This window comes from Panthera leo, chromosome B2 (assembly GCF_018350215.1).
Source record: "Panthera leo isolate Ple1 chromosome B2, P.leo_Ple1_pat1.1, whole genome shotgun sequence".
In the NCBI taxonomy this organism is placed as follows: Eukaryota; Metazoa; Chordata; class Mammalia; order Carnivora; family Felidae; genus Panthera; species Panthera leo.
This window is the reverse complement of record NC_056683.1, coordinates 71,175,556-71,444,733: the sequence shown is the minus strand read 5'-3', so window position 1 is coordinate 71,444,733 and position 269,178 is coordinate 71,175,556. Positions and strand designations below refer to the sequence as shown.

The 269,178-nt window shown below is 39.8% G+C and overlaps 1 protein-coding gene, 1 long non-coding RNA gene and 2 pseudogenes across 2 annotated transcripts; 1 reads left to right on the top strand and 3 right to left on the bottom strand.

Moving 5' to 3' along the window:
• Positions 1 to 15,817: 15,817 nt before the first annotated feature.
• LOC122220712 lies at positions 15,818 to 30,365 on the bottom strand (annotated as a pseudogene).
• A 104,271-nt stretch (positions 30,366 to 134,636) lies between these two features.
• LOC122220711 lies at positions 134,637 to 168,184 on the bottom strand (annotated as a pseudogene).
• On the bottom strand, positions 167,943 to 224,352 carry SH3BGRL2 (SH3 domain binding glutamate rich protein like 2). Its single transcript, XM_042940396.1, has 4 exons — positions 223,813 to 224,352; positions 188,517 to 188,702; positions 171,181 to 171,261; positions 167,943 to 168,212 (listed from the first exon to the last, which is right to left on the bottom strand). The coding sequence occupies exons 1-4, from the start codon at positions 224,350 to 224,352 to the stop codon at positions 168,201 to 168,203; spliced, it is 819 nt and encodes a 272-aa protein (XP_042796330.1). The 3' UTR covers positions 167,943 to 168,200.
• Positions 224,353 to 224,492: 140 nt separating this feature from the next.
• LOC122220120 lies at positions 224,493 to 240,477 on the top strand. The gene is made up of 3 exons (XR_006202684.1): positions 224,493 to 224,550; positions 236,854 to 237,098; positions 240,212 to 240,477. It is a non-coding gene; the product is annotated as an uncharacterized LOC122220120 (long non-coding RNA).
• The last annotated feature ends 28,701 nt before the right edge of the window (positions 240,478 to 269,178 follow it).

Sequence of the window (269,178 nt, the reverse complement as noted above, 5' to 3'; positions counted from 1 at the left end):
ATGTTATGGAGGGAATGTTGGCTCTCTGCTTCATTATAGCCACCTCTGTGTGTGATTCCTAAACAGTCTCCTCTACTCTACCTTGTGTTTCAATAATTTAAACACCTGCCTTCCATCTTCCAGAAAATTACTAAGATCTCTCACCTGCTGTGGCCCCTTCAACTTCTCCCCATTGTGGGTTTAGACATTTTACTACTCTTTTATTATCTTTAAAATGTTTTTAATCTTCATTTATTTTTGAGAGACAGAGTACAAGCAGGGGGGGAACAGAGAGAGAGGAAGACACAGAATCTGAAGCAGGCTCCAGGCTCTGAACTGTCAGCACAGAGCCTGATGCGGGGCTTGAACTCACAAACAGTGAGATCATGACCTGAGCCGAAGTCAGAGGCCCAACCAACTGAGCCAGCCAGGCGCCCCTCTTTTATGATCTTTTAAATAGATCTTTGAGAGGGATGGGAAATAGGTAATAATAATAAAATAGATACACAGGTAAAAAATGTCAGTAAATTAAAGATGCAAGCTTTTTCTACCGTCTTGAGTCAGAGGACTCTTTACTGTTTCTGAAGGAGAAAACATTCTTTTTTATTTAATTTTTTAAATGTTTTTATTTATTTTTGAAAGAGAGAGAGAGAGCAAGCAGGGGAGGGGCAGAGAGAGAGGGAGACACAGAAACGGAAGTAGGGTGCAGGCTCCCAGCTGTCAGCACAGAGCCTGAGGCAGGGCTCCAACCCATGAACTGTGAGATCATGACCTGAGTTGAAGTCGGATGCTTAACCGACTGAGTCACCCAGGTGCCTCTGAAGGAGAAAACATTCTTAAAGACATTCTTTGTAAAAAAAAAATTTAACACTTATTTACTTTTGAGAGACAGAGTGAGAGTGGGGAGGGGGCAGAGGAGAGGGAGACACAGAATCCAAGGCAGTCTCCAGGCTCTGAGCTGTCAGCACAGAGCCTGATGAGGGGCTTGAACCCATGAACCATGAGATTATGGCCTGAGCCGAAGTCAGACACTTAACTTACTGAGCCAACCAGGTACTCCACCCCACCCTGCCCCTTAAAGATGCTCTTAAAGCAAATGAGAATTTCAGATCTGAGCTTGGTCACTGATATAACCTGAACAAGTTATTTAATCTTCCTGGAAGATAATAATATCTAATTCAAATAGGTAATATATAAAAATTAAATGGAAAGATGTATATAAAGTATTTAGTACAGTGTGCTGTTCATAGAACTTGCTTAATGTGAGTTCCTTGCATATTTCTTGGCATCTCCTTGAAAGTTCATTCATCCTCCAATTTGGTAGAATTGTTTTATTTTTATGTTTTGATTTATTCTGTGGCAATAATTCTTTCCACAGTCATAAAAAGAGAAAGAACTACTGCCCTAGGCTTTTTTCTAATTGGAAGTGATCCACATCTATTTTTATATTCACCTCTAAAAGAGGTTATTTTTCCCTTCAAAGAGTCAAACTAGGCACTTTTTAAGACAACTTATTAGTTTCTTCTTGTTTTCTATTTACAGCTTAAAACCTACTTCTAAAATGGCTTTGCTATAGTTGGAAAATTATAGAGCCTTTCTTATGGGTTGATTGTATTAAACCTTTTTAAGATAACATAATACACTGTATGTATTAACTGCTTAGTAAAGGATTCAGTGCACTGTTATTTGCATAGCATAGCTAGTGTATTATGATTTATCACAAACTAGCTACAGTGATGCTCTGAATTTAGGGCCCCCTAGGAAAATATTTGTAATGAGATGCAAATAATAAAATCTCTAGTGCAGAGGGAGATCTTCCAATTAAAGAGTGATTGGGGTATTAATTGTACCTCTGCTGTCTTGATATTATTGATAGTGGATTAATACACTATAATTTGAATTCAGGCAAAGAAAATCGCTAAAGGAAATAACATGATTTATTAATCAAGTCCTGAAGCATTTCGAAGTTTATTTAGCAGTGCAATAAATTTAAAGGAATTTCTATATTAGCTCTTATTGTTTTATATTAGGAATTAATTTTCACTTGTTATAAGACAGTGCTGGAATAGATATGGTTAGAATAGCAGGAGAGATAATCAGATTAAGGGCTCATGGCCGGGCACTGTGACAATAATAGAAATTAATGACTTTAAATCCAGAGGGACCTGCCATGGATCCCTGGATTAAGAAACATTGCTAATACCGTGCCCATCCCTGTGTACATCTATAAATCTCAGTTTGAATTATAAGTGTAATTATGAATAAAGCTCCTCTAAAATCCACGTGTAGGCTTTTGTGTGGATGTAAGTTTCCGAGTCCTTGGTAAATACCCAGGAGCAAACTGCTGAATCATGTGGCAGGAGTATTTTTGCTTTTGTAAGAAACTAACAAACTGTCTTGCAAAGAGGCTGGACTATATTGCGCTCTCACGGCGGTGAATGAGAGTTCCTGTTGTTGCTCCACATCCTTGCCAGCATTTCGTGCCGCCAGGCCATTCGAATAAGTGTATAGTGGTAATTCATTGTTGTTTTAATTTGCAATTCCCTAATGACATATGATGTGGAGCATCTTTTCATACCCTTATTTGCTATCTATACATCTTCTTGGGTGAGGGGGCTGTGCAGGTCTTTTGCCATTTAAAAAATCACGTAGTTTATTTTCTTATTATAGAGTTTTGAGAGTGCTTTGTATATTTTGGATAGCAGTTCTTTATCTGATGTGTCTTTTGCAAATATTTTCTCTCCGTCTGTGGCTTGTCTTCTTGCTGTCTTGATAGGTCATATTTTTTTTGGATTAAGTAGTTTATCATTCCTAAGGGGATATAAACTGGAGCAAATATATCCCAAAATTGTGATTCTTGCTTATTAGAGATAAATTGTGATTTTAGAAATATATCGTCAAAGCAACCTTAGACTATTGCTACTTGCATCTCTGAATAATCAGTCACAGACACTTAATCACTTATGTTCCCCATTTATTCATTTTGTTTTATGGAGACATTACTGATTGAATCATCATGTTATGCCATCAATATGCTAGAAACTGGGTAGGGAAAGGGGATGGAGGAATTCTTTTTTCCAATGAGAAATTGAGGTAGCTTAGTTCACCTCAAATTTCATTTTTTTTAAAGTATGCTTTACATCCAGTGCAGAGCCCACTGTGGGGCTTGAACTCACAACCCTGAGATCAAGACCTGAACTGATATCAAGAGTTGGACCCTTAACCGACTGAGCCACCTGGGTGCCCCTCATATTTCGTTTTTGTATTTAAAATTCATATCAGTTTTCCCACTTCTCTATCATAACTGAGTGGCTATAGTTTTGATGAGAATTCAATGAGATATTGTTTGAAAAGCATTTAGCCTAGGGCTTGACACATATTAAATGCTCAAGAGTCAATATTATCATAGGGTTTCCATAATATTATTGCTATAATAGTAATCCTTATTGTCACTGTCATTTAATTGTAAAAGTACATAATAATTATTTTGAATTATAACTTGTCTTATTTTGATTTATATTTATCAACATAATTATAGTTGAAACAAACATAAATAAATTCAACATAAATAAACTTGGGGAGCAGTGCTCATCTGCTATAGAGCTCACAGCACTATGTGGCCAGCAAGTTTCAGGAAAGGGACTGCCTTCAACATACACTGGACTGGGAGGCTATTGTAGGCAATACGATAGCCTCAGGGTTACTTAATAAGCATATCATATGCAACTGGAAAAAAGTTCTGATTTTCCTACTCATGGAATTATATAAAGTCAGCCACCAGGACATAATGGGACTTCTAACTATTGTGGATGTACAGTGTTAACTATTTTCTAGTAAGGGAAAGGGATAATAGTAACATTGGAGAAGAGTAAAAAAATAAAGCAGATATGCATGTTATTTAATACTTTTCTCATAGATTTGATAAATAGCATAAATTAATATATAGTTTTAATCTTTGAAAGTTGTATTTACATATAAAAATTTTATTCTGAAAGGTTCATTTTATATATAAATTATATATATATATACATATATATATACATATATATATGTGTATATATATATACATATATATATATATATATATACATATATATATGCTTCCTAAGATACCTAGACATGGCTATGGAGTTAACTAACTTTCAAATTAACTATCTTTCAAAGACTTAATTTTAAACATCTTCAGGGATGATTAAAATTACAACTTGTAAAGGTTGTTTAAAGGTTAAAATTGCAACAATTTATGCAAAATTTACCCTTTCATATTCAGATTTAAGTCAGAGATTTCCTAATTATAACCATAATTTATGTAAACATTTGGGGAGGGGCAGCTACGTAATTCTGGAAACAAGACATTTCCTTGTTCAAGAAGTAGTAGGCTTATGTCAGAAGCTGTAATATGAAGAGAGCTTTGCCTACCATTTGTATGGTAATTTTACTTTATGCTCTCAGATTATTGTTGAATATATTCATTTGACAAATACTTAACAAATTCTTTCTATGTTCCAATTATTGTGCTAGCCTGAGGGAGATAATAATACACATCCCAAGCTTATGAAGAAGCCAATGACTTATGGAAAAGATGGGCAAAGAACCAATTAATTATATTACAAAAGGTGCTAAAATAGAGGCCTAGACAAAGTTGAGAGTTCTAACCACTTCAGAAAAGCTTGTTTCTAACTTATAAAGAGCTTTTTGGAGTAATATTTTCATGCCTAGACATGAATAGATTTGCATGTAACATTTATGGTTGCCAAGGCAGACTTACATGTGACACTATAATGGAAACTGGACACCATGTTAATGAAACATGCTACTTTTCTATAAGTTAATTGAAGAATTCATTGACTGAAACGTGTTAATGGAAACATGAATCTGGGAAGATACTTAATTTAAATACCCCCTTATTTTGGCTATGTATAAAAAAATTAATCAGAGTACAAACCAGAAAAATTTGACCAAGTTCTTCAGCCAGCCAGAATCTAAGGATCCTCTTTCCTAGTCTGTGTTGGCCCCCTTAACAATTAGAAGCCATTAGTATATGTGAAAGAGTTAAATAAAATACACTCCAAGAAGTAGGTAATTGGTCAGCGTGTTTCATATCTACTGGAAATGAGATTATGGTTTAATATAAGAACATGGTACAATTTAAAAGAACTGTTAAAATCAGTACAGTGGATTTTTTCAATTAGTTACAAATTTCTAGAGTTAATGTTGCAGAAATAAGGGTTGTTGATATGGTGCTGGAGAGCACGCTATATTTTAATTCATTCCTTTAATATGTAGCTGTGGAAACGGCCAAATGCCAACATATGCCTAGAAGAGAGTACATAGAAAATGCTCATGAACATAAAGGAAAATGTTAAACTTGTTGAAAATAAGAGCTAGTTGAGACCAAGTTGATCCAGGTCATTTTGTAATTATTAATTTAAGCAATAATAACTAACTACATGTTTATTACCCATAAAGAATGATGATGGAGTTTGTCTTGCTAAGCAAGTTGGGATTCATTACCACTAGTTTAAATTGGTGCTATGGGGATGTTTTCCAGGCATGGTGATATTACACAATGCGCTAAACATCTGTATCAGTAGTCTCCCAGTCAATATTGAATTGTGTTTCAAAAATTTGTTGGTTATTCATTTGTTTAGTCCTCCAGCTAAAAGTGTCCCACGTAGGTATAAACTTCAGGCCTAAACACGGACTACAGCATTTAAAGGTCATGCGGAATGAAAAGATGTACTTGAAACTTACCATCAAGTAAATCAGCAGTATTTATCTGTGGAAAAGCTTTCAGAGCTCTGAGGTGCCTTTCCATAGCTGACATCCCTATCACACTTGAAGCAGGAATACATTGAGCTATATGGCGTTGCTGGCAGCTCTAATGGCTCAGAGCAGGACCACTGAAGGTCAAGGTCTGGGTGGGGGGCGGGGACAGTGGGACAGAGAGGAAACAGGCCAATGGGGAGCTTCCTATCAACTGGTGAGTTGTTTGAGGGCCAAGGCAATATCTTATTTGCCTTTGAATAGATGTTTCAAGCCTTAGGGTTTGGCAAAATAGCTTTTTAAAAATGGCTACTGTGATTTGTCTAGTACTGGCTAACGTCAGTATTAATACATAATATATCTCAGGAGTAAAGTGATAACTTGGACAACATCCATGAACTGAATGAAGATAAGTATCACATTTTTAGAAAGCTTTAGATCTTAGAAATAAAATCGACATTTCCTAAAACATAATACATAGTAAATATCGCTATTATTACTTCTATTGATTAAATGCCTGCTATGACCCGCTCGACACTGCCTCTTTACTCTGTCTATCCCAGCAATTTCAAATCACCCCCCAAACCTGTTATCATTTTATTTTATAAATATGCTCAATTAAATACAAATTTATCTCAGGTCAATAGATATCTGTTGTGCATCTCCTTGGTATAAGATGCTGTCCTAGAGAAGAGGTGTGTGTTCGGCCAATGAAGACTCAAAACTACTGATTTAGTGGGGTGCTCAGGTGGCTCAGTCAGTTAAGCTTCAGACTTCAGCTCAGGTCATGATCTTGCAGTTCATGAGTTCAAGCCCCACATTGGGCTCTGTGCTGACAGCTCAGAGCCCAGAGCCTGCTTCGGATTCTGTGTCTCCCTCTCTCTCTGCCCCTCCCTGGCTCACACTCTGTCTCTGTCTCTCTCTTTCTCTCAAAAATGAATAAACATTAAAAACATTTAAAAAAAACAACAACTACTGATTTAGTTAGGAATATATTTGACTTCAAATAATTTTTATCTTTTTTCTTTACTGATCCCAACTTTAAGATGTTGATATTTTGTCATGTATTTTTTGCATTGATTCTGATTTTTTAAAAATATTGCATTACAACCTTAATGTGGATTATTGACTTTTTATATCCTCTTATATTTTGTGACTAAAGCAAAGGTCTGTCTTGATTTACCCTAATCTTGTCCCTGCCTGTTCCAATTACTATAACAATCCTTGTTCAACATATTTACATTGATTAGTTTGTGAAACTGTCTCTTGAATTACTTTTGAATTTTCCGAAGCCTAAGATGAGGGAAGATATTTCAGGAACAAAAAACGAATGAATTGGCGTTTGTGTTTTCAACTATTGGAAATGAGACTAGAAGGATCCAACCTTGACGTTGTTATGTACAGACACGTCATGAGATGTAGCTACAGGGAATAGGGGACTGAGTACTAAGAGTATGACTCTTGTCCTGGCTTCACTCTTCAGAGTCCACGAGCTATTGAGCCTGTCACAAATCCTCTGTTGGCCTCAGTTTCCTCACCCCTAAATGAAGGTAATAAAGTCTGCTTTGCCTATTCCCCAGAGTTGCTATAAAGATCTAATGAGATCAAGTGTGTGAAAGGCTGTTTAAACTGTAAAGATATGAAGAAGCTTTTTAAACTGTAAAGCACTTTTTGAGGAGGTCAGCTGGGGACAGTGTAAAAGGGAATAACTAAAGAACCGGGATCACAGAATTTAGGCCATAATCCAGGCCAGCCCTCTCATCCTGATGGCAAGGGAAGTGAGGACAGGGGAGTTTGTGCCTCTCACACACTTCAGACAGAAATACTGGCAGTGATGGAACAGGACACAGGCCTCCTGGGTGTGAGCCAGGTCCTGGACTCTTTCTCTTATTTAATTATGATCTCAATGACATCAGATTCAGAATAGAATCAGGATAGGTCCTTCTAGAAAAAGAGAGGCAGATTCATGTACTTGGAGGGAAATAATAGGTGCATAGGGAGAGAAGGAAGAGATGGGAAATTGAGAGGATCAGTTTCTGAGGTGTGGATAATTTTTGACTGGGACAAGCAAAGCTGGTGTTTCCAGGCTCCTATCCTGAGGTGTGGCCACACAGACAAACCACAATGAGTTACAGCAACCAGGTTTTTTAGTTCTGGTTGGTTCTGCCTGTGGTACACAGACACCAGCTTAACAAAGAGGCAAAGATGAAAACAGGAAAACCATGATGTAAGAATTAGTCATTTGTGTTTGCAAATAAACTATCTTTGAAAAAACATGTACGTTAAAATGATATGGCTCTTATATACTAGTCATCTACCTTATAAACCAAAGAAGAGCACCTGGAAAAGGATCTTTTTTGGTAATAAACAAAATTTCTTCCCATGAAATTAAAAATTTTGTTAAGCTCCACCCAATTCTTCATTGCTGTACCTGACTCATCAACTTAATCATTAGCTTTTACATAGTACAGTATGTGGTCTAATGGCATACCAAGCGAGAGGCTTTTTATTGTCATTAGTCTCAAATGGAAAAAAAAAATTATGAAGGGTAAGAGTAAGAGAATCTAAATTTGGTTTAATTATCATGACTCACAGCACACAAGTAACTGGCTCAAAACGAAAGATAAATGGCATCATAACTCTATTGAGAGCAATGATTTTTGAGGGAACAAAATTATCCGCATCTTCTCAAAGTCATTCCCAAAATCTCATTGTCTCTTGGAAGTCGGACATTTATAACATGATGAAAAGCACTGAAACTGTTTTTTGGTTAGTGTAAACACTTAGCTTGCTTCTGCTGGACTCCACCCAAAAGACAAATTCTAGTGACCTGTTTGAAATAATTATGCTAAGCCTCCAGCAAAATTACTACATCACATTAGCAATGTCAAATTTCCTAAAGCTTAGCTACTCCTTGTGAAAATATTAGGAATCCTACGTGGATTGTTTTGTTACAGATTAGTAGCCACTACTCTTCATTCCTGGAAAGGGTGGGTCCACCCCATTTGAAAGGAAGTGTTAGGATCTATACTCCTGTGCCGAATGGCTCGTATTTTCTCCAAAATTTAAAAGAAGAGATGTGTGTCTCTTTTGCAGTCTTAACATGGGTATTTTTTAAAAGATGATAATATTGCAGGAAACACACATAAGACTATTTTAATAGTATCTGCTTTCTTCTTCCATTCTTCTTTTAACTACCTTGGCACCAATGATACAAATTTATTGAATATATATGCGTAGATTTATTACTGGATTCTTTATTTTATTCTAAGAATCTAAACGTTTTTACACCAACACCACATTGCCTTGATTACTTTATTTTTTTTTAATGTTTATTTATTTATTTTTGAGAGAGAGAAAGAGAGAGAGAGTACGGGGGAGCAGAGAGAGAGAGGGAGACAGAGAATCCCAAGCAGGCTTTGCACCATCAGCGCAGAGCACAATGCGGAGCTTGAATCTACAAACTGTGAAATCATGACCTGAGCCAAAATCAAGAATCAGAGGCTTAACCGACTGAGCCACTCAGGTGCCCCAATTACTGTATCTTTATAGCAAGTCTTGAAATCAGGTAGTATAAACCTCCAACTCTGTTCTTTTTCAAAATTCTCTTGGCTATTCTAGGTCCTTTGATTTGCCCATATAAACTTTAGAATCAGTTACTATGAACAATCCTGCTATGGTTTTCATTGGGATTGTGTTGACGCTATAGATCAAATTTATGAAAATGTCAATTGACACCTTAACAATATTGAATCATCTGATCCACAAACATTCTACATCTTTCCATACAAATCATTAAATGTTTCTTAGTTCAAGTTCCAAACTTTTCTGATTTCAGATTGTTTTTACAAGATCAAGATTTTTTTCAACAATCTTCAAGATTGTTCACCTTAATTTCATAGATACAATTTTGTCTCAAATTAGAAATGTTCTAACTTGTCTTTTTTCTTGAGTAAATCCACCTAGAAGAAAGGCATTTCAACTTCATCCAAAGGCATTTTCTCCTTTAGTAAGTCTAGTAGTTTTTCTCTATTTTCTCATTCAGAGATAAGCCCCACTATGATGGCTTCCTGCTGGTTACAGCCATGTGCTCTGGGAGAGGAAGGGGAAGTTCCTCCTTGCTATTGGGTTTTTGCTTGTTGTGTTCATCTACTCCAGAAGGAGGCCTACCACACCAAATTGCTGTTTTTTTCACTTCCTGCCCTTATGCCTTTCAATCTCAAAGTCTTTATGATTGAAATATAGTGTTCGGTGCTCACTTTGCAATAATCTAGTATGTGTGTCTGAGAGTGGGTGGAGGTGTAGACAACAAAGTTGATAAAGTTGATAGGGCTTCAAACTTGGCGCTGGGCATCTGGGAGTTCATTATACTTCTTTCTGTACTTTTGCATGTTTAAAATTTTCCATAGTTGAAAGTTCAAAAAAGAATTAACCTGTGTGAGAAACAACAACAAAAAAAGTTAAATCTCTGTTTTCCACCTATCAGTGAGCTTATGATATGTTCACATTCTAAAAATGTGTGTATGTAGAGAGACTTCTACCCAGGCTGCATCACCACATCCCAGATGTCAGGGTTTGGGGTTATTGTATTGTTGCTCTTCCCACTCATGACTGAAAGAGTGAATTAGTATCCTATTTGACCTCCCAGACCATTAGATGTCACTGACTGCCCACTTTTCTGTCATATTAGAAAACACTCGTTTCTCTGTCAGCCTCTCGGACTCCCTCTGTTTTCTCTGGTGGGTAGTTCTTGTTTTCGTCCTTGGTCTCCTCTCTCTTAACACACCTTTAGCTGTTGATCTTCCTAATTCCATTGTTTCAACTATTGTTTTCTTTATCCCTTTGCTATTTTACCCTATTCTAGCCATTTGGTACAGAATCTACTTATTTAGATTTGTAGCATATTAATTTGTTCACTTATTTTCCAAACATTTCAAAGCTTCCACCCTGGACCAGACACTAGGTTGAACACAGAAGATAAAGAGCTGAATAAGACATGATCATTTTCTTAAAACATTCATGTGCTAAAATAAAATAATAATTTTAATGTGTTTAAGAATGTGCTAGGGACACCCAGGTGGCTCAGTTGGTTCAGCGTCCAACTTCCGCTCAGGTCATGATCTCGCGGTTCATGGGTTCAAGCCTTGAGTTGAGCTCTGTGCTGACAGCTCAGAGCCTGAAGCCTGTTCAGATTCTGTGTGTGTGTGTCTCTCTCTCTGCCCCTCCCCTGCTCGTGTTCTATCTCTCTCTCTCTCAAAAATAAACAAACATTAAAATTTTTTTAATAAAAAAATAATGTGCTAAAGATTCCCCAGTTTTTCAAGCTCTGATCACTTTTCTAAGATCAGAGAGATGAAACTTGGTGGTTTGTTGGCCTCAAAATTAGCACTCTATAAAAAAGTCTAACTTTGCCTCTCTACCACTCTGGGTTTTTTTTTTTGTTTTTTTTTTTTTTTCATCATTTCTGCCGGTGGTCTCAGCATGCCAGCACTGAATTATCTTCCTTCTTTTGTCCATCTTCTCCTGATCAATTCCTACTCCTTTCTGACACTTACCTGATGCTTTAGTTAATAGCTATGTCCTGAACACACGCCAACCTCCTCCCAGCCATCTACTGTCAAAAGGCTTCACTCCTAAGAAATGCTTCCTGGCGTTTATTCTGGTAAAAGATAGCATGCACACTGTAACAATATTAACTTTTATTTGGCAACTTCTATTCCTCCCTTGCATGCATTTTCATAATGAATCTTCTATCTATGGCTATCTGAGGAGGATGTGTTATCATTTCATTTGATATATGGAGAAATCAAGATTATGCTACCAATAAGGGTCGAGGTCAGAAAAAGAATTTCCCTGTTTCCCAAGTATACATCTTTTTCATCGCTTGATGACTGTGAGTTAAATTCATTTCAGCTTCTTTTAGCAACATTTCCCAAAGTATGTTTCTTGAGATGCTAATTGATGCTATTAAAAAAAAAGAATTCTATACAGATATGAATTTGGAAAATGATAGAAACCTTAAATGTTTTTTTCTGCTAGTACTTGAATCTTTAATGCACTAATGTGCCTTCCCAATATATAAGGCACAATATATGTTATATAGCATTTTCCAAAGGTGTTTGACCAGAGAACCACTGCTTGACAGCCTCTCCCAGGATTTGTTTTCTCTGGAATAAATCTGAGGAAATGTCATGCTGGATGGAGGGAACTCTAGACCACAGCTCTAGTTCTTGTTCTATTAATTTCACTTGCCAGGAGAAATCTGAACTTGAACATTCCCCTGGTTCACTATTCAACCACAGGCCATTTATGAAATGAGTCACACATCATTTTCATCCCTTATTGAAATCTTTTCTTAAGCTTAGTCCAGCTTATGGTTCCAGGAGGCCCTCACCTTCTGGCAGAAAACCAGTCGAGTCTGTGTATACATGCCTGGGAAAATCATATTATGAAGTGATAAGAGCTTCCTCTTACTGTGTGCTTGCGTAATTTAAGGCACTGGAACAAGTACTTTTATAAGTAGTGTCTCATCTAATCCTCACACCTACCCTGGGGAGAAGGCACTGATGTGATCTCTGTTTTGCAAATGGGAATATGAAGGCTCAGTAGTACATGCATGTCCGTGAACACACAGGTAGCAATGACAAGGTTAAGTCTCATATTCAAGTCTCTCTGACTAGCGCCCATGATTTTAGCCTCATACTCTTATAGTTTGACTCATTATCAAAATATTTAGAGATAGGGGCGCCTGGGTGGCCCAGTCTGTTAAGTATATGACTCTTGATTTCGGCTCAGGTGATGATCTCACAGTTTGTGAGTTCGAGCCCCGTGTCAGGCTCTGTGCTGACAGTGCAGAACCTGCTTGAGATTCTCTCTCTCTCTCTCTCTCTGCCCTTCTCCTGCTCTCTCTCCCTCTGTCTCAAAGTAAATGAACTTAAAAAAAATAAATATTAAAAAATATTTAAAGATAGATGAACCTGGTTAAGTGAATAGAAGAATATAACAGAAGAGACAAGTGTCTGTGTCCACTTGATGATACCTATGGCTGCATTCCCAGCTCTGAGCTCAGTGTCTAGCATGTGAAAGAGGCTTAAGACATCTTTGTTGAGCAGAGATCGAATTGAATGAGAGTGAAGAGCCTTATAAGCAACTATAGAAACAATGGAACAAGTGTGAAGAAAAGCATCAATTAAACAACATAGTCTCTTCACTGCAAGCATGAGAAGAAAAATCCCATCACCCCCTGGAATTTCTGGAATGATTTTGGGAGCTGTTTGTTTCACCAGGCCATAATTTCCCTGTTGGCTTATGGAGCTAGAGAACCAGTTGCCATGGCTGGGCTGTCATCATCGCCGCTCTTTGTTGTTGCTCTATTATTACACACTGCAGTTGCAGAGGTATGAATCAGGTGTACTTACACAACCTTGAGTTTCCTGAAAGAGAATTGCCTGTTAATCATATATCAACTACTTGCCTGCCCACCTAGTAGATTTAATCTTAGATATTTGAGCAGGTGACATGTCAGCAATGTAGACAGAGGTTTTACAAGGAAACAAGTAGAAATAAGGTATAGAAATCATTTTCTAAGTAACTTATTCAATTAAAAGAGAGACAAATTATTACTGTTATGATATTATCTTCAAAGGGAAGTCCATAGGTATGTTTAGGTGTGTTTCTTACACCAAGATAAGATAATGATAATGAAATGTATGTACTGTGGGTGATGACTTAAAGAAGGAAATAGTAATTATCTAAGAGTATGAACAGTGCAAATAGCCAAGGAGGGAACCATTGAGTAGCCCAAGAATTAAGTTATTTGGAAAAACAAAAAGTGGTAAGAGGAAAGAGGGGGACATTTAGTTAAAGGACTTAAAACTGTTCTTTTCTGGTTCTAATCGTAAGCCTAACCAGGTGACTAAGCTCTTTCTCTCTCCTGGTCCAGGAGAAAGACCCTCACCAAGGACCCAACCATGATGGCACCCTGACCTCAGACTTCCAGCTTCCAGAACTATGAGAAATAAATGTCCACTGTTTAAGCCACCAGTCCATGATGTTTTGTTGTAGCAGTCTGTGCTAACACACCATGAAGATCGCATAAGGTAACAAGAGATGGTACCTGCCACACATTAGATGCATATTATTATTTCCTTCTTTATGAGTAATTTAAAAATGGGTGAGTACCTGATGTCTCAATTTCCTGTGCAAATACCTACCACCCTAGTGTGTGAGATGACAGATCAGGGCTAAGACAGGTGTACAAGGGGATGGAGGGCCAGCATATCTGTGTAGTAAGTGTTAAGAGACAATCTGGTTAACATCGAGGAAGGTTGTTAGCACAGCGTTTATTTTTGTTGTTGGTGGTGGTGCAGTTATTGTTTATACAATGGACAATACAGTTGTGTGCTCTTCACATCATGCAAATAAAGTATAGAATATTTGATCACACACAAAAAAAAGAGACAATCTGGTTAAAAGGGGCAACTTCTTGGCAATTTGCCTTGAAAATGCAAAGCAAGATGTTTGCTTTTGCTTAGATTCTCGCCCTCTGTGCTTGAGGGAGACTGAGGGAGACTAAAGTCCACCCTTGCCCCTAATCATCCTTAGTACTGCCACTGATGGGAGGGGGGGCATAGCTCCTAACACCAAAGTTGGTCATTAAAGTCTCTACTTGCCTTGCCTTAATCCCAATAATGTCAGTGAGTATGTTTCATGATAGGTAAATTTTGGTGTGGAGACAGCTGTGATAGTTTCATTCATTCATTCATTCATTCATTCAACAAGCAACCATGGAACACCTCTACTGAAGGAACTGTCTGTCCTTCAAGGAACTCAAAATGTGAATCTGGGAGTCACCTCTGGATTCTAGAACCCATGCTCAGGCTCCATTCCACTATCATAGACGTTTCACTTACATTGTGAGTCGTGTACTGTAAAACAATCTCACACTTCTTTCTAAACCCCTCACTTCAGCCAATGGTAAGTGAGGTAAGTCCACTATGGTAAGAGCAGGAGCAGAAGTGGAATTCCGAGACCCAATTCCACAGTCATTGCTGAGAGTTAAGTACTTCAGCTACCACCCCCTCTCCTCATGAAGTAGTCATTATCTGAGGATAAGAATGGGTTTCTTCTTTACTTTTAATTCAAAGCCACTAGTGTGCTACAATGTGAAACATATTTCAATGAAACATATTTACTGGGTGTTAGGCACATTACAGAAGACCGGTTAAGTGTCTCCACCTTCTTGGAGCTTGCTGTCTCAATAAATACTCCTGATAAAGCATTTGGGGTTAGTGGGGAGAAGGCCTTAGACTTCCCTTCAGGACGCAGTGACAGCTATCAGTCGGTCATTAGTGATGGAGTGCAGCGCTGGGTTAGACATTAACCAACAGCTTAGGTTGTTCTAGAGAGATTTTTCTATTGTACTTTGAATGGAAACAAAAGAAACTCCATTTTTGCTAATGGGAACAAGGCTACTTTCCTGTAGCCCGGGTGGTGGGGGGTGGTGTGTAATGGATCTAAGTTTAGCCCGCTTTGAACTTGGGCGCTTTCCCCACTGCTTGGAGAACGCCCCTGAGGGTGTGGTGTCTGAGCTTCTCCCAGGCCCCAGCGCAGGGTAGCCGCTGCTCAGAGGGCACCTCCTCGGCGGGTGAGAGGTCCCTGACGGCCGCTAGAGGGAGCCAGCGCCCGACACAGCGGCGGCGGTGACCTGGGCCTCCTTCCCCTTCTGGCTTAGTAGTAGCTCAGGGGGGATTTAGAATGCCCTGGAAAACAAAGCAGTGAAATCAAAGATGGGTCGCCACATGAAATGCTGGACTCCAGTTAAATTTGAATTTCAGATAAACAATAAATGTAAATGATAAATTATTGTCTTAAATGGAGATTTAACTGAGTGTCCTGTACTTTTTCTTCGCTAAATCTGGCAACCATAATTAAAGAACAAAGGGACCCTGGGAAGACTGAAAGTCCTTCTAAGGGATGGGGGCGGGGGGAGGGAGACAATTTTTCCTACTTACGTGTTACTTGAATCTAGAACAAAATTTTACATCCTTTGGACTGGAAAATGTTGCTTTCTTCACAGTTGCAGAAAAGCAGTGATGTGGCCCATGGCCTCTGCTGGGAGAGGCATGAGGAGCTGCCCTCTACTCCAAACACCTCCTGCATTGTCTTCTCCAAGGGTGGATGCGCCATTGAAGTCCTTTCTAAGTTCAGGACTTTCTCCTAAAGATGTGTTCCTTTGAGAGAATGTCTTAGCTCAGGCCGCCATAACAAAATAGTACCGCGGGGGGGGGGGGGGGGGGGGGGGGGTTCAAACCATAGTCAATTATTTCTTACAGTTCAGGAGGCTGGAAATCCAAGATCAGAGTGACAGAATGGTTGGGTTCTTGGTGAGGACCTTCTCCCTGATTTGCAGAAGGCTACCCTACTGTATCCTAAAATGGTGGAGGGAAAGCTTTCTGTTCTCCATGTGCCCTTGTAAAGGCGTCAGTCACATCATGTGATCTCCCTTCTCATGATCTTATCTAAACCTGATTAAACTTCCAAAGGCCTCACCTCCAAATACCATAGCAGTGGGGTTAGGGCTTCATCCTATGGATTTGGGGAGGCCATAAACATTCCGTTCATTGCAGAGAAGAGTATAAGCTCTGTCAATGAAAACTTCCTGAAGGATTGCTTGGCCACTTTTGGAAATTAGTACCAGACCAGAAAAGGAAATAGATCGAAAGTTCAGGTTGAAAGGTAATAGGCAAGGAAGGGCCCAAGACATCAAGACAAATATGAGGATCCCAGAAGAGGGGAGGGTTGGGCTGCAGTTGCTACGTTTATAGTTCACTATTTTGTCCAGGGCTGGAGCCCTTTCAAAGGACACATTTAGAATCTGAAGAGGTCGTTCATACCAAATTAAAAAAATGACTTCCAGTCGCCTTGAATGTATGATCATGATTGCTATTCACGGCAATGATAGTATTCTCAGACTGAATAAACTCAATCAATCACAAGGAGCATTTTTATTTCTCCTGATAGTTGGAACGGAGTTCTAACGTCCTTTGTGTCCTAATAAAAGTGAAAGTAATCACAAGGGGCTGTGCTCACCATCAGCCCACACGTCTCCCTAAGCTTTTTGTCTTGCCTGCTTCTCCCATTCAGAGGCGACAAAGGTATGAGGAATACTGAGAAGGTTCTTATATGGCTCACAAAAGGAAGTATTCCTCTTTTGATTCCTTTTCCTCCAAGGTCGATATCAAGAAAAGAGCTCTTAATTGCTGACAGAGGCTGCCTTAGAATCCGAGAGGACACTAAAATTACTGACCTTGAAGACACAAGCATTCTCCTGCAGTCCTGGAGGTTTCAAAAAAAATTTTTTTAAGATGATGATATTGATATTAAATTAAATCAGCAGGGGGCACAATTTCTTCACCATGTGTTAGGCTTCGTTTTTTGATTAGAAAGAAAACCTGAAATGTTTCTTTGTACTGTTTTGAATCGGTGTTATCTGATATATCTGATAATTCAAATAGCAAAATGTCATGTAGATATTCATTTTCCACAGAAGAAGGCAAACTGAGCCATCCAAAGGGGGCTGACAAATGATCTGACAGTGCCCAGCTAATTCTATCATTTTGGCATTAGCAATTCTTATTTTTAAAAATAGACAATCAGAGGGTGGGCATGTTCAGCACTGTAAACACAAGCATTACAGCTGAACCTGTTGCCTGTAGTTAAAGTTTCTCCTTAGAAACTCCCAGCCTCGTGGTAACCCCTGTTTTCTGGGCAACTAGAAAATTAGTAGGAAGATTTCATCAAGAATTGTAGCAGTTACTTTCAGGGGCTGTGTTTTGCAGATGTCTTGCTCATCTTGAAACGGTTTGCACATTCCTAATACCTCAAAATCAGATGTATTATATTCTCTGACTTGGTAGAAAGGAATAGAAATCAATGCACTGGTCTCATACTGTTCCCATATGTGTGACGTGGAACGAGATGGCAGTACCCAGGTGTCAGCTCCTGCATTGGTACTTGGCTCTGACTCAGTGCCCTCTTGGATTAATCACTATTTCTCCTGGCATTCATTTTATTATCTTTGAAAAGAGAAACAGAGTATACCTATCACACGGGAATATTTTTTTTTATTATATGAAATTAATTGTCAAATTGGTTTCCATACAACACCCAGTGCTCATCCCAAAAGGTGCCCTCCTCAATACCCATCACCCCCCCCCCATCCCCCATCAGCCGTCAGTTTGTTCTCAGTTTTTAAGAGTCTCTTATGCTTTGGCTCTCTCCCACTCTAACCTCTTTTGTTTTCTTTTTTTTCCTTCCGCTCCCCCATGGGTTCCTGTTAAGTTTCTCAGGATCCACATAAGAGGGAACACATATGGTATCTGTCTTTCTCTGTATGGCTTATTTCACTTAGCATAACACTCTCCAGTTCCATCCACGTTGCTACAAAGGGCCATATTTCATTCTTTCTCATTGCCACGTAGTACTCCATTGTCACACGGGAATATTAGGAAGATTCCGGAAATCTTATCACAAAAGCATTACCCAGAGTTCTTCAACATTATTATTATTAAATACAGTATTAATAACAGCCAAAACTTACACAAAACTTACTCTGTTTTAGGCTTTGTTTCTTTGCATTTATCAACTCCTCAAAATCTTCTTCAGAGAGGTTAAGAAGCTTACCCAAATTCACTGATGTAGTAAGAGGTGAGGCAGAGATAAAAAGACATAGAATCTGGCTCCAAAACCTGTGTGCAAAATGTAAGATTTTAAAATTATGACTTAATTTTTGGAATAAGTAATAATTCACAGGTTTTAAAAATGAGAATGGCATGCGATGAGAAGTTCTGCTTCCACTCTACCCGCCCTGTTCTCTGATCTCCTCCCTCCCCTCGAAGTATACACCTTCAGTACTTTATGCAATTATAAACAAAAATAAAACAGGGTGCCTAAGTGGCTCACTCAGTTGAGTGTCTGACTCTTGATTTCAGCTCTGGTCATGATCTCACAGCTTGTAGGATCGAGCCCCATGTTGGGCTCTGTGCTGATAGTGCAGAACTGAACCTGCTTGGGATTCTCTCTCTCTCTCTCTCTCTCTCTCTCTCATTTTCTGTGCCCCTCCCCCATTCATGTGCACACACACTCTCTCTTTTTGTCTCAAAAGTAAACATTTAAAAAAATAAACAAAAATAAATTTACCCTCCCTTTTATGACACCACAGGCATCCCAGTGTGTTCACTATTGTGAATTTTGCCTTTCCACTCAACCATCTGTCCTGGATGCCTTCCTCCAGCACAACAGAGAAGGGAACCTCACTCTTTCCCAGCTGTATGGATTCTGTTGTGAGACGTTCCATGGTTGACGTCACCAATCCTCCATTTATGGAAACGGGCTGCTTCTCTTCTTATGCTCTTACAGTCAATACCACAATGTAGCACTTGTGCATATGCCACCTTGTAGCTGTGCAGGCACTTCTGTAGGATCAGTTTCCAGAAGTATGAGATCTGGGTTAGAGTGAGGAAACATTTCTAATGTTGCATAGTTACCACCACATGGCCCTTCTAGGGACCGTGCCATTTGCATTCTACCAGAAATGCCTATTTCCCTACAGCTTTACTAACAGAGAGGGTGTTGTTGAACTTCTGAATGTTTGCCAGTATGATGGATGAGGATGGCATCCCAGTATAGTTTTCATTAGCATTTAAAAAGTTATGGATAAGATTGAACATCTTTACGTTGGTTTAAGTTTTCCTTTATTATTTTTTTTAAATTTATTTATTTTGAGAGAGCGAGAGAGGGTGCACGTGCAGGTACTCATGTTGGGAACAGGGGAGGGGCAGAGAGAGAGGGAGAGAGAGAATCCCATGCAGGGATTCTCCTTGTGGGCTCCATCTCACGACGTGAACAGTGACATCATGACCTGAGCCCAAATCAAGAGTTGGATGCTCGACCAACTGGGCCCCCCAAGCTCCCCTAAGGTTTCCTTTATACTTCTTTTTACATGATCTGTCTGTCCATGTCCTTGCCTGGTTATGTTTTGTCTTGTTGATCTTTTTCATCTCAATTTTTTTAGGAGTTTTTAATGTTAGAAAAATAAACCATTTTTACATGATAGGAGTTGCAAATATTTTTCTTGGTTTGCATTTGCTTTTTACTTTGCTAACCTCTTTTTGGAGACCATGAATGCATTTTTAATTTTTTGAGAGTTTCAATGAAGATATGGGGCTTCAATTTGTAGGTTGTTAATTATTCAAGTTTGTAATTTTATTCAGTAAAAATATGTTGAGAACTTACTACTGTGCTTCCCAATTTGTCCGAAGTGTTTGGAACAAAACTACTCCCCTGGATAAGTTCCTAACCTGGTTGGTTAGTCAGGGCTAAGTAAATAATTCCAGCGTGTCAGTCAGTGGTAACAGTTAAATCAGAAATATGAAGAAGGGCTGTAAGACTACAGATGGTTTGACTAGCTTTGAGAATTCTATGAAAGATTTTGTAAAGAAAGTTATTGGTAAGCAGGGTCTTGAGGGATCTGTAGGGGTTTGACAGGTGAAAGAGAATGCAAAGCTTATATACCTGTACCCTAGCTCTTGAGGGAGTAGGTCCAATGTTAGCATTTGGAAAACTCTTTCCCCTCCAGACCAGATGGGTTGCCTTTCCTTGTACCAATTTGCCAAAATACAAGTAATAATCCCAACTATTTCTTAAGAGAGGATATAGTACTCTTACTTGAAGGAAACTTATTATGTTTGATTTTCTGCAAAGTTAAGTTTGTGGTGGCTTCAGACTCTAGATGTCCACCTAATGTCATTCTCTTCTAAGCATTTGATGTTAAGTCTGGTATTTCACCTCTAGAATAAAGAAAAGAGAAGGATTTCAGAAACTGGTGTATCTTAAGTTCTTGATTGTGACAACTCTAATAGTTTTTTCTTTTAGGTTAGTCTTACGGTTTCTGCAGAACTGGAAGTTGTTTTCGTAATACCCCCAATCGTCTCTTCATTTGCCAGTTCAAGTATGAGATACAATTGACATGCAAGCAAGGGAAGAATGGGGTCAGCTACTGACTGGTCTTTGGGAGCTGGGAAGCTAGGACTCGCTACATTAGTTCAAGTGGCAGGCACAACTGTTGTCCACCCAAACTATCCTCCCTTTGTGTCTCCCCTATGGAACTCCTGTCCAGTGCAGAGAGGCAGGGAAGCAGCTCAGGAGTGTATTGTGACTAATCTGGTCTAGTCTGGACCAATCATACCAATCTAGTTCTTTTCTTTCAAAACTGGATATCTCGTCTCCCTTAAGCCCAGGGTGGTGTGACCCTGTTAGGGTCAATAATACACAGAAGAAAGGGGGGGGCAGGTTTTGAGAAAGCTTTGCTTTCCTGAAAAAATAAAACCAGGCAGATAGTTGATCTGCTTTCACTGCTTCAACCTGCCTTGAAATAAGATGTGATGCCTAGAACCACAGCAGCCATCCTTTGGCCAAGAAGCCTGAAGAATTTTTGCACAGACATGTTGCTGACTTAACATGGCAGTTGCCTATGTCCAGTGGAGGAAAATAAACTTTTCTTTTTCTTTTCTTCTCTTTGCTTTGCTTTGCTTTTCTTTGCTTTTCTCTTCTTTTCTTTTCTGTCTTTTGAAAGAGAGAGAAAGACAGAGAAAATAGGAGGGGCAGAGAGAGAGGGAGAGAAAGAGAATCCCAAGCAGGCTCTGCACTCAGTGAAGACCCAAACTCAGGGCTTGAACTCAACAAACTGTGAGATCATGACCAGAGACGAAATCAAGAGTCAGATGCTCAAGTGACTGAGCCACCCAGGCGCTCTGAACATTCTCCTTTTCTTAATCTATTGTTGGTCAGGCTTTCCTTGAAGCAAACAGTCACTAAGGGGCAGCGCGGCCACTTACAACACTACCAGGTTGGCTTGCCACACTTCTACAGATTCAGCCGAGAAGGAGACCACAGACCCAGTCTATTGAACAAAGAGCATAGACAAGAGCAGAGTGGCGTCAGCCACCTGCACCCCCTGTCCCACTGGCCCATGCCAAACCAGAAAGGCCAAGCGATGCGCAGCACAGGCAGTGGGTGCTGTTGCAGTCCACAATCACCCCACTAGAAAGAGTTCCTGTGGCTTCCTGGGAATATTTATTTCCTCTCACAAATTGGATTCTGGGGATGACATAATTCTTACCCACTTCAAATATGTGATACATGTCTCTCTCTGCTTCTTTTTAAGGTGTTAATGGTTTTTCACTGTGTGGCTGTTTCTATGCTCATATTTATACTCCATATTTGCTTTTTTTAATAGTTGTTATTAAACATCACATCTGTGGGACCCTAGGAAAATAGTATAGGCATAGTCTAAAACAGATCAAGCAAAGTTTGCCTTTACTTTGGCCTCTACGTTTCAATTTTCAGGGTTCTCATGATGCTTACCAGTATCTAAATTTTATGTGTATCACTGGTAATAAAATTGCAGAACTAAAGTGCCCAACCTCTCCTCGGTCCTACAGTGCTTTCTGCAATTAGGAGAATCTTAAAACACACTGTAAGGGCAAGTGTGGTGGAAGGCCTTTTCTGGAAATGGAAGCTAGCATCCCCAGGTAAACTTATCTCTTCGCTGTTAAATGCCATAAATTTTCATTAGGTGATCAACAGAAATGGCATGATTGCTCAGGAGCTCAACCCTGGTATTTAAATTTCTTCTCCTCAACTTTAATGAGGGCATATATCAGAGCAGTAGAGTGGGGTGACATTTACAACACTGCCACTCCATTCTGTGATTAGACACACATCATTCAGAGGTTGGGCTTCAGACTAGTGGTAGTTCCAACGTGTTCTAAACAGCAGTCGTGGTAATTACAAAACTTACAATGAGAAATAACAAATAATATCTTGTTTTTCAACCTGCACTTCGATTAGCAGTAGCATCACATAGCTGGAAGCGTGGCAGGGGGTTCTGCTATATGTCGCTCCCTGAACACAGGAGTGGGAGGGAGAGGAGGGCCTTCTAGCAGATGAAGAAATAGAGAAGAAATTCAGGAGTTGGGAGGACACCACAGGAAAAGATAAAAACCACAGAACATAAGTATATTAATCAGGGTTCTCCTCAAAGCATTAAATAAGGTCTTGTTAAAAGATCAATCTGTGACCTTCATTTGTAAGTTTTGGTAAATTCATAAAGCTTGAGCCTCACTCAGCCTTTAGGTCAAGATATATCCATGTGTCTTGATCCAAATTCCAGAAACAGGAGAAAATTCAGAATCTCAAGTGTGCTGTATGTTTTACCACGTAGCTATCAATGTTTCTTAGAACTCTAAGAAAACTGATCTATCCAAAGAAATTTTGTGATAACTGAGTTTTCTTTTTTAAGTTTTTTCAAATCTTTATTTATTTTTGAGAGGGAGAGAGACAGAGTGCAAACGGGGGAGGAACAGAGACAGAGGGAGACACAAAATCCAAAGCAGGTTCCAGGCTCTGAGCTGTTAGCACAGAGCCAGACGTGGAGCTTGAACTCACGAACCACGAGTTTATGACCTGAGCTGAAGTCAGACGCTTAACCGGCTGAGCCACCCAGGTGCCACTGTGATAACTGAGTTCTAACACTGTTTCATTCTATTGCTGGACATTTAGATCTAGACAAATTTCATCATAGTTGAGACAAAATTCTTTAAATTTGACAAATATTTCAACTGGTGATCCGTCAGGCAAAAGCCATGGCCAATCTTTGGACTGCCAGACAGGACCCTGTATGACAAATGGTACAACCTGGTGCCCCCGACTCTTGAGGCATGTGCTTAAGGAGCCGGCTGCTTAAGGGTTCACTTAAGTGAACTGCTACTCTATAAGGAACTCAGCCCTTTGGCTGCATCTGCTCTTTTCTACTCGGAATCATAGTTTCATTTTCTCGTTGGCAGCCTTGTTTTCCTTTTCACCTGATGTGACAAATTCAGAGACTGTAGAAGGTCTTTTGCATTAAGCATGGTGTTTAAAGAGATAGTAGGTGCTTAATTTATGATCATGGGTGCTAAAGATTCTTTTGTCTCGTTTGGTGGAAGCCTGATTTGAGAAACCGGTCTCAGAACTGGCTGTGTTCAGGAGTCTGGGTCTTATGGGCAGATGAGTCATCCTCTGTTACAGATTTCAGTGGCCTTCCCTTCCCTGGTAGGTACCACAACATCATTTTGGAAGACTTCCATTTCTTCTTTTCCTTTGAACGTCTCCTGGTCATATCTGTTATAGGCAGCTGGGACAGGCTATTTGGTATACAACATGGGATCTACAGATACTATATTTGGGATAAGGTATATTTCATTCTTCTCTGGCCTTTACAGATTGAAGAATTGCAAAAGTATTCTTGGAAACAGTTTACTGTATTTCTGATCCTACCCCCAATTCTGCTGATGATATATCTTGGGCCATAGTTACCTCAACATCCCCCCAGAGCCTCTGTTTCAGGGCAGCCACATCATCATCTACATCAATCTCGATTGCAGATCTTTTCTTAGCCTTGACTTTGCAGCAATTTTTTTTCCCACTGACACAGCTTCAGACAAAGACTGATCTGTTCAGCTTGTACAATCCTTCCTTTTGGCCCCTCCAAACCAGCAGCCAATCTCTCTTTATCAAGGTCCACACATTCTTCATCTTCAGTTCACAGTTTCTTTGCTTCTCCTACAACATCCCCTCATTTTAACTTGAACACATCCCTGAGGACCTATTTCTAGGGGTGCCCTTCTGTCCATCCTTGCTGAAGTTAATGTTTCGCCGTGAGTTATCCAAGAACATCTCCTCAGTCAGGGCCTCTAACCACAGCAATGGTTTCAGTAGCCTCAGTAGGGCATCAACAGTAGGATGCGAAAAGCACACATTGTTCAGTATGAATAAGGTAGAATCCAGTGTGCGATGTTCTCTGGTTTGCCTTCCTTTCCGGTCTCCCAGACTACGTAACTGATCTTGATGTTCTGGGGTTACTAGAATGCCTGACAGTCACTTTGTCTTCCTTCACAACAATCTCCTTTTCTGGGTGCTGTGCTGTTGTACGATGGTGGGTACATGTGTCCCCCACCTCTCTGCCATCTCTGATAGCAGATGTGGCATCGGCCCCTCAAATCTCTGAGGATCCCACACTATAAGGCCTCATAAGGGCATATGAGATCATCTTAACCGGGCCTTTCCACCCTTAATGTCTTTTTTTGGTAATAGCTGGGTCCAGCGTGCACATCTACAATACACATCCCCATCAAGAGGGATTTTCTTATAGTTTCACACTTATGTTCAAAATTGGCCCCCTGTTTTTTTTTTTTTTCTTTACTGATAGTACTACTCAGTTGGTGAGGCTTTTAACCAGTCATTCTGCATTTTTCTCTTTCGTTTCCACTCCATATCTAACCCAACCAGAAATCCTGTCTCTGGAAGATTTCTGTAATAATCCCCTAACTGGTTTTCCTATTTCTAGTTTCAGCCTCCTCCTCCTCCTTGCACCCCACACCTCCATCTAGTCTCCAAACTGCAGCCAGATCATTCTTTTAAAAGGCACATTGGATCGTGTCACTGTCTTGCAATAACCTCCAGTCACATCACTGGCGTTTAGAACCAACCCAGAGTCTTCTCTGGGACCTCCAAGCCCTGCATGATTGTGTCCCTGGCTATCTCTCTGAACCTAGTTCACAGACCTGACCCCTGGCTCACTCTGCTTATCACACTGCTTCTTTGCTGGTTCTTATATGCCAACTGAGGACCTGCCTCAGGTCCTTTGTTCTTGCTGTTCCATTAGCCTGGAATGCTTCCTCTAGGCAGCTGCTTCCTCAGTTTATCTGCTTTCCCGCTCAGAGTCACCTCTCCCCTTGAGAACCCTATCTGAAATATCACTCCCATCCCCTCACCCTCCTTTATTCTTCATTGTAGCATTTATGGTTATTCAGTATCATATTATATATTTCTTATTGATTTGTTTATGGTTCCTGCCTAACAAACAAAGACCCCTGAGCACAGGCAGTCTGCTTTGTGGTCTGCAGGGTCCCCCTCACCTAAAAGGATACATATTTGTTGAATGAATGCTAGATGGGGAAACTGGAACTTAAGACAAACTATCCTTATTTTCCTGTTTTTTCCAGGACAATTTTGCCAAGGGTAAGGACAATCCAGTGTGCAAGTAATGTGGGCATACATGATCAGAAATGGACTGTAATTTGAACTCAAGTCCTGTTGTATCCCTTTGTGGCTCCCTGTTGATGGCTGCAATAAAATTTTATAATGGTCTGCCTAAAGAATCTTAAAATTAAATTCTAAATGATTTCCTCCTAGTGTTTCTGCCCTGACCACACAGAGGGTCTGCAGGAGACGATGTACTAGAATAGCGTGTGCCCAAGCTGGAATTGGTACAGCAGCATCAATATCGTGTTTGCTAACTCATGTTGCTAATGAGGACAGTTTTGGGAAGTTTCAATGACAGGCTCCTCATTTACTTCCTGAGCTGCATGTATAATGCTATCAGCCCCAGAAACAAGGTTGGTAACATCAGTGCATAAATCACTCTTCAAGTGAGCAAAGTAAATATGCTATGACTTCCGTTTACCCCATGTAACAGCAAATGAAGGAGAACATTTATTATTTACTTACTCTGATTACATCAGCTTTTGAAATTGTTCTAGTTGAACTATAAAACTCTACCAAATGTCTTAGACTGACCTACCTAGTGGAGTAGGGAAACTTATAGTGGCAGCCAGAAAACTTAGATTTGTCTCCATCACATGTGTAAGCTTGTGGGAGCAGTTTACATTCCTTCTGTTCCTTTTAATAGTAGAGGATAGTACAGTCGAAATTTTCCAGAGAGACCAGCATTTTCAGAAAACAACAACTATAATAGGATTCCCCTTTATTGAAAAAAGAAATAAGACGATTTAAAATATATAGAGAAAAAATGTTTGTGGGGGCACCTGGGTGGCTCAGTCGGTTGAGTGACCAGCTCTGGCTCAAGTCACAATCTCACAGTTTGTGAGTTCAAGCCCTACATCAGTCACTCGCTGCTGTCAGCACAGAGCCTGCTTCTGATCCTCTGTCCCTGCCCTCTCTCTGCCCCTCCTTCACTCATGCTCTCTCTCTTCAAAGACAAGTAAAAACATGAAAAAAACCCCACATATTTGTGGAACAAGATTTGACTGTCTACAAATAAATGTATAGAATAAGGAGTTTCTCTAAAGTTCTGTTTTTATGCTTTTTGCAAGTTTTCTGCATTTCTTCAGGCATAGGTCACACATATTTACTGAGCACCTACTATGATCTGCGTACCTTGTTAAACAGAGCTAGGGATGTGCGCTGTAGAGGACAGGCATGCATGTAAACATGTATTGTTTTTATAATTAAATTAAAAGAATATATTCTCTCTGATCAAAATAATCTCTGTTTTCATAAAAGTTTGAGGCAAAAAATGGAAGAAAGAATTGTCAAAATTTCAAGGAAAATCTTCTAAGCCAACAACTCAGATGACTAGATTGGTCGGGTTGCATCTACAGGGCTATTGTAGAATTGGATTGCACGAGTTCAGAAATGTTTGCAGCTTTGGAAACTGGTCTCTGATGCTCCTAGTAGTATTTATTTTAGCTGTTTGTTTGTTTGTTTGTTTGTTTGTTTGTTTAAAACCTCTTTCAAAGGGTTATATGAACTTAATAACCTCTGTGTTGCTAAGGAACAGATAGGGGTCTAGCACACCACGGGTGTGGTGAGGCCAGAGCCCTCATGCCTTCTGGAGGAAATTCTCGTTGTATATTTCTGGAAAGCAACTTGGAAAAATGCATTCTTCATCTCACATGTGGAAAAACTTTCTTAAGGTCTGGCCATACAAAAATTGAAGAAGACATTGATCTTGAAGCCTCCAGATTCTGTTTCTTAAAGATAATCTCCTCACACTTTCCTAGTGTTTAATATTCTCTGTCCACAGACAAATCTACTCCTAGGAAATCATTTTGAAACCGTGACTCACACCAAAGTTCAGGTGATTTAGGTATGTTTCTCCTTTCCCTAAGGCATTTGCCCTATCATGGCTCAACTCTTTAAACAAGGGGAATCACTTCTGAACTTCTTACTTTATCATGTTAATTGGAGATGTAGAGTACCTTTCAATTCTGACATTCTTTGCTTCTAAATGCACAGCTTAGTATTTGTGTGGATATTATGGGGCAGAAGGGAGGAAAAGCAGGGGGTGAAATTTTTTTTTGTGGAAGACCCTATTATCAGTTAGGGTGATTTTCCTTATAAGTAACAAAACACCTAACAGCATTTTATCCAATAAAGTCATTTAATTACCCAGGTAACAAGAAGTCCAGAGATGTGAGTTTCCGGAGTGGGTCAGCCGCTCAACATGGCTCAGCCACTGAGTCAGTGTCTCTGATGGACTTGTCTTCCCATCATACCTTCCCAAAGGTCTGCAGCAGCTCCAAGCATCTTATCTTCACCTAAGTGTTCAAAGACAGAAGGGTTGTCCTCATGGGCCTTTCCCCCTTTGTCTGATGGGAGACTGTCTCAAAGCTCCCCAGCAGACTCCTCTTATCGCACATTGGCCGGAACTGGGTCATTTCCACCACCTGTAGTAGCAAGGAGTTGACAGACCAATCACAAGTTTTCCCCAGGGCTAGGCATATCGAGAACTGGAACAAATTGAGATTTTGTTAGCAAGGAAGCAAAGGAAAGTGTTGCTGGAAGGCAGTCAATAGTGTCTGCCACAACCTTGGGACCACATCACCAAGGAGCTACTCTGAGCAGATCTGTGACCATGCTTGAAAATGGCTGAGTCAGAAACCCGGGCTTTCTCTAGTCCCTTCCACCTTCTAGTTCCTTCCTTGCAAATGTTCAGGTTAAGAGGGGAGGGGTGTGTGATGGAAACAGATGGTGATGTTCTAAATTAAAAGAGAAATGGGATGTTGTAGTGCTGTGTTCAACTTGTCTATTATCAAAATTTTTTGTCACACAATTTTATTCTTTAACTTGAATTTATTCTGCTGAACATCTTCTGCAAACTTGCTATAAAAACAATAGATTTTTTTTTTTTTTGGTCAGGCTGCTCTTTCACTGAAACAGTCCAGAGATGATTGTATTCACTTTTATTTTTTAAATCTCCACTTATCAAATACTAGTGTGCAAAAAACAACAACAACAACAACAAACAGATGGTATGATTTGAAGCTTCTTTTGTTGTATGCAGGCTAATGTTTTAAACATCATGCCAAAATTTGACTTGTAATTTTAAAATTGCTATTTTCCCAGGCTGAGCTTGGAATATCCTCAAATTTCTCCAACAGTGTCTCATGAAGGGAAAGCAAGATTTTTGCATGTGGGCAAATTCAAGAAAAGGACAAATGTTTAAAGGACACATTTTTTTTCAAATGAAAATTAAAATAGTTTTATTGAGGGGTACCTGGGTGGCTCAGTCAGTTAAGTGTCTGACTCTTGATTTCAGGTCAGGTCATGATCTCACAGTCCTGAGATCAAGCCCCCTGTTGGGCTTTGCTTTGGGCTCTGGCAGTGGGAGTGGAGCCTGCTTGGGATTCTCTCTCTCCCTCTCTCTCTCTGCCCCTTCCTCGCTGGCTCCCGCTCTCCCTCTCGAAATAAATAAATAAATAAATAAATAAACAAACATTAAAAAAATAGTTTTATTGATTCTAATGTAGCAAAAAGTTTCTATTTTTAGAACATATAGTACCTATGGCATCTAAAATGAATGTTAGTTTTCAAAATCTCACTTCTTTTTTAGTTATTAAAATACTGGTATCTTAACATCTTTGAAAAGAAGCAAACAGATTCATCTTTCTAATCATTCATCTTTTATAGTTGGGTAGAGTTTAGAGTTTATAAAATTTGTTCATACATGCTATTTCATGTTATCTTTCAATGAACCTGCAAAAAATATTATTTTTCCCATTTATATACGAGGAGATTGAGGATCAAAAAAATACCTTACCTAAGGTCAAAGAATGTTAGCTGTGGAGTTAGGGTTAAAATGAGGTTTTCTATCCATTGCAACTCTTACTAGTGCCTATCCTATGTCAAGAACCATTCTGACACTGGAAATAATAAAAGAATAATAATCATATCTAACCTTTATCGAGTGCCAGGCACTATCCCAAATACTTACACGTGTTGTTACCTCTAATCTTGTCAACAAATCTATGAGATGGAAACTATTAAAATTCCCTTTTTACAGATGTAGAAACAGAGGTCTCAAGACTTACATAAGGTCATCCAGATAGAAATACGGAATTGTCACTTCTTAATCATTTAACAAGCACACACCTCTCTGTGTCTAGGTTGTAGTTACCTCCTCCATGGCTGGTCAGAGACTGATCTCTGCAAGACAGAGCCACCTTTGGAAACATCGGCTGCCATGATATATGGCTGCTCTTTGCAGTACTGTTGCATTTTTTTCATGACCCTTAAGCTGCCATGATGCAAACCCAGCTCAAAGAAGTTAAGCAAAAGGGTTGTCTATTGACTCATAGAATCCAAGGGAGGGCTGAACAACCAAACCACCCACCCATGATAAGGGCAGGATGCTGCTGGTCGCGGGCGTTTCTGGAAACAGTAACTTCAGGGCTGGTTGAATGCTTGCCCTCTTTTTCTCTTATTTCTTTGTGCATGTTGGCATCATTCTTTCTTACTACCAATAGCTTTTTTTCAAATGGTAGAAATCCCAGTCACTGATACCTCATGAAATTCATCTTTTGACTTTCACCAACAGAGTCTGACTCTATTCGGTCTAGTTGGAAAAAATTCCACAGAAGGGCTCTGATTGGTCTGGCATATATAAGCCACATGTGGACCATTCATATCATGTATGAACCTGTAAGAGTTGACACGTGCAGCTGGGCAGTGTGTGTGCTTTACAAAGGTGCCTACCCAAGGGGCATGTAGGGATTGAAACAAAGCCCATTCTCTGCTCACCAAGACAGTAACCTGGGATAGGCATCATCCTAGAAGAAAAAATGCCCTTTGCTTCCTTCAGACAATGGGTTTTTCCAAGCTGGGTACCCACTGGGCTCAGCACTTTTATAAATGGAGGTATAATTGACATATAACATTATACTAGTTTCAGATGTTGTAATGATATGATATTTGTAATACTGTGAAATGATCACTCCAATAATTCTGTCACTATACATAGTTATGACAATAATTCTTCCTTGTGATAAGAACTTTTAAGATCTACTCTCTTAGCAACTTTCAAATATACAATACAGTATTATTAACTATAGTCACCATGCTGTATATTATATCCTCATCACTTATTTACTTATTTATTTATTTATTTATTTTTATCTTAGAGAGCACACAAGTGGGGGAGAGGGGCAGAGGGAGAGAGAAAGAGAAAGAGAGACAGAGAGAGAGAGAAAGAGAGAGATGGGGAGAGAATCTTAAGCAGGCTCCATACTCAGTGTAGAGCCCAACATGGGGCTTGACCCCACCACCCTGGAATCACGACCTGGGTCGACATCAAGAGTCAGATGCTCAACCGGATGAGCCACCCAGGTGCTCCACAACTTATTTATTTTATAATTAGAAATTTGTGCCTTTGACACCCTTCACTCATTTCACCTCCCAACCCTCCATTTCTGGCAATCGCCAATCTGTTCTTTGTATCTATGAATGAACATACACACACACAACTTTTTTTCCACATGGAGGCACTGATTAGGTTTGCGGTTACCCTGTGTAAAATATGACAGCTTCCGAGGAAGAAAAGGGAAGTGCTCATTTCAGAGAAAGAGGAGATGAACAACAGAACACTGAAAGGGAATTTGAGCCACTTGCAGTGCTCAAAGTTTTCTTGCTTAGTAACACACAGTGAGTGGATTTTCTGTAGAAAACTGTTTCTACTTCACGTAAATTAAAAAAAAAAAAACCCAACAGTTCCACAATCAAGGCATGAAAAAATAATAAATAGAGGCTGTGAGGTGAACAAAACCCACTGCCATTTCAAGGTTTAATAGCACGTTGGGAAGCAGCTTGCTCCTCCCGGGCATTACACATCCTCTCTTTGAGGATGCAGAAGCTCTCTCATGGTAGATTCAACTAAACGATTTCATGGTTTTTATTGAAAAGACAGTCTGACATTTAATCGAGACGCCTGATGGTCTGATCAGGAGCAAAGTACTACTGAAAGCAGCTTTGGTTACATGGAAGTGATATTTTTAGCACCAGGTTTGTGGAGCTGCAAAAATTTAAAACTTTAAGAAAGAAAAAAACCTAATTCTCACGGGTCAGAACAAGCAAGGTTTTCTCTGGAATGCAGTCATACCACCCTTACCGAGTAGGCTCAACTTCTCTGAAACCGCGGCTGCGTGGACGTGGGAGGACAGAGCGTGTTTAAAGATGGGCAGGAAAAGGCTGGACCTAGGAGTGTGACCAGCCAGGCCCTATTTCAGTGCAGGCCAGCCCTCAAGCCATGACACAAAGGGCCCAGTGTATTTCTTCTGAGATCACCAATGCCCAGCCGGCAATCGTCTTCCCGGGGTCACACACACTATCTCAAGAGTGCGAGCTTTGCAAACATGATCAGGAGGAATGCAGCAAGGGAAATATCTGGTATTTCAAGGGCCGCAATAACAAATTGTATCGTTTCATCGTGCGCAGCATCTCTCCCAGCTTAAGTAGACTCTACATGGGTGGCCACCATGTTTTTTTAGCTCCTTTTTTGCCCTGGCTTTCCCCCCCTCAGTTTATCCTTCTTTGGTAGCCCACACTCATCATGTGTCTTGGATTTTCCCACACCCTCCTGCTCTTCCTTGCTGCTTCCTTTTTCTTAGGGGTTTTTCTTCGTCAGATGAGGTAGTTAGGACCTCAAAAAGTGAACCACAGTGGAGAACTGGAGAAATAGAAGGTTGTAGCAAAGCCAGTCAGGGGAAGAACGGGGGATGCTCACTATCTTGATGTGCCATCTCGCCTTCATTTCTCTTATTTCTCCTCTTCTTATACGTCACTCATCATCTACTCCTCACTACGCTTTTGTCTCTCCTTTTTTCATCTTCTCTATGAACCTAGCCCTCCTTACACAATTTCTCTTGTCAGCAAAGATAACAGCCTACTCAGTACATTTAAAATCTGATTGTTGTTTGCTGAATTAAAACAACACACTCTTCAGCAAGGTGCTCCAGGGATTTCCTGAGAAAGGTGCAGAGTGTGTGGGAACCATCAGGCTCTAACTCTGCATTCTGACCCTGCTGCCTTTCCCTGGGTGTGGGACTTGCGTTGGGTAAGCAGAAGTAACATGTGTCACTTCCAGGGGACATATGTCACTTCAGGGTGGAAGCTTTAAGGCCAGTGCCCACTTTTCTGTGCTCTCTTTCCCTCTGCCACAATGACCGGCCATGTTTTAGAAGGTGGATACCCCCTCAGCCTGAGTCCTGGAAAGCACATGACTTTGAGCAGAGGCTACAAGCTGACCTGCATTCAGCACCTAGATAAATAAGGAACAAATCTTTCTTATTTTATGCCATTGAGATTCTTGGGCTGTTTGTTACTGCAGCATAAATACAGCACAGGAGCTGATAACAGGAAGACAGAATGACATGTTTCCTACCGAGTAACCCTCGTGGAAAATTTCCATTTGCACCATGAAATTGCCTCTTGCAATTCACTGAGATCGGGAAGGTAGGCCAGTGACAGAGACTATTTTTGATGCTTAGCACCTTAGTTTTATTTGTGCTTCAGACAGGAAAGGACCATATGAAATGAATTACTGCACTGTGTGTGTTCTCTTTGACTTACTCCCTACTCTCTGGTCCTCAGCTGGTCAGTGGTTCTTTGCCTGCAACTTCCGGGGATAAGAGCACTGTTTCCTCCTTTGTTGGTGTGTTGGAAACAAGGCACATTCTTCCCTAAATGCCCATAGCATAGCTGAAACCAAGCTGTTACTCAAAGCAAGGCTTTATTGATGGTTTAAGGAAAATGGAAGGGAAATGCAACACCAAGAAAGCCTACATTCTGACCAGGCACAAGCCTGTTGATAGGATCTCCTGGCTTTCCCCATCTCTCCTGACAAGATGGAAGCTTCTGTGCCTGTTACACTCACCACCCCTTACATGACTTCCAGCATCATAAATGCCCCTGGAATCTCCCTGCCTTAGACCAAAGACCCCAGTGGAAAGGAACATTTTCCCTCTCCCAACTTGCTTACAAAATCCTTCTTTCTTATCTCTGGCCCAATCACTGAGATCATCTGCTCTTTTCAAGGAAACTGTATCCCCACCTTTATGTACCATGATCTCACTCTATGGCCCCAACAAGACAATCACACGATTGTATTAGAAAGGATAAAACTGGCTCTACTGTAGCAACAAACAACCCAAGACCTCAGAAAGTGGCTCACAGTGCAGAAAGGTCTTATGTGGTCAGTGTACTGGTGTTCAGGAAAACTTTTGATCATGTTTCTATAGTGTTTATTTTTTAGAACTAATTGGAATGTATTAATTTCAGACTTATCCGCACCTTGACTTGCAAAATCCTATTACTTTAAGTGCCAGTTTTTCTGTGAAGCCTTCCCTGAGTCTAGGCAAAGTGAATTCCTCCATTCTGGGTAATTCTTCAGCACTGCCCTCCATGCCTTTATGACAAAATTATTTACCTTATTATATTCTGATTTATCTTTTTTTTTGCCTCTCTTCATTTCCTAGAGGATACCTTCTTGAGGACAGCAATTAGGTATTTTTTCTATGTCTATTACACTGCCTAGCACAGTACTTGAGAGCAATAATAACCAGGCAATATAAATCAACTCCGTGGAGAAGTGAAATTCAAGTTGTCATCATGTCCCTGTTCTTGGATCATGTGTATATGTTTATGTGTTGTGGGGTGTGGGATATAGTTATATCTGTGTAGTATCATGTCTAAAGGGATGTGTTCAAAATGGTGCACGTCAAACCTCTCAATACAGTTCATGGATTGATGTATATATGAGTTTGAAAACTACTTATGTAGACAACCACATCCTTCAAAGGAAGCTTGAAGTTCTTATTTACCAAATAAGGCTTCCCATATCCCATAGTAGTTACCCCATATTTACCCCTGAGCCACTCCCTTTTAGTTTAAATTAGAACTTTTTAAAACACATTTTTTTTTATCCCTTAAAGGCACATGACACAGTCTTGTATACTTAAGCTGGTAGCCTGAGACATTTTTAGTATGAAATAAAGGAAATAGATGGCCAATTTTTTTTGACAGGGATTTTTAAGTCCACATGATAAATCAGGATTTAAAACATATTTCTTCATCTAAGTTCTCCTTTTCTGGTTTAACCTCTTATTTATTTTATTTATTTATTTTTTTTGAGATGAGCATGGTAAACTTTGCTGAAAAAACAAAAAAGAGTGAGAGATTTTAGCTGTTATTGTAGAATTGCATTACTACATTTTCCTCTCTTTTATTAGCAAAGGTATTTTGTCATTTGTCAACCCCCTGCAAATATCCCTTTTACCCCCTATAAGTAAAAAATGACTTCTTTTAGGGCATACAGGATAAGTTGTAATAACACATTTGGTAGCTTTAAATAATTCTCTTCTACCAGTATACACAGTGAATGTTATTAATGGAAAAGTCTTTGCATGGGCCCTGAAAATAACCAATAACTCAACTTGTCAGCATTTTGATAACTACAGGCTTCAATTTAACATGAAGAAATATAGGATTCAGTTTAGCAGTTTCAAAAGCAATGAATACAGATGATGAAATCTCTTCTTTCAGGCAAAGAGACTGAAAATTATTATACATAGACACTTACTTCTAATAATGTCATTTCAATTTACTTCTCAGTTGCTTGATATTAGAAGTATTTGTTCAGGAATTGGATGAGAATTTAATCATTATTTTAGAGCTTCAGGCCCAATCTCAGGGACCAACTGAAAATCTTATCAGCACCTGAGTGGCAATGCTTCTCATCTCTTTCCTGCACTCTTACCTCCTCTCTCTTTTTACCTTCCAAGTCTACTTTTAACTATCCTAGAAATAGCCCTCTTTCAGATGGGAATTAACCATGATGCCAGGGTGGTTATCACCTGATATGGCTTTATGTCTAGTCCCTCCTTCCATCCTTATTCCCTTCAGTGGGGCACCTGGGTGGCTCAGGTGATTGGTTGTCCATCCCTTGATTTCAGCTCAGGTCATGATCCCAGGGTTGTGGGATCAAGGCCCATGTCAGGCTCTGCGCTGAGCGTGGAGCCTGCTTGAGATTCTCTCTCTCTCTTCCTCTCTCTCTCCTTCCCCTGCTTGCTTTCTCTCTCTCTCTCTAAAATTAAAAATAAAATAAAATATTAATATTTTAAATACATAAAAAAATAAGTAAAGTTAATTAAAATAAAATAATTTAAATAAAAATTAAATTAAATTAAAATTTAAAAAGATTCAGATCAGGCCTCCTTTTTCTAAAAATTCCCTCCCTCTTCTCTCAAATACCGTCAGTCTGGGTGAATGAAAAGAAACAACTGTTCTCATATAGCCAAGCTGCATGGAGCTGTAAGTAGGAATGTATGCAAGACTATCACCTGGAATGGGCAAACTTCCGTTACCAGGCTGCTCTTCTCATTAACAAGGCCATTGCTCAGCTGGAAAGCCTTCTAGTTCCACTGTTATGCCTTTGGTAGGTGCTACCTGCTCCCTTCCAACTTCACCCAGCCTCTCTTCCAAAGGACACCCCATGCTTCTCGGAGCCATGGTAAGACTGTGTGCACCGTAATGCTCTCTTCCTGTAAGATTCCCCAAGAACCTACTTTAGTCAGCACCAAGTGTTGCTTTGTTTATGGTGTTAGTCCCACACATGCGTTAACAGGTTTCCCTTTTCTGTAATTCCATGAACCTTGTGTTTCCCTCCCATACCGACCTCTGTCATAATCATCTGTATGCTCTTTTGGTGGCATATTAGGCCATGGGCTCCCCGAAGGAAGGTATCACATCTTCTTCATTATAGCCAGAAAGCCTAGTATAGTGACAGAAGGTTCTCAGTGAATACCATTCCATGAATGGCTGAATGGTCAAAAGTTACAGACAGCAAGATCAGAGGAAATGTTGGCTTGGGTACTTCTTTTCCACATTTATAGATTTCTTGCATCTACTTTCTTTTTTTTTAAATTTTTTTTAAACATTTATTCATTTTTGAGAGACAGTGAGTGGGGAGGGGCAGAGAGAGAGAGAGAGAGAGAGAGAGACAGAATCTGAAGCAGACTCCAAGCTCTGAGCTGTCAGCACAGAGCCCAATGCGGGGCTTGAACGCACCAACGGCGAGATCATGACCTGAGCCAAAGTCGGAGTCTTAACCGACCGAACCACCTGAGCGCCCCAATTTCTTGTGTTTACTTGCTAATGGGATTCTATTTTGCCTCTAAAATCAGTTCTGATATAAAGAGCAGGCCCAGTCTCGGAGACGGTATGCTATAATGAGGACCGGTGAATGTCCTGGTAAATGTTTTCCAGTGTAGCAGATTTCAAGTTACTCAGTGTTATCACTGAGTGCAGCATTAGGGAGAGTTGTCCAGCAGCACATCTTCTGGAGTATTTCTGTCCTATAGCTACAATGTAACAAAATTACTTCAAAAGCACAGATAATAGTAAGATGTTGTAAAATAATCAGGAAGCAGAGGGGTTTGAGTGTTTATCATCTTTGTCTTTAATATAACCTATTTAATTGTAAGTTTAATATAATTTTTAATAATTTCCATATGTAACAATAGGCTTGCAAAATTCCTGATAATTTAATAATTTTCTTTTTTTTTTTTTAGGTTTTATTTATTTATTTTGAGAGAGAGAGAGAGAGAATGGGGGAGGGCAGAGAGAGAAGGAGAGACAGAATCCCAAACAGGCTCCACCTGTCAGTGCAGAGCCTGATGTGGGGCTCAAACTCACGAACACACAAGACCATGACCTGAGCCAAAATAGAGTCGGATGCTTAACCAGCTGAGCCCCCCCAGGTACACCAATTTAATACTTCTCTTTCATGATACTGTAGGAGCTGGTTTCAGAAGCCACTGCGTAGGACTCTTCCCAACCTGTGTCCAGTACCCAGACCTTCCCTATCCAGCCCTGAACCCACTTAGGATCACTTCACCTACTTCCTTGCTAGCATTTTCAACCAAAACTATCTGTTGTTTGATTGAAACTATTAGTTGCATTGGTTAGTGGCAGAGAAGTACAAAGATTTGTAAAAAAGAAAAGATAGACTGGGAAGAAGATTGGGACATTCTTTAACTTTTCAAAACCTAGAGCCTTTTACTAAATACCTTAAGTTGTAAGTAAATAGCTTGCTTCAGCTTAATATTTTTGTGTTTGGCAACACATGGCATTTCTATGCCTCACCACCTCCCAAGTTCTACTTGATTTCAGCCACTTATTTTCTATCCAGCTGTATTTTCTGGACTGTATATCTCCTTTTCAACCTTCTAGATTGTACAAATAACCTTTAAAATCCCTGGGGCACCTGGGTGGCTCAGTCGGTTAAGCGGCCGACTTCGGCTCAGGTCATGATCTCGCAGTCCATGAGTTCGAGCCCCGCATCGAGCTCCGTGCTGACAGCTCAGAGCCTGGAGCCTGTTTCAGATTCTGTGTCTCCCTCTCTCTCTGCCCCTCCCCTGTTCATGCTCTGTCTCTCTCTGTCTCAAAAAGAAATAAACGTTAAAAACAATTAAAAAAAATAAAATAAAATCCCACTGGAGTTGTGTCTTGACTTTTGGAGGAAAGGGTGATGATTCCACCACCATTACTTACTCCTGTTGCTTTAGCAACCAAATCAAATGTACTTTCGTTTTTAATAACATCAAAAGAAAAACTTCTATGGGCCTTGATTTTGTGAATATCTTGTGAATATATTGAATATTTTCATTGCCCTTTTCTATGTCCATTTTACGCGGCCTGTTCTTGATAAATAGTGCTCAGGAATCATATGCATTTAGTTTTCTATGCATCTTACTTAGTAAAAAATCATAAACAGCTTAAGTGTCTTCATAGCTGCAGGAATGGGGGTATTCATGATGAACCGATTGATAGGTGTAGAATCATGCTTGTGCACGGCAATATATGAAACAATGAATCTTAGAGCACCGTTCCTCATTAAAGAGAAGTAATGATGATGATAACAATGCTTTCAAGCTTCTGGCGTTGTCCCCATGTCCTAGCACATTATGCATGCACCATAGCCTACACAGAGATTGTGCCAAGACACCTCAAAAATCCACAATCACTGGTTCTTTTTAAATATATTTTCTAGGTTATGAATACATGACACATAAACAAATTCTAGTTATTGTATGCATTATGAGTAATGAAACAATATTTCAGTTGCCTTAGCCTTGAAAACAGTAACAACCATTAGGGTTTATTTCTAAATGTTTAATTCATCACCATAATCATCATCATCTGGACCACAGATGGCAGACATACTTCCTAGAACTCTATTTCTAAGTAAACAGCATTTCCCTGAACAATTCTGTAGAGAGAACATACAGTATTTACATTCCTCTCAGTTCTTTGCATTTTGCCCAAGTTCGCAAGCATATTTGGGATGAGAATGATGTCACTAAAGAGCAAGTGTATTCTCTCAAATGGTTAAGGAGAAAAACTAAACCAGACTAGAGGCAAAACCCTTCTAGAGAGACTTTTGGTTGGGTTGCTTCTTCCTTTTTTTTTTTTTTTTTTTTTTAATTTACATATAGCTTACTCAGTCTTTTTGTAAGGGCACACTTATCATTTCCATTCGGATTTTCTTCGCTCATAAATACCTGACCAAACATAATTCACTTAATTAACAGCTCTCTAAATAGATTGAGTTTGCTGCCTTAGGGGTTAGCCACTGGAGGCCAGAAACTCCTGAATTGTCTGGCAAAGCTCCAGAGGGCCTAATCACATGCATGCTTGGACTGAAGAAATAAAACAGGCTGAAGTGCAAATGACAACAGCAATGACCGAGGCCACTGGGCACAGGAAAGAGGGGGTGGAAAGGAGGTGAGCCTCCCTCTGTCTCCCATGTCTAAAAGGCCAGCTTCAGGCATGATATTTATGAATTCCAGTGATGTGCACAGTTAGAGCCACAGGGCTCAAAAATCAGAACAGGCAGATGTTAGTAAAGCCAACTTACTGGAATTTCTGGAAATAACAATTTCAATCATTCGACACGAGCCTTTGATCACGGGGAGTATGAAACATATAAACAACAATTTAAAAGAAAAATAAAACAGGTAAAATGAAGTTGATGGAAACCAACAAGTGAAAGAGTTTACTGGGCTTACAGGAATTTATATTGTCTATTGCATGAGTACTATAGTTACATTTCTGAGGTTTCCCACTAACAATGCGGATTTGGGGGCTGCAAGATAACTGGGGCAAAAGTTGTTGAATTAGCTGACTATGCTTTTAGAGAGAAGTTACAAATTTCATACAGCTGAGATCAAAGTGGGACACGTGCATTGGGAGATTGACATGTTTGTGACAATTAATGTACAGATTTTGATCATCATTTTATGTCTATCTCTATATTTCCTTACTCGTAGGTTAATCTGATACTTGACCAACAAAGAATAACCAGAGAGAAAATTAATATACTTATAAAGCTAGATTACCCCACCTAAATTATCATCTGCAGTAAACAGTTAAATTTTGCTATATGGTTACCTTTTCTCATGTCAGCCCCCCAAAGCATCCTGATTATAGAGCTCAAGGTTTGCTTCTAACTCAGGAACTATTACAAACCTGACTTCATGGATTCAGATATTTACTAAGCAGCTCCTCTGGGACCAGCATAATGCTAGGCAATGTGCTATCAGCTAGAGAAGCAAATTACCAAAACTTTGAATGAACATGGGAAAGAGAGTATAGAAATACAACTTATATGCTGAGATTTTGAAAAAAACATTGTGGCTAAACAGTCCTGGCCATAAAGCAGGGCTACTGGCCATTTGTGGCAACATGGATGGAACTGGAGAGTATTATGCTAAATGAAAAAAGTCAGGCAGAGAAAGACAGACACCATATGTTTTCACTCATATGTGGATCCTGAGAAACGTAACAGAAGACCATGGGGGAAGGGAAGGGGGGGAAAGTTACAGAGAGGGAAGGAGGCAAACCATAAGAGACTCTAAAATACTGAGAACAAACTGAGGGTTGGGGGGGGGGGGTGGGGGGGTGGGGGTGGGGGTGGGGGAGAGGGGAATGTGGGTGATGGGCATTGAGGAGGGTACCTGTTGGGATGAGCACTAGGTGTTGTATGTAAGCCAATTTGACAATAAATTATTAATATTAAAAAACAGCAGGGCTAGAACCACAAATTCTTTTGCTGTTCTTTTAAAAAATAAACTCAGTATCTTAAAATTAGGAGATCATACACATACACACACACACACACACACACACATAATTCATATTTCTATTTCTCTTTAAAAAAAATCAGAAAATCTGGGTCAGTATTTTTGCAGGGCCACAAGCCCCTGGATCCGAATAGTGATCCTTATATGGCATTTGAGCTGTCCAATTCAAGCCTCCCCAGTCTCTAGGGAGTAAATAAATGCCTGGTGCCATTACACCCACAGCTTCCCCCATTCATTCTACTTGCCTGACCACAAAGAGACATGTGGATCTCTGTCTTGGAATTCTGCATAAAGGTTGTCTTAGATCCTCTAACACAATAGTACTTCATAGTGTTGGAGTGGAGATCAAACAACCCTGGAAAAGTACCTGCTACAGAATAAGTGCTATATGAGTATGAGCTACTGTTGTAATTTTATCATTAACTAAGTAAATCTTATATAATTAATTAATTGTTAATATATTATACATTATATATGATAGTATATAACCATTGAATTATATAATAGGTAGTTTATTAATTCTACCTGATTTTTCTTTGTTGTATATTATTAGCAATATGTTGAGTAATCAATATGCCATAATTTACTGTTATGTATCTTGCTGGTAGTGATCAGAAGCAGAGTCACTATAAAATTAATGAAATGTCAAAATCCCAAAATGGCTCCTGGACCATGTATAAGGCATAGGAGAGACATTAGAAACATGTCCACATAGTCCTATGTTTTTGTAAAATTTGCCAAAGTAAGATATTTTCACCAGTTAAGACAATTGTCTCTTTCTACTCCATGTTTTTCCTTGTTAGACTTGCCCTAGGGTATCAGGGTTTTAGAATGGCATGGGTTGGGATGACAGGGGGCTCAGTTGGCTAAACATCCAAATTTGGCTCAGGTCATGATTTTGTGGTTTGTGACTTTGAGCCCTGCCTTGGGCTCTCTGCTGTCAGCATGGAGTGCGCTTTGGATCCTCTGTCCTCCTCTCTCTCTGCCCCTTCCCTGCTTGTACACACTCTCTCTCTCAAAAATAAGTGAAAATTAAAAAAAAAAAAAGAATGGCATGGGTGTTGAGAGACAAATAAAGGGAGTTGAGCTAAGGAAATGTTTATTTTGGAGGCATATTTCTATAACTCAACAGAACTACATATTGTTATTTATTGCTAGGTGTCCAGGTATAGGAATGACTTCCAGGGAGACCGCTATCTTCCCCAGTGCTGACTCATCCACATGTAACAGAAGTGTAGGGTCACAGATTGTGCTACAATATGAACATGCCCCAGATACGAGGGCGGTGCAGGAGAAGCAAGGTCTGGAATGGTGCAGGAGAAGCAAGGTCTGGAATGTATAGGCCTGGAGCTAGTCTGCTGACATTTCTTCCAACCATCAGACATGCAAAATTGTTAGTGGAAAAGTTGGTTCTCTACAATACCTACATAAAATGGAATTTTTATTAGGAATAATCTAAATAATTCAAAATATACCATTTAAAATACTTTACAGGTTTTTGATGGGAATCATGCCAGAAAGAGTTTATAGGAATTCCTGTGTTTATAGAGCAAAACTGTAACAGTGCCATGTGCATCCAGAATATCTGTGTGTGAGGCTGCATGTTTTTGCATCCCAATGTATGCAATCATATATTAGACTGTCCAATGCATCTTGTCCTGACAGTAGTTCCAGATGAAAAAACATATAACATTGACACTGATATAGTGAGACCACATACAAAATTGCCCCAAATGTAGTAAAATGACCTGAAGAAAATAGTGTTCCAGTGATAAAAATTCCTGCACACGTCCATCAACAAGTCAATGTTCAGAGTAAGAGTAATTTGCTTACCAATTTATATAGCCCTATATAATGTAGGAGCAATTTTAAATATGCATTTTAATTGTACTTTTGCATATCTTAAATTCACATTAATTTTGGACATTTTTTCTGAATTATTGAATATATCAAAATTTAAATAAAGTGGAAAGAATTATCCTTCTAGGAGCCAAAAACCTATTCTGGGAAAAGAAGACTGCAGTAGCTTTAAAATGTCCAATTTCTCTTAATACATCACAGAGCAACTGAAATCTCTCATGAACAAAATCATGAAGATAAGGAAAAGGGCCAAAATAGCCCAAACAAGCAAACAAATGTAATAAAAAATGATAGAAAAGATGAATATGTTTATGAGAACTAGACTACTTTTAGAAGAAGAAGAAAAGGATGACAGAAAGTAAAAGAAGAGAAACTGTAAGCTCAACACAACACTCCAGATGGTCAACAGCAGATGCATTTTGATGAAGAAGTTGGTTTCACGAAGAATCATGTCTTCTTTCATCATGTTGTTACAAAAGGCAAGACAAATTTCACATTGCTAATGACTGCTTTTCAAAACTGTGTTCCTAATAGGTATTGAGTACTGAACAGAGTATAAAATAAACAAAAAGAGTCTCAAACAAAAATATTTTGAGAAGAAAGAAAGGAAATGGCTAACTTATTTTGAGATCCTGACTGGCCTAGACCAACACTGAAGGTTGCATTAATAGTTTGTAGACTGTTTTCAATCAGACTGACACAACTTATACAAAACAAGTGCTCAAGCTGAATGACCATATTGAGAATGCTCAAGTCGTGAAGACTGCCTAGAGTATAAGGAAGCCGTGTTTATTCATTTTACATGCAAATCAAACAAAACACACAGCACCAGTGTCTGTAAGAACAAAGACACGTCAATATTATTTCTAGAGTGCTAACAAGTGGTTATAGTTGTTAAATTTTAAGTGAAAAAGTTTTGTCACACAGAGGTCACAGTGAAAAATGAAGTTCTCAAATAACGGAAACTTGATGGAAAGCACCTAATTATTTTTTTTTTTTAATTTTAATGTTTATGTATTTTTGAGAGAGAGAACGAGAGAGAGACAGAGCACGAGTGGGGGAGGGGCAGAGAGAGAGGGAGACACAGACTCCGAAGCAGGCTCCAGGTTCTGAGCTGTCAGCACAGAGCCGGGTACGGGGCTCCAACTCACAAACTGCAAGATCATGACCTGAGCCGAAGTCAGACGCTTAACCAGCTAAGCCACTCGGGCGCCCTGGAAATTACCTAATTATTAAGATTAATTCATTGTTGCACAAGGACTTGAAAAAATGTCAAAATGAAAAAAATAAATAAGTGTGACTTTTTTATCCAAACATTTTACCAAAATAATAATAATAATAATAATAATTGAAATGATGAAAGAACATGTACAAAATGAATTGTTCAGTAAACCAGACACTACATACTACTCCACTAACATAGAACCTACACTGGATGCAACACATTCTGATCGCTTGGTAATAATGATGCAAAAGGGATACAAAAAGAAATTTTATGAGCAGTTTTAAGCTCCCCCCCCCCCCACCAATGGAAATCTTCTATTTGTGAGTTTCTTCTATCAAGAAAATATGTTCTGGACAATTGCAACCTGTCATTGAAAAACAGTTGCCATCAGCTGTATGACAACACAGCGGTCAGAGTTGAGGACCAAGAGCTGTGTGAACTCTTGAAAAAAATGAGCATGTAATATGTGTTGCTCCTTCTCTTCAACTCATTAGATAAAAAGTTTCCTCTCAGGACCAGAAGTTATTAATTACTTTGGTATTTTAGCAACAATTTTGTTTTCTTTTCAGGTTCATCTAGTTGATGGAATAAATTAAACACACACACTGTCTTAGATAATTTTTGAAGAGTAAGTGTAACAAGATGGCCCATCCCTAATAGCACTGGGCCTAGGGGTACAGATGGGGCAAGACTGGCCTGTTTATGTTTGCTAGGGTTGGGCAATGGATTCATTACACTGGTTTATCTACTTTTATGTATATTTAAAAATTCTCCATTAAAAGAGTTCTTTTTTTTTTTTTTGCTTGGTGGTAGAAGGGAAAAAACCCGATTTTCTGTTCATTCAAATTATGTACAAACACAGATTTACCTATTAACTTACTTCCTCTAGCGATGTCAAAATTTGGGGGGAAAACTCTAAGTAATTTCCCATTTTCTTATATTGACATTAGGCTCAAAAGTTGATGGCCATAAGAAAAGTAATGAAGAAGAACAGTGAAATAAATAGATATTTTTTAGGCACTAAGAGGCAAATTGTAACAAAAACTTTTCAGAGCACAGTAATTCACTAAGAGATGAACTTTGATAGAAGTAATATATAGGATATTCAATTATTTGCTCATCTAATTAATGAAGAAGGAGGAATTATATGAACAAAGAAGAAAGATACATATATATACATATGTATGTATATATATGTTGATTTCACATGAAATACTAAAATCAATGAAAATAAACTCAAATTTATAGCACATTTGAGTCACTACAGAAAGCTTCCCTGTCCCAGTTTTGAATCAACCCTCACACCCTTACCCCCATGACCAGATGCAACTGGTATTTTGATTTCTGCCCCATAGCTTAAATTTCCCTCTTCTGGAATTTTAAATAAATGGGATTATATACCATTTACTCTTTTCTGAATGTCTTCTTTCAAAGAATTGTTTTTGAGATTAATCCATGTCGTATGTATTGTGATGTTATATTGGTAAAGATAGCCTGTCAAAGAATCACCTTTTTCTGTTACATTGACTTTTTGCAAAGTAACGTTGCTACTCTTCCCATCAAGAGATAGGGTCTATTTCCAACCCCATGAAACTGGGCTGCTTTTGTGACTTGATTGGAAGTGATATCTCTTGACTTCTGACTTTTGACTTCAGACCTCTGACTCCAAGCCTTAAGAAAGATGGTAGCTTCCATTTTAAATTTTGGAACGCAGCATCCATATAAAGAAGTCCAGGCTGTCCTAATGAGACAGAGAGAGAGTCTACATAAAGAGAGAGAGAAAGCCTAGAGGATGAGAAGACCATCTAGATAAAGTGGCCTTATGGAATAGGTCTAAAGTGGCTTTAGCCCACAGCCAGCATCAAGGCCTCAGACAATGTGGGTAAGATTGTCTTGGATCTTTTCAGCCCAGTTTAGGCAATAGTTGAATATAGACGCAAGAGTGAGCCTCGGCAAACCTACAAAACTATGAGAAACAATAAATTTTTGTTGTTTTAAATCACTACATTGTTTTTCTTCAAATTTTTATTTAAAGTCTAGTCAGTTAGCCTGAAGTCCAATATTGATTTCAGGAGTAGAATTCAGTGGTTCATCACTTACGTACAACATAAGTCACTACTACATTTCAAAGTGAGTTGTTACATGGCACCAGATAACTGACACACAGTAGTTTGTTCATATTTATTGTTGAGTAGAATTTCATCGTATGGATATACCACAATATAATTTAGCCATTAACTTCCTTAATTGTTTTTTGTTTGTTTGTTTGTTTGTTTGTTTGTTTGTTTTGTTTTGGCTTTGGTTTTGACTATTCTGGAAGAGTTGCTTTGAGAATTCTTGAGCAGATTTTTTTATGAATATATTTTCATTTCCCTAGAGCAAATACCTAGGAGTTGAATTGCTAAGTTACACCCCATAAGTCTATGTTTAAACTACCAAATTTTCTCCAAAGAAGTTTTATCTTTATGTATTCCCAGCAGCAAAGTGGAAGAGTGACATTTGTCACAATGTTGTCCATCTTTTTAATTTTAGCTATTCCAGTTAGTGTAAATTGGTATCTCACTTTGGTTTTAATTTGCATTTCCCTGAGGACTAACAATGTTTAGCATCTTTTCATGTGTGTATTGGCCACTTGTATGATTACAATCATATAATTCGTTTCGTAAAGCATCTTTTTCAATTTTTGCAGGTAAAAAATGACTTGTTCTTCTGTTACTGAGTAGTAGTAGGAATTCTTCATATATTTTGGATATGAATCTTTAGTGAGATATTTGTATGCAAATATTTTCTCCCAATTGTGGCTTGCCTTTTCATCATATTAGTGATCTTTTGATACAGAAGCTTTGAATTTTGATGGAATATATTTTATGGTTATTACTTTTTGTCTGTCTATTAAATATTTGTCATCTCTAAGATCACAAGGATTGTCTATGTTTTTTTTTTCTGGAAACTTTAGAGTTTTACCCCTGAGGTGTATATATAAATTTATATTGAAAAATATATACATGTATGTATGTATGTGAATATTAGTATTCTGCTTCTCTGATTGAACCCTGACCAGGGTAGCTTACACAGCGACTTAGATCTGTAGCAGAACCTATTCCTTTCTCAACTCCACTAAAAATTTCTAATATTTTAGGTTAATTGGGTGATATTGGTACACCCAAATGATGTATATTTTGTTTCCAAAACCCAAAGAGACTCACTGAGCACTGTACCACTTTCTTAGGAGGCCCAGATGCAGCAACTTTCCTTCACTTTGGAAAAGACATGTCAACATGTCCTAGACTAGTGGACCTCTAGAAATCTCACAGAGGTGGCAAGCCCCTATATTTTCAGGGATTTATTTTACACTCTTGGGCATGCATGTGTATTAACAATTTTCCTAGGATAGTTGCTACTTCCTGCTCACCAACTGTCATGGTATCATGAATGTAATGAAACTATGTGATAAGATGTTCTATGAAGTGAGACTGGGGTCCCTGAAGACTAGATTATGACATATCACTAGAGACCTGACAGAGCTCCGAGCTAGGACTTTGAAGTTGTGCTATTGGCCCTGCCACCCAAAAGTAAAGAGTCCCTGTTGATATTTATTAATAGTTACAGATTTTTTTTTAAAAATGCAGTAACGGGGCGCCTGGGTGGCTCAGTCGGTTAAGCGTCCGACTTCAGCTCAGGTCACGATCTCGCGGTCCGTGAGTTCGAGCCCCGCGTCGGGCTCTGGGCTGATGGCTCAGAGCCTGGAGCCTGTTTCCGGTTCTGTGTCTCCCTCTCTCTCTGCCCCTCCCCCGTTCATGCTCTGTCTCTCTCTGTCTCAAAAATAAATAAACATTTAAAAAAATTAAAAAAAAAATAAATAAAAATGCAGTAACAAGTTCAATAGCTGCATACCATGTGCCAGGGGATGTGTTGATTTGCTCCAACAATGAAACATACTAAAAAACCAGGTGCAATTGGAGTCACCACCTGATTACAATAATCTACTATCACTTCCTGAATTTCATCTGCTTTCTGCAAAGGCAAAATATATGAATGCAATGGGAATACTCTGGAAATCACCATCCTTCAAGGGAAGCTTTCAAGTCTTGGTGATGACACTCTGAATTTTTACTCTTCCAGTAATGCAGAGTTACTTCGAGTTTACAGTTTGGTAGTGAGGGCAATTCTAGTGGCTTCCTCTTGGCTAACTTTACTCCTCAAAGAGCTAGAGAAAGAAGAACAAACCAAGCCCAAAGTTGGCAGAAGAAAGGAAACAACAAAGATTAGAGCAGAAATAAAGTTGAAAGTAGAGAAAAGTCAATACAACTAAGAGTTGTTTTTTTTAAAGATAAACAAAACTGACAAATGCTTAATTTCTTAAGAAAAAGAGAAAAAAAAGATTCAAATAAATAAAATGAGAAATGAAAGAAGAGTCATTATGACTAACGATACAGAAATAAATACTATCATAAGAGACTACTATGAACAATTATACACCAACAAATTGGATGACCAAGAAGAAATGAATAAATTCTTAGAAACATATAACCTACCAAAACTGAATCATGAAGAAATGGGAAGCCTAAACAGACTCACAATTAGTATGGAGATTGAGTAGGTAATCAAAACATCTTCCAGCAAAGAGAAGTTTAGGACCAGATGGCTTCACTGATGCATTCTACCAAATATTTAGAAGTATAAACACCTATCCTTCTCAAACTCTTCCAAAAAATTGAAGAAGAAGAAACACTTCCAAATTCATCTTACAAGGCCAGCATTACCCTGATACCAAAGTCAGACAAAAAAACCAAAAGAACAGAAAACTATAGGCCAATATCCTTGATGAATACTGACACAAAGATCCCTAATATATTAGCAAATGAACCACAGTTTATTTATCCAATTCACCTACTGAAGAACACATTGGTTGCTGTCAAGTTTTGGCAATTATGAATAAAAGTGTCTGTACACATCTGTGTGCAGGCTTTTGTGTGAATATAAGTTTTCAACTCATTTATAAAAAATGACCAAACTCTCTTCTAAAGAGGCTGTATCATTTTGCATTCCCACTACCAATGAATGAGGGTTCCTGTTGTTCCACATCTTGGCCAATATTTAGTGTTGTAAGTGTTAGAGATTTTGGCCATTCTAAAAGGTATGTAGTGATATCTCATTGGGGTTTTTTATTATTATTTAAATTTTAGTTAACATACAGTGCAATATTGCTTTTAGGAGTAGAATTCAGTGATTCATCACTTACATATAATACCCAGTGCTCATCACAAGTACCCTCCTTTGTACCTATCACCCATCTAGCCCATCTCCCATCCACCTTCCTCCATCAACCCATAGTTTGCCCTCTATCGTTAGGAGTCTCTTGTGGTTTGTTTCCTTCTCTTCTCTTCTGCCTCCCTTCCTATATTTTCATCTTTTTCTTTTCTTAAATTCCACGTATTAGTGAAATCATATGGTATTTGTCTTTCTCTGATTGACTTATTTCACTTAGCACAATATATTCTAGGTCTCCATCCACAACATGGCAAATGGCAAGATTTCATTCTCTTTTCTTATGTTTACTTATTTTTGAGAGAGAGAGAGAGAGTGTGAACAGGGGCAGAACAGACAGAGAGGGGGACAGAGGATCAGAAGTAGGCTCTGTGCTGAGAGCAGAGAGCCCAATACGGGGCTGGAACTCACGAACCATGAGATCATGACCTGAGCCAAGTTAGACAATTAACCAACAGAGCCACCCAGGCACCCCAACAGATTTCATTCTTTTTGATGGCTGAGTAGTATTCCATTGTATATACATACCATATCTTCTTTATTCATTCATCAGTAGATGGACATTTGGACTCTCACCATAGTTTAGCTATTGCTGATAATGCTGCTATAAACATTGGGGTGCATGTACCCCTTCAAATCTGTATTTTTGTATCCTTTGGATAAATACTTAATAGTGTAATTGCTGGATCACAGGATAGTTCTATTTTTAGTTTCTTGAGGAACCTCCAATAGTTCTCCAGAGTGGCTGTGCCAGTTTGCATTCCCACTAGCAGTGCAAGAGGGTTCCCCTTTCTCTGCATCCTTGCCAACACCTGTTGTTTCTTATGTTGTTAATTTTAGCCATTTCTGACAGGTGTGAGGTGGTATCTCCTCATGACTGATTTATATTTCCCTGATGATGAATGATATTGAGCATCTTTTCTTGTGTCTGTTAGCCATCTGGATGTCTTCTTTGGAAAAGTGTCTACTCATGTCTTCTGCCTCTTTCTTTCTTTCTTTCTTCCTTTCTTTTTTATTTCTCTGCCCATTTCTTAACTGGGTTATTTGTTTTCTTGAGGGTTGAGTTTGATAAGTTCTTTATAGATTTTGGATACTAACCTTTTATCAGATATGTCATTTGAAAATATCTTCTCTCATTCTGTAGGCTGTCTTTTAGTTTTGTTGTTTCCTGGTATCTCATTGTTTTAATGTGCAATTCTTTAATGACATATGAGTATCTTTTCATTATTTATTTGACATCTGTGTATCTTCCTTGGTGATATCTATCAGTTCTTTTGCTCATTTTAAAAATTGGGTTGTTCATTTTCTTATTAAGTTTTAAGAATTAATTTTATATTTTATTTATTTTTTTAAAATCTTTATTTTCGAGAGAGAGACAGCATGTGAGCAGGGGAGGAGCAGAGAGACAGGGAGACACAGAACGTGAAGCAGGCTCCAGGCTCCGAGCTGTCAGCACAGGCCTGATGTGGGGCTCGAACTCACAAATAGTGAGATCATGACCCGAGCCGAAGTCGGACACTCAACGAACTGAGCCACCCAGGCGCCCCTTAATTTTATATTTTAGATAGCTGTCCTTTATCAAATATGTCTTTTGAAAATATTTTCTCCTAGTCTGTAGCTTGTCTTCTCATTCTTTTGTAGAGAAGAAGAGTCTTTTACAGAGAAGTTTTAAATTTTAGTGAAGTCCAGCTTATCAATGATTTCTTTCATGGTAATGTACCTAAAAAGTTGTCAAGAAATCCAAGGTCATCTAGATTTTCTTCTATGTTATCTTCTAGGATTTTTATACGTTTGTGTTTTACATTTAGGTCTATTATCCATTATGAGTTAATACTTGTGAAGGCTAGAAGTCTGTACATAGATTTGATTTTTCAGATGTGCATATCCAGTGGTTCCAGAACCATTTGTTGAAATGACTATTTTTCTCTATTGTATTGCCTTTGCTCCTTTGTCAAAGATCAGTTGACAATATTTATATGGGTCTATTTCTGGTGCCTCTATTGTGTTTCATGGTATATTTGTCTATTCTTTTGCGAATACCACATTTGATTATGGTAGCTTTATGTTCAATTTTGGAGTTGGATGGTGTCAATCCTTTAGCTTTGTTCTTCTTCAATATTGCATTGGCTATCCTGGGTCTTATGTCTCTTCATATAAACCTTAAAATCAGTTTGTATATATCCACAAAATAACTTGCTGGGATTTCAATTGGGATTGTATTGAATCTATAGATCAAATTGGGAAGAAGTGATATTTTGACAAATTTGCATGTTCCTATCTATGAACATTAAATATCTCTCCATGTATTTAGTTCTTTTATTTCTTTCATCAGTTTCATAGTTTTCCTCATATGGATCTTGTGTATATTTTGTTAGATTTATATCTAAATATTTCATTTTGAGGGGGGTAGTGTAAATGGCATTGTGTTTTTAATTTCATATTCCATCTATTCATTGCTGGTACATAGGACAGTGATTTATTTTGTATATTGACCTTGCATCTTGCAGTCTTGCTGTAATCTCTTATTAGCTCAAGGACTTCTTGTTGAGTCTTTGGGATTTTTTAAATAAACAATCTTTTCTTTTAAAGGAAATTTAGTTTCTTTTCTCCAAACTATGGATCTTTTCTTTCCTTTTCTTGTCTTCTTGCATTATCAAGGACTTCCAATATAATGTTGAAAAGGAGTGGTGAGAGGTGACATCCTTAACTTGTTCTTTTTTTTTTTTAAGCTTTTATTTAAATTCTAGTTAGTTAACTTACAGTGTAATATTAGTTTCAAGTGTACAATATAGTGATTCAACACTTGCATACAACACCCGGTGCTTATCACAAGTGCACTTCTTATTTCCCATCATCTATTTTAATCCATCCGCCCACCTCCCTGCTGGTAACCATCAGTTTGTTCTCTATAGTTAAGGGTCTGTTTCTCTCTCTCTTTTTCCCCTTTGCTAATTTGTTTTGTTTCTAAAATTCCACATATAAGTAATAGACTGCATGAGGTGTATGATAATTATGTAAAAAGCATTCACATTCTATAATTGTACTCACTGGCTTAACTTATTTTGTATACTTTTTCTGATTATTAAATAAAAGACAAAACTTTGAAAATAGTGAAAAGAAGAAAAAATTTAAAATTATTCAGAACCTTTCCACCCAGAGATCATCAAGTTTAACACTTTGGTATAATTCTTCTGATTTTTAAAAAAAAATACATAATATTTGCAAATATATTACAAATATATTAAAATTCACATATAGGTAATTTTATTACACATGGCTTTACACTATGGATTTTTACAGTTAAAGGAGGCAAACTTTTTCTAAATAGCTTCTAAAACAAAATTTTTGTAAGGGTTTAATATTCTATCATATAGTTTTCTTTTTTATTTTATTTTATTTTTTCTATCATATAGTTTTAAAAAAATCATATTTGGGGCGCCTGGGTGGCTCAGTCGGTTGAGCGTCCGACTTCGGCTCAGGTCACGATCTCGCAGTCCGTGAGTTCGAGCCCCGCATCGGGCTCTGGGCTGATGGCCCAGAGCCTGGAGCCTGCTTCCGATTCTGTGTCTCCCTCTCTCTCTGCCCCTCCCCCGTTCATGCTTTGTCTCTCTCTGTCTCAAAAATAAATAAACGTTAAAAAAAAATTTTTTTAAAATCATATTTAAAATTGATATGAAAAATCTAAAAATTTCTCTATTATTGTATTTTATTTTGTGTGTGTGTAATATATAATGCAGTGATAAACATCTTGAGATGCACACACACACACACACACACACACAAACTTATTCAAACTTATGTTTGTTTATTTTTTTAGTACAGATCACTAGAAGTGGAATTACTGACCAAGAGTTACAAAAATAGTTAAGATTGTTTATAGATTTTGCCAAATTTAATGATTCTTGAAACAGTTTGGTTATTAGAAATTCCTTATACCACAAGAAGCAGTTCCTAGGGTAGAGGGATGAAATTAAAATTTTAGAAAGTAAAACTATGTAACACGATGGCAACACACTACAATGTTTGATTCAGCCAAGAAATATAAAGATTACGAAGAGTCTTTTTCACTAACCAGAGTGAGATTCCCCATGTGCCCTATGTTAGGTTGTTCTATTCTATCATCTATCTTCACATGATTATAAATGAAAACACTGGCTTCCTCTACAGTTTCTCTGAGTGCAGTTCTCTGAGAGTAGCTGTCTTATTAATCTGTTCAGGCATTTAACAAAATACCATAGATTGGCTGGCTTATGAACAAAAAACTTATTTCTCAGAGTTCTGGAGGCTGAAGTCTCAGATCAGGGTGACAGCACGGTTGAGTGAGAGCCTTTCTTTTGCTGGGATGCAGACTTCTTGTTTCCTCACATGGTAGAAGGAAGCAAGAAAACTCTCTGGAGCCCCTTTTATAAGGGCACCGACCCCATTCCTGAGAGCAGAGCTCTTATGACCTAATGATGACCTAATCACCCAAAGGTCCCACCTCCTAATATGACCACTTTAGGGGTTAGGATTTCTATGTATGAATTTAGGGGAAAGGGGACACAAACATTCAGTTCATGGGTGTGCCCTTTGTATATCAGTAGCTATTTGAATAACAATCAGGTGTTATTAGCTTAAGAAACTGAAGGTTTTAAAATAGAAATTTGTTATGTGTTTTCAGCAGCAAGCTTTGGAGAAATAAAGGAAACAAAAGACCATCTTTCTTTTCCGCACCCCAATCACAAATCAATCCTCCCTCACTGTTAACTGGGAACTTTTTTTCTAGTATATTAAGCCTTGGGGTTTAAAATAATGGCTTAGTTTGATTAATGAATCGGATTAGCCTGGGAAAAAAATCAAGGTGGAAGGCATTATTTATTGCCAGATGTATTTTGTTTTGTAAACGGAAATGCAAGTGAACTTCTTGTTCCATATACCTGGGGTGCTAGGAATCATTAATCACAGCCATCTTCCCTACAGCTCTGGGTTCCCAGCAAGTGCTGGCATCCGAGGTCTGCATAGTCCACGAGACCACCTCTCAGATAATAACACCATTCTCAGCTCATGTTGATTACAAAGCCCAACATATTTTCATTTAGCTAGTCTCCTGGGAAAATTTTTTGTCCCAATTGTTTAGTACAATTTTCTTTATTGCTAACCACCAGGCTGTTGTAGCTTAATGAAAGACAGAGTAAGGAGTTAGAAGATAAGTAATTTTTCACATAAAAAATGGTCTAGAAACATTTACAAATGGGAGCAATTTAGACCATATCCTTTCCTATGATTTCCAGCCAAGACCTGGAAGACCCGGGTTACTGCCTCTACAACTGCCCCCTGTTTCTTCTTGATTGTTTATTTCCCAGATGAAGGAATCAATAAAGTCAAATGGAATTCAAATGGAATAAATATTACTGCCTGAATCACTCAATTTTGGGTAAGCTCCTGAGGATTCTGCATTAAATGGTAGCCTTTGTCCCAGAAAAGAAAGTTAATCAAACTGGCCTGCAGCTTTCCCACAAAACGTCTATCTTTTTCCCAGAGCATGTTTTAGGAAGAAGTAAACATGGTTTGCCAGTTCCGAAGCTCCTGGCATTCAACAAAACCCTGCAGTAACCCCACATTTTAAAATATATTTCTTTCCTTGAGCAGTCTTTTACACCATTACTTCATTCCTTCAAAAGTAACCATGACTTTTTCCCTTTTCCCTTTTGGTAGGACCTGTGTGATCAATGGCTCTTCAAATATAAAAAGGTGTCATTTGTCACCTCAGCAGAGACTGCATGTCGTTGTAGTAAACGCAGTGGTTTTCTACCAGATTTGCTGTGAGGTTAAAATGCCCAAGACTTAATGAAGCAAGTGGCATTATTGTGCCAGTATTTGAAATCTGAACAGATTTTATTTTAAGGGTAATCCTAAAGACTCATAATTAAATGTGAAGAACATAGAAAGCACCAGAAAATTTAAAAATAAAATGAAAAGAAAGAAAAAAAAACTTTAGAGGTAGAGGTCAACCTTTAACTTAGAAGAAACTTAGGTCCATGTGGACATTTATGTAAGTTTGTAAAAGTTTCTCCAAGCAAAGCTGAACATTTAGCCCATACAGTACCTTACTGTACTGACCAGTTGTCTTCTGCCTCGCTGATATTATAAGTACTACTTCTCTCAGTTCCCCAAGGAAATCATTCACCTTATCTCCAGATTGTTTATTTTACTTAAGGATTTTCTTTTCTTTCTTTTTTTTTTAATTTTTTTTTTTAACGTTTATTTATTTTTGAGACAGAGAGAGACAGAGCATGAACGGGGGAGGGGCAGAGAAAGAGGGAGACACAGAACTGGAAGCAGGTTCCAGGCTCTGAGCCATCAGCCCAGAGCCCGACGCGGGGCTCGAACTCACGGTCCGTGAGATCGTGACCTGAGCTGAAGTCGGACGCTCAACCGACTGAGCCACCCAGGCGCCCCAAGGATTTTATTTTCAAGTAACCTCTGTACCCAATGAGGGGCTCAAACTCACAACCTTGAGATCAAGTCAGATATCCTACTGACTGAGCCAGCCAGGTGCCCCATTCCAGATTATTTAGCAGTCAAAGGTTGGATACAGGGAGGAACTGGGCTGGTTAAAGAATGCATGAGTCTCCTCTCCTCTGTCTAGCACCCTAGACATCAGGACACAGGCTGATGTTTGTCACCCAACCAATAGATCCCACACGGTCAGCCCTGGAACTGCCAACTGGGAGACTCATTTCTATGGCTATTCACTCATGGAAAGAGTTCTAGAAGACAATCACCTTTTCCAAAAAAGGTAGAAAGTGAATATAGGGGAAAGAATTGATCGAGTCCAGTAGTACCTAGTCTTTTGCCCTTGATCCTTGATCTTAGATAAAGCCTGCAACTGTGGAAGAAAGAAAAGAGCCATGTTAGAGGTAGTTTAGGTCTCTGGTCATAGCCTGAAGTTGTGTGACCAGTTCTGTGTTCTCTGCCCTGATGATCCCACTTCCAGTTGATGCTGGCTACTGCCAAGGGTCGCCTTAAAGTTTCACAATACACCTGTCTTCAGAGGCTATGAGGGTAGCCAATCATATACCTTCTGTAACCCCATAGAGTAGGAGAGGCTTGTTGAATCAGTTTTCTCTGGGATGTCCCTCAGGCTTAACTAGCCCTGAGGGGGAAAACCAGTACAACACCTGGAGACCACCAACTCGAACAAAAACAGAGAGCACATATAGGAACAAATGGTAGCAGAAAAATAAAAGTAAATAGCCAACAATTGATGGGTTTACAACTCGTAGATGAGTTGGGTTTTATATATATATATAAAGAGCAAGAGAAAATTAGCCCAGTTTTTAAAAATTTTTACTCTAAAAACTTCAAAATGAACCCAGAGCATCTTAAAGTATATAGTTTAAGAGATTAATACTAAATATCCATTACAAATTAATGGATTTAATGATTAATATAAAAACAAGAGCTTAGTATTCACAATGAATTCTTTTGAGTGCTCTACATGAGGCTCACCTCTGAGTTCCAAACAGATGACAAAATATACACCATTAAAAATAACATTGTTTAGCCTATTTACATCAGTCATACAACTGCTGAAGGCAGTTTTCTGCTGGGTGTGCTCTGGGTACTGAGATATTATGTAACTGGATGCATGTATTTTTCTTCACACCAATGGGTCTAGACCGTTTTCTCTAAAGATATTTGCTTATTCTTCATTCCTTTCAATGTATAGCATGATTTATGATATATGCTAAGAAGGTTATCTACTTTGCAAGTTATTCCCAGCATTCCCGTGTCACTTGGAAACCAGATAGCCTCTTCCCACTGCCAGAGGGAAGGTACACCAGGAAGACAGGCTCATTTGACATTCAGCATTGGAAAGATATATTTTCTGCATGAAAACTGCATTGTATTTCCAAGCCAAAAAAAGCTTCTGTATTATCTGCACAGGCTTGTTCACGTTGCCGTTCATTATTGGAAGAATGGAGACCTGACTATAACTTGTTGCATTTCACTCAGGCTTTGGGAAGCTTAAAGAAATGTTAGTTATTTGAGATGTTAAATGATAAAAATGTAGCTTAAAAAAATTTTTTTGAACATTTATTTATTGTTGAGAGAGAGAGGCAGACCACGAGTGGGGGAGGGACAGAGAGAGGGAGACACAGAATCTGAAGCAGGCTCCAGACTCTGGGCTGTCAGCACAGAGCCCAACATGGGGCTTGAACCCACGAACCACGAGATCATGACCTGAGCTGAAGTCGGACACTTAACTGACGAAACCACTCAGGCGCCCCAAGAGGGACTCTTGAAGGGGAACTCACTGTACGGTCTTCTGGATGGGTAATCTATGTTCAATATAGAAATTCCAGTTTGGCATGGAAGAGGGTCGATTTTGAAGAGTAGTTGAAAATGGCTCCTTCTTATCTACCCACCCAAGTATTGGGGCATCCTTTGGGAGCAAAAAACATGTGAATATAACAATAGAGTCCTAACTGTGGCACCCAAGATTAGGGCATCCTCCCACCACCCGGAGTAGAGCATTTAAGGAATGGAATTGTTCTCCCTAAATTACCTATTATAATATTTTTGGACTTTTTAAAGGAGCAGAATTCATTAAATTTTCCTACTTTCCTTCCTGAATCACTGGCCAAGATTTCCTGCTTCTGCCCAATCAGGAATTTTGAAGTGTCCCTGCAGCTTAATTCTGGGAATATGCATTGTAATTGCCGCAGATTTCTTTTGTCTTTTGGGGGGATGTGGGAGTTTGTTTTGCAGCAAAATCCATTGCCTTTTTCAGGCTTTCTCTCGATCTTGCTCTTTCCCCTTCTGCTCAAATTTTAATTGCTTGAGTGCTAGAACATTGTCTTGGGTCCCCTTCCTGGCAAACTCTTTCACCTCAATGCTTTTTATCTTTGACTCTCAAAATTAGGTCTCTAGGGCCTCCTTTCTGAGCTTCTGACTGCATATAAAACTGCTTACTTTACAACTCAGCTTGAGTATCTAAGAGGCATTATAAATCAGAACTATCCAAAACAAAACTTTATTCCTACATTCTCAAGTCACACTTGTTTCTCTTCTCTGACTTTCCTATCTTAGTGAAAGGCATCACCATTTATCCAATTGTTAAAAATAAATAAATAAATAAATAAATAACCAACCAACTAGGAGTTGTCCTTCATTTCTTTCTTTATTTCATCTATCATATGTAAACCAACAGCAAGTTCTGTCAGCCTCCATAAAATGCCCAGTGTGTCTATTTCTCTCTGCTTTCTTAATGGCCAGTGTTATACTATCTTAATCCCACCCAAATGATAGCTTGCTGGAATGATCCTAGTTGCCTCCCATTGGCCCTCTTGTTACTCTCTCTTGCCTCCTTTCACCAAACACACAAAAACAATTTTTTAAAAATTAGATCATATCAAACCTCTGTTTAAAATCTTCTAATGGCTCAAATGTATCACTCAAATATCACTTTCTCAGTAAGGTATGTCCTCACCACCTTTTGTAATGATGCCTGACCCCTTTGGTGGCCCTTTATCATACTACCACTTTATTCTCTTTATTATACTCAATTCTGCTAGTATTATTTTTAGTCTGTTGTGTATTTGTGTATTGTCTGTTCTCCACTAGAACATAAAGGTAGGGTAGTTTGACTTTCTTGTTTGGGGAATATCACAATACCTTAGCATAATGCTTGAAAGATAGTTGGGTTTTCAAGGGACAGTGGTTACATGGGTGAAAGAAAATCAAGAAGTCCCAATACATAAACAAAACAAAACAAAACAAAAAACAACAACAACAACAAACCTCAGAGCAAAGTTGCTCTGGTTGAATAGAGCTGAGGGTGGGAATGAGTGGTGGTGACGTAGATTGACCCCTACTTGACTTTCTCCTCTAGTTGTTCTTGAAACTCCTTAGAGAAGAGTGTGAAAACCAGGGAAGGTGTGGGGAGGGGAGGAGCCAGCAATCTGGAGCTGTCTTGGTCAACTATTTTAAAAAGAGTTTTAAAATATCACTAAAATGACTCAGTAAAAATAGTAGCACTTAACTCCAGTGTTTATTCATAGCTCCTTATATGACTTGCAAAATGTGTATCTCCCATTGATACAGTGGCCTCAATTAGTAAAGAGCAAAACACAAAAACTCCCTTTGCTGCAGCCAAAACATATTCGTTGGATAGTTCCGTGGTAAGCGTTTAAACATTGCTTAGGGCAGCCATCAGCCAGGCCACCAGCCTTCAAACTAATCAGCAAACAGTCCCCAAAATTGACACTCAGTAACATTGGGGAAACAAATTATACACACGGTATTGTCATTTGGGATCAAGTTGTTTACCACTGAAATTGTAAACAATTCACCTCCCAAGAAGTTCTCTGATTTAGAAAATTACATGTAATACACTTCTTATCTGAATATTAATAAAGAGATTATAATGATTAAGAATGGGATATGTGATTTTAATAAATGAGATGTATAATTATAAGAAAAGGAGTTAATTTCTCCTATCATCCAAAAATAAATTGCCAACATTTAAAAAAATATTGATCTGTAGGGCTACTTTTCCCAAGGCATTTATACGTCTTGACCTTACCTGAAATAAATGAATGATATTCTCATGGGAATATGTTTTTTCTGACAAAAACCCTACACTTCTTTAAGCCATCATGACACAGAAATCCTGCACAGATGGTGAGACTCCCTCACAAGCCCCAAAGCTCTATTCAGCTCCTGCTTTAATGAAAGAACTAATTACTTTAGATCGCAGACTTCCTGGTTGCTCTTGAGAAGCTAATATTTAGGATGAAAAATAAAAGATTTCCAAGGAATTTTGTACTTTAAATTTTTGGGAAACATTTAAAAATTACGCTTAACTAATTCCAAATTACACTTATTTAAGTTCTGTACCAGCAAGAGTAGAGTGACAAGTATTGGGAAACAGACCCATGTTTGTAAGGGTCTGTAAGCATAGGGACAATACAAATATTGATTTGTTGACTGCTAAAAGTAGGAAAAGAGAAGAAACTGAGAAAGAACAAACCCAGACTTTTCAGCACAAGATACCAAAAACCAACCTCAGACTGACTTAATCCTTACCGAGGCATTTATTGGCTCTCAGCACTGAAATCCCAGCTGTAGAGCATTTTAAACACAGCTGGAATTAGGGGCATAAGGGATGTCACGGGGTTCAGTTTCTCCTTATCTCTTAGTTTTTCCTGCACTGTGGTGACTTGATTCTCACCTCCACCTGGCAGAGAGCATGGGCAGCTAGCTTCCAGCTTCCCACTGGTTTTAATACTAGCCTGTGTGAGTGGAGAATGGCATTTGCTTCTCCCTCTCCTGTTCCACCAACAGTGTCAGTGGGTCTTATTGGCTCTCCCTGAACCAATCACTGCAGTCCAGGAAATAATAGCACAGGTCAAAGAGGACTGCTAAGAGCTAAGAGAAGCCAGCCTTGCGCGGGTCAAAGTTACAGGAGGGAAGTTACAGCCCCAAGGAAGAATAATGTGATGAAGCTCTTGGGAGCAAGGCTTTGTGAACTTGTGTAAATTTCTTGATCTGAGCCTCGTTTCTTCATGGATAAAAATGCCTATTTCATAGTATTAAAACCGTTAACTAAGATAACGTAAATAAAACATAAATAACAGAACAGTCGACTCAATAAATTTTAAAGGGGAATTAATTCTTACTCTATCTCCTTCCTGGCTTTTGAGTCTATAAGCATAAGCAGCAATGACCATTATCACCACTAGGTGGCAGTCGTGTGCTGGAAGGTAATGGGCTGGCTTTTTGGTTAGTGGAAAATTAAGAATTGGCTGAAATGAGGATTGGCAGTTGGAGGAAAGCGTGCGTCCAATTCCTGCTGCACGGAAAGCCGACTGTGTGACCTTGATCAAGGACTGAATTGATCTCTGGCCTGAATTTCCTCAAGTAAAACTCAGAGACCAATTCTCCATTTGGCTTTTACCTTTTTTTTTTTTTAATTCTATAAAAAGTAAATCTTGTGTTTCATAGTAAAAACTGTGACTATAATCTTGGAAGCCAAAAAAAAAAAAAAAATGCTCCAACAGTCTTGGTTGTTAATATACGCTTGTTTTAAAATATGACTGTATGAAGCATAATCCATTCATTTATTGCTAAATTGTTGCTACCCCAAGAGGGCTGGAAGAGTTCATGTAATTTTGTAAGGTGATTAATGGGCTCAGGGAGATGCTCTGGAGTTATACACAGCTCAGAAAATTGTCCTCTGAGGCATGCAATTCGGAAACCTCACTGTTAAAAAAAAAGTCTCACTGAGCAGGCTTCAAAAGTATTTTCAGTCATGTAATTATGTTTTAATGCTAGGTTCTTAAAGTGACTTGGAAAAGAAGAAGCAGTTCAGAAAATTTCAGGTCTGAAATGTGTTGGAAGTATCTGGGGCAGCCTGAGGATGAATCAGGAAATAGTGATTTAATTGGGCTTACAAATGAGAATGACTCTCTACTTTCAATCAAACCTTATAACAAAGTTGAAATAAGATGATGTGATAAAAGTTACCATTTGTCTGGTATAAAATATTGGGGTAGGGTATTGTATTCTTTAATATGGAATTCTTTACTACAGGAAGTTATATGCTGGCCCCACCTTGGTTAGTATAAAAATCCTTGCAAAGGAGACCCAATTGAAATTCTGAGGCTGTTCACACGTTTCTACATTCCATGGAGATGCGGAACAGCCTAGTCTGAACACTTGACCTTTATTTCTCAGCATGCCCTTTTTTTTTTCCCTCAGGATAAAGCCTCCTGAATTTTTAAACCTGGAAGGTGTGGTGAGGATTTGTTGGAGAGGTGTGGATCCAATAAGTTTTCAGGTTTCCTTCATTCTTTGTAAATCCAGACTGTGCTTTACACAGTGCCTTATAAAAGGGGTATTTTTGTTGTTGTTGTTATTTTATTGTTGTAGAAGCATGGAAAGAATAAGAGCTGTTTTGGGTTTACCTCTCTTTTTTTCCTCCCTATTTAAAGGAGGTAGCCAAGACCTGAAGATCTTTTCTTCTGGGTGATTGCTGGGGGTCTAAGCAGAAAGCCCAAGCTGCTTTAAGGCCCCAGTAATGCTTACTATACAGCATGCTGAGCCCTGCTCCCAGGGTTTCTAATGCAGCAAGTCTGGGGCAGAGTTCAGGGACTGGCATCTCAAATCCTAAGTCTATCTTTAATATTGATGCTGCAGGCCAGGACCACGCATTTGAGAACTACTGCGTTAAGGTAATCTTTCTTCCTGGCAGCCCGGATATGTCCCTTCTGTTTCAGAAGCCTGAGCTTATTGAGAAGGTCATGCCGGGGAGTGTGTCAAATTGTGGAGAAGGGATGGCAAATGTGTCTGTTGAGGGAACAAGGAAGCTCTTGAAATGGAGGGAAAGGACATTCCCAAAGCCCAGGAAAAACATGGAAGTCTGTAGATCTTGGACTTCTTGAGGATCAGGGCCAGTCTTTACCCATGCCCCGGGTCTGGGCTGAGCTCAGGTGACAATGGGGCTTGAAGGAAAGCTGCTTGGCCAAGAACCATGCAAGTTCACTCCTCAGATGGACCTTGGACAGTGACGATATGAACCACGTGGAACACAGAGAGACTCACTAATTTTCTGGGCATCAAATAGACCTTCCAGATTTTTATGTTAACCCTGAGAGGAGAGGACACAAATAACTGAATTTCTTGCCAATGCTTTGGCACAGATTGAATTTGATTTGAAGAGAATAGATATTTCTTGCCTTCCCAACTTTGAGAAAATGCCACACCCACCACATGGATTTCTGACTTGTAACAAGATAATCCACATGTAAGTATTTGAGGCTTCAAACCAAGTTCAGACCCTGCTATGGTTTGAACTCTATGGTCACTTGGGGGTGGGGGGAGGGACCTTCTTGGCACAGCTGTGTGATTCTTGCCCTGCCTAACACCTGGCGGCTGAAATCCAGCCAGGCTGTGAGCAAAGAATGACTTTGTCTAGTTTTCAAGTGGACATGCACCAGTCCTGTATAACGTTATTACACCCTGGGAGTGTACTACCCCTTGGGCATTTTCTTGTCCACTTTCATGTGGTTTCTGCTTTTCACTGTCCTAACAAATAGCCTTGCACATTTGTCCTGCCCATGGAGATACTTTTAAATTAGATATTTAGCAAGAGAAGTGCTCAGCTACCTGAAATTTTCATTTTCACTTTCCTCACAGAAATTCTGCCAATTAGAGATACAGGGAGTATTAGAAGACATTTGTTTTCTCTAAAAAAATTTTTTTTTAATTTTTATTTATTTTTGAAGGAGAGACAGAGCATGAGTGGGGGAGGGGCAGAGAGAGAGACACACACAGAATCTGAAGCAGGTTCCAGGCCCTGAGCTGTCAGCACAAAGCCCAGCACAGGGCTCAAACCCACAAGCTGCAAGATCATGACCTGAGCCAAAGTCAGATGCTTAACCCACTGAGCCACCCAGGTGCTGCTATTTTCTTTTTTTAACAAAGACTTGTTAGTGTTCAGGCCTTCATGCAGGGGTATAAATTAGTCCACACATATGGCTCTCCTCTAACTTCCAGTTGAGATATACTGTCCTCAGCAAATGGAAGAAAAAGCAGAGGAGGATTATGCTTAAAATAGGTACATTTGGAGTGGAGATTGGGGTGATATGCCTGGTGGCTTATGTTACATAAAGGCACTGATTTCTTGAGGGGGTGAGCACAGAGAAGGGATGTTAGAAGATAGAAAATTGTCAAGGATTAGCCTGTATCTCAAAATTATAGCTCAGCCCAATCCCATTTCCTGCTAAGAAAGAGGGAAAAACACCCACTTTCTTCTCCCTGCGACCCAGGGCGCAGGTGATATGTGTTAAGCCTCCTTCTGGGTTAAAGAGACTTTGCAGGGGATGACATGGGAATTTAAATATCATCGCAGCATTATTTCTATAGGAAATGGGTTTCTTTTTCCAAACGATTGATTTAAGTATATGCTTTCGGTCCCTGACCGCTTATCAGGAGGATGCCGTCTATGGTTACAAAGCTCAAACTTGAAGGACCCTGGCTATCTGACTTCAGTAAGCACAATTAAAATGGCTTAGCTGAGAGGAAACCCTGTTTGAAAATTTCTGAGAGATGCTGCAATATGTGTTTACTGCAATTCTTGTGTTGGGGTGGTTTGTTGTCATTTTCAAAGCGAGGCTGTTAACATTATTATGTGCCCTGTCTTTTTTCTCTGGGGCAGCTCTGCGGAAAACACAGCCGGCAATCTCTGGCCACCCTGGCTGTCGCAAGGCAAGGCGGTGGGAGGGGGTCGCACCGCCAGCTGCAGGAACTGTTAAATTCCTGACCTGGTTTTTGAGAATATTCAAGGACAAAGCAGGGACACGCAGTCTCGCCCTGTAGCCTAGCTAAATAAGACTGTGTTCCTTTTATCATTTCATTTTAGCAGCATTTGTTTGAGCAGCAGGTGAAGCGCCTTTCAAAAGACTGTCATCTCAGAGGGAAGTCATCTGTTTTACATTAATTGTCCATTAGTCTCCAAGCCTCCATCCATTAAAATCCTCAGCCGCTCATTATGTATATTGTGCCCGAGTCCTGCTGTCAGCTTGCAATGCAGGGCTGTTTTTCCACATCTGACTTAATTGCTCTAAGTGCCTGTTCCTTTGAGAGAGCGTTGAGGGTACCAATTAATGCTAACTTTCTTTCCTTGGTAGGTTGAACAGATAAGCCACGGTGAGGACAGTTCAGCTGCTATTTGCGCTAATTTATTAGAGGCCATTTTGCTTTACACTCACACAGTGGGTATTTTACATCTATCCTGCTCTGTTTGCCTGAAGACTGTTAGGTATGTTTTCTATGGTGAAAATGCTCCATAAATTTACAAGCCATCCACGTTATTGTGATGAGGGGTTTAAATTCCATTTTCTTCTGATTAATTTAAACATGTAATTTTTAAATGCATATGGCACTCCGAAGAGCAGCTTGGATGAACCTGACTTTGTTGATGGAAAAATTAAGCTTTCATCCTTTTAAATCACAGCTCTAGGGGTGGCGGCAGAATAATTTAATTTCTGCAGCTGCCTTATTATAACTAATTCACCTAACTTTAACCCCGTAGCTGCTGTTTTGAAAAAACACATTTAAGTGGAGAGAGGGAAAAATCACTAAGGTAACCAATCTTAGAGTAGTTGTTAGAAATTTTTGATAGGCATGGATGCAAATAAAAGTATGTGGGACTGAGAAAGAAACAGATTAACAGATTATCTTCAACTCTATAGATATGCTAGAAAAACATCATTCTATTTATTCTTTTATTTTATTCTTTTTTAAAATTTATTTATTTCGAGAGAGACAGAGACAGCCCGAGTGGTGGAGGGGCAGAGAGAGGGAGAGAAAGAATCCCAATCAGTCTCTGCACTGTCAGTACAGAGCCCGATGTGGGGCTCAAACTCACAAACTGTGAGATCATGACCTGAGCTGAAACCAAGAGTCCAACACTTAACTGACTGAACCACTTAGGCTCCCCATCTTTTGTTTTATTCTTAAGTTTTGATTTCTTCTTTTACAAAATTGTACCATATTCCCACTTACTATTGCATTTTTTACATTTTCTTAATTTTAAAAATAACTAATTACCGTAAATTTCTTTCAAGGTATCATGATATTGTGCCTATGAATTCAGATTCTAAACAATGACTATTGTCATTAATAGATTTTATTACAGGCTTTAAAATCTTTGCCAGAGTTTGGTTTCATCTTATAACTGAGCTTGTTAATAAATGGCTCTGTTAATATCTGGTAAGTACCTATGTACTGATTTGCTTGATTACATTTAAGCCATACCAGAAAAAGTGGAGGAGAAAGAGAATACAAATGCATCCGGACTGATTTAAAGTACAGGATATATTGGAAATCAGACAGAATTTTGTGTTTTCTATTTCTTGAACACTGTTGAGAAAATATCCACTTTGCCATCAGCGAATTATTTAGAACAAAAATGAACAACCACTCTGGGAAACATTTAAATTGGGTACGGTCTGCCTCAGAAGCTCTCTGCCTTCCTTCCAAGGAGGCTGGCCCAGCAGTACTCTCCCCAGCGCTCTCTCCTCTCCTTCCCCTTCCAGGGCCAGTCCTGCATAACATCTCAGATGGCCCTGGTTAGTAACAAGATATTAGCTAAGACAATGATAAGGTTTAGGATTTTGATGCTTTCAGAAGGTTCACCTCTTCATCTTCACCATCATCTTCAGTCAAGATTTTTGAGCAGACTGTACAGAGCATGGGGAGCCTTGAGAAGTTACATCATCACAAATGGTGACCTTCCCCTTCTTGATGGACTAGCTCCCCGAATTCTACAGGTTTTGTTTCTGCATCACAGGCATAAAGGGTAGCCTCATCCTTTTGTCTGTATCACCCCCCAAGTCACAGGTGAGTCTATTTCTAGAAAATTTCTTTAGGGTTTCCTCGGTGGCTCAGTCGGTTAAGCGTCCGACTTCGGCTCAGGTCATGATCTCACGGTCCATGAGTTCGAGCCCCACGTCGGGCTCTGTGCTGACAGCTCAGAGCCAGGAGCCTGCTTCGGATTCTGTGTCTCCCTCTCTCTCTGACCCTCCCCCGTTCATGCTCTGTCTCTCTCTGTCTCAAAACTAAATAAACATTAAAAAAAATAAAATTTCTTTAATAGTTCATCCCATCTGTAGGCTATTCCTTTAAAAACCGTGTCAGCTTTTTCTCTCAACAATTTCCAGGAAGAGAGTTTTGGAAAATAACGAAATTGTCTAACGAATTCAAAAATATATTAGGGATTGAAAAACACACATACACATCTCCTTGCCCTTCAAAGCCTCCTTGATTCTAGTTAGCTTTCACAGTGTGGTTTGTATTAGCAAATGATGATTAGACTGGAGTAGCAGAATTGTAGGATGCTGGTACAGCTTTATTTTGATTCTGAGTCATCATCTTTTATATCATCTTCTTTGTTACTGTTTCATTCACCCGGGGAAGTGATGCTTCTTTTTTTAATGTTTATTTATTTATTTTGAGAGAGAGAGAGCATGCAAGGGAGGGGCAGAGAGAGAATCCCAAGCAGGCTCCGTGTTGTTAGTGAGGAGCCCAATGTGGGGCTCAGTCTCACAATTGTGAGATCACCACTTGAGCCAAAATCAAGAGTTGGACACTTTACCAATTGAGTAACCCAGGTGCCCCTGGGTGTGCTGCTTCTATATTATTGTGATTCTGAATTTTCATCCCAGTGTTTTGCTCAAAGTCTGCTCTTATATGTGGGATCTTGATGGAAAAGATATTTTTCCCAAGGTCTTTGCTCAGGGGTCAAGCCTTGACTAACCCTTGAGTAACTCCCAGGTATCCGATTATTAAAACACTTCTGATCTGTTCCTCACCCATGGCGGACACACCATAGGATAACCACTCATGAGTGGTTAACTCCCTTATCATGAGTATAGGTGAAACCTGTGATCTGCTTCTACCCAATAGGATATGGCAAAAGTGTTGGATATCACTCTTGTGATTATACTATTTTATATGGCAAAGGTGAAGGGATTTTGCAGATATAATTAAGGTTGACTTAAGGTCATCAGTTGACTTTATTTTTTATTTATTTTTGTTTTTATTTTTTATTTTAATTCCAGTATAACTAACATGTAGTGTTATTAGTGGACTTTAAAAGTTAAAAGTGAAGTTCTCCTGGGTGGGCCTGGCTTAATCAGCAAATCCTTTGGGTCTTCCCTCAAGTTAGAGACTTGAAGTAGCATCTTTCCATTGTTTGCTTTGATGAGGCAAGAAGCTATGAATTCTACAGCCATCAGGAAGTGAATTCCGCCAACACCCTGCAGGAGCTTAGAAGCACATCCTTTCCTAACTGGGTCTCCAGATGAGAATACAGCTCAGCCGACACTGATTCCAGCCTTTGTGAGGCTCCCAGCAGAAAACCTAGTTAGGCCACTCCCCAATCCCTGACTCACAGAAGGTGTGAGATAATAAATGGGTGTTGTTTGAGGCTGCTAAGAGTGAGGTAATTTGTTATGCAGCAATAGAAAACTAATACACCCTTGTAATAAAAATATTTCGTTGTTTTTATTACCCAGTATTCCTCCTGTCACTATTTACATACGTTTATCTTTGTACATGGACTATATACAAAATCTTCTTGCACTTTGTTGCTAGAAAATGTATCCTAGTCACACCCCAGGCTCGAGAGATGACTTATATGTAACTCTTGTCTCCTACAGGTTTTGCCGCCAGAGAACCTGAGAGCATATTTGGTGATTAACCTTAGGAATAGTTCCTTTCAAGTACCCGGACACACGCGGTCCCTTTGCTACCTCTACTTCAGCAATTCTCGAACATTTCATTTTTAGGACCCCTTTCATCCCAAATTACTAAAGGCCTCAAAGCGATTTTTTTTATGTGAGTAATGTTTATCATCTACTATAATTGAAATTAAAATGGAGCAATTTTTAAACATGAGAATACACAAGCACACATTCCATGAAGCTGCCAGAGCAATGACATCATTGCTCAGTAGGAAGCCTCTGGAAAACCCCACTGGTCACTTGTGAGAGACTGAAAACAAAAAGCTAAATAACATCAGAGTATTATTATAACTTGACCTTGTGGAACTAAAAGGGTCTTGGGGATCCCCAGAGATCCCCAAGCTGCAATTTGAGAACCCCTGCTTTATATTTTCAGTTTTACCTTTGTTCTGGTTTACATTGCATTAAATTGTCCCCACTTCCATTGAGATATAACTGACATATCCTATTGCATTAAATTGTATTAAGCAAACTCAACTAAGTTCATGAAATATATGAGGTTAACATTTTTAAAAATGAAAACAATGAAAAACCTAGCTGTGTGATTGTGTTGGTTATTCCTCTCATGTCACGTAGATATATCATCGGCCCTTCTCTGCTCAGCTCTGTGCCTGGAGGCTGACTTCTACAGACTGCATAAAGGCTCCTGGCCCTCTGGCTTCCAGACGGGCTTGGCCAGTGGGAGGGTAGGAGGAGAGCAAGGTTGAGGGCATGCATTTATGTCTCATCCCTGCTACATGGCCGTTTTGACAGGCAACCCCTCTGCGGTGGCCCCAGCTCTTAGGGATTCCTTCCTAAAATTCCTTCCCTTCCCCTTCAGAGTTGGGGTGGCAATGGTTTCTTGCTGCTCTTAGTCCCTGGGTGTCTCACCACATCTGTTGGCTTCCCTAATTCTGCCCACATTCAATCCATTACTTTATGTTTTTTTATTTTAAACTCTTCTGATTATTCTGTTTCCTGAGGGGTCTGGCTAATAGGGTGACTTTAGACAAGTGCCCACAGCTGGCAGGTCCTCTGTTGATTTATCTGCAAAATAAAAAGCCTGCGCAGCATTTCCCACAGGGGTTTCCGCACATAAGTGTCATATATTCCAGTTTGTATTCTGTGATCAAGTATGTTTGGGAAACACTGAATATAATGTCCCTTTTGGATAGCCACTATACACACACACACACACACACACACACACACACGCACACACACACACATATAATTTTAATTAAACTTTAAGCTACATGTAACTTGAACTCATGACCCCAAGATAAAGAGTCGCATGCTCTACTGACTGAGCCAGCCAGGTTTCCCTCCATAATGCAATTAACTGTGAACCACTGCTTTTACAGAACATCTAATAGCATCTAGTAAAACGGGACCAGGTCATCTCCAGGTCTGCCAGGACTGCCATTGTCTCATTATATGGAAAGGTCTCTGTATGCACAATATTAATGGTAGGAATATTTTCTGGTTGTCCCTCTATTTTGAAACCTAAAACACTCTTACCCATTGGGCTTAGCTTGCTTCAACCACAGTAATGGTGAACACCTAGCTCCGGCCTCACTCTAGAATGTTCAAGAAATCTGTGAGAGGATGAAATCACTCCAGCAGGTCCACCTAGGGACTCCTTCCCTTCCATTCATCCCCATCCTCCCAGCTGGCACCTGGATAAGGAGGTATAAGTGGAAAATGCACCAAAGCCAACTTGTGGAGGTTACTGAAGATGGACTTCTACCTCTGTGACCTCTGTACCTTGTCGAGCTTCTCTTCTGATGGCGACTTTATCGTGGTAAATAGGTATTCCTCTCATTATAATCAGGATTGAAAGTGGAATTCCTGAAATAGCTGAATGCAAATGTATATGAAGTACAATGGAATCCAAGTACAGTTGAATGTGGTGGTGCAAAACAAGGTTTGAGTCCTACAGAAACTCCTCAGAGGTCTGTAGTTGTCATGAATAACATGGACTCCTGGCCAATCTTAGGGTTTCTCCTGGCTTCCTTTTGTAATAAGTAGTTACCCTCTTGACTCCTTTCTGGAAACGGCAACTTATTTCTTATTGCCAAAGCCCCAGTATCAGGGTGACACCAATGTGACACAAAGGTGGGGACCTATCCCCAGGCCGAGGGTTAAATCTGGGTTGAACTAAGCCAGTTTGTCTGGTCCAATTCTCTTTCCAATGATAGGTTTCAGAGTGGGCTTGTGACCCACCTGTGGCTAGAGGGACATGTAAGAGGAATGGTGTGTTGAATGGACTTTGGGGAAAGTGGTCCTTGTTCCTAAGAAAACATACACCAGAAGCCTGCTCCCTTTTTGCCACCCAATGATGCTTCATTTCTAGATGTCTCACATGGGAAGGCTTCAGCCATCTTACTTCCACGAGGAAGATATCCTGAAAATGGATGCTGAGAAGAGCAGAGCAGGCTGTGGGAGGAACTTGGGTGGGTCCATTACCACCTCTGTGCATACATTCCATTCCTGGTAGTTTTAGCCAGCTTCTTCTGTCTCTTCAAGCTCAGAAGTTTCTGACAGATGCCCTTTTAATGGAACTATTCATGGCCATTATTTTCACCCTCAAATTCTTCCCAAGAGCCCCTTGCGAATGTGCAGGAAGCAGCAGAAACTTAAACACCGCATTTCTGTGTTCACAGGCCTCCCTCTCCCGGTGCCCCAGGCACACAGTGACAGTATGCCGTGGCACTGCCCCTGGCAGAATGGTCTGTCACAGCAGCTCAGGAATGCGGTCAGGGAGGACAGCACTTGTCTGGGAAGGACATCCACTGAGCATTTCTGGCAGAAGATTTTGGAAAGAAAGACAAACTCACATAATTTCCATGCTTCCAACAGATTCCCTGACCAAATCTTCCCTTGGCACACACTTTTAGTTATTGTGCTCACACACACATTTTCATGTATGCATGAAATGCCGTAACTATATCCCTCTTTTATCTGGAACTATTGGAAGGTGAAGACTTCATCTGTGATATGTGTCCTCAGTATTTAAGACACTGAGATGTACGTGATGGGCATTCAAGAAATACTTGAATTCCCACATGTTTGTATTATAAGGACAGATCTTCCTGAGAAAATGAACCCTTGGCCTCTGTATCAGTCAGGGTTCAATCAGGAAAACAGAAACCACACTAAGTTTTTCACTGAGACATGAGAAAGGAGTTAAGGCTTACACACCATTAGAAGGGCTATGTAGGTAAGGGTAGGTAGGTAGGCAAGGGGCAGGAGGCTCTGGGGACATCTGGGAGTGCAGGGATCTCAAGGGAAACTTGGTCTGCTGAAGTGATTAAGCTGCCCCTGGCGAATGTTTCTCAGGAGCACCCCCCTCCACACACACACACACACATTCCCCAGACACCAAGGATCTGAGGCACTTCCTGCCTGTAGCTGGCACCAAAGGAAACTGGCTTCTCCATCTTTACTGCCTTGGTTGTCTCATGGGGGTGCCTCTCACTGGCCAAATCCAAACTGGAGGAACACAGGGAGAGAACTTCTGGGGAATGAGGTTCCTGGTTTTCCGCGGAGACACAGAGGAGAGTTGGGAAAGAGGGCATATGTATCACAATGAAGCTAAGTTGTCAACAGACCACCGAGCCATCCCCACCCATACATTAATAGGAAGTAAAATCAAAACAAAAGCAAAGAGCAATTGATGAACAACTGTCTTTAAATTATACCAAGGACATGAGAACTCTGGCAAAAAGCTTTTGATATTCAGTTAATTGGGGTATCAGGCGCCTGGGGTATGACGCTAGAGCCAGATATAGCAGCATCCATCTCACTGGCACTTTCTTTAGAAGCTTGAGATCTGGAGCAGCTTTCTGAAATCTGCAGCGCTAAAAGCTGATACAATTCAGTGAAAAGGCTACACATTTGCTTGCAGCAGCCTTAAGTACATAGTAAAATGACAGAAGCAATTTCAACTAAGAAATTAGCAAACTTTCTCCTCTTGATTTAAGAAGGAAGAAATAGCTTTGGGGGAAAGTGGCAATGCTTCTAAATTTACACAGGCGTTCACACCTACACACTTTCCTCCTCATGATCATCACATTTAGAGCTAACCTGCTTTTCTAAGATGAGCCTGGGATGTGGGAGAAAGAACAGCTAATTGACCAGAAACTATATGCAGGAAGACAAAAGCCTTTGTATTATGCACCAAAGACTGTGGTGTTTCTGGAGGAAGCCTGATGCTTTGGTTAAGAGAAAGGCTCAGTTAGGGACCCAGCCTCCAGGAAGCCTCCAGAGAGAAATCTGCAATCCCTTCAGTGCAGGAAGGAACGTCCTAGGTTCTTGCATTTCCTGCCAACACAAAAAAGCATCGGGAAGTGAGAGGCCCGGAAAAGCTGATACGGATATATCCACAAGGTTATGACTGTGTTGGAAGTCTGGTAAAATGATTGAGTGTGGAGATGACAGGGAGAGGGTTAAAAGAAAAGAAGTTGGGGGGTCAATTACTCATTATTTTCCCCATTCCTCTCACACATTAGCATAGGTCACTGAAAAAGGACCATCCGTGTATGTGTGTGTGGATTGTGGTAGGCTAGGCTCAAAGGCTGCTTATGATATTCTACTTAGTAAATGACACCAAAAACATGGTCCTGCAGGCAACAACTTTGACTGCCCCTCAGCCAGTTCTCAGACTGGAGCCCTGCTTCTCAGGGCGTGGCCTTTGTAACACACACCTCACTGTGCCTTTGAGCAAGAACTTCTGCTCAGGGGGCGCCTGGGTGGCTCAGTCAGTTAAGTGTCTGACTTCGGCTCAGGTCATGATCTCACAGCTCATAAGTTTGAGCCCCGCGTCGGGCTCTCTGCTGTCAACACAGAGCACGCTTCGGATTCTCTGTCCCACTCTCTCTCTGCCCTTCCCCGTTGGCTCTCTCTCTAACTCAAAATAAATAAACTTAAAAAAAAAATCTGCTTGAATCAGTACCTTCTACCCAGGTCTGGATTGCTGCAGGCAGCATGATTTCTCTGCTGCCTTGTCCCAGGACTGGGGGCAAACTACCTCCTGCCTTTCTACCTGTTCTCTTGAGAGGTGCCATGCTGCTAATGTTGCTCACACGGTGACTCGGCATCGCTTACACCGGTGTCCATGTACCCGGCCAAGTGGAGCTGAGCACACAGCCTGCACGGCCAATGCCACCCCCCTCAGCAAAGCCCATTCGTTTACAACAGCGTGTTGGTGCTCACGGTGACAGCAAGGTGATGCAGAGTGAGGTGGGTTCTACATGGTTTCAGGTTAAGTGCTTTAGGCTCATGAGATTATTTTCTATCTTTTACATGAAGAAGACAGGAGTACATGGAAACATATACTGCAGTGCTTAATGAGTGGAAAGCCTGAATTAGGTAAGCGGATTCCCTGTACAGAAAAATTAGTGTATTGAAAAGCACGACTACACAGTATATTTGAAATTTTGATATGTGATAGACTGTGTGTGTCATTCTTTGAACCACAAATGTTAGGGCTTCTTACCCTAAAAGAGAGCACGCTACCTAAATAATGCTCTAGGCTCTCGGGCACTGACTAACATGTTCCTTTGGGGGGAATTAAGAGATCAGCCAAAAGAAAAAAAAAAGATTTGCTTTTGAGCAAAAGAACAGCAAGACAATAACTGCCATATTGTAGAGTTTTCAAAGCAAATATTTTCACAGGGATTATCTATGCTTTGCATTGCCATTATTAGTTTAATTTTTAAAGATACTGTTATAAAAAAATAAAGATACTGCTATGAAAATGGTCATAAATATGTATCTTTGCATAATATTTTATTTTCTGTTTTCACATCTGGCAATTGGTTTATGTTGCCATGCCCTGCTGTGCTAAGTCCAGGGTTATTAAGAGGCCAAATGAGCAATGAATCTTACAGCATAAAGATTGTTTAGTGAGCATGGGACACCCTCACAACTCTATCCCAGCCATCAGATATGGGCCACCATCCAAAAGAAGAATAATGGACGGTGAATAGCACAGTGCAAAGACAATTGACTATTTGTAAAGCAACTCTGCATGCCTAGTCTGTGAGCATCACCTCTGTGGGCTCAGAACAATGCAAAAGGCATTGGCTGAGATAAAATGATCGTGAGAAAAGCCAGACTGTATGTCCGCTCTGCCCGTCAGCGACCACTTGGGAATCAGCCCCACCCTCTGGGACCATGGCTGCCACTTACAGAATGCTCACGATGCTGCAGGCCAGGTGCTATGCTGAGTGATTTTCACGAGGTGCCTAAAGGTCCCTCACAACAAGCTGGGTAGTGAGGCAGCCAGGCTTGAATCCTGGCCCCAGCAAATACTACTTGTGTGTGTTACTTTAAACAAGTTGTTCACTCTCTCTGTTCTTCAGTTCTCCCCACTTGTGAAAGGGGTACCTCATGGGTTAATACAAGTAAAACGCTTGGCACAATGCCTTACTCATGGTAAATATTCAGTACACTAAATACCATTATGACTTTATTTGCAAATGGTCCCTGCCTGCAAGCAGCTCACAATCTAACTGAAGAGGAAAAAAAATAAATAAAAACAAACCCATGAATCAGTCCGAAAACAAGTGAGGCTTGCTGTAGAACACAAAACCAGAAAAACTAAAGAAAAGGAGAGAAAAATGAGGACATGAGCTGGTTAGGGTTGTCTTTGTGGAAAGTGGCATATGATACGAGCTTTAGAGAATGGGAGGAAGGTGAAGAGATGGGAAAGAGAAGGAAAGGTGTTCCGACAGTGGCAGGAGGAAGCTGAGGCCTAGAGATAATAATGATTGTGTTGAGGACAGCAGGTGGTGAGAGAGCCAGCCAGTGCAGGGTGAGAATTAGAATACGTGATACCCAAGGGGATGGAGAAACCGACACCAGGGTGCTGTACCCAGCTAACCACCAGCCTCCTCCGAAAGGGTTCTGAAAGGATGCTGTATGGCTGTGGTTCTCCAAGGGTGGTCCCAGACCAGCAGCATCAGCATCTTCTGGAAATCTGTTAGACATGAAAATTCTCACCTCCCCACCACCCCCACCTAGAGACCCACTGAATCAGAACTGGGAGGTGGGACCTCCAGGTGATTCTGATACACAATAAAATCTGAGGACCACTGCCTTCTTGCCTCTGTTCCCACCCCCCCCCCCCTTCCTCTCAAGCAGGTGTCCCTCCCATGGACAGCCCCAGCACAGGCTTGTTGGGGTCCACACTTTAAACACATTTTCTTCAGCCTGAAAGAAAAAACACAAGGGATGGACAATGAAAATAGAGAACAGGTCCCTCACATCTCAGGTGACTTTCAAACATCTTGTCCCAGAACCTGACACTGACATCTGGGAGGGACTAGACTCTTCAGCATCTTGTAAAGTGGATCTTGGGCAGTGAACTGCCAGGTGAAGAATTTTGGCTGATGCCTGGTGCATTGCAGTGAATAAGTGCTTCATTTCCTTTCAAGGGTCTATATAGAAAACTTTATCATAGGAGATACTGTAATGATTCAGATTTTTCCAGAATAGGAGGAGCCTCTAATACAGCCTTCAACCTCATCTAATCCACTTAAGAAATTGACACTCTGGTGATGGTTTTTCTGAGACAATCCAAATCCATCAGCCTCATGAAGGCCTTTGCATTTTCACTGGCTACTATAGCTTTTTAGTCTTTATTAAACACTAGACTTGAGCAGGTGGCCATTTGGAGGATGGAGTGTGCTATTTGCTGTTAAGAGCAAACAAATGGCTGTTGGATATAAAAAGAAGCATTTGTGGGAGGTAGAGAAGATCATGTGACTTCCTTCAGGAAGGAGCTCTAACATCTACTCTAAGCACTTCTGCACACTTAATTTCAAAACGTAAGTGATAAAACACATCAATTACATTACTGATTCCTTAATTTACCTTACTGAATTATTGGGTTGATGCTAAAAACACAGAGACAAGTCTAAATTCATTCAAGGGACTTCTGCTTCTGAAATAATTCCAGATATTTTAAATTGCAATTTTTTTTTGGTCTGGCACATAAAATAGTTTTTACCTTAGACATAGTTGCCTTTCGGAGAAGTATACAGAGTATACAGACAGGGGTGAGGCGGGGGGAGCCAGAGGACAGAGGATGGGGCAGCAACACTCAGAACCTTAATTTCTCATTTCCATCTATTGTGTAGGTAAAGAAAAGCAGTTTATTATGTGCCACTGAAAACATTCATTTAAAGGCCTAGAGGGAATCACAGGCGTCCCTGTGTTCCTTTGCCCAATTGCCCTCCCTTTCTGTAGCATTGGAAATCTATACAATTTGACAAACAAGAAATTAAAGCAGTGATGTGAAACTGGCCTCTGAAACTCTTCTCTTTCAATTTAAAATTCATTGCTTAATGGATAGGATAGAATTGGAAGTTGTTTGTTGGTTAATAAAAATTCCAACGAAGTCATGTAAACTGAAGTTCATGAGCCAGGACATGCTATTCTTTTCAAAGCTGAGATAATGGGGAAGAGGAAGACAAAGCTTTCTGAATGGAGTGTTCTTCATTCCCACTCATCAGGTGATCCAACCAATCACCTGACCCCGTCATGTCTACCTTAGCACTGACATTCTCAGAAGCTACAGGTCTGACATACAAGGGACAAAACAGATTTCTGCTTAAAAGTCACCTCCTCTGAGAAACATTCTTCTCTGGGCTGTCTAAAATGTTAGTAGTCCCTCCCTGTCTCTTAAGCCCCTTACCTTGCTTTGTCTTAATCTTTCTCATCACTAGCTTATAGATTATTATACACCCATCTATTTATTGTCTGGTCCTTGCTCTAATGTAAGATCCACAAGGGTGAAAACTTTGTTGGATTCACAGACTCTCTAACAGCATCAGGTACATGGTAGGCCCTCAATAAATATTTGGTAATCAATAATTTTTTCCCCCTGGGAATCAATGAATCCTGTTGTTGCTTATTCCAGGTATTATGATTAGTGATTTAATAAGCTTAGCTTTCTGAGAGTTTAAGCTGAGAGTAAGACATAAGATAAGTCAAAGCACCCAGAAAGGTTCAGGAAACCTGGGTGACAAAGGAAGAGGTCATCCTGAAGGCCTGTCCATCCTCAGCTAGTCCCTGTTGTCCATGACCCTAAATCATGACACAGTTTGTGTTCATTTTTCATTTATCATTCACTCATGCATTTATTGAACTACTCCACTAACCTATCTTTTGTAACTATCATATGTCAGACAATGCTGGATGTACTCAGCACACAAATATTTAGTTCACCATTGCATCCTCTTTTAGGCCACACATTTATGATTTCACAAAGAGGTGACATTCAAACAGAGGCCTCAAAGATAAGCAGAAATTCTCCAATAAATGCCGCTGTTTTCCAACTCTATCTCTCCCTTACTCCCTTGAGTCTTGATGGTGCCGCCTAATGACCCCTCTCATAATTAACCTCATGACCCCTGCAACCCTACTTCTTGCGTCATGGTGGATGAAGCTATAACCTACTTGATGAAGGCTGCTAATGCCCCTCCTACTTCAATTTGCTCCAGACAGGACACTGTGGGACCTTGGGCATATTTCTTAACCTTACTATGTCTTAGCTTCCTCACTTGAAAAATAAGAACTTTAAACAGGATAATCTTTATTCTACTTTCTGGTTCTAGAATCCCTTGAATGATGACACTTAGAAAAAAAAATATTAGCAAAGATATTTAAAATTAAATCACCTCAATTATCTTGAAAGCTCTGTTATCCCAGAAATGTATTCACAGAGAAAACCTTGTTCTGCCCAGTAATGCTGGATAAGTGAGATGTTGCTGTGATGATGGTCCTCATTCTCATAAGTGTAGCTGGCAAAATGAATTTAACCTTTGGAATGTCCTCTTCCCATGGAGTGCACCAAGTGAATATTTGTAAAATCCCAGGCATACATTGAGCTCTGAATTGCAGGATTATGACTGAAGAATGCCCTCTTGCTTCTCAAAATGGAAAGTCTTGGACAATTTCTGGTTACCTGACGAAATCTAAGAAATTATACAAAACTTAAGCTATCATTGTTTTGTTTTGTTTTTTCTTAAGGCTCTGTTAACTAAATATAAGTGGCATAATTTTTTAGGATATATTATATTTCATTTCTAGAGGTTGTTAAAATTCACATGTCTACCTCCACTGCACACTGAAAGAGGAAAATAGTGGCCTAGTAATTGCATCAGCCTGCTCTGATCTGGCCATGGGCCATCTAAAGGGAAATGTAAATAGATATTTTAGTGCTGCTTACTGGGTAAGTGCAAATGGAATACAATTCCCATTAGGTGCCTTGTGTACGAAGAGCTTTATTGTGAACAATGGTGCTTCTAATGAACTGTCAATGCACGATAAAGACCACTGCCAATTAGAAGGAAATGTGGGCTGGGAGCTCCTGTGAGATCAAGGTCATGCTGTGGCACTCTGACTTTCTCCAAAACCTTGACACAAATCAAATGACCTGGGCCTTCCATTATTATCATATGATGAGGTCTTTTTCCTTTCTAAATTCATTTTTTTCCCCAGATAAAGTGACATAAGTACAATTAGTCATTGATTTGACAACTCTTCTAGTCAAAACAGACTGTTGATGTGCTATTTTTCTTGTCCAATTAGACATTAAAATTTGCTATTCCTTTCAATTAAATCTTTACCAACATGTTTCTGGATCCCAATTTAGTTATTAAACAGAGGAAAATATGCTATTACATACCTGAGGAAATTTCCGTCTTTTACAAAGTTTGATGTTTACTATTAAAGATTAAGAATGCTAATGGAGGGGCATGTGAGTGGCTCAATCAGTTGAGTGGCACACTTCGGCTCAGGTCAGTGTTTGAGCCCCACTTGGGGCTCAGTGCTGACAGCTCAGAGCCTGGAGCCTGCTTCAGATTCTGTGTCTCCATCTCTCTCTGCCCCTCCCCCGCTCTCTCTCTCTCTCTCAAAAATAAATAAACATTAAAACATTTTTTAAAGGAATGCTAATGGAATCATAATTTTGAGTTTTAGTGAGAATATGAGTTTTAATTCTTTTGTAGAAGTACTTTTTTTTTTAATGTTTATTTATATTTGAGAGAGACAAAGCATGAGCAGGAGAAGGGCGGAGAGAGAGGGAGACCACAGAATCCGAAGCAGGATCCAGGCTCCGAGACGTCAGCACAGAGTCCGATGTGAGGCCCAAACCCACGATGTGTGGTCATTAGATCATGACCCGAGCTGAAGCTGGATGCCCAGCAAACTGAGCCACCCAGGGGCCCTGTTTTTCTTTAAATACAGGTTAAGTTACAATAAGATACATAAATCTGGTGGCTAGATTTTCATTTGTAAATACTTGTCTGTATGAAAAAAATCCAAATGTCCTTGGATAAATGGATGATACCAGGGCTGGGGCCAGAGAAGGCAAAGGCTGAGCCCGAACATCTTGCTATGCAAGAAAACAAGGAGGTGATCAAAGAATGATATATGAAATACAATGCCCGCTTGGGGGGTGGGGTGGGTTCCCACTGATCAAGTCTGAAATAATTTTAATATCAAAATAAGTAGTGACACAGATGGATTATAACCCATTGAATAACTAGAAATCTGTGAGTTCATGATCATATAGATGCATGAATGAATGTATTGAAAGTTTGAAGAGAAATGGGATAAATACATGCTTTCAAAACAGCTTCCCACAAAACACTTATTAATTATAAGGACAAAGAGTCGCTTTAGAGGGCTGGTCAACATCTCCTTAATGAAGGAAAATTCGCAACACCAGGCATAGCACAAACTGACATGATGCAGCACCCGGTAGCATGAAAAGGTAACGCTGCAGCAAAACTTCCATGAGGCCATAAAGGTGCACACCTGAATCTAATCTTAAGGGAACATCAGACTAATCTCAACTGACAGACATTCTGCTAATAATTGACCCGTAACAGGGGTGCCTGCGTGGCTCAGTCGGTTAAGCCTCAGACATCGGCCCAGGTCATGATCTCATGGTTTGTGAGTTTGAGCCCCGAATTGGACTCTGTGCTGACAGCTCAGAGCCTGGAGCCTAGTTCAGCTTCGGTGTCTCTTTCTCTCTGCCCCTTCTCCACTCGTGCTTTGTCTCTCTTTGTGTCTCAAAAATAAATAAACATTAAAAAAAATTTTTTAGGGGCACCTGGGTGGCTCAGTCGGTTGAGCGTCCGACTTCGGCTCAGGTCATGATCTCACAGCTCGTGAGTTTGAGCCCCGCGTCGGGCTCTGTGCTGACAGCTCAGAGCCTGGAGCCTGCTTCTGCTTCTGTGTCTCCCTCTCTCTCTGCCCCTAACCCACTCACATTCTGTCTCTGTCTCTCTCAAAAATAAATAAACATTAAAAAAATTAAAAAAAAAATAACCAACCTGTAATATTCAAAAGCACTAAGGTCATGAGGGTCAAGGAAAGTTTGAGGAACTCTTCCAGAGGAAAGAAAACTGAGAAAACTAAATGCAACCTATGATTCTAGACTGAATCCTTTTGCTATGAAGGACATTTGGGAAAATTGGTGAAATTTGAATGGAACCTAGGATGAATAATGTATCAGTGCTAACTTCCTGATTTTGATGGTTATATTGCAGTCACATAAGAGAATGTCCTTGTTTGTAGAAAATACATAATAAAGTATTTGGGAGCAGAGGAGTGATGTCAGCAACTTCCCTATGGCTCAGGAAAAAATTCCTTGAACTGTTCTTGCAACTTTTCTGAGCTTGTTTCCAAATAAAAAGTGAAAGAATGTACATGTGAATTCCACTTTTATAAGGAAGTTACATATGTAGGTTTTTGTCTTACGGACATATACTTTCATATGTGCAAAATGTTGTCTATGTACAATAATAGTCATTGATGTATTGTAGCAAAGGATAGTATATAGTAAGGACTCGATAAAAGGAAGCTTGTTTTTGTTACTGCTGTGGTCCTTTGTTACACAGCCTGTAGCCAAGATTATCGAGCCCAGTGGGCTGAGGAGGTCATCCTCATTGGGTGGGGGCGACAGCTTGGCCTGAGCAGGCTGTCAGTGTTGGGGGGTGGGGGTTTGGGTGGCCCAGGGCCCGATGTCAAAACTGAGTATAATTCTCAAAATCAAATGGCTAAAAACTGAATTTACTCTCTCCCTCATCTATTAGCTAAGCTGTATACTTAGAATGTAGGTTTCAAAAGTTCATCTTGGAAATCATCGTGAAGAGAAGGGAGGAGATCTTGTATAAGTGGTCCCTAATTATAGCTACGTGTTACAAAGGGAGCTTTAAACAATATTCATTCTTGGGACCCACACCCAGAAATTACAATTTAATTGGTCTGAGGGATGTCTAGGCATCACCATTTTTTAGAAGTTCCCTGGGTAGTTCTAACGTGCAGCCAGGATGCAGAACCACTTTCTGTCACCTTGACAGTGAAAGGTATACATCCAGCTTCCAAGACCCGAAAGATGGGCTCTATGGTGGTGACTAAATCACTTCTTCTCAGACATCATTCATTCAAACTACAACCTCACAAATTTTCATGACATCTATGTGCCATCTACACTATTATTAAATATTTTTCTTCCAATTGACCCTGTTTTACTTAATTTTATTTTAAAAAGAATTGTTTAAAAGAATGCATTACTCCTTTGTGTGGAAAATAAAGATGGCTTGCCATAAAGAGGGTCCCTGGGTGGCTCAGTTGGTTAAGCGTCCAACTCTTGATATAGGCTCAGGTCATGATCTCATGGGTTCATGAGACGAAGCCCCACATCGGGCTGCATGCTGATAGTGCACAGCCTGCTTAGGATTCCCTCTCTTTCCCTCTCTCTCTGCTCCTCCTCCTCCGCTATTTCTCTCAAAATAAATAAATAAACTGGAAAAAAAAGATAGCTTGCCATAAAGAGAATGCAAAGATAAAAATAAATACTCAAGTTGCCCCCAAATGTTATTACATACTTTTTTTAACCTGAAAATTAAATAAAACAATAAAAAATTGGAATAATAAATCTAATCCATGTTTACAAAAATAATGTACATCTGAAATGCAGTTTCCCCATGGGATTAAAAGTATAAGCAGTCATTCATAAAAGGCACCATTTGGTTAGATTTCATTTAGGTTAGGATGAAAATGAGTTTCTAGGTCAGTGAAATGATTGGATTTTTTAGTTACTGCTAGCAAGTTCAGAAAGACCCTACCAATGCTTACAGAACTAGAAAGGACATAAGGGACTATTTAAGCATTAATTTCCAATCCAATTGTTGTAAGAGGCTTTGTTTAATGAAATATGGTTTCAGGAAGTATTTGTAAAAGAGTTCCAGGTGCCACTCACTAATGGATGAAGGGCCAGAACCATTCAACTTCCTCTGTGGTGCATTCCTACCTCAACCCCAAATCTCAACTACCTCTCCTTAAAGTCAGCAGACATGCCAACAGTCTGGGAAACTGTAGCCAGACAGTCATTTGTTAACCAGATTTTACATGAGGGGGCACATTTCAAACACACCTCTACCTCTTTCTTCTTTCTCAGTGGCTTGTAAGGAAATGCTATCTTCTGGAATTCAAAACATTCCCTGAACCCAGTTTTCAAGGACACAGTTGTCCCCAGGCAATATTTTAAAATAAGGTAGGCTTTCTCCTCCTGTCTCTATTGCTCATTTATTTCCTTTGATCCAGTTCCCAAACCTGACTCTCTACCTGGGGACGGGGGTCTCTCTCTCTAACCAAGGCTACCCTCACCTCACTGATGCACGTAGGGAAGGAACCTACTAGCTCAGGGAGAAGCTTCTAGTTATTGCATGATACATACTGAACTCAGAGTCACAAAACTGGCTTTAGATCTTACTATGGGAGCAGAGAGAAGTCCCTTAAGTGTTCAATTCAGTGTTCTCAGGCCAGAGTAGTGCTAACCAAAGATTATTTTCTCTGGTCCACCTTTATGACATTGGTAAGTAGAAAAATGAGACACGGTGTATGAAAGCCCCTTATAAACTGAAAAGTACCATAAAAATATTAAAGATTAACACTGTGAGGAGGTATAAAATACACATATGCTACTAAAGTTTGCATATTCATTTAGGACATGTTTGTAACTTAAAACCAGTTTCTCAACCTCAGCCATACTGACATTTTAGGCTGGGGAATTATTCATCATGAAAGTTGTCCTGCACATTGTAGCGTGTTTAGCAACATCTCTGGCCTCTTCTCACTAGATGTCAGTAGCACCTCCCCCCCAACCTATCCCAAGTTGTGACAACAAAAATGTTTCCATCCATTACCGAATATCCCTTGAGGGATGGGGAGGAAAGGATGGCAAATCTTCCCAGGTTGACAATCACTACTGCAAAAGTCAAGAGGCCTCCTTTGGAAAGGTAATTTATTTCCAGCAAATTATCCTGAAGTAACCAGAAATGTGCATAAACTGTTGGGGTTCTTCTTTTCCCTTCAGCATTATTTACAACATATAAAAACTGAAAATTGCCGTAATGTCCAACAGTAAAGAATTCGTTAAAAATACTTATGGCACAGCCATATGATGGAGTACTTTGGGAAATTACATGGCAAAGGCACATTCACTCTCAGAATGTTCAGCACTGATGGCCTACATTTCCAGCCTCCCTGACAGGTAGGTGGAGGCCAGGTGGCCAAGAAGGCCATGGATAACGGAGCAGGGGGAAGTGTGTGAGATCTAGGCCAAGGCAGTTAAAAGTCAGTCTTCCTCCTCCGTCTTTCTCTTCTCCTTTGACAGTAAACATGGAAGCCATGTGCTGAAGTGACAGGGCCACAGAAAAGAAGCATCCCGGGTCCCTGAGCCACTGGTTGGAGGACAACGGTCCTGGAGAGTCACCCACCCTACAGCTGAGCCACTAAGATGCCAGAGTTCGTTTGTCAGTCTTGAATAAACTCTCTCCAAAAGTACAAACAAATATTTGTTTATAAAAGACTGGAAAGATAGAAAGCAAAATGTAAACAGTGGCTACATTTCAGTGGTGGACTTACCAGTGATATAGTCATTCATTTCAACAAAGTTTACTAAAACCTGTGCAACAGCCCTGTGAGAGGTGCTGGGGTTCAGTGACAAACATGGAATTGTCTTTAGTTGAGCAAGCTCACAGTCCTGCCATGTGTTAGAAGGAAGTGCAGCTAAGACAGTCTTTGTACTAAGGGTGAAAAAATTAAATTAAATTAAATTAAATTAAATTAAATTAAATTAAATTAAATTAAATAAGGTTCTAAACAACTAAAGGAGAAAATTCTACATCCAAAACCTGAAGGGATAGAAATGACTGGACACAACTTTTGTGTACCTTGAACAGAGCATATTTTGTACAATTTTGTTGGTACAAACGGAGATTAAAAATACAGAGCTCCAGGATGTTCCGTCATGGTTGAACAAACCCAGTTGTGAACATGGTTTTGTTGAAGGAGATTTCATTAGATTGCATAAAAGTGCCACCCCTGTTTAGGACGAGATGTTTGTAATCTTTCTGCTCTATTTGCTACATGAACATTCATTATTTTAGATCAAAGAAAACAGAGGAAACCACTCACACTCCCCCAGTGTCTCTCTCATTAAATTTAATTATTTTCCCAGTTCAGTCCTCTTTGTTCACAATTGTGTCCAGTGAGAGAAACAGGTCTTAGGAAACCCAATTATGTCTGAGGCAGTTTCAGAATCAGATAAAAGGGTTGGGGGCTGGAGCTTAAGAAAGGCCTGGTAGGAAATAACTCACATTTCTAACGACTTGCCATATTAAGAATTCTCCTCCTTGGGATTAGTTCTGAAAGCACTTTCCCTTAAATATAGGCATTTTCCAGTTTTAATTTCTAAAACTGAAAGGAATGTATTTCATTCAAAAAGGAATGGAACAGTTTTCTGTATTGCTTTATAGCACATGAATTTAATTACAACATCAGGCAATAAAGGAATCAAAATGCATTCTGCAAACTATTTTGGTAATATTGTGCAGCTATGGGTGTCACTTGTTTTACTTAATGAACCTGTAACATACATATAAACGATTCCTTCAAACAGAGGGAGTTGATTCCCAGTTCACTGGGGAATGAATATACTGGTTATTGTCAATGCATAAACCATGCCCAATTAAATGTTTCAGTAGAAATAACCTCGTCAAAATGAAGACTTGACAGCACAGCTTAATGTAATTTCTTTTACTTCTCATTTGTTAATGGAAAATAAGAGCTTTGTGCTCCAAAGATACAAATGATGTGTTTTAAATTTCAAAGGAGTGTTAAAAAGTGAAAAATTACTGCTATCTCTCTTTCACAGACAAGAAAGTGTCAACATCACACAAAAATCTGAGGAGTCCGAGGAAGGATCTGGAGTATGGCAGTCCATGTCTCCAACTATGGCCTTCCATGGTTGTTAGCAACATGCGTCATGGTGCCATTCATCTATACCTGGAAAACAGTGACAACCTCCCTCCCCAAGGATGTGGGGTGGGGCAGCCACGGCTGTGAGGAAGGCTCTGGAAGAGGTTTGTGCAGAACCTTTCCCAGAGAAAGGAAGAATGATCTGGGTCTGATTCTTGGAGTTTCCTGCTATGTTCAGATGTCTGGGCAGGGCCTCAGGATAGTGGGGGCTGACAGTCAGGGAGGGGGGATTGTCTAGTGTGCTGAGAGCATGAGCAGGACTGAATCGCGAATGGTTGAGTCCCCCCGAAATTCATATGTTGAAACCTAATCCCCAATGCAATAGTGTTAGTAGAAGGGACTTTGGAAGGTGATTAGGTCGTGAGGGTGAAGCTCTCATGAATGGGATTAGGAAAAGAGACCCCAGAGAGCTCCCCTGCTCTGTTCTACCAAGTGAGGACACAGGGTGAAGCTATTGTCTCTGAACCAACGAGCAAGTTCTGGTCTGACACCAAATCTGCCAGCACGTTGATCTTGGACTTCACATGCTCCAGAACTTCAAGAAATACATGTGTGTTGTTTAAGTCACCCAGTCTATGGTATTTTTGTTATGGAAGCCCAAATGGACTAAGACAGAGTCTAAATGTACAGTAGGACAGTTAGCAAGCAAAGTTGGTTTCATTACTTATTATAAGTATTGGCTCATTTTTGCTATAAAATACTATATCTTCACTGGAGAAAATGTAAATCATTTGAATTAAGCAGACTAAAGAAAAAATTCTAAAGTGTATTCCTATCATTTCAAAGAAATAATAACTGTCAAATGTTAGAGTCTGTCTTTCCAGATTTTTTTCCTGTGTATATATTTAACATTTTATAAAAAGTCTGCATTTTAAAGGTTATTTCCAATTTGATTTTTAAACTCAGTAATAGTTCAACAACTTCTTTCCATGTTACTATGCATGCATCTACATAACTTTTAACTGCTGCATGCTATTCTGTCGTGTAGCTATAACATAACTTATTTAAACAGTTGTTCCCATTTTATTCTATTAAATGCTATTCCATAAAAAACATTCTTGCATTCATATCTTTGTGCACTCATTTGATTATTTCCTTAAGATAAATCTGAGAATTAGAACTGATGTGCCAACAAAATGCATATTTTTTTAATGCTTTTGACGCATACTGCTAAATTGTGTCCTGGGGTGAGCAGTCTCTAAAATGGACCCAGTAATCCTCACTTCTGTTTTTATGCCCTCAAATGTGTAAGCTTGATTGTGTGCTAGACTGATGTCCCCGATCAACAGTCAGAGAGGACTGGAGACCTGTTTCCAGCAGGGAGTGAATTTTCCCCTGATTGAGCCTTGAAATCTGTGCCCCAACTCAACCCCTTAATTGTAGTCTTTGGAGAGATCCTGAGCTAGAAGACCCAATTAAGCTGCACCCAGATTCCTAACTCACAGAACTGGTGAGATAACAGATGTTTATTGCTTTAACCCATTAAATTTTGGGCAGCTAAAATATATCCCCCTACCACTCTAAAGATTATTCTAATTGGGAGTACACTAGTTTCCAGTAGCATTCCCCCAATGTGACAACCAAAATGTCTCCAGGCATCACTAAATGTCCCCTGTTAGGAAATTTATCCCCAGTTAAGAACCGTGGCTGTGTACACAAAGCGACTGGCTGAAGACATGTATATACAAAGCATATTCTAGGCATTCTTTTTTTTTAAGTTTATTTATTTATTTTGAGAGAGAGAGAGAGAGAGAGAGAGAGAATTCAAAGCAGGCCCCATGCTGTCACCACAGAGCCCAACGTAGGGCTCCAACTCATGAACCATGAGATCATGACCTGAGCAGAAACCAAGAGTCAGACACTTAACTGACTGAGCCACCCAGGTGCCCCTCTAAGCATTCTTAAAAAAATAAATAAATAAAAATTTAAAAAGGAAGGAACAAAGGAAGGGAAGGGAGGGAGGAAGGAAAGAAGGAAGGAAGGGAAGAAGGAAGAAGGGAAGTAGGAAGAAAAGAAAGAAAGAAAGAAAGAAAGAAAGAAAGAGAAAGAAAGAAAGAAGGAAGGAAGGAAGGAAGGAAGGAAGAAAGGAAGGAAGGGAGGGACACCTGGGTAGCTAATTTGGTTAACCGTCTGACTTCAGCTTCAGCTCAGGTCATGATCTCACAGTTCATGAGTTCAAGTTGGGCTCTGTGCTGACAGCTCAGAATCCTGGAGCCTGCTTTGGATTCTGTGTCTCCCTCTCTCTCTGCCCCTCCGCTGCTCACACTCTGTCTCTCAAAAATAAACAAACATTAAAAAAAATTTTTTAATGAAAGAAAGAAAGAAAGAAAGAAAGAAAGAAAGAAAGAAAGAAGGAGAGAGAGAAAAGGAAGGGAGGAAGGGGGGAAAGCAGAAAGGAAGGAAGAAAGAAAGACCAACCTAGGCCAATCTCTCAAGGCATTCATATTTCAAACAAGACACTGCAAAGGCATAAAAATACACAAAATGTTTGATATTATGGAATTGCATTTCACATTAGAAAGAAAACTAAGATCAGCTTTCAACTCTTCTTTATTCAAAAGAAAGATAAATCTTAAATTAATATCTTTCACATGAACCCAAGTTGGGAGACCAAGATCATTTCTAGATTCTATTGACTTTGTAAATTGGTAAAAAAAATGCAGGACAAGAAGTGGGGGAGCAGGTGTCCAATGGTAGTAATTCCACTAACAGTGACTTTGAGAAAATAATGTAAACATTTTGACCTGCTATGTCATCTGAAATATCATTAGTCTTCCAGGACCACCGTTCATGGAAGCATTTTCAAGTGTATAAGGTACTATCCAAATGGTAGGACATGTGTAACTATAGTATACACTCAGGATTGTTTTTTTAAGGCAATGACAGTTTTATTTACTTATTTTTATCTTTTTATTAGCTCGGCATATATATTTGGAAGGCTCTAATTTTATTCAAGAGCATACAGAAAAGCAAGGCACTTTTAAAAATGGTTATAGGAGTCAGAGAGAAAGGCTTGTGAGACAGAACAGCTTGGTGGGATGGGCTGTTGTGATTCTAGTGCACAATTGAATTGCCCCACCAATTGCATTTAGTTTGACTCAGAACTGGTGGTCCACAGACACTGAGAGGCCTTTGGCAATACTTGGAGGAAAATAGAGTTGAAGGACTCTCTGATGAACAGGGCTGGCTTCATGGGTGTGCGACAGCCTGGCTCTGAAGGGCCCTTTGCTTGGTGTAATACTCGGTGACCACCGTCTTGAAACTCACACTTTTGTAACAGGAGTCCTTGCGTTTTCATTTTGCACTGGGCCCTGCAAATGGTGTAGCCAGTCTGATGATGAAGGATGTCTTCTCAAGAATAGTTACAAACGAAAAGAATATCCTTCACTTCACTTGAAATTGTCCCTCTCTCTGTTGCCCAGTGGTAAGCATTCCTATCTCTGAAGTTCTTACCTGAACACTGCTAGTAATAAATATAGGTACACCTTCTGGGCATTTGGCATGTATCAGGCACTAGGTACTTTCTCCCCATTATATATGTTCATATTTACAGCATCTCAATAAGAGTTCTATTATCATGTCCATTTTACAGATGTGGGAATAGTTAAGAAATGTGCCCAGGGTCACATGATCTATTACGTGGGGGAAGCCAGCATTCAATTGCCTGCCATCCGCTTCCATAGCCTCTGCTCCTGTCCATACTATGCTGTCTCCACTAACAGCTCTGCGGAGACCTAAATGTGTAAAATGCATATTTCAGACACCATGTTGTCTAGCATTTAAATATGGCAAGTGCAGGACAACTTCGTGGGCCAAAGATATTGGTCATTCTTGACTCCTTTTTTTCTCCTTCTCATACCTCACACTCAGTTTATCAACATCTATGAGTTCTAGGTTTTAAATTCCAGAGTTTGGTGTCTCACGGCCTTCCCCGGTATCCAGTACCTGGTCCAGGCCGTTGCTATTCCTTTCCCGGATAACGTGTGTTTCTGTGGAATATCAGAGCACATTTAAAATGCGAATGACATCACATTGCCCCTATGTCCAGTGGGCTCCCATCTGCCGCAGAACAAAATCCTTCCTGTGTGTGGTCCAAGTACTGTGGTTTCGTCTCCCACCACTGTCTTCCTTGCTTATTCTGCTCCAGCCTCACTGGACTCTAAGTTGTTCCTCAGAACCAAACAAAACGACCAAAACTTTCCTGCCCCAGGTCTCCACATGGCACACTCAATCGCTTACTTCTCGCATGTCTCTGCGCAGATGTCCCCTCACCACAAAGGTCTTCTCTGACAACTTGTCTAGAATATAATCCTTCCCCTGTGACACTGTGTGTCCTTACCTTGCCCTATTTTTCTCCTTAGCACATACATTTATAAGTGAGCGAAAGATGTTCTCTGTGTGTTAGCCTCTACGTTGTCTACACAGTATCTTCACTGTAGGCTGAGTCCCGTTAGCTCAAAAACCTGCATGAACCAAACTCAAATTTGTATACATCCAATTATTGAAAAAATAGCCCAGTCATGCAGATTTCCATTCATTTAGAGCATGCTTGCTTTGTATATCCCTTAAAACTGTACCTAAAATTTGTTGCTCATCGATAAGATGGGGACTGTAGTTAGAAGGTCCTTCAGAGCTCTCTGACCCAGAGACTTTTCGCCATGCTGCTGACCGATATCACCCAGCCACATAAACCCCCTTTCAAACTCCTGTTCCCTCGGCCCCGCCCACCTCCCAACCCCCACTCCATCCCTGGCGCTTCCTTTGCCCTCCTTTCCATCTGGGTACTACTCCCCTCACCACAAATCTCTGGATGGTCTCACACTGTGAGGAACCTCCTTCTCATGCAAACCCGTCTAAGTGCCACCCAATAGAGCTTGTTGTATGTTACTGCCTTGCTCACAGCCATCTTTTTCCTTGATCAGCCCCCAGATTCCTCTAATTCAACCCCTACAGCCTACTACCTTTATGTATTTTCTATCTTCTTTTAATAGAACATAAGTCTCAAAAAGCAGGACCTTTGTTTTGTTCAGTGATGTGTTCCCCCCACCCCATCTGCAACATGTCTCCACATTACTAGCAGTCATTTAATACATATTTGTTGAAGTAGCAAATGAATGCATGAGTCATCACTGTTCTGCATTTCCCTTCCACCCAGCCACATCCTTTTATACTCATGTATCATCAGCCTCCAAAGATCAACTTTTTTCACAAAATAGCAGAGGACGTGCCAGCATATTTAGTGGTGAAAGATAAGGGAATAGCAATAGGGAAACCATTCCCAGGTAAAGAAAACTAGACCCAGGCCTCCCTATACACAGTTCTGGATTGAGATTTCTCTACTCTACCTTGCCCCTCCCAGCAATACTTCCTTCCTTAGAGTCAGGAGTTGGCAAAAGAGAAATGGAAGTTGCTAGCTCACAAAGCTTCTGCTACACTTCTCTGTGACTTCAACACCCCCACACAGCCTCTCACCAAGATTGACATAAATATAGACAGGCATCATCCTTTTAGGAGAGAACAAAATAATCCACCTATTATAAGAGAAATGGATAGATTGGTGGTGAATTTAAGGTCCCTACCATTTGTGAGTATAATTTTATTTATTCTATAATATTTGTCGTCAGGCATTCACGCATTCCCAACTGCTTTAGGGAGCATGCTAAATTCTATTGTGCATTTGTTGGTAAAGCTTGAGAGAAATTTCCTGTACTATTCAATATAATCTGAAACTCCTTTCAGAAGAATGCAGTGGTAGTTGTGATTTGCTTCGGCATGCACCGTGTGTTAGCCCACATCAGGCCATTTTTAGAAATTCACTCCCAAGGGCACACTCTTTTTTTTTTTTAAGTTTATTTATTTATTTTGAAAGAGAGAGAGAGAGAGCAGGGGAGGGTCAGAGAGAGAGAGAGAGAGAAAGAATCCCAAGTAGACTCCGTGCTGTCAGCTCAGAGCCCAATGTGGGGCTCGAACTCACAAACAGTGAGATCATGACCTGCGTGGAAACCAAGAGTCCCAGATGTTTAACTGACTAAACCACCCAGGTGCCCCCAAGGGCACACTCTTGACTTTGTCGTCACTTTGAACTATTCCACTAATGGCATCTCAAATTCTAACCCAGGTACCTATTGCATATCCACTGAATCCTCTCCCCTTTCCCACTCTGACAACTTCTACTAAGCTTCCTTTCCCTCTTGTCAAGACCTCCTGGTTCCTTCTGCCCTCCTTGTGTACTTGGAACACAGGATCACTCCCTATCATCAGTTCCTTGACTCACACATCAATTTCCTTCAATTTCTTCCCACATTACCCCTCTTCACCCCTGCACTATACTACCCTGCCCAACCATCTCATCGTTTCTCTCTTTTCTTACTGAAGCATCCCATATTCTCTAGAAGTGACAGTAACATGCCAGGCAGTTAACTGGCTGCTCTCTCTGCTGGACTGCTTGCCACCCATGCTCCAGCACCGCCCCCAACACGCACCCCATCCCAAGCAGCAATATGGCAAACTCCATCACCTCCTTCAGGTCTGTGAAAACAATGAGGACTTCCTGAACATCTGATTTTGAATTTTAAGTCATAACTCCCTCACCACCTCCCCAACATCTGATGTCCCTTACCTTGAACTATTATTTTCATAACACACATCACCTTTCCTTTCCACTTATTAATGAATTATGTTCACTCTTTATTTTTAGTACCCCTCCCCAACTAAGAATATTTCCCAAGGACAGAGAGTATTTTCTACTTTGTTCACTGATATATCCCCACCTCTTGAAACAGTATCACAATAGATGTTCAATAAGTAGTTCTTATATATGTAAATGAGTGAACAAATTGGTTTCCAAGATCACATGGGCCCTTGTGCAAGACTCAGCCAACTGGCCTCTCCCTCTGCAGTTTTCCTTTTCTGCAAATGTGCCTCATTCTTACTATTCTCCTCCTCATTTTTGGACATGACATCTATGTCCATTTCATAATGAAAATATGGAGGGAAACTGGTCCCAGGTCTCCTCAATTCCCTTTCTTTTGCCCACCTAACTTCCTTATCTCTTTTCTCAGAAGGAGAGCTATGTGTCCTTCCTTCTTTCAAAGTTTGACCCTTCTATCCAGACTATCTTCTGCCCTCCAAATTTTTTAGGGAAGGGCTTGCTCAGTCAACGTTCTGACAAACTGGAGTTTGCACCCTGAAAAAACACCTTCCTTCTGTGAGAAGAACTAAAAAAAAAAGGGGGGGTTGGGGGAGGATTTCCTGTACTCTCGGGTTAGGAAGTAAAGCTCTAAATAAGAAGGGGGCAGCGCTATGGGGCTCAGAGTTTATGCGACTGAGATAGGCTCCCTGAACCCCGCTAGAATTGGGAAGTGCTCCTGGGGGCAAGTACAAGCCTGGAGGTTTCATAGTAGGATTGCTGAGAGCAGGCTGCTCAACCACAATGGCGCAAGTGTCAGAGAGAGACTCCCTGAATGCAGCGAGTCAGGAGAGCCTCCAGAGAAAGGAAGAAGCAGGACCCAGATCTTCAGACATCCTTTCTTCCTACGGTGGCAGCTGCACAAGAGTGGGGGCAGAGGTGGAACCTACCAGCAGCCTCCCAGGAGTGTGCTGCTCCTACCCACCCCCACCTCTGCCCCACCCCCCAAGGTCAGGGATAGCGTTGGCCGCCGGAGAATCAGTGCCACCTTGTGGCCACAACAGCAACAGCCACAGAGCCCAGGATGGCCCTGCAGACTGCTGGCTGCTCCTTTGTTCCCTTTGCTTCTTGCCACTGTACCCAGGCTTGGTAACCCCAAGTTTGAGTAACCCCTGGAGAGTTTAGTTTGATCACTGAAGGTGGAGGAGGAGAGGGGAGAACCTGGAAAGGAAGAAAGGCAGTAGCCAAATGGAGGCTTCAGCCATTTTGAATATTGAAGGAGCAGTGACATTTTGTACCAGTCGCTCTGGTAACAAATGGAATAATTTATGGTTCCATCTTTCTCTCAATCTGCAGTTTCTCCTTTCCACCAATTCCTCCCATCCCGCCTACCAGGAACATAAGCCAATTCCCTCCACTCTAAAAAAAGAGGGAAAAAAGCAGACTCAGATGGCTACCACTTAAAACTGTCTGGTCTTCTTTAAAAAAATATATATATATATGGTAAAATATACATAACATAAAATTTACTATCTAACCATGTTTAAGTAGAGTTCCATGGCATTAAGTACGTTCACACTGTTGTGCAACCATCACCACCATCCAGCTCCAAAACTTTTTATCCTCCCAAACTGAAACTCAGTACCCGTTAGACACTAACTCCCCAGTCCTTCCTCCTCCCAGGCCCTGGCAACCTCCATTCTACATTCTGTCTCTATGAACTTGACTACTCTAGGTACCTCGTGTGAATGGAATCATGCAGTTTTTTCTTTTATGACTGGATTATTTCACTTAGCATATTGTCTTCAAGATTGATTCATGTGTAGCATGTTTTTAAATTTCATCCCTTTTTAAGGCTGAACAAAACCTCCGTTTTATGTAGATACCACATTTGATTATCCATTGCTGGACATTTGGACTGTTTCTACCTTTTGATTATTATGAAAAATGCTGCTATGAACATGGGTGTACAAATATCTGTTCAAGGCACCAAGGTCAATTCTTTAAGGTATATACTCAAAAATGGAAATCATAGAGTTAGAAACATGATAAATCTATGTTTAATTTTTTAGGGACCTGTCATACTCTTTTCTGCAGTGGCTGCGCTATTTAGCATTCCCACCAGGAGCTCACAAGGGCTTCCATTTGTCCACATCCATGTCAACACTTGCTATTTTCTTTTCTTTTCTTTTTTTTTTTCAATAATAGCCACCCTACAGGTATGAAGTGGTACTGCCCTCTTTTATACTTTAAAGCTGAAACTTCAAAATGCAATCTACATGAATTATCTACACCCCCTCCTTGCCATTCACTTACTGTAGTCTGGACTCTGCCCTTACTACTGTGCCCCATCCTCCTGTCCCTAAAACCATCTCGCACTTGGATAACATCAGTCTCTGGTTTCTTTTCAGTTCTCTCTTACCTGACCTCTACTGATTTGGCAGTTTTGATCACTCTCTCCATTAAAATTCTTCCCTTGGCTCCTGCAATACCTAATACAGTACCATTTTTCAGTTTATTCTTCACTCCCACCCCTGTAAACTTCTTTCTCTAGATTCCCTTACTCATTAGCTTTGGCTTCACTATCCAACTACCCTTCCAAACTAGAAACTGCCATCCATATTCAATTGCTCATCAAGACGACTGGCTTCTATCCACAAAATGCTTTTGAAATCAGAACGTTTCTCCCTATTTGCAAAGTAAGTGGGCTCATCCAAATTGCCTTGAGTCCATCTTGATTGCGCTCAAACCTCTCGAATCATCTCCACGTGTCCAATCTTATTTCACTGTGTTTATCTACCTGCTGCAAGAGGTATCTATATAGAAGAATCCCACAATTTCATTACTTAAAAATCCTTCTTCAATTCCTTCCTGGCAGAAGGTGGCAAGGCACCCACAGCTATTGACAATCTGGCTCTACTTTCTCACCTCATTTCTAGTTACTCCACTCCCTGCAGCCCACATCTCAGCTGTACCAACCTACCATGTTCCCCCCAGCTTGCCATGGTTACTGTGACTCTGCCCCTTTGCTCCTGTTCATCACTATGTCTAGAATATTTATCTTCCCTTCTCCATCTCATGAGCTCTTATTCATCAATATTGCCTAATCTTCGAAGGTTTCCTGGGGTGTCTGAGAGTTATTAAAAGTTTCCCCTGTGGTAGTCAAAATTATCCTTGATACAGAAATGGATTAATTAATTTAACAAGCTTATGAGTGATACTATATGTTAAGCATGTTCTAGGTCCTGCCATTAGGAGACAGGTGAAGCATTTGTCCTCAACTGGCTTGCACTATAATAGGGGTGGAGGGACAGCTAGAAAATAAACAAATAAACACAGAGTGCAACAGATGCTGGGAAGTGCTATGGAGGAAAAAGAAAAAGCAGGGTGCCAGTGTGGGAATGTTGCTATTTTATAGAGGGAGAGAGGCTCCCTGGTAAGGCTGAAGGAGAAGCAGGAACAATGCACACAGATTCTGGGGCCAGAGTGTTCCAGGCAGAGGGAACAGCAAGAGCCAAGGTCTGTGTGGCACAAGGATGCTTGTCATGTTCATCAGGGCCAGGGTGGCTGGAGTAGAGCTTTTGAAGGTAGAAAGGTAAAGCTGAGGTCAAGGAAGGAAGTGATGCACAGAGAAGTGCCCAAGGTCACTTATAACAAAGAACTGAAAGTCAACCTCAAGTTGGCCTGATTCCAAAGCTTATACGCTGCATGACATGGTGGCCATTTGGCCTTTGATCATTCAAATATTGAAACAACTATTGGGTGCCAGCTGTATGGCAGGTTGTATTTTAAATGTTGAAGACACACTGATGAAAAAAATAGATAGTGCTTTCTTTCAAGAAGCCTAGCATAGGAAGGCAGATATACATACACATTCATGTGGCATAGTTTTAGTTACAAAGGCCACACTGTGTCCAGTGGACCCATAGAGGTAAATTCTACCTAGTATGTTCAGGAAATGTTTCCTGGAGGGGTCAGTACGTAAGCTGATCTTGAACAAGATTCAGGGAACTTCTTGAAATAGTTGTCACACTGTCAATGTGGTTATTCCTTGAGGCCTATGTATTCATTTCCAGGGCTGCCTTAACAGCATACCATAAACTGGGTGGCTTCCACCAATGGGTGATTTAAAATTTATCATCTTACAGTTCTGGAGGTTAGAAGTCTGAAATCAAGAAGAACCAAGCTCAGTCTTCAGGCTCTTGGGGAGGTTCCTTTCTTGACTTCTGGTGGTTGCTGGCAATCCTCAACATTCCTTGGCTTATAGGTGCATTATTTCAATATCTACCACGGTCTTCACTTGGCCTTCTGCCCTGTTTGTGTCTGTGTCTGTAGATCATTCTCTCTTTGTAAAGACACCAGCCTCTGGATTTAGGGCCCACCCTACTCCATTATGACTTCATATTAACTGATTATATCTGCAAAGATCCCCTATCTTCAAATAATATCACATTCACAGATTCCAGTAGTTAGGATTTTAATGTAGATTTTACAGGGACAACAGAATTCAACTGATAACAGCCTGTATGGTTTGGTGTTTTTTACAGTAACGAGTATGCATTACTTTTATAATCTTAAAACATATTTCCATTAAAAAGAACATGAGAGATCTTTTTTTAACCTATTGGATTAGTGAAGATTAAAAAGAATGTTGATACCAACTAATGATAAGCTAGGATAAAATAAGAACTCTCATACACTGAGAAGAGAATAAAGATTGCTTTGATCATTGTGAAGGACAGTGTGGAAACAAATTTAAAAATTTTTAATTTTAAATGAGCACATATCTGCCCTTCAACCAGAAATGTCACTTCTGAAAATTTAAATTAATTAAATAAACAAATGTTCAAAAGAATGTGTACAAGTCTATCCACTACAGTGGAGTTTTATGAAGCAAGTGAAAAATTGGAACCTACTTAAATGGTTATTTTTTTAATTTTATTTTTTATTTTTTTAAAATTTACATCCAAATTAGTTATCATATAGTGAAACAATGATTTCAGGAGTAGATTCCTGAATGCCCCTTACCCATTTAGCCCATCCCCTCTCCCACAACCCCTCCAGTAACCCTCAGTTTGTTCTCCATACTTATGAGTCCCTTATGTTTTGTCCCCCTCCCTGTTTTTATATTATTTTTGTTTCCTTCCATTATGTTCATCTGTTTTGTCTCTTAACGTCCTCATATGAGTGAAGTCATATGATTTTTGTCTTTCTCTGACTAATTTCACTTAGCATAATACCCTCCAGTTCCATCCATGTAGTTGAAATGGCAAGATTTCATTCTTTTTGATTGCTGAGTGATACTCCATTGTATATATATACCACATCTTCTTTATTCATTCATCCATCGATGGACATTCGGTCTCTTTCCATACTTTGGCTATTGTTGATAGTGCTGCTATAAACATGGGGGTGCACTTGTCCCTTGGAAACAGCACACCTGTATCCCTTGGATAAATGCCTAGTAGTGCAATTGCTGGGTCGTATGGTAGTTCTATTTTTAGTTTTTTGAGAAACCTCCATACTGTTTTCCAGAGTGGCTGCACCAGCTTGCATTCCCACCAACAATGCAAAAGAGATCCTCTTTCTCTGCATCCTCGCCAACATCTGTTGTTGCCTGGGTTTTTAATGTTAGCCATTCTGACAAGTGTCAGGTATATCTCATTGTGGTTTTGATTTGTATTTCCCTGATGATGAGTGATGTTGAGCATTTCTTCATGTGTCGGTTGGCCATCTGGATGTCTTCCTTGGAGAAGTGTCTATTCATGTCTTTTGCCCATTTCTTCACTGGATGATTTGTTTTTTGGGTTTTGAGTTTGATAAGTTCTTTATAGATTTTGGATACTAACCCTTGATCTGATATGTCATTTGCAAATATCTTCTCCCATTCTGTCGGTTGCCTTTTAGTTTTGCTGATTGTTTCCTTCGCTGTGCAGAAGCTTTTTATTTTGATGAGGTCCCAGTGGTTCATTTTTGCTTTTGTTTCCCTTGCCTCCAGAGACTGTTAAGAAGTTGCTGCAGTCAAGATCAAAGAGGTTTTTGCCTGCTTTCTCCTCGAGGATTTTGATGGCTTCCTGTCTTACATTGAGGTCTTTCATCCATTTTGAGTTTATTTTTGTGTATGGTGTAAGAAAGTGGTCCAGGTTCATTCTTCTGCATGTCGCTGTCCAGTTTTCCCAGCACCACTTGCTGAAGAAACTGTCTTTATTCCATTGGATATTCTTTCCTGCTTTGTCAAAGATTAGTTGGCCATTCGTTTGTGGGTCCATTTCTGGGTTCTCTATTCTTTTCCATTGATCTAAGTGTCTGTTCTTGTGCCAGTACCATACTGTCTTGATGATTACAGCTTTGTAGTATAGCTTGAAGTCTGGGATTGTGATGCCTCCAGCTTTGGTTTTCTTTTTCAAGATTGGTTTGGCTATTCGGGGTCTTTTCTGGTTCCATACAAATTTTAGGATTATTTGTTCTAGCTCTGTGAAGAATGCTGGTGTTACTTTGAAGGGACTGCATTGAATATGTAGATTGCTTTGGGTAGTATCGACATTTTAACAATATTTGCTCCTCCTACACAGGAACATGGAATCTTTTTCGATTTTTTTGTGTCTTCTTCAATTTCTTTCATAAGCTTTCTATAGTTTTCAGTGTATAGATTTTTCACCTCTTTGGTTAGATTTATTCCTAGGTATTTTATGGGTTTTGGTGCAACTGAAAATGGGATCGATTCCTTGATTTCTCTTTCTGTCGCTTCATTGTTGGTGTATAGGAATGCAACCGATTTCTGTATGTTGATTTTATATCCTGCAACTTTGCTGAATTCATGAACCAATTCTAGCAGTTTTTTGGTGGAATCTTTTGGGTTTTCCATATAGAGTAGTATCATGTCATCTGCGAAGAGTGAAAGTTTGACATCCTCCTGTCCGATTTGGATGCCTTGTATTTCTTTGTGTTGTCTGATTGCAGAGGCTAAGGCTTCCAATACCATGTTGAATAACAGTGGCAAGAATGGACATCCCTGTCTTGTTCCTGACCTTAGTGGGAAAGCTCTCAGTTTTTCCCCATTGAGGATGATATTAGCGTTGGGTCGTTCATATATGGCTTTTATGATCTCGAGGTATATTCCTTCTATCCCTACTTTCTTGAGGGTTTTTATCAAGAAAGGATGCTGTATTCTGTCAAATGCTTTCTCTGCATCTATTGAGAGGATCATATGGTTCTTGTCCTTTCTTTTATTGATGTGATGAATCACATTAATTGTGTTGTGGATATTGAACCAGCCCTTCATCCCAGGTATAAATCCGACTTGGTCGTGGCGAATAATTTTTTTAATGTATTGTTGGATCCAGTTGGCTAATATTTTGTTGAGGAATTTTGCATCCATGTTCATCAGGGAAATTGGTCTATAGTTCTCCTTTTTAGTGTGGTCTCTGTCTGGTTTTGGAATCAAGGTAATGCTGGCTTCATAGAAAGAGTTTGGAAGTTTGCCTTTCATTTTTATTTTTTGGAACAGTTTCAAGAGAATAGGTGTTAACTCTTCCTTAAATGTTTGGTAGAATTCCCCTGGAAAGCCATCTGGCCCTGGACTCTTGTTTTTTGGCAGAATTTTGATTACTAATTTGATTTTCTTACTGGTTATGGGTCTGTTCAAATTTTCTATTTCTTCCTGTTTCAGTTTTGGTAGTGTATATGTTTCTAGGAATTTGTCCATTTCCTCCAGATTACCCATTCTATCGGCAGATAATTGCTTATAATATTCTCTTATTATTGTTTTTATTTCTGTTGTGTTGGTTGTGATCTCTCCTCTTTCATTCTTGATTTTATTTATTTGGGTCCTTTCCTTTTTCTTCTTGATCAAACTGGCTAGTGGTTTATCAATTTTGTTAATTCTTTCAAAGAACCAGCTTCTGGTTTCATTGATCTGTTCTACTGTTTTTGTTTGTTTGTTTGTTTGTTTGTTGTTATTTTTGGTTTCTATAGCATTAATTTCTGCTCTAATCTTTATTATTTCCTGCCTTCTGCTGGTTTTGGGTTTTATTTGCTGTTCTTTTTCCAGTTCCTTAAGGCGTAAGGTTAGGTTGTGTACCTGAGATCTTTCTTCCTTCTTTAGGAAGGCCTGGATTCCTATATACTTTCCTCTTATGACCGCCTTTGTTGTGTCCCAGAGGTGTTGGGTTGTGGTGTTATCATTTTCATTTGACTTCCATATACTTTTTAATTTCCTCTGTAACTGCCTGGTTAGCCCATTCATTCTTTAGTAGGATGTTCTTCAGTCTTCAAGTATTTGTTACCTTTCCAAATTTTTTCTTGTGGTTGATTTCGAGTTTCATAGTGTTGTGGTCTGAAAATATGCACGGTATGATCTTGATCTTTTTGTACTTACTTAGGGCTGATTTGTGTCCCAGTACATGGTCTATTCTGGAGAATGTTCCATGTGCACTGGAGAAGAATGTGTATTGGTCTGCTTTAGGATGAAATGTTCTGAATATATCTGTTAAGTCCATCTGGTCCAGTGTGTCCTTCAAAGCCATTGATTGTTTTGTTTCCTTGTTGATTTTTTGATTAGATGATCTGTCCATTGTTGTGAGTGTGGTGTTGAAGTCTCCTACTATTATGGTATTTCTATCGATGAGTTTATGTTTGTGATTAATTGATTGATATATTTGGATTCTCCCACATTTGGTGCATAAATGTTTACAATTGTTAGGTCTTGGTGGATAGACCCCTTGATTATGATATAATGTCCTAGATTGTCTGATGTAAGTATGGCTACTCTGGCTTTCTTCTGTTGACCATTAGCATGATAGATGGTTCTCCATCCCCTTATTTTCAATCTGAAGGTGTCTTTAGGTCTAAAGTGGGTCTCTTCTAAACAGCATATAGATGGATCTTGTTTTCCTATCCGTTCTGTTACCCTATGTCTTTTGATTGGAGCATTGAGTCCATTGACGTTTGGAGTGAGTACTAAAAGATATGAATTTATTGCCATTATGATGCTTGTAGAGTTGGAGTTTCTGGTGGTGTTCTCTGGTCTTTTCTAATCTTTGTTGCTTTTGGTATTTATATATATATATATATATTTTTTTTTTTTTTTTTTTCATCTTTCTCCCCTCAGAAAGTCCCCCTTGAAATTTCTCAGCAGGGCTGGTTTAGTGGTCACAAACTCCTTTAATTTGTGTTTGTCTGGGAAACTTTTTTACTTCTCCTTCTATTTTGAATGACAGCCTTGCTGGATAGAGAATTCTTGGCTACATATTTTTCTTTTTTTTTTTTTTTAACATTTATTTATTTTTGAGACAGGGAGAGACAGAGCATGAACGGGGGAGGGTCAGAGAGAGGGAGACACAGAATCTGAAACAGGCTCCAGGCTCCGAGCTGTCAGCACAGAGCCCGATGCAGGGCTTAAACTCATGGACCATGAGATCATGACCTGAGCCAAAGTCGGACACCCAACTGACTGAGCCACTCAGGCACCCTGGCTGCATATTTTTCTGATTCAGCACACTGAATGTATCCTTTCTGGTCTGCCAAGTTTCTGCAGATAGTTTCTGCAAACCTGATCTGTCTTCCCTTATAGGTTAGGGACTTTTTTCCCTTGCTGCTTTCATGGTTCTCTCCTTGCCTGAGTATTTTGTGAATTTGACTATGATATGCCTTGTTGATGGTCGGTTTTTGTTGAATCTACTGGGGGTCCTCTGTGCTTCCTGGATTTTGATGTCTGTGTCTTTCCCCAGGTTAGGAAAGTTTTCCACTACGATTTGCTCACATAACCCTTCTACCCCTATTTCTGTCTCTTCCTCTTCTGGAACCCCTATGATTTTGATGTTGTTCCTTTTTAATGAGTCACTGATTTCTCTAATTCTTAAATCATACTCTTTTGCCTTAATCTTCCTCTTTTTTTATGCTTCATTATTCTCTATAAGTTTGTCCTCTATATTGCTGATTCTCTGTTCTGCCTCATCCATTCTTGCCGCTGCTGCAAGGATGGACGCCGCTGCATCCGTCCATGATTGCAGTTCAGTTATAGCATTTTTTATTTCATTCTGGCTATTTTTTTACTGCTTTTATCTCTGTAGAAAGGACTCCAATCTATTTTCGACTCCAGCTAGTATTCTTATTATCGTGATTCAAAATTGTGGTTCAGACATCTTGGTTGTATCTGTGTTGGTTAAATCCCTGGCTGTCCTTTCTTTGTGCTCTTCCTTTTGGGGTGAATTCCTTCATTTTGTCATTTTGAAGGGAAAAAAGGAATTAATTAGGTAGAAAAATTGAAATAAAAAATTAAAATTAAAAAAATATTAAAATAAAAAATTAAAAACACAAATTGAATAGATGATGCTAGATCCTAGGTGTGTTTTGGTCTGGGTGTTGAAAGTGGTTTGACAGATTAGAGAAAAAATAGGGGGGGAGGAAGAAAAAAAAAGAAAGAAAATCGTTTGAGAATTTGAAAAATATGAATACACTGAAGTAGACTAAAGTGAGATGATGGGGGTAAAATAGAATTTGAAAAAATATACACAAAAGTAAAGAATATAGTAGAAAAAATTAAAGAAAAATATTTTTAATAAAGATTAGAAATAAATATGAATTTTTCTTTTTCTGTATTTAAGAAAAAAGAAAAGAAACAAAAAAGATTAAAAAAGATAAAAAAGAAAAAAGAGAGAAAAAAGAAATCATTTGAAAATTTGAAAAAGTGAATACACTGTAGTAGACTAAAATAAAATGATGGAAGTAAAATAGATTTTGAAAAAGTTTCCAAAAAGCAAAAAATATAGTAATAAAAATTAAATAAAAATATTTTTAATAGAAATTGAAAGTAAAAATGAAGTTTTTCTCTTTCTGCATTCAAGAAAAAGAAAAGAAACAAAACAGAAAAAAGGAAAAAGAAAGAAAAAAAGGAAATTGAAAATTTGAAAAGGTAAATACACTGAAGTAGACTAAAATAAAATGATGGAAGTAAAATAGAATTTGAAAAAATTACACAAAAGTAAAAAATATAGTAATAAAAATTAAAGAAAATATTTTTAAGAAAAATTGAAAATAAAAATGAATTTTTTCCCTTTCTGTATTCAAGAAAAAGAATTGTAAAAGAGAAAAAGAAAAAAGAAAGAAAGAAAATTGAATAGATGAACCTGTTAACAGATTGAAGTAGGGCTGAAATTGCTTCGTTTTCCCCTAGAAGTCAGTCTATGTAGTTCTTTATAGTCCATAAACTAAGCAGCTGGTGAGACTTGTGTTCTTGAAAAGCAAGGTTGGCCCAGCTGGGTGGGGCTCAGTGTAATGGCTCCATTCTCCACTAGATGGCACCGCAAGCCTACTGGGGTGGATTGTTGCAGCGCTTGTAGGTGCGTATGCGCATGCGTGGGAGCGGTAAAAAAGGGCGCCACCTACCCAGTCTGTTCTCCCAGATCAGCAATCGCGCACCTATCCTCTGTCTTCACTCTCGTTTACTCCCCGCTTTGTCACTCTCCGTGACCAGGCCCCAGGCAGTACCTCTCTCCTGAGTTTTGTCTTAGATGCGGCTGTTTTCTCTGGCCCCTTACTTCTGAAGGACTGCGGCTTTGACCATTCTGCCCCCCTGCGGGAGGGTCTCGCTGAGCAATGGCCAAATGCTGGCTGCACCCAGGAATGCCTGCTAGACCCTGTTACTGCCGGTGCCCCAAGACTGTGGCCAGGTGCCAGCCCGCCCCAGAAAAAGTTCGTGAGATAGTGTAGCAGCAGCGTTTCAGGGACCATGGAAAATCACAACACACATCTGGCACCAGGCTTCACCCTCAAGGACCTTGCCCCAGCACCAGCGAATGTGGCTGCCTTCCGGGGTCTGCTGGGACCAGGTGGCTTCAACAGTCTCTACCAAAGCCCCTCCAGCAGTGAAACCGCTTTTTCCCGTGTGGCCAGAGAACGTCCCGGACCCCAATCTGTTCCTGGGGATTCACCTTTCCCACCAGAGCACCACCAGGTATGGAGCTGCGGAGTTGCAGCCTTTGCACTTAATGGAATTTAAACTCTCTCCTTTCTCCTTTCTCCCTTTTTAGTTTAGTCCCTGTGGCTGTTTCCAATTTTCCACTTTCTCTCCAGCTGCTTTTGGGGAGAGGTACTTTTCCTGTATTCTCCCCTCCTCCCCAGATTCCATCCTCTCTCTGCCCACAAAAGCGGTTCCCTACCTTTTGCGGCTTCTTGCTCCTCAAGTTCAGTTGTCCGCGCCACGTACCTGCTGAATTCTGTGGTTCAGGTTGTGCAGATTGTTGTGTTAATCCTCCAGTTTTCTAGGTGTGTAGGATGGTTTAGTGTTGGTCTGGCTGTATTTCATGGATGCAAGACACACAACAACCTTCCATGCTGTTCTGCCATCTTGGCTCCTCCCCTACACCTTAAAATGGTTATTTTTTGAAACAGGTTATCAAACAGCATTTTGTTAAGAGAGGGAATACGTGGCATGAGTGTGTTTACAGAGAAAATGGTATAGAAGGATATTGATTAGAATATAAATACTCACAGGTGTGCAGTAACTAAAGGTTAAAAGTGGGGTGAGAGGAGCGAGGGTCCAGATTACCTGATCCTTACCTGAAGTCATTCTGTGACTCACTTTCCCTGCCCCCTCCCATGCAGGTCCTGCTCCAGAAGGCTGGTCCCTGTCCCTCTCCCAGGGCAGTCTACTCACCTGCCATGGCTTTGCTGCAAAGCTAGGATGGGAGAATTTGCTCACCCGGTTCTAGATTTGTTTCTGGGTGGTGGGTTTAGGTGATCTTTATTTCTTTATTACACTTCTCTGTACATTTTGAATTTTTTTGCAACAACTTTTTTTGCTATTTTTGTAATAGGAAAAGCATGATGGTCTTTGGAAAAAAGAGATGGGTAGGTGTTTACCAGGCAGATGGCTGGGGATAGGTGGGGGAGGGCACTCCAGGCAAAGGGATTGGCAGAAGCACAGATGGACTGGAGGAACAGGGAGAGTAGGTTGACATTTTAAGTAAAGTGCAATTTGATCCAGGAGATTAGAGTCTAGGGGATTACAGTGGGGAAAGAGGGATGGGGTAACCAGGCAGAGGTAAGACCTGGGAGGCTTTGTTTCCCATGCAGAGTCTCTCTTTTACCTAGGCCATAGGGAAGAAGGATTTTAAACAGGAGAGAGAACTGATCAGATATTGCTTTAGGAATAAGTCTCAGGTGTATGGGTTGGCACAAGTGGATAGGGAGGGAGAGGAATGTGAGAATGGGGGGAAGTGGGGAGGCTACTGTAGTGGACCAGGCTGTGAGCGGGCTGGAGGCAGGGAGAAGTAAATGCATAAAAGAGGTAGTAAGAGGGGAAATCAACAGAATCAGGCAAATGCTAGTCTGGTGAGGACGGGGGAGAGGAGGAGGTGGGGTTTGAGTGACTGAGTGGATGGTGTCAATCACTGAAGTAGAGAGTAGAGGAGGGGAGGGAGTAGATTAGGAGAGAAAGTCTCCAAGTTCACTTGGGATGTGTTGGGTTCTGGGTTCCTGGGAGCCATCCAAGAGAAGCAGTTAGGTAATCATCCATGCAGGTGGGGAGTTCATGAAGGAGCTCCAGGCTGAAGACACACAGGAGGCGTACAGGACATACAGGAGTGGCTGAGGCCATGGGAATTGACGGGTTGTCTGCGTGCAATGAGGAAAGACCTCAGGGCAAAATCCCAAAGTATCAGTTAGAGTTCTTCAGCCGTAAGGAATAGAAAACCCAATCTAATAAATGTAAGCAATAGAAAACAAAAGAGCTCATTGGACGCATGCTGAGTAGGTCATGGAACAAATAACTGAATAAGTAGCCCTCGAGGAGGACAAGAAAGAAGGGCATTTTTGGGTCCCAGGGTAGAATCTGAGGCCTGCTGGCTTTGTTAGGTTGGGCTGCTATACAGGAATATCAGAGACTGGTGGCTGAAATAAGAAACCTTTATTTCTCACAGTTCTGAAGGCTGAGAAGTCCAGGATCAGGGTTCTAGTGAGAGCTCTCTCCCTGCTTGCTCACACAGAGGAGAGAAAAAGGAAATAAGCACTCTCCCTCTCTTGTATCAGGGAGATGTCTCTTCTTCTAAAAGTGCTCACCCACAGGGCAGCCTGGAACTCCCCTACACAGGCTGAAACTGCCGTCCATATGCAGGATTTCTTCTTGTTGCAGGGGAGCCTCAGCCCAGAGTTTAAGGCTTTTCAACGGACTGAATCAGGCCCATTCAGATGCTGTAGGATTATCTCTCTTCTTTAGAGTCAACTGATTGTAGCTTTAATCACATACAGAATACCTTCATTATAACACCTAGATGAGTGTTTGGTTGAATAACGGGCTGTAGCCTAACCAATTTACTGCATCAAAAAGATCATCACACGCATGCTCTAAATATTTAATATTTAATATTTAAAAATGTTTATTTTCGAGAGAAAGAGAGAGAGCATGAGCAGGGGAGGGGAAGGGAGAGAGGGAGAGACACAGAATCCAAAGCAGGCCGTGAGCTGTCAGCACAGAGCTCTGACACAGGCCTTGAACCCACGAACTGTGAGATCATGACCCAAGCTGAGGTCAGGTGCTCAGCCAACTGAGCCACCCAGGTGCCCCACGTGTTTTGAATATTTAACATACTCTAAACATTGTTCTAAATATTTTAGCTAGAAAGTTCTTTTGAAGTTCTATGGTGACCCCACTTTTGCAGATGAGAGAATTAAAACCGTGAAGGAATTAACAGCTTGCCTAAGATTTTGCACTAGTAAAAGGTGGAACTGAAGTTGGACCCAGGTAATCAGACTGTACAACCAACCAGGTGAACCCCTTGCCCTGTTGCCTCCTTGGAACAGAAGAGAACTTAAGGCCTTGAGAGCAGAGACCAGCTGTACTCTCACTGTTGTATGCTTAGCGCCTCACCTGGAAAATAATAGGGACCTAACTGTTGGATTAACTAGTTAAGGTATAAGACTTAAAATAGCCTGTGTATACTCAAGAGAATGTCAATAAAATCTATTTAATGCGTTCCTCAAACTGCAAACTCCTAAGACCAATTTTCTTAATTTCTATTTAAGTGTTCTTTGGTTATCTAAAGAAATTAAGCGGTTATTTAGCTCAGAGCTGAAGATTTTAAGTAAAATACTTCAAGCGAGATTTTTTTCTAAATTGCTCCTTTAATTTTCTACAATGTGCTTTTATCCCTTTATGCACGATATGAAGCCAAACTCTATATTTAATTAAAATTCAACACCTTTATGAGAATACAGGAGGTATTTTCTTCATGACTTCTTTCTTTGGAAACTGAATAGAACATGTTTAAATTTACTTAGTAACAAAAATTAAATTTCTGTGTTCAATATTTAACTATTTTACTGACATTAGATCCAAACATAATTAAATTGCAAAACAGAATCTGTGTAGCCCATAAGATTTTTTTTGATCAAGAAAAGTTAAAAAAAAACTACAATATTTCAAAATTTTGGGTAATCCAAGTAGAAACACACTTCACAAAAGAAGTTAAGAAATGGAGCATGTAAATTATATTGTATTCGTGAGGCTTCTCGTAAAAATTAACAATAGCTGATGTTCTGTGATAATGTGAATCTGAAAGAAATGAAGTGGATTTGAGAGAATCCAAAACTTTAGCACTTTCAAACCAGAAAGGGACCTTAAGTCTATTTGGTCCTTTCTAGGGCATTTGGCACATAAGACATAGAGACCCAGGAAGGTAAATTAAGTACATTCCCCAGAGGCATGGAGCGAGAGCTATTTGAGGAGTATCAATGTATACCTTCCAGTCCTGCCCTGCGAGCCCTCTGGTCCACCTAGGATGGCTCCTTTGGGAGACAATGTTGTAGGCAGGAATCCACAACTTCCCCACCAACCAGCCATTGGCTCTTAACTCATCTGTAGCTACTCTTTCCTCCCTCCTTCAGATTCCTGGGCCTACCCCAGCCTTACAGAGACTCCCACACCTCCTCACTGTAGGACTCAGCTTACCTGTTTATGTTTTAGCTCTGTTTTCTCCCTTGGCATTTAGGGTTCCTAGATGCTTTGGATGTGAATTCTCTGCTTCCTCCTCTGAACTTATGGACAGAATCAGACCTTATAGGGCATGGGGAATTAGAAGTTCAAACACAGTGCTGTAGCTCATATTTGAGATTAAACTTGGTGAGGAAATCTATTTGTGAGCTAATGCCCGAGGTAGTTTCCAAAGGGAATGGCTATATTTTCAGTGTCTTGTGCTTTATAGTTATCACAGAAACCCAGATTTAAATGGACCTTTCAGTTTGTCTACACCTTGTGACACATGATTTATAGCATACAGGTTGAGGGGTCAGTCAGTTGTTGTTTGAACAAACCCAGTGTCCAGGAACATCAACCGATTCACCTTCAGAAAATTCTGGCTCTTAGCAACTTAACCTTGAGCTAAAAACCTGTCCCTCTGAGGGACAGATGATGTTGAATTTTACCTGAGGCCTGTGCCCCTAGAAATCAGTTCCCTTCTCCCCTTTGCAACAATTCTTAGGAATAACCTCTGCTTTCTAAGTCTGGATTTGCTTTTACTTGAGAGAGTGACTCTAATCACCTCAGCCTATCCCTACCTCTCAGTGGGGGTCATATGGCCTCCAAGGAGAGGAAAAGTAGTTCTTAGGGAGAGACAGCAAAAGAAGTCTTGTTCTTTTTATGTATCAAGCACAAAAATACATAGAGTACATAAACACATGCATCGTGTATATGTGGTACAAAGATTTCATGGTGAGGGTGAAGCAGTTAGTATAAAAATCTTTAAAAAGACGGTTATGAATAAAGGGGAGGTGGTTATGAAAAAAAGTTTGAAAAACACTGATCTTCTCTGACTCTTCCACATGAGAACCCTTCAAATGTTTTGGGACAGCTATCCTATTCTCATAGAGGGAGGCTGGGAAAGTGTGTACCGGGTCAGTCTGCTTGGTCAGTTCCACTTTTATCCATACTGATTTCTCTCTATTGGCTTTGAGTGTTTCATTCTTTCAAGAACTTACATTTGTTGGAATCCTGCATTGCTTAATGATTAGTTCTATCAACAATAACTATATATGTCCTTTAAGTCTTGCATATTTGAAAACAGACTGTGACATAGAAAATATCTAAAAAAGAAAGCAAGAAAGAATGTTTTTCAATGAAACTACTAAACGAACGTGGAACTCCACTCTCTTAAGTAAGGACTATGCATTTCTTGTTGCTGTTCTAATTTATAGGCTATGAACTAACCTTATATGTTGTATATGTGAAGGCTAACTCTTTTTTTTTTTTTTTTGGTCGAAATGGCACCCAAAGATTTGGAGACAAAGTCAGTGCCATCTCGGTTCAGAATGTAAAATTTCTTTTCTTAAATATCTTGACTTCAAAGGTGATCAATTCCTATTCTATCCCAGCGCTGCTAGACTTGCTACCTACTGATCCAAATCATTTGAAGGTGGAAAAACAAGTCTCTTCTGTAGCCACTCCTCCATCTCCTCATCCTTGGCCACAGCATTTAATCTCCATCCGACACGATAATATGTGTTGGGATGCATTATTCTCTGAGAGAATAGACGCTGAGCTTTTCTCTATTCATAAACACCATCACACCACCACTGAATTATCTCTAGTTTCTTGACTTCCTCTACATTCCCCGGAAAGGGACTTATTATTTGTTAATGTTTGGCACAATTCAATACATATGGTGCTTTTGATGATAAGAAACAGGACAGAGTTATAATTTACCTCAAGATGGAATGTAATTAAAATTACTACATCATTTTTTTACATGTCTAATCTATGCCATGTGGGGTTTTGAAACAATCGATAATTCCAAGAAAATCTGAGATAGAAGTCTGAATTACTACAGCATTCATTTTCAGGGCTGCCAGAAATTACAATTTCAGGTCTTGGGTCCATGGGTGCAACACATTTATGAATAGAGAAACTTATTTAAGGTCCATCAGTCTACTTCCCAAAACATGATCCCGTATCTCTCTTTGGACTGGTCCTGTCTACATGTCACTGTAGAGAAAAGCAAACCTCTCTGCGTGCAAACCTCTGAGGAGAGAAATGCCTTCCAGGGATTCCTATGCTTTACCTCAAGGGGCGCTGAGGAGCCAGTCATCCAGGTAGCCGACCAAGAGGGAACCAGAAGACGTGGTTGAAGGCTGACGTACCTCACGTAAAATTTGCCAAGTAATTCTGCAAATAGCCAGAAATGTATGGCGCTCTTAAAGCAAAACCCTGACAACTTAATTTTTCCAGAATGAAGTGCTTTTCTCATGTTTTTTTTTTGTTTTGTTTTTTTGTTTTTTTGTTTTTTGCACAGAGCCCATGCACATGAAGGCTTAATACCTTTCTGGCATTTTAACAGACTTCCAAACATTTATCTATTTAAACGTCTATATCCTTTAAAGTAGCAAAAGAAAGAGTCACTAATTAGGTACGCTGAAGGAAAATTCAATTCATTACAAATTATCTAGTTGCTGTATGCGCCACTCCGGCTATGGAGAATCAATCCTTCTCAGGGAACTAATGAGCCCTGGCTTCTGCATTAAATTGGTGCCTGTCATTTAAAATTATACACGGATGTATACATACCTGCATGCAGGGTGAGTTATCTACATGCAAATAGCACATAGATCCAGTTTTTCTAAAAAGCAGTTCTTTGCTGCAGACTTTAAAATTTGTCTTCTTGTACTTTTAAAAATATTTTATCAGAGCCTGAATTTAAAGCTATTTTTTCGATAGCCTAGTGACAGTAGCATGCAAATCCTTGAAGTGACGTGTGATGCAAAAATAACACGACTTTCACATAATTGAATCATATCTGTGTTTTTGATCCCAAGCTTACATCTACCTCCAAATAGCAAGAGAACGCCACCCCACCCCTCCACCGAAGAGTATTAACGTGTTCTATTCTTTTTCCATTTTCCTTCATCAGCGCTGACACACAGCTTCCATCACGACTATTAGGGCCACTGAGCACAGCCACATGACAGAATTTGTAGACTCCCAATGACTCAGACGAAAACAAAAGCATAAATTTAAAAAGTAGACTGCAATTTCTTTGGTCGGGACGGGAAGGCTGGGTCCCTTCACGGGAAAATTGGAACAATTCGGCACGCTGACGTTAAGATCAGAGTCCCCCAAATCGAGATTGAAACCTCTCAGAAATGGATGTTTTTGTTTATTTGTTTGTCGGTTGGTTTCCATTCCCCTCTGCTTAAAAATGCATACAACTCCCACTCCTCACCATATTTTTAAAACAATTTTAAAATGCCTATAAATGGGGGTGGGGGGGAAATGCTGATCAGTGCTTCTTCCTCCAGGGAGGGAGCTAGCTAGCTATCATCTATCTATCTATAGAGAGAGAAATCTGTGCAGTTGCAATATCAATCATGTGCTTCCTTTATGGGCATTGCCACATGATTGGCCACATGATTGGATACAATGTGTATCCATCCAGATGTCCAGGCAAATATTTATTCCAATAATTTACAATATCTTTGAAATGTGAAAGCCTAAGAGTGAGAGTGAATAGAAATATTTAATGTAATACCTCTAATGAGAAAGCCTGGGTGGGGGTAGGGGGTAGAAATTAGAACAAAAATGTATAGGGCAATTTTAGGAACAACCTGAATTCTCAAAGATCTATATTCAGCTGACTCAGACTTCACAGTCTTCACTGTTATCATTTAAAAATATCCTTTGATAGTGGAGTGATGGTTGGTGTCAATATACTAAACACTTCTGGAATATTTGGGTCTGCATTACACAAAATTTTGTAGGAGTTAAGTTTACCTTTGGGGGCCCCAGCTTCTTCTTTTGGGGGCTTTTTCTCTGTAGGTCTATACTGTCTTCTGTTTTCAAGTTTATTTATTAATAAATCTTAGAAAAGGAGCTGATAAATTCCATCACAGTAAGGTGTAAACAACTGGAGATTTACCCCAACACTAAAAATAATAATAATAATAATAATTCTGATAGTGGAATTTTAACCAAAATCATAACAACCAGAATTTAAATTTAAAAATATTAAAGACTGACAGTTTTGCCCCAAAGTATAAGTAATGTACATGAATGAAATACCTTGGCTAAATTCTGTAATGATAAATGAATGTCATCTAAAATTCATATTAGCTAGGACTGGTCATTTAAAATTCATATCAAAATTCCATAGTGAGCCAAAGCCATTTTAGAAAATTATCTCTATCCTCAGTCAGATGCATGTGGTAACATATAAACATATGTTTAGATTCATTACAACAGTATTTGTAACAGCAAAAAAAAACAAAAAAAAAAAAAACCTGCTAACAACATAAATGTCCATCCATAGAAAAATGGTAAAATGATCAAAATATAAAGAAATACCATGCAGAGCACCTGGGTGGTTCAGTTGGTTAAATGTCCAACTTTGGCTCAGGTCATGATCTCACGGTTTGTGGGTTTGAGCCCTGTGTCAGGCTCTGTGCTGACAGCTCAAAACCTGGAGCCTGCTTCAGATTCTGTGTCTCCCTCTCTCTCTGTCTTCCCCTCCCCCACTTGTGCACGTGCTCTCTTTCTCTCTGTCTCTCAAAAATAAATAAATATTAAAAAAAGAAAGAAATGCCATGAAACCATTTTTTTGTGATTTAAAAAATTGAGGTAAAATATACATAACATAAATTTCCCATTTTAATCATTCTTTTTTTTTTTTTTTTTTTGAGAGAGACAGAGAGACAGAGACAGAGCACAAGTCAGGGAGGGGCAGAGAGAGAGGGAGACACAGAACCCAAAGCAGTCCCCAGTTCTATCAGCATAGAACCCACCACAGGGCTCCAATCCACAAATTGCAAGATCATGACCTGAGCGGAAGTCAGATGCTTAACCAACTGAGCCACCCAGGCACTCCCTACTTTAATCATTCTTAAGTATATGGTCCAATGATATGCATACACTTAAAACTCAGGTTGATTTATATATGCTAAAATGATTAAAACTCTCCAAGATATATGGTTAAATGGGGGGAAAAAAGTACAGTACAGAGCAGAATGTATAGAATGAATCTACTTTGCTTTAAAATCTTTTTTGAAATGTATTTAAGAATAAGTAATGGCACCTGGGTGGCTCAGTTAAATGTCTGACTCTTGATTTTGGCTCAGGTTATGATCTCACGGTTCATAGGATCAAGTCCCCATTAGACTCTGAGCAGACAGTGTGGAGCTTGCTTGGGCTTCTCTCTCATTCTCCCTCTCTCTCTACCCCACCTGTGTTTGTGTGCTTTCTCTCTCAAAATAAATAAACATTAAAAAAATAAGTAATGTACAAAGAATAAATTTCACCCATGAACATATCCCTGAAACTGGTAATTAGTAACATTGGTCATATTTCCTTCAATGTGTCTGTACGTAAAAAAATTCCAAATTCCCTTTGTCTTTCATCCTTTATCCCTTGAACCTTATTCATCTCTTGGGAATTACATGAATTTAGTGTGTATCTGATTAATTTATTTTTATACTTTTTCATACATACATAGGTAACATGAATTCAGTATTATTATTTTTTGTGACCTTTTAAATTTGCCTAAATGTTATGACCTCTTCAACTTGCTTTCTTATTCCTCTATCACTCTGAAGATTGTTCTCTTCACTCAACATCACTTTTGAGTATGAATTCCCCTCGTTTCTCTTGTTGAAAGGGTACATGCCTATGCTTGTTTTTGCAAGATAGCTTCCTAGAGATACACATGAGACAAAGAAAGGAACACTGGGAATCAATGGAGGGAAGTAGGATTTTTACTTTTCATTTTATACCCTTTCAAAAGTGTTTGAAATTTTACTAAAGTTGTTATTTTGTAATGAATAAATAGTTTAGAGATGTAAAATTTATCCTGTTCATGTGGCAAGGGATACGAACACACCATGGCAGCTTGTGTGGGTTAAATGATTTTTCCCGTTTGACACACTATATTGCCCAGGTGAAATGGGACTGTACTGATGTCATGCATTATGATGAACTTTTATAAAAGTTACAGGTTTTAGGGGATAGGAGGCTGAGAGGTTACACAGAAGAAGTCGTGTAGCTCAATGGGTTTAGGAAAAGTGAAGGAAATATGCCATCTGGAAATGCACTGAATAGGAACAGAGAAGATGACCTTAAGGACCACCAACACAATGGAATGAGAAGTCAGAGGAAACACATTGGAATCGAAATAAAGAAATCAGATTTCAAGTCCTGGTTCTTTCACTAATAACCACATGTTTTAACAATTCACTCAAGACTCACTGTAATAATTTCCCTCCATAAAATGAGAACACACAGATTTCTCATTCATTCATTCATTCAGTAAATACTGATAGAACTTCTAGTAGGTGCCAGGCACTGCTAGAAATTTCACTACTAGAAATACAAAGGTAAACAAGATGGAATTCTTAGCCTCACAAAAAAGGCTGCCTGATATTTTAAGAGTCTAGCCACTGAAGGCTAGAAATAGGCAGAGTGACAACCTACAGAGGCTGTCAGTTCTGGGTATTTCCCTGGACAGACTCACAGGTGCTAAGTCAGAGACCAGATGACCTATAAGAGAATAGTTACCCCAACAGCCTTAGCGGGAGCCCTAATGCCAAAACAGAAAAGGTCCCCATTTTTCTTGGGACTTGGGGAACTTGACTTCAGCTGAGGATCAGTACGATGAGTCAGAAGAATCACAATCTGGACTATACAGGGCATCTGGAAGAAGAATATAACCATGAGTGAGTAGAAGAGGATATTGGCTTCTTTTAACTGGGATCAAGTTGAAAGAAGATGTGAAACTTACTCTACCTCTTAATGGTTTATACCTTGAACTTTTTTAAGTTTATCAACTTTAAAATGGTTGACTACCTAAATGTCACAATGGATCATATGGGAGATTGTGGAACTTTTGGGGACAGAATCTCCCTTTTCATATGCCAATATGGTCACTGTAGCAATACCATCAGCCATTCTGAGGTTTCTGTGTGCTGGGGCTGAGGAGTATTCCAGGAGGTTGTCCTAAAGCTTCTCAGGGAGAGATCTATCCACCAGAAGTAAAGCCAAAGTTGTGGATGATCAGAAAAGCACTGACTGACCTAGAATAAGATTTTGAGGGATACCATATTAGGAAAGTAAATGAGTATCTCATAAAGTAAGGATAATAATACCTACTTCAAAGGATTACTGTGAAGAGGAATAAATGTTAAGACATGAAAATATGATGTAAACTATAAAGGACTTTACAAGCACGAGACAATGATCATTATTTTATTTGCAGATCTAGAAGATATAGATAATATATTTCCTAGAAATTGTGTCATTCCCTAAACTTATGAAAAGGTGCCAAAAGCTCAATTGGCCCAATCTATCTTAAGTCTTATCCTGTAGACAGTCACCTTGTCTCTTATTTGTGAGAGGAGTCTCATTCCTAAAGAGCGTATTTTGTGATCTAGTTTTACAGAGGTCTGGCCATTAGGGAAATATGATCCTTGACAGAATCCAGGAGGGGAACTCAGATGGGCATTTCAATTGAGAAATACATACACACCCAAGCCTTAAAAGCCCTTATGGGATATAGCTTATGCCAAATGAGGAATGACAAACTCTGCCTTCCTTGGATCCTCCTCTATCATTCCTAATTGGAGCAAATACATTGTCATAAGTATCTAAAAAATAATTTTCAAAGTCTTCCAAACTAATAATGGCTGTGATAAAATTTGCCTAACATCTCTTTTAGAATAGCCTTACAATCTTTGCCACAAAAGATACAGTGCTCAACAGCTACACATTTAGAGAGAAATAAGCCCAAAGATAAAACACTTTTGAAATAGCATAGTTCTTTTTTTTTTCCTGTAAACACATACAAGAAAAACAACTTCTTAGCCCAATACAATCAATAGCCTCAAAAGATTTTCCAGTGTTCCAATGATGGAATACTTTATGCATACATAACTCAAATTTAACAATTTCTAGCCATTATTCAAATGAGAAACTTGAGTATGTTAACAATTTAGGAGATGTTCACATGAAAAGAACTCATTTAGATTTTATAATTATCCAGTTCACAAGAAAATTATGGGGCACTCCTCTGGGAAATACAGAGCAGAACAAATAAGAAGAAAAAGAAACAGAATATAACAGAAATTTGGAAAACAAAAAGGGGAAATCATGTTATTTGAAGAAGGATGAATTGCCATGATTCATGCAATAGCTTTTGGCTACTTTTTGAGAGATTTTTGTGCCTGCTGGACCCATGCACATATCTTTGGAAACAGCTCCCGAACTAAATGGTTCTCCACTGGGATTCTTGAAACCTTAGGTGATGTGGGGATAAACTCAAAGCTTGAAAGTTAATGTCAAAGGGAGCAGAACAAATCTCTGAAAGAGAGTCATGGGCCATGTCCTAGAAACAAAAGACAGTTAGAACAGGAACCCAGTCAGGAAAACATTCTCTAGGTTCGCACCAAGCAGGTGCAAAGGGACAGAATTGTGTCAGCACAACAGAATATAATTGTTATTAAATGGCCCAGTGAGGAATCTTATCCAAGTACAAAAAATTTTTTCCCAAAAACTTCTACTAATTCAGCTCTATTGACATCTGGCTTGCATATACTTTTCCCAGTAGGTAATAGACTCCCTCAAAGACATCTTAGACTGATCCCATAACTTGTCAAGCATTCTTGGTTATTAAGACAGGGTCATTTTCTTTGTTAAAAGTTAATCCTTCCCCACTTAAAATTTCAATCTTCTGTTCAATTTAAAAGTCTCTTTCCACCCCTCCCCCTTCTCACCCCCATTACCTAGCATAGACCAACTTGAGGCTCCATAGGCTTAGATGGGAGGGCATGGGAAAGCTGTTCCATCCTTATGATGTTACACGAGCTAGTTGGTTTCCTTTTTTTGCTACAAGGGGCAGCCCTTTGTCCATGGTAGTGAGGTTGCTCTTCCTATTCTTTTGCTAATATAGTTGCATTATCTAGACTTATTCCAAACAACTTCCCTAGACACCATAACCCAACTCTGAGGCCTCAGTCACAGGCACACACCTGAAAGTATGGGGACAGTTCTGTCCTTTCTCCAGCAGGCATGCCACTATGGCAACTTTCTTTCTCCCATTTGGAAACATCAAAGCATGTTGGTCAAGCCAACATGCAAACAGGAAACAACAAACCAGTTCTGCCTTTTTAAGTAAGACTACAGGACTTTAAAATGATTCTCTTGGTTGGAGAATCATTAGAGACCAATGCTGTTCCAAGAATAAAATCGTGGGAGGGGTCACCTCCAGTGCAGGAAATAAAGAATACATTAACTGTAAAGAATTTGAAAGCAATAATAAAACCAACTGTAAGTCAGTATGCTTTTTATCATCACCTCACACTGGCAATTCTAAATAATATCAGTGATAAAATATTTCTCCTTGTAAATATCTCTTCTTTGTATAAATTCTAAACAATTACTGGTGTGTGTGTGTGTGCATGCACATGCATGCTTCAAATTGATACATTCTTATTGCTTATCCTTTAAGAAATATTTATTCTATATGGAAATTAATTGGGAGAACTCTCCACTGGTCAGCTAGCTGCCAACACACAGGGATTTTGTAACATGCATTCCTTTTGGGAATAAGGTTGTAATGGTTCAATTTAGAGACAACCACTATGGTACTCCACATTCCTACTTTTAACCAGTGACTCAAAGTTGAATAATGATAGCACAGAGACTGTAAAGGGAAGGAAATAGAATTGGAGAACTTCAACTCTGTTACTCCATGCTGCCACTTGGAGTTTTTGTTTGCTTAAAATGTAAAACAGTGAAACTGCAAAGCGTGAGATGTGATGTAGCTGTTGGTATGTGCACATCTTAGTGGGTACATGCAATAATTTACTGAGTTTGAATACTATCTTTACAGAATTGAAATAAATTACCCTTTTTAAATTGTTAAGTAAAGAATGAATCAAGAAAACAAAGCATTCAATCAGTTGTACCTTTCAGTAGAAGCAGATATGTAAAAACCACAATACTTAGGAATTAATTTTGCTAGCAGTCCCCATGTTTCACACACTGATCAAATGTGTAAAGTGGTCAGATACATCCATACTGAAGATGATAAAGTTTAAATAAAGGAATAATTCTTGGGCTTCTTTGCTATTTCTGGAACACTGTTGCTGAGCCCACAGAAGCGTTGCTGAAACAACTAAATGGTGACAGATGGGCATCATCATGGTCAATCTGTCATACTCGATGATACGACAAAGCTGAAACTATGACACATACTCACAGTGATGTCAGGCACCAATCAAAGAAATTACTCCCGATCCTTATGTATGTCTTGTGTAAAGCACTCCTTGAAACTCTTCAGAGTTCACTTCTTTTGGAATGAGTGCTTTATGTGTGAATCTTTTGGAGCTTTGAAAAAAAAAAAGTATTCATTCATTAAATTCTCACCTCACTGATGGAAAACAGAGCAGAATGTGTGTATAACAGTGAAAAGATATTCCAAATTAGATGGCATATTCATCATGGAGCTACACAATCAAAAGGAGTTTGAAAGTTCATTTCAATCCTCAAAGTACTATGTAATCCAAAAGAAAATGTGGACCCAAGAGGATTAGTTTAAAATATATTTGTGTTGCATGCCATTTTTCTTCCTTGAGTTATCTTTTTTCTGGTTGTGAAGTTTTAGATGAGGTTAATCGGACTCCAAAATATTTGTAAGCAGCCAAAATCAGCCTTGAACAATGTACAGGGAAATAGCAGGCTTTACAATTGTTGCTTGAAGGTCAGCACACAGAAATTCTGAAGAAGGCTGTGTTATGCCACATAACACTGAAAGGACCAAAGACCTACCCAAATGTTACTGAAGTGAAAACATCTGAGCTACAGAGATGCAGAAAGAAATCTTATCTGAATTTCCCTTATCTGACTAAAGCAGAGCTTTATGAGAATCATTTGTCACAGAGGCAACTCTCTTTTGGCACAGTTGCTTTTGGAATTGTCCTTTGGAATAGTCCAAAACATTGTGTAAACAGCCCTCATCAGAACCTTCCACTCTTTGAAGCTCTCAGTCCCCCTCCCCTTATTAAGCTGGTAGGTAAATCTTTATCCCTAGATGTCTCTGTAGAGCACAATACATTTTTGTCCTATTCATCTGTCTATTGTCAATTAATTTGCAAACCCCTGACCATTCAGACCTAAGCTGGTAGAGAAAAAGGTTTTTCTCCCAATAACAAACACAAAAATATATGGATATTTACCTAGAAAAAAGTCAAATTTTAAAGAATATCAGGAGAAATAACAAAAGATGTTGATCTTACATTGCCAGGAGATATAAAGAGGCTGGGATTGAACCACTTCATTATTCTTTCCAAGACCCGGACATTTGCTGTAGAGCAAGGGATAAAATAATGTCCCTGATTTTTGCAGATGGAAAACTTCGTAAGTTTTTATGGAATATGATATAAATTCTTGTTGAATTTACCAGTAAAGACAAGTGAAATTTTTTTGATTGGAGACATTTAAAAGCTGCTAGAATAGATCCCAAAGAAACAATGACATGTTTATTTAGTATTGCAATTGCTGGAATTTATTGTGAAATGGGATTTTTATGAATCTCTACTGAACTTATCCTTATGCTTAAGATCTTTCACTGCTATTTGTATATGTATTGTTTCATGTGAAAAAAGCTTTTGAAATTAAAATCAACAAAAAAGTAGTTCTTCATCCAACCATGAGGGAAGATAGGTCAACAATCATGAATATGTGATCATGTGATCAATCATGAATAATTTCGACAAAATTAAGGTTTGAAAACAGAAACTGTAATGTTATTCTTTACTGTGCCACATCAACATGAAGGAATAAATTTTTCCCTTTTTTAAAAAAATGTATTATTATAATTAAAAATATATTAACCCATTACTTTCCCCCTTTTTTGCAGTATTTTTGTTAATTTTTTTATTATTTTTTACTGGCATGATTATATTTACAAAAATCAATAAAGCGTCTTTCATTGTTTACATCTCCTTTCTGTTATTATTACTAATTCCAGTTTATGATGATTACTGAAATAATTTTGTGATAGCGAGGAGGGGGGCGTGAACTATTCATTCTGGGTGTCAAATACCCTAGGTGGGCCTCCAGGTACACCACTGCTTGAGCCCCCTCCTCCTCAGCCTCTCCTCCCAAACTTGCCTTCCGCCCAGCCTCTCCCACTTCCCTCTGAGCCAACTCATCTCACCTTAATCCGGAGGCCAAGGTTGAAATGGAGATTTTGTATCAGTAAAGTCAATCAGTGAACCCTTAGATACACCTCTAATTATTCCTTGAACTAGAATGTGGAGGTACTTAATACCATTTGTTCTCAGAATTGGCCTTTGTCTTCAATTCTGAAAAAGAAAAAGGATTTTGATCACCCCCTCACAATGGCCACACATTTTAGAACCAGTTCTTGAATCACTTCTATTAAACATGATCATACCAGATTGGCATTGCTTACTGTGAATACAAAATGATTTTTCCTAATAACATTTTTTAAAGTTTTCAGCTTTAACTTTAAATATTCTACATCCCTTAAACTTGTAGCTTCAAAATAGACTAGTAGAGAAATTTAAAATATGTGATAATATAATTTTATTGCACAGGAGAAAAAAATAAGATGGGGATTAACTTCTACGCAGCTGCTGTAATACTGACAGGATTTGCCAGTAATGGGAAACTTTGTTTCCGTTTCCAGTTGGAAAAGATAAAAACGGTTCTGATATGCACAGTGTTATTTTGCAAAGAAGACGTATACTTACTAAATTAGGTTTAAAAACTTTAGAGTACATGACATAAATCCTCTCTGAAATCGTTGAGAGTTGCTCTCAGGCAAGTCATATTCCAATTTCTTCATCTGCTTCTGCTTCCCCAGTCTGGGAAGTATGAGAGTTTGAGGGTGAATGATTCTCTTTGTGGTTCCCTCCTGGGAAGAAGTCATCAATGCAAGACCGCAAATGAGCAGCCGAGGCTGTGTTTCTTGGTCGATGAGCCAGAAGGCTGGGCAAATGGAAGCCAGCTTTTGTTTTTCTTTCCCTCCTGATAAGGTTGGTAATTTAGGCACTTGCGATCAGCGTGTTTGTGGTCTACTCTGTGCAAGCTAACCCCTTCAGGTGGAGCTCTTGCAGTAATATTGCAGAATGGGAAAGAGAAAGATGAGATAACGAAGCTTATGTGTCTTGCTTTGGAAGAGGATTTATACCTTGTTTTATGATTTCTTTATAACATTCACTGCAAGAAAATAGAAAAATTAACACTTTTGAATATCTGTCTTTTATTTAAAGAGAATGGTTCTAATTCATTGACACAGGGGCAGGAAAATTAGTAAACTGAGTTCAATCATCATTAATTAACGATAAAGCTGATTAATGGCTTCCTGAGAAAAATCTTTAAAATTAAACATCTTTTATCTTCTAACAAGAGAGGCTATCTAGATTTCATTTTTTAAAAAGAATTCCAAAATGTTTAAAGATTGGTACTTCAAAGGAAAAAAGCTTGATTACAAAGGTGATTCTATAGGGCTTGATTTACATAATAAGGTCTTTTAATTTGAGCTACACAAACAGCATTAGGCTATTTCCCTTTTATCGTTTTTTGAAATATCAATACTTCAGTGAAATCCACTGGGACCTGAAATAAATATTTTCACACTTAATTAAGATAGGCTACCAGTCCTACAGACCTCATGGGTGAAGTGCCTCAAAACCTTGTTTTAATGCCTTTGACCTGCCTTTCAAATCCAAGTTCGCCTCATGTAAGGAAACAGTTGTGAAAAGAGATGTTCACTAGATATTGTGTTAATTTTATTAATAATCTTAATAATTTAATTAATGATTTTATTAATTTATAGTTAAGCCTGCAACTGGATTTTGCCTGCCCAAAGAGCTTTCCAATCCCATTCTTCTCCAAACAGACCCTAGTCCTTTGACCACAGAGCTGGGGTTAGCTATCCTCGTGCTTCTTCCTTCTTGGCTACAGTGATTGATCAAGGTGTGAGCCTATGGCCACAAAGGTCATCGTCTTTCCCTGCAGTTGATAAATAAACACTTAGAGGGGGGAAAAAGTTCTCTCATTCTCTGAGTTACTAAATCGGGACTGCCAAGGGACAGGTTTCCTGCCACAAGGAGATCGATAGGAGAGAGAAACCAAGAATGTAAGACCCGAGAGCAAGGCAAGAGAAAGAATCCTGGCTGCAATGATCTGTGGGTCTCATCTCTCAGCTCTGGTTTCTGAAGGCCAGCCTCTGGGTTTGTCATTCACCAAAGTAGCTCTTCCAGCTGAGCAATGAATCATCTCTTTCCTTTTCTACTTAAAAATCATTTGAGTTCCTGCAACTTGTTGCCAAAAAATCCAGACTAATATATGTGCCATTTTTACAGCACTTATTTTTGCCTCTTTTTTTTTAAATTTAGTTTTTAGTTTACATACAGGAAAACTCGCTTTTTTTCTTTTTTTGGATGTGCAGTTATATCGGTTACGTTAAATTTAGCAAATGCAGACAGTTGTGTAACAACTACCATAATAAGATACAGAATAGTTCCATCACATCCAAAAATGCTGACTTATTATATAGTCAATCCCTGTAACTGAGCCGAACCCCTGGGAATCAGTGATCTATGTTCTCCAACCCAATAATTTTGATTTTTCCAGAACTTTGTATAAATGGAACCATATTACATGTAACCTTTTGGGTCTATCTTCCTTCACTTAGCACATGGATTGGTAAGCATTTTCTGTAAGGGCCAGATAGTAAATATTTTTTGCTTTGTGGGCCATATGGTCTTTGTTGCAACTATTCAAATCTGTCATAGTAACACAGAGAGACAATACACAAATGAATAAATGTGGCTGAATTTGACCTAGAGACCAAATAGTTTGTTGACTCTTAACTTAGCATAATATATTTGAGGTTCATCCATCTTACTGACTGTATTAATCGTATTAATAGTATCAACAGTTATCCATTCAACTGAAAGATATGTATGTTGTTTCCAGTTGTTGGTGATTACGAATAAAACTATCAATGTTTGTGTACAGGTGTTTGTATGAACTTGTTTCATTTTCTTAGGTAAAATACTCAGCTGGGCTGAATGGCTCTTGCATGTGTAGTTTTATAAGAAATTGACAAACTATTTTACAGAGTGGCCATACCATTTTGCATGCCCACCACCAATATATGACAATTCCACTCTCTCCTTTTCTTTGCTAGTACTTGATACTGTTAGGGGTTCTTTTTGGTTTTGTTTTTTGCCACCTTAATAGAAGTATAATGGTATCTCTTTCAATTTGAATTCCCTAAAGAATAATGATGTTAAAGTATCTTTTCAGGTGCCTATCTATCCTTTGGTGAAGTGTCTACTCAAATCTTTTGCCAATTTTTTACTGGGTTATTTGTTTTCTTTTTGTCAAATTTTAAGGTTTTTTTATATATTCTGGATACAAGTTATTTGTCATATGTGCACTTAATGAACATTTTCTATCAATCTGTGGCTTGTATTTTCAGTTTCTTAACATTGTCTTTCAGAGGGCAAAAGTTTTTTAAGTTTTGATGAGATGTGATTAAAGATTTTTTCTTTTGTAGCCATGTTCTTGGGGGTGTATCTAAGATATCTTTCCCCGATTCAAGGTCACAAAGATTTTCTCCTATGATTTCTTCTAAAAGTTTCATAGTGTCATATTTTACATTAGGTTTATAATCTATTTGGGGTTACTTTTTGTATTATGTGTATAATGTCCTGGTTCTTTTTTTTTGCATATGGCTGAATGACTATTCTTTCTTTGTTGAATTGCCTTTGCATCATTGCCAAAAATCAGTTGACTATATTTCAGTGGGTCTATACCTGGCATCTCGATTCTGTTCCATGGATCTACAGGTCTATCCTCTTGCCAATGTCATACTGTGTTGATTATTGAAGCTTTATAGGAACCTTGAAATCAGGTAGTATGCATCCTCCAACTTTGTTCTTCTTTGACAAAATTGTTTTGGCTTTTCTAGTTTCTTGCCATTCTATATAAATTTTAGAAATTTTTTTCTATCTTAAAAAACTGTCAGAGTTTTGTTTAGGATTTTGTTAAATCTATATATCAGTTTGGAGAGAATTAACTTCTTTTTAAAAAAAAATTTTTTTTAATGTTTATTTATTTTTGAGAGACAGAGTGGGAGTGGGAGAGAGGCAGAGAGAGAGGGCACAGAATCCGAAGCAGGCTCCAGGCTCAGAGCTGACAGCACAGAGCCCAACATAGGGCTTGAACTCTCCAACCGCGAGATCATGACCTCAGCCAAAGTCGGACGCGTAACTGACTAAACCACCCAGGAGCCCCATTAACTTCTTAACAATACTGAGTCTTCCATGAACATGGCACCTCTCTCTATTTACTTAGGTCTACTCTAATTTTATTTATTAGTGTCTTATAGTTTTCAGCATAGAGAATCTGTGTATATTTTGTTCGATTTATACCTAGTGTTTTATTTTTTGGTAAAGGACAGTTTTCTGTAATTTCGATTTTCTATTGTTCATTACTAGTATATAGAAATACAATTGATTTTTCTATATTAACTTTGCATCCTATGACATTGTTAAACTTACTTGTTCATTCTAAAATCTCTTTGTAGATTCCTTGAAGTTTTCCACAAAACAATTGTTATCTTTGTATAGAGAGAGTTTTATTATTGCCTTTCCAATCTGTATGTCTTTTATGTTTCTTGCTTTATTACACTGTTTAAAACTTACAGGATGATACTAAGAGTAAATATGGTGAGAAAAAGCATCCTTGTATTGTTCCTGATCTTAGGGAGGAAGCGTCCAGTCTCATGTCATTAAGTATAATGTTGCTGTAGGGTTTTTTGTACATGCTCTTTACCACATTGAAGTTCCCCCTTTACTCCCAGTTTTATGAGAATTTTTTTTATGAATCATTTGTTAATACAGTTAATTACATTGATTGATTTTCTGATGTTGAAACAGCTTTGTGTCATAATGAGTCATCCTTTTTATATATTGCTGGATCTTATTTGCTAATACTTTGTTGAAGATTTTTTACATCTTGGTTATGAGAGATATCATTCTGTAGTCTTATGTTCTTATAATGTCTTTGTCTGGTTTAGTATCAGCATAACACTGGCCTTGTAAAATGTGCTGGGAACTGTATCTTCTTCTATTTTCTGGAAGCAAATTGTAGAATTGGTATAATTTCCTCTTTAAGATTTGGTAGAATTTTCCAGTGAAACAATTTGGACCTGGAATTTTCTTTGTTGGAAACCTTGCAAGACAAATCCAACTGTTCAAAAGATATGGTGCCATTCCAGCTATTTATTCTTCTTCAATAAGTTTGTGTAGCTTGTGTCTTTTGAGCCATTGGTCTGCTTCATCGAAGTTATAGAATTTATGGGAATAAAGTTGTTGTCATAACTTTTATTATTTTGTTAATGTCTCCAGGGTCTGCAGTGATATATCCTTCTCTTATCTTTATACTTGCAATCTTTATATTAGAGGCTTATCAGTTTTATTCATTTTTTCTAAAAACCTAGCTTTTCACTGCATTGATGTTTTTTTCTTTGTTTTATCTCTTTTCAATATCACAGATTTCTGCTCTTTATTATCCCTTCCTTATATATGCTTTGCATTTGTTCTTTTTAGTTTTTTCAGGAGAAAGTATAGAGCATTGATTTGAAATTTCTCTTCTAATATAAGATTCAATGCTATAAATTTCTCTGTATGTGTTACTTTTGTTGCAGTCAAAAAGTTTGACATGGTATCTTTGCATTCAGTTCAAAATATTATCTAACTTCCTTTGAGATTTCTTTTTTGATCCATGTATTATTGAGAAGTGTTTTTTTTCTTAATTTCCAAATATTTGGAGATTATCTGTGTCTTCTTATTAGTGATTTCTAGTTTAATTCCATTATGGTCAGAGTACATATTTAGTATGATTTCAATTATTTTCAGTTTGTTATTTTTATGTATTTACTTATTTTTGGCCAAAGATATGGTCTATCTTGGTGAAGGTTTCACATGCACCTGAGAAGAAAGTGTATCCTATTGTTGACTATAAAAATATTTCACAAGGTATAGAATTCTGGTTTGATAGTTGCATTTTTTTTTGGCATTTTTCAATGAAAAATCTATAGTTCATTTGGATTATTCAAATAGTCCAAATGAACTATAAATGTTTCTCTATAAATGTGTCATTTTCTTCTGGCTCCTTTCAAGATTATTTTTCTTCATCTTTGGTTTTTAGCAATTTGATTATGATGTGGTTAGGTGCAGTTTTCTGTGGTTTTATTTGGCTTGGAGTTCACTGACCTTCTTAAATATGTAAATTTATGTCTTTCACCAGATTTGGGAAGTTTCCAGTCAATTTTTTTTCACATATATTTTCTGTACCCATCTCTTTTTCCTTTCCTTCTGTCACTCCATTGGCAATAAATTAGACCATTTGATATTGTCTCACACATTTCGTGAGGATTTGTTAAATGTTTTAAAATCTTTTGTTTTTTTCTCTCAGTTCTGTCCTTTAATAATTTTTTTTACTTCAGATATTGTATTTTTCAGTTCTAAAATTTTCACCTTTTTTTGTTTCTCTTTCTCTGCTGATAATTTACATTTTTCTATTTATTTCACAAATGCTCACCTTTACTTCACAGTACACAGTGGCTATAGTAGCTGTTTTTGACTTCTCTAATAATTCCCACCTTTTTATCTTTTTGGGGTTAGTATCTGTTGATTATTATTTCCCTTAAGAATTATTCTGGTTTTCTTGGCTTTTTACATGTTGAATAATTTTCTAGGACATCTGTGTATCCTGGACATTTTGAATATTATGAGACTCTATCTAGGTCATGTTAAAATCCTTTGGATAGTGTTGATTTTGTTTGTTTGTTTTAGCAGGTAAACAACCCAGATAGGACCTGATGGCAAGTTTTGTCTCAGTCTGTGGATAGTAGGCCCAATATTTGTTTTTCAAAGCCTATGTGCATGAACACTGAAGAGTCAGTCTGAGACTAGGGCAGCAATTATAGATCATAGTTTAGCTCTCAAATATTCTGCTAAGCTTCTCTGAGTCTGGTCTACATGTGCACAGCTTGTGGAGGCAGCCTGTGACCTGTACACACAGAGAATTAAGGGGCCTCCTTCTCTCAGGGCCCAACTCTTGGTGTATTTCAGATATATATCTTAGCATGCTTTAGCTATTCATTGGACAACTCCTTTCTCCTATTATTTTTATCTGACTTGCATTTTTAATTTTTTCAACAAAAATTAGTAGATGCTGTCTATTGAATAACTATTTCAGAATTATCTTAATGCATTTGTATGGTAAATTTTCTTTCTTGTAACTCAGGCCTTATGAATTCATTTCTTTTTTGCATAGTATATCCTTTAATAATTCCCTAGTGAGGGTTTATGGGCTGTACACGTTCTTAGTTTGGGTCTGAAAATATCTTGACTTTTTATCTCAATGTTAATAATTTACCTAGGCTTAATAAAATTCTAGGTTGATACTTATTGCCTCTTTAGCACTTTAAGGATATTAGTATATTATTCTCTGTCACTCATTGCTGCCAGTGACAAAAAAGCTGTCAACTAGTTGCCATTCCTTGTTAATAATAGCTACCATTTTTTGCTGTGTGCCAGTGGGCTAAATACAAATATGAACTCACTTGTACTTCACAACAAATTTACGAAGAAAATATTGTTAATATTTTGTGGTATATATAAGGAAACCAGAGCACCTAGAGTTGAAGTATCACTATCCGTGTCCACAGCCAATTAGTGATACAGCTGGAAGTGTGTATTTTTATCTTTATCATGCTCAGTACTCTGAGTGTGCTCTTGGGTCAGTAAATCATGTCTTTCAACTCTGGAAAATGCTTGACTCAAACCTCTTCAAATACTGATTTTCCACTCTTCTGTAATCCTTATCAAACCCCTGTGTTGGCAAAGGCACTAGTGTATGGTTGTATGGGTAACACACAGCACAAATCTAGCACCATTCACACCAGAGGCTTTGAGCTGTTTATTTTCAACTTACTTTCAGTCAATTCACCTAGAGAGATTTTTGTCAATTTTCAGTCAAAGAATTGATGTTTAAATACAGACATTTTTACCATATGTTTGTAAATTAGCTATTACTATCTGGTGCTCTAGGAAAGAAGATTGTTTCTGAACTAGTTGCCAAGTACTTAAGGTTTACCTCAGCTTTTAAATGATAATCATAATCATAATGTTAATGATAATACTTTTATGTGTCATGCTCCACTGTCTTAAAAATGATTTATATAACATTATTTAACCTAATTCTTACCACAGTTCCATAAGATGGTTTGGGAGTTATAGTATCATTACCACATGGTAATGGACCCATGACTGGACCCATGACTAAAGTGTGAAGCAGAGGCACCACAGACAGACTTTCACATCTTGGCTCCTCCTCCCATTTCTCAAGTCACTTTTCTTATCTGCTCCAGGCACTATAATTTTTCAACATTCCTAAATACCTCAAGCCATTTCAGAGCTGACATTTCTCTTCTCTCTGGTTTCTACCTCCTCTGCCCATCTGTGGAGCCCTGGGGGAGACTACCCATGAGGCTACCGAGAGAACCTCATCTATGACTTCTTTACCAAATCTGTCCTCTTCTGTGCCTGCTTCTTTCCCACTGAACTGTGGACTCCTGAAAGGGTGGTGGGGGCTAGGGGGTGTTGTTCTTATTTGTCTGTGAATTCACACTTCTTACCACAGGGCTTGGGCTGTACACAGTGAATGCCTAACATTTTGTGAATGAATGAATAAATCGAAACACAAAAAGGACTTTCAGATATAATATTTCTATGAAGATTTATAGTTTGAAAACACTTTTATATGTCAATGCTTAACTTTTTACTTTCAAGCACTCTGAAAAATACCAAACGCTGCATTAACATGCATCAAATGAGTAATGAACAAATTATTTAATGAGTGAGTTAGTGTATCATAATAATAAAATAATATAATACCCCCATATGTGTTTAATAATAACCACTCTCACTTTAAAATTTAATGCAGTCAGTTTCATGTGCAATTAACTCTTAACCTTTACTGACATTTAAATCTATAAACATTTGTGCAATGTAAAATGTTTTAAAATTTGTCAGGGAACCCAAATGAAAAGTATCAGCAAATATAAACTTGCCATGTTAGATATTGATTTCATCATTCCTGACCTGGGAAAATAAAATCAATATTTAATATAGCAGCTGATGACAAATGTGGGGGGGTTAAATGAGCTTCCTGTGTGCATTCGTTCAGATGATAAGTGAAACAAAAGGGATCCACTGTGAATTACGTGTGTGGCGAAGTTGATTAAACCTGCCTGTGCAGTCACAGTGTGACTGAAATATCACTGGATCTGTGATGAGTTGCTCCTGCGGATGCTGTGTGCCTTGCGGGAGAAACAGGCAGGCAGATCTTCCTCAGTTCAGTGATTTTACTGCATATATACAATTTCAGCCAAGTGCAACAGAAAATAGTTAGAATAAGGGTAGCACCAGAAAGACAGCCAAGCCGTAAATGATAGAATGGCTGTTCCAGAGAGCCCTGATGCAAGGAACAAGGCAGCCTGATAAGCGTTAAGAAAGGAGCAATGGGCGTCAGGCATTTTATTACACTGTCAAAGCCAGACTAAGAAGATCACGTCTCTGCTGGTTTTGTAAGCGTGCAAGGAAGGAAAACTACAAGCAAATATTCAAGAAGAGGAAAATGTAAAGGCACTCGTTCCACACCTGACCCACGTACATCATGCTAGATTAGAAGAGGAATCTAAGAGTAGTCGGGGGAGGCACTACTGCAGAGACAGAAAATTCCATCGTGTAGCTGTTTGTGCCGGTCTACTTCCCTTCTCCATTCAGCAGTTATTAATAAGGATCTTGCTGAGATATGTAAAGAATGCAAAGGGAATAGGTCACATCTGTGCTCAGGTAACCTTGTTCAGTTAAAAATGCCCTTTGCCACGATTATGTTGACTGTAGTTGGAGATTATGATGAAGAGCGTCTGGTTCTTGCACGAACACATTTCCCAACAGAATCAGAGAATTTTATATGACACTGGATTTCATTATTATTATGCTGTCATAAAACTATTTACTTTGGGAGGCATTTAGCATATTTTGGGCCATAGGAATGTTGTTTAAGAAATGATTTCTTCAAATGCCTGAGCATGAGTAGCTATTTCAGCAGAAGGTAAGAGTTAGGGGTGTTTTATTTATTTATACTGTGTGTTCAAATTCAGCAATTATTTCCTAAGGTAATCTGGTATTCTCCCAGGCTATTTTAGAAATCTTTTTTAGACATGTCCTTTAAAACTGAATTATACTTCTTCAGCAGGCAGATAAGTGACCAGGTGTCACTTATTTATAAAGCTTTTTCAGCTTTGATTCTATCATAAGCATGAAAAGAAACATGGGTCCAGAAGATCATAGGCTAAAATATCTACCAAAAGGAAATGGGGGGGCAGTTGCCTCTTGTGGGGCTCTGTATTTGTCAAAGGTTTTCAGAGCAACTAGCTGCAAGCAGGTTAATATAATCACTTCCCAAGTTGAACATGAGAACTGGGGGAGTTGTGGGGAGCATTAGCAAATGTAAGTATGATGCATTTTGGATAGCTTATGCTGTTTTAAATAATTCTCTGAAATGTTATTCTAAGCTTAATAATGACAAGCAGCCTCTGTCTTGACAATATTTGCTCAATTATTTGGCATTTGGAACAAATGCTCCATTTTACATTACATTTCACTTGTTTAATTCAATTCAATAAACATTTTAAAGCTTCTACTTAATACTCTTTTCAACTGAGAAAAGTGTATCCCAACGGCCATGTGCTAGAAAGTCTAACTGGATAAAGCATAAACTGTGAGGTGGTTTCTGGAGTCTAAATTTTATGCGGGAGTCAATTTAAACATTTTTATATTAAAATTACCAATACTAAATGATAGATTTGAATGTAACATTCACATGAATTTTTAAGAGAAATCACAGCTTCAAAGAAATTCCATCTTAAAGGAGTCTGAAGACATATACTCTTCTGCTATAAGTGGTACCTAGGGGGAAAAATGTGAAAACATTCTAGGCAGGACAAGTTATTAGGCACGTAGCAGTGGGATGTACACAGAGTCTAACCCTAGTCCTTTTACTCGGGGCTTATCGTTAGAAAATGTGTTCACAATGAACACAAACAGAAGATGTAGAAAGACATGAAGGAAAGATCAATTCTAACTAGTAAAAGTGCCGTGTGAGTGTTAATTCTTGGAAAGGGCCTAGAAATCCAAGTAGAATTCCAACAGGTGGGATGTGTGTGAGAACTTTTCAGGTGAAGGGATCAGCCTGTGCAAAGGCACAGAGGCATGAACTGGCATGGTGCATTTAAGAACAAGAAACCATGTCATGTGGCTGGAACATAGTTACAGGGAAGAAGGAAGAAGATGTATCAGAAGTTGTGCTTATGTATGTTTTTTTCCGTGTTATTTTAGATAAACCAATGTCCAGCCTTTAAAGGAATCTTCCTGTGAAGAATTAACTTTATGAAAGTGAAAATAATTTCCCCATTTATCTGCAAAAAAGATTGGATTTTAAATTCTTTTAGATTGGGGCATAACTATATATGATCACCTTTTATAATAGATTGGGTGAGCATTTTTCCCCTCATTTACTCACAGAAGGATTTTGCTGATTTTCACACACGTGTCTACCACTGGCTGGAAACAACTGGTAAAGATTGCCTTCATACTCCAAAAATAAGATAGAAAACCTTCTCTGAAAAAAGGCACTAAGACCAGTTTTAGCCAAACAGTCTTGCTTCTCTGAGCCTCAGGGGAAGGCCAAGGTCTGTCTCAGATGTTGGGATGATCTGAGAGAGAAGCTTCTGCGCTGGGTGAGGCCTGCTGTATTCCTTTTACTAACACATCCCAGCAAAGTTCCTGAACTTGAGTCACCAGAAAACCAGTCATCGTGATGCCACCAATTATAGATAAGAATTCCCAGTATTCTCACAAACTTGGAATAAAGCAAATAAATCTCATTGACTTAATACCAGAATTTCTTCCCCAGCAGTCGAAGGATTTCCATAGAGGTCTCTCCTTATTTCCACTTCCCCACACTCAGAAATGAATCCTTCCTTTCCTATGAATGCTATCTAGGAATTCTAAATTGTGAAAAATCTGGAATCATGACCACATTTAAAACTCTTCATTGGAGTGAAAACAGCTGTGGAGATGGGAAATTATGTCAGTGTCAAGAAGAATATTAACACTGACCCACATTAAGGTCATACGATGACAGATAGAAAAATAAATCGGGGCCTTGTCAGAAGAATTTTGTGGTGTGTGAGACAGGTCAAGAGGGATGAGGTAGGAAGACTGAGCAGGCCAAAGGGCAATGCATAATGTGGAGATTCCTTGTTATGGTCACCACAGCTAAGGTCTGTGCACCAGCTTGCCAGGGTCAGGAACTGAATTTTGTCAGTGCTCCCAGAGTTCTCAGGATTGAGTGATACAAAAGATAAAAAGGCACAATGTGCCTTATGTATTAGGCACAATGTCAATTCATTAATCGTGGGCTTAATAGTCAGGTCATATATTTCTGCTACCCAGAACACCCCTTCTCACACCAGGATCCCAGGAATGCATTAGAAGCCTGCACAGCAAGCTTGGAATTAGAACAAAGGAAGGGGCAGTCATAAAGGTAAATCATGAGAGTCTCACTGAAGTCCCACAAAAATGCCCTTTGCTGCAAAAGCAGCAGCATAGGGGGCACCTGGGTGGCTCAGTAGGCTGAGCATCCAACTTCTGCCTAGGTCATGATCTTTCAGTTCCTGAGTTCACATGGGGCTCACTGCTGTCAGTGCACAGCCCACTTTGGATTCTCTGTCCCCCTCTCTCTGCCCCTCCCCCAACTGCATTCTCTCAAAAATAAGTAAACATTAAAAAAAAAAGAAGCAGCAGCATAGTGTTGAGTGTGTGGATTTGGGGGCAATCAGATCTGGGTTTCAGCTCAGCCTGGTCAACTTCTGGTGGTCTCTCTTACAGCTTCAGTTTCTTTATCTGTAAAATGTTATGTAGATAAGAGCAACAGCTAACTTTTTTTTTTTCTTCAATGGGTTTATGGAGACAAATTTCACATCTAAGTCCAGGGCAGAGGTGATGGGGCTTATAAACCTGGAAGAGAGCCCAAGTATTTAGGGTGACAACAACATGGGTGAAGGTGGGCTACATTAAAATCCTGTTTATTTATACAGATTTATTCATACAGAGATATGGGGGACCCTTCTCCACCCTCCACGTCCTAGGAGGAGACAAGAGAAAGCCATCTCTCCCCATTGTTGGCCCCATGGGAGTTGCCCTTGGAGAAGTCCTGGGGGAGGTAGCGGTGAGCATCTCCCGTGAGGGCATCACCTGCTCCCTAGGCAGTTACTGGCCTAGAGGCATTGGGTAGTTTCTAGAAAGCAGTGTTGAGGGAACTTGAGGGGAGGGTTTTGGTCTGGGCAAGCTTCCTGGGTGGACCAGGCCTGGTACTCCCACTGCGTACAGTCCAGGGTCCAGCTGGCTTCATGGCATCTGGGGGGACCCAGAGCAGGGGTGCTTGGGGCTCCTCACAGCACAGCTCCCACCCAGGTCTGAGGAGATGGAAAAGAGGAGTTGGGGGTTAAAGAGAGAACCTGGCATCTTCTGGTATCTTGGAAAAGCTGACCCCCAAGGACGCCAGCCCCAATTGTGCTGTGCCCAAGAAGGCAGCTCAGATACCAGGACTGGGCACCAAGGGCCCAGAGAGGAAACTCCCAGAGGCCATTCTGGAGGGTGATATCCAAAGGAGGCCACTCCCCAGGATGCTTGGGGAAGGGTAGGCCATGGGGAATGGTCTCCTGGGGGAAGTACCACCAGGCTCTGAGGCAGGTGGGAAGAGGCTGGGCCTCTGGGCCTCCAGACTGAGGCTGGGAGTCATCTTAGTTCCACCTGCCCGGCCTGCTCCCCAGTCAGCATGGCAGTCAGGGCTGGGCCAGGTAGGCATTATACGAAGATCTTGGCCGGGGTGTCAGTGTCCACACTGGCAATGAAGGCCTTGTTGGGGTGGCTGGTGACAGACTGGATAGCCTCCTCATGCTTCTTGTGATAGGCCATGATCTCCTGCTCGCATGTTTTGTTGTCCAGGCTCCACAGCGATTGGTCATGACTTCCCAGCATCAGAAATATGCCATTAGGGTCCATGGCTAGTGATCATGTCCAAGTGGGAGACCATGGAGTGCACAGATTTCCCTGTCTGGTTGTCCAGAAAGCAGATGTCTCTGTTGTGGCAATGATGATGAGGGGTTGCTTTGAGTGACTCACCACCTGGTTGATCTGGGTTGGGCTGCTGCTTCTCCTCAACTCCAGTATGAGGAAGACACTACCAACCTCCAGGTCATAAAAGTGGTGTTTCGGGGTTCCACATCCTCTTAAAGACGTCTTTGCTGTCAGAGAGATCACAGCTGAGGTCATTGTCATTGGTGACGGTAAGATCCGCCAAGTCCCCCAAGCTACCTCCCTGCCCCTGATCCTATTCATGATGAAAACATCTTCATGTGGCTGGGGACTGGGGTGTGCCAAGAGGTGAACCAGTTCCTTTGGGGGACACCCCATCCACATCCCAAAGGTTGGCCAAAATTCCCTGGAGCTGGGCTCGTTGGTTTTCCAACTCATGGTGGGTCCCTCTCCAGTGCATTGTTAAGGGTCTGGAGAGAGCTCCCCATCCTCTCCTGAGCCCGGAAAATCGAACTCATGGACGGCATCCTGGGAGTCATACTTCCTCTTCATCCTCATCCTCATCAGGCTTTGGAGGGCAGCTTCACATGCTGCTTCTTGTGCTGCACACTGTCCAGCTCATGGTTGTCCTCATGGCTGTGGTCCTCCTCATGGTCCTCATGGCCATCCTCCTCCTCACAATTCTACAGAAAGGGAATCTGCTCCAGCACCCAGCCACCCCAGCGCTCTTTGCCATCTTTGCCTGTCACATTCCTCTTGGTCTATTCGTGCTTCTCTTTCACCATCAGTAACTTGCCACCACGGAGCCCTCCAGGGGCCAGCGTGGCCCTGCAGCCCCCTTCGCTGGACTCCGTGGCCCTGCTGAGCTCCAACAAGTGGCCCAGTAGGGACTGCGCTCGCCTCAACCGCATGTCCACGATGATGTCTGTGTAGCGCACCTATTCCAAATACTGTCGGAGAAGCCGCTGACCGTCCTACTGCACCAGCGGGCTGTTCTCCCGTGTGACTGACTCCAAAGGGCCATTGGACACTTGTTCTGACAGTTCTGGTTTCTTCTCCCGTGGTTTAGGTCAGCACTGAACTTTATCATATTTGACCCTTTCCTGCTTCAGCGCACATTTAAGGTCTTGATCCACTGCACCGGGTCTGGACATTCCTTTGCCCTTTCCCTTCCTCCGGAGGAAGGTCACCTGAGTCTGCAAGGGGGCACTTTCCACGTGCGAGCTGGCCTTCTCCGCTCCAAGCGCGTGGACTCTTGCTGCATAAAGGGCGGGATCCAGCGCAAGCACAGGGGTCTCTGGCCGCCGCGGTGGGCCTGGGCTGGCTCCACCTCCGCCTCCCTTACCAGCTGGGTCCCAGGACAGGGGCAGGAGGCCAGAGCCACCCCATCAGACCAGCCTGTGCCAGAGCCAAGCCAGTGGCAGGAGCTGGCAGCCGCCACAGTGGGACCAATCCCTGCTGTGTCACGGAGGCTTGGACCGCCCGCACGCCTGCTGTCGGCATTAGCTAACTCTTAATGAACAGCCACATGGACCAGGCTATGTGCCCAGTGCTCTACAGACCTCTCTCAACTGACAATAGTCCTCCGAGGTGAGTGCTATTTTCATTACAATGCGGCAGATGAGGAAACGGAGGCACTGTTGCCCCTACAGAAACGGTGAAGGGTCATCTCCGCCCTGGTATCTTGTAGCCATCCAGTTTCAGGTGAAGGGTTTTACTTCTCCAGGTTTCTCTTGACTTGCAGAGAAGTGAGTAAACTGTTCTCTGGATCCATTGACCCTTGAGGGGCAGTGGGGTCTGGTTCTGTGACACAGAGCAAGGAGGATCAGTGGGGTATTCCAATTTAGCTTGGGGCTCCTTGTCTCCTAAACTATGTAAACTGAAACACATCACACTGTGAGATATAATTTATTCCTGCCCCACTCTCCAGATCTCCATCTGGCCCATGAATGTGATTCATATTCCTTGTATTTAAATATTGTTACCCTTATTATGTGCCAACTAATACTCCTGACTTCAATTTATTGAGTGCATTCACACCTTCCCTTCTCTGTGATGCATTCTTAAGCATTCTCTCATTGACTAGCAGTGAGGGGATCATGCCCAAATCATGGCCCCCTTCTCCTTTTCTTTCTCTCATGGCTATAGAAGAGGCTTCGATACAATTCTGTTTCATCCATTTTACCCTATTACAGAAATTCTTTATCTAGTGGCCAGAATATTAATATTTGCATAAAAACATGTTTTTCTTCTATGGACAGTATGGGAAAACACTCGTGAGTTCCTTTGTAATGTGCATCCCAACACAGATAAGAAGAAACCTGGCTAAGGTCTCTTCTTAAACATAATCACCGATCATTTTAAAATAAAGATTTTGTTATTATTCAGGTATGGCAAAACCAAAAGATCAGGGGAAAAGTGCCATAGAAAAAAGTTTGTATACTCACAGTTCCCAAGAGGAGGGGGCATACCATGCCATGGGGGGCCACGTAGGGAGGCACCGGATTTGGTCAGGAGGTGAAGGGGTCAAGGGGAAAATGTGGGGAATAGCCTTTGTTGTCATTTCCATGGAAAGGAAACAGGATAAATAGCTTTAGGGTTGACAAGTTTTAAAATTATCAGGCTCTAGGGGGTGCATAGAGGGGTGTTCCTGGTTGTCTGTTATTTGACTGTGGGGTGATTAGGGCAGAGGATAGTGGCCCCGAGTGTGAGAACCCAGTAAAAGATATGGTTGAGGCTGTGGGCACTAAATTGGCTGGTTTGCATGTGAAGTGTTTGCTCACAGGCAAGTTGTTTGCTATCTCTAGGAATTATCTCCCTCTGGGGTCAGCAAGGTCCCAAGATGTCAAACTATCAGAAAATAAACAGCATGGTTAATATGCCAACTGAGTGAGGTCAATCTGATACAGACATTAATACTCCTAGAGTATTAATTAGAGGAGTCCATTAATGCAACCCTTAATAAAGACCACAAAAGAAGTAACTGAGGGGAACCTGGGTGGTCCAGTTGGTTGAGCATCTGACTTCGGCTCAGATCATGATCTCGAAGTTTGTGAGTTCAAGCCCCACATCAGCTCGCTGCTGTCAGCCTGTCAGGGCAGAGCCCGCTTCAGATCATCTGTCTCCCTCTATCTGCCCCTCCCCCCCCCCCCCTTACGCTCTTCCTGCCAAAAAAGAAGAGATGGTAATGATCATTAAAGGCATTGTTAAAAAAAAAAAAAAAGAAGTAATTGAGAATAACTTAATGAAGACCATATTAAATAAGAACTGTAAACAAATTACTCTAAATTAGCTTGGACATAGTTCTTCACTACAAACTATGAACACTATGTTCTGTGGTATTTATACTAATTTCCACTGTTATCTCACTGGGAATCCCTAGAACCCTTAGCAGCATGGCTAAAGGAAGCTTTTGGGTTTGGTCTTCTCTACTTCAGTCCTGATATCTCCTCATCTGCTGGCCCTCTCTTTTAGGATTCCTTTCAATCTGTTGGAATGGCCATTCCGTTATATTTCTTATAACTAATTTCAAGTTTTTTAATTCTCTTGATCTATAACCATTGGAAACTTAGATTTTAGGAAAACATGTGTTCTCCAATTGTACTTCTACACCTTTGTAGAAGGTAATCTATTAACTTTTTTTTAATTTCAAAAGGTTTTTTTTGTGTGAAAAATCCCATTAACAATTTCCTACCTGAGAATCTTGCTGAAAGGCAGAGTGACAGAATCCCTCTGGTTTGTGTTCTAAGAATTTTTTTATCTAATACTTGGTCATGAAATAAATAACATTTTCTTCGATTAGCCTTCAAGTTTTACCTTTCATCTTTAGGATTAATCCCCTTGGAGTCTACCTTGTATGATCTGCTTCCCTATGATCCATGTAGACTCACTCCACCTGTGCTGAGCTGTGCTAATACGTGGAGGGTTTAGTGTGCTTTCACAGGGTGACAGGCTTTTGTTGGAACATTATTGTGTTCTCCCAAGTCAAACTCCATATTCCAATTCCATTTCTGCTATTTACCAAATGTCTGACATTCACCAAGTTAACTTAATCTCCGTAAGCCTGTTTATTCCTCCATAAAGTGAGTTCATAATAATACCTTATAAGGTTGTTGTGAGGATAAATGAAATAGTGCATATAATGCACTTACTACAACACCTGATACATCATAAATGGTCAATAATGGTTATAATTTCTATCACAGATATCCTAACTTGTCTCTTCCTGGAAGCCTCCTGCATTTTAAGTAACTTCTATAAATTATTGTTCTCATTCACTGTGTTGATTTACTAGTTTAACTCTCAATTGTAACTTTATTTCTATGTGTCACCACTAAGTACCAACTACTGGACCTAGAATGAAAAGGCCCTTATAGACTTTCCTAAGTTTTACCTATTTGGAAGTATTATAAATTCCTATACATCAGAATCTATAATGGACAGGGCTGCATTACAACCACCTTTCAATTCTTTTAAACAAAAAAATTAAAATTATATTTTATGACAGAATTGGTATGAAAACTATAATCCAAAAACAAATCAAACAAGTTATTATTATAATTCATCATTATTTTGTTCATGTTTTATTCTGATTTTAAAAGAAATTAAAGCTGAAACATTTTAGTTTTAAAACATTTTCATGAGCCCTAAAGGTGTTATGAACCCTAGTGTCTATTATGTGTAAAAGATGAGTCAGCCCTGATTTAACTGTGGACTCAGACCACAGTGAAAGTCAAGGAGTCCCAGTGATACTGTTTCCTCAAATGCAGCTAAAGATAGGGCTACAGCTGTTTTGTTAATAGGGTTGATAAAGCTATTACTAAAACCATTCTTGTAGTGAAATATTATAGAATGACAAAGTGTCATACCGCCTTGAGACCACCTGCTTAAAGACCCATTGTTCATAAATAAAAATTAAGACTCAGTGTCCAAGTGTTCAGTTTGGATCCAGAGTTGGGGCTAGAACCCAGTTCTCCTGATTACCAGGCAGTATTTTTTCTACCACACTATCCATTGCTCTTTAAGGCTTTATTTGAGCTTGGTTTTTAATTTAAGTTCATGTTTCCTAGAACCTTTCCTATAAGAATTTTTGTGTTCTGGGTTTATAATACTTATGGTAGAGAGGAATACCATTTCCTACTGCTTGTGACCTTGTTTGAAACAGTTTGGTTAGAGCCATTTCTCACCTCTGTCCTGTCTCACAATCCCTCCAGGGCACATCTACTCCAGGGAGGTGAAATTTCTGGTCACAGCAGCCTTGGGAGAGGGCTCCTTCACCTCCCTGGGATAATCACCTCCCTGGGAACTAAAGTCTCAAAGTCCAGGGAGCAAAGTAGGGGAAAGGGGAACTAAGATTTGTCAGGTGCTTATTATAAAACAAGATCCTAACTGTGTATTGTATATCTACTCTATCTTTTAATGTGGAAAGTAGTTACCAATATCTTGTATCTTGAGCCCTACCAATTGCTAAGTGACTCAAACAACTAGGGAAGGCTAAATATAACTGGTTTCCTGAATATGCTGGCCCTCTTAGATTATGTCTTGTTTTGAGCCATACTTTTAGAGTGAATTCCAACACTAACTCAGTCTTTGGGGCTGTAGATCCAAGCTTCTTCAAGATCTACATGTATCTGAATATTATACTCTCTGGCAGAATGTTGCAAGTGACCTCATAACTATGAGTCCAGCTTTGCTATAATGCACAGGTTAATTATATCTTTGTGACCATGCCAAAAGTGTGGCTTCATTGCCCAAGGGATTGTTTATCTCTGGTGATTAAATTAAGTATCCATCTACATTTCTGAGAAATGCTCCAGCACTATTTTGAGCCTTCCTAATCTAGCTAGATTAATCTTCTTTTGTACAAACCATCAGTATTTCCATAGGATAGTTTCCATATGGATCGTTCCCATGTTAACATATTAAAACAGTATTTAGGATGAAATATTTAGCCTAAATGGAGAGGCATTAAAAACAAAGACCAGCTGTTGTGTCTATGTACTTGGTAAAAAAAAAAAAAAAAAGCAGCTGGAATCAATATAGCATTTGGACACATGGCTGAAGATGTGTTTTGTGTGAGGAATGTGCCCTTGAGGGAAATGAACCTTTGCATTTGTGTGCAACTGAAGTGGAAAATAGGGGAGAACCTTGAAAGCCAGGGACCATCTTCAGTGACATTACATGAGTGAAGAGCGAAAGCTTTAAACATTATTGATTATAAGACAGCTATGATAAAACATAGCATTTTAATTAAATCCTGCATGCTGGCAGTGAAGGCCCAGTCCCAACTATGTGCTAAATTTTAGGAACTGAGTATTAGTAGAACCTCTTAGGGTATCTAAGTGGCCTGCACATATTAGATCTGTGCTATCCAAGATGGTAGCACTAGCCATTCATGACTATTTAAATTTAAATTAATTTCAATAAAATACAGTTTCATATTCAGTTCCTGGTCTCACTAGGCACATTTCAAGAGCACAGTAGTCACATGTGATTAGTTGCCACTGTATTGAATAGTGCAGATATAGAACATTTCCATTGTTGCAGAAAGTTTCTTTAGACAACACTGTAGTACACATTCAATAAATACATGTTGAATGAATGAACGAATGAATGGACAAAATTTGAAAGGGGAGAAAATATACTGCTCTTGTAAAAAGTTGAACCAGTCCTCTTTAAAGAAGACATGATATGGGGCGCCTAGGTGCCTCAGTCGATTAAGCATCCAGCTTGGGCTCAGGTCATGATCTCACTGTTCATGAGTTCGAGCTCCACATCCAGCTCTCTTCTGTCAGCACTTTGGATCTTCTGTCTTCCCCTCTCCCTCCTCTTCTCCCTCCCCCTCCCATATGCAGACTCTCTCTCTCTCTCAAAAATAAGTATTTTTTATAAAGCATAAGGCTTTAAGAAAAAAGACATAGTATTTATTTGGGGATAGTGGGAAGTGATAAAGGGATAGAATGACCTTTTAAGAATTGCAATGTCCAATTCCATTGGCATAACTTAGATTTCTGTGACAGACTCCTCCTCTAAAACCTTCAGTAAAGTCTATTTTGTTCATGAAGACTTGTGTGGGTGGAGATTTTTGAGGAGCTCAGCAAAGGGGCTTTATTTCATAGGGAGGTCAGCATGGTATATAACAGAGACCAGACATAAGGAAGAAGGAACAAGAAGTAGAGGATATCGTATGTCCATCAAGAACAGACAGGACCCTTAGGGACAGATCTGAAATTCCATAGGCCAGGAAACCAGGCTCAAGTCAATTTTACCTCTAATTAAAGTAACCTGGCTGATGATGTCTAGGTTGCACTTTAAGATACTCTACCAATACCGTGTCAGGAGTTGGCAGGCCAACTCTAGCCTACCATCTGTATTTGTAAAGCCTACCAGCTAAGAATGGTTTGTACATTTTTCAGTGATTGTTAAAAAAAATCAAAAGAATAATACGAACACATGACACATGAAAATTGTATCTAATTCAAATTTCAGCATTCATGAAAAATTTTGTTAGAACACAGCCACCTCATTCATTTACGTATCGTCTATTGCTGATCTTGTGCTACAATGGCAGAGTTGAGTGTTTGCAACAGATACCAAATGGTCTGCAAAGCTAAAAATATTTATGCTCTGGCTTTTTATAGAAAAAGTTTGCCAATCCCTGTACTATATCATCAGTGTAGTGAGAGAAGGGATCTACATATCAGATATTACAAAACATTCAGGCCAGGAATGGGTTTCACTGAAACATGGCTGCCTCATGGGGAACCATAACAAAAGAGGTTTTAGAAAATTAGGGATAATGAGAGGAGTAGAGAATTACTTAACAGGAAGAAAACCTACATCAAATATAAACCGCTACATTTTTATTGCTGATGATAGCAGGAAATTGGGCAGATAAAAAGAAAACTGTTTGACCTAAGGCAATCAGTCATCTAACCTTTCTGAGGATCAGTTCACCATCAGGCAAATGTCCATCTGTGATACAGAATAGTCCAGCACCAGATGGTTCAACAAATGCCTATTTAGTGCCTCCTATAGGAAGGCCCTGTGCTAAAGTAAATGTGGAGTAAGGATGAGAACCCTAAATTTTGGCCCTTATTCTCCAAAAAATACATACTATCCTAGGGGAGATAAGGAAAGATATTGGATCATTGGTTATAAATGTGGCAAATGAGAAATTTTTGAAATAAGTTTTAGAACCATTCAGAAAGAGATGAGCTAAAATCATCAGAAGTCAAGAAAGACATCCTAAGAAGGAAGGAAGGAATTGGGTTGGAGCTTGAAGGCTGAGGGGGAGGGGAGGGAAGAAAGGGATTTCCAGATAGGGAAACGGACAAGCCATGGCTGGGCATTAGGTGGGAGAAAGATGACCTCTTTTGATTTCTCCAAAAGAGAAGAGATCAGCTAGGCTGAAGCAGGTGAATATGATGAGAAGCTGGAGATAAAGAGAATAGGGAAAGGACAGGGATCTGGGAGGTTTTTGAAAGCCAGGATAAGGGGTTTCCCAGATTGACCATGAGAAACACAGTGTGTTTGTATAAAGAAAAGGGTAAGAAATTGGTATTTGTCAAAGCAACAGCACAGGAAAAAGTTATGTGAGCACAAAGAAATCAGACAAGTTGGATGACATTCCAGTAAGAAAGAGAAGAACAGTAAGAAAAAGTGTACACCTTAGACCTTACAAGATAGGAAAGATATTATCCTAACAAACACATCATCTAGAGCTTCCAAGGACAAAATATAACAAGAGTCCAAGAATAAAGTTGGAAATTGTGCAACCAGCTCTGTGAATTTAGGCACATTATGGAGTAACCAACTGCTGGTCATACAGCTAATGGCTTTATTTGCACAAAGATCTGGTGAACTTCTTTGAAAAGATATTTGAAAAGGCAATAAGCATTGGCACAGACAACTGGCTCCTTAAAAAGTGCCCTAAACAACTGAGGAAACACAGATGTCCCTTGCTTTTCTGAACAAAGAATCAGAATAAAAAAAAGAAAGTCGTTCAAGAGGTGAGAGATTCAGAGAACATTTGCTAACGCTATAAAGCCTGAATGGGGGAAGAGAGACATTTTGAGTAGAGCCCTGAGTAATGTTATTATCTCCTGACACAGCCTTTCCAGAACTTCTCTCCAAATTCCTGGAGAGAAGGCAGTGGAAAAAGTGTAATGATCCATAGTGAATCAAATAAAATGTCTTTACTATTGGTGACACTGCTGAAAATACACCGCATAGTTACCATCTTTTTTTTTCTTTTTTAATGTTTATTTCTTTTTGAGAGAGAGAGAGAGAGAGAGACAGAGACAGAGCATGAGTGGAGGAGGGGCAGAGAGTGAGGGGGAAACACAGAATCCGAAGCAGGCTCCAGGCTGTGAGCTGTCAGCACAGAGCCCTATGTGGGGCTCAAACTCACTAACTATGAGATCATGACCTGAGCTGAAGTTGGATGCTTAACCGACTGAGCCACCCAGGTGCCCCCATCTTTTTTTTTTTTTCAAACTTCTTTCTTGACCATTTCAGTGTGGCAACAATGAGAGTGAACTAGTGGTCACAACAGTGACCTCTGCAGCTAATAGTGAGCATATCCCCCTTGATAATGCTGAGAAACAGTGAACAGAGCCACCGATCTTGGAGAATACCATCATAAGGGATGCTCAGTGCACATATGAAAGTCCATGACCCCTTGTCTGTGCTGATGATAAAAGGAACCAAAGGACTTCCATTGCAGAGACTGCACTAAAATGGCTACTGGCAGTTGCTACTATCTTTATATTGCCCGTAAATACCAAGATTTTTATAATTTTGATTGGTGACCAACCCAAAAATCTTGACTCTTACAATAAAATAAAATTATTTTTAATAAACTGAACAATAATAATTTTGTTAGTTTTACAGGTAGCTGTAGCATTGTGTATGTTTTTTTACTAGGAGTCACTGATTCCCAGTGGTGATGCATTGAAGAAGACTTTTACTGCCACATCAGTGAGCCCTGATCTGAGCAGATTAGATGGGCTTGGAATGAGTAACTGAAAGGCAAGGTGTATCTAACCTGGAGGTTCTTGTCAACACTGAACATAAACATACTTATTGTTTGCATGAGAATAAACTGACTGGAAAAAAATAAATAAGTAAAAACTATTGCATGATTAAGATGGCTTCTTGTAGGTGTGAAATTGAACATACCTCATTACCAGATTGACCTTGCACACTTGAGAAAGGGTCTTGTTAAAAAACAAAAAGTTAACAAACACTTCAAACCACTATTTCTTGGTAAACAGAATTCATTGTTTCTATGTATAAGTGAATTTAGTGTGGACGGTGAGAAGACATAGACTACATGGTTTTATATTTACACATATCCAATATATTACGGATGTCCCAAACATCTAAATCTGTTGTTAGTTAAGTCACAACTACATGAGTGACAAGAATAAACAGGAATTGATGGCACTGAAATTGAAATGTGTTCCTAGACTAACTTCTGTAGAATAGAGTGGTTGCACTACTAAATAAACTAAATTCTATAAAGAATAAGGATATAATTATCTAATTTCACATGACTTATTTCTGCCAAAAGTGAGGGAAGGTGGATGGATAAACTTAAAAATAAAATGTAACCATGCAACTGGTTTCTTGTAAAAACTCTTCCATTTTCCATAAAAAAAATAACTTCTGGATTAAATTTTTCCCACTACATTTTGATGTAATTCTTAGGCAATTAGAATTAGATTATAAAAACTCTAGGAAACTCTCCCAAAAATAAATAAAAAACAAAACTTCAAAAGAAACCACAAATTGCTAGCTCAGAAAAAATTATCTGTGCATCTTTCTGATGAAAATAAAACAATTTAAATATCCAGTTTATTTAAAAGGTTATTTTAAAATCATGAAGTTCAAGGCAGTTCCTGCAGTGAATACTAATAAGTGGTGAATAGTTTTTCTGGTGCTTAATCCAACTCCATAAATTCAACAATGGTGCAATGTCAAAATAAAGGAATATTTTACTTGTCTACTGGGAGCACCACTTCCTGAACCTTAATTAGAGGGTGATGCATAAAACATTTTTTGTTAACTAACCTAACATATTTGGAGTTGAGATACTGTCCAGGGAATATACATTCAAGTGAAAAGAACTTATTTTGGGTAATAATTATTTTTGATAATTAAATGCCTCTCCCTTCTCTGCTTAAAATTGAATTACTCTGAGACAAATGCTCTTTTAAAGCAGAAAATCAGGAAAATGAAGGTAAAGACAGTAAAGTCCACTGTTTGTGGGGTGAAGATATACTTGTAGGTGGAATTTTAACCTAAAACGTATTTAATGCTCACTTTGGCCAGGAAAAACTAAAAAAGAAAAAAGGAGCACCATCTTTCCTTTCAAGTAACAAGTGTTTTGAACACATGTGGCACAACTGCCGAACACACTCTAGATCTGCATAGGACAATGTAGTGATCTGGCCAGCCAGTGTGATGGCCTTCTGCACAGCCTGGGAGCCTCCCCTCCTACGGCTCTGGGAGAGCTGTGTCTGTAAGTCCAGAAGGCGCCATCTTTGAGCATCAATATGACAGTTATACACCCTAACATAAAGCTTTGTTCTTTTGGGGGAACAAGTTATTTTTATTTAGTTGAACTAATTGAGATTTTCTTCTACTGTTCAGGGGCTGAATCAAATATTATGGAGCCAAGAGCTCATACAAAATTAGGTTTGAAAGTAAACATTGCTTCGAGTAAGGGAAAAATACCACATAAAATACAAATTTTTAAAAATTAATACCAACATTCCCAAATCCAAAAGAAAAGCATATTTCTTATCATTAAATGTGTAACACTTACCTGTAATACCTTTTCCTACATTTTTGGTTGTATGTTCTTTGATCACTTCTTTATATGAAAATTATTTTTTTAATTCAACTTTCTGTAGAAAAATTAGAAATAATTCACTCTTTATTCTGGCATCATTCTTTGAACTTTTAAAAAAATTATAGTTTAGAAAAGCTTTTTCTAACTATACAACCCATTGTTAACAGCCTATATATTTGTAGAAAATTTCTAGCAAATTTCTTCCATATATGTGCTGTGGGATTTCAGGGCATTTCAAATTTTTTTTATGCAGTGAGTGACAATCTTAAATATTATTTGAACTGATAACACTCAGTTATTTGGGTCATTTTGTCTGGAACCACCAGACTATGTCAGGACAGCCTGTATCAAAATTGCTAAGACTACATCTGATATGTCAGGATGAGTAAAATATGTAATTCATGTACAGATATCCTCACTAATCTGCTTAGGTTTGTGCTTTCGAACATAAGAATTCCATTACCTTTTATTTTGTATAATTCTCATCAAAACAATGAAAAAAAGTGTGTGTTGCTCTTATAACTATATGTGCTATTTGTTGCCTACATTCCTGACCAGAAAGAACTTTTTTGGCAAGGTATCAGTGAGAACTGAATCCTCTGTATGCCCTGTTACACAGTGATGATAGGAAAAATTTTCCACAGACTAGCTTATGGCTCTGTATATCACAAACCTTGTTAATTTTTGATTCTGTGCCCATCTGATTCAATGGCATCTGCAGTAGGACATGTTTATAGCATGATTCCACCTCTGGTCCTGCATCATTGTGCTGTGATGCAGTGAATCAGCACAGTGGGAAGTAGGAGTGTTCTCGGGGCCCATCCCACACCAAGCCGGCTAGCAGTAACTTCCCCACACAAAGAAGTGACTGCCAACCACACAAATATTTCTCAAACTAAATGTATCCCCAATTCAGCTTCCCCTTAGCCATATTTTAGCCCCTCACCCATCTGATAAATTTGACACAAGAGAAAGAGTGATAGAGAGTATGTCAGAAGAGAAAGAGACAGCAGTCTTGGCCAGCCATATGGTTATTTTTATACAAATATATGATATGGTAGCACATTGCTATGGCCCCTACCCATCACCTTGAAAGAGGGGTGTGCAAATGAAAGGCCCTGAAGCTTAACACTTGTGACTAAATTTGCCTCTGCAATTATTGGACGATCCAACCAGAGGCCTCTTGGTTCTCTAGAAAGAGACTTAATAGTCAGTCTCTCTTCAAGCCTGAGGTAGTGAAGTTGAGCCTAAATCTGAAGAGCTTTCTCCTAAGGTGTTCTAAGCTAACATCCACTTGTACTTCTATTCAGAGTTAGTGTGGGACCAACCCTGAAAGAGTAAACATCATTTTAGTAACTTGAAATTGAGAATGCCACCTGGGGGGAGGGCAGATAAAGTTAGAGCATTACTGTTCTTGACCAAAGTAGAAAAAGTTGTTGCACTCTATGCATTTTCTGACCAGTTATTTTAGTGTCTCTAGCCTTTCACATGACAGAGAAATAAATAAACTTTCATGTTGTTTAAGCCACTGTAACTAGGGCTTCATCTAGTAGTTGCAGCTCAAACTATTCTTATAAGTACCACACACTAACTGATTGTGCCACTGGAGCCGTGCTAGCCCAGACTATTCTTAACGGAGACAAGGTAGTATCAGGATTACCTAGAGAGATTTCCTGAGTTATTCCTTCCTCCGTTCTGCTGTCTTGCAGTGCAGGACAATTTGCTTAATAATTTCGTAATAAACAATTTATTATTTCCCGTGATTCTATGGGATGGATCGGCTCAGCTGGGAGGTTCTGTCCACACAGTGTCATTTGGGATTACAGGAGTGGCTGCATGAGCTGGGTACTCAGCTGGGGCTGGAACACCCAGGAACACCCAAGATGCCTTCACTGAGTGTCCCACATCTCAGCCGAGCGCTGGCTGGATCTCACCAGGTGTTCTGTCATTATTCAGTACTGTAGCCTAAGTTTCTTTTATATAGTATCTAGATCCCATCAGAGCAAAGCAGAAATTTCCAGGCCTCATAGAGCCTACGCCTGGAGCCAGTCCAGCCTTGTTCCCCCACATTGTGCTGGGCACAGCAAGTCACTAGGCCAGCGCAGATGTAAAGGCAGCGGAAACAGATTCTACCTCTTGACAGGACAAGTGGTCTGGAGGTAGAGGGATAGAAAATGTGTTGGTAGCCATTTTTGTAGACAGTCTACATGCAAAGAGATGGATAGAGAAGTAAGATGACTCCTAAAAGGACAAAAGAGTAGGATGGAGTAGGAACTCAGGCGTTTTCTCTTTTGGCACATAGAACGCAATGCCTCTGTCAGGTTTCAGCCAGTCTGTCTATTCAGTCACTTCACCCATTTAATCACTTGACCCCATAGAAAACTGATACTGCTGGGAAGAGGGATGCTCCATGCTTTCTTAGACTGGGAACTCAGGATGGAGCAGCCTGTGGGAACCATGTTACAAGATCTAGCTTTCAGAGTACAAGTCCCCACACTAAAGTTTTTCAGCATATGCTGAGCTGAGCTGATTCACTGAAACAAACACATTACACACAAATACACGTACATGTGACAATCGGATTGTTAGTTTATTAATTTGAAATTGGAAATAGCTGCTAAGTATTACAGAATATTGTGTCTTCTGATCTGTACATTTTTTCCTAGAAGTTGGACAATGTCCTTGGAAAGCCAAATCATTTCTGGAGGTTGCATTCTGATTAGAATCAGAATGGAGGTGGGGCGCCTGGGTGGCTCAGTCGGTTAAGCGTCCGACTTCGGCTCAGGTCACAATCTCACAGTTCGTGAGTTTGAGCCCCGCGTCGGGCTCTGTGCTGACAGCTCAGAGCCTGGAGCCTGCTTCACATTTTGTGTCTCCCTCTCTCTCTGCCCCTTCCCTACTCATGCTGTGTCTCTCTCTGTCTCAAAAATAAATAAACATTAAAAAAAAATTTAAAAAAAAAAAAAGAATCAGAATGGAGGAGTTAGATTATCTTAATATAGTGTCCTCTTCTATGAGGCTTGAAGGAAGTGCCTGCTAAGTGGGCAGTTAACTAGAATGCTGGTCCCCTGGCTAAATCAAATCTGTAATCTGTTTATGCACAACCTTTGAGCTAAGAATGAAAGTGTCAGAAAGAAAAACAAAGAAATACACAACAGAGACCATATGTGACCAGCAAAGCTTAAGATATTTACTATCTGGCCTTTTACAGAAAAAGCATACTGAGCCTTGAGCTAGATAGTGAATTACTTGGCAGAAGGTATTCTCTATTTCTCCTAGAACAGTGTTTACAAAATGCATGTCACAGTCCAATATGGGGCTGTGAAACTAAGTTACTGGGTAGAAATCTGTATGTTGTGGGCTGAATTGTGTACTCTAAAATTCATTTGCTCAAGTCCTAACCCCCAGTACCTCACAATGTGATTGTATTTGGAGTCAGGACTTTTAAAGAGGTAATTAAGTTAGTATGAGACCAGTAGGGTTGGTCCCAACCCAATATGGTCAGGGTCCTTATAAGAGGAAATTTGGATACAGACACATACAGAGGAAAGACCGTGTGAAGACACAGGGAGAAGATAGTCATCTACAAGCCAGGAGAAAGGCCTCAGAGGAAATCAGCCCTGCTGATGCCTCCATCTGAGACTTTTAGCCTTCAGAGCTGTGAGAAAACAGATTTCTGCTGTTCTAGCCACCAAGTCTGTGATACTTTGTTATGGCAGCCCTGGCAAACTAATGCACAGGAATTTTAGAAATATGCAATAGACTGAATGGAAAGTGTCAGGGAGCACTGTATATTGAAAGAGTGAATATTGTTTAATATAGTTTTATTATAATTATATGGTGTGGGGGGTTGTGGGTTGATACGTATTTCTCAACGTAGCACATGGTCAAAAAGTTTGGGAGCTACTGCCTTAGAATATAGTTAGGTACTCAGTGTGTTTGCTAAGCAATAATTTGTATCATCCTACCAGGGTCCTATCTGGGACTCACTGATATTTCTGCTCTTTGTCTTTCTTTTTCTGTGAGGACTTGTCTCTTTCTTTTCTTCTGGTATCGTGTTGTGATCACTTAGGCTATGATCTTTCATGCTGTCACATCCCCTAAGTCTACCTTAAATCACTGCTCTTCACAAGGTCTTATTGCTTCTTGATTTGTGTGGCTTCTGATCATTTTCAGAACATCTCCAAATGGCTAATTTCACTCATTATTTGGGGTATATCAGACATCTGTTTTTTTCATCTGACCAGCATGGCTATTGACAAGTGGCAGTAGGCCCCCAACTTTTCTTTTGGGGAACCATCTCTCCATACTCCACATAGTTCTGATGGGCTGTTCTATAGGGTGGATATGTGACCCAGACTGGCCAAGGTCTTCCCTGATATTTGACATATGGTTTTTAGTTGTAAGGATTATGGGGACCCAGAGTTGTTTCTCCTTCAGCAGGGAAGACACTCTGTGAAATGAAGCCAGACACAGACTCAAGCAGAGAGTTGGAGAGAAAGAGCCCTACCATCATGGCTGGAGTCCCAAGACCCAGCCATGCCTAACATGTTAACTTCAGTTCTTCAATCAGTATTCTGTTATCACTGCTTGACTTTAACAAGATGGGCTGGTCCTATTTGCTTCACATCCAGGTTATCCTTGGGCTATAGTTGGCTACAAGCACCCGTTACATGCGCTGATAATAAACACCAGGTTACCCAACGAGGAGCACTGGTGTGACGATAAACGTAGGTTTAAGGAAAGATGATGGAATCTGGATTCAGTACTGAGTGAATTCAATTATGTACACTATGCAAGTGGAAAGGAGACATGTAAACTGGGGAAGATGACCGTAAACAAATAATGTTAAATGAATGAAGACCATGTATGGGAGGTCCTCCTGCACAGCTAACAACTGGACCGAACCAACTGAAACGAACCGGCACATTAAAAATCTTTCAGATTTATGATGTTTTGGTTATAGGAGGAAATTGTAATAATTGAGTAAAAATAAAGACTCCTTTAATTACTCTCATTTTTAGATTTAATTACTTCTAAAAAAAAACCCACGAAAATTATGGAAACAAAAGTGTAGCTTCAAAATCAAGTTTTAATGAGCTATTCTAGAATAGAAGGTAAAATTAGATATAGTAGTCACCCATGTGTCTGTGAGGATCTGCCATTCACCTACGTACAAGTCTTCCTGTGGGCTTTGATTCCTGAATAGAACAGATCCCCAGAAGCATATATTTTTTGACAACACTAAATAAATTACCATGATAAAAAACATCTCTGTAGCTCATGGACTTTGAAACATTAAGAAAGTACAATAACTTAATGAAACCCACCCCACTTCTAGTGCACTAAAAAATTACACCTAGAGTGAAATACAGAAGAGGAATAGGGGGCCTCACGTATGGAGAGCTTCCAGAATGTTGTATAGCATGTCCGGCCAGCTGAGAAGTTATTAGTGATGCAAGACAATAAACAGGCTTAACTCCATACACTTAATGAGAGAGCACAAAATTGCACACGCTTTCATTGACCACAGTTTAAAATAGTCACCACTGTCTCCATCACTTATTTCCAACTTTCTTCTCTGTTTTCCTTCTGTAAAAGTCTCCATAGAGCCTCTAACACCTCTGATCTCCATTTTCTCAATTTTATTTCTTCTTTTTGGGCTCCCTGTGCTTCAATTGGTTTTTATAAGATTTCTGCTGAAGTATTCTCCTTTACAAGTGGCTTGCCTGCTCCCGTAAGAGTCCTTAAAATCATACCTACTACTACAAGTCCACTTGCCCCAACTTATGATTTTTTTCTTTAGTAACTCATTCACTGGTCCTATACTCATTCACTGGTCCTATTCCATTTCTACTATCTCTCAATTTCAGCTATTTTTGCCCACATTTTTTTGGCATATAGATTACTTAAAGAGCTCACCCAAAACTTCCAGAATGTCAGAGCCAAAGGATGTGTTTTAGTGTTTGTTTGACCTTTCTTTGAGACTATTCTCCCTCTCAGCTTTCCATATAATGTTTTCCACTGTTGTTCCTATTTCTTCAGGTGGTCATTCATTTTCTGTTCTCCAGGACTTCCTGAGCCATCTCATCCCAGCCACTGTGCTGTCCAATGGTGAATTTAATCACCTGGGTGTCTCACCACCTCAAACCCAGTGTCCAAAAGCAGCCTCATTATTTCCTCTATTTCAGTTAATTGCATCCACCAACAAAACCAGAAAATGTGGGCGTTACCCTTCGCTTCCTCTCCTCAGCAGCTAATGAGGCCTCTCCATGGCCATGACCCTGGTTCTAGCCCTTATCAACCCTGAATTAACTTTCTAATTGGTCTCCGCCTCTACTCCCCAGATCACCCTTCCCCACAGCCCATCTCACTGCCAACTCTGTGATTTTAAAAATGCAAACAAGACACTTTGACATTCTTGCTTTAAATCTTTCAGTGCCTTCTAGTATCTACAGCAGTGCTTCTCCAACCGCAGTGTAGCTCTGAATCATGCAGGAGTTTGTTCAAATGGGATTTGGACTGGGGTTGGAGTGCGGCAGGCTCCATGTGTTGCTGCTGCTCCTTGGACCACACTTTGAGTAGCAAGAGTTCTACGTTCGAGTCCAAATCCCATAGCCCCTGATAGTCTGGTCCCTGTTTACCATCACAGCTATAATTCCTGACATTGCCAGGAAACACCCATGATGCTACAGTCAGTCACTCCAAACCTTCATTCCACCTTGATCCACTGACCCTCACGGTTTTCTAGCCACATTTCTCATTTCTTTTGTAGGCCAATGAAATAAGCACCAGCTGGGGATTAGTCAATATTCAAAAGATAAAAATCAAATAAAATTTCCATAATAGCAGGGAAATACATGTTTTACAAGCTCTTTAGTGTGAAATGGTTCAATAATATCACATTTGTTTCACATTTCTTAACAATTCACCTTTGGGTCTTTACCATGGTAATCTTTTTTTCTTAATGAAAATCTCACTAAAATTTTCATGAAGCCAGCTGTGAGAGAACAGAACTATATTAAGAGTCTTATGAAAAATATATTATACATCTTACTCTAGATATTGTCTTTTAATATTTTCATCAGATTATCAATTGCTTATCTTCATTCTAGCTTTATAGCTTTTTCTTTTATCATTAGTAGTGGCTAATAAAAAGGTAGATTAAAATACATTTGGCTATTTGATCAGGGTTGAACATAATTTCCTACACCACAGACACGGGGAAGTAATGTTTGTGTGAGAGAAGATCAACCTCCTCTTTCTTAGAGCCCAGAAAAAGTATTATCGTAGGAAGAAGAATCTCTCATAATGTGGTTGAGCCATTAGGTTCAGCCTCATCTCCTGCTGCTTCCAGCAGCACAGACCGACATCTTATTAATCATGGAAACTGCTGAGCTATTTCGTTTCTGTACTTTTGCATATGCTATTTGCTTTGCTTAAAACTCCCTTTCTCACTCCCATAGCTAAGTCTCCCTTTCAGAATTAGGTCAAATGGCACCTGGATTAGGAAGCCTGAACTGATTACCTCAGCTGAGCTAGCCTCTCACTGAGTTACTTACAATAACCACTTGTTTGTCCTGCTGAAAACTCTGATTTATTTGTGCCACCCCCATCCCCACCCCATTAGAGATGGGGTCCTTATATCTCCTGTACCTGGCTGGCACGTGTTCACCTAGAAGATGCTTGTGGTAGGCAGAATAATGCCCTCCTCCTCTCAAAGATGTCCACGTCCCAATCCCCTGAACCTGTGAATGTGTTGCTTTATATTGGCAAAAGGGAATTTGCAAATGAAATTAATGATCATGAAATGGAGAATTTGTTTTAGATTATTATGAGTGGGCCCAATGTAATCGCATGGATCCTTTTAAGAAGGAAGAAGGGTCAGAATCAAGGGAGATGTCAGGTGAAAGCAGAGGCCAAGTGATGTAGCCCTGAGCTAAGGCATGCAGGCAGCTTCTAGAAGCTGGAAAAGGCAAGGAAATGGACTTTCTCTTAGAGCCAACAACAGAAAGGAATGCATTCCTACCAACACCTTGATTTTAGCCTATGATAACCCATTTTGGACTTCCGACCTCCTAAACCCCAAGGTACATTTGTCCTCTTTTAAGCCACTAAGTTTGGGTAATTTGCAGTAACAGCAGCAGTAGGAAACTAATACGGTGCTCCATTAATGTTCTTTTACAGAATGCATGAATTAAAAAGTGTCTCAGGGTCTTCTCTGTCCTTGCACTCTTTCCATCTGCTCTTTCTCCCTGAGAAGGCTGCAGATAATGGCCCCTAGGAACTAACCAAGGGTCCTTTTACACCCAGGACTTGTGCTGGCCCAGCTGGGTCAGGGGCTCCCTGCTATATCACTCCACCAAAACGCAAAGTCATGCTTAATTACTTTCTACCACCTATTGGTGCAAGATCCTGTGGTTGGTGCTATGCAAAATCTTACTTTGTCTATAGCTTACTTACTTTTAAATTCCCTAGAACCCTTGGACAATGAATACTGCTATAAGGTAAATTCAAACACAACACCTCTGGTTATCCGCTTCTGCCCTTCCCCAGGTCTCCCCATACTCCCTGCCTGCCCTAAAGGTGCAGGAATGCCTACCTCCTTTGAGATAGCATGTTTCCTGACCCACTTAGGTAACTTTCCAAAATATTGCAGTTTCCCCTTCCCCAGGCCTTCATTTCCAATTTAACATATGTAAATATATGCTGAAAAAGGCTTTTTAAAAGGTAAATTTCCTTTTCACCATTATCCTCACAGGTCTTTTTTTTTTTTTTTTTTTTTTTTTTTTTTTTACAGCCAAGTTAGTTAGCATATAGTACAACAATGATTTCAGGAGCAGATTCCAGTGATTCATCCCCTATGTATAACACCCAGCTCACAGGTCTTTGTAAACCACTATGGTGACTACTCTCACTATGGTAAAATTCAAGTCTACTCTGTAACTTGTACTCAGCTGTCAGGCCTCTAGGTGTCGCCACCACCCAAGTCCTGCTGAAAGGTGCCTGGCCCTGTATATATACATACTAAGCATGTAGTAGTTTTTCATGATCTAGGGAAAAAAACCCCACAAAACGTGTGCATGTGTGTGTGTGTGTGTGTCTGTGTCTGTGTGTATGTATGTATATTTCATTCTAGCTCTAGTTTTCTGTGCAGAATTCAAACTAAGAGAATAAATGATACATGTGGCTACTTTTTAATTTTATTCTTTTGCTCTATTTGCCACAGCAGCACTGGAACATGCTGGATTTTGTCTGAATCTCAGGATATTTATTAAAGGTGCTCCCAGTTCCATAAACACACAAAGAAATTGTTTTTCTTGTACAACATTGTTTTAATGTTTTCCCTTCCTTTAAATTTGCATACAGTTTTGGAGACTCCTGTGACTTGATTTGACTTTCAAAGCAACTGGAAGGCAGAAAGCACATGGAAGAGTGGATGCATTTAGCGTTCTGGAAATACTCTGAAAGTTCACTAGTCACTAATACTCGGTTCTTCCCCATTCTGAAATTTTGCAACTTGTAAATGTATGGTATTTTAAATTTGAAATAAGAATTCTGGGAAGGAGAATTTAGAAGGGTTCAGAAAGATTGAAACCCTGCCCTCCAGTACTGTTTCTTTCTGATTTTATAGTTCCCCCCCCCCCATATTGGCAGAATCCAGAAGATTTATCTGTCTTGACAGACTTTTACAGAAATTGTCCGTTCAGTTCTGTTTTCTTTTTTATTTTATTTTATTTATTTTTGAGAGAGACAGAATGTGAGCAGGGGAGAGGCAGAGAGAGGGGGAGACACAGAATCTGAAGCAGGCTCCAGGCTCTGAGCTGTCAGCACAGAGCCCAATGTGGGGCTCGAACCCATGGACCGCGAGACCATTACATGAGCTGAAGTCAGACGGTTAACCGACTGAGCCACCCAGGGGCCCCCCACATTTCCTCCTTATGCCAGAATCACCTCCTCTGTTCATGTGCCCTTATTTGTGCCATGGGACTGCCACCACTTCTGCTATTCTATTTGTCGCTCTCTCCCTACAATTCTTGTTCCTGACTTTGTAATGATTGCAGCTTACTTTTGATGCCTGTTAGAGGTCACAGTTCATAGGCTAGGCCAAGACTTAAATCGAATCACTGGAAAGAACATTCTGTCTAAAGATACTTCTTGCCTCTTGTTTCTTTAGGCTAAGATTTAGTAGGACTAAAAATTGAGACAAATCTGCACTGAGATATATATGGATGGATGTATATACATATAAAAAAAACCACACACACAAAGAAAAGGAGAGGTTTCCAAATCTTGCATTTAATATTTATATAGGCATTTTCTGAAAGCTTTGAATCTAACCGAAGCTACCGGTTAGGCAAAGAACTTTGACTATAATGAACGTTATTGTAAGACAAGAGAACATGCTGTTTTTATCATCCACCCACTTGCTCTCCCCAAGAAAAATACTGAACAGCAGTTAGCTCATTTCAAGGGCTATATCTAGTTACTGCTAAACTGGCAGACTTCTGCCAGGCTTCTAAAAGCAATTCGTATTGATTTCTGACTTTAGGGCTAAAATTAATAAGGAGCCCAGGAAGGCCAGGGTTTTTTCTTGAACAGAGAAACAACCCAAAGGTTATGTTAGTGGCTGAATTTGCTGTGCTAGTTAGGGATTTAAAAAAAAAAAAAAAAAGTATGTATATAAAAGAACATCAATCACATTGGAAAAATGGGTAGTTATAATAAAAGTGTGTTTTTGGTATGTTTTTATTGCAAGCCAGCAGTGACCCTTCCATTTGCCTATTAGAGAGATTAGAATGTTTTGTTAACTAATGCTTTTGTAAAATAATAGTCCCAAACCTCTCTGGCATATGTATTCATGAATGACAACATCAGGTTTGTGGGGTGAGTATAATTACTTCCTAGAACTAAGACCAATGTTACTAATGATTTACAGACATTTGTAAATTCTGTACCATACAACCCAATAATTAAAAGGGTTTAGAGTCTCTCCAGTGTGGCTCCTGATCGCTGCAGAAATTCTTTCTACAGGTGGGCTTGGTCATACAATGACATCAACACTGTAAGCTCCTAATATGACAGAGCCACACTGGAAGCTGCTTTTATTTTCCCAGCCAAGTCCAGAACGGTGTTGGTACTCTGAATACCTATTCATTATTCTTGATTTAGTATATATGTCTCGATGACACACAAATCCCTCAAATACTGATGAGAAAATCAACACAGAAAACAGGGGCCAGCCAACATTCCAGCAGCAAGACTGGAGATGCAGGTAAGGAACAGAGTGTCCTGGACCAGCTGTCTTTTGAAGCCAATTACTTTCTCAGAAAAATTAATTTTTCTTTTACTTCTAGCTCACGTAAAAGTTAATAAAGGAAGGATATCTGGCAGGATCATCTATCTCTCCATCTACCCACCCGCTTAATCACTAGCCACCATGAAATGAGTCTGGGAATGTACATAACCATTGGATTTAATTGGACCCGGCATGTACTATTTCCTAATAACCTTCTGCCTTGTCTCCCATTAGAAGTGAGATCTTTTAGAGTGAGTGAATAGGTCAGACCTTACAGAAAAGTTTTTCAATTTTCTGTTTGCCACAGGAGTAAATTAAAAGCAAAAAGAGAAAGAGCCAATAGCTAGCTATGTGCTTTAGGGGAGTACTGGGTTCTGGGTATTTATTGTTGAGGAATTAAAGAGAAATTCTACTTCGAGGCTAAGACCAATGTTCTAAACACAGATTGGTGCATATCCTCCGATAACTGGTTACATGAAGAGTCCTTTCTAGGACGTTTAAGCACATATTTCAGCTTCATGCTTTTTTCTTTAAATAATATTTCATTTTCAGCAGCTTTATAAAACTGAGAGCCACAAAGTAAGGATGACTAGAAGTCATGGTTACATCCTGAGATCTACATCTTCCTCTAACATTTATATTTGTGACATGACAGCAGCTTACTTAACAACTGAGTTGCCAACTTCCCACAATGAAGTTTTGGATACTTGACAGCAAGCCATCAGTATTGCTTGTAATGCAAATTTTCACTTAAACTGCCTAAACTTCACAAAACACTGATAATCCTTTTGCTCTTACTGAACATGGCTAATTCCAGATGGGAAGGCACTACGAGAATTCTTCTATGATACGTGCCAGGTATCAGCTTATCATGCCTTACCTCCAAATTCACCCTCCACCACATGCTAATAGTGGACAGAATTCCTTTAAGCAGGTGTCGCTCACGAGTGGGACGTGAAGCTTTCTCAGTTGGAGGGTGAGGGAGGGACACCACAGGAGGAAGGCGGCTCTCCTGTGTGGTTGCTGCATAGTGGGTCACTGGTGTGGGTCCGATAGTGCTGCCTTAACTCAAGGCATGTGGCCCCAGAGCACATGGCCCCACATCGACCCTGAGCTCTGGCCTGGCAATAACCTCCCTGCAGCCCCCTGACATGGACACGCTCCAGGTCTTCTGTCTGCATTGGCATCTCCACTCCCTCTGCAAGCACACATGCCTCGCCATAACTCGAGGTAGCTTCCTGTTGCGTGGTGACTGTAGACTTGGGGAAACCAGTGAACCTCTGTGCCCTCTAGTGAGCTGCAAATATAACTTCTCCAAGGTGCTCTGAGGCCCAGCTTCTCTTCCGAGTTTGTCCTTCCTTGGGTATTCTCCCTAAGCCACAGGGTATGATATGCTTTCCTTGTATCTGATAGTCACTCCTTTATCACTGTTTGGTGTTTCTTTATATTTAACTTCCTGTTTAAATAACCATGTGGTGTTTATCTCCTGGTTGGTAACGGACTGATAAAACACATTTTACTTAGCAACTGGTAACTGTCAGCAGAAAGGACACAAAGAATAGAAGTTACTAGTGATACAATAAGAAAACTAGACTTTTCAGTTCATGGCCATGTTTTTAATTACCAAATAGACTAAACACATACTAAAATAGACTAAAACACATACTAATAAGCCATGTATTTTATTTGACTGTAAGGACAGGTTTTATATAACAAATTTATTTATACAAGTTAAAAAGGACATACACTAATTCCTCTCTCTCTCTTTTTTATAATTCCTCTGTCTTAATAAACCTGACCCAAATCAAATGGTATACAGTAAAAAACACTGGGGCGTCTGGATGGCTCAGTGGGTTAAGCATCCGACTTCAGCTCAGGTCACGATCTCACAGTTTGTGAGTTCCAGCCCAGCATCAGACTCTGCTTGTCAGTGCAGAGCCTGCTTTGGATCCTCTGTCTCCTCTCTCTGCCCCTCCCCCACTCATGCTCTCTTTCTCTCTCAAAAATAAACATTAAAAAAATAAATATAAATAAAAATAAAAATAAATAAAAACACCAAGAAAAGCAACTTCCGAGATACTAAACAGTGAACATTTACAAAGAGTTACAAAGAATACCACACTTTCATTATCATGCAAACGTAAACACTGAGTCTCATCAAACTCACACACTGGTCTTAATACAGGATTAGAGACAACGGATCTGGTTTTTATAACATCGTATTTGGGCTTAACTGGTGGCTGGTAGTTATATCAGTGAGATACCCTCACTGAAACAGGAAAGTGCTATTCTCTCCTTTCTCAGATGTTTACCAGGCGAAAGATACAAGCTGACGTACCAATTAAAACAACAACAACAACAACAAAAAAATGACTTCCTAGCACACAGAGTTCTTGGGCTTTGGCTGGACAGCTTATTTGGTGACTCTTAGTTCAACACAAATCATGCAAAGGATACTCTTCCAATCAGCAAAAAATTAGAATGTAAATTAGAACTATACTGAAAATATTACCCAATGAAAGGTTATTTGCAATGAGAATGCAATAAACAGTTTTCAGCAATGGTGAAAACATTGGGGAAAAACAGACCTTCACCAACATTTGAAATCTATTTTCTGCTAAAATTACCCATTTTCAGGAAGACAGCCAATTCTTTAGGTAGATACCACTTCCACCCAAATTCTGCTATCGCAACTTGTCATTTTGCCTGCATATCCATCTAATTCCAGTAGTACCTCTGTCCACCCTCCCTGTAGATGTTTACGTTTTGGGGTTCTAGAGGACTGAGTCCTTATGGAATCGTCTCAGAGGTACCCTGGTCCCTAAATGAGTTAATGATAGGGAACAAGTTTCCAGTTGTCATTCAGCAACCACCCACAAGTCTGGATGCTGTAGTCATTTCACCTGCCAAATATGTAACTGTTAAAATTCTGTTTGCCCAGTCACCTCATGACGAGGCTGGGAAATCTGTCAATATTCAGTTTATCATTTATGATTGCCATAGTGTAATAATAAACGCTTACTAGGCGTGTAGCATAGTACAGTGAGGGAAGCTGCAGCTGGAGTCCCTCCTGGGGAGTAAAAATATTGCTGTCGTCATCACTTCTGCTACCCATACCAGTTGGCCATATCTGTGGCCAGGAGCAGATTGTTTAAGAGTGGTATACCACTAAAGATAGGCAGGGAGAGAAAAAACGGTAAGTCTGGTCTAGGATAACAGAATCAATGCCAAATTACTGGTCTTTTTGCCCCAGCTGTTGATCTCAGAGTCATCTTAGAATCTAGTTATAGGCCATCCCAGAGCCCAGAATCTGTATTTCAACCTAGTGATGTGATCAGTACATGGAATGAAATGGACTGATAATGGAGAAAAATACTATCCCAATTTAACAGACTTGGGATAATAACATCAATAAGCTAAATCAAATTAACATGAAAAATGTTATCTATAATGCATCTCAGACAAATTATGGAGTTATTCCATCCATCCTCAAAGGATAAATCCTACATAGGTATGGTAGTTCAGGAGAATGACAAATAATGAGCCCCAAGGCAACACACAAAGCAGCTACATGAAACACAGTTGGCATCTCTTGACTTGCAAATCTTAACAACTGTCACCATCAATTATTTCAATAACAAATAATACAGGTTTTCTCCAAAAATTATCTTGCTAAGAGTAGAAACAAGAAAATGGTTTCAAACCCTGGGCAAAGAAAGGCAGATCTTTTTCCTTAATACTCCCATTCTGTTTTAACCTTTGGCAATGAGCCCAGAAAGAAACTTTCAAAAAGCAGATTATCCATATATTCTTATGAGCTCAAATGAGTTTTACAGATACAGACAGTTAACATTTTAGGTAAACTAGGATAAAATCCTACTGATATTCATCACTGTTTTGCAGATTATAGATGCATCTGTATGGTTCATTAAATTCCCTCTTAAGAAAAAACACACACACACACAAACCACCATGCCTTCGTTCACATATGTGAACCAATTCAATATGAGACACCAACTTCGTAAGACAATAAACGAACAAGAGGTTGGATACACAGAGAGATGCCCCCATATTACAACACACACAGATTACTCCTCTTCACTACGAAAGTGCTTTAAGCTACAAGGGCAAAAAAGCAAAATGAGAAAAACATTTCTCTTGGCAGAAGGATTAGAAAATTCTATTCCAAAAGATGTTCACATTTTCTTTCGTTTTACAAACGAAGGAAGGAGATATTTTGCCAAAACCCCAAAAACCTTTTAAAGATTTTGTAAATTCTATTGTAAATTCAGGTAAAGAGGCTGGTACAGAACAGTACTGTCCAATAGAACTATAACGCAAGCCATACATGTAATTGAACATTTTATAGTGGCCACCTTAAGAAAAAGGTGAAATTAATTTTAATATTTAATTTAACCCCAAATATCCAAAATATTATCATTTAAAAATGTAATCAATCTAAAACTATGATAGTTTACGTTCTTTTTTTCATACTAAGTCTTCTAGTATGCCCGGGTCCTTAGTCTATTAAAAATGCTATCTACTGGTCAGCAGAAGCCTCAGAAGACAAGACTGCATCGTAATTTCTTGTTCTTAATACCCACCAGTTTATACACACAAAAACAAGATATACAGACAACACACTGGGTTATATTCACAGGATACAGATCTATCTCATTCAGCTTAAGGATTATTTAATTATGAGTACAGGTTTGAAAACAATCTCCTGTGACTTAAATAAACCTTTCTAATGTCCTTTTAAGTATAACATCATTTTGGCCTAGTGTTAAGTCTCTATATGTTGGTATACCAAGGAACTGTGCATATATAAATATGCAGTCTATATAAAGATTTCCTTTTGATAAAATCTTGTAGCAGAAAACCAAATATGACATTAATTTCCTACCAAATAACTAGAATTGATGAGCCTTAAAATAGCTTCAGAGAAAGAACCCTCCTAGAGCATAATAGTGGTTTCCAAGGTATGTCTTCTCTTGGCTAATATGTTGACAAGCTGAAAATTAGCACACAATCAGAACACAAAATATATACATTTAGCTTTATTTTTTCCAAATAGAATAAAATTTCACATGCTTTTCATACTTCTGTAAATAGCTTCAGAAGATTTTTCTACTCTAAATATAGTTTCTCTTTACTTTAATAGTTAAGTGTTAACTGATAAAAGGTAAGTATAAAGAACTTTTAAAAACAATTAAAAACAACACAATAGGAAAAAGGGTAAGAGACATGAAGAAGAATTTCCAAATTCCTACTTAGGAATTACCATAATAAAACATGTTCAGCTTATTAGTAATCAAACATGTGCAAAATGAAACCACAATGAGATACCATTTTACACTTTTCGGCTTGTCAAAAATTTGATTCTGATGATCCCAAACACTGGCAATAATCTTGAATACTGAAAATTCTAGGATACCAGTGAAAGTGTAAGTTGGTACCATGACCTTGGCAAACAATTTGGCCTTATCTATTAGAGTTGATAATGTGCTTTATTGTACGACACAGCAATTCTACTCAAGGTAATACATTCACTCTTGGGTATGTGCACCAGAAGTCATAAAAAAAGAATGCTCCACTGCCTTTTTCTTTTTCAAAGAAAGATGTAGTTCAATATCCAGCAACAGGAGAAGGGAAAAATTTTGATATAGTCATACAATGAAGTAATACATAGCAGTGAAAATAAACAGGATACTTGTTACAAAATGATAATGCCCAATTGCAATGAACATACAAATGACAGAAGAATACAGTTTAATGCCATTTATTATTTAAAGGTATATACATGTAGGTAAAATGATAAAGGACAGAAAGGCTATGATCAACAGAGCTCGGGACAGGGGACCCACTCTCAAAACAGGGATGGGATAGGGACAGAGAAGAGCACACAGTGCCTCAAAGGAGAGGCAATGAGCTGGTGGCAGGCACACATGGGTTTTTTTATTACTCTTTATGTTTGTGTTTGTGTGTGTGTGTGTGTGTGTGTGTGTGTGTGTGTGTGTATTCCATTGCAGGAAACAATTTTTAAACCGGAAAGCATTCTAACAAACAAAAAAATTGCACGTAATGTTTCAGAAGACAAACTGTCATCTGGAGCGCCATAAACTGACCTTGACTCTATCATTCACCACTTGTAGTAACTGTTGCTCTTGCTTCTCTGTTTCTCTCCTCCTTCAGGATGGAGACAGATAGTGCCACCCAGACAGCGCCCATTACATTCCAGGGGCTCAGCAAATGCTGATTGAAAGAATGACCAAACTAACCTGACCTGCATTTCTAGAAAGACCAGGGAAACTGAAATGTGGGCTACAAGTGGGCAGTGATTACTTGGCTTATTTGTTTTCACAATTTAGCACATTTCCTGCAAACTGACAGCCTGTTGTCTTTTATCTTCTCCTTCACCCTCCTTCTGTCTTGGTGTTTAAGGTTTGAAATAGCTCAGAGATGAGATCAGCCTCAGACTCTGCCTTCAGAATGCTTTCTTCTGCTTTCAGAGAGGGCTGTATCAGAGGGGGCCGTGCTATTTAAGGGTTGCAGCAACACTGTACTTGGTTTTTTGCACCCAATTAAGGGAACAAATCCACCAATCCAGCTTCAGTGTATTCAGGAAACCACAGTCATCTGTTGGAACCAACCAAGGGAGCAAGAGATTTAATGCCGTCCTGGGTCACTGTCGGAGATGATTCTGTGATCACCTCCCAACACAAACACACAGAGGACCACAAACATGAATGTCTCCTCAAATGGTCAGATGATCCATCTGCATTTTCCCAAGTAACCCACAGCATTCAGGTATGAGATTCACAAATGGGGGTAGAAATATAGCATCTCAACTAAACAGGAAGTCTTCAACCAAATACAGAACTAAAATTAGAAAAGGTATAAGAAATGGTAGGGAAGGGGTGCCTGGGTGGCTCAGTCGGTGGAGCGTCCAACTTTGGCTCAGGTCATGAACTCATGGTTCATGAGTTCAAGCTCTGCATCCCATCAGGCTCTGTGCTGACAGCTCAGAGCCTGGAGCCTGCTTCTGTGTCTCCCTCTCTCTCTGCCCTTCCCCCACTCGCTCTCTCTCTCTCTCTCTCTCTCTCAAAAAATGAATAAACATTTAAAAAATGGTAGGGAATAAACACTCCATTTTCAGAATACATGTTTCCTGGAATTTATTCCTTTTTAATGCTGAATATAAAATCTGAGATTTCACCAATGCCTTTACAGACAAACACATACACATTGAAATCTAAAAACAATAATTATGCAGATCAAAGTAGGCCCTGACACTTAAGAAAAGCTGTTAAATGAAAAGCATTTCTAGAAAAAGCAAAATGCTATGTAGCAAAATCAAATTAAAATAAAAAAACAGAAAGAGGCTTTGGTACCTTTAAATAACAGAGGACAAAAATAAGTTTAGTTCATTATTAAATTCATGTAATATAAAAACATCTAGTGTTTGAAGGAATCTATAAAACAGAAACAAATCTAAAATGTATCAGAGCCTGAGAGAAAAAAATCTTCCTTTTATCCTCTTTGATTTTAATAGAACACCAGAATTTGGAAGAATTTATTTTCCCAACTAAATTTTCTTTTGGTCTGCATATACCTAGCAGGATGGCACTCCGTATTTGATCTAATTTTAAAATGGCATTTTATTTTTAGCAGCACATTTCCTTTGTCCCAATAAGCCTACTACAGGAAATAAAAATTCTGTCTTGAAATGCCTGTGATACTACATCTATGTCTACAATATTCCCACCTAGTTCTTTCCTAGGTTTTCAAGACTGTGAATATTCAAATCTAAAGGCAGTTAAAGAAGGGAACAAGAATCATTACATGTTTGGAATTTAGCTGGTAAAACAGTACAAGTAAAGAAACAATATTCTCTGAATACAATGTGGTCCCAGAGGGCAATACGTCATTACTCTGCAGAGCCCGAGTATTGCGGTAAATGCCATACCGTGTGCTTTTACCTCACTCACTACAAGTACAATACCAGCCAGGACTGGTCTCTCCTAGTTCTGTGCGGATTAAAAAAAAAAAAAAAAAAAGGCGGGGTGAGCGTTAGATGATGTGTAACTGGTAGCAATTTAGCACTACTTCCATCTAGTCCGTTCGGGAGAGCCATTCTGGTCCTACTGTGACCACCGTAATTCAAAAGTTTCAAGATGAACAAACGTGAGTAGCTGTCTTAGTCTAGCAAATATCATGTTGATCCCACAACCCCAGAATTTCCCTCAATCTTACCAAGTTGGTTCTTAGCACTCACTGGGAAGAGAAGACTAATGTAAGTTAGCTCACTGTAGCATTAAACTTTGAAAATTGTTGATATCTGAAAATGAAAGTCTAGGTCTTATCAGAAGACTCATTTACTCAAACACAGTATCCAGTTGAAAAAAAAGTTTCCTGGATAGTCCCTGGGATTTAGCAAACGGAATATGACCTGGAACTTGTTTAATAATGCCAACTAAACAGTAATACCCATAATTTCACAACAGCTTTCCTTGGAGAGAAAATCGTGGATCATGTATTTGTTCTAGTCAAGTAGAAATCTGTGTCATGCTTTTCTTCTGGTTGTAGTCCTGGGCTGCAAATCTCAGGCTGGGATTTCAGCTTTAGCATTCAACAAGTCCTTTAGAGTAGTCCACATTTAGTTAGTTGGAGGATGAAACAACACATGTGACAGGGCTTTCTTCTATTCTTTCAATTTCTTACATCCTGCTCAGAATCTGACCAACAAGTCCTGCATTGGGATGCTTAGAACAGCAGGATATTTTAGGCAGCCCTCTTGGAATTTATCCTATTTAAGACTGCTTATGTTTGGCAATTAAAAACTCTAAAGACTGTAAGCAGGGATAAGGATGGAGAAAAGCAGCCTCTGCCCTAACGGAGTAGACATGTTCAGCATCCACTCCAAAGGGAGTAGAGATTTTACATGCCACGTACAATTCAGAGCAACTCTCTGACAGCCTCTTTCTCATATACACTGAAAGCCCACTGGAAGCCATATATGGAATGAGAACATGTATCTACATTACTCTGAAAAATCTGGGACCGTACATTGGTCAGATATGTGAGCAAAGCTAGAGGTTCAATGAAAAGCAACACAGGAAAAAAATTGTACCACAATATTAGTATCTTTTAGTAAACCTCATCAAGGGTTCACAAAATATATCCAACCAAGATCTTCCTTTTCTCAAAAAAATATAATCCATTCACAAAATAGAATAAGCAGCTATTAGTTAGGGAAGCTGCATTTAAAAATATGCTATTTATGCATAAATAAGTTGCTAGAGCTGAAAATCCCTTCAGATAGGAGTCAGGTAATTTCCCTATAAATTTACTATCTAATTAATTTGTACACCTTCTAAAATATACCTTTTAAGCTGTCTTATATATTTAAATGAAATTTTTCTCTTGCAAGAGATAAGCCTATCTTTTACAAAATAGCAACTATTTTTATCCCTGTAACTCGGTCCCGATCACACATTGTTGCAGCAGTGATTTTTGGAAACATTTGTAGGAATTTGGAGGATTTATGGAAATAAGAGTGTCCATCACCAAAGGCGGCCAGAACATCTAACTTTTTCTATAGGTGCTATTACAAAGCACCAGAATCGTGACATTTGTGATTTTGCAGCAAATTTTTCAGCTCTTTGTCAACCAGCAAATCTTTCTTTCTGATCAAAAGATTTCTAATAGCCTGGCAAACTAATTTCGAGGATACAATCCAGGCAGCTTAAAGAGAGGCCAGTCTGAGCAATACTGGCATCAAATACAGCCCGGGGCAGATCCAACATTTTCTCTCCAGTGGTCCCACCCACTTATTTTTCAGTCATTAAGGAAGCACACCTGTAACAGGTAAAATCTAGTACCTCCAGGTGAATGAGGCAGCTGCAGGCAATTCTGAAAATAACAAAAAACCCACCACAGTCCTGATTTGGTTTTAAGCAATCATGCAAGCCCCCATTATACCCATGTCTTCCTAAAACACCTCTCCATGGCAAGCAAAGTTACTGATGATGCATGTGGCTTTAGTCACAGTGATGCATTAGGTAAGCAGGTGTGTGCTGAGTACCAGGGGGTGCTCCAAAATGCATCTCCGTCATCTTCCACTTGTCTTCTCTAAGATTCTGTCTATTTATTAAAAAAAGAAAGAAAAAAGTCAGTTATTGCATTGGGTTGACAAGAAAATTCACCCTGGCAATGACATTTTAAATGTCAGAAATGGCGATGTTGGAAATCATAATAATCACCCCCATGTGATTGAGGAATGCAAATCCTAGGATTCAGGATCAGCACAGATTTATGATATCCCACCGACCTTCCACATATAAAAGTGGTAAGAAGCCACATGTTTCCAGAGACTGCCGAGACTGCTCTCAGAGGCACTGTTCCACTCGTACCCAGGTGAGTGGGGCGTGCATGGGTCCTCCACTCAGGGGGCCTGCAGAGGGCGACCATAGCTGAAGAACAGCACCAGCATGGCCAAAATATGCTGCCACCCCAACTCCCCAAGTGCCACCTCTGGCCCTCCCCCCGTGACAGCTCCATGTTTCAACCATAACACAGACACCTGGCATAAGGTGGCTTCCGAGACCTGCTCTAGGGAGCTGGGGCTGCTCAGTGCCCAGGATTTAGTAGTTATGACATATTTTGAGGATCACCCCTGAATAGCAGGGATCCCAAAGCAGAAACTTCTCCAGGCCCTGCCTTGAGTCTATTTAAACAACAAACCTGATGGTGTTCTACCTGAAAATTATTGGTGAAAGGGCCTCCTTTTCTCCTAGGTACCATCTTAAGAAGTTGTGAATGTTCTTTTCCTATCATCTCTCTTCTCTGTCACTGTGTAAAAGCAATCACAGATGCTAACGGTGTTTTTATATGTTCCTTGGCAGGCTTTCTAGCCCTATTGTTTATGTACATATACTGCAGAGAGGGTAGGGAAGGAAAGGAGAAAAGAGGGCTTCCACCTTTTAGTACATTCTACCTGTGAATGCTCTGTATAGGCCTTTGAGTGTGGATTGTGGACTGAGTGTGTACTACTATCAAGGAAAAAAAAGGGGGGGGGGCGCCTGGGTGGCTTAAGTGTCAGACTTAGGCTCACATCATGATTTTGCAGCTCGTGAGTTCGAGCCCCACATCGGGCTCTGTGCTGACAGCTCAGAGCCTGGAGCCTGCTTCGGATTCTGTGTCTCCCTCTCTCTCTGCCCCTCCCCTGCTCACACTCTGTCTCTGTCTCTGTCTCTGTCTCTCTCTGTCAAAAATAAATAAACATTAAAAAAAAAATTTTTAAGTAAGTAGGAAGGGGGAAAAGGTTGAATTACTCTTAAAGATATTTTTCTTTCTCCCCTCTGCAGATAAAAGTGTGAGTTGCTATTAACCATTAAGGCCCTGAACGATTCACAAGACAGGGTGGTACAAACAATGCACCATGGACTTGTACTCTACTTCCATGTGCTCCTGCTCATAGGACTGATTCGGGGGCCTGAATAGGTGGGCTGAATGGGTGGAGTTGCCCAGGGCCTTTGGAATGGTCTACTGAAATCAAGTAAATGTCAATGGCATCAAGACCAAGTTTAATACTATGACCACAAGTCATGTGAAAACGCATGTTTTATAGATCATGGGCTTTCTGAGAAATTCATGAGAGAATAAATATTTTTAAAGAGTAAAAAAGTCAGCCCTCAAGTCTCCAAGGAATTTACATCTTCAGGAAAAATGAGAACAAAGATGGCAAGCACACAGTATTTTTTTTTAAAGGTTTTTGCATAGATAATAATGTCCACTAGATTTATGTGTCCATTAGATTACTCCCACCCCAGTTTATTCCAGTTCTTTGAAGATAAATCTGGATTGTTTAATATCTTTGGATGAGATATGTTATAAAAATACTACAATTTTCCTAACAAGTATACCAATGTTCCATCTTTATAAAAATAGTTTTAAGAACCTTTAAATATTACATGTGTGGGTTTTGCCACTGTTTAAAACATATGCATGGAAACCACCCACAACCATCTGTGGACTTACTAATGTAAAAACAAAGCAAGATTTCACATTGGCTCTGAACTGCAGGTGCTGGTGTATAATTTATATTATTCATGGTCTCTACTTTCCTTCCATAGGTGTTCTAGAAAGGGTACAAATCCTGGGTAGCCTCAAAAGACCTATTACTTACAGACATCAAAGTACCCAGTAATGTACTCTCATTTCAATTCAGTGTTAAAAATAGACATTTTAGAATTCAGTCTCACTTGAAATACAGTCAAAACCTCAACTGCTTTGTATATAAAGATTGCAAGGAAAAACACACACAAAAAGTTAACATGCTGATCTCTGGGTGACAGAATAATGGGTGATTTTTATTTTCTACTCTAGACTTGTATATTTTCCTAATCTTTCTAAATGAACCTAGGCTACTTTCATGATCAGAGAAAAACCCAGTATTTTTTAAAGGGGGGAATAATCAAAATATTATCTTATTTCATAAAGAAATGCTATTTCTTATTTTGAAAGTGAATCTCTGTGCTTCACAAAGTTGTAATAATACACATAAATAACTTCTGGTCTAAACATTAGAAAAGCTTGAGCCTTTTATGTTCCATAAAAGACACATGGCATAATAAAGTAGCTTTAAAAAACATGTTGATTAGTTTAGGAACTGTAGCGTTTTTTTTTTTAAGTTGACCATTTGTTATTACAGACCATCTCCTTTCCAGTGTAAATGAGTTAAATGTGCAGAAAACCTTAAAAATATGGCTTTGATTCTGTTGTTTCAAAAAATGTAAATCTGCACTTTGAAACAGAAAGCACTTACTCCCTTAAATTCTTCTTGGAAAAAAGGGGTATAGATTATAAATAAAATAAATTATAAACAAAAATAAACTCTAATGTACAACAACAGTTGAAAATTGGAGGAAAAAAACAAAAAACCTGGGCTGCTTCGTGCGTGTTTACACTGGGCAGTCCCTAATGTGCATTTGAGAAAGTGAAACCTACAACTTTAGGAGACTACACGTGCATTCCCCTAACACCTTCAGTCTCAACCCCTAAGGACAATTAAAGAGAGATGAATTTTAAAACAAGAGAAGATTTTACCTACCTTTGATGCCAATCGTGATTTCAGGCCTAAGAACGAATAGACTGTGTTGCTTTCCTTTGATTCAAAAAAACTGTCATAATCCTAGAAAAAAGAGGAAGAGACAACAAACAAAAGCAAATAATTATTGGTATGTGGTGCTTTTGAAAAATTCTTTATGGAAACAAAAAAAATGTACCATTGCTTCATCCAGGCCAGGGAAGAGCTACATAAATCTACTGGATTTGCTCTGCTTGAGCATAAAACTTTCTCTGAGTATGATGATGAGGTAAGCATGTTGTTAACGCAAGGCCTGTGATAGGACTGAAATGTAAAACACCAACAACACAAGGGAAACCGGAACATGTTCCCTTTCTCTCATGTGCCAAACTAACATTTGTGTAAAATCACTCTAAGATTTTACTCTAGTGCATTAATAGGAAAGGCTGACTCCCAATTCCATTCTTGATATTTTGTTATCTAGGGCTTTAAAAAAAATCACTGGGTAAACACAAAGCCATAAAGGTCTCCATGTGTCAATGCAAGTGCTTCTATCTGCTTTTGAAGTCTGCCACATTCTTTCAGACTATGTCTTCAGAGAGAATAAAAAGATCAAATAAAAACTAAAGGAAAGCAGATTCTCTATAACATTTATCTTTGCCTCAGACCTGGAATCATTTTTCTCTTTCTACTTTCACAAGAGAAGCCATCAAGAAATTCTGACCAATATGTTCATCAATTGTTTCTTTTCAAAAGTTTGCATATGTGTTATTGTATGGTTTCTGAGTTAGTGTAAAGCAGTCTTAAAATCTGTAAAAGTCCCTTTGATAACGACCCTAAGGATAAATATTGCAAGCAGACAATGATCAGAATCATTTTTAGCCATCTGCTGTATAACAGGTGCCTTACAATCAATACTTCATTTAATCCCACCACAGACCACCAGGTTGGAGGCTGGCTCAAAGCAAAGAAATATTGTACCCAAGTTTGATAGGCAATCTGTGAAAAAGCTGAGATTTGGGGCCAATTCTCCCTGACACTGAAATCGATGCTTTTTGTCTTCTGTGATGCTTCTTGGCCAAGAGGAAGCCAGCTATGGGGCACCCTGTATACCAGAGTCATTAAGCCCTAATGAATCCACTGCTGAGCCAAGCCAATGGCATCACAAGTACTCCTGAAATCTGTCTAGCAATCTAAATGAGAGACCATGACTTACAGAATAAAGATTTGCTTCTTGCAAAGGATGCCTCAGTGGTGAACAATCTTTTTTAATTATTTCACTCTGTATAGAAGCTCTCTTGTTCAAATGCTTTAGCAGGTTGAGTCTTGTGTGGTTTTGAAGGTAGCTTCATTTTCATTCATGATCATCTCAACCTCGGGCCTTACACTCGATGTTCCTTCTGAAGATCTTCAGGTGGTAGCTCCCTCTGCCATTTAGGATCTGGCCCAATACAGTTCACCTCTAAAGACAGGCCTTCCAAGGGGCGCCTGGGTGGCGCAGTCGGTTAAGCGTCCGACTTCAGCCAGGTCACGATCTCGCAGTCCATGAGTTCGAGCCCCGCGTCAGGCTCTGGGCTGATGGCTCGGAGCCTGGAGCCTGTTTCCGATTCTGTGTCTCCCTCTCTCTCTGCCCCTCCCCCGTTCGTGCTCTGTCTCTCTCTGTCCCAAAAATAAATAAAAAACGTTGAAAAAAAAAATTTAAAGACAGGCCTTCCTTGACATGCTAAGAAGGAGCAATCCATCTGAAGAGGGAGGCTCAGCAAAAGCCTACTTCAAAAATGGCATTTTAAGTTGAAATCTGAAGGATGCGTAGAGGTGACCAAGTAAAGCACTGGAACAGGGGATTCAGGACAGGGAACAGCACTGATGAAGAGCAAAGCTGGCAGGTCTGACAGGAATAAGCACAGGTCAGACTATGTAAAACCAAGAAAAAGATTTTGAATTTTATCTTAAGTATAAAAGGAAATCACGTGTGGGTCCCAAGTAAGGGAGCAGAATGATCTAGTTTCCTTTAAGAAAATAGAGAATTTAGGGGCGCATGGGTGGCTCAGTCGGTTGAGCGTCTCACTTCAGCTCAGGTCATGATCTCACGGTTTGTGAGTTCAAGCCCTGCGTTGGGGTCTGTGCTGACAGCTCAGAGGCTGAAGCCTGCTTCAGATTCTGGGTCTCCCTCTGTCTTTGCCCCTCCCATGCTCATGCTCTGTCTCTCTCTGTCTCTCAATAATAAATAAACATTAGAAAGAAAGAAAGAAAGAAAGAAAGAAAGAAAGAAAGAAAGAAAGAAAGAAAGAAAGAAATTAGAAATTTGGGGTGCCTGGGTGGCTCAGTCGGTTAAGCATCCAACTTTGGCTCAGGTCATGATCTCACAGTTCATGAGTTTGAGCCCCACATTGGGCTCTGTGCTGACAGCTCAGAGCCTGGAGCCTGCTTTGGATTCTGTGTCTCCCTCTCTCTTTGCCCCTCCCCTGCTCTCACCCTGTCTCTCTCTCTCAAAAATAAATAAATATTTAAAAAAAATTTAAGAAAATAGCGATTTTAACTGTGTGGAGAATGGCTCAGACAGGCCAGCAAGAAGGAAAATGGGGAAAAGTCAGAAGAGTACTGTGGTAAATCCAGGTAAGATGGTGGCAGCCTGAACCAGACCAATGATGGTGAAGAGAGAGAGAGAGAAATGCAGACAGACTGGAGACATATTCTATATTCTGGAGGAAGAATTTTTCGTCTATGTGCTGCTGAAGCGAGCAGAAGAAGGAAGAATTGATCATACTCGACTCTGGAATTGGGGGACAGAGCTAGGGAGAATTAAGACTTGGAGCAGCTCTGAGTTTTGTAACTTGATGGGAAAGACCAGAGAAAAACCAGATGTAAGAGTAAGGTTGAAGTGGAGTTTCAAAATGTTAAGTTTGAGAAACTATATGAGACAGACAATCAAGTAAAGAAGACACCAACGGGGCAGTTGGAGGTTATGAGAGTTTCTAGTGGCTCTAGGATATTACAGATTTCATAGAATTTTACAGAAAATTTTACAATTTTTTGTAAGAAAAACCATGTCACAATTAATACAGGTCTAGCAGAACTTCTGCAAAATCCTATGAACCAAAAATGTTATAAACATTCTTTGCAACAATGGTATTTTCGAACAGTTGAGTACCATTTCACTGATTGGGGTTCAAGAAATTATCCTGTTTGGTGCATCCTTTCTCTGCCTTTAACATCACTATGGCAAGCAGGTTTCTTACCTGAATATTGAATTGGATCCTCCCAACAGTTTACAAATTGCCATTAAGGTAATTAACTCCTTCCAAAGACACAAATATAAGATTTGGTAATTAACTTTAAAAGCAGAAAAACTGAGGGGTGCCTGGGTAGCTCAGTCAGTTAAGCATCTATTTGTCTCAGCTCAGGTCATGATCTCTTGGTTTGTGAGTTCAAGCCCCACATTGGGCTCCATGCTGACAGTGTGGAGCCTGCCTGGGATTCCCTCTCTCTCCCTGCCCCTCTCTCTGCCCCTCCCCTGCTCACTCTGTCTCTCTCTCAAAAATAAATAAACTTAAAAATTTTTTTTAAAAATAAAAGCAGAATAATTGAAAGGAAGTAATTTTTCTTTATTAAAAAAAAACTTTTTTAATGTTTATTTATTATTAAGAGACAGAGCCAGAGCATGAGCAGGGGAGGAGCAGAGAGAGAAGGAGACACAGAATCTGAAGCATAGAGCCCAACCCGGGGCTTGAACCCACAAACTGTGAGATCATGACCTGAGCTGAAGACGGATGCTTAACCGACTGAGCCACCCAGGCTCCCCGAAAGGAAGTAATTCTTAGAGTGAATGTTGGAACAGTGCCTGACACACACCAGGTTAAGCAGATGAATGAGTTGTGTTTGCTGATTAATGACTGATGTTACATGTTTTAGGTAATCTCATATGAGTAACATAATTTGAGTAAACCCTATTTCTACTCTATTATGGGTTTTTAAAAATTATGTAAATTTGTTTTCTGATATTTAAAAGTCTGATGAATCTCAAAGTGTAAAAGGTTTAATAAATTATTTTTTGTCATATTTAGGCAGAGTAGGTGATGGATAATTTAAAATCTAGTATTTTTTAATTGTTAATACCTCCTTTCAGAGACAATACATTAAACAGTATGACTGAAATAATTTAAGAGTAAAATAGTATTAGAAATTTTAAAATCATGTCCTATTAAAGCTGTAAGTTCTTATGCCCTTAGGCATTCCCCAATATAAGAGAAAGATCCACTTTCTTATCAAATCCATTTCACTTATCAGGCTTCTATTTTTAAAAATATATTAAGACTCTGTACTGCAAAGTTAAAAGCATTGTATTTTAAAAACCCAATATAAAGTTTCTAAATAGGCTTGCTGAATTCCTTATAGTTAAAGATGCTTTCTCTGAAGTGTTTGTAAATACACATCTGCAAATTACACAATCAACCTTCTATAACTATAAAATATAAAGATCAGTTAAAATCATCTTTGGAAAAGGGTACAAACATACAAAGCATATTTAAGATAAAATCGCCCAGTTTTAGAAGCTGGAACATTTTTATCACACATAAGACAAAAGATGAAAAACTCACTTTGTTTTTAGTGCTAACTGCCTATGAAAAGAGAAATTTCTGGACTATATAGGTATGTTATCAACATAACTGAGCACTGGTACTAACAGACCATTTATCTAAATGCTGCAATTTTAAGAAAAATATGGCAAGCTAAACAGCTGTTAAGAAGTGGGAGGCGGGGGGAGTTTCTGTTACCTATACTTCTGTTTGCATTCCAGGAAAAACCAATGTTAAGAGAATTTATGAGCTCATGATAAAATTTACAACAGGTAAAATGCACAATGGTCTCATTCTTCCACAGAGCTTACTTAAGTACATTACCCGTACACCATGATTAGACTATTATGGACTAGACAAGCATTTGAGACAAAGACCTTAAAGTTCTTTGCCCTTTTAGTGTTCCCTAAGAGAACAGTGAGGAAACCCACAGCGGCCACGCTGTAAAGCTGTACTGCTTCCCACGCTTAGTCAATGACAAGTGACAGACTCATATTATTTCCACATGCCAAGGGCATATCCAAACAGGAGGCTGTGGAGAATAAAAACAATACAAGGCCTACAAGGAAACGGCAGCAATCAGTTCTAAATGAGCAAAAGCAAATCTGGTTTACCCAAAAGAAGAAAAGAAATTTTTAATTTTTTTTAAGACTACAAGAATTACTGCTGCTGCTGCTAAAAATGGGCAGAGGCTCATTCTTCCTAAAATTTGTTTCAAGCCTGAGGGGAGCCTCTGAGCAGAATATCTTGATTTAGTGGGTAAGGACTATTAATGCTATGTTCTATTTTATAAAATCTTGACATAGAAGGAAAAAATAGTTGACAGTTGCAATCCTGGTACAGTATGTAAGATGTATTGTCTGAAACAGCTTCATTCAGCAATTTCTGTGCCAAACACCAAATATGGGTAAGCCCAAAGCAGAGGATTTTAAATTTCTTTTTTTTTTTTTTTATGTTTATTTATTTTTGAGAGAGACAGAGACAGAATGTGAGTGGGTTAGGGGCAGAGAGACAGGGAGACGCAGAAGCAGGCTCCAGGCTCTGAGCTGTCAGCACAGAGCCCAACACGGGGCTTGAACTCACGAGCTGTGAGATCATGACCTGAGCCGAAGTCAGACACTCAACTGACTGAGCCACCCAGGCGCCCCAAGGATTTTAAATTTCTAATTCATGTTTAACATTTCTTTTATTTCCTTTTTAATTTTTTTTTAACATTTATTTATTTTTGAGAGAGACAGAGTGCAAGCAGGGAAGGTACAGAAAAAGAGGGAGACACAGAATCCAAAGCAGGCTCCAGGCTTTGAGCTGTCAGCACAGAGCCTGACAAGGGGCTCAAACCCACGAACTGAGAGATCACGGCCTGAGCAGAAGTCAGACGCCCAACCGACTGAGCCACCAGGTGCCCCCGATGTTTAACATTTCTGACCATACTAGTACAAGATAGCAGGGCAAGAGGAAACATCTACCCAGGCACCAACTGAAACTGGATGGGAAAAAAACTTTGTACTAAACATAGGAAAAGGAACCAGCAATAACATTTAAAAAAATACCCAGAGGAGTTAAGTGAAAAGGCTAAAATTAATGAAGAGAATCTCTTGGCTATTGACATTTATGTCATTCTCCTTTAAGCCACAGGGATTTGGTAAAGTAGATACATACCCTCCTCTATGCTCACACAACTAAACAGCTCAATAGAGATACTAATATCTTTAAAACAAAATAAATATTAAGTATCTTTATATATTTTATAATAGTTATTACGGTCACAGAGGAGAATGTGGCTGCTATAATCTTTGCATGGGGGAAAAATGAAGAAGCTGTAAGAATGCAAATTTCTCTTCATCTTTCAAGGAAACAAATGCAGTCTAATTTTTACATCAAGGAATATAGGTACAATGTGTATTCACACAGAGTGGTGGTAACTCAGAGAACTACAAAGAAGAACCTCACAAGAGAGGCTGTATCTCATGGGAATCAGGGGAGGGCGCACATAAAGAAAGGGCAGAGGAAAAGTGTCTTTGCACTTTTGACCCTCTTTACTGTTGTAACACTGAGAGTATTAACATGCCCTTGGTGTCTTAATAGTTTTGTTTTCTTTTCATTAAGTCTAACTGCATACACTCCGAAAGAGAAACATTTTAACAGAGAGAAAACCGCCCATGTGGACACTATTTAAGATCTCCTATTAAACATGCAACTGGGGCAGCCTCAACCTGTCTGGATGAAGGTCTTCAATATTCACAGCACAAGCCATCGTTTTCATGAAAGACGTGTCCCAGGGATTCATCACTGTAGAATACTGCGGCAAACATCTCAGTGAGGTGAAAATGGGAGATTAAACATTTATAGACAGAAGAATAAAAACTACAGCTATATAAAAGAGATAAAACCGCAAAGAATATCTAATTAAATTGTTATGCTTCTGGGCATACAGCTGATCAGCAAGTGATAAAGAGGAATTTATATCACCCCTTTCCCCACCACCCAACCTTCTTCCTTTCCTAGTATCTGTGAGGATGTCATATAAGATTATTTACAGTAAAACATTTGAAGATTCTCCTTGATTAGATAAGTTATCTTTTAGAAAGAAGGCTTTGAATAGAGATCTTCAAATTCAGATTAAGTTTCTTTTTTTTTTTTTTTTTACTGTTTATTTTTGAGAGAGAGAGACAGAGAGAGAGAGAGAGAGAGAGAGAGAGAGAGAAATAGTAGGGGAGGGGCAGAGAAAGAGGGGAACAGAGGATCAGAAGCAGGCTCTGCACTGACAGCACAGAGCCCCACATGGGGCTCAAACTCACGAACTGTGAGATCATGACCTTACACTTAACTGACTGAGCCACCCAGGCACCTCTCAGATTAAGTTCCTAAGAAAATTCTACCTGTGAGATAGGTGAGTTTCTAATTGAGGTGATTTTCCAAATAGATTTCATTGTAAAATTTAGAAGAAGGTTCAATAAGCTTCCCTTTGAGACATTTGCCTTTGACTTTTATTAATAAAATGGGAATGCAAATGCTCAGAACTGACAAGGCGGGGCTGAACAGAACAGGTTAGCTACCTGCTCCGCTGAAAACATCTGTGCAGCCATTCACCCATTCACATGACTAATTCTGGTAAGTATGTTCTGGGTTCCTAACACTATGCAGATACTAAAATACACATGCCTGCTGAGGTGAGCACAAGGAAGCTTGGAGACTGGCTGAGGGGAAAGACATAAAAAAAAATTTATGACATAAAGGTCATAATAGGAATGAGGCACAGGTTTGCTGGACCTGGGGGAGGAGCAGTGATAACCAGAGCCCTAGATAATTAGAGAAAGCTCAATAAACTGTTAAAAACTGAGAACAAACTGAGGGTTGATGGGGGTGGGAGGGAGGGCAGGGTGGGTGATGGGTATTGAGGAGGGCACCTTTTGGGATGAGCACTGGGTGTTGTATGGAAACCAATTTGACAGTAAATTTCATATATTAAAAAATAAAAAATAAAAAATAAAATAAAAAAAAAAAGAGAAAGCTCAATAAGAAGGCCCATTTGAATTGAGTTCTGAGAGAGAAATAGGGCAGAATTAGATAGGAAATAAAAGTCACAGGATTTAGTAACCAAGGGTATTGAGGCAAAGAAAAGTGAGTTTGGGGTAACTTTCAGGGCCTTCCCTTAAATATCATGTAGATGATGTAGTCATTAAGCCTACATAAATAACATTCACATTTTAAATGTTTATTTTTGAGAGAGAAAGAGAGAGACAGAGAGAGTGTGGGGAAGAGACAGAGAGAGAGAGAGACAGAGGATCTGAAGCGGGCTCTGTGCTAACAGCAGACAGCCCAATGGGGGCTTGAACTCACAAACTGCAAGATCATGAGCTGAGCCAAAGTTGGACGTTTAACTGACTGAGCCACCCAGGCACCCCAAAACATCCATATTTTAGAAACAGAGCACAATCTCCTGTGAATAACAATAAAAATTTTAAACTTTAGCTTTTTTTCTTTTATTTTTTTTCTTTTCCTTATTAACTCCAAGCAGAGTTCTAGTAACACAAGTCACTGCCAGTCAGGCTTCCACATAGGCTAAAATTCTCACTATGTTCCACTCCATATATCCATCCTGCCAGATAATATACTTGATTTTCACAGAGGAGACTTGGAAAATAGCTAATCATCCTGTGTTTCTCAAATGTGACCACTAAAGAACCCCAGGAGGTGGAGGAAGTATGAAGGGACCATCTAGAACACGGGTAAACTATGGAGAGGCTTCTGTGCTGAGTGTGGTTTGACATTTTTAAATGGTTAGAAAATAAAACAAAGACAACCAAACCAAAAAAGAAGATGCGGCATAGAACTGGTGGCCTGAAAAGCCTAACGTATTTACCAGGGGGCCAATCCCTGATCTAGAATATTGGAGAATATATTTTGAGGCAGCTTCTATGAAAGCGAAATTCTTTGAAGTCTTGTTCCATCTTAAAATTCATGGAAACCCAGCATCCTGCCCCATAATATATCAGTGTTTCTTCTGCTATTAAAAAGTATGCTTTTGGGAAGTGCCCGGGTGGCTCAGTAGGTTAAACATCTGACTCTTGATTTCCGCTCAGGTCAATCTCATAGTTTGTGAGTTCGAGCCACTGACAGTGTAGAGCCTGCTTGGGATTCTCTCTCTCCCTCTCTCTCTCTGCACCTCCCCTGCTCATGCTCGCTCACACACACACTCTCTCTCTCTCTCTCTCTCAAAATAAATAAACATTCTTTAAAAAATATGCTTTGGCAAAGTACTCAAAATCTCCAAGCCAAATGCTGCTCTGGGCAGATAGGCAATCTTTATTCTAGAACCTTGGGCACCCCTAAGAAACTTAACTTTGGTTTTACTATCAATACATATAATAATCATCTCGTTTTGACTTTTACTAGTTTTCATTTCACCAAGTGACTTTTTCTTTACTTTGAACCCAGCTTCTGGGTTCAACAATAACCCTTCACATCTTGATAATAGTATACCCCCAAATATTTTTGCTGTTTGACTGATGACTCTAAGGGAAGAGAGAAAAGTGACTATAAGGAAAGGAAAAAGAGTAGAATAGCTTAAATGAGAATGTACTTTATAAAATAACATTCTTCAGAACAGCTTGCCAGTTGCAAACAATTATTTCAAGTGACTGGAAACAACTAAATAGTCCACAGTGAGGGAATGATTAAGTTAATTATAATTATCCAACACAGAGAATAATATGTAACCTCTAAATATATGCTTACAAAGACAGGGAAACTATTTTTTTTAGAGAACAAAGCAGGGCACAAAATGGTATATATAGTATGATCAAAAATAGGATTTTTAAAATTTTAATCAATTCGTAAGAAAAGAGAAGTTGCATTGACCAAATGTTTGCAGTTGTATTCAAAAGGCAGTATTCATTGTCCCCCCTTCCTTATTCTCATTTTCCCAATTTCTCTATTTCTATACTTATTTTAGTGCTAAGAAAAAAAGAAAAAACAACAATAATGTTGGATAACCAACTCAATATGAAAATCTCTTTAAATATCTCTTTCCAACAAACTTCTTAGGAGACTTTTGCTGAAAGTCATTTCTTATATTTATGTGTGGAGATGTGTGTGTGTGTGTGTGTGTGTGTGTGTGTGTGTGTGCATGTGTTCAAATTCAATATATTCAGATATAGACATATACGTGTGTGTTCAAATTCAATATATTCAAATTCAAATATATTATTTAAAAATATATAATCATATGTATGAATCCGGGATTTGAAAACTGACAATTAAGGGACTTGGTTATGCATGCTTCAAAAAGATGTCCAAACACACTTAAAATATATTATCCCAAGACAATCTTCTCAGAAGTCTTACATAACATTGCATTTGGAAACAATACAACTACATACATTTAGGTGCTCTGTGGTTCTTTTAAGCTTCCACCAATGGTAAGAAGCCACTAACACATCTCCTTGTCTCCTTTCACGGGAAAGAAAAAGATGCCACAAGGAACCACTGCTGGTCATTTAGCCTTTCTGAAACTCTTTAAGAGTAATCTAACCCATCTCTAGTCTACTTTCAGGCTCCAATTAATCAAGGTAATATGAGGAAAGGCAGTCAGAGTTGGCCCGCAAATCATTACTTAACCAAACTAGTCAACAGCTTTAATGTAAACGTTATTTGATTAGCAGTAGACCCAATGCTTAGGTACAAATTTAACATCTTACAAGTATCATCTAAAAGTACCAAAAGAGTAATTCAATAGTTTTAAAATATAAACAATCTTATAAGTTGCCCCATGGAAAATGATCAAAATGGTTATTTTTCTATAAAAATATTCTTCCATTGGGGTTCCTGGGTGGCTCAATCAGTTAAGCACTCTGGATTTCGGCGCAGGTCAGGATGTCACATTTCGTGCTGTAACACGGAGACTGCTTGGTATTCTGTCTCCTCTCTCTGCCCCTCCACTGTGAGTGCATATGCATTTTCACATGCTCTCTCAAAATAAATAAACATTTAAAAAAAAAAAATCCCTCAACAACAAAAAATCAAATAGCCTGATTAAAAAATGGGCAAAGAACTTGAATAGATATTTCTTCAAAAATGATATACAAGTGGGCAATAAGTGTATGAAATGCTCAACATCACTAATCATCAGAGAAATGCAAACCAAAATCACAATGAGGTATCACCTCACACCTATTAAGATGGGTACTCTCAAAACATGACGAAACAAACAAAATAACAAGTATTGGTGGGGATATAGAGAAGTCAGAATCCTTGTGCACTGCTGACGGGACTGTAAAATGGCACAACCACTAGGGAAAACAGTATGATGGTTCTTCAAAAAATTAAAAGTAGAACTACCATATGATGCATATATATACACGTATATATTGTGTATGTGTACACACATGTATATTGGGATATAGATTGTGTATATCTACACACATATACATTGGGATTGTTGTATTTTATATATATATATATATATATATATATATATATATATACACACACACACACATATATATATATATATATACACACACACACATATATATATATATATACACACACATATATACACACACACACACACACACACACACACACACACACACACCTGAAAGCAGAATGTCAAGGAGTTATTTCCAAACCTATGTTCAAAGCAGTACTACTCACAATAGCCAGGAGACAGAAGCAACCCAATTCATCAACAAATGAATGGACAAAAAAATATGGAATATACACACAATGAAAGACTTAAAAAGAATTGAAATCTTCTCACATGCTTCAATGCTATAGGAGAAATGTTTGTATCTTCCCCCAAAATTCACATGTTGAAATCTTCATGCCCAAAGGCCTTTAGGAGGTGATCAGGTCATGAGGCTGGAGCCTTCAAGGATAGGAGTAATGCCCTATAAAAGAGCTCCCTTGTCCCCTTTCACCATGGAAGGAAGTTGGCAGGAAGTTGGCAGTCTACAATCCAGAAGAGTGTCTTTGCCAGAACCCAACCCTTCTGTCACCCTGATCTTAGACTTGCAGCTTCCAGAACCATGAGAAATACATTTCTTATTTGCAAGATACCCAATCTGTATATATAACCCAATTTTTGTTATAGCAGCCTTAATGGACTAAGACATACAACATGGATGAACCTTGAAAACATTATGCTAAGTGAAGTGACTAGTCACAAAAGGACAAACATTGCATGATTTCATTTCTTTTTTATTATAAAAAAAATTTTTTTTAATGTTTATTTTTGAGAAAGAGACAAAGCATGAGTGGAGGATGGTCAGAGAGAGAGGGAGACACAGAATCCAAAGCAGGCTCCAGTCTCTGAGCTGTCAGCACAGAGCCCAACGCGGGGCTTGAGGTCATGAATCTCGAGATCATGACCTGAGCCAAAGTCGGATGCTTAACCTACTGAGCCATCCTGGCACCCTTGTATGATTTCACTTCTGTGAGGTATCTAATGTAGTCAAATTCACAGATAGAAAGCAGAATGATTGTTATCAAGGTCTGGGGGGGAGGGGACAAACAGGAGTTATTTAATAGGTATAGAGTTTCAGTTCTGCAAGATGAAAAAGTTCTGGATATCTGTTTTACAACAATGAATATATTTAACACTACTAAACTGTACACTTAAAAGTAAGACACTAAGTATTACAATATATGTTTTTCCACAATAAATGTTATTAATAAAAAATAAAAATATATTTTAAAAATCCAAAACTTTTTTTTTTTTTTTTTTCTGAATAGGAAGGAAGAAAAGAAATGAACAGGTAGTAAACATTTTCCTTCCGTGCAGATGTGTGTATTTCATTTCTGGTGCACTCCACACAGGCAAGTTCCACAGAGAGAGAACAAAGTTTAAACCCTAGACATGAGGACCTGAGCTTTCCAAAATCCAAATCAGACACTAAAGCCCATCAGAAAAGTCTAGGTGCTAGGATGTTTACCTTTAGGTTACCCATTTCCAGAGAAGACTCTTGCTCATGGTACGGCTACTCCCAGAAAATAGCAAGAACAACCAGTCTGTGCAATTTGGATTCCTGACCACAAACAACCGAAATGGACATTAGCAACTTAACAGGAAAAGAATTTATGGCAGTACAGTGGGAAGTTCTAAACCCACATTAAAGCTGGAGAACCAGTTTATAAGAAGAATTTCAATGTCTGGGTAGCCAAGAACACACCCAGGCCACACCCCAGGGTCGGCCCCATTAGCACACCAGCCATGGCTATTCCTGACCCCAAGACTCCTGTCCAACTGATCCTGTGTTTCTACATTATACCCTCAATGCTCAAATTCTGGGGTGGGAAGAACTGACTGGGCATGCCCACGAGCTTCCATTCAGTGGGGAATTCTTACAACAGACGGATATTCAAATACTAAAGGGCAGAGAAAAGGAAATTACCTACACCGATTACCAAGTAGCTTAGCAAATGTTTATGTCTCACATGCCTAGCTCACCCAGTTTAAAATACTACAAAGTAGTAAGTTTCCAGCCAATTCCAGGAAATAGGAGAATCTTCATGCTCATTGGATCCTGTCACTTGCAATGCGGCAGGTTTCCACGAGTTATCCAACCAGATCAGACCACTCATAAACTATCACTGGGTAAAGCAAGGTGCACAGGGGCGGGTAGGATGAATGTGACCATGGTTAGTTGCTCTCTAATGCTTTTGCTTTTGTCAAAGTCGAATTTACTTGACTGTGATAAGAGCAGACACTGTCTTCAAAACTCCTGCTAGAAGAGACTATAAAGACAGAGCGTGGACTGGCATTGCTGTCACTGTCACCATAGGACTAACAGTGCTCAAGCAGAGAAGATGCCATTTATCCAGCACAGTTTAATCAATGTGTAAGCCTCTAGTCGGCTCCCAGACAGTCTATCTGAAAAAATTTCCATAGACTCTGTAGAGCAAAGATACACAGAGATTTAGAAAGTCGTAGAGAAGTGAAGGCAAGGATAAGCAATTAACTTTACCTCACACTACAGTCTTTTATTCATTCATTCATTCCTCTATCCAAAGGGCTCTCAAGACTTCTACTTTCACAATGATAGAGCAAAGATGTCTCTTCCTTTATCTTGAAAAATCAACAAGAGTTTTTTTTAAAAACCAGAAACACAATTTTTAAAAAATAAAACAGGAGACATCTTACAGCTCTGAACCACAACATACGCAGGAAGTGGGGAAAGAGACAGTGAGGGGCATCAGAGAGCAGAAGATGGGTCAAACCTCAGTGTTTGCAAAGCAGCATCAACAAGACACAAGCTGCAGGGCCCCAAAGACATCAGGAGCTGGAGGCATCAGCTACTGTGAGGGTGGGGTGAGTGGGCAAAGACAAGAAAACAGGGAGATGGTTTGAAAGTCTACATAAGCAGCAGTTAGATTCCAGGGTGCCTCACTCTCCCCCAAAGGAGCTAGAAGGTCCACCCTTAATAAACATGGCTTCTGGAAGCAACAAACTTAGAAACGCCAGAATGGAAGACAGTGGGGTTTCAACAGGGATATGAAGAGAAACTGTGCATGGCAGAGAGGGAGAGCCTCCAGTGTCTCACCTACAGGTCCAGAACTCCAGTAGCCAGGCTGATATCCCCAAAGCAAGAGACTGAAGGGCCATTCTCTGGAAAAGCTAATCTATCATCTGAGAAAAGACCCACAGATTTTATTATCAGTATCTGCAATGAGAATGCTAACAGGCTACCCAGTCATCCCTACAGGGAAGTGGGGGAAGGGAGAAACAAGCCCACATGGGTACATAAGGACACCTGCAGCTTCTAACTAGCTTTCTAGTGCCTCACCTCTTAAATAAACAAAAGACCAAGATCACCAGAGATCTGAGGAAAGCCTACCACACTTGAGAGAAAAGACCAAAATAAAGTGAAAACAAGGGAATTAGTAGGACAGGGACAGTACTGGTAAGAAAAGACCGCAAAGAAATCATATTTAATATCTCACTGAGCTAAGATCTGGTATTCATCTCATAAAGGCGCATTATTAAAAAGAGAAAACCAGAATGTAAGGAAGGGAAAAAAAAAAAAGATGACATAAAAATTCAATGAAAAAATTCAGAGGTAAGCTAAAGAAATCTCCCAGAAGTAGAAACAAAGAGGACAATAAAATATATATATATATTAGAAATTCGCTGTAAGAAGTCCACTATTTAAATTAGTGTGTATTCCAGATAACGAGAACAAGAAAAAGCAGGGGAAATTTTTTCAAAAAAATGCTACAAAAACATTTAATAATCATGTAGTTCTTGGAGAAGGACCTACTGAGCACTCAGCGCTGTGAATGAAAAATAGATAATAAAACAGCTATTTATTTCACCGTAAGCACCTCAGCACATATGATAGGATACACATATGATAAGAGATTAAAAATCTGCATAGAAGAAACTGGCAAAAACATACAAATGATCAAGAAAAATGTCACCAGACTTCTCAACTGCAGCACTAGAAACCAGATGATAATGATGCAAAACCACCAAAATTCTTTCCAACCTAAAATTCTGTAATGAGCCAAATTACCACTCACCTACAAGACCACAATAAAGGAATTCTCACACCTGCGAAGGCTGAGGAAAATAAAGCTGTGAGATTTTTGTTTTAAGCCTTCTAGCCCTATTTGACTCACAGTTTTGCATTGTTTTGAACTGTACAGTTCACACACATTCTCAACTATGCCTCATTTTGGTTTGCAGGTACAAGAGTACATTTTATAGGCCTTGTAATCATGAATGGGATACACCCTCAGTTACCACATACTTCCCCTAATAAAATATGAGATCACAATACTAAAAAATTCCATAAAAAGTAATCTTTATTCTTATATAATGTACTTAAAAAGTATTTTATAGCCACAAATATCATGTGAAGTAAAAGAGATATTATCATCCTTTGCTTCAAGATGAGAAAACTGAGGGACTCCTGGGTGGCTCAGTCAGTTGAGCATCCAACTCTTAATTTTGGCTCAGGTCATGATCTTACGGTTCATGGGATCGAGCCCCACGTCAGCCTCTGCGCTGACAGCATGGATTCTCTCTCTCCCTCTTTCTCTGCCCCCTCACCTACTCAATCTCTCTCTCTCTCAAATTAAAATTTCAAAAAAAAAAAAAAAAAAGATGAGAAAATAGATTCTTTAAGAGAAAAATGACTTTTCAAAGGTGTCAAAGCCAACATAAAGCACTAGAACTCAAATCTAAGTCTAGTGCCATGTTTGGGATTCTCCTCTGACATGAATGTAGGAACTCTGTGCACAATCTTTATCTCCTCTCTTATGTCCATGGGAATGGTTTCATCTCAAGGTATGATAAGCACTATTGTCCCTTTTCTCCACTCTTATACAACCCAGCTATTTATTTCACCGTAAGCACCTCAGCACTGTTGGCCCTTCCCCTTCTCCAGGCCATCCTTAAAGAACTGGAGTACAGGTCCCAAAGTAAATACTTACGTATATACTGAGAGTATAACAAAAATCAAACCTTAACTACTCATTAGAAAGAAATTTCTCATTTTTTTTTCTTAACCCAGTGAGAAGGAAAAGAGATAATCAGACAAAAGTGACTTCATCTTCTCATATGCTACATACAGGAAAAAGGCACCTAATAATGTATTTTTGATGTTCATAATGATCCATCTGGCTCATTATCATAAAAAAAAAAGAAACTCTGGTTTATAATCAGCTATTAACAGTTTTTTATACCATAGAGGGATAAAGATTCAAGGATAATTACCCCGTCTACTCTGCTCCCAAAATGTATTAATCAAGTAATATGCTTCAAGGGGCGCCTGGGTGGCTCAGTCAGTTAAGCGTGCGACTCTTGATTTTGGCTCAAGTCATGATCTCACGGTTCATGAGTTCGAGCCCTGCATATGGCTCTGCATTGACAGTGCAAAGCCTGCTTGGGATCCTCTCTCTCCCTCTCTCTTTGCCCCTTCCCTGCCACTCTGTCTCTCTCTTTCAAAAATAAACCTAAAAAATCTACATGCTTTAAAATTTAGAGCACAATAAACACACACACACACACACACACACACACACACACACACACACCCCTTCCCTTCTCACCACTTTACCACTTTCCCCAAACAGACAGGAACACTAAGACATGTATGTATTCACATTCACACACAGTCTGCAACCTTGGACTCATATACCCTTCTATTAGACTGTGGGCCTGAATGGCCCAGGGTGAAGAAAGCACAGTCCTCACTGAGAAAACCCAACTTCACTCTGGTTAACTGTGTTTTCAATCAAGCAAAGAAATAGTGTGGTAACAATCCAGCTACTTACTCCACAGTATCGGTCACCATTAAATATCTGAGGTGGCAGAGGATTGCCCTGAGCAGGCTTCTTTTCTGGGGGGATGTTTTTGTACATCCATTGTCTTTGTTCTTCTGACATTGTGATATCCACCTCCTCAAACTCTATCTTGTTGGCTTCCAGAAATCTAACCACATCCTGCTGTTTCTTCTTTATCTAAAGAGAGAAGACAGACAAATGAGAAATGCTTATCTGAAACAATATGCAGATATTTCCAAATTGAACTAGACTTGATTTCTCATGGTCAGAGGTCACCAATGCAAAACCAAGAGGCAATTTTCGCAGGCACCAGGCACCGTCCACTCACTGGGTATCCAGCAGAAGTCTAGACAAGTCCTGACATGATGATTTCTTCACCTAGACTCCCCAGAACACTGGGGCACAGCCCTGATCACCTGGAAGGATCAGATTATGCATGAGGTGAGGGACTTCGTTCTCAGAGGGACATAACCACTGCCCCTCCCAGTTACAGAAGCTGACATTTACAGTCATGAAAACTCCCTCTGCAGAAACCATTTGAAAACCAGGGAGAGCCCATATGAGATGTCGACACTTCACTGATTCCCGGGAGCAGCAACATTTCTATTCCCCTCAGCAGTCTCTTTCAGGTATTCCACAGCGGTAGCCACTGTCATGAAAGCATCCTTTCATCAATTCAAAAGAGAAAAATGTTCTCCACTTCTAAGGTGAGAGTAAACAACAAGCATCGGCTGACTTTGAACTCTGTATTCCTTAACTCTCTTTGTTCCTCTCACCTTCATGTTTCCTTCTTCAGTCACTAGGGGTCAGGTGTGCTCCTGAAGAGCTGCAAACACATCTGTAGGTTTTCAAAATCTTATCGGTTTTATTTCAGGGTACATATTAAATAATTCAGATGGGGCAACAATATTCAGTATCTTAAACACAGCATGTAAAACAGGAGACCACACACCTGCTTTTTCTAAATGATTCTAGGAAATGTACACAGACTTAACACAACCTAAGTGGTGAAGTAAATTTTATAAGGGCCAAAGAAAAGAATCATTTTGAGAGGGCAAGCCGCCAAAAAGACCTCTCATCTAGAAAATAAAATGCTTGAAGAACAAACTTTCACATACTGATTGCCTCCACCAATTTCCTCCAACTTCCTCTCAAAAGCCTCAATGACATGTGCTTCTGAGATGGAAATTTGTTGTAGGTCATGAGCAAAGACATTCTGATCACTGGGTTGAAGTCTATGAATGAGTAACAAGATTGTACAGTTAGCATGGACAGAAATACAAAGCTAGCAAAATAGAGTATCTTTACCCTCGATGATATGAGAAAACAAGAGACCTAGTGTATGGTTATAAATCAAAATGGATACATTATCTTGTTTCTTGAACGAAGCTATTTCTCATTTCTGAAAAAGTTAACTTTTTGCCCCTGATACACAATTTTCAGAAATGTAGTTATGTTATTTTGAAACTTTGGCTTGCAAAAAAAGTATTATCCATACTACTTAGTTTCCCCTTACAACCCTACAAGGCAGATAAACAAGGTTGATGCTGAGGTCAAAACTGGTCACCTATTTTGATGGAGGTCTTAGTACGTATTCTTGTCAAGATAATCATGTCATTCTCCTATTTAAGATCTTCTTTAATGAGTCCCCATTGCCCTTGGAAGAATACATACATTTCTTAGCATAGCACAATGTCCTTCATGATCCACCTCCTTTGATTCTAAGAGCAAATGTATTTGCATTTTTAAAAGTCTAGAAATTGTAAAACAAGCAAACTGTCAACATTTAATTAGAGGAAAGGGTCAAAAATTAATTAGAGGAAAGGGTTTGGATTTAATGTCCGTAGGTAGAGCTTTACATATCCAACATATTTCAAATGTTCATGAGTGATCAAAAGTGAACCCGACACAGTCAAACCTTAGTTTTCCATATGATGTATGTACACATAATATCCACCCCACCTCCACGTCTACCTCAAAAGATGAATACCCTAAAACTCACATACTCTTAATACTAGGCTATATCAAAGACACACAGTTTCTCTACATCCCAGCCTCCGAGCCCTACACGCACGCGCGCACACACACACACACACACACACACACACACACACAGCATTTATTACTTAACTATAATCCCCTACTGCTCACTGGTCATTCCTTTCATAGGATCACACTCGATAAAAAGAGCTGGGTCTTGCCCCTTTCATTCAAGAATGTACCCTGTGTACGTCCTGTCATTACAAATTTTTCAAGGGCACTTAGGTGGCTCAGTCAGTTAAGCCTCCAACTCTTGATTTCAGCTCATGTCATGATCTCACGGTTCCTGGGATTGAGCCCCTGAGCACACTCTCTCTCCCTCTTTCTACCCCTCCCCAGCTCACATACACACACACACTCTGTCAAAATGAACATTGTTTTTTTTCAAAAGCATGAATTTTTATATCTGCCTAGCAACCTATCATGTAGATGTTTTCAGTCAACTACTATTCAATTATTGGTGTTTAGCATATTTGTAACTTTCAGCACCAGAAATATCATGTAGTGAACATCTTTACTTAAAAATCTTTGACACTATCTCCCAATACTATTTTAGGACAAAACCCTATGAATGAAACTCAGATCAAAGGGCAGAGACATTTTTCAGGCTCCTGGTGGACCCATGCTAACCTGCTTTTCAACAAGTCCTTGTCAATATGTTCCCATTAGCAATGTATGAAAGTGTCCATGTCTCAACACCCCTCCCTCCTTACAGCCAATATCTGAAAGATGTATCACAGAATATTAAAATCCAAACAATGGGAGGTGACGGATGTGTTAATTAAACTAACTGTGGTAATCATTTCACAATATATACAAATATCGAATCATTATGTTATATACCTTATACTTATAGAGTATTATATGTCAATTATATCTCCAAAAAATTGAGGTGGCGGAAAACAAATTGGTTGCTGTTAAAAAAATTCAAGGGGCTCCTGTGCGGCTCAGCCAGTGGAGCGTCATCATGCTCTTGATTTCAGCTCAGGGCAGGATCGCAGGGTCACGGGATTGAGCCCCATGTCAGGCTCTGCACTGCACATGGAGCCTCCTTAGGATTCTTTCTGTCTCTCTCTGTCTCTGTCTCTCTCTCTTTCTGCCCCTCCCTGACTCATACATGGGCTCCTGCACTTTCTCTGTCTCTAAAGTAAAAAAAAAAAAAAAAAAAAAAAAAAAGCATCATTACACACTAACACTGCTCAAGAAGCAAAGGACAGTTACTAACAAAGGTGAGAATTGACAGCAGCATATGGAGTAAAATGTAAATAATTATATCTCTGTTTTAAAAGAGGAAAGCAGGGGAGGCACCACCAGGTTTGGGCTTCAAAGAGATCACTTTAATACTATGCAACTTAAAAGAAAAAAGGAGGAGTTCTGTACATACTCTTAACACTGCTATGAAAAGATCTCCAAGACAGATTAGTAAGTGAAAACACAAGGAACAGAACTGTGCATAGACTAGGAACATTTTTTAAAAATAGAGAAAATAAAAGAACACATTTGTACTTACGTTAAAATAAGCTCTGGAAGGTTATATAAAAAACCAACAGAAATAGTTGTCTGGGAGCTAGGAAAGTAGGGACTGGGGGGGGGACGGAGAAAAAATGGGAGCAAAAGTCTTAGCTCTCTACGTGTGTAAACTGTAAACTTTTTTGCACAGTGTGAATATGTTAGTATTCAAGATTAAATACAAGAAAATTATGTAGAGAAAGAGAGCTTCACATAGAAGGGAACAGGAGTATGTAGCCATAGAGATGTAGTATTTTATATAAATTGGGTTTTCCAACAGGACACGGAAGCCCCACAACTCAGAGCACATTGTTACTCGTGGGCCTTCATGTTTATTCACACTTCTAAGAAAGGCCAGATGATGAAAAATCATTTTTTTTTTTTTTTAAAAAGAGCTAAGGCCACAGAAAACTAACCAATACTACAGCAAATCACTCAAATAAACAAAGGACAAAATTTAACCCAGGGAAGGAAGTTTTCAAGTGGATATCTGTGGCATTAGCATGAGGAAGGAAGAAGAGTCATGAGCAGATACCACAAGCTATTTTGAGATCTGCGGAGGTGAACGTGGCCTGGAACTGTGGGAGCCCAGGGATCTGTGGCAGGGGGACAGGCCACCTCAGGTGGCAGGGACTTGGGTGAAGAGATGGGACTGCTGGGTGGGACCCCAGGTAATAGGCTTCCCATGTGGCAACAGGAAGCTGCCAGGGATGCTGCAATGTGCTGGCATAAACCCAGAGTTCAAGTAGCAATAACATATACCATCATTTCCTTGACTCCAAGGGCTTTTCCTCCCCACATTTCAAGTATCCTGAAACAAAATGTACCTTAAATCAATATCAAAAGCCATCTGAGGAGCAAATGGGAAAGAAGTTAATTGTGGGGCAACAGTAGCTGCCTTCACCCATGTCAATTTAGCTATGAGTGCAAAGTACCTATAACTCAGGGGGTGTTTGTTGTTGTTTCTTTCTTTTTCTTTTTTTTTTTTAACACACTTAGAAACCATGGAAGATAATGCTAGGTTTTTACCCAGTAGCCAATTTCCCTTTCTTTTTTTTTTTTTTAACGTTTTTATTTATTTTTTGTGAGACAGAGACAGAGCACGAGTGTGGGAGGGGCAAAGAAAGAGGGAGACACAGAATCTGAAGCAGGCTCCAGGCCCTGAGCTGTCAGCACAGAGCCCAATGCGGGGCTCGAACCCACAAACTGCGAGATAGTGACCTGAGCAGAAGTAGGTGCTTAACCAACTGAGCCACCCAGGTGCCCCAATCTCCCTCTCGTTCTTAATAATAGAAGGCTGGTATTGTTTAGGAAAGCAATGTGCTCTGCTACAAAAACTTGTTTTACCCAGACTCCTCTGCAGCCAGGGGTCATGACACAGAATGAGACAGAAGGCAGATGTTCTCGGGAAGGCTCTACTTGATGAATAAAACCACAAAGCCCAATTTGTCCTCTCTCCTCTTGCAGAAATGCAGAAGTAGTGCCTGGAGGTGCCGAAACCATTGTGCAAATGTGAAAACAAACGCCATATGCTAAGGATGGTCAAGCAGAAAGACAGGAGCTTGGGTCCTTGATATTTTATAGCTGCCACACCAGTCTTGCGCAGCCCACTCTAAACCTTTCTGTATTAGACAAATAAACATTTAATTGCTTAAGCCACTTGATCAAAGTTTTTCTATAGCCTGCACTCAAACACAATGCTACCTGAAGAAATTCTTAACTGCTACTTAAAATGTCTTCAGAAATACTATAGTATGATGGATTGAAAATAAAAGCTATTACTGCCTAGCAGAGCCTAGAAATAAATGCTGTAAGACATAAATTTAAGTGAAATGAATATTTGTCACTGAATAAACATGACTTTTCATTATTTTCTTCATAAAACAACCACAGGAAAAAAAAAGAAAAAAGAAAAGAAATCGTTGGACCCAAAACAGGAAGATATCTACAAAAGCATTAGAGTTAGATTTTATTATGTTATTCACACACACACACCATTACACATCATCCAAAGCAACTAAAGGGAACAAGTGCTTCAAAATCTCTTAGGCTAGATCATGGGAAGGCAAACTATGGCCCACGGGCTAAATCTAGCTCACAACAGGTTTTGTATGGACCATGGCCCCAAATGGGATACTTTTAAATGTGGCTGAAAAGAAAATAAAAATAATAGTATCACATGACATGTAAAAAACACATTAAATGCAAATTTCAGTGTCCATAGATAAAGCTGTATCGGAAGATAGCCACACCCACTCATTTCCATACTAACTGTGGCTGCTTTGGCCCTGACAAAGGCAGGGTTGAGTGCTGCAACAGAGGCCTCATGGTTCCCAAAGCCTAAAGAAAAAGTCTGTCCTTTACAAAGTGTGCCAACCCTGGGCTAGACCACAGATCTCCATTTCCGGCTCAAAGTTCAATTCCTTAGTGAGGCCTTCCCTGATAACCAGATTTTACATTTTTACCAGTGGCACTCCGTACACACACACCCCCTCTCCAACTCCCTACTTCCCTTCAAGGCTTCATTTTTCACCACAGCACTTAGTATCTGATATACTAGTGGTGTTTTCAGTGTTTTCTTTCTTTTCAGTATTTCTTTCTCTACCTACCCTAATAGAATATAAATTCCATAGGGTGAGGGATGTTGTCTGCTGTTTTGTTCATTGCTGTACCTCCAGGGCCTAGGATGGTGTCTAGCATATAGCAAACACTCACCAAACAGTTGTTAACGAATACACAGGAACTTCACACATGGAAGGGCTGGCGTGACAGGAAGGCCTCATCCTGACTCAGCAATGTTGGTTCTCTCATCGTTCACCTTACGTATCACCTCCTTGGAGAGTCCTCTCCAACCACCTTAGCTGAAGTTTTATTGTCTAAATCTACTACAATTTTATTTATTTATCTGTGTACTTGATTTTATGCTCATCTCTCTCCCCACAATGTCACTTCTGTAAGCAAGAGACTGACAACGCAAGAGGCGTTCAGTAAATATTAACTGAATGGATGATTAAAGAATTATCACCCCAGCCCTGACATCAAAGATTTCCAGGTGATGTTCAAGAGATCAAACTGAGTTGGTAATTTAATTTAGGAACAAATGTAACTGAAGTTTAGCCAAAAAGGAATGTAGATCAAATGCCAGTATTTCTCAATTAATGCTAAAGCTGTATGATTTTAAAAAGCAGTGTCTCTAGGACGCTACATGTAACTGTAAATTGCCTAAATAATTCAGAACAATCTGTAGACCCTGAATGTGAAAAAAGCTTTCCTTTAACATTGACAATGATATTGAAGAAGAAAGTTGTATGTGACTATACGTTTAAATAAATGCTGTTGTCAGTTCATTTCAAAAATTGCAAGTGCATAATGTAGTGTTTTGTTTGGCCCAAATGTTTTAATTAAACTGCTGATATATTTGCAAATTGACGGCAATTGCGAACTAAGCAAATAGGTCAGTATTTCCCTGACTCTGCTTCCAACTGCCACGATAGGATTCTATCACCCCCACCCACTTCCCCCAGTATCTCCAGCAGCTCTGAAGCAAGCTTCGAGGCAGCCATCTTGGTCCAGCTGCTTCAATAAATGGTCTGAATGTGTTCCCCTCAAAATTTATATGTTGAAACCTAACCTCCAAGGTGATAGTATTACAAGGTGGGGGCTATGGAAGGTGATTAGTTTACTAGGACAGGACCCTCATGAATGGGGTTAGTGTCCTTATAAAAGAGACCCGAGAACATCCCTGCCACTTTCTGCCATTGAGGACACAGCAAGGAATCCGCAGTCTGCAACCAGAAGAGGGCTTTCACCAGAACCCAACTGTGCTGGCAGCCTGATCTTGGACTTCAGCCTTCAGAACTGTAAGAAATAAATTTATGTTGCTTGTAAGCTACCCAGTAAATTTTGTTACAGCAGCCTAAACAAAGACAATGAACCTTTACCCTTTCAACTCCAAATCCTGGGCCTGCTAAAGACCCCAAAGCCTGCACCCACGCCTTGGTAACCTACCCCCACAGGCGCCTGGGTGATAAACTGTCTGGGCTGGTGCTGCTGAATTGGCTGACCTGGCATGAACACTCAGTGACCCGTGAAAATCTTAGTGAAGATGTTTGTAGCTCTTTCACTGGCAACCTCCTGGCTCCAGGAATCCCTAGGGACTGGATCTGCGGCCAGGCTAAATAAATTACATTGTACTTCAGTTAGATTTACCCCTACTCTGTGGCACTTTTAAGTAAACTTGCACTCCTTCACTCTCTCTTCTTGTCGGATTAGTTCTTTCCCAGACGGCTGACAATTTATGTAATTAAGTAGCCCTTCCAGAAGAATCCTTCCATATGCTTCTAGGCATGCCTGGTCATGTTTGAATTCTGGGGTATACACAGCTGTTGCTGCACCTTGGGACCTTGAGAGTCACTAGCAAATAACGAGAAATAATCAATTTGAATAAGATAGTTGTTTTTTTAATTGAGATTTAATGTGCACAATTGTGGGAAATCAAGTTTAAAGACAACTAATTGTGGGAAATCAAGTTTAAAGACAACTGAAGTACAGGCGGATGACAGCATGGAAAACTGGGGGCGAGAGGGGAGTGTGTATTTTTGAGTTAGACTGTCTGGGTTTTAATCCTGGCCCTATCTGTTGGGTAGCCTTGGAGAAATTACAAAGCTTCTCTCAGCATTAGTTGCCAAATCTGTGAAATGGACCCAGTATCTTTTTGCATAGGTTCATTGGGAGGATCAGATACAAAAAGAGCTAAGCAATCCCAGGCACTTGCTCAATTGTTCCATTCATTCAAACACACGAGCTCTTCTTTCGTGGCCCTAGATGGGGCCCTCTGCCAAAAACATGAAATGACTTCTGGGTACTTTCAAAGGTTTTAGGTATTCAATGTAACAGTTCTTTATTTCACTTACTTTCACACTTCAAATACACATTTTTCTTTTTTCTGACTTACAGCAGATGTAGGACTCATTAGGACCTTTTATGTATCTCACATGGAACAAGTCGAAGGCAGAGGAAGAAAACCAAAAAGTAAAAATTTTCTTAGAACAACACAAATTACAATGGAGAGACTGGACTAAGGGGAAGTAGAGGGAGGGCTCTAAGACAACCCCTTTCCACTACGGAGGGAGAAAAGGACTGATGACCTTTCCCTTGTAAGAAGACCCTTGCTACTTCTAGCAATTAAGCAGAGTATCTCAAAGATACATAATTTCATGGCAAATTCTTTAACAGTTCACTGTTGGACTCACTAGGCATTCTATTGTCATAAAAAGGATGCAAATGGCAGAAAGTATTATGGCAGACACTGGACCAGTTACCCCTTTTCTGTGAAGGCCAAAGTTCCAGAGGCAGACACAGAATCTGAAACAGGCTCCAAGCTCTGAGCTGTCAGCACAGAGCCCGACACGGGGCTCGAACTCATGGACCGCGAGATCATGACCTGAGCCGAAGTTGGACGCTCAATCGACTGACACAACCAGGTGCCCCCCAAACACTCTTGTAGCTGGGCACCTCTGTGACCCAGATCTAGCCCCTGAGGTGTGAGCCAAAGTCTGCTGGGTAAAGCTTCTGGTCAAGGCTTTGCTCTCCTGCTCAAGCATATGGATTCAGGTGTTAGGCCCTTTATCCCCGCCCTTCCACCTCCTTTCTGCTTGGAACCTCAGTGTGAGGGCTAGAGACGTGCAGGCAGCTTTTCTGCCATGAGCCAGTAAGCATCAGGAAAAGGCCAAGAGAATGCTAGAAACACAAGCCCTGAACAAATCAGCCTCCAGAATTACAAAGAGAGAAAACTTCCATTCTTTTGAGATCTCATTGGCCATGTTCTCCCTTACCTGCAGGTGAACACATTCCTAACGAGAATGCTCACCGCTAAGGTTTCACTGTTGGGGAGTAGGGCAGGGTGTAGAATAAACCCCAATAAGCCACCTGCTAACCGTCAACATTCTAACACTGTTTAACTAAACAGGAAGTTACACATAAAGTACTGTGTGTCTGGTGTCTATTGCAGTTTATCTTACTAGAAAGCAAATACCAGGTTACCAAGCCAAAGATAGCAGTGCGAGAGGCTGTCTAGCAAGAGATTGAAACCGGAGTTTTAAGGAATCAGAGTGTCAGAAAGAGATGGATTATGCAACACAGGACAATTTTTGAAACAACCAGTATTATATGTTGTATTTTAAAGCAATAAAATTTTAATGATGGAAAAACTTGTGCTTTTTCACCTATGTACCATTAGCACAATCCATGCTACTCAACAGGCACTCAGTATGTTTATATTAAACACAGAAATATTACTGAGTTTGAATAAATACCTTTAACATATTTGCTTTTGAATCAGTCAACATTTTCTGTGCTGTTTTCTTAACCAATTTGCATTAGTTTCTTTTTCCTGTTTTTGTAAGTCATCTTTGCAATATAAGTATTTTTTTATTTAAAAAAAAAAAACACCATAATCTCATCATCCTGAAGTAATTATTTCTTATAGTACCTTCCAAGGACACAACATTTAGAAATATGCTTCATAGGGGTGCCTGGGTGGCTCAGTAGGTTGAGCGTCCAACTTCAGCTCAGGTCATGATCTCACAGCTCGTAAGTTTGAGCCCCATGTGGGGCCCCGTGCTGACAGCTCAGAGCCTGGAGCCTGCTTCGGATTCTGTGTCTCCCTCTCTCTCTGCCCCTCCTCCACTCATGCTCTCTTTCTCTCTCAAAACTAAACATTAAAAAAAAAAGAAATATACTTTATATAGTTGCCATAATAACATACACATTTGGGGTAGGATGTTTCAGTTTTATTGCAAATATTTTGTTTTTATAATCTCCATAGTTATCTTATTGCGTGCATACATTCTATTAAGTACTTTAATGTTTAGAACATTATCCTACCATTGGAAATTTAAGTGTGTTCCAAGGATTTTTTTTTTTTAATTAAAGAAGAAAACTTGGGGCACCTGGGTGGCTCTGTCGGTTACACATCTGACTCTTAGTTTCAGATCAGGTCACAATCTCATGGTTCATGGGTTCAAGCCCTGCATCAGCACAGAGTCTGCTGGGGATCCTCTCTCCCTCTCTCTTTCTGCCCCTCCCCTGTTTGTGCTCTCTCTCTCTCAAAATAAATAAATAAACTTAAAAAAATTAACAACTTTTGCATGACCGATGAATGGAATCAGAAAAATGATTACCGCTGTTCTTTAATTATAATGGTGCTCGTCCTCCATCTGCATCTATGTATTTTTGGGTAGTTACCTTTTCAACAATGACAACTATTACAGCAGACCTGCAAATTGTAGTACTGATTGTTAGCTCACATTGTTCTCACTAAGAAAAACTGTTTCTGATGGGAGAAAAATAATTTTTTATCATTAAAAAATAAAATTAATAATATTGTTTGAACTGTGCCCATGACATTTATTGCTATTTTGTGGACATTTTATGATTTACATCTTTTATTGGCATAGGAGCATATACACAGCATTTATTTAAAATACACACATATGGGGATATGTACTCAAAGAATTTTTAAATTTTTTTTAATGTTTACTTTTGAGAGGGAGAGAGCAAGAGCAAGCGAGCACAAGTGGGGGAGGGACAGAGAAACACACAGATTCCGAAGCAGGCTCCAGGCTCTGAGCTGTCAGCACACAGCCCAACGTGGGTCTTGAACTCACGAACCGTAAGATCGTGACCTGAGCCAAAGTCAGACACTCAACTGACTGAGCCACGTAGGTGCCCCTCAAAGAATTTTTAAATTATTATTGGGGTATGTGATCAAAAAACCATTGGCGGGGGAGGCGCCTGGGTGGCTCAGTCGGTTAAGCGTCTGACTCTTGAAAGTTACCAGACTGATAAAGAAATTGTAAAAATCCAACCTGAGCTTCACTGTAAATATGGCAGCACACTATACTGCTAATATATTTTCTATGGGTTAACATAAATAAGACATGGTGCTAAATCTAGACTTAGAAAAGACAGGAATATAAGCATATACAATTGAATCAGGCGAGGGAGAGAAATCTTAACATCTGGGCAATATCCTTTATAATCTGTTTTTTCTTCATACCAGTCCTTTTGCCCTTGAAGACATCACATACTTCCATGACTTCAAATCTCACCTGTAAGACTTAGAAATATATATCTAAACTATGTCTAAAACTTGCATTTCAAAATTGGCATCTTTCACAAGGGTCAATCCCCCAGTTCCAGAGCCTTTCTGGAAATGTATGCTTAAATGTCCCACCATCACCTCAAACTTGATGGCTAAAACAGAACAAAAACAATGTTGTCACAAAGTCAACCCACCAATCCACCCTTTTCCCTGAACTTTCCTGTTTCTATCAACAAAACACGACTTTGTTGATGACTCATCCTGACAGGAGAACTGCCTATACAAGTCCACAACTTAACGTCATTACAAAAATAACCTACCTAAATGAAAACCACACACTCTGTTACTAAACGACATGAAGGGAGCCTCTCTTGTGCTCAGTTGGGTAGCACTAAAAATGGGACAGTGTAAAGAATAAAGAAGGTGGGTGGTAAGTACGGCCAAAGCAAGCTTGGCTCTGAGGTCTGTGAGGGACCCTGGTCCATCTGGGACTTTGCTTATGATGCTTAGAACACTGTGATAAAGATGCCAAGGGCAGTGGCCTGATCCTCATTTGGGCCACTTAGCTCTGAGTCATGAGCTAGTCCTGGACAGACAGAAATGGATGGATCATTATCACCTTGGACAAGTTCCTTATTCTATCAAAGCCTTAGTTTCCTCATCTGTGAAATGCAGATCATAATTCAGCTCAGAGGATAGCGATGAAAATTAAATGGCATAATGCTCACAGAGTTGTACACGGCCCACTGAAAGAACCCAGTACATGTTTTAGTTATTATTATAACTTTTATTCTAGGGCCACAAACCTCATTCTCTATTCTGTTCTTTAGCAAATATATTCTGCTAGTCAACTGGGGATACCTGGACCCAGTACAACTCCACAGCCACCTGGCTTCTCTTTCTCCATTCGTTCCTTGATTCACTTGTGTTCATTCCGCAGGGATATTTTGAAGGTCTAGGAGGTGTCAGGCCTGTACCAGGCCTGCCTCTGCCTTACTTCAGCTCATTTGCAAGTGAGCTGTGAGTTACAGGAAGTCAATATCCAGACTATATCCAGACTATATCCAGACTATATCCAGACTATAAAACTTGATTCAAATGGACGATCCACTCTTTAGGATTGTACATTTTAGTAAGAATGGGTTTCCCTTTAAATATGAACATGCTTTCTCACCAGTAGAACATGCTCTTTGAGGGTTTATTTTCCACACAGGTTCATGCTCATGCACATGCTCCCATCCTTGCCTGGGCAGCAGGCTACAGCGGACTGAGAGGGATGAGCACAGAGGAGACCCTTGCACAGGGGCTTGTGGTGAGCAGAACAGAGTTCCACAAATAGATGCTATTCATTGTTGTTTGCTCACAAGAGTAACCTTTTTGATTTTCCCACCTCTGCTGCATACAGGAACTGAGGGGAGGAATGGGAAAGTTAAAATGACAAAGTGGAACAGGGAGAACAGGAGATTTCAGCCAAGGTAAGAATTGACAGATGTCCCCACACTATACTCAGACTTAAAGTCAGTACCGGTGTATTTGTTTTTAAACTGGTGGTCAATGTCAATTTAAACACCTTTTTATTGTGAGTCATAGTTGTCTCTCTTTTGGAATCACAGATTAAGATCAAGAAGTTTATGTGTAATTAAATCCAATCACTTCATTTAGTTCCCTAACTGAAACTTAGGAAGGGTGTCAGAGTGTATGGTCTACTGTCCTTGAGTTGAAATAATTCAGAACAGATGAGAGAGAGGTTGCCACTGCCCTGCCACTGGCAGAACAATTGTTTCCACAAACTTGGCTCTAACCACCATTAACGAAAACGTCACCCGTACGTATTTCCTGATTGGGAACAAATATTTTCAGAATAGCTTAGTCAACTCCTTTCACATTCCGGATCATGGGCTGGTGAGACATTATTTGCTTCTAATTCTTGGCATAATTTTAAAAGATAGCTGAGTAGGACAATACTAGGACTGAATGAAAATTTAAAAGATAAGTCTGTAAAATCTGCCACCTTAAGCTTAGTTGTTTCATTTTTCAAAACCATGCTTACATGTTTAATCCCACACGATGACTTGTTCATGTTAAGAAACTAAACCAGTATCTTTCCCAGCCCCCCTCCCTCTCCATGACTGCTCCATCAGGAGCTCCAACAGCCAGACCTTCCTCCAGTTTCCTAATAACCATGAAGTCATCACCTCCCTTCTTTCCTTCAGCTGCCAAGTCCTTCAAATTCTCCTCCTCCTCCTATCTTTCCTATTTCTCCCCATTTCTAAAATTTTTTTTTTTTTAACGTTTGTTTATTTTTGAGACAGAGAGAGACAGAGCATGAACGGGGGAGGGGCAGAGAGAGAGGGAGACACAGAATCGGAAGCAGGCTCCAGGCTCTGAGCCATCAGCCCAGAGCCCAACACGGGGCTCGAACTCACGGACCGCGAGATCATGACCCGGGCTGAAGTCGGACGCTTAACCGACTGAGCCATCCAGGCACCCCTTTCTCCCCATTTCTAAAGGGCCTATTCTGCTACTGGCCAGCCAGTAAAATTCTGGGAGTCTCCCGGAAATTTACTGTCCTACCCACTCCTACCCTTCTAAAGGCAGACAAGAGTGTTCTTCTCAAGCACATATCACTATCTTTTCAGAACTTTAGAATTCCTCATTGGCTCTTGATAAACACTGTAGAAAGACAGCTACACAGCGTCACACTCTTAGATTTCCAGGCCTCTCACCTTCAGAATCCTGGAATCTTGAAGTATACTGGATCACACATGACGCCTTCCAGCCAGAGAACCTCAGCTCACACCCTAGACCCTTTGAGAACTGAATACAGCCTGTAATCTCTTCTCTTACCATCTCTTTTCCCTAAATTATGCAAGTTTACCTTGTTTGGCAAGACTTCTACACACATCTGAGCCCAAACACCTTGCTTACATCTTTATTTTCTACCTTCTCAGACATTTTATACTTTTTGTAGAGCTACACACATATGAACACATATTGATGTCACTTACGGTATTAGCTGTGTGTAGCACATCTCCCAAGAGAATTATCCACATAGCATATACTCAAATATCATCTGATATGTTGTCTCTGGGGCTTGTGGGAAAGAACAGATTCTAAGGGGAGGACTGGGTGCTTAAGATTTACTCACATTTCAGAAAACCAGAAAATTCAGAAGATCTTAGTGACGGTACCACTACCCACTTACCTGCCCAACACAGAAACCTGTGGACTTCATCTTTGATTCTCCCTGATGATGCAATTAATCAAGTCATGGCCTTTCTTCTTTCAAATTTTTTCTTGAACCCATCCACGCTTCTCCATTTTCACTCCTACTACCTCATACCAAGTCATTGTCTCTCATCTACAGCTTCCTGTGTCTTCTCGTAGCCAGATTTCCTTAGCCAAACCGCTTTTCACAAAGAAGCTAGTATTTTTATTAAAGTATAAACTTAATGGTTTCAGATCTCTGTTTAAAAACCTCTCAGTAACTTCCCATTAACTTTGAGATGAAAGGAAACTTCCATGCCCAGGCCCACAAGGCCCACCTCTCTGGCCTCATGCCCCTCCTCCCTCCCCCTGCAGCAATGGCTCTCGACCCATAGGTACATCTAGATCACCTGGAGCGCTTGTCAAAACAGATTGTGGGGGGTCCTGGGTGGATCAGTCGGTTAAGTATCCGACTTCTGCTCAGGTCATGTTCTCGCGGTTTGTGGGTTTGAGCCCTACACTGGGCTCTCTGTGTGACAGTTCAAAGCCTGGAGCCTGCTTGGGATTCTGCATCTCCCTCTCTTTCTCTACCCCTCCCTGTCTCATGCTGTCTTTCTTGGTCTGTCAAAAATAAATACACATTAAAAAATTAGAAAAAAAAAAAACTTGTATTACTTAGCAAGGTGAGGCCATAATAAAACATTATCAAATGGAATGAAAGATGTGGTTGGTTTGATTTTATTGTTTTTACATTCTCTATCAAGATTACATGTTTAGTTCCTTAAAGAAAAAAGTCAGTCAAGTATAAAATATGAATTCAGAATGCCACTATTTTATAAGACTATCTATGAAAATTACACACAATTGCTCATACACGTGCCTCCTACTAATTAGAGGATACTACATAGAAGAGCTAGTCTAGCAAAACTTGCTATAATAGTCAAAATCCTCTGTAGTAAGGAGGAAATCCTGCTGAGGACAGTATTTTCCACAGGCAAGAATCACCGGCCTTCAGCCAAAAGCCATGCCGTTATTGATGGCCGGAGATACTACTCCATACACACTGTGTTGTTGTTTTTTTTAATGTTTTTATTTATTTTTGAGAGAGACAGAGAGAGAGAGAGCGTGCACGCACAAGAAGGGGAGGGGCAGAGAAAGAGGGAGACACAGAATCAGAAGCAGGCTCCAGGCTCTGAGCTGTCAGCACAGAGCCTAATGTGGGGCTCGAACTCATGAACCACGAGATCATGACCTGAAGTCAGACGCTTAACCGACTGAGCCACCCAGGTGCCCCCACACTGTGTTTTTGAATATGTTATTCTTGTTTCCACATCAGTTAATCCTCAATTGTGTAGAAAGTGATCCTAAGAGATGATTGAGAAACTACTGCCACTTAGGTTTGAAAAGCAATTTGGGGGACACCCGATCGTTTTCACAATTACATTTTATAAGGCATCATATAATTAGTCCACATTTCCTTTGTAGGCACAAACTCATACCTCTATGAGAAAGTCTGGATGCTCTTACTTACATTCTGTGCACCTGTCCTATGTTGGGTTGACCATGTCATCAGCTCAATCCTCCCTCTTTGGGCTACCGAGGAAAGCTATGTGCCATTTCTGCTAAAAACTCCAACCATCTAGCTTCAGCCACACATTTGATTCAGTTTCAGTCCCACACAACTGCCACTGGGAGCTCTTATAGCTTTCTCAAATCTCCACAGGCATGCACCTTTCCCACAGATGACCCTAAGTCCTGCATCAGGTAAGATGAAGTCTTAAAGAGTACTTCCAAATTGTGGTGTTTCCACCTCAAATTTCTCTGTATCTTCAGCCATATAATTCTCCATTCCATCTTGACTCAAGAGAGTAAGTGGCGAAATTAACAAAGGAGAATGAGAGAGAAAGAGAATCTTGGGGGGTGGGGGAGAAACAGAGAGGGAGCGCGCCATCCACAGAGAGCCAGAAAAAAGAAAAACCAAAGTCTCCTTAAAAGGTAAAACAGTCTTTGTTTACTCACAGATGTTTATGAGACCTTGTGGAGACCTTGCAATGTGCTAGGCTGCCCTAGGAACTAAAGGAATATAGGTGACAAAACCAGGTCTCTAATTTGCTGCAGTGCATAGTCTAATGGGGGGGGGGGGGTGGAGGAAGATAGGGCTTGTTAATAACTAACTTTCATACGAAACTGGCAGTCATGGAGGGGTGCCTAAAGAGCCAGGGCAGTACTATGTGGGAAATGTAGGGGGCAAGGCCATGAAGCTCAGGGATACGTATGCACAGAACAAAAGCCCAGTATCAGAAATCTAAAAAGGAGGAACATACGGGGCACCTGGGTGGCTCAGTCGGTTCAGCGTCCAACTTCAGCTCAGGTCATGATCTCACAGTTCGTGAGTTGGAGCCCTGCGTCTGGCTCTGTGCTGACAGCTCAGAGCCTGGAGCCTGTGTCGGACTCTCTGTCTCCCTCTCTCTCTCTGCCCCTCCCCCACTCGTTCACGCGCGCGTGTTCTCTCTCAGATAAACATTAAAAAACAAATTTAAAAAGACTTATAAAATAAATAATAAACAATAAAAAGAAGGACTATAAATTAAATGGCTCCTAGGATGATAGGGGGAAGAAGCCTCCAGGTGGGTATTCTATGGGAAGGTAGAGAGAAAGGAAATGGAAGGCAAAAGATGGGGGCAACAAGGGGACAGAGGTAGGAGCAAATAAGCTACTTTCTCCTGGAATTAGAGACTGTGGTTTTCTGGATGATTGAAAGCTCATCCCTTCAAACACAAATTTATTTTGACTTTATTTTAAACTATTTTTAGTTTAGAAATCTTTCTAAAAGGCACCACATGGGTTCCTGCATTGTTTAGCAGAATACATCAAAGCAAAACATGCCAAACCTGATTTAATCTGTTCTGGATGAAGAATCATCATTATAATCCATTTTTCGTACTTTGATGTGGTGCACTGACATTCTCAGGGCCCACTTATGTGTAAAAGTCTGTTATTTTACTCTATACCAACTAGAGCCTGCAACTGTGCTTCTGGAATTCTCCAGTTCTGCCTCCAGGAGGCAGCTGTCACTTCTCAGAGCTTCCCTTGGTGACTCCTCAATGGAGCTGAGAACACTGCTGTGGCCTCTGTCACTCAGTTGTCTGAGGTGAGGCTCTGAAGGGCAGACCCCCGGGCCCACAGCCCAGCCCCAGCCCCAGAGTATGTGGAAGAGGCCCCTCTGCTTCCTGCCAGGGCTCCAGCTTCATTCCACATGGGGGTTCTAGAATTCTCATACGTGCATAAGGGAAGTAATACTATAATAAAATTATCTCTAATAACATCGATTCTTCATGCCACATATTTAAGAAGCAGTGAAATACAGGTATCCCCAGTTTTTGAAAGTTCACACTATGCCACTTCACTTCTATGAAAGACCTACATTAGTACCTCTTTTCACTAACTGAAAGGAATCCAAAGACGATTTTCACCTTTATGAAAAAGGCAAACGGCGAAAACAGCATTCAGCAGTTGTTTTGCAGGAAGCCTTTACAGAAGCAGAAGGCACCCCAGCAGCGAGACCAGCACCCCCAAGCTCCTTCCCCGGAACTACATACACTCAGCAGCTCAGCATCAGGCCGCCACAGCTTTGAACCGTGAGCATCTGTGCTTTAATCTCTATTTATTTTGTGCATCTGTTAGCAAGATGTGTCGTAAGGTATCAAAAAGCCTAAGAGAGGTTACTTTTTAGGGTTTGGGAACACTCAAAGTTTTTTCACATAACTTAATGGCAATTAATTAATTGCTTCTTCGCTGTATGCTATTTCAGCTTACGAAAAGTTTCATAGGAATGCTCTACTTTGGGAGAGCGGGGGAAACCTATAAATCCTGTCCCTCACGGCCTTTTGTTTTCCAAAGCAGACTTCCAAGTACATGTTTCATACCAATCCCACTCCCACATGGTCCTGAACTCTTGATAAGCTTGATATTTGATGCAGAAGCTACAGAAACAATATTTCTTTTTCATTCATTCAATAAATGCTACATGCCAAGTTTTCTAATAGGAAACCAATGAGGTATAAAAAGATGAATAGAACAGCCCTGACCTCCAAGAACTTAGAACTTGTAGTTCAAAGAACCTGGGTACAAGATAATTCTAACCAAGGGTGGGAACGTGTTGAGGCCCCAGGACAGCAGTTCCACAGGCTGCACCGTGGAGGGCTGCTTCTACAGCCAAACTGGAGGGAGGAGAAAGGGAGGCCAGGGGAAGACTTCACCGGGAAATGGGAGGGCTTCAAAGAAAGGAGGGGGATCTGGTCACAATGCAGGGTGAGCACAGGCAGAGCAAATGTTATGAAAAAAGGCACAGAAGGCAGAAGGTAAAAAAGCCTAGTGTATTTATATAGTAGTCAAAGGAACAGAGAGAGAAAATGCTGCAAAGGTAGGTGAGAATCACATCACAGAGGGCCCAAAACGCCAGGCCAAAAAGCTAAGCCTTGAAGCTGTAAGCTGAAAGGAGCCAAGAAGCTCTCTCTCCTTTTTAGAAGCTCTCTGCACCTAACACACAGACTTAATCTTGTTAAAAGGATGAAGCCTATTTCTCCCCTTTAATGGAAAAGGAATTCAAAAAGTGAATTATTAATCATCTCACCCCTGTTAATTATTTCTTAAAACCAAGCTTGCTAATAAAACAGTTCTGTGGAATTAAGTACAGCGCTTCCGTTTGTCTTGACCTCACACTATAGGAAATACATACAGGTGGAAAAGGAGTCGTCTAGTCTAAAACAAAGGGCAGCACAGATATACAAATCAAATTCACTCTTTTGACAAAAAAGAACAGAGAGGGTAACATCTATTCCAGTTCACGAGCTTATACAAAATATTTTAGGGGAAAAAAAACTTAATTTTCCACTTTATTTATTTAAGTGAAATTTTATTTTAGTGAATAAAAATAAATGAATTTTATTTCTTTTTATTTAAGTGAAATTTTCTAGAATCTTAAAAACAGCCACCTTCCCAACTCAAAAGAGGATGCTATTTTTCTGTCTAGCACTGATATGACTTTCTTTGTCCTCATCCAAATAAATATACCTGCCCTTGAGACTTACCTACAAGATAGATAATTTCAGCATTATATTCCATATGACTCTGTGTTGCCTCTGTTTTCCATGTTCATCTTATCTCCCCAGTCAGATTAGTTGTTATCTGGGATGGGAAAGGACCATGCCATATACTCATTCTGCATCCTGAATATGATCAAACACTGTGCAATACAAGGTACTCATAAATATATGGGAACTGATTAACCAAATTAATTTCTAAAATATATATCCTTAAAGGCTCAATTCCGTATTATTCATATTGGTTCATACGTGGAATACAAGAAAAAAATTAAAAATTCAAAGCTAGAAGAGCTCTTCAACAGAAGGATCTAAACCAGTTCTTAATAAGTATCAACATTAGTTATTAGAGAGATGCAAATCAAAACCACACTGAGATAACACCACACACCCACTAAAATGGTTATAATAAAAAATGCAGACAATAACAAGTGTCGGTGAGGATGCAGAGAAACTGGAACCCTCATACATTGCTAGTAGGAATACAAGATGAACAGCCACTTGGGAAAACAGCTTTGCAATTCCTCACAAAGTTAAACATAGAGTTACCATATGAACCACCAATTCTTCTCCTAGGTATATGTCCAACAGAATTAAAAACATGATTACACAAATGTTCACAGCAGCATTATTCATAATAGGCCAAAAGTGGAAACAACCCAAATGTCCATCAACTGATGAATGAATGAACAAAATGTGGTATATTCAGACAATGGAATATTATTCAGCCATAAAAGGAAATGAAGTATTGATACATAGTATGACATACATGGACTTTGAAAACATTAAGTGAAAGAAGCTAGGCATAAAAGGCAACATATTGTGAGATTCCATTTATATGAAATGTCCATAATAAGAAAATCCACAGAGACAGAAAGGAGATTAGCAGCTGCCAGGGGCTGGGGGAAGGAAGGAAAGGAGTGACTGCTAATGGTCATGGGTTTCTTTCTGGTGTGAGGAAAGGTTCTGGAATTAGACAGTGGTGATAACATAGGAAATATACTAAAACCCACTGAAACGTAGAATTGAAAAGGGTGAATTTTATGGTATGTGAATTATATCTCAATTAAAAACAACAATAACAGCCTGATGAGAAACGTGAAGCCCAGAGAAGCTAAGTTTCTTGTCTAAAAACACAAAGCTGATTAAATGGCATCACTGGGGGGGGGGGGGGGGGGGGGGGGAAGAAAAGAAAAAAAAAAAGTTGGTAGAGCATGTGATTCTTGACCTCAGGGTTGTGAGTTCAAGCTCCATGTTGGACACAGAGCTTACAAAAACAAAAAAACAAAAAACAAAAAAACACACACAACTATATAAAACAAAAACAAACAAACAAACATGCCATCACCAGAACCAGATTCAGTCTCCCAACTCCCAGTGCAGTATTCTAGGTCCATGTTGCACTGTTCTAGAAATATTAGGACAAGCAGTGGAGACTTGAACAAGTAATTTAATGGCTCATACCACATCAGAAGAGAAAGATGAATGAAATGACCTCTTCAGTTCCTTCTAGTTTTAAAGCAATGTGAGTCTTCTCTTTGTAAGCATTTCCTCTCTGCTACTATAGATTAGAGCAGAGGTTCTCAACCAGGTATGATTTTGCCCCCAGGAGATATTTGGGAATACATGGAAACATTTTTCATTGTCACAACTACAGACAGAGGATACTCCTAGCACCCAGCGGGTAGAGACCAGGCATGCTGTTCTGTGTCTGCAAGGCACAGGATGACCCCACAATAAAGAATTATCTAGACCTAAATGTCAACAGGGACACTGGTGATTAAACCTGGCATAGGGTGTGATCAACTTCATTTTTAAGCTATTCCAGGAAGTTCTGTCCTAGAGTTTAATGACTTCAAGCAGCAGTTCTGAGGTTAGAATGACTGAGAGGTCATCACCAAGTACAGACAGGAAATAGACACTTTTTACTTCCTGGAATAATTAGGTTCCATAGAGTCAAACATTCAAATGCCACAGTAGTCAGGTAGTCAACATAAAGGAATAAAGTCAACAAGCACCAAATAACCATTTAGGACTATTATTTCCTTTTTTCCACAAAAGAAAAAAAAAAAAAAAAGCAAAAACAAAAACCTTTCACTGACTTCCATTCTTCATGAAACAAATAACCCTCTCAATATAATCTTGTGGTTTCCCACTTTTGATAAACATACATGCCAAAAAATACTTCCTACTATATAGGCGAAAGAACAGCACAAGCTCAATAACAAATGGCTCAGAGTTGGGAAGACAGGGAGAATGGCAGGGGGTGTGGAGAACCCCAAGGGCACATCATGATGAAGGGGCAACTTTGATGGATCCATGCCATGATGGAGTGAGGCAATGGGTGAAGAAATCTTCAGATGTCTCAAGAAGAGTAGGAATTCTAGATTGTGTATGTGGAAGAAAGACATCACCCAGTATTTAAAATCTTTGGCTCAAAACCACTTTAAAATACTGTGTTAACTCAAAAAAGAAGGGGTTCTAGCCTCTGCAACTAGAGACCTCTAGCCTACACTAACCCTAATAAACAATGTCAGTTTCAGGTCTTCCTACAGATGTGTTCCATCTAACTCAGGACCTATTGTCTAACTATAACAATAATCTTTTTCCTTAATTAAATCTCAATAGCTTATTCAGAGTTGAAGACTCACAAAAGACCACAGAATTACTATAGACTTAAATGTAAATGAAATCCATAATATTATTAATGGCTGCCTTGTCATTAAGCTCCAACAACTTTACAAGTGGGGATACCGAGATCCAGAGAAGTTAAAAGACCTGCTAAGCCACCTTGCCACTTAGGAGCCATTATTTGAACCCAGGTCTTTCTATTTCTAAAATCCACATTCTTACCACTTATCATCTTGCTTGTATCACACAAATTTCTTCTACCAACTATGTTTATGAGGTTCCCTCAGTAAACTGCATGTACAGAATCTGATCTGAGAAAGAGGGATGGCTGACAATAAGCAAAGCACAAAGATTAGAATTATTAAACTGGGCAGATGAGGTGTATGAATGTACTCCCACTCCCGGGGGCCCCTCCTGCCTTCCCATGCATGGTGACTGCATCCCCACAGGCCCTCCTTCCCTCCCCTATAACCACCAACAGCCCTGCCTTTGGCCTCCTGCTTTCTACCCACTCTTTGCCTTGAACTCCGACCGTAGGCTGCAATATACTGATAACCTCTTTCCACCCAATTATTTACAGGGAAGAAAACAAGGAATGATCAGCCCATGGAGAAAATGTCTCCCAAGAACCGAGAATCCCAAGCAGAAAGAATGATAGCACACACTTGCACCACCACCATTTGTTCCAGTAGATCTCATGTTGCCCAAAAGGTCCCAAGAGATTAAATATCTCTGCCCTCGACCCCATCCCGGCCAACCTTTCCTTCTCCCACATCAGCCCATTACCTTCCCACTCATCCTGCTCCCTCCAGCTCAATACATCAAGTCAGCTCAACTCAATCACACAAAGCAAGAGAACTGCATTTGAGGTAAATCATGCATTTGGTTTCAGGACATTCAGTGAAATATTCAACTGTGTCTTCGGAGCACTGTCTGTTCCAATTTCTCTTTAACCTCTGACTCCTTCCTCTGGGACATGACCACTAGGAAAATGGATGGCACAAATCTAGTGTCTGGACTTTCTGGATTCTATGACAAGGCAAGTTATTTGAAATTTCTGAGCTTCAGTTTCCTATTCTACTAGAGAGAGTGAAGGGGGTGAGGGGATGAATATGAATGGCTACCATGCCAAGTTACTTTGAGGAATACAAATGAACAAACATAAAGCCTTGAGGACTTCCTGCACATAGTGTGAATGGTAGTTGTTGTTCTTGTTACTATTAAAATTATTATGGGGGTGCCTGGGTGGCTCAGTCGGTTGAGTGTCCGACTTCGGCTCAGGTCATGATCTCACGGCTTGTGAGTTCGAGCTCCATGTCGAGCTCTATGCTGAACAGCTCAGACCCTGGAGCCTGCTTCGGATTCTGGTGTTTCCCTCTCTCTCTACCCCTCCCCCGCTCATGCTCTGTCTCTCTCTCTCTCAAAAATAAACATTCAAAAAAATTTTTTAATTATGAAATATTAGCTTTCCATTCCAACCATATTCCTTATATCTTTTTTTTTTTAATATTTATTTATTTTTGAGAGAGACAGAGACAGAGCTTGAGCGGGGAAGGGGCAGAGAGAGAGGGAGACACAGAATCCGAAGCAGGCTCCAGGCTCCGAGCTGTCTGCACAGAGCCCGATGTGGGGCTTGAACCCATGGACGGTGAGATCATGACGTGAGCCGAAGTCGGACGCCCAACTGACTGAGCCACCCAGGCGCCCCTATATTCCTTATAGCTTTTATCAGTCTCTGCAGAAGCAAAGCCATTGCTTTCATGTGCTGAGGACACTATGGCTACATTTACCTGCTCAACAGCTGAGTGGGTACCCCTGGAACTGCTCCTTAGCAGTCCTGCCCTTTCCCCTTTCTTTAGCTTGAGCTTACGCACTGTTATCCTAGCCTGTTTCTGGGTGTCCAAGGCACAGGTTCTCAGTGGCCTCCAAGCAAGGGCTTTTCTTGTGGGTAATGTAGGATAGAAGTACTGGACAAAAACTCTTATGACAGGGAGGGGTTCAAATCTGGATTCACTGAACCAAAGGATCCTAGGCCGCCCTCAATATTCTCAGCTGAAAAATGGGTAGAGTAAACACAGTTTGTAGGGCCATTATAAGGATTAAATAACCTGTAGGAAAAATCCTACCACATTCTGGGCACAGGTAAACACTAACTTGTTCACCTGACCTTCCAGTGCTCCAAGGCTCAGCAAGGTGGACAGGCATATCTGAGGGTCCACCTATCCAGTGTCTTTCTCCCTTTCTGTCTCCACCAACTTTTCTCACAAACCACCCCCCCCCCCACCTCTTTTACCACCACCTACCTGCCCATCTGCCACAGAGGGAAGCTCCCCACAAACATTTCACTAGCATCAAGATCCAGTGTTCAGTTTCACAGTCATGATAATCACTGTCTTCACTTACTTTTATTAAACAGAGAGATCCTGGCCCTTCTCTACCACCCTCCCCCTAGATTTGGGGTGAGATGTTTGCAGAGAATATTATCTATCCATCAATTCAACTTGGTGTCTCATATTTCTTTTCCCTTTTACTCACAGACTCAAAACACTCTCCATTCAGTTATGCATGGAAGAGCCGAACATAGCACTGGCAAATACGTGGCATAAGCCCTGGTCCTCCCTCCTCTGGTGCCAGATCAGACATCAACAATCACACTGTTTTCCAGCTGATCCCAGACAAAGCTCCAAAACCCCTCTCCCAGCTCTCCAGGCAGCCACCATCCATCAGTCAAAGCTGTCAGTTGAGATAAGATCTACTTGCTAAGTATAGGAAGACTTAAGTCAAACCAGGACTCTATATTCACGTATTAGGTACAGCAAAGAATAGTGACCAACTGCACAGTAGTAAGCACTCTGTAGGCAATGAATAAATATGTTCTAGTGACTTATGCACAACCTGCCATGCACCTATAAAATGTTCAAAAATTACAGAAGAACTCTAATAGGGTGATTTGTTTGGGGAATGACCTCAAATTATAACTCTTTTATATTTAAATTTACTAAAAACTCTAAAATTATGGAAATGCAAACTGGTGGAGCCACTCTGGAAAACAGTATGGAGGTTCCTCAAAAAATTAAAAATAGAACTGCCCTACGACCCAGCAATTGCACTACTGGGGTACAGGAGTGCTGTTTCAAAGGGGCAGGCACATGCACCCCAATGTTTATAGCAGTGCTATTGACAATAGCCAAAGTACGTAAAGAGCCCAAATGTCTACTGACTAATGAATGGATAAAGAAGATGTGATATATATCAATGGAATATTACCAGCGATTAAAAAGAATGAAATCTTGCCATTTGCAACAACGTGGATGGAATTGGAATGTATTATGCTATGTGAAATAAGCCAGTCAGAGAAAGACAAATATGATTTCACTCAAATGTGGAATTTAAGATACAAAACACATGAACATAAAGGAAGGGAAGAAAAATAATATAAAAACAGGTAAGGAGACAAACCATAAGAAACTCTTACAGAGACAGAGAACAAATTGAGGGTTGTTGGTGGGATGTTGGGTAGGGGGATGGGCTAAATGGGCAAGGGGCATTAAGGAGGACACTTGTTGGGATGAGCACTGGGTGTTATATGTAAGTGATGAATCATTAAATTCTATTCCTGAAATCATTATTATACTATATGTTAACTAACTTGGATGTAAATTAAAAATAATAAAAAAATAAGAATCAAAAATAAGTAAATACTCTAAAATTATAGCAGCATGCGTCCTTGGCTTAGTAGGTACTATGTACTATATATAATTTTTTGATGATTAAAGATCCAAGGTTATAATTTAAAATTTTTTTATTTTATTATATTAATTAAAAATTTTTTTTATTAAGCCTCTGCCTTACCCATGAAACTATACCGACTCCCAATGATAGCTAATCCTTGGATGGGGCAGAAGGAGGTGCTTGGCTTGAATATTAGCTAACTAACTCCAGAATTAAATAAATCAGCAAATATTCAATCCAAATAGTTACTTTGACTAGTAAGTAGTTTATTTATCATAAAAGGTCAGCACAACCCAAAACTTCTGTCAGCTGGGGACCCAGGCTGATGGAGTGGCCAATTCCCATTCAAGGAACTATCATAACGAATATAATTAGGAAAGAAGAGAACTAGTAAGCTTCAAATCACATAGGAATGCCATGAATGAAGACCATACTCCCACTCCTTGTGTAACTCCAAAAAGAAAACAAACTCAAAAAAAGCTCAAAGCTACACTGGTTGTGTTGCTTTAGGGGTTTTTTTTTGTTTTGTTTTGCTTTGTTTTGTTTTTTTATATAGGATTGGTCTGCTGACTTTAACTGTATTTGCATTTACCAAACACCATTGAACTGACCTGTCAAGCAAGTCACTTAATTGGCTCTCTCTTCTTCTCAGCCCTCCACTCCCAAAGCCACTAGGTCCAAGATGACAAAAAGCCAATTCCAGATCTGAGTCATCGCTGGTAGGATATGGAAGCACGTCCTGAAGTACCTAAAACCCTCTGCCCTCAGTCCCAGCCAACATTCCATTTCCGGCTTCAGGAGTGCTGAAGCAATGCTGGCAGAGAGCCACAAGGGTCCCACAACAAGAGACACACCCTGATGTACACCGCGCCCTGCCCTTCTAGTTTCAGGGGTCAGTTCCAGGAAACCCCCTTTGGGGTTGTTCCAGGCACTGACCCAGCCCAAAAGAGTTCAGTACCTTTCAGGAATGAATAAGCTGTCAACGGTAACAAAGGGAACCAGACCCAGTTCTAGTTTCCAGGGGCTGCACCAGCCTAAAAGGACCTGGGCTTGTTGGTAGGGGGACCCCTATCTGGCAGCAAGCATCTAGCAGAGCTTCGAGTCCTACAGCAAAGCAGTCAGGAGCCCAGAAGGTGCTTCTCCTAGGTCGATTGTTTAGAGTCTGGAAAAATTAATCAAACATGAAAGAAAGAACAACACTAACTTTTAGTTGCCATAGTTCCTGAGCAATTAGTCCGTGCTGGCAGATAAAACTCAGATAAGCCTATTTTTGAAAGAGGACAGAAGGGAAGCTGCACTGGCTCAGACCACACAGCTGGGTTACAGCCGCTCGAAGGCTCCCAGTCCCCAAGCGCCACCTCTCGCAGCCGCCCTAGCCACCTCCATGCCAGGCAACGGTCTGTACTGGTCATTGCTGGTCTAAACAATCACTCAACAGAAAGGTTCCATGACATGTTTTTAAACTACCACTAAAAAGAGGACCCAAAGAAGACAACTGTATATGATTAGATGTGGAAAATCTCCCTCCAATATTAACAAGCGTTTGCCAGTTCACAGGGAAAAAAGTTGTTTTCACTAAATTTCTCATTTAGAAAGCTAGGTCCTTTTTCTTTGTAGCAGTGTAACAAAGCTAATCACAGAAAAATAATGTACCTAAGAATGTAATTTAAATGAGAATAACACGTTTCTAACTCACTCTGCAGCAAGGTAGCAGCCACTAAAGCAGCTCCTACTGAAAATTTGGGTCTCCTTTTAAGTTTAGAGTTTGGAGGGTGACTTTTTTTTTTTTTTTTTTTTTTTTTTTCAACGTTTTTAATTTATTTTTGGGACAGAGAGAGACAGAGCACGAACGGGAGAGGGGCAGAGAGAGAGGGAGACACAGAATCTGAAACAGGCTCCAGGCTCCGAGCCATCAGCCCAGAGCCTGACGCGGGGCTCGAACTCACGGACCGCGAGATCGTGACCTGGCTGAAGTCAGATGCCCAACCGACTGCGCCACCCAGGCGCCCCTGGAGGGTGACTTTTTAAAAAAAATGGACATTCAGCAATTAAAGCAATAATTTATTGGTCCCATTTTTTAAATCTGCATTTCAAAACAAAGTATTTTAAACTTTCATATATAATGATCCATAAGTCATGCTAATTTCTATTTTGGGAAAAATGAAACATTCACTAAGAATCTAGACCTTTTCTATTCTGTCACCCATTTCTAACTGTACTGGGGGGGAAACATGATTCATTTCAACATTTTTATAAATTAAACATGAAAAACATCTAAAGTAGAAATATTTCTTAATTTGGTATCTCACACTGCTTCTTATGGAACTGGCTTTTCCCCCCCACTACAGTTGTTTTCCTTTCCTGTTTTTTTTTTTTTTTTATTTTTTAATTATTTATTTATTTTTGAGAGAAAGAGAGAGAGCACGAGCAGGGGAGGGGTAGAGAAAGAGGGAGACACAGTCTGAAGCAGGATCCAGGCTCTGGGCTGTTGGCACAGAGCCAGACATGGGGCTCGAACCCACAGACCAAGAGATCATGACCTGAGCCGAAGTCAGATGCTTAACTGACTGAGGCACACAGGTGCCCCTTTCCTTTTCTGTTTTTGACCAAAGAACTGAAAAACACACAAAAGACAAGACTCAAATGTTCTTAAATTCCCACAATATGGAAACCACCTTAAATTTCATATTATAAATATTTGTCAAAATTTCATTTCCTCAAATAAATAGAAATGTTTTCTGAAAGTATTCCAATACAAATGGATAAAAAGCCCCTAATTTCATAAGAATCCATGCCCTTGATTATATTTCTATTTCCAAGTTTAAAATATTGTAGAATGGGAAAATATCAAATTTGAGAAAGAGTAAAATGTACTAGAAAACCTGAGGTCAGGTCTTCATCTGGGATATTGATAAACCTCCCTTTCTAGCAAGAGACCTTACACATGACTACAATTCCATACAATTCCACATCCAGCTGCTAACATGAAGATTCAAGAAATCTGCCTTCAGTCTTTCCAATTAAAGGGAGAAAATTCCATTAATTAGTCTATTTCAACACTCATATTCCATGCTGTTATGGGTTGAATTGTGTTCCCTGAAAAATGTTGAAATCCTAACCACCGGTGCCTGTGAATGTAACTTTATTTGGAAACAGGACCTTTGCAGATGATCAATAAAGATGAAGTCATTAGGGCAGGCTCTAGTCAATATGAACCTGTCCTTATAAAAAGGAGGAAGTTGTACATCATGACAGACACACACACACACACACACACACACACACACACACACACACGGAGACCATGTGAAGGCAGATACCAAAAAGATACATCTACAAGCCAAAGAATGTCAGAGATTGTCAGCAAACCATGAGAAGTTAGGAGAGAGGCATGGGGCAGTTTCCCTCACAGCCCTAACAAGGAGGCACCCCTGCCCATACCCTGATCTAGCTTCCAGAACTGGGAGACAAATTTCTGTTGTTTAAATCCTTGATTTTGATACTTTGTTAATGGCAGCCCTTAGGAAATTAACACACTTGCCTTCCCAGCCTGACCTTCCCTTAAATCACATCCTTGTCCTTGCTCCCCCAACTCATTCCTGCTTCTCCTGGTCATTTCTCATATGCTCCCATCTCCCTAACCTCACTCCACACCCTCACTCACCAATGCTCTTTGGCATTGTTTTCTCATCAAGGATACCCCTGGCATTTTGCATGGGCAGTTCTTATGGGGGACTATCCAGCCCACTGCAGGATGTCAGGCATCCCTGGTACTCTCATTGCCCCAGGGTGCCACCGTGCCCACACGGGAGAACTGCTCTAGAAACTTCAGAACCACCTGCCAGGTGGAGTTCAACTCAGGATCCCACCATCTACTGTGTATGATCTCATCAGGGCATTTAACTTCAGCTTCTTCATCTGTAAAATGAGAATAAATAACTACCTTGCCCTGTGACTCTGAGGATTCAATGAGTTAAAGAGGCTAATGAGCCCAGGCTTACCCTCACTAGCTTCTTCTGGCTTAGAATCACTTAGGAATTACTGCCCAGTCTTAGGCTGTTCTACATGGTCATATCCTGACTTTAACTGCTTGGAACTCCTTTGCGGGGCCTCCTCACAGTAAAGCTTCACTGAATACATTCAGTGCTTCACTGCTTACTGCATGCTTAAAAGTTGTTAAGTCATACAAACCAAAGGGTATGCCTTCTACAGCTGCAAAGATCAAAACAACTCTGAGCATAGTTTCTATGTGTTCCCCACCGCCACTCTCAATCCTACTTGAAAACATAATGGCAGCCCTGGGCAAAGCGCTGTATTTTCCAACTTTGTTTCCAATTTCTTTATATCTTTTGCTTCCAACTTTGTTTCCAATTTCTTTATATCTTTTGCTCCCAGTGATGGTCCCTCTCCAACATCCATGCATATACTGTTCATTTCACCCAGCTTCTCAGAAACACTGCCCAAGCCCGCATTGATCTCCTTGTTTAAATGGTTTGCATCCCAAGGCTCTGAGGCTGAAAAGTGAGCATTGACTTGTGCCCTAAGGCCAGAGTTTCTGTTCTTCTGACTTCACATACACCTAGCACCTAATAGCACCTTACACAGAGCCTGGTACTTGGTAGGTTTTCAATGATTATTTGATGAATTCAAGGGTCAATGGATGCATCAATGAATGCATTGCTGAATGAACACAAGAATGAATACATTCAGGAGTCAGGAGACCTAGTTTCTGTTTAACCCTTGGATCTGTGTTGAGTGACACAAATGACTTCAGGATAAGCCACTGAATTTCCAAGCCCAAATTTCCTTCTCTGTGATTTTAGGTGGTTGGACTTCACTAGAAAATTCCTTTAGGTTTTCTTCCAGCTCTAACAACTGAGCCCAGAAACTTTAACGAAGAGTGAAAGATTTTATTTTTTTAGAGACATTTTACTCAAGACAAGCAGAGGGGTAAAGATTTTTTTTAAATCACATACCAGGGGCGCCTGGGTGGCTCAGTCGGTTAAGCGGCCGACTTCAGCTCAGGTCATGATCTCGAAGCCCGTGAGTTCCAGCCCCGCAACGGGCTCTGTGCTGACAGCTCAGAGCCTGGAGCCTGTTTCAGATTTTGTGTCTCCCTCTCTCTGACCCTCCCCCATTCATGCTCTGTCTCTCTCTGTCTCAAAAATGAATACATGTTAAAAAAAAAAATTAAAAATCACATACCAGACGTCCCTCCTTGCCAGAGAGCCCCTTGTTACCTGGGGACAAAAGACGTGGGACAACACGCAAGCTGCAGATACTGAAGACGTCTCTGAGATGCCGAGCACTACAGAGTTTGTTATCAAGGGCTTCCTGCAGGAACTTAAAGTCTACCCTGTCCTCCAAAGAAGTCCACAGGGACATCTGCTGTCTGCCTTCTTCTATCAAAAGCTCCTCCCTTTCCAGCCTGAACAAGGTGGACCCTGCACTCTCTCCCTGGCTCCAAATCTAACTCAATTCCTCTCCCTGCCATCTGCCTAAGGCTCCCACATGCATATTTTATGATTTCTGGCACATTTCCTCCTTATCTGACATCCTGCAATGTATCCCTCAGCCCCTATATTATTTCTATCTCTGATAATGTGTTCTGAAAGAGGCAAGTGTCCTTGGTCTGTACTTTATTACTGGTGGTTTTAGCTATCCTATCTTACCTCCCCACCCAGTCCCCACCTAAATTCCTTGAGGACAAAGACTACATCCTCTATTCTCTTCCAATTGCCCACAAGACCAAGGACAGAGAGAGGCAAGGAGCAGACCCTTAGAAAATACTTGTTGAATGAATAAAATAATGAATGAATGAGTGAATGAAATAATTGACTGATGCCAGTATTTTTAAATTAAAAAGCCATATCAATGTATTTCCTGAATAAAGTTACCATGACTCCCCCCACCCCCACCTTTTGGGTACACAACCAGAATAAATTAAATTTTAAAATGGCACTTTTAGAATATACTGTTTTCTTAGGACTAATTAAATGCCTTTCACAACAATATGAATGACAGCAACGTTATCACCTGCATATGAAATCTGATTTTTAGGTATTCATGGCATAATAACGTGGCATCCCTTTTATTTCCTAGAAAAAGCATGTTTTACCTGGAGCTGGGGAGGATAAAAGGGCAACCACCCCTTGGTGTTAATTATTACAAATACCACTGTTATGTGTTGACGCTGGAGAATTCAGAGAAGTCAGAACAAGACGAGGATATTTTCTAAATAGATTGTTTAAATCTATTGCTGTTTGGGGCAGAGAACCTTTTTGGAAATAACAGGAACCCACTTAGCAAAGTCAACTTCTAGCTACATTCCTTCCTTGTGGTTTAATAAACTTCAGCTAGAACTAAACTGACTTGGAAGTCAAATTATTTGTTCTCCCATGCACTTGCTCGTCACAGTTGGTCACCAAATAAACAGGGCCAATGGTCAACATAACACTGCTGGAAGGAAAACATTACTGCTATGCCACCAAAGCTTAATATAGCTTAATGCCATAAGCCCTATCAGCCTCCCCAGGCCAATAGTTAACTTAAACAATTTCATTATCTCTTAGAAATCATTATTCTTGCATAGAAGCATAAACTTATCATCACCGAAAGTATAAATATTACATAATTACAAAAAAGCTGTATTAATATAGGAGATGATATTATAATTGGGAATTACTCAATGACTAAGGATCGTCTGAGACCTAAAAAAGTTAGGTCCATTGAGATAGAGAATTACTGTTTATGGGCTGTATATATAACAGATTATGTCTTCTAGCTCAAATCAAATCATGTCAGAACACATACTACTAGGCGGGGCAGTGAGGGGACCTGAGACATCACAGTAGAACACCAAAGGAAAAGAATAAACTCACTTTGGGGTGGGGGAGAGGGGAAAATGGGTGACAGGCATTGAGGAGGGCACTTGTTGAGATGAGCACTGGGTGTTGTACATCGGCGATGAACCACGGGAATCTACCCCAAAAACTAAGAGCATGCTTTACACACTGTTAGCCAATTTGACAATATGTTACATTAAAAATTTAAAAAAGGAAAACAAAAAGAATAAACTCACTTTGAGGCATTTAAAGTGCATTTAAAATAAAAGACACTGTTACAAGGGTTTATCCACATTTACCCAACTGATGAAGTCAAAGCAGTTTAAAGCTAGAATGTAATTCTGAGCAATTCATCACCATCCTTCATTCTAACTCAGGAAGAGATGAGCACCTTATCCAAGCTTACACCACAAGCCAGATTCTGCACTAAAACTTAGGTTTCTTAAATCTAGCTTCATGGACAAAACACATAACAGTAAATATAAAATTAAAAAAGGGCATAGCAGGCAGGCAATAAATGTTAATGGATTTGAGGAAACAGAGATGCAAAATTCCAGAGCTATCTTGTATATTACCTGCTGATAGGCTAAGCCAAGTAAGTGCCTGAAGTTTTGACTTTGACTTGTCCAAACTAACGTAGGCTTCTTAATACTACAGATCAGCATTTCCATAATCAAAAAATGCTACTGGAACAATTACTGAGCATGCTAGTTGGTGGTGAAACCAAAAAGTCTATATATAGCATTCTTATGAAGAAGTGCATTTGAAAAACAAAATCTATGCACAAAACAATATGGGTTTCCAAACACATGAAGTGTAGTTCAGTAGAGAAATCTGTAAAAGACAGGAATGACTAAGCAACCACAAATAACTAGAAATACCCAAACTATCAGGAGTATGGGGACCACCACATGCCTGCATGTAAAGATTAAGGTGGAGTTTCCCATCTATTCCTAATGAAAAGGGGTCTTTTTTTGGTACTACAGTGTTGCTTTCTTTTTAAATAAAAAGTCTCCGTCGTTTATAAGGATTTACAAGCAACATTTTATTCCATCCTCCATCCCACCAGCTTCAGAAACAAATTTTGGGACAATCTGGTTGTTGCTGGGCAGACAACTGACCAAATTTTAAGCAACCAATATTGCAGTTTTGATGTTTTTGATTATATATCTCACCAAGGAACCTCTTAACAGCTTAACTCTTACTAAGGAAACCAAGTTTTAATAATCATGTAAAACATCCTGCTACATGTCTTATTACCCAGTGAGCTCTATCAAGTATACTACTGCATTTTTTCTTTACAGTCTGACATCTAGCTATTTTTCTCTTCTTCCCAAAAACTTCTTCCTAAAAAAATTAAAAAGCCAAAATATCGACCAAACACAACTTAAAATAATTAGAGAAACCACACTTTATACATCCTCAAGATGAAATTGACCACTGCACTACAAGGGGAAAGAAACCAAGCACACACATTTACATAAAGAAAATATTCATAGCATCCTAAGGAAAAAAAAAAAAAAAAAAGACAAAACAAGTAAGAAAACCCTGGCACGACAGGACAAACCTAGTTTACAGTTCTCTTTGCGCAGGTTTAAACTAATGAACTGGGTGGAAAGGAAGGGAGGGTGAAGAGCAATTACTACTTAAACTTGTTTCATTCAGGAGCTAGGTTAGCAAACCAAGCAGCCTACATAAAAGCTGGTTATATAAAATTTAACCAGGCCGAAGGTCCCACATCGGGAAGAACTAACACGAAGGGAAGCGGGACCCCCGAAGCTCTCAGAGTACCCCTTCCCCAAATTCCCAAATCACACGACTGGAGCTGGGGGTTTCCCCGCAGACTCCATTTTCCCCGCTGTGCTGTCTCCCTTTCAGGCCGAGTTGAGTGGGCCTGTGGGCGAGCTGGGGTCCCCCACCCACCTTTGCTCCCCGCCCTTTTCATTGTTGTGCAAGTGTGATGGATCACCTGCCCGGCGCGGTCTCGCGCGTTCCGACGCGCAGCGCACCGAGACGCGCAGGGGCGTGCGCCGCGCACCTCCCGCAGGACCCGCGCTCTGCGCCCAAGAGCCCCCCAGACCCGACCCCCGCCCTCTGCCAGTCCCCACGGTGCTCACCGCCACGAAACCCGAGGAGGAGGCAATGAACACGCGGATCACCATCCTCTCGCACGCGCGGACGGACCGTCTGCCCCCGCGGGTTCGGGGCTGGCGGGGACGCGGAGGCAAAACCCGGCTAAGAGCCGCCGCCGCCGCCGCTGGGCAGATCGCTCGGGTCGGGGAAGATCGCGGGGACCTGACTCCCTCCCGCCGGTCCGCAGATAAAAGCCCAGAGCCTCCCGGCCGCTGGCCGAGGGAGGAGGGGGGAGGGAAGGAGGAGGAGGGAACAGGCTGTGGGGCGTGATGGGAGTTGTAGTTTCGGTCTCTCCCTGGAGTGCCTGGTGGGCTGAGCGCCTTGCAGCCCCTCCTTACTGCGTGACAATAGCGTACACGCGCAGGTGGCTGCAGAGGACCCCGAGGCTGGGGCGAGGCTGTGACGAGGCTGTGACGAGGGGTGGTGAGGATTCTGGCGAAACGGGGAAAGAGAAAACTAGGCAAAAGGGCTTGGTTCAGAGTCCAAGCTTGGGTTCTGTGTTGTGGCTTAGTGATTTGGAGCATCCCCACGCAGAACCGCCCGACAGACTGGTTCGAGCCGCGGAGACCCAGGGTCTTAGGGCGGCTAGCGCCGGGCAAGCCCAAACGACCTGCGGCGGCGGGTGGAGCGGGCTGGGCTTTCAGGAGGTGGCCGCGGTGGGGGCGGTGGGGTGGGGCTGGGCGCTCCTCCGTTTTCCCCGAGGCTCTGGAGATTGCGGAAAGGTGATTCTTTTAGCTAAATGAGACGTTTTCTTTTTCTGTAGGCACTGCAAATTAGAAGCCTGATGAGAGCACAACTGATATTTTATTTTTCTTAGCAAAACTGTAATTGTAGTAGAAAAATGAATACCAAGCGAAATTGGAGTCCTTCTATCAACATTGGGAATCAGGACCCCACCCTCCCCACCCCCTACTCTGCACAATGGCTTCGCCTCTTTGCACCTAATATTTACAATTGAGCCAAATCTGTGCCTTTTTCAGACCCGCTGCACATTCCAACGCAGTCTCCCAGGAGGATGGTGTTAAATAAAAAGCTTTTATGTAGTTTGCTAATAGTTTAGGAATAGTTATTTAACAAGTGTTTTCTGTTTCAGAAAAGCGCAAGCCTTGCAACCGTTTCGTGGATGTGAACCAGTTTTCCCTGCAGTTACTGTATTTACTTTATTCCTTTCAGCAGGGGATTTTAGCACAGTTCTGGGAACAATGTTAATTAATAGTTCTAGAAAGAAAGAAATTAGATGATGAGATCTCTGGCTCTTTGGTAAATTTCTTGCACGAGTACTAATCATTTTTGGAGCATTTGCGTTTTAGAGCAGTTTTTAATATTTCAAGTTTATAACCTTTCCTATTCTCTTACGTTATTTCTGTAGTATTTTTTTTTAAATATTTATTTATTTTTGAGAGAGAGAGTGCAAGCGAAGGAGGTTCGGAGAGAGAGAGACAGAATCTGAAGCAGGCTCCAGGCTCTGAGCTGTCAGCACAGAGCCCAACACGGGGCTGGAACTCAGGGACCACAAGATCATGACCTGAGCTGAAATCTGAGCTTAAAGCTCTGAGTCACCCAGGTGCCCCTACAGTATTCCTTTTTAATTTGGTACATTAACAGATGATACAATCCTAATGGGACTTTATTTCTTCTTAGTATATAATAACATTCAATGTAAGTTTTGCTGTAATTAATATCTCTCTGCATATGTACTTTAATTTAGCTACCATAAATTTGGAAATGGATACTTTTAAATTTTTAAATAATTTCCTTAAAAGTAGATACTATGTTTCCTATATAACTGCCACTCTTGAAAGTCAACATTTTATTTAGTTTGGAGTTATTCAGCTTTGAAGGTATAGTTAAACTCAACCAATAGGAACTCAGAGGCTATTCTCTGAAAGGTACCAAAGTGGATAAAAAGTTAAATAAGTCATTTCCCCAGCAGAGCACCTATTGTCTGCAAAACAAAAAGGTACAGAAATAGCAGCAGAACAAGACCAATAGATTGTTGTGTGGATTTAAAGGAAAGGGTGGCTTTTTAGAAGAGACTTTGAAGATGAGTAGAAGAATATCTACTGGCAGATAGGGGGAATGCAGGGTGAGAATATGCAGAATTTATGAGATCGACAAGGAGTTGGTTGTACTTCAGAAAGGGATAGGAGAGGTCTAGTAGGGATAATGTTGAAAATGTAGGTTTGAATGAATGCAACAGAAGGCTCTCACTGGGTTGTCTTCCCAGCTCCTTGCTCTTTTCTGAAACCTGTCCCTCAGCTCTGACCTAAGACATTGTAGGGGTGGCTCCCAAAGCCCTGTTCATACAGCAAGACCCAGACCGCTGGCCACAGCTAATTGGTCTAGGCCCCAAACTGGGCCAGACAATATCCGTACCCTAAGGACTTGGAATTAGCACCGGCAAAGAAAGAGAGAGCTTAAACTTTAACTTGTGACACGGAAGCTCAGAGCTTTCAGAAGCCACGTTCTAACATGGGAACCAGAGAAGCTGAAGAAGCTAGTCAGTAGGAAGAGAACAAAGCAGACTTGTGGATAGTGATGGAAATGAGTTTCAGCGAGTCCTGATAATGTTTTAGTCCAGGGGTCCTAAAATTATGAGCTGTGTGGCAAATTGTGTGTTTTATAAATAAAGTTTTATTGGAACTCATTTCTTTTCATATTGCCTATGCCACAGTGACAGAAACTGCAAAGCCTAATACATTTACTATTTGGCCCTTTACAGAAAAAGTTTGCCACTCCTTGTTTATGGCTCAACTTGTTCCTATACCCCTACTCATAATGTCTGCATAATATCCCTGTATCCATATCATATATTTCTCATCTTACTTAAGCCACCTCAAATAGGTTTCAGTTTTGGGCAATCAAAATTACCCTCACTGAGAAGTTTATACTGAACTTGTAAGCATTCAGAGGAAAGAAAGGATATGATCAGAGCTATACTTCAAGAAGATTACTCTGGTAATAGTTCTGGTTTATTCCACACTGGTGAAAAAGTTTATATGCAGGACAAAGTGTTAGCAGTCCAGGGACCCACAACAGCTAGTGTGGAGTTGAGACCCGGAGTTAATAAACAAAATGTAAGAATGAGTGAGAGTAGAAAGCAATCTGGGATATAAACTAGAGGCCCAAGATCAACACAAGGGTATCATACCACAGGGAGGATTAGGTGCCCATCTGACAAGTAAAGTCTGCAGATAAAGCAGGCAGCCAAAGCTTAAAGACAGAACTCAGAAAACTGAGTAGGTCATTAGGCTTTAAGGAAGCTGCCTCTGCATTGCCTAAGACTTGAACCTGTTTATAAGTCATGATAGGACATCTGGCTAGCGTGGGTTTTTTTCTTCGCTTTATTGACATATAGTGTTGTGTAAATTCAAGGTGTACAACGTGATGATTTGACATACATTTACATTGTGAAATTATCACCGTAATAAGGTTTATTAACAGCCTAGAGTGTTTTAAAACAGGAGTTTTTAACCTTTAGTAGTCTGGCAAAGTCTATGAACCCTTTCTCAAAAAAATAAGTTTCTAAATACAGAAAATAAAGGGGTCAGGATTAGTGATATTGCAAAAACAGTTATCGAAATAAAGGAGTGCAGTATTTTTGTTATTTTTTGAATTTATTTCAGTTTAATTTGTTTTAACGTATGGTGCTATATTAGTTTCAGGTGTACAATACAGTGATTCAACACTTCCATACATCACCCAGTGCTCCTCATAACAAGTGCCCTCCTTAATCCCTATTACCTGTTTCACCCATCTCCCCCACCCACCTCCCCTCTGGTAAGCATCAGTTTGTTGTCAATAGTTAAGGGTCTGTTTCTTGGATTGTCTGTCTCTCTCTCTTTCTCTTTCTCTTTCCTCTTTTTCCCCTGGCTCATTTGTTTCGTTTCTTAAATTTTATATATGAGTGAAATCATATGGTATTTGTCTTTCTCTGACATTTCACTTAGCATTATACTCTCTAGCTCCATCCATGTCATTGCAAATGGCAAGATTTCTTTCTTTTTATGTTTAAATAATATTCCATCGTGTGTATATACCACATCTTCTTTATCAATTCATCTGTCGATGGACACTTGGGCCGCTTCCATACCTGGCTATTGTAAATAACACTGCTATAAACATAGGGTTGCACATGCCTTTGAATTAGTGTTTTTGTATTTTGGGGGTAAATACCAAGGAGCATGATTACTGGATCATAGAGTAGTTCTACTTTTAACTTTTTGAGAAACCTTCATAGTGTTTTCCACAGCTTGGAAACACCAGTGGCATTCCCACCAACAGTGCAAAAAGGTTCCTTTTTCTCCACATCCTTACCAACACTTGTTGTTTCTTGTGTTTTTTATTTTAACCATTCTGATAGGTGTGAGGTGAGCCACTGTGATTTTGAAGTATAATGAGAAGACATAAAATTTTAAGAGATTTGCAACAGTTGGAAAATATTAAAATACCTATGATTTTTGTTGGCAACAAAGTCACAGATGTTTGCTGCTATTACAGTGGTTTGTTGATACATTCATAATTGAAAGGATTAGTAAATTTCTGTTGGAGTCTGGTGAAAATATAAAGATGTTAATTTTTTTCTCATTCAAGTTCATGAACTCCCTAAATTCTATCCACAAGTCTCTTGGGTGGGGTGGGGGACATGTGTGTCTAAGAACCCCAGTTGAGGAAACCATAGTGTCTAAGTGTATTCAAATCTGTAAAAACCTATGAATTTGCCTAAAAAGCACATACAGAAAGAAACATGAAGGAGCCATGAAGAGTCCTTTGGAGAACTCCTACATGTAAGAACTGGAAGGAGAACAAGGAATTAAAGGGAGTGGAGGAACCATCAGAAAAAACACAAAACTGAAAGAATACAGTAAACCTAACAGTAGGGTTCTAAGTTTAAGGAAGTAGAGAATAGCAAGAATGTTACTCAGCCTGAAAGTCAAGAAAGAAAATAAAAATAGAGGCTTTGAGTTTGTTAGCTGGCAGCCTGTGTTCACATTTCAGCTTTGCCACTTAATTTCTTGGACAAATTATTTTGTACCTCTCTAAGCTTCAATTTTCATGTCTATAAAATAAGCATAAGTAATGGCTTTTATTCAATATTTTTATGAAGGTTAATTATGCTTAGGATATTCTCCAAATGATGCCCTGTGATATCTGTTTGAAGGGTATTCCCACTCTACCTGGTTACTGATGTTTGGACCATGTCTGTGTACTTCCCTCAGTGTGACCTATTATTGCAGCTTGAAAGTAATTTATGACATATGTGACCAGGCTTGGAAATACATAATGGGGATTTTCCAGGAATTTACAGTTGGAAAATCAAAAGACTAAGGCAATTGGTAGTAGGAACATAAAGGAGAATGCTGCAAGGGGGTGGAGTGGGGATAAGGAGCTTTGAGCAAGTTAAGGAATGAGGGAACAGAATGAAGAATAAGAGGAAGTCGGTCTGTAACAGGAGAATGGAGCCTCTGTGGAATGAAAAGTAGAAACACTAACGAAGAGCTGGCCGCTGTCTTCTAGTCTCAGCTTCCATGAATCCAGGTGTACCACAGTTCCTGCCCTTGGATTGCTGTTTTATAACCTCCATCTTTTATCTTGAGCTAGTTTAAGTGGAGAGGTCTTTTCTTGACTACTGTAAATCCTAACCAGAATATCCATGTAAAGTATGGACAGTAAATCACTTGCCTGAGGGGCGCTTGGGGGAATCAATCGGTGAAGCATCTGACTTTGGCTCAGGTCATGATGTCACAGTTCAAGAGTTCAAGCCCCGCCTCAGGCTCTGTGCTGACAGCTCGGAGCCTGGAGCCTGCTTCAGGTTCTGTGTCTCTCTCTCTCTATCTCTCTGCCTCTCCCCCCACTCGTTCTCTCTCTCTCTCTCTCTCTCTCTCTCAAAAATAAAAACACCAAGATAATAATAATAATAATTTGCCTGAGGAGGGTCCAAGTGCAAAAGATTCATCATACGGATTGTAGCAAACAGCACAGCACATCTCAAAACTGGATTTTTGTCTGAAGTATTCTGCTATTTCCATGTCAAGTTAATTTTTAAAAAACTGAGTTAACTAAGCCAAAATCTCCCCAAGACCTGTGCAATCCTCCTGTTCTCCAGGTTTCTCCCTCCAATGTAAATAAAACCTTGAGCCCAGTGTTTGGTGCCCAATAAATCCACAAGAAGCACTAGGTGTTATTATAATAATCATTTGTTATTATTGCTGACCTTTGCGAGAGCACTGCCAGTGGAAAAATGGAAGCATTAGCCAGACTGCAGCAGCTTGAGGACTGATGAGCCAATAGAAACCAGGGTATCGTCTTTTCAAATTGGAAGTTGGGGACTGATGAGAGGGGACAAGCAAGGACAGAAACTTGAAGGGGAATCAGGGACATTCTTCAGTAAGGTTTATCTACAGATTAAAGAGCTCTTCTAAACAGTCTGGAGTCTCAACTGTCCAGATTGTATTTTTAGAATGGAATTGAATCTGATTGATAATTCTGTTCTGTCAAAGCTGTCCTGTTTTTAACAGCATTTAATCCAATACTATCCAGCTCCCCAAGGATTTAACTTGAGGCACTCCAGTCACTACACCATGCCTGTCACAAATCCCTGCCGGGCTCCAGGCAGTTGTTCCTCTGAGAGCTGAGTTGGCACATTTGGCTGCTGATGGGTGAAGGATTTGTGGGAGAGGAGGTTATAAGCTAGAGGGCAGGGGTAGGTCAGAGCGGTTAAGGCACAGGTCTCTGAGCCAGACCTGAATTAATGTCACAGATGTATGACCTTCCTTAGGCAATTCACTTAGCCTGGGACACCCCACCTTCCTCGTTGTTGTTGGGGGCTTTATGGAGAAGATGCGTGTAAGGTGCTTTTTTACACAGTGCCGTAAACGTAGTTAGGACTCAATGAGTATTAGCTACTGCTAATCACATAAAGTAAATCAGAGAATTGCCTTCATTTGCATAAAGCACATAAATTTCATAAATATTTCTGTTTCATGTCTGTGAGTTTAACTTTCTAAATAACAAGGATCTGGTTTGTATAAGCCTCTTTGTACAGTGCCATGTTCAGTTAAAGTACTTAACAAAAACTTTTTGATGTTAATGAAGTTTAGAGAAGGCCATACTTAAGATAAAAGGAATATCAGTGAAATGAAGCAGTAATGAAGTCAAATAATGGCAGCTTGAATTCCATAAGAGAATTCATCTGATGCTTTTATGTTGCTTCATCAGGCTCATTCTATTTTTAATAAAATAAAGGCTTAGTTAACAGGAACACGCTAATAGTCCCTGAACCGGATGGAACTTTCAGCGCTCATGTTTAAGAAATGAAGGGAAATCATAAAGTAGGGAATAAGCCTTGAAACCAATATTCAGGACATATTTTTGAATCTGTACATATTCAACCTAACCCAGAGGGCTCCCTATCCTCTCTGACAAGAGAAAACACTTTCATTTCTTCCATGCCTTATTCCCCCCAGAAACTGAAAAAAGGTATATGGGAAGAAAATTGGATGGCATAAGCCACCATCTTGGAACTATAACAAGGAGGTTTTGAGATCTGCTGGTCCGCTTGGAGGACTAAAAACCTTGTGTGCAGTTGATTTCTTTCAGCTATATTCATTCAGTATGTGCCAGATGCTATGCTAAGTGCTGGGAATTCAGCAGTAAATCAAACACAGTCCCTATCCTCACAGAGATTATGGCTAAACTGGAGGATGAAACATGAACAATATGCTTGAAGGAAATGACTAGATTGTGGTGCTTTTTAAATTTTCTTAATCTGGAAGGACTGTCCTAATCAACTATTTTTGGAGACAGCGATATATAAAATTCTCCCCCCACCCCCCCAAGATTACATTCCAGGTCAGAAGATGATATCACCATAACAAAATAAAGATTAAAAGTTGATATTACTTACATAGTTGTAGGCAACACAAGTTAGGAGAACTTCCAGTACTCTACAATGTTTTGGTTATTAGTTCACTGCCTTTATAAGTGATTACCATATTGTAATAAACAAAAATTTACATTTAGGTTATTGTTGAATCTGAAATTATTTTGATTCCTCATGAATACATTGCTAATGAGTTTTCAGTTCGGTATAATTTCCTATTATGCTAGGCATAAAGGCCATTTAGAATAATTGCAACAGAGGAAGTATAAGAAAATGTTTATATATAGCTACAATTAAAGAAAATGGAAAACTAAGGTTAAACAAACAAAGTGTTATTATTGTTGTAACAATTATTTTTATTATTTTTTCCTGTGATTTTCAAGGGCTTACTGAATGGAAATTGTGAACATTTGCTTTTAGTATATTTTAGTACCTTGAACCATAATGATTTCAACAAGAACAATGAGGTCTTTATGTTTATTTCTTGACTCTTTCCTTAAAAACAAAAAAAACAAAGGATGAGAAAAACATATAGAAACACTTTAACATTAGGTTATCACTTCTTTTCCTCAGTTCTTTGCATCCATCCCTTTCCAATTCATTCGGGGCAACTTTCATTGTGGATATCACTCTACTTCAGTCTCCACTGCAGTAAGTGCCTTTAGGTTTAAATACAGTCTTTCCAGAGGGAAGTCATTTTTGCATTAAGTGGAATTCCACTCAACAGTGATGTCAGAGGGGCGCCTGGGTGGCTCAGTAGGTTGAGCCTCCGACTTTGGCTCAGGCCATGATCTCACAGTTTGTGAGTTCAAGCCCCACATTGGGCTCTCTGCTGTAGGCACTTAGCCCACTTCAGAACCTCCATCTCCCTCTCACTCTACCCCTCCCCCGCTTGTTCTCTTTCCCTCCTTCTCTCTCTCTCTCCCTTTCAAATTTAAACATTTAAAAAAAAAAAATCTAAAAAAAAAAACAAAACACTGGTGTCAGAGAGCGAGACTTCCCTATTAATTCAACTCACCAGACCCAGAAGCCATGATCTGGCCAGATAATCACTAAGTTTATAACAAAATGAAGCACTTAATAATGGAATTCTAGTCCTTCTTTGCCCCCTAGTTGTAAACCAGACATATTTGAAAAATTCATTAAATTTTTCTTGTCCCAAGAACAGTGTAGTGGAAAAGTCTTATTTTACTTTAACCACAGTTTACATTTCCCCAAAACATACAGCTTTTTAAGAGAGTTTTATTTATTTATTTATTTTAATTTGAGAAAGAGAGAGAGACAGAACAAGCAGAGGAGAGGCAGAGGGAAAGAGAGAGAGAATCCGAACCAGGGTTGGAGGACTCAATCTCATAACCGTGAGATAACTGTGAGATCACGACCTGAGCTGAAATCAGGTGTCAGACACCTAACTTGCTGAACCACCCAGGTGCTACCTTTTTTTAAAGACAATTTTAGGGGTGGCCTGGGTGACTCAGTTGGGTAAGCATCCGACTCTTGATTTGGGCTCAGGTCATGGTCTCATGGTTAATGGGCTCGAGCCCTGCATCAGGCTCTGTGTTGACAGTGTGGAACCTGCTTGGGATTCTCTCGCACTCTCTCTCTGCTCATCTCCCCATGTTGTGTTCTCTCTCTCAAAATAAATAAACATCAAAAAAAAAAAGAATTTTACTTATTTATTTATTTATTTAAATTGGGAGGGGGGAGGGGCAGAGGGAGAGAGAGAGAATAACATACAGCTTTTTAAAAGCCCAATCCATTGGGGCGCCTAGGTGGCTTGGTCGGTTAAGCGTCCGACTTCAGCTCAGGTCATGATCTCACGGTCCCTGAGTTCGAGCCCCGCGTCGGGCTCTGTGCTGACAGCTCAGAGCCTGGAGCCTGTTTCCGATTCTGTGTCTCCCTCTCTCTCTGCCCCTCCCCTGTTCATGCTCTGTCTCTCTCTGTCTCAAAAATAAATAAACGTTAAAAAAATTAAAATAAATAAATAAATAAATAAATAAATAAAAGCCCAATCCATTCAATTCAATGTATTTGTTGAACACCTGCTCTCTATGAGTAACTTATTAAACTTCCTCTCTTCAGCAATTTGCATATCTTTAAAATTTAATAGTGATTAAGAAATCATCTGTCAAGATCAGAAAAATATTAATATGTCCTCATAATTTTTGAAAGCTTATGATTTTGATAGTTGTTCACTAGGAGGGATATTAAGCAATTTTAATTCCATACCATGACCGTTTATCAAGTTCCTACTAGGCAGTAGGCACTCTATTGGATGTGGAGAATATCAAGATTCACAAAACTGTGTGTTGGGGGTGGGGTGAAATGTTTTTGCCCAAAGTAAAGTCCTGGGTAGAAGCACAAAGGTCAGTGAGTGAGTGAGTGGTTGTGTGAGAACAATGCAGAGAATCCCCATGGGATATGGGTCCTTTGAAAGGAATCTTTGTAGTGGATCTGAAGTTTACTTGCAGTATGTGTCTTTATTGTTTCTGTTTTAGCTAGTAGATTCATATTTTAGGTAGTTAAAAATCTCATCAGCTTCTATTTCCCTGCGACTTGTTACAGTTTGCCTTTGTTTCTGGGTTAAGAGTAACAACTGTATACTCAGGGTCAAGGTTGAAGGTGGAAGACGCTGGAAGAAACAACTCGGCAGTACTGAGTAGCAACCTATGAGCCTGAAACAAAGACAAGCGTCCTGTGTCTGAAATGTACTTCTGTTCCCGTATCAGTGGATATATATGCAGCTGCATGTTTGGCCAAACCTGACAAATTTTCAGGAGCCATAGTGACCTTTGATTATTTCACATAATGAGAAGAGTGCAGGGAGCTGAATCCAGGTTTATTGTAGCAGTCCTACAATGTCCTCAGAGTCCCCGACACTTCCCACTTTTCCTTTTGCCATCCTTAGCATGACGACATTCTTCCTTGGGTTTGTTGCTTCATGGGTGCCAGGTGGCTGCTACAGCCACAAGTATAGAATCTTCATTTCATACCCTCATCAAGTCGTTAGAAGAAGGCAAGCAGAAAATATGCTTTCCTCTTATCACAGAGGAAAAGCTTTCCCAGAAGTCCCCTAGTGGACTTCTTAAACCTCATTGGTCACAACTTGGTCGCATAGCCACCTGCAAAGGAAGCTGGGAAAATGTATAACAGTAAGGAGAATGTGAGAGCCAAGATGGGTTTAGGTCTGTTGTCGTTCAACCAGTGGGGCTAGGATGCAGGGTAGGCATATCACAACCCAGACTACTGAGATTCTGCTAGCGAGGGAGGACACTGGGTGGGGGAGGGAGGTGAATGAAGCAGAGACTACGTGACTACTACAGTCATTTGCTTAGTGTGACCTTGAGTAAATTATTTAGCATCCGTGCCTCAGTTTCCACATCAGTAAAATGGAGATAAAACCTAAGTCCTTGCCTTGCAGTGGGGATTAAATGACATAATCCATGCCAAGTGCTTTTATTATTTTTTTAAGATTTTTTTTCTTTTTTAACTTAAATTGTAGTTAACAAATTTGCTTCAGAAGTAGAATTCAGTGATTCACTTACATACAATACCCACTATTCATCACAGCAAGTGCCCTCCTTAGTACCCATCACCCATCTAGCCCATATCTCACCCACCTTCCTCCATCAACCCTCAGTTTGTTCTCTGTCATTAAGAGTCTCCCTTTCTTCTCTTCCCCACCTTCCCATATGCTAAACTCCACATATGAGTGAAATCGTATGACATTTGTCTTTCTCAGATGGACTCATTTCGCTTAGTATAATACAATCTAGTGCTTTTAAATAAGTGCCCAGAACATGGTAAGCACTCGTAAGTATTGGTTACTAACAAAAAGAGGCACTGTATTTTCCAAGGTGCTTGATTTTCAACCAAATTCCTCAAATTCTCTGGCACTGTGTGCAGAAGATATAGAACTAGAAAACATGACTTTCAACCCTCAGAGGAGAGTTCTTTCCACAAGCCTATGTTTGTTAAGATCTTATTGTTTTTTTAAGTAATCTCTATACCCAACGTGGGACTCGAACTCAACGCTGAGATCAAGAGTCACATAGTCCTCCGACTCAGCCGGCCAAGTGCCCCACAAGATATAGTTTGGGCCCTTTCTATTCTTCCCCTGCAATATCCCCTCATTCTTCTCCCTTTCTTCCATTCTCTTCCCTCCCTTTCCTCCCTTTTTCTCACGTTTACTCTTCCATCTCTTCTTCCCATACATGTACCTTTTCTCTCTCATGATCCCCTCCCCTTCCTTTCAGACCAGGAAATAATCACTGCTTCACCCTGCTTGTGACTTCAAGGCTAAAAAGAATGCTGGCCATCACACAGGACTCTTGTGAGTCCTATGAGACAGTTATCCTCCAAAGACTAATAGGTGATATATTCAGAGCTAAGTTAATTTATTCTGCATGTGCTGAAGCATAAGTAACTCACAGGCCGGCGGATAGTCATGCACTTAGCATGGGTGTATTCAAAAATAAACACACCTCATTGCATTGGTTTCCTTTTGTCATATCATACTCATACAGGCCAGAAGGAAATCATTTTAGGAAAAGGCAAAACCTTTTTAATTTAACCAAATTGGTTTACCCACCTTTTTTTCTAAAAGAATAGGGCAGAAATAGGACAAATAACTTAAGAGGTGAAGTTGCAAGGAATATATTTGCAAAAGAATTACCCAGCAAGGAAAAGTGTTTGTTTCTCATTCCAAAAAAAAAAAAAAAAGAAAGAAAGAAAGAAAGAAAAGAAAAAGAAAAAAAAAAAAGGCAGACCCTGATTCCTGTGAGATTGATGAGTATAATACAGAGGAGAAAAGGAAAACTAGCAAATGTATGTGGTATGAGCTTTGGAGATGAGCAGGGGGAAAAGTCAGCATAAAGCTGTCTACTTGAGGCTGTTCTGAGATTTCAGAAACATTCATTTTTGAAAATGGGAGCTCCAGCTTCATTGTGCAATACAATGTTTCTTCAACTGAATGATATGACTTCTGAATGTTAGTAAAATCCTGTGTTTCTTTGCTTTTTAATTGCCTTTAAGTTAGCACAAGAGGGAGATGATCCTAGAGGCATTTGTGCCTTCTAGAGAAGAGAAAGTTAAAACCAAACTGTGCTAAAGCCACTCCTTTTCCTCATTCATCACTCCCCAGCTCTCCATCTAAACAGGATGAAGCCCAGGGTGCCTGTGGCAGGATCTGTGGGAAAATAGCAGCTGTTCAGTTCCTATTTACCCTCATCTCCAGCAAAGCAAGTGGATCGAGGTGATGAGTCTTCTGGGAATCTGCTGTACCTGGCCTTCCCTACCTCCACCCAGCTGGAAAGCCTTCGCAGAGGTCAAAACTTCAAATGCCTATGAGGACTGGAAGGGTATAAACAAAGGCAAAAAGGGCCACAAGTAAGATAATACACACTAAGCTGCTTGTTTTTGGACTAAATAGCAACAACAACAGCATAGGACTGCTGAACAAAGCATGCAGTAACATAAAAAGAATGAGGAAGATATTATACTTATATGGATTCTCCGGGATACATGTTAATATTGTGAGGGAGGAAAAAAGAAAGCACAGATCAGTGAATATAATTTACTTTCTTTTATATAAGAAGGGAGAGGAAATTACACACCCAGACATAAAATATCAGACTAACAGAAATAAAATAATTGGTTACCGAAAGAGGCCAGGCAGTGTGGAGGAAAGGGGCAAGGTAAAAGGGATATGGATGAATATAGGTGATTTCTCTATGTTTTATATAATTTTAATTTGAGCCATATAAGTGCTCAAACATGTTTTACCTGTTTAAATATATATATATATAATTTATATAATATATAATATTTTTAATATAATTTATTGTCAAATTGGCTTACATACAACATATATATATATATATTTTAAAGTAGGCTTCATAGCCAGCGGGGAGCCCAGCATGGGGCTTGAATTCACAACCCTGAAATCAAGACCTGAGCTGAGATCAAGAGTCAGATGCTTAACAGACTGAACCCCCAAAATAAAATTTAATTAAAAAGAAAAATAAAAGCAAACCAAATTTGAAATCAAACTGAAACAAATTAATTATATATCATATGAGTGACATACACAGGAAATTCTTTCAGGTGACTTTGGAACACCTCTTGCTGTTTATCTGTAATTGAATACACTCTAAGGACAAAAAAGAAATTCCCCCCCAAAAAATGTCTAAAATTCACCAAGTAATTTTCTGGTGTTTCTACTTTAAATCTACTTTATATATAGATTATAGACTATGGCAAATAAGTAAATATGTTAGGTTATTAGTAACTGAAATTTTCTATATAAGAGAAAAGAGGTACAAATATAAAATCAAAAAAATTAAGAAAAACCGTGTAATATTAAATTTGAATTGGAGTAGCAATGTGAATAAATAGATATATTTAAATAAATACATTTCTTAGCTTTAGCCATTGAAACAGTTTAGAAGCAAAGACACTCCAATGGCAATGAGCCCACCAAGCAGAGAAATCTTGGTTTTTAAATGCTCTTCTCCAATAAAAGATTCCAGGGCTCCTTAGAGAAATGCCTGATTCTTGGTCTGGAGCGTGGAAAGTACAAGATGAGCCCAGAACATTTTCTTGTGCCATAGTGCAGGGCAGTGCTCAAAGAATGATGGGGACATCTCAAAGGACACAGGATTCAGCTAGCTTGAAAGAGCTCCCTCTGTCCAAGTTTGATGCAATTTGAGCAAGCACCCAAAATGACGGCAACTGATTATAAAGTTGAATAAATAAAAAGTCGCAAGTCCGCAGAACTGCTCAAAGAAGAGGGGAAAACTAATCTGCCACCATTGACAGCAACTTGCAGCAATTCCTTACTCTGAAAGTCAGCAATAAAAAAAAGAGGCACTTACCTGGCCTTTTTAGAGGAATGATAATTCATTCTAATAGGTAAAGAAAAGCTCTTGTTTACAAAGGTATGCCTATAAATAAATGAAAAATAAATGATAATTTAGAAAATCACCATGTGGCAACCATCAATTAAATAATATATACAATTAAATAATTATCAATGATGCTTATGCCTTAAGTATAAGGATGTTGTAGAACATAATATCCATGGCTTGTCAAACAGATTTTCAAGGCATTCCCATACCTTTGCAATGGAAGGACCTGTGGACGGTCACTTTAGCCAAGTGACAGTTTTTGGTATCACTATTGTTGGACGACCTGGCATTCTGTGTCTCCTGACTGAAGTGATATGAAATACAAATCACCTATGAAGTATTTGGGTTAAAAATGTTTAGCCTAATTCCAATCCAGGCTTTAGACCCAACTTCTAGTTTACAGGAAAAATGGGGGAGGAGGGTTATATAACACCACAAGGAAAACAATCAGACAAGTCCAGAATATGGGTTATTCCACCAAACTTTGGTCTGGACTCATCTTAAAATCAATGTTATGAAATAAAACAAACATACCAAAGTTTAAGGGATTGTTTTTGTTTGCTTTGCTTAACCAAATACAATGAGTGAAACTTGATTGGATCTTGGTTCCAAAAAAAAAAAACCCCAAAAACTATAAAAGCTTTCAGAGGTAAGGAAATTTTAATCTGGACTGGCTGTTAATCTAAGGTATAAATAGGGAACTATTGTTAATTTTCTTAAGTATGATCGTGGTTTGTGGTTATGCAAGAAAATGTCCTTATTCTTAGGAGATGCAAGGCTAAATATTTAGGGGTGAAATCTCAAGATGACCACTACTTAATTTCAAAAATTCAGATAGATGGTATAAAGATAGATACAGAGAAAGACATGGAAGAATCAAATATGGTAACATTTTGGTAACTGTTGAATCAAGGTTTTTGGTATTTTTCGTAATCAAAAGTTGGCTGAGGGTTGCCTGGCTGGCTCAGTCAGTAGAGCATACGACTCTTGATCTCAGGGTTATATGTTTGAGCCCCATGTTGGGTATAGAGATTACTTAAAAATAAAATCGTAAAAAGAAAGTTGGCTGAAAATTCAAAAGTGAACTAAATACAGTAAGAGAAAATATCTGGCACTTAGTAAATAGGTACTCCATGCATTTGTACTGAGCAGAGCTTCTCAAAGTGACAGGAACAGCATGAGAGAGGTGGAAAGGACCATGGAGGTCATCAGTCCACCCCCCTCATGTAACCATAGAAAGATGACGTCTGGTCTCTGAACATGGTGGTTGGAGCAGATTCAGGGCTAGCCTCCTTGAGGCTATGTGGTTTTTCCCAGGAAGAGAATATGCTCTGAAATCAGGAAGACAGGCGTACAAAGCACCTGTGTTACCTCAGGTACGTCACTTAGCATGGCTGATGTATCTTCTCTCTCTATCCTCTTAACAGGATAATAAGCCATCTCATACATAGTCATTATGAGAATGAAATGGGAAAAATGTGTATGGAAAGCCTAGCACAGAACTACCACACAGCCAAGAATCCCTGTAAATGTTAGTTCTTGTTACTCCTGCCTACAGCTCTTCACCATGCTGGAGTTTTCTGCTTCCCCCAGGTTTTCCCACGGTTGACCCCTTCAGCAGCCAGCTCACCTGGGCTTTCAGGAGAAAGGCTGGGTGCAGGATCCTAATGCAAATGAGCTCCTGCTTCTCCTTGTGGGTATTCCACCGGCCACCTGATGGCCATCTGATGTGAGACATGCTGTGTCATTATGCTAAGGAACATCCTTCACAGCTGCTCCAGGACCTTCTGCCTCCCCAGCAGGACAAAAGAAGGTGATTTCAGCCGACATTCTTACAAACTAAAACCCCGAAGAAATCAGGGGTGGTTTAAAGCAGATTTTTTAAGGAGAAATACAAAATATTAATAAAAATATAAACACAGAAATCATGTGACATTTAGATTGGTACAGTTAAATGTGTGCTACAACTCATATACACAGGAGGAGCTAACAGCTCCTGAAAGATAAATAACCATAACCGTGGAGGGTTAAATAAATATCAGGTTCGGCATTAGGCACTCTACAGGCACGATCATACTCCATCGTTACAGCAACTCTTTGAAGGAGCTACTCCTCTCCTTTCATAGACAAGGATGCCAAGCCTCAGAGAGGTGAAGGGATTTGTCTAGTAAGTGACAGAGCCACATTTGCATATGGGTCTCACTCTAAAGCCTGCACTTTTATGAACCCATAAAGTGCACCAGGCTGTGAAGTTACCTGCAAAGAAGTGGTCTCACAGAGGTCACTTGGTAATAAGGGTCTATTCATTCTGACTCTAACTGCTATTTTTCCATCCACATCAGCCAGGGAGTACAGTCAAGGTGTAGCCTGCTGACTGGCTGAAACCCAAGCTCCTTTTGAGCCCCCGGCTTTCACTCCTGCAGCATGTGATCCCTGCAGTGGGGCTTCCAAACTTAAAGCAACCATGGGGCCTCATGGGCTCTGGAGCAGAGAAATGACCCTAACCAATGCAAGAGCATCAGAGTGCTGGTGCTGAGGCCCTGTCCACTGCAGATGTTAATAAGGACTCCTCAGAGCTGCCTCTGGAAATGCCTACCTCAGTCCTTCATGGAAACAGCCTATGGGCTGAGCCCTGAGAGGGGACCCAGGAGTGGCTTACTTGGAGCAGAATCCCCTCCCAAGGAATAACCTCTCAGGCCATTTTGGGCCACTTCTGTGTGTGGGGAATAAGCTTAGGAATTCCCTGAGCTTGCACCAGTGGGTTAACAAGGCGTAAAGAATTACAAAGCCATAAGATGCTCACACCCAAGTTCGGGTAAACAAGATTAGGCAAATAAGGATACAGAAGGGAGGTAAAGGCCCTAGGATAGAGATGCTGGCAAAGGCCCCCAGAATGGGGGGGGGGGGCAAAGTCCCCAATACAAAGGTATATGAGGTAAGCAAGATTAGGTATTCAGGGTGAAAACGCCCCCCAATTTAGTACTATAGCAGAAAGCTGCTTTCACAGGAAGGAAGGACCAAATTAGGTAAACAGGTAAATAGGGCTATAGACTGCTGGCTTGAAGTTGTCCAGAGCTGAGCTGATTAACAAATGAAAGGTGCCTTTGTTGACCCTGAGGTTACTTGCTCTGTCTTTCTGGTCCCCAAGATCAGTTTAGGTAAACAGAGGTGGTGCCTCATGTCTGCTATAAACAACCTTCTACCTGGCCTCCTGGTGCCAGAGTTTTGTTTTGTGTTAACCCAAACCCCTAACCCCAGATATCTTCAAGACCTCCTTTCCCTCGTGTCCATGAGTTAATGTTCCCTCATGTCCATGAGTTAATGTTCATATCATTGTCCCTTTGTACATGTTCATCACCATGCTTGTAAGCCTTCTGATCCTAATGAAAATGGAGCAAGGACCCTTAATCAGGACTCTTGTGCTCTCCCAGACATTAGCCATCTCTTGCATTTTAATCCTGCATCGTGCTTTCTTGCTAGACAAGAAAGAACTCTAGACACAGAGTCTACGACATCTATGGTTCTTTTTGTTTCTACTCCCAGAGTCCCACCAAATCAGAAAGTGGCTTTCAGCCCTCCCTGTGTACTGGCTGGTGTCTCTCCTGGGTTATAGTCCCAGTGCTTCCTAAAATTACCCTTTTCCTCTTCTGGGGCCACTGACCTCCATGACCCACAAAATGCATACTTCGTTTCCACCAAAAGACCTGATTCAGGGTTAGTCTGTTTAAATCAGAGCCTTTTCTACACAATGTGCCAAATATGTACTCATAAGCACTCCTGAATCCTTCCTGGAACTAGTCGGGTAAGTGAATAAATGTGTATCAGCTATGTACAAAGCTTTGTTCTTGAGGGAGGGATGCCTAAGCTGCAGCAGAGGGTAAGACAAGGGTGGTTGCCGTATGAGGCCCAATGCAAATGCTGTCAGAATAATAGCAAACAAAATGCTATTTGGGTTTAAAAAAAGGAGAATCTCTGGCTGTAAGGGATAAAGAAGGGTTTCAAGGAGGCCATGGCATTTTACAACATTTTTGAGCCCTGAATATTGTGTCTGGGGAAAAAGATGAACAAATTCCTATCTTCCCCACCTTATTTCTTGCCATCCTTAAATATGCATTCTAGATTCCAACCAGGCTCAATCATTTTATCATACCCATGATGTTCTTTACCATTTTTCTTTATAATCATACCCATAATGTTCTTTACCATTTTTTGCCTCCAACTCAGCTCTTTTCTACCTGAATCAACCCACCATCTCCAATTGGCTAAATCTGAATTACCTCCCAAAACTCATGCCAGGAGTAACCTTCTCCCGAATACTCTCTATTAGGCACCCCCTAAGGGACTTTCATAGCAGCATGTGTCTGTCTTTATCCTTGATGGTATGGGGTGGTTATTGGCAAGGCTTCTGGAGCCAGAATGTCTAGCTGTGAATCCTGGATCCAACATCTATCGGCTAAATTATCTTTACTTGTCAAGAGGGCTGAGTTCATCCCTGCAAAGTAGTTAGAATGGTGTCTGGTTATAGAAAGCACCAAAAAGATACTACTGTTACTACTGCTATTAGTGCCACCACCAACACGTAGCACATATCAATCTGGATTGAATTCTTATTTGTCTGTTTGACACCTTGGCAAGATCTTCTTGAGCACAAGGACTATGTTGTAAACAACTGGGTATCTTCCACTCTTCATTCATTCTCTAGCACATAGTAGCATTTAACATGTACTTGCTGGAATTGGGAGTTGGTGGGTAGAGAGGGGAATGACTATGGGCAGGTCCACAGAATAAGACCAGAAAATAGTCTCCAGCACTTGCCATCCTTAAGTATGCATGGTCTAAGGCGTAGCCTTGTTTCAAGTGATGAAGGTAGGATGGAGGTCATCAGAGACAAGGAAGCATAGACCTGTGAATCCTGATGTTAGAGGGATCATTCAGATAGGCTTTTAGGTCAGCAAGGTTGGAATTAGGGATATCCTGGGAAGACAGGAAATCCAAGGATGAGATGCTTGCATCAGATGGGAATGTGTGCAAGAGTTGGAAGATATTGCTGCAAAGGAGGAGAGTAAATATGGAATTGAGAAAAGGAGAGATTGCTTCTCCCCTGTTCTCCACTCCCATTTTATCCTTTATGAAGAAAACACACTTTGTTGGTTAGCTGCCTATTTGGAATCGTTCTCTGGCTTCCATAGCTTGTAGTTTGTACATGTGAGCATGCGTATGTGTATTAGCACACAGAGAGCTTCGTGTTTTGGAGTTACTGACCTCACTACCTTCACTCCCCCATCTCTGCCTACCTCAACTATATCCTATTTCAGTCCTCCTTGCCTTGGAATTTGCTGTTCTATATAAGTATTTGCTACATGACCTTGGACAAGTCACTTCATCTTTCTGGTTTTTTGCATTTTCTGATGTAACATGGAAAAGTAGAACTATAATTTCTATGTCAGTTTTTTTTTAGTTTATTTATTTTGTTGAGAGAGAGAGAGAGAGAGAGATAGCATGAGCAGGGGAGGGGCAGAGAGAGGAAGAGAGACAGAATCTCAAGCAGGCTCCACACTGTCAGTGCAGAGCCTGACACAGGGCTCGACCCCACAAACTGCGAGATCATGAGCTGAGCCGAAATCAAGAGTTGGACGCCCAACCAACTGAGCCACCCAGGCTCCTCTCTATGGAAATGTTTTTAAAACTTCAATTCAAAACTTATTAATGGCTCAAGAAACTAATTTAGTGAATCAAACATTAAACTATCAAATAGAACAAATAACAAACAATAATATGAAATAGAATATATATTAGATAGAATGTGTGTGTGTGTGTGTGTGTGTGTGTGTGTGTGTGTGTGTGTGTGCTGGGTCATATGTAAAAATATTTCTTACTATGGATCATGGTCAGAAAAGATTGAAAGCTCTTCTCTTTATATCCCTTCATTCTGGCTCTAAAATTCAAGATGTGTAAACTAGTTCCAACTTTTCTTTGAAACTTTAAGGGTGGAAATGAGCAGAAAAAAAAATGTATTTTTTTAGGAAGAATTACTAATGCCAACAGCCAGCAACTTCAGGTTGTGCTGACAAGGCAGTTATCCCGTTTCTTCAGTTCAAGAAATTATTCATGATAGTGCAGTGACAGGTGCCAGGTTTCTGGAGTAACACAGTATGTAGCTCAAAATTTCACAGTGAGGGGTGGGGGAGCTCTCTGGAGCCTTCAGAGTCAGCCTCTCCTTTGGCTGCAGTTCCATGTTGAACACCGTGTATCTGACAAAGGATGCGAGGGACAAGAAGGAAGAGCCGAAAAGAGAAGGAAGAGGAAGAGAAGTTAATACAGCACTTCCTTCTCCCAGATCATAGGACAATTATGTAGTGTTTCCCTCCTGATGCATAAAATTCCACCATGACCAATCTAGGGCTGCATGTGTGTTAATCATGATTTCTTCTAAAGTTTGTGAGAGGTTTGCACACCAATAATGTGACATGTGAGAGTGAGCTCTATAGTGAAGTGTGAAAGCCTGGAATTTTGTTGAAGTCCTGAGTTTGATTCACAGGGAACACAAGTTCAAGTCCCAGCTCTAAAGTTTAAGGTCTGGGTCAGCTTTCAATGAGTGTTTTTTGAGCACCTATTAATTTAGCCTCATAAGTCTGTTTTTCATTTTTCAAAGCAAAGAGGATTAATTAGAACTTTGCCAAGTTGCCTTTCATATATACCACTCAACTGAGTAGATCCCACTGTGATACATTCATAAACCTTTTATTTTTTTCTCTCAATAACCCATGACAGATTTCTATTCCTAGTTTTTGGATGTGGTGTGGAGAGTTAAGTGACAGGTCCCAAGTCATGTGACTAGACACTAACTATGGTCTCTGCCTCTAGAGCCTTTTATACTAGTGGTTTTTAAACACTGGTCCTCTTAGGCCTGTTTGGGGACAGTGGCCCTGGCCTTACCCAGGCTTACTGACGCATAAGAAGATGGACAGCTTCTCAGGTGATTCTGGTTAGTCCCAAAGTTTGAGGACCACAGCATTGAACAAAGAGGTAAAAGAGCTTAGGACCCCCCTCTACACTCCCCAAAAAAGTACACCACACTTTACTCAGGAAGAGTTGATGAGATGGCTTTCCTGAGTGACCACAGTAGCACCTAACTAAGACTTACAGGGCATTTTCTAACAGCCACGCACTGTGCTAGGTTCCTTATGGGAACTCTTACTTAATTGCAGTCACATTATGAAGTGAGTGCTATCCACACTTGAAAGTGAGAAGTCTCAGTTGAGGAACTTGCCGTGGTCACGTAGCGAGTAAGTGTCAGTGCCATCACCCAGGCCATGTGGCTCTACTGTCCCTACTTGGAACAACCACAGCAACATGTCTCTGAGGGCAATAAAGGATGCTGAAGCAGCACAAGAGAACAGGGAAGTGTGAAGACTGGGCAAAAAGCAATAAGTGAACTGAGAAGGAAGTCTAGAGATCCTGAATACAAATATTCTTCATTTTAGTATTTTCTATCATTAACCTTAGTGAGAGAGTTAGAGGAACCAGACACATTACGTGGCTTCTGTTAGAAGGCAAAATGAGGAAAATGATACACTTCCAATTTTTAAAAAAAAATTTTTTTAATGTTTATTTATTTTTGAGAGAGAGAGAGGAATGCGAGCAGGGGAGGAACAGAGAGTGAGTTAGACAGAGAATCTGAAGCAGGCTCCAGGCTCTGAGTTGTCAGCAGAGAGCCCAACATGGGGCTCGAATTCGCAAACAGTGAGATCATGACCTGAGCCAAAGTCAGGCACTTAACCGACTGAGCCACCAAGGAGCCCTGATATATTTTCAATTTCTTATTTAAAAATGATGCTTCGTCATCAAGGAAAGAGTCAGGACTTAGAGTGTGAAGACAGGGGCTAAAATCTGCTCTGTGTCAACCTGGAAACAACCCAGACTTGGATGGAGCTTCTGCCATTTGACAGGTAATGAGCTGGACACCTTCACCTTGACCTCTTTTAGTTCTCTGGATTTCCTTATCTACAAGAGGGGTATAACAATACCTACTTCATAGAGTTGCTGAAAGTATCAAATCATATTAAATATTTGGGCTGCCTTGTGAACCATAAGACACTTCACATGTGTCCAGGGACATTATTATCAATGTGCAATTTCTTCATCATCATTTGTTTGCCCAGTACCCACTGTTCACCCAGCATTGCCTAGACATGGGTAAAAATGCAAATGCATGGGCAACACAACCACGAAGACCAAAGATGGAACCGTCAGAGATGGAGTATCAGTACCTTGTCTTGTGAATAGCTCTTGTGGATTTGGTAAGTGCCTTCTCAATATTGCAGCTGAAAACTGCAGGTTAGGGTGGTTAAATAAACTGCCCGCCCTCATATCTGTGTCTTTCTAAAGGCAGAACAAAAAGCAGAAAAGCAGTCTTTTTGGTGCCTATTTCACTGGCTCCAGATGAATGTGACTTTTTTTTTTTTTTTTTTTTTGCAAAACACAAAAGATGGAGAAGTGTCCTATCTATTATTACCTCTGAACAGTGAATTATCTGACAGGTAGGAGATCCAAATTTCATCTACTGTTTCCAACATTTACAGAGAGCCTTATCTCTAAGTACAAATGTTATCAGGTGTTGAGAAAGAATAGAACCCTTTCTCTACACTATTTTCCCAAAATGTCTCCAGAAATCATAGATTATAATATGGTATACTATAAACTGGAAAAAAATGTTCAAAAATTAGTTTATTTCACTCACTTAAGTGAATATCACCCTTTCATTCCCTAGGTTGCAGATTATTTTCATTTCTGATTCTGAAAAAGACAGGCTGGTTGATTTTTTATTAGCTGTGGTCTAAACAGAGTGCTGTTTGTCTTTGGAGTTCACAGAGTCCCCCAGAGGGATCTCCACACCTGCCCCTCAGGTCATGAAAGTCCCAATAAGACTCAGGTAATAGGGGTGCCTGGGTGTCTCAGTTGGTTAGGCATCCGACTTTGGCTCATGTCATGATCTCACAGTTGGTGAGTTCGAGCCCTGCATCAGGCTCTGTACTGACAGCTATGAGCCTGGAGACTGCTTCAGATTCTGTGCCTCCCTCTCTCTCTGCACCTCCCCTACTCACACTCTTTCTCTCTCTCTCTCTCTCTCAAATAAATAAATAAACCTTAAAAAAAAAAAAAAAAAAAAGACTCAGGCAATGAAAGTTTCAGTAAGACTGTCTTTCCTCAGCCTGAGGTCCCCTGGACAAAGCCACTGACAGTAGGGTCAACAGTCGGATGTCCTCATGGGCAGCCCCCAGGCCCTTAGATGGCTGGGAAGGACACAGATGCATGAGAGTGGAACTGGCTCATGTCTACTGAATTCATAGAATCCACTCACATTCCCAGCTTGATGAGTAGGCAATTTTTGGTTCTATGGGTTTTGTGGATTGCTAGAGGATTTCTACAGCAAATATTGAACATTGAGCAAGTTGGGCTTCTCTGGAACCATGCAGGTTTCTGAGCTCCTCTTCCTGCTTTCAGCTGATGTGAGCTCAGGAAATGGGAATTGATTTTATCCTAGGTAGAACTTAATTAGAGAGGACGTTTGTTGCCGCAACATCCCAAGCTTCATTTCAAAGTCAAATCAAAATTATTTTTGTATTATTCAGTGGTTTGGATTACTTAGATATTCCCAGCTTGTGCTTGAGCAGCACTGAAACAGAGAGTAGGTTGCAGAACTATCCTTATTGTTGAAACCAGTTACATTTTTTTCTCTCACTTATTATCAGGTCCTTGATAATCTGGAAGTTCCTAGATAAAGTGGGGTTAGGGGAACAAAACAATCATGGGGAATGCTGGCAGGAACCATAGGCTGCACCTGGGAGAATGGGACTTGTAATCGACTGCACATACCTGTTCTCTTCCATGGATGGTGAAGTTATAAAAAATCCAGAGCCCAGCCTTGCTTAACATCATGGACTTGCTGATAGCCGGTATTTTGGGGGCCATGCTCATGCCAGATTCTTTACAAACAATCCTCCCAGAAAATCAGCAAAAGCGGCAAAATGATTCATATTTTACAGATGAGGAGACCAAGGTTCTGAGTGGTTGAGTGACTAATCTGAGGTTATGCAACTAGTAACTGGCTCAGCTATTATTAAAGTCTGAATTTGCCCAACACTCAAATCCATGACTGAATATTTTAAAACTAGAGACTTGAATTATATACTGTAGTTAATTTAAGGCCAATTGATTTAGCAAAGCTCTATTAGCTAAAAGAATAGGAAAAAAAGCTGTTATTTGATAACAAAACGGCAACAACTACCATTTGTTGGGCACCTTCTATGTGTCAGGAATATTTCCAGGCATCTCATATCTCTTATTTTATTTAAGCCACAAAATAGTCCTAGGATTGTTGTTCACCTTTATAGATACTTTACAGAGGACAGTGATACTTAGAGGGGTTACCTAGCATGCTTTCAAGGATCAGTTCAGAGGCTCTCAGGCTCCATACAAGAGGATTAGGCTATGGATCCAAGCTGTGGGTAAAGCAAGGATATAAAATTATGAAATCGTAGATTCTTAGAGCTGAAAAGGATAGTCAAGGTGACTTAGTCTAACTCCGTTATCTTTTTTTAAATTTTTTAAATGTTTATTTGCTTTTCAGAGAGAGAGAGAGTGTGTGCACAAGTGGGAAAGGGACAGAGAAAGAGAGGGAGACACAGTATCTGAAGCAGGCTCCAGGCTCTGAGCTGTCAGCACAGAGCTTGACACAGGGCTTGACCCATGAACCATGAGATCATGAATTGAGCCAAAGTCTGATGCACAACCGACTGAGTCACCCAGACTCCCCTAGCTCCTTTATTTTCATATGGGAAAACCTACGTTTAAAACTTTAGCAAAAAAAAAATCACACATCACGTAGTTATAAATCAAAGACTAGTAAACAGACTCAATTCAGTTACTTAATTTTCATCTGAGTGCTTACTATGTGCCTCTCATGACCAGGTCTCCCATCTCTCGGATCAAGGACTTTTTCTGTCAGACTTTGTGTAGAAGGCAAGACGGGGCCTGAAATCATGCAGCTTACCCCTAGTCCTGCAGAGGATAAGCCTGGGGCCTGAAGAGTGAAGAAAACAGGTGTGACAGGGCTTGAAGAGTGTGTTGTATCCATCCATTCACTCGTTGCCCATTCATACAATACACCTCTATTGAGTGTCTGCTCGTGTGCCAGGCACCACTCTTTTCTTGAACTGGGAAATATGACAGGTGTCTATGAAATTCCTGAACACTGTCAGGCCTCTTGTTAGAAGGCAGAACATGTCAGACCTTGTAGAGAAGGTCATGTGCCCAAGACATAAGATCTAAGTCATGGGACTGACAACAATTAATGAGAAAAATTTTCAACCTGCCCTGAAGCCAGAGGGGAGGGATCAGAGCTGAAGCATTAGTCACAGCTTGATCTTAAATGAGAAGATCGAAAAATAGCATTCTGGGGACACCTGGGTGGCTCAGTTGGTTGAGCCTCCAACTTTGGCTCAGGTCATGATCTCATGGTTCATGAGTTCAAGCCCCACATCAGGCTTGCTGCTGTCAGTTCAGAGCCTGCTTCAGATCCTCTGTCCCCCCTCTATTCCCGTCCCCCACTGTCTCGCACACGCTCTCTCTCTCTCTCTCTCTCAAAAATAAATACACATTAAAAAAAATATCATTCTGAGTTACTTTCAGAATGATTTGTCTTGCATAAAATTAAGTCCAAGCCTTTTGATTAGATCCTCACTGGATGATTTCTTTCAACAGAGTTAATAAGAATTATGAAAAACATCTGTTTCTCTAACAAAGGGCCATATTCATAAAGTTCACAGCTTGTGAACTGTGGGGGAATTTATGAAGATAAGAGTGCCTCTACTATGCATAAGGCAATACAGAGCTCAGCTTCTTCATTAGCTTCCAGGTCATGAGATCTTCTCTGTCTCTCTAAGCTGAAAGCATAAACTCCTGAAGCACTTTATTTGTGAGTCTCTTTCATATTTACATATAAATGCATATTTACATATAATTTACATATAATATTTACATATAATTTAAGAAATGTATGTTGAATGAAAAAATGCGTGACTGAAAAAGTGAACTCAATGAATTAAGTGACAATCCAAGGTTATATAACTAATTAACAGCGATCTTGGACTTGAAGCCTCTAATTTGTATTTCACTCTCCCAATTTGCTTCTTTGGAATCTTTCAACACCATTAAAAAAAAAAAAAGAATGGTAATATTGTGCCTTCCTTTGCTCCAGAATAAGAATGTCAGCAAAATGTCTTGTAATCTTTGAACAAGCAAATGTAAAGTCAATGTATGGGAAGGCAGACATTATCTCAGGCAGCATATCTCTCAACCTGCAACAGGTGGCATAATGACATTTCTAAAATTCTCCAATCTGACACTGAAGATGTGCCTTCCACGTGCATAAATGTAATAATAATTCCATCTACTGGGATACATGAGAAATGAGATTTGAATAGCTTGCCTTCTTTGTTTGGATAAATGGATGAGAATAGTCTAGCCAATCTCTTCTAACTTTGTGTCCACAGGCATATTTGCTGCCTTAGTGGAAAATAAGACTGACTTTATTATAAAGGCAGACAGGCTGAAACATCACTGATTCAATGTTTTGGAATCCTGAAAACTAATGGAAATATAGTTAGGTGACTGCTTGGATCAATATGGCTATTGGATCAACCGTGTGTGAACAAATTTTTAATAATCGCCATAGAAAAAAGGATTGTGCCAATTCAGATGGCTCTGTTGACTTAACCATGCTGGAGGGCTGGGAAGCAATGAGGAATGAAAGAGACTCCTCTATTGGAAAAGCTGTCTGTCAGTGATGGGAGGCAGGACTGTTGCAGGTGGAACCCTGAACCTGGAAAGGCAGGGCACATTCTTGAAGCAAAGCCAGTATCGGGTATGGCCATTCCTTCCCAACTAGTCAAACTTGTCTGGGTATGTATAAGCAATGTCCTTGGTAGGCAAATAGAGATTCTTCAAATAATGCAAACTTTCTGCCCTGTACATACATTTTCCTCCTATAGAACTTACATTTGGCAGCCAGTGCTACCTCATTACTATCAGCACACCAGACTCAAATATATATCCCAATTTACAAAGTCCTGAATTGCAAAGGAGCTTATCACACAAGGGAAAATCCCATTGGTTGCCAATAAGAAGCCACCTCTCACACCAACACTGAATGTATGTTTAGTGTAAATGATCAACTTGAATCTCCACCCCTCCCTGTTCCAGCCCCAATAGGAAGCAGAGTGTTAGGACCATGGAATGCTTCACCCTCAATCTCCCCAGCAATTGTGCAGGGTGTAGAAGATTAGTGTCTTAGCACAGGGCTCTGCATTTCAGCATTCTCTGGGAGTAGTGTAACAAAACCTTGCCAGGCATCAGACAATCACCTAGGCGACTTAAAATAAATGCATACTTCCCAATTGTATCCATATCTGATGAATCAAAATTAATGCTGAGGAGAGTGGGGGTGTGGGTAGGATATCTGTAATTTCAGCAAGCACTCCAGGTGGCTCTGATATAGGTGATCTCAGCTCCTATAGCTGAGATAGGAAGCCAGATTCCTAGGCTGAATTTGGGGCTGGATGAGAGATTCTGTAGGTTGTAGACAGAATTTTCCCACTGAATATGCTCGATTATGCAAGACACTGTCAGAATCTTTATAAAACCATTGTCGTAGTGCCCCATGTTACTATGTTAGTGCCCTTGGTTTGAATTATAATTTTTTGGAGGAGGCTCTGGATCCTATTAGGTCAGAACTTCTTAAACAGTTACCATGTGCCAAGACCTTTGGGCAACAAAACGCGTTAAACGTGTTTCTGGCCTATAGGAAGCTAACACTGAATCTAGACTGGGGAGAATAAGTCTCTCATACAGGAATAATCAGATGATAGTCTAGAGACTAGAAGAGCAAGACATATTGAAGGTATGAGTCTGGTACACCTTGATTCAGATGATGTTGGAAACTGTCCTCTTAGGAGGCCATAGGGAGCCTTTTCCAGTCTCTCGTTACTTTTCTTGTGATTGATGAATCACCCATGTTTGCGGTGCCTCCGTGCTGGTACAGCTGTAGTAGGTTTAGGATCAGGCAGGAGAGGAGCACCTCCAGGCTCTGAGGGGAGAATTGAAGAAAGGCTGGAATAGCCAGGTCTTGGGGGGTAAGTACTCAACAGGACTGTGGGTTTAAAGAAGGGAGGGAGGGAGGGGCGCTTGGGTGGCTCCCTCGATTGAACATCTGACGTCAGCTCAGGTCATGATCTCATGGTTCGTGAGTTCGAGCGCCACGTTGGGCTCTGTGCTGAATGCTTGAAGCCTGGAGTTTTCTTCGGATTCTGTGTCTCCCTCGCTCTCTGCCCCTCCCCCGCTGGTGCTCTGTCTCTCTTTCTCTTTCAAAAATAAGTAAACATTAAAAAAAGTTTTCAAAAAAACAAGGGAGGGAAATGATGAGGAATAAGAGAAAAAGAGATAAGTAGAGCCAGGAACTCTGCCTTCTGCCGTGTGCATTGGGATCCCAGCATGTGCTATTTGTCCAGCTGTGCATTCTGACCCTAATACTCCAGTACTCTGCGCTCCATCTCTGGATCGGTCCACCAGACTGCAGGCTTTCTCAGTTACGCATGCTCTCTTGCAAGGTTACAGTTCCCCTGCTGTGATTCAGAAGCTACAGGGAATCAGCCTGAGTTGGGGCGGGGCAGAGGAAGCTCCAGGCTGCAGAAAGCTTTAAGACCAGCTGAACCGAACATCATCTACAGAGATCACAATGAGGCTGGGAGCAATCAAGACCTATGTGCAGAAAGGTGTGTTGTGAAAAAGGTTATTTACATTCTTATAAAAAGAGTCCTGGGGGGAAACGGTGGATGGAGTTCTGGTAGTAAAGTCAGCAGTGAAGTCCTTTTTAAAGGTCTGAAAAATTCTAAATATACACTGTAGAGGGGGTGTTTATCTCTCTCTAGTCCAATAAAGAAGCAAAGTGTGTTTTCCTTTTAAACAACTAGGAAAAATATATTTATGTCTATCTCAGTACTGGAGCCCAAAGTTTAATTTTGAAAATAATGAACATCCAAAACCAAAATAGTTTTCTTAAAAAAAAAAGTGTGGTGGTAGGTGACAGCAGCATTACTCATACAATGTGTACTACTGGCAGAACTTTCCATCCAGATTTTATTGTGTGAATAAATGATAAAACTTGTAGGGGGCGCCTGGGTGGCTAAGTTGGTTAAGTGTCCGACTTCAGCTCAGATCATGATCTCACAGTCTGTGAGTTCGAGCCCCACATCGGGCTCTGTGCTGACAGCTCACAGAGCCTGGAGCCTGCTTTGGATTCTGTGTCTCCCTTGCTCTCTGCACCCACCGCCCCCCCCCCCCCATGCTCTCTCTCTCTCAAAAAATAAATAACATGTGAAAAATGATAAAAATTGTTAATTTATATAAACTCAACTGAATAAGGAAATTGTCCTGAGTTTAAATGACAAAAAATACAGTATTTAGTAAAAAGAAGGAGGTATATAGATTTCTGATATCTAAAAAGCCAAAAATGTGATTTCCTTGCCATAATAAACTGTGACAATTTAACCAGAAAGCAAATGGTTTCTAAAATTCTGTAAAAAAAAAGAAAGAAAGAAAGAAAGAAAGAAAGAAAGAAAGAAAGAAAGAATTAAAAGAAAAATGGGGCACCTGGGTGGCTTAGTGGGTTAAAGTCCAACCCTTGATTTCAGCTCAGGTCATGATCCCAGGGTCGTGGGATCAAGCCCCATGTCACGCTCCATGCTGAGAGTGGAGCCTGCTTAAGATTCTCTCTCTCTCACTCTGCCCCCTCTCCTCTGATCGCACTCTGTCTGTCTCTCTCTCTAAAAAAGAAAAAAAGGGGGGACAAAGAATTTTAAAGGGTCTGCCAACCAGCCAGGCACTAAGGGTCAGACTGTTTTTGTGATGCACCGGTGACAATTCCAGTCATCGCCATGCAGCAGTGCTCAGCATGGTAGGGAAAATGCAATGTAACCAGAATTGTGAGAGCAAAAACGTCTGAACTCTTCCAGCAAGGGTATCTAATGCCCAACATGGAAAAAAGTTTTCGGGGCCCTGTGAATACAAAGGTAGCTCTAGATGTGTATATGACTAGGAGGAGTTAGGAAAAACAAAATACACACCCCACCACCTAAAACCTAAACATTTTGTGTAAGGATTGTCCCAAGGCTTCAAGCACATCCGGAGATGTAAGCAGGGCAGACTCCTCCGAAGGACGCCTCACAATCCCCAACTGGGATCAGAAGGACACCAGGTGGTATGTGAGTTTCCTGCAGCCGCCCCTCTCCCTGACCACTTCTGACCCCTGGAAAGGCCCTTTCCAGCCTTCGGCATCAGTTTTCCAATTTGGATGACGAATCTAACAGCACTCTAAAATTTCATTACATTATTGGTTATTTTAAATTAGTAGCCTCTGGATTCTTCCACTGGGGATTCATATGATTAAGACGGTAATCTTATGTCCAAGAGAACTAACTGAGGTAAAAATTGTCCACCACGATTCTATTTCCAGTTGAAATTTGCTTCCTAGTGACCAACCCTAGCATCATGCTTACAGACACTGTTTTCATTTTCTGATTTATTCTGCTGGAATGATTTCTCTTTTGAATGTGTTTAAACAGACTGACTATCATAACCACACATGTTCCAAGTTCTCTTCACAAAACTTGCGTTTTGACTCTCACGTGTTGAATGTTGCAACAGCCATCAATGGGTAATAACGCTTGTCCAGCTGCTTGAATTTCTGTGCCACACATTTCATATTGGCACTTAACACTTGAACTGGGGTACTCATTAAACTAATTTCCCACATTTTAAAATTGACTGTGAATATTATAGCTTTACCACAACATCAAGAATTCAAGGTGGTTTGTGAAGTTGTGATCTTAATATTTGTCTGAAGAATTCTTCACGCAACTTCAAGGGCAGAGAGTAGGAAATTAAACTGTAATGGAAGACTGGAACGAGATTACGAAGTTATTCATTCATATGATTAGTAGTTCAACAATTTATTTATTTCTCACAACTCTGTGGGTTGCCTGATTGACTGTTCTGCTGACCTGTCCTGGCATCATTCATGTGGAAATGCACCCATGCGGCAGATTGGCTGGGGGTGGGCTAAGCTGGGGGCTGTGGGCCACAGCACCTTGATCTTACCACATGTAGGCTCTCCATAGAGCCACTTTGAGCTTTCTTACAGTGTGCTGGTCTCAAAGCAGACTTCTCAGGGGAACATTCGAAGAGTGTGAAGAGAGAACTAGAAAACCTTTTAAACAAAAGCTGTAAGACCTGTGTTACTTTTGCCACACTTTACCGGTCAAAACAAGTCACAAAGCCAGCCCAGATCCAAGAGAAGAGAAAATAGGCTCCACCTCTTCAGGAGAGAAGTGGAAGAGCCACATTGTGAAAAGCTTGTGGGATGGGAGATACTGACGCAAGCCATTTTTGCAAACCATTACTATGCCCCATGTAACTAAAACAATGCACATTCCTTCTGCATGCAAAGGATACTGATCACCACCACCCCCTGGCTCCTCCCATTATGGCACCTGTTTCAAGTTTGGGATTCAGTCATCTCAAATGTCTCAGATTCAAATGCAGAAGGATGACTTCCCTATGCCCTTGTGTACAGCTGCTCAGATGTGCTTTTCTCCATCTGGAAACTTGTGAACAAAAGGTAAGTTTGTGCTTCCCACACACCCAACATGCAATGATGACACATGGACAGGAAAATTGCAACAGACAAATGATTATATGTGGTGCACTGTGGGGGTCCTGAAGAGAGCAGAAAGTAAGCACGGAAAAAGTGGGAAGTTCCCATCCTCAGGTGGATGGATTAGGAGTCCTCAAGTCATCCGGTGAGGGATAATTATGGAACCACCACCATTTCCTGAACATTTACTATGCCAGGCACTGTTCTGAGCATTCTCCACATACTTTCTCATTTAACTTTCATCGCTAACTTGAGAAGAGAGGAACCTATTTGGCAACTGAGGAAAACCCAGGCTCAGACACAATAAGTGAACTAATTCATCTAAGCCCCATGGCTAACATAGTTGGAGGTGGGAAAGTTGAAAATAGCTTTGAACTTTCTAGCTTGGATATTCACTGGGATAGGGAAATAGAACAAGTGATAGGAAGTGGGAAAGTTGAGTTAACCTTTGGACGTGTGAATTTTGAGGTATCTGCAAGATATCTATGGGGAAGAACTAAGGGCTAGAAATACACAGGAGTGATTGGCCTTTAGAGATTTTTCAGTCTTTGAATTATTCAAACCTTAAATATGAGTCTGAATTACAATGTTTCCATCATAAAACTGTATTTTTTACTTGTCTGTCTTTTACTTAAATAAAGAAGTTGGAAAGGAACGCAATTTGGGGATGAAATTGGCAAAATCCAAAACCTGCTTAATTTCAGCTTGTCTTGGTTAAAAGTGGCTTATTTGTGGCTGGCATTTCTCATAAATCATTCTGTGGGCCATGGGTAGGTGGGGTGGCTCAGGGCTGGTTTTTCTGCAGTACAATTCTCGCCACAGTTCCCTTGAACTTGCACAAGAAAACTCTAATTCTAGTGAGGGATGGATTTAGAATATTCATTTCTTTGCTGGGGAGAGTATACTCTTTGCATTGTGCCACATTGGAGGAATATTGGCTCTTTGGTCAATGGAGAGTCTCATTTCCTTGTAGAGGATAGTTCTTGTGTTTGAGTCTACCTTTGGTTTCTTTGTAAATCAATTGCAATTGAAAACATAAATGTCTCAACTGCTGAGCCATTGCCTAATTGTAAGTTTAATAGAAACAATGGCCTCTCAAGGATTGAAAATCAGGGCCTTTGCAGTACTTCCGATATTTCTTAATAGCCGCAAGGGGGATTGTACTGGCATCCTAGAGGGCTTCATGTGGAAGGAGAGGTAAGAGCAGTTGTGTGGTGCTGCAGTTTGATTTAGAATCACTCTCTTAAAAAATGACAAAAGTAACTGGTGTCCCTGTTGGGTCCATTTAAATTTTTTTTTTTTTTAACGTTTATTTATTTTTGAGACAGAGAGAGACAGAGCATGAACGGGGGAGGGGCAGAGAGAGAGGGAGACACAGAATCGGAAGCAGGCTCTAGGCTCCGAGCCATCAGCCCAGAGCCCGACGCAGGGCTCGAACTCACGGACCACGAGATCGTGACCCGGGCTGAAGTCGGACGCTTAACCGACTGAGCCACCCAGGCGCCCCCTGTTGGGTCCATTTTAATATTTAGCTGGCTACCAGGTTATATCACACTTTGGTGTCTGGTAGGCAAGAACACAGACGGTCCAGTAACCATAGCAGCAACACTTTGACTTGTTTTCTGCCTGTCAGCTTTTTTCAACATCATATTCCTTTCAAAGCAGAGGTTTTCTCTTGCACTCATGCTCACTTCGTCTCTCTCGCCGTTTCTTCCTCCTTCTCCCCTCTCTCCTTGCATTCTCAGCAGACTAAAAAAGAACAAAGAAATTTCATATAACTTCCTACTGTTTTTTTCAGTTTCTAAATCATTCAACCTTAAATACGATAACGTTTCTATCATAAACAACATTTCTTACCTGTCTTTCTTTTACTTAAATAGGAGATATGGAAGAGAAAGCAATTACATGGCTACAGATTACCAAAATAAGGCCATTCTTTTAAAAAAAGTTTATTTATTTATTTTGAGAGAGCAAGCACGAGTGGGGGAGGGGCAGAGAGTGGGGCTGGGAGACAGAATCCCAAGCAGGCTCCATGCTGACTAACATGGGGCTCCATCTCACAAACTGTGAGATCAGGACCTGAGTCGAAATCAAGAGTCAGATGATTACTGAATGAGCCACCCAGATGCCCCAAGATAAGGCCATTCTTAAACCTTTGCATTTAGGCAGGATCCCATACGCCCAAGTAGGTAAGCATGCATCCTTAAGGACTCTTGAAGGCAGATTCTGCTACCTCTTCCACCCTCACATTAAAAGTCTTGCTTGATGGGGGCACCTGGGTGGCTCAGTCAGTTAAGTTCTGACTTTGGCTCAGGTCATGATCTCACAGTCTGTAGGTTCGAGCCCCACACTGGGCTCTCTTCTGTCAGCACGGATCCTGCTTCGGATCCTCTGTCCTGTCTGCATGGCCCCTGCTCACATTCTCTCTCTCAAAAATAAATAATTAAACAAAAGAAAATTTAAAAAAAAGTCTTGCTTGACACTTTCCCCAGGGCCTCACTCTTAGATACATTTATTAAAAATCTGCTGCCTGTATTCCAATTTCCCCTCTGTAACATTGCTAAGCAGGATATCTGACAAATATTTTTGAGTTTCTGCACCTCAAAAATCAACTTTTTTGTAGGATTACTTCAGGACTCTAAACTTCCCTGAAACATCTGTAGGCAGACATGACATTTTATCTCTTTTTGTTTTTTAAATGTCACCCCCTCAGGGAGTCCTTCCTGAAATTTGGTTATTTTCCTAGTCTCTGTACGTGTCTTTAACTGTGATTTATATATTTATTTGTTTGATTTGTTGTTTATTGTCTGTATCTCACAACAGATTCTAAACTCTGTGAGGGCAGAGACCATTTTTGAAATGTTTAATGTTGTATTCCCAGTATGTTATACAGGATTTGTTTCTTTGTAAGTATTAAGCAAATAATTTTCAAATGAATGAATGAACATTTCCTATTTGATAAACTCCTTTTAGATTTGATTGCAGAACAAAACCAAACCCAGTTTTTGAATTTAAATTGTTGGTAAGGTTTCTGTTTCCCCTTTTACTTTGGCTGCTAAGGAAGCTCAGGTTAATGCTCAATCAGTATAGCTTTATTTGCTAATGAGCATAGTTGATTCCTTTCTTTTGCATGGCTTTTGTTTTCTACTATTATAGTTATATTATTTTTGTTTTTTATTATAAGCCACCTCAAATATTTCTTGAAGGCAAGAACCATATAATAATAATAAAGTAAATATAAGATACTTTATAGTAAAATGATTTTTCAAGAACCTCCTGGAGACAATAATGTGTGCTATGAATGGTTAAGGCTATTAAATAATGATGTGAACAGTAACCAAAGAAACTTTAAATTGAAAAGGCCTTTTCACTCTTCAGTTATAAGGTATTAGGTGAAAATAAGTAAGCATTACATATAAAACTGATCATATTCATCAGGAAAATAGTTAAACTTTCAAAAGGTAAAATCCACTTGAATTGCTGGAACGTTACTACATTATTTATATATCATATTTCTATATATTTTTTATATATCTATACACACAAGAATGTATATATACATGTATATGTTCTTGCAGACGCACTTAAAACTCGTTCCTTCTGTGACCTATAAGATGCCCTGCTGCCTTTTTCTAGAGAGAAAAATCCTGTCTAAAAAACATAATTCACAGATTTTACCACCTTAGGTAAATGGTGTTGGCAGTTGATCCCGGTTTGCAGTTCAGGACATGAAATCCTTCAGCTGACACTGAGATTTGTTTACAGCTGGCGGAGGTAGGGGGGAGGGAGCCTTCGGAGGGACTCTTGTGATGCTTTTAATAATCTGTGGCCAGAAGAAGAAGCAGTGGTGAGGGAGCAAATCAATGACATCAGTGTCACCTGGGAAGATGGTATGACAACTGATGATTTATTAATAGAAAGGACAAGTATGGGAAAATGTCACACTTAGAAAATAAATGATTAGTGGCAAGAGAAGCTGGGAACCCATTTCAGATGAAAGAAGGAAGTACTTTTCCCAGCAACAAGAGAGTATCTACCTCTGTGCCTGAGGGGGCAGGAATGAAAACAAGGATAGGTTTGGTTTTCTCCCTGGGTAGAGAGAGTGAAGGAATGGGTAATGTGGATAATGCAGTTTTTTTTTCATGTTTTATTTATTTTGGGGAGAGAGCACATGAGCTGGGGAGGGGCAGAGAGAGAAGACAAAGGACCCCAAGTGTGAGCCCCATGTGGGGTTCAAACTCACAAACCGTGAGATCATGATCTGAGCCCAAGTCGGACTTTCAACCGACTGAGTCACCCAGGTGCCTTGGATAATGCAGGTTTTGAACCCAGTAAGGAATGGAGGGTCCACTGGCTTCCTCAGTCCCTGTTGCTGGTTCTCTGGGGTGGGGGGATATAGCCAGGGGACAAATGGAGAGTGATTTGCCTTCTGCTTACTGTTACTTTTCCTCTATGCATAGCTAGGAATAGTGTCCATCACCCAGAGTCCCATCTTGCACCTGGGAAAACATTTAGTTGCCAAGCGCCTGTTTTCTCAACCCTCATATCATTTCCTTCTAGGATTCCACATTCATGCTGGGCTAATAATAAGGTGCGTTGCTCTCCAGTTGTGTGAGGGAGGTATATAATCACACCCACATTCCTTGGGGGTTCTGAACCAACTGGAAAAAACCAAACAACCCTGGCATGTAGATAGTATTTGTTTTGTGATGTTGGTTGTGGTTTTTGGCCATTTCCCCTTCCTAGTAGCACCCAATTTCCTTGTATAGAATGTCCTCTCCTCCACTGGTTCCCATGGGACAATTGCCGGTTCCCATGGGGCAATTGATAAACTGCCTGCCCTGTCCTGGTCAGTTGAATCCACCCTACAGTCGCACATTTGGGCCGCACCAGTCTTTTGTTCTCACAACAGAAGCTGCTATAAACATAATAGCACATGTCTCCTGGTGTTTGTGTGAAAAGAGCGGCTTTGCTAGGTCATAGGGTACGTACATGTTATTGCCAAAGTGTTTTCCGAAGTGGCGCTTCTGATTTGCACTCCCATAAGTAGCAGATGACAATTCTCACTGTTCTGTGACCATGCTAACACTTGACACTTTCCAAAACTTACATTTTCCCCACTTGTTTTGAATAAAATAATATATCCTTGTGGTTTAATTTGCATCTATCTGATGTTGAAGAGGTTGAACATTTTTTATTTTTTTTGTAACTCTACTGAAATGTAATTCATATACCTTACAATTCACTTATTTAAAGTGTCAATTCAAAACCTTTTTGTTTATTTACGGAGTTCTACGGCCATCACCACAAGCAACTTCAGAACATTTTCATCATCTCCCAGAGCAGTCCTATAGCCACTAGCAGTCATTTCTCACCCTTCCCCTGCCCCAACCCCAAATCCATCAGTCCTGGTAAATTTCTGTCTCTATAGATTTATCTACTCTGGACATTTCCCATAAATGAAATCATGTAACATGTGGTTCTTTGTGAGCAGCTTCTTCTACTGAACACAATGCTTTTAAGCTTCATCCATGTTTTTTTTTTAATTTTTTTTTTTTAACGTTTATTTATTTTTGAGACAGAGAGAGACAGAGCACGAACGGGGGAGGGTCAGAGAGAGGGAGACACAGAATCTGAAACAGGCTCCAGGCTCTGAGCTGTCAGCACAGAGCCCGATGCGGGGCTCAAACTCACGGACCACGAGATCATGACCTGAGCTGAAGTCGGCTGCTTAACCGACTGAGCCAACCAGGCGCCCCGAAGCTTCATCCATGTTGAGAGTGTGCCATGATCAGTACTTCATTACTTTTTATTGCCAAATAATAGTCCGTTCTGTGGATATGCAACACATTATCCATTCATCAGTTGAGTGATATATAGAAATCCAACATGCATTGTTTCCACTTTTTTTTTAACTTGTTTTATTTTTTATTTTTTTAAATTTACATCCAAATTAGTTATCATATAGTGAAACAATGATTTCAGGGGTAGATTCCTTAGTGCCCCTTACCCATTTAGCCCATCCCCCCTCCCACCACCCCTCCAGCAACCCTCAGTTTGTTCTCCATAATTATGAGTCCCTGCTGTTTTGTCCCCCTCCCTGTTTTTATATTATTTTTGTTTCCCTTCCCTTATGTTCATCTGTTTTGTATCTTAAAGTCCTCATATGAGTGAAGTTATATGATATTTGTTTTTCTCTGACTAATTTTGCTTAGCATAATACCCTCCAGTTCCATCCACATAGTTGCAAATGGCAAGATTTCATTCTTTTTGATTACCGAGTAATACTCCTTTATACACACACACACACACACACACACACACACACACACACACACACCACATCTTCTTTATCCATTCATCCATCGATGGACATTTGGGCTCTTTCCACACTTTGGCTATTGTTGATAGTGCTGCTATAAACATGGGGGTGCATGTGTCCCTTCAAAATAGCACACCTGTATCCCATGGATAAATGCCTAGTAGTGCAACTGCCGGGTTGCAGGGTAGTTCTATTTTTAGTTTTTTGAGGAACCTCCGTACTGTTTTCTAGAGTGGCTGCACTAGCTTGCATTCCCAGAGTTGTTTCCACTTATAAACATTGTGTACAAATTTTCATGTGGATATATATTTTCCTTTCTCTTGCGTATATACTAGGAGTGGAATTGCTAGCTCATATGGTTAATTTTATCGTTAACCTTTTGAGGAACTGCCAGTGGCTACAGTTCCATGGTGGCTGTGCCATTTTACATTCCCATCAGTAGTGTCGGAGTTTTCGTTTCTCCATATATTCACCCATATAGTATCTGTCTTTTGATTGTAGTCATCCTAGTGTATGCCAAGTGGTATCTCAGTTTGGTTTTGATTTATATTTCCCTGATAGCTGGTGATGTTGAGCATCTCTTCATATGCTTACAAACCATTTGTATATGTGTCTTCTTTGGAGAAATGTCTATTCAGATCATTTGCCTATTTTAAAAATTGGTTTCTCTTTTTATTATTGAATAGTAAGAATTTGTTACATATTCTATTTAAAATGTTCCTTACTATATAATAGAATTACCAAAAATCTTCTACCATTTGTTAGGGTGTCTTTTCATTTTCATTTTCTTATTTATTTTTATTTTTAGTTTTTAGTTTTAAATTTATACCCAAGTTAGCATATACTGCAACAATGATTTCAGGAGTAGAGTCCTTAATGCCCCTTACCTTTTTAGCCTATCCCCCTCCCACAACCCCTCCAGCAACCCTCTGTTTGTTCTCTATATTTAAGAATCTCTTATGTTTTGTCTCCCTCCTTGTTTTTATATTCGTTTTGCTTCCCTTCCCTTATGTTCATCTGTTTTGTATCTTAAATTCCTCTTGTGAGTGAAGTCATATGATATTTGTCTTTCTCTGAATGACTAATTTCACTTAGCATAATACCTTCCAGTTCAATCCACGTAGTTGCAAATGGCAAGATTTCATTCTTCTTGATAGCTGAGTAATACTCCATTGTGTGTGTGTATGTGTGTGTATATATATATATATACACACACATACACACACCACATCTTCTTTATCCATTAATCCATCGATGGACGTTTAGGCTCTTTCCATACTTTGGCTATTGTCAATAGCACTGCTATAGAAATTGGGATCCATGTGCCCCTTCGAAACAGCACACCTGTATCCCTTGGGTAAATACCTAGTAGTGCAATTGCTCGGTTGTAGGGTAGTTCTATTTTTAATTTTTTCAGGAGCCTCAATACTGTTTTCCAGAGTGGCTGTACCAGTTTGCATTCCTACCAGCAGTGAAAAAGAGATCCTCTTTCTCTGCATCCTCGCCAACATCTGTTGTTGCCTGAGTTGTTAATGTTAGCCATTCTGACAGGTGTGGTTTTGATTTGTATTTCCCTAATGATGAATGATGTTGAGCATTTTTCCATGTGTAGGTTGGCCATTTGGATGTCTTCTTTGGAGAAGTGTCTATTCATGTCTCTTGCCCATTTCTTCACTGGACTATTTGTTTTTTGGGTGTTGAGTTTGATAAGTTCTTTATAGATTTTGGATACTAACCCTTTATCTGATAATATCATTTGCAAATATCTTCTCCCATTCTGTCGGTTGCCTTTTAGTTTTGCTGATTGTTTCCTCTGCTGTGCAGAAGCTTTTTATTTTGATGAGGTCCCAATAGTTTATTTTTGCTTTTGTTTCCTTGCTTCCGGAGACATGTTGAGTAAGAAGTTGCTGTGGCCGAGGTCAAAGAGGTTATTGCCTGCTTTCTCCTCTAGGATTTTGATGGCTTCACCTGTCTTATGTTTAGGTCTTTCATCCATTTTGAGTTTATTTTTGTGTGTGGTGTAAGAAAGTGGCCCAGGTTCATTCTTCTGCATGTCGCTGTCCAGTTTCCCCAGCACCATTTGCTGAAGAGACTGTCTTTATTCCTTTGGATATTCTTTCCTGTTTTGTCAAAGATTAGTTGGCCATACGTTTGTGGGTCCACTTCTGGGTTCTCTATTCTGTTCCACTGATCTGAGTGTCTGTTTTTGTGCCAGTACCTTACTTTCTTCATGATTACAGCTTTATAACATACCTTGAAGTCCAGGATTGTGATGCTCCAGCTTCGGTTTTCTTTTTCAGGATTGCTTTGGCTATTTGGGGTCTTCTCTGGTTCCATACAAATTTTAGAATTGTTTGTTCTAGCTCTGTGAAAAATGCTGGTGTTATTTTGATAGAGATTGCATTAAATATGTAGATTTCTTTGGGTAGTGTTGACATTTTAACAATATTTGTTCTTCCAGCCCATGAGCATGGAATATTTTTTCCCTTTTTTTTTTGTGCCTTCTTCAATTTCCTCATTAGCTTTCTATAGTTTTCAGTGTATAGCTTTTTCACCTCTTTGGTTGGGTTTATTCCTAGATATTTTATGTTTTTTTTGTGCAATTATAAATGAGATCAATTCCTTGATTTCTCTTTCTGTTGCTTCATTTTTGGTATGTAGGAATACAACCAATTTCTGTGCATTGATTTTATATCCTGCAACTTTGCTGAATTCATGGATCAGTTCTAGCAGTTTTTGGTAGAATCTTTCAGATTTTCCATACAGAGTATTATGTCGTCTGTGAAGAGTGAAAGTTTGACTTCCTCCTTGCTGATTTGGATGCCTTTCATTCATTTGTGTTGTGTGATTGCAGAGGCTAAGACTTCCAATACTATGTTGAATAACAGTGGTGAGAGTGGACATCCCTGTCGTGTTCCTGACCTCAGGGGGAAATCTCTCAGTTTTTCCCCATTGACGATGATACTAGTGGTGGGTCTTTCATATATGGCTTTTATGGTTTTGAGGTAGGCTCCTTCTATCCCTACTTTCTTGAGGGTTTTTATCAAGAAAGGATGCTATAATTTGTTAAATGCTTTGTTTGCATCTATTGAGAGGATCATGTGGTTGTTATTCTTTCTTTTATTAATGTGATATATCACAGTGATTGATTTGCAGATATTAAACCAGCCCTGCATTCCAGGAATAAATCCCACTTGGTCATGGTGAATAACTCTTTTAATGTATTGTTGGATCCAGTTGGCTAGTGTCTTGTTGAGAATTTTTGTACCCATGTTCATTAGGAGATTGGTCTGTACTTCTTTTTAGTGGGGTCTTTGTCTGGCTTTGGAATCAAGGTAGTGCGGTCTCCTAGAATGAGTTTGGAAGTTTTTCTTCCATTTCTATTTTTTTGGGAACAGTTTCAAGAGAATAGGTGTTAACTCTTCATCAAATGTTTGGTAGAATTCCCCCTGGAAAGCCATCTGGCCCTGGACTTTTGTTTTTTGGCAGATTTTTGATTACTGATTCAATTTCTTTACTGGTTATGGGTCTGTTCAAATTTTCTATTTCTTCCTGTTTCAGTTTTGGTAGTTTATATGTTTCTATGAATTTGTCCATTTCTTCCAGATTGCCCAATTTGTTGGCATAAAATTGCTCATAATATTCTCTTATTATTGTTTGTACTTCTGCTGTGTTGGTTGCAATCTCTCCTCTTTCATTTGTGATTTTATTTATTTGGATCCTTTCCTTTTTCTTGTGATCAAACTGACTAGAGGTTTATAGATTTTGTTAATTCTTTTAAAGAACAAGCTCCTGGGTTCATTGATCTGTTCTACTGGGTTTTTTTTTTTTTGTTTTGTTTTGTTTTTTGTTTTTTGTTTTTTTGGTTTTTATAGCATTGATTTCTGCTCTAATCTTTATTATTTCCTGTATTCTGCTGGTTTGGGGTTTTATTTGCTGTTCTTTTTCCAGCTCTTTTAGGTGTAAGGTTAGGTTGTGTATCTGAGACCTTTTTCCTTCTTTAGGAAGGCCTGGATTGCTATATTCTTCCCTCTTATGACTGCCTTAGCTGCATCCCAGAGGTTTTGGGCTGTGGTGTTATCATTTTCATTGGCTTTCATGTACTTTTAAATTTCCTCTTTGACTTCTTGGTTAGTCCATTCATTCATTAGTAGGGTGTTCTTTAGTCTCCAAGTATTTATTAGCTTTCCAAATTTTTCTTGTGGTCAGTTATGAGTTTCATAGAGCTGTGGTCTGAATATATGCAAGGTGTGATCTTGATTTTTTGTACTTTTTGAGGGTTGACTTGTGTCTCTGGAGAATGTTCCATGTGCACTGGAGAAGAATGTGCATTCTGCTGCTTTAGTACAAAATGTTCTGAATATATCTGTTATGTCCATCCAGTCTAGTGTGTCATTCAAAGCCATTGTTCCCTCGTTGATTTTCTGTTTACATGATTTGTCCATTGTTGTAAGTGGGGTGTTAAAGTCCCCTACTATTATGGTATTATTATCAGTGAGTTTCTTTATGTTTGTGATTAATTGATTTATATATTTGGGTGTGCCATATTTGAAGCATAAATGTTTACAATTTTTAGATCTTCTTGGTGGATAGACAACTTAATTATGATATAGTGCCCTTCTTCATCTCTTGTTACAGTCCTTATTTTAAAATCTTGATTTTCTGGGGTGTCTGCCTGACTCAGTCACTTAAATGTCCGACTTCGGCTCAGGTCATGATCTCATGGTTCACGAGTTTGAGCCCCGTGTTGGACTCTATGCTGACAGTTCAGAGCCTATAGTCTGCTTCAGATTCTGTGTTTCCCCGTCTCTGTGCCCTTCTGGTACTCATTCTCTGTCTGTCTGTCTCTGTCTCAAAAATAAATAAAACATTTTAAAAAATCTAGATTGTCTGATAAGTATGGCTACTCTGGCTTTCTTTTGGTGCCCATGAGCATGTTTGATGGTTCTCCATCCACTTAATTTCAATATGAAGGTGTCTTTAGTTCTAAAATGGGTCTCTTGTAAACAGCATAGAGATGGATCTTGTTTTCTTATCCATTCTGATACACTATGTCTTTTGATTGGAGCGTTTAGTCCATTGATGTTTAGAGTGAGTACTGAAAGATATGAATTTATTGTCATTGTGTTGTTGCCTGTAGAGTTGGAGTTTCTGGTGGTGTTCTCTGGTCCTTTCTAGTCTTTGTTGCTTTTGGTCTTTTTTTTTTTTTTTTCATCTTTTATCCCCTGAGAGAGTACCCCTTAAATTTCTTGCAGGGCTTGTTTAGTGGTCACAAACTCCTTTAATTTTTGTTTATCTGGGAAACGTTTTATCTCTCCTATTTTGAATGACAGGCTTGTGGATAAGGAATTCTTGGCTGCATATTTTTCTGATTCAGCACATTGAATATATCCTGCCACTCCTTTCTGGCCTGCAGAGTTTCTGTGGATAAGTCTGCTGTGAACCTGATCTGTCTTCTCTTGTAGGATAAGGACTTTTTGTCCTTGCTGCTTTCATCATTCTTTCCTTGCCTGAGTATTTTGTGAATTTGACTATGATATGCCTTGTTGATGGTTGGTTTTTGTTTAATCTAATGAGAGTTCTCTATGCTCCTGGATTTTGGTCTGTGTCTTCCCCCAGGTTGGGAAGTTTTCTGCTAGGATTTGCTCATATAACCCTTATACCCCTTTTTCTCTCTCTTCATCTTCTGGGACCCCTATGATTCTAATGTTATATCTTTTTAATGAGTCACTAAGTTCTCTAATTCTTATATCATACTCTTTTGCCTTAGTTTCCCTCTTTTTTTCCTGCTTCATTATTCTCCTAGTTTGTCCTCTCTATCACTGATTCACTGCTCTGCTTCATCCGTCTTTGCCACCATAGCATCTATTTGAGATCGCAGCTCAGTTATAGCATTTTTTATTTCATCCTGACTAGATTTCACTTCTTATATCTCTGCAGAAATGGATTTTAATCTATTTTCAACCCCAGCTAGTATTCTTATTATCATGATTCTAAATTCTGGTTCAGACATCTGTTTTGATTAAGTCCCTGGCTGTCATTTCTTCCTGTTCTTTCTTTTGGGGTGAATTCTTTTGTCATTTGAACGAGGAAAAGGAATTAATAAAGTAAAACCAATAAAAATTTAAGAATTTAAAACCACACAAAAAAATCAAATAAATGAAGCTAGATCCTAGGTGTATTTTGGTCTGGTTGTTGAAAGAAGATTGATAGATCAGAGAAAAAAGAGAAAGATAAGAAAAGGAAAAAAAAGGAAAATGTTTGAAAATTTGAAAAAAATGAATACAATAAAATAGAATAAAATGAAATAAAGTGAAAGTGAATTTTAAACAATTACAAAAAGTAAAAAATACAGTAGAAAAAAATTGAAGAAATATCTTTTTAATAAAAATGGAACATAAAAATATTTTTTGTTTTTGTATTCAAGAATAAGAAAAGAAAAATTAAAAAAATTGAATAGATAGACCA

Excerpts from the sequence above, each read along its gene's own strand:
- SH3BGRL2 (XM_042940396.1), bottom strand. The coding sequence starts at position 224,352 with ATGCTCCAAATCACTAAGCCACAACACAGAACCCAAGCTTGGACTCTG. Across the intron at positions 188,703-223,812 it reads CCTCCTCGGGTTTCGTGGCG|ATAAAGAAGAAACAGCAGGA; the intron begins GTGAGCACCGTG and ends TTCTCTCTTTAG. Across the intron at positions 171,262-188,516 it reads ATGGTGACCGATACTGTGGA|GATTATGACAGTTTTTTTGA; the intron begins GTAAGTAGCTGG and ends TCTTTTTTCTAG.